The following is a 263,760-nucleotide window of genomic DNA, read 5'->3' as shown; positions in this document are numbered from 1 at the left end:
TGCCTTGGTTTCAAATCCTCTTCGTTGCCTTACCTCAATATATTTTTCGACGAAAGTTGTCCTTTTTAACTCTGCAGGTTTGTGAACTGCAGTGCCCCTGAGCTCCATTTTTCAACTCGCTCTTTTGTGAACTGGCCGCAAAACCGCAGGATTGCTTCAGGCCCTATTCTGGTTCCGGGGCGGCAGGCTGAGGCTTTGGTTAATTCTTCCTCCTGATGGGAAATTAGAGGTGCATGTGCCCGTCCAAACACCTACAGCTGTTCTCTCATTGGTTCCCCCTCATCCCGTTCATCCTCCGCACTAATTGCAGACTGTGCGAAACAGGAGGTTTAAGGCGCTGACTCTCCAAATGGGGAGATGGTTAGTAAAGCGGCTGGAATGGCGAACCCGAGCACCAGGAGAGGAAAAGTGAGGTACGTTTTAGAAACCTTTCCCGATCACACGGTGTACCATCCTCTGGGTTTCCCATGCGTGTTTTAGCTGTAGGAAGATACCCTTAAACCTGGAGAGTTGGGGCCCGTGGAATGGGTAGCGCGCAGTACTGCTTTAAAGGGTCTGCATTTGCTCACCCAACCTCACCAATCCTCTCAGCCCCAAGTGTCCAGCCTCATGTGTCATCCAGCTGTGGGGGTAGATAAGGTCAATCCAGGGTGCATCACAGCCCCTGGACGAATTTTGTAAGAATTTCTCTCTCTCTCACTCTCTTTGTGTTTTTTTGTGTTTCGAAATTTATTTTTATAATGGGCTTCAGCTGAATTTCACTGCAGTATTTCTGCCGCTCTACACACACTTGATTCCCTTACGGAGACATATCAATACATAGGTTTTAAGATTCTGACTTGTCACATATATTCCTCTGCGGTGCATAGGGGGTGTTGAGTCCAGTTCACTGAGCAAAGAGTAGGTCTTCTCTATTACATATGTGGTTTATGGAACGGGATCTGTGCTAATTTCAAACTCTGGTTTTATGCATCACCCCACCTCACCTCTCCCCTTAAGCAGGCATAAGCGCGTCTTCTAAATGTGTGACTGTGTTCTGTTTTGTAATTCAGTTCATGTGTAGCCATGTTTACATTCCGTCTATGAGTGATATCTTATGATAAGTTTCTTTTTCTGTGTGACTTCTTTCACTTAGAATCATCGTACCTAAATCCACTCATTATGCTGCTGCTGGCCTTACGACAGTGATTTCAAGGCTGAGTGACATTCCATTGTACATAAGTACCACAGCTTCTTTATCCATTTTTCTCTTTCCTGGGGTGTTTAAGTTGTACCCAAGTCGAGGATTTTGTAAACAGAGGAGCCCTAAGCTTTGGGGTGGCTGTGTCTTGTTGATTTTTATATTTCCCAAGATATATGCCCGTGAGTGGAAGTGCCCTATGCTCTGTAGCTCTGTTTTTCACATGTTTCCGGAAACACCGTACACTTCTCCAGAGTGGCTGTTGGCAATTAAAATCCGGCCAATCAGGGTAACAAGGCTCCCTGGTCTGCATGGCCCGTCCTGCCTCTCTGGTTTTTACACTTTTTTCGGATCGCCCTTTGGACCGGTTGAAGAGAGACTTCTTTGCTGTGCGGATTTCCATTGCCCGCTTCCTTGATTGGCCAAGAAGGGCGTATGCGTTTTTGCCTGAATATATTCAGGCAAAAACGCATACGCCCTTTTTGGGCAACTGCATCATTGTCGAAGTCGGCCGCTTTTCATGTGCTTTAAAGGAGACTCCAATCTACTTGGTGAAACGTGTCTGCTGCAATTCTGCCTTGGTTTCAAATCCTCTTCGTTGCCTTACCTCAATATATTTTTCGACGAAAGTTGTCCTTTTTAACTCTGCAGGTTTGTGAACTGCAGTGCCCCTGAGCTCCATTTTTCAACTCGCTCTTTTGTGAACTGGCCGCAAAACCGCAGGATTGCTTCAGGCCCTATTCTGGTTCCGGGGCAGCAGGCTGAGGCTTTGGTTAATTCTTCCTCCTGATGGGAAATTAGAGGTGCATGTGCCCGTCCAAACACCTACAGCTGTTCTCTCATTGGTTCCCCCTCATCCCGTTCATCCTCCGCACTAATTGCAGACTGTGCGAAACAGGAGGTTTAAGGCTCTGACTCTCCAAATGGGGAGATGGTTAGTAAAGCGGCTGGAATGGCGAACCCGAGCACCAGGAGAGGAAAAGTGAGGTACGTTTTAGAAACCTTTCCCGATCACACAGTGTACCATCCTCTGGGTTTCCCATGCGTGTTTTAGCTGTAGAAAGATACCCTTAAACCTGGAGAGTTGGGGCCCGTGGAATGGGTAGCGCGCAGTACTGCTTTAAAGGGTCTGCATTTGCTCACCCAACCTCACCAATCCTCTCAGCCCCAAGTGTCCAGCCTCATGTGTCATCCAGCTGTGGGGGTAGATAAGGTCAATCCAGGGTGCATCACAGCCCCTGGACGAATTTTGTAAGAATTTCTCTCTCTCTCACTCTCTTTGTTTTTTTGTGTTTCGAAATTTATTTTTATAATGGGCTTCAGCTGAATTTCACTGCAGTATTTCTGCCGCTCTACACACACTTGATTCCCTTACGGAGACATATCAATACGTAGGTTTTAAGATTCTGACTTGTCACGTATATTCCTCTGCGGTGCATAGGGGGTGTTGAGTCCAGTTCACTGAGCAAAGAGTAGGTCTTCTCTATTACATATGTGGTTTATGGAACGGGATCTGTGCTAATTTCAAACTCTGGTTTTATGCATCACCCCACCTCACCTCTCCCCTTAAGCAGGCATAAGCGCGTCTTCTAAATGTGTGACTGTGTTCTGTTTTGTAATTCAGTTCATGTGTAGCCATGTTTACATTCCGTCTATGAGTGATATCTTATGATAAGTTTCTTTTTCTGTGTGACTTCTTTCACTTAGAATCATCGTACCTAAATCCACTCATTATGCTGCTGCTGGCCTTACGACAGTGATTTCAAGGCTGAGTGACATTCCATTGTACATAAGTACCACAGCTTCTTTATCCATTTTTCTCTTTCCTGGGGTGTTTAAGTTGTACCCAAGTCGAGGATTTTGTAAACAGAGGAGCCCTAAGCTTTGGGGTGGCTGTGTCTTGTTGATTTTTATATTTCCCAAGATATATGCCCGTGAGTGGAAGTGCCCTATGCTCTGTAGCTCTGTTTTTCACATGTTTCCGGAAACACCGTACACTTCTCCAGAGTGGCTGTTGGCAATTAAAATCCGGCCAATCAGGGTAACAAGGCTCCCTGGTCTGCATGGCCCGTCCTGCCTCTCTGGTTTTTACACTTTTTTCGGATGGCCCTTTGGACCGGTTGAAGAGAGACTTCTTTGCTGTGCGGATTTCCATTGCCCGCTTCCTTGATTGGCCAAGAAGGGCGTATGCGTTTTTGCCTGAATATATTCAGGCAAAAACGCATACGCCCTTTTTGGGCAACTGCATCATTGTCGAAGTCGGCCGCTTTTCATGTGCTTTAAAGGAGACTCCAATCTACTTGGTGAAACGTGTCTGCTGCAATTCTGCCTTGGTTTCAAATCCTCTTCGTTGCCTTACCTCAATATATTTTTCGACGAAAGTTGTCCTTTTTAACTCTGCAGGTTTGTGAACTGCAGTGCCCCTGAGCTCCATTTTTCAACTCGCTCTTTTGTGAACTGGCCGCAAAACCGCAGGATTGCTTCAGGCCCTATTCTGGTTCCGGGGCGGCAGGCTGAGGCTTTGGTTAATTCTTCCTCCTGATGGGAAATTAGAGGTGCATGTGCCCGTCCAAACACCTACAGCTGTTCTCTCATTGGTTCCCCCTCATCCCGTTCATCCTCCGCACTAATTGCAGACTGTGCGAAACAGGAGGTTTAAGGCTCTGACTCTCCAAATGGGGAGATGGTTAGTAAAGCGGCTGGAATGGCGAACCCGAGCACCAGGAGAGGAAAAGTGAGGTACGTTTTAGAAACCTTTCCCGATCACACGGTGTACCATCCTCTGGGTTTCCCATGCGTGTTTTAGCTGTAGGAAGATACCCTTAAACCTGGAGAGTTGGGGCCCGTGGAATGGGTAGCGCGCAGTACTGCTTTAAAGGGTCTGCATTTGCTCACCCAACCTCACCAATCCTCTCAGCCCCAAGTGTCCAGCCTCATGTGTCATCCAGCTGTGGGGGTAGCTAAGGTCAATCCAGGGTGCATCACAGCCCCTGGACGAATTTTGTAAGAATTTCTCTCTCTCTCACTCTCTTTGTGTTTTTTTGTGTTTCGAAATTTATTTTTATAATGGGCTTCAGCTGAATTTCACTGCAGTATTTCTGCCGCTCTACACACACTTGATTCCCTTACGGAGACATATCAATACGTAGGTTTTAAGATTCTGACTTGTCACGTATATTCCTCTGCGGTGCATAGGTGGTGTTGAGTCCAGTTCACTGAGCAAAGAGTAGGTCTTCTCTATTACATATGTGGTTTATGGAACGGGATCTGTGCTAATTTCAAACTCTGGTTTTATGCATCACCCCACCTCACCTCTCCCCTTAAGCAGGCATAAGCGCGTCTTCTAAATGTGTGACTGTGTTCTGTTTTGTAATTCAGTTCATGTGTAGCCATGTTTACATTCCGTCTATGAGTGATATCTTATGATAAGTTTCTTTTTCTGTGTGACTTCTTTCACTTAGAATCATCGTACCTAAATCCACTCATTATGCTGCTGCTGGCCTTACGACAGTGATTTCAAGGCTGAGTGACATTCCATTGTACATAAGTACCACAGCTTCTTTATCCATTTTTCTCTTTCCTGGGGTGTTTAAGTTGTACCCAAGTCGAGGATTTTGTAAACAGAGGAGCCCTAAGCTTTGGGGTGGCTGTGTCTTGTTGATTTTTATATTTCCCAAGATATATGCCCGTGAGTGGAAGTGCCCTATGCTCTGTAGCTCTGTTTTTCACATGTTTCCGGAAACACCGTACACTTCTCCAGAGTGGCTGTTGGCAATTAAAATCCGGCCAATCAGGGTAACAAGGCTCCCTGGTCTGCATGGCCTGTCCTGCCTCTCTGGTTTTTACACTTTTTTCGGATGGCCCTTTGGACCGGTTGAAGAGAGACTTCTTTGCTGTGCGGATTTCCATTGCCCGCTTCCTTGATTGGCCAAGAAGGGCGTTTGCGTTTTTGCCTGAATATATTCAGGCAAAAACGCATACGCCCTTTTTGGGCAACTGCATCATTGTCGAAGTTCGGCCGCTTTTCATGTGCTTTAAAGGAGACTCCAATCTACTTGGTGAAACGTGTCTGCTGCAATTCTGCCTTGGTTTCAAATCCTCTTCGTTGCCTTACCTCAATATATTTTTCGACGAAAGTTGTCCTTTTTAACTCTGCAGGTTTGTGAACTGCAGTGCCCCTGAGCTCCATTTTTCAACTCGCTCTTTTGTGAACTGGCCGCAAAACCGCAGGATTGCTTCAGGCCCTATTCTGGTTCCGGGGCGGCAGGCTGAGGCTTTGGTTAATTCTTCCTCCTGATGGGAAATTAGAGGTGCATGTGCCCGTCCAAACACCTACAGCTGTTCTCTCATTGGTTCCCCCTCATCCCGTTCATCCTCCGCACTAATTGCAGACTGTGCGAAACAGGAGGTTTAAGGCTCTGACTCTCCAAATGGGGAGATGGTTAGTAAAGCGGCTGGAATGGCGAACCCGAGCACCAGGAGAGGAAAAGTGAGGTACGTTTTAGAAACCTTTCCCGATCACACGGTGTACCATCCTCTGGGTTTCCCATGCGTGTTTTAGCTGTAGAAAGATACCCTTAAACCTGGAGAGTTGGGGCCCGTGGAATGGGTAGCGCGCAGTACTGCTTTAAAGGGTCTGCATTTGCTCACCCAACCTCACCAATCCTCTCAGCCCCAAGTGTCCAGCCTCATGTGTCATCCAGCTGTGGGGGTAGATAAGGTCAATCCAGGGTGCATCACAGCCCCTGGACGAATTTTGTAAGAATTTCTCTCTCTCTCACTCTCTTTGTGTTTTTTTGTGTTTCGAAATTTATTTTTATAATGGGCTTCAGCTGAATTTCACTGCAGTATTTCTGCCGCTCTACACACACTTGATTCCCTTACGGAGACATATCAATACGTAGGTTTTAAGATTCTGACTTGTCACGTATATTCCTCTGCGGTGCATAGGGGGTGTTGAGTCCAGTTCACTGAGCAAAGAGTAGGTCTTCTCTATTACATATGTGGTTTATGGAACGGGATCTGTGCTAATTTCAAACTCTGGTTTTATGCATCACCCCACCTCACCTCTCCCCTTAAGCAGGCATAAGCGCGTCTTCTAAATGTGTGACTGTGTTCTGTTTTGTAATTCAGTTCATGTGTAGCCATGTTTACATTCCGTCTATGAGTGATATCTTATGATAAGTTTCTTTTTCTGTGTGACTTCTTTCACTTAGAATCATCGTACCTAAATCCACTCATTATGCTGCTGCTGGCCTTACGACAGTGATTTCAAGGCTGAGTGACATTCCATTGTACATAAGTACCACAGCTTCTTTATCCATTTTTCTCTTTCCTGGGGTGTTTAAGTTGTACCCAAGTCGAGGATTTTGTAAACAGAGGAGCCCTAAGCTTTGGGGTGGCTGTGTCTTGTTGATTTTTATATTTCCCAAGATATATGCCCGTGAGTGGAAGTGCCCTATGCTCTGTAGCTCTGTTTTTCACATGTTTCCGGAAACACCGTACACTTCTCCAGAGTGGCTGTTGGCAATTAAAATCCGGCCAATCAGGGTAACAAGGCTCCCTGGTCTGCATGGCCTGTCCTGCCTCTCTGGTTTTTACACTTTTTTCGGATGGCCCTTTGGACCGGTTGAAGAGAGACTTCTTTGCTGTGCGGATTTCCATTGCCCGCTTCCTTGATTGGCCAAGAAGGGCGTTTGCGTTTTTGCCTGAATATATTCAGGCAAAAACGCATACGCCCTTTTTGGGCAACTGCATCATTGTCGAAGTTCGGCCGCTTTTCATGTGCTTTAAAGGAGACTCCAATCTACTTGGTGAAACGTGTCTGCTGCAATTCTGCCTTGGTTTCAAATCCTCTTCGTTGCCTTACCTCAATATATTTTTCGACGAAAGTTGTCCTTTTTAACTCTGCAGGTTTGTGAACTGCAGTGCCCCTGAGCTCCATTTTTCAACTCGCTCTTTTGTGAACTGGCCGCAAAACCGCAGGATTGCTTCAGGCCCTATTCTGGTTCCGGGGCGGCAGGCTGAGGCTTTGGTTAATTCTTCCTCCTGATGGGAAATTAGAGGTGCATGTGCCCGTCCAAACACCTACAGCTGTTCTCTCATTGGTTCCCCCTCATCCCGTTCATCCTCCGCACTAATTGCAGACTGTGCGAAACAGGAGGTTTAAGGCTCTGACTCTCCAAATGGGGAGATGGTTAGTAAAGCGGCTGGAATGGCGAACCCGAGCACCAGGAGAGGAAAAGTGAGGTACGTTTTAGAAACCTTTCCCGATCACACGGTGTACCATCCTCTGGGTTTCCCATGCGTGTTTTAGCTGTAGAAAGATACCCTTAAACCTGGAGAGTTGGGGCCCGTGGAATGGGTAGCGCGCAGTACTGCTTTAAAGGGTCTGCATTTGCTCACCCAACCTCACCAATCCTCTCAGCCCCAAGTGTCCAGCCTCATGTGTCATCCAGCTGTGGGGGTAGCTAAGGTCAATCCAGGGTGCATCACAGCCCCTGGACGAATTTTGTAAGAATTTCTCTCTCTCTCACTCTCTTTGTGTTTTTTTGTGTTTCGAAATTTATTTTTATAATGGGCTTCAGCTGAATTTCACTGCAGTATTTCTGCCGCTCTACACACACTTGATTCCCTTACGGAGACATATCAATACGTAGGTTTTAAGATTCTGACTTGTCACGTATATTCCTCTGCGGTGCATAGCGGGTGTTGAGTCCAGTTCACTGAGCAAAGAGTAGGTCTTCTCTATTACATATGTGGTTTATGGAACGGGATCTGTGCTAATTTCAAACTCTGGTTTTATGCATCACCCCACCTCACCTCTCCCCTTAAGCAGGCATAAGCGCGTCTTCTAAATGTGTGACTGTGTTCTGTTTTGTAATTCAGTTCATGTGTAGCCATGTTTACATTCCGTCTATGAGTGATATCTTATGATAAGTTTCTTTTTCTGTGTGACTTCTTTCACTTAGAATCATCGTACCTAAATCCACTCATTATGCTGCTGCTGGCCTTACGACAGTGATTTCAAGGCTGAGTGACATTCCATTGTACATAAGTACCACAGCTTCTTTATCCATTTTTCTCTTTCCTGGGGTGTTTAAGTTGTACCCAAGTCGAGGATTTTGTAAACAGAGGAGCCCTAAGCTTTGGGGTGGCTGTGTCTTGTTGATTTTTATATTTCCCAAGATATATGCCCGTGAGTGGAAGTGCCCTATGCTCTGTAGCTCTGTTTTTCACATGTTTCCGGAAACACCGTACACTTCTCCAGAGTGGCTGTTGGCAATTAAAATCCGGCCAATCAGGGTAACAAGGCTCCCTGGTCTGCATGGCCTGTCCTGCCTCTCTGGTTTTTACACTTTTTTCGGATGGCCCTTTGGACCGGTTGAAGAGAGACTTCTTTGCTGTGCGGATTTCCATTGCCCGCTTCCTTGATTGGCCAAGAAGGGCGTTTGCGTTTTTGCCTGAATATATTCAGGCAAAAACGCATACGCCCTTTTTGGGCAACTGCATCATTGTCGAAGTCGGCCGCTTTTCATGTGCTTTAAAGGAGACTCCAATCTACTTGGTGAAACGTGTCTGCTGCAATTCTGCCTTGGTTTCAAATCCTCTTCGTTGCCTTACCTCAATATATTTTTCGACGAAAGTTGTCCTTTTTAACTCTGCAGGTTTGTGAACTGCAGTGCCCCTGAGCTCCATTTTTCAACTCGCTCTTTTGTGAACTGGCCGCAAAACCGCAGGATTGCTTCAGGCCCTATTCTGGTTCCGGGGCGGCAGGCTGAGGCTTTGGTTAATTCTTCCTCCTGATGGGAAATTAGAGGTGCATGTGCCCGTCCAAACACCTACAGCTGTTCTCTCATTGGTTCCCCCTCATCCCGTTCATCCTCCGCACTAATTGCAGACTGTGCGAAACAGGAGGTTTAAGGCTCTGACTCTCCAAATGGGGAGATGGTTAGTAAAGCGGCTGGAATGGCGAACCCGAGCACCAGGAGAGGAAAAGTGAGGTACGTTTTAGAAACCTTTCCCGATCACACGGTGTACCATCCTCTGGGTTTCCCATGCGTGTTTTAGCTGTAGAAAGATACCCTTAAACCTGGAGAGTTGGGGCCCGTGGAATGGGTAGCGCGCAGTACTGCTTTAAAGGGTCTGCATTTGCTCACCCAACCTCACCAATCCTCTCAGCCCCAAGTGTCCAGCCTCATGTGTCATCCAGCTGTGGGGGTAGATAAGGTCAATCCAGGGTGCATCACAGCCCCTGGACGAATTTTGTAAGAATTTCTCTCTCTCTCACTCTCTTTGTGTTTTTTTGTGTTTCGAAATTTATTTTTATAATGGGCTTCAGCTGAATTTCACTGCAGTATTTCTGCCGCTCTACACACACTTGATTCCCTTACGGAGACATATCAATACGTAGGTTTTAAGATTCTGACTTGTCACGTATATTCCTCTGCGGTGCATAGGGGGTGTTGAGTCCAGTTCACTGAGCAAAGAGTAGGTCTTCTCTATTACATATGTGGTTTATGGAACGGGATCTGTGCTAATTTCAAACTCTGGTTTTATGCATCACCCCACCTCACCTCTCCCCTTAAGCAGGCATAAGCGCGTCTTCTAAATGTGTGACTGTGTTCTGTTTTGTAATTCAGTTCATGTGTAGCCATGTTTACATTCCGTCTATGAGTGATATCTTATGATAAGTTTCTTTTTCTGTGTGACTTCTTTCACTTAGAATCATCGTACCTAAATCCACTCATTATGCTGCTGCTGGCCTTACGACAGTGATTTCAAGGCTGAGTGACATTCCATTGTACATAAGTACCACAGCTTCTTTATCCATTTTTCTCTTTCCTGGGGTGTTTAAGTTGTACCCAAGTCGAGGATTTTGTAAACAGAGGAGCCCTAAGCTTTGGGGTGGCTGTGTCTTGTTGATTTTTATATTTCCCAAGATATATGCCCGTGAGTGGAAGTGCCCTATGCTCTGTAGCTCTGTTTTTCACATGTTTCCGGAAACACCATACACTTCTCCAGAGTGGCTGTTGGCAATTAAAATCCAGCCAATCAGGGTAACAAGGCTCCCTGGTCTGCATGGCCTGTCCTGCCTCTCTGGTTTTTACACTTTTTTCGGATGGCCCTTTGGACCGGTTGAAGAGAGACTTCTTTGCTGTGCGGATTTCCATTGCCCGCTTCCTTGATTGGCCAAGAAGGGCGTATGCATTTTTGCCTGAATATATTCAGGCAAAAACGCATACGCCCTTTTTGGGCAACTGCATCATTGTCGAAGTCGGCCGCTTTTCATGTGCTTTAAAGGAGACTCCAATCTACTTGGTGAAACGTGTCTGCTGCAATTCTGCCTTGGTTTCAAATCCTCTTCGTTGCCTTACCTCAATATATTTTTCGACGAAAGTTGTCCTTTTTAACTCTGCAGGTTTGTGAACTGCAGTGCCCCTGAGCTCCATTTTTCAACTCGCTCTTTTGTGAACTGGCCGCAAAACCGCAGGATTGCTTCAGGCCCTATTCTGGTTCCGGGGCGGCAGGCTGAGGCTTTGGTTAATTCTTCCTCCTGATGGGAAATTAGAGGTGCATGTGCCCGTCCAAACACCTACAGCTGTTCTCTCATTGGTTCCCCCTCATCCCGTTCATCCTCCGCACTAATTGCAGACTGTGCGAAACAGGAGGTTTAAGGCGCTGACTCTCCAAATGGGGAGATGGTTAGTAAAGCGGCTGGAATGGCGAACCCGAGCACCAGGAGAGGAAAAGTGAGGTACGTTTTAGAAACCTTTCCCGATCACACGGTGTACCATCCTCTGGGTTTCCCATGCGTGTTTTAGCTGTAGGAAGATACCCTTAAACCTGGAGAGTTGGGGCCCGTGGAATGGGTAGCGCGCAGTACTGCTTTAAAGGGTCTGCATTTGCTCACCCAACCTCACCAATCCTCTCAGCCCCAAGTGTCCAGCCTCATGTGTCATCCAGCTGTGGGGGTAGATAAGGTCAATCCAGGGTGCATCACAGCCCCTGGACGAATTTTGTAAGAATTTCTCTCTCTCTCACTCTCTTTGTGTTTTTTTGTGTTTCGAAATTTATTTTTATAATGGGCTTCAGCTGAATTTCACTGCAGTATTTCTGCCGCTCTACACACACTTGATTCCCTTACGGAGACATATCAATACGTAGGTTTTAAGATTCTGACTTGTCACATATATTCCTCTGCGGTGCATAGCGGGTGTTGAGTCCAGTTCACTGAGCAAAGAGTAGGTCTTCTCTATTACATATGTGGTTTATGGAACGGGATCTGTGCTAATTTCAAACTCTGGTTTTATGCATCACCCCACCTCACCTCTCCCCTTAAGCAGGCATAAGCGCGTCTTCTAAATGTGTGACTGTGTTCTGTTTTGTAATTCAGTTCATGTGTAGCCATGTTTACATTCCGTCTATGAGTGATATCTTATGATAAGTTTCTTTTTCTGTGTGACTTCTTTCACTTAGAATCATCGTACCTAAATCCACTCATTATGCTGCTGCTGGCCTTACGACAGTGATTTCAAGGCTGAGTGACATTCCATTGTACATAAGTACCACAGCTTCTTTATCCATTTTTCTCTTTCCTGGGGTGTTTAAGTTGTACCCAAGTCGAGGATTTTGTAAACAGAGGAGCCCTAAGCTTTGGGGTGGCTGTGTCTTGTTGATTTTTATATTTCCCAAGATATATGCCCGTGAGTGGAAGTGCCCTATGCTCTGTAGCTCTGTTTTTCACATGTTTCCGGAAACACCGTACACTTCTCCAGAGTGGCTGTTGGCAATTAAAATCCGGCCAATCAGGGTAACAAGGCTCCCTGGTCTGCATGGCCTGTCCTGCCTCTCTGGTTTTTACACTTTTTTCGGATGGCCCTTTGGACCGGTTGAAGAGAGACTTCTTTGCTGTGCGGATTTCCATTGCCCGCTTCCTTGATTGGCCAAGAAGGGCGTTTGCGTTTTTGCCTGAATATATTCAGGCAAAAACGCATACGCCCTTTTTGGGCAACTGCATCATTGTCGAAGTCGGCCGCTTTTCATGTGCTTTAAAGGAGACTCCAATCTACTTGGTGAAACGTGTCTGCTGCAATTCTGCCTTGGTTTCAAATCCTCTTCGTTGCCTTACCTCAATATATTTTTCGACGAAAGTTGTCCTTTTTAACTCTGCAGGTTTGTGAACTGCAGTGCCCCTGAGCTCCATTTTTCAACTCGCTCTTTTGTGAACTGGCCGCAAAACCGCAGGATTGCTTCAGGCCCTATTCTGGTTCCGGGGCGGCAGGCTGAGGCTTTGGTTAATTCTTCCTCCTGATGGGAAATTAGAGGTGCATGTGCCCGTCCAAACACCTACAGCTGTTCTCTCATTGGTTCCCCCTCATCCCGTTCATCCTCCGCACTAATTGCAGACTGTGCGAAACAGGAGGTTTAAGGCGCTGACTCTCCAAATGGGGAGACGGTTAGTAAAGCGGCTGGAATGGCGAACCCGAGCACCAGGAGAGGAAAAGTGAGGTACGTTTTAGAAACCTTTCCCGATCACACGGTGTACCATCCTCTGGGTTTCCCATGCGTGTTTTAGCTGTAGGAAGATACCCTTAAACCTGGAGAGTTGGGGCCCGTGGAATGGGTAGCGCGCAGTACTGCTTTAAAGGGTCTGCATTTGCTCACCCAACCTCACCAATCCTCTCAGCCCCAAGTGTCCAGCCTCATGTGTCATCCAGCTGTGGGGGTAGATAAGGTCAATCCAGGGTGCATCACAGCCCCTGGACGAATTTTGTAAGAATTTCTCTCTCTCTCACTCTCTTTGTGTTTTTTTGTGTTTCGAAATTTATTTTTATAATGGGCTTCAGCTGAATTTCACTGCAGTATTTCTGCCGCTCTACACACACTTGATTCCCTTACGGAGACATATCAATACGTAGGTTTTAAGATTCTGACTTGTCACATATATTCCTCTGCGGTGCATAGCGGGTGTTGAGTCCAGTTCACTGAGCAAAGAGTAGGTCTTCTCTATTACATATGTGGTTTATGGAACGGGATCTGTGCTAATTTCAAACTCTGGTTTTATGCATCACCCCACCTCACCTCTCCCCTTAAGCAGGCATAAGCGCATCTTCTAAATGTGTGACTGTGTTCTGTTTTGTAATTCAGTTCATGTGTAGCCATGTTTACATTCCGTCTGTGAGTGATATCTTATGATAAGTTTCTTTTTCTGTGTGACTTCTTTCACTTAGAATCATCGTACCTAAATCCACTCATTATGCTGCTGCTGGCCTTACGACAGTGATTTCAAGGCTGAGTGACATTCCATTGTACATAAGTACCACAGCTTCTTTATCCATTTTTCTCTTTCCTGGGGTGTTTAAGTTGTACCCAAGTCGAGGATTTTGTAAACAGAGGAGCCCTAAGCTTTGGGGTGGCTGTGTCTTGTTGATTTTTATATTTCCCAAGATATATGCCCGTGAGTGGAAGTGCCCTATGCTCTGTAGCTCTGTTTTTCACATGTTTCCGGAAACACCGTACACTTCTCCAGAGTGGCTGTTGGCAATTAAAATCCGGCCAATCAGGGTAACAAGGCTCCCTGGTCTGCATGGCCCGTCCTGCCTCTCTGGTTTTTACACTTTTTTCGGATGGCCCTTTGGACCGGTTGAAGAGAGACTTCTTTGCTGTGCGGATTTCCATTGCCCGCTTCCTTGATTGGCCAAGAAGGGCGTTTGCGTTTTCGCCTGAATATATTCAGGCAAAAACGCATACGCCCTTTTTGGGCAACTGCATCATTGTCGAAGTTCGGCCGCTTTTCATGTGCTTTAAAGGAGACTCCAATCTACTTGGTGAAACGTGTCTGCTGCAATTCTGCCTTGGTTTCAAATCCTCTTCGTTGCCTTACCTCAATATATTTTTCGACGAAAGTTGTCCTTTTTAACTCTGCAGGTTTGTGAACTGCAGTGCCCCTGAGCTCCATTTTTCAACTCGCTCTTTTGTGAACTGGCCGCAAAACCGCAGGATTGCTTCAGGCCCTATTCTGGTTCCGGGGCGGCAGGCTGAGGCTTTGGTTAATTCTTCCTCCTGATGGGAAATTAGAGGTGCATGTGCCCGTCCAAACACCTACAGCTGTTCTCTCATTGGTTCCCCCTCATCCCGTTCATCCTCCGCACTAATTGCAGACTGTGCGAAACAGGAGGTTTAAGGCTCTGACTCTCCAAATGGGGAGATGGTTAGTAAAGCGGCTGGAATGGCGAACCCGAGCACCAGGAGAGGAAAAGTGAGGTACGTTTTAGAAACCTTTCCCGATCACACGGTGTACCATCCTCTGGGTTTCCCATGCGTGTTTTAGCTGTAGAAAGATACCCTTAAACCTGGAGAGTTGGGGCCCGTGGAATGGGTAGCGCGCAGTACTGCTTTAAAGGGTCTGCATTTGCTCACCCAACCTCACCAATCCTCTCAGCCCCAAGTGTCCAGCCTCATGTGTCATCCAGCTGTGGGGGTAGATAAGGTCAATCCAGGGTGCATCACAGCCCCTGGACGAATTTTGTAAGAATTTCTCTCTCTCTCACTCTCTTTGTGTTTTTTTGTGTTTCGAAATTTATTTTTATAATGGGCTTCAGCTGAATTTCACTGCAGTATTTCTGCCGCTCTACACACACTTGATTCCCTTACGGAGACATATCAATACGTAGGTTTTAAGATTCTGACTTGTCACGTATATTCCTCTGCGGTGCATAGGGGGTGTTGAGTCCAGTTCACTGAGCAAAGAGTAGGTCTTCTCTATTACATATGTGGTTTATGGAACGGGATCTGTGCTAATTTCAAACTCTGGTTTTATGCATCACCCCACCTCACCTCTCCCCTTAAGCAGGCATAAGCGCGTCTTCTAAATGTGTGACTGTGTTCTGTTTTGTAATTCAGTTCATGTGTAGCCATGTTTACATTCCGTCTATGAGTGATATCTTATGATAAGTTTCTTTTTCTGTGTGACTTCTTTCACTTAGAATCATCGTACCTAAATCCACTCATTATGCTGCTGCTGGCCTTACGACAGTGATTTCAAGGCTGAGTGACATTCCATTGTACATAAGTACCACAGCTTCTTTATCCATTTTTCTCTTTCCTGGGGTGTTTAAGTTGTACCCAAGTCGAGGATTTTGTAAACAGAGGAGCCCTAAGCTTTGGGGTGGCTGTGTCTTGTTGATTTTTATATTTCCCAAGATATATGCCCGTGAGTGGAAGTGCCCTATGCTCTGTAGCTCTGTTTTTCACATGTTTCCGGAAACACCATACACTTCTCCAGAGTGGCTGTTGGCAATTAAAATCCAGCCAATCAGGGTAACAAGGCTCCCTGGTCTGCATGGCCTGTCCTGCCTCTCTGGTTTTTACACTTTTTTCGGATGGCCCTTTGGACCGGTTGAAGAGAGACTTCTTTGCTGTGCGGATTTCCATTGCCCGCTTCCTTGATTGGCCAAGAAGGGCGTATGCATTTTTGCCTGAATATATTCAGGCAAAAACGCATACGCCCTTTTTGGGCAACTGCATCATTGTCGAAGTCGGCCGCTTTTCATGTGCTTTAAAGGAGACTCCAATCTACTTGGTGAAACGTGTCTGCTGCAATTCTGCCTTGGTTTCAAATCCTCTTCGTTGCCTTACCTCAATATATTTTTCGACGAAAGTTGTCCTTTTTAACTCTGCAGGTTTGTGAACTGCAGTGCCCCTGAGCTCCATTTTTCAACTCGCTCTTTTGTGAACTGGCCGCAAAACCGCAGGATTGCTTCAGGCCCTATTCTGGTTCCGGGGCGGCAGGCTGAGGCTTTGGTTAATTCTTCCTCCTGATGGGAAATTAGAGGTGCATGTGCCCGTCCAAACACCTACAGCTGTTCTCTCATTGGTTCCCCCTCATCCCGTTCATCCTCCGCACTAATTGCAGACTGTGCGAAACAGGAGGTTTAAGGCGCTGACTCTCCAAATGGGGAGATGGTTAGTAAAGCGGCTGGAATGGCGAACCCGAGCACCAGGAGAGGAAAAGTGAGGTACGTTTTAGAAACCTTTCCCGATCACACGGTGTACCATCCTCTGGGTTTCCCATGCGTGTTTTAGCTGTAGGAAGATACCCTTAAACCTGGAGAGTTGGGGCCCGTGGAATGGGTAGCGCGCAGTACTGCTTTAAAGGGTCTGCATTTGCTCACCCAACCTCACCAATCCTCTCAGCCCCAAGTGTCCAGCCTCATGTGTCATCCAGCTGTGGGGGTAGATAAGGTCAATCCAGGGTGCATCACAGCCCCTGGACGAATTTTGTAAGAATTTCTCTCTCTCTCACTCTCTTTGTGTTTTTTTGTGTTTCGAAATTTATTTTTATAATGGGCTTCAGCTGAATTTCACTGCAGTATTTCTGCCGCTCTACACACACTTGATTCCCTTACGGAGACATATCAATACGTAGGTTTTAAGATTCTGACTTGTCACATATATTCCTCTGCGGTGCATAGCGGGTGTTGAGTCCAGTTCACTGAGCAAAGAGTAGGTCTTCTCTATTACATATGTGGTTTATGGAACGGGATCTGTGCTAATTTCAAACTCTGGTTTTATGCATCACCCCACCTCACCTCTCCCCTTAAGCAGGCATAAGCGCGTCTTCTAAATGTGTGACTGTGTTCTGTTTTGTAATTCAGTTCATGTGTAGCCATGTTTACATTCCGTCTATGAGTGATATCTTATGATAAGTTTCTTTTTCTGTGTGACTTCTTTCACTTAGAATCATCGTACCTAAATCCACTCATTATGCTGCTGCTGGCCTTACGACAGTGATTTCAAGGCTGAGTGACATTCCATTGTACATAAGTACCACAGCTTCTTTATCCATTTTTCTCTTTCCTGGGGTGTTTAAGTTGTACCCAAGTCGAGGATTTTGTAAACAGAGGAGCCCTAAGCTTTGGGGTGGCTGTGTCTTGTTGATTTTTATATTTCCCAAGATATATGCCCGTGAGTGGAAGTGCCCTATGCTCTGTAGCTCTGTTTTTCACATGTTTCCGGAAACACCGTACACTTCTCCAGAGTGGCTGTTGGCAATTAAAATCCGGCCAATCAGGGTAACAAGGCTCCCTGGTCTGCATGGCCTGTCCTGCCTCTCTGGTTTTTACACTTTTTTCGGATGGCCCTTTGGACCGGTTGAAGAGAGACTTCTTTGCTGTGCGGATTTCCATTGCCCGCTTCCTTGATTGGCCAAGAAGGGCGTTTGCGTTTTTGCCTGAATATATTCAGGCAAAAACGCATACGCCCTTTTTGGGCAACTGCATCATTGTCGAAGTCGGCCGCTTTTCATGTGCTTTAAAGGAGACTCCAATCTACTTGGTGAAACGTGTCTGCTGCAATTCTGCCTTGGTTTCAAATCCTCTTCGTTGCCTTACCTCAATATATTTTTCGACGAAAGTTGTCCTTTTTAACTCTGCAGGTTTGTGAACTGCAGTGCCCCTGAGCTCCATTTTTCAACTCGCTCTTTTGTGAACTGGCCGCAAAACCGCAGGATTGCTTCAGGCCCTATTCTGGTTCCGGGGCGGCAGGCTGAGGCTTTGGTTAATTCTTCCTCCTGATGGGAAATTAGAGGTGCATGTGCCCGTCCAAACACCTACAGCTGTTCTCTCATTGGTTCCCCCTCATCCCGTTCATCCTCCGCACTAATTGCAGACTGTGCGAAACAGGAGGTTTAAGGCGCTGACTCTCCAAATGGGGAGACGGTTAGTAAAGCGGCTGGAATGGCGAACCCGAGCACCAGGAGAGGAAAAGTGAGGTACGTTTTAGAAACCTTTCCCGATCACACGGTGTACCATCCTCTGGGTTTCCCATGCGTGTTTTAGCTGTAGGAAGATACCCTTAAACCTGGAGAGTTGGGGCCCGTGGAATGGGTAGCGCGCAGTACTGCTTTAAAGGGTCTGCATTTGCTCACCCAACCTCACCAATCCTCTCAGCCCCAAGTGTCCAGCCTCATGTGTCATCCAGCTGTGGGGGTAGATAAGGTCAATCCAGGGTGCATCACAGCCCCTGGACGAATTTTGTAAGAATTTCTCTCTCTCTCACTCTCTTTGTGTTTTTTTGTGTTTCGAAATTTATTTTTATAATGGGCTTCAGCTGAATTTCACTGCAGTATTTCTGCCGCTCTACACACACTTGATTCCCTTACGGAGACATATCAATACGTAGGTTTTAAGATTCTGACTTGTCACATATATTCCTCTGCGGTGCATAGCGGGTGTTGAGTCCAGTTCACTGAGCAAAGAGTAGGTCTTCTCTATTACATATGTGGTTTATGGAACGGGATCTGTGCTAATTTCAAACTCTGGTTTTATGCATCACCCCACCTCACCTCTCCCCTTAAGCAGGCATAAGCGCATCTTCTAAATGTGTGACTGTGTTCTGTTTTGTAATTCAGTTCATGTGTAGCCATGTTTACATTCCGTCTGTGAGTGATATCTTATGATAAGTTTCTTTTTCTGTGTGACTTCTTTCACTTAGAATCATCGTACCTAAATCCACTCATTATGCTGCTGCTGGCCTTACGACAGTGATTTCAAGGCTGAGTGACATTCCATTGTACATAAGTACCACAGCTTCTTTATCCATTTTTCTCTTTCCTGGGGTGTTTAAGTTGTACCCAAGTCGAGGATTTTGTAAACAGAGGAGCCCTAAGCTTTGGGGTGGCTGTGTCTTGTTGATTTTTATATTTCCCAAGATATATGCCCGTGAGTGGAAGTGCCCTATGCTCTGTAGCTCTGTTTTTCACATGTTTCCGGAAACACCGTACACTTCTCCAGAGTGGCTGTTGGCAATTAAAATCCGGCCAATCAGGGTAACAAGGCTCCCTGGTCTGCATGGCCCGTCCTGCCTCTCTGGTTTTTACACTTTTTTCGGATGGCCCTTTGGACCGGTTGAAGAGAGACTTCTTTGCTGTGCGGATTTCCATTGCCCGCTTCCTTGATTGGCCAAGAAGGGCGTTTGCGTTTTCGCCTGAATATATTCAGGCAAAAACGCATACGCCCTTTTTGGGCAACTGCATCATTGTCGAAGTTCGGCCGCTTTTCATGTGCTTTAAAGGAGACTCCAATCTACTTGGTGAAACGTGTCTGCTGCAATTCTGCCTTGGTTTCAAATCCTCTTCGTTGCCTTACCTCAATATATTTTTCGACGAAAGTTGTCCTTTTTAACTCTGCAGGTTTGTGAACTGCAGTGCCCCTGAGCTCCATTTTTCAACTCGCTCTTTTGTGAACTGGCCGCAAAACCGCAGGATTGCTTCAGGCCCTATTCTGGTTCCGGGGCGGCAGGCTGAGGCTTTGGTTAATTCTTCCTCCTGATGGGAAATTAGAGGTGCATGTGCCCGTCCAAACACCTACAGCTGTTCTCTCATTGGTTCCCCCTCATCCCGTTCATCCTCCGCACTAATTGCAGACTGTGCGAAACAGGAGGTTTAAGGCTCTGACTCTCCAAATGGGGAGATGGTTAGTAAAGCGGCTGGAATGGCGAACCCGAGCACCAGGAGAGGAAAAGTGAGGTACGTTTTAGAAACCTTTCCCGATCACACGGTGTACCATCCTCTGGGTTTCCCATGCGTGTTTTAGCTGTAGGAAGATACCCTTAAACCTGGAGAGTTGGGGCCCGTGGAATGGGTAGCGCGCAGTACTGCTTTAAAGGGTCTGCATTTGCTCACCCAACCTCACCAATCCTCTCAGCCCCAAGTGTCCAGCCTCATGTGTCATCCAGCTGTGGGGGTAGATAAGGTCAATCCAGGGTGCATCACAGCCCCTGGACGAATTTTGTAAGAATTTCTCTCTCTCTCACTCTCTTTGTTTTTTTGTGTTTCGAAATTTATTTTTATAATGGGCTTCAGCTGAATTTCACTGCAGTATTTCTGCCGCTCTACACACACTTGATTCCCTTACGGAGACATATCAATACGTAGGTTTTAAGATTCTGACTTGTCACGTATATTCCTCTGCGGTGCATAGGGGGTGTTGAGTCCAGTTCACTGAGCAAAGAGTAGGTCTTCTCTATTACATATGTGGTTTATGGAACGGGATCTGTGCTAATTTCAAACTCTGGTTTTATGCATCACCCCACCTCACCTCTCCCCTTAAGCAGGCATAAGCGCGTCTTCTAAATGTGTGACTGTGTTCTGTTTTGTAATTCAGTTCATGTGTAGCCATGTTTACATTCCGTCTATGAGTGATATCTTATGATAAGTTTCTTTTTCTGTGTGACTTCTTTCACTTAGAATCATCGTACCTAAATCCACTCATTATGCTGCTGCTGGCCTTACGACAGTGATTTCAAGGCTGAGTGACATTCCATTGTACATAAGTACCACAGCTTCTTTATCCATTTTTCTCTTTCCTGGGGTGTTTAAGTTGTACCCAAGTCGAGGATTTTGTAAACAGAGGAGCCCTAAGCTTTGGGGTGGCTGTGTCTTGTTGATTTTTATATTTCCCAAGATATATGCCCGTGAGTGGAAGTGCCCTATGCTCTGTAGCTCTGTTTTTCACATGTTTCCGGAAACACCGTACACTTCTCCAGAGTGGCTGTTGGCAATTAAAATCCGGCCAATCAGGGTAACAAGGCTCCCTGGTCTGCATGGCCCGTCCTGCCTCTCTGGTTTTTACACTTTTTTCGGATGGCCCTTTGGACCGGTTGAAGAGAGACTTCTTTGCTGTGCGGATTTCCATTGCCCGCTTCCTTGATTGGCCAAGAAGGGCGTATGCGTTTTTGCCTGAATATATTCAGGCAAAAACGCATACGCCCTTTTTGGGCAACTGCATCATTGTCGAAGTCGGCCGCTTTTCATGTGCTTTAAAGGAGACTCCAATCTACTTGGTGAAACGTGTCTGCTGCAATTCTGCCTTGGTTTCAAATCCTCTTCGTTGCCTTACCTCAATATATTTTTCGACGAAAGTTGTCCTTTTTAACTCTGCAGGTTTGTGAACTGCAGTGCCCCTGAGCTCCATTTTTCAACTCGCTCTTTTGTGAACTGGCCGCAAAACCGCAGGATTGCTTCAGGCCCTATTCTGGTTCCGGGGCGGCAGGCTGAGGCTTTGGTTAATTCTTCCTCCTGATGGGAAATTAGAGGTGCATGTGCCCGTCCAAACACCTACAGCTGTTCTCTCATTGGTTCCCCCTCATCCCGTTCATCCTCCGCACTAATTGCAGACTGTGCGAAACAGGAGGTTTAAGGCTCTGACTCTCCAAATGGGGAGATGGTTAGTAAAGCGGCTGGAATGGCGAACCCGAGCACCAGGAGAGGAAAAGTGAGGTACGTTTTAGAAACCTTTCCCGATCACACGGTGTACCATCCTCTGGGTTTCCCATGCGTGTTTTAGCTGTAGGAAGATACCCTTAAACCTGGAGAGTTGGGGCCCGTGGAATGGGTAGCGCGCAGTACTGCTTTAAAGGGTCTGCATTTGCTCACCCAACCTCACCAATCCTCTCAGCCCCAAGTGTCCAGCCTCATGTGTCATCCAGCTGTGGGGGTAGCTAAGGTCAATCCAGGGTGCATCACAGCCCCTGGACGAATTTTGTAAGAATTTCTCTCTCTCTCACTCTCTTTGTGTTTTTTTGTGTTTCGAAATTTATTTTTATAATGGGCTTCAGCTGAATTTCACTGCAGTATTTCTGCCGCTCTACACACACTTGATTCCCTTACGGAGACATATCAATACGTAGGTTTTAAGATTCTGACTTGTCACGTATATTCCTCTGCGGTGCATAGGTGGTGTTGAGTCCAGTTCACTGAGCAAAGAGTAGGTCTTCTCTATTACATATGTGGTTTATGGAACGGGATCTGTGCTAATTTCAAACTCTGGTTTTATGCATCACCCCACCTCACCTCTCCCCTTAAGCAGGCATAAGCGCGTCTTCTAAATGTGTGACTGTGTTCTGTTTTGTAATTCAGTTCATGTGTAGCCATGTTTACATTCCGTCTATGAGTGATATCTTATGATAAGTTTCTTTTTCTGTGTGACTTCTTTCACTTAGAATCATCGTACCTAAATCCACTCATTATGCTGCTGCTGGCCTTACGACAGTGATTTCAAGGCTGAGTGACATTCCATTGTACATAAGTACCACAGCTTCTTTATCCATTTTTCTCTTTCCTGGGGTGTTTAAGTTGTACCCAAGTCGAGGATTTTGTAAACAGAGGAGCCCTAAGCTTTGGGGTGGCTGTGTCTTGTTGATTTTTATATTTCCCAAGATATATGCCCGTGAGTGGAAGTGCCCTATGCTCTGTAGCTCTGTTTTTCACATGTTTCCGGAAACACCGTACACTTCTCCAGAGTGGCTGTTGGCAATTAAAATCCGGCCAATCAGGGTAACAAGGCTCCCTGGTCTGCATGGCCCGTCCTGCCTCTCTGGTTTTTACACTTTTTTCGGATGGCCCTTTGGACCGGTTGAAGAGAGACTTCTTTGCTGTGCGGATTTCCATTGCCCGCTTCCTTGATTGGCCAAGAAGGGCGTTTGCGTTTTCGCCTGAATATATTCAGGCAAAAACGCATACGCCCTTTTTGGGCAACTGCATCATTGTCGAAGTTCGGCCGCTTTTCATGTGCTTTAAAGGAGACTCCAATCTACTTGGTGAAACGTGTCTGCTGCAATTCTGCCTTGGTTTCAAATCCTCTTCGTTGCCTTACCTCAATATATTTTTCGACGAAAGTTGTCCTTTTTAACTCTGCAGGTTTGTGAACTGCAGTGCCCCTGAGCTCCATTTTTCAACTCGCTCTTTTGTGAACTGGCCGCAAAACCGCAGGATTGCTTCAGGCCCTATTCTGGTTCCGGGGCGGCAGGCTGAGGCTTTGGTTAATTCTTCCTCCTGATGGGAAATTAGAGGTGCATGTGCCCGTCCAAACACCTACAGCTGTTCTCTCATTGGTTCCCCCTCATCCCGTTCATCCTCCGCACTAATTGCAGACTGTGCGAAACAGGAGGTTTAAGGCTCTGACTCTCCAAATGGGGAGATGGTTAGTAAAGCGGCTGGAATGGCGAACCCGAGCACCAGGAGAGGAAAAGTGAGGTACGTTTTAGAAACCTTTCCCGATCACACGGTGTACCATCCTCTGGGTTTCCCATGCGTGTTTTAGCTGTAGGAAGATACCCTTAAACCTGGAGAGTTGGGGCCCGTGGAATGGGTAGCGCGCAGTACTGCTTTAAAGGGTCTGCATTTGCTCACCCAACCTCACCAATCCTCTCAGCCCCAAGTGTCCAGCCTCATGTGTCATCCAGCTGTGGGGGTAGATAAGGTCAATCCAGGGTGCATCACAGCCCCTGGACGAATTTTGTAAGAATTTCTCTCTCTCTCACTCTCTTTGTGTTTTTTTGTGTTTCGAAATTTATTTTTATAATGGGCTTCAGCTGAATTTCACTGCAGTATTTCTGCCGCTCTACACACACTTGATTCCCTTACGGAGACATATCAATACGTAGGTTTTAAGATTCTGACTTGTCACGTATATTCCTCTGCGGTGCATAGCGGGTGTTGAGTCCAGTTCACTGAGCAAAGAGTAGGTCTTCTCTATTACATATGTGGTTTATGGAACGGGATCTGTGCTAATTTCAAACTCTGGTTTTATGCATCACCCCACCTCACCTCTCCCCTTAAGCAGGCATAAGCGCGTCTTCTAAATGTGTGACTGTGTTCTGTTTTGTAATTCAGTTCATGTGTAGCCATGTTTACATTCCGTCTATGAGTGATATCTTATGATAAGTTTCTTTTTCTGTGTGACTTCTTTCACTTAGAATCATCGTACCTAAATCCACTCATTATGCTGCTGCTGGCCTTACGACAGTGATTTCAAGGCTGAGTGACATTCCATTGTACATAAGTACCACAGCTTCTTTATCCATTTTTCTCTTTCCTGGGGTGTTTAAGTTGTACCCAAGTCGAGGATTTTGTAAACAGAGGAGCCCTAAGCTTTGGGGTGGCTGTGTCTTGTTGATTTTTATATTTCCCAAGATATATGCCCGTGAGTGGAAGTGCCCTATGCTCTGTAGCTCTGTTTTTCACATGTTTCCGGAAACACCATACACTTCTCCAGAGTGGCTGTTGGCAATTAAAATCCAGCCAATCAGGGTAACAAGGCTCCCTGGTCTGCATGGCCCGTCCTGCCTCTCTGGTTTTTACACTTTTTTCGGATGGCCCTTTGGACCGGTTGAAGAGAGACTTCTTTGCTGTGCGGATTTCCATTGCCCGCTTCCTTGATTGGCCAAGAAGGGCGTATGCATTTTTGCCTGAATATATTCAGGCAAAAACGCATACGCCCTTTTTGGGCAACTGCATCATTGTCGAAGTCGGCCGCTTTTCATGTGCTTTAAAGGAGACTCCAATCTACTTGGTGAAACGTGTCTGCTGCAATTCTGCCTTGGTTTCAAATCCTCTTCGTTGCCTTACCTCAATATATTTTTCGACGAAAGTTGTCCTTTTTAACTCTGCAGGTTTGTGAACTGCAGTGCCCCTGAGCTCCATTTTTCAACTCGCTCTTTTGTGAACTGGCCGCAAAACCGCAGGATTGCTTCAGGCCCTATTCTGGTTCCGGGGCGGCAGGCTGAGGCTTTGGTTAATTCTTCCTCCTGATGGGAAATTAGAGGTGCATGTGCCCGTCCAAACACCTACAGCTGTTCTCTCATTGGTTCCCCCTCATCCCGTTCATCCTCCGCACTAATTGCAGACTGTGCGAAACAGGAGGTTTAAGGCGCTGACTCTCCAAATGGGGAGATGGTTAGTAAAGCGGCTGGAATGGCGAACCCGAGCACCAGGAGAGGAAAAGTGAGGTACGTTTTAGAAACCTTTCCCGATCACACGGTGTACCATCCTCTGGGTTTCCCATGCGTGTTTTAGCTGTAGGAAGATACCCTTAAACCTGGAGAGTTGGGGCCCGTGGAATGGGTAGCGCGCAGTACTGCTTTAAAGGGTCTGCATTTGCTCACCCAACCTCACCAATCCTCTCAGCCCCAAGTGTCCAGCCTCATGTGTCATCCAGCTGTGGGGGTAGATAAGGTCAATCCAGGGTGCATCACAGCCCCTGGACGAATTTTGTAAGAATTTCTCTCTCTCTCACTCTCTTTGTGTTTTTTTGTGTTTCGAAATTTATTTTTATAATGGGCTTCAGCTGAATTTCACTGCAGTATTTCTGCCGCTCTACACACACTTGATTCCCTTACGGAGACATATCAATACATAGGTTTTAAGATTCTGACTTGTCACATATATTCCTCTGTGGTGCATAGCGGGTGTTGAGTCCAGTTCACTGAGCAAAGAGTAGGTCTTCTCTATTACATATGTGGTTTATGGAACGGGATCTGTGCTAATTTCAAACTCTGGTTTTATGCATCACCCCACCTCACCTCTCCCCTTAAGCAGGCATAAGCGCGTCTTCTAAATGTGTGACTGTGTTCTGTTTTGTAATTCAGTTCATGTGTAGCCATGTTTACATTCCGTCTATGAGTGATATCTTATGATAAGTTTCTTTTTCTGTGTGACTTCTTTCACTTAGAATCATCGTACCTAAATCCACTCATTATGCTGCTGCTGGCCTTACGACAGTGATTTCAAGGCTGAGTGACATTCCATTGTACATAAGTACCACAGCTTCTTTATCCATTTTTCTCTTTCCTGGGGTGTTTAAGTTGTACCCAAGTCGAGGATTTTGTAAACAGAGGAGCCCTAAGCTTTGGGGTGGCTGTGTCTTGTTGATTTTTATATTTCCCAAGATATATGCCCGTGAGTGGAAGTGCCCTATGCTCTGTAGCTCTGTTTTTCACATGTTTCCGGAAACACCGTACACTTCTCCAGAGTGGCTGTTGGCAATTAAAATCCGGCCAATCAGGGTAACAAGGCTCCCTGGTCTGCATGGCCTGTCCTGCCTCTCTGGTTTTTACACTTTTTTCGGATGGCCCTTTGGACCGGTTGAAGAGAGACTTCTTTGCTGTGCGGATTTCCATTGCCCGCTTCCTTGATTGGCCAAGAAGGGCGTTTGCGTTTTTGCCTGAATATATTCAGGCAAAAACGCATACGCCCTTTTTGGGCAACTGCATCATTGTCGAAGTCGGCCGCTTTTCATGTGCTTTAAAGGAGACTCCAATCTACTTGGTGAAACGTGTCTGCTGCAATTCTGCCTTGGTTTCAAATCCTCTTCGTTGCCTTACCTCAATATATTTTTCGACGAAAGTTGTCCTTTTTAACTCTGCAGGTTTGTGAACTGCAGTGCCCCTGAGCTCCATTTTTCAACTCGCTCTTTTGTGAACTGGCCGCAAAACCGCAGGATTGCTTCAGGCCCTATTCTGGTTCCGGGGCGGCAGGCTGAGGCTTTGGTTAATTCTTCCTCCTGATGGGAAATTAGAGGTGCATGTGCCCGTCCAAACACCTACAGCTGTTCTCTCATTGGTTCCCCCTCATCCCGTTCATCCTCCGCACTAATTGCAGACTGTGCGAAACAGGAGGTTTAAGGCTCTGACTCTCCAAATGGGGAGATGGTTAGTAAAGCGGCTGGAATGGCGAACCCGAGCACCAGGAGAGGAAAAGTGAGGTACGTTTTAGAAACCTTTCCCGATCACACGGTGTACCATCCTCTGGGTTTCCCATGCGTGTTTTAGCTGTAGAAAGATACCCTTAAACCTGGAGAGTTGGGGCCCGTGGAATGGGTAGCGCGCAGTACTGCTTTAAAGGGTCTGCATTTGCTCACCCAACCTCACCAATCCTCTCAGCCCCAAGTGTCCAGCCTCATGTGTCATCCAGCTGTGGGGGTAGATAAGGTCAATCCAGGGTGCATCACAGCCCCTGGACGAATTTTGTAAGAATTTCTCTCTCTCTCACTCTCTTTGTGTTTTTTTGTGTTTCGAAATTTATTTTTATAATGGGCTTCAGCTGAATTTCACTGCAGTATTTCTGCCGCTCTACACACACTTGATTCCCTTACGGAGACATATCAATACGTAGGTTTTAAGATTCTGACTTGTCACGTATATTCCTCTGCGGTGCATAGGGGGTGTTGAGTCCAGTTCACTGAGCAAAGAGTAGGTCTTCTCTATTACATATGTGGTTTATGGAACGGGATCTGTGCTAATTTCAAACTCTGGTTTTATGCATCACCCCACCTCACCTCTCCCCTTAAGCAGGCATAAGCGCGTCTTCTAAATGTGTGACTGTGTTCTGTTTTGTAATTCAGTTCATGTGTAGCCATGTTTACATTCCGTCTATGAGTGATATCTTATGATAAGTTTCTTTTTCTGTGTGACTTCTTTCACTTAGAATCATCGTACCTAAATCCACTCATTATGCTGCTGCTGGCCTTACGACAGTGATTTCAAGGCTGAGTGACATTCCATTGTACATAAGTACCACAGCTTCTTTATCCATTTTTCTCTTTCCTGGGGTGTTTAAGTTGTACCCAAGTCGAGGATTTTGTAAACAGAGGAGCCCTAAGCTTTGGGGTGGCTGTGTCTTGTTGATTTTTATATTTCCCAAGATATATGCCCGTGAGTGGAAGTGCCCTATGCTCTGTAGCTCTGTTTTTCACATGTTTCCGGAAACACCATACACTTCTCCAGAGTGGCTGTTGGCAATTAAAATCCAGCCAATCAGGGTAACAAGGCTCCCTGGTCTGCATGGCCCGTCCTGCCTCTCTGGTTTTTACACTTTTTTCGGATGGCCCTTTGGACCGGTTGAAGAGAGACTTCTTTGCTGTGCGGATTTCCATAGCCCGCTTCCTTGATTGGCCAAGAAGGGCGTATGCATTTTTGCCTGAATATATTCAGGCAAAAACGCATACGCCCTTTTTGGGCAACTGCATCATTGTCGAAGTCGGCCGCTTTTCATGTGCTTTAAAGGAGACTCCAATCTACTTGGTGAAACGTGTCTGCTGCAATTCTGCCTTGGTTTCAAATCCTCTTCGTTGCCTTACCTCAATATATTTTTCGACGAAAGTTGTCCTTTTTAACTCTGCAGGTTTGTGAACTGCAGTGCCCCTGAGCTCCATTTTTCAACTCGCTCTTTTGTGAACTGGCCGCAAAACCGCAGGATTGCTTCAGGCCCTATTCTGGTTCCGGGGCGGCAGGCTGAGGCTTTGGTTAATTCTTCCTCCTGATGGGAAATTAGAGGTGCATGTGCCCGTCCAAACACCTACAGCTGTTCTCTCATTGGTTCCCCCTCATCCCGTTCATCCTCCGCACTAATTGCAGACTGTGCGAAACAGGAGGTTTAAGGCTCTGACTCTCCAAATGGGGAGATGGTTAGTAAAGCGGCTGGAATGGCGAACCCGAGCACCAGGAGAGGAAAAGTGAGGTACGTTTTAGAAACCTTTCCCGATCACACGGTGTACCATCCTCTGGGTTTCCCATGCGTGTTTTAGCTGTAGGAAGATACCCTTAAACCTGGAGAGTTGGGGCCCGTGGAATGGGTAGCGCGCAGTACTGCTTTAAAGGGTCTGCATTTGCTCACCCAACCTCACCAATCCTCTCAGCCCCAAGTGTCCAGCCTCATGTGTCATCCAGCTGTGGGGGTAGATAAGGTCAATCCAGGGTGCATCACAGCCCCTGGACGAATTTTGTAAGAATTTCTCTCTCTCTCACTCTCTTTGTGTTTTTTTGTGTTTCGAAATTTATTTTTATAATGGGCTTCAGCTGAATTTCACTGCAGTATTTCTGCCGCTCTACACACACTTGATTCCCTTACGGAGACATATCAATACGTAGGTTTTAAGATTCTGACTTGTCACATATATTCCTCTGTGGTGCATAGCGGGTGTTGAGTCCAGTTCACTGAGCAAAGAGTAGGTCTTCTCTATTACATATGTGGTTTATGGAACGGGATCTGTGCTAATTTCAAACTCTGGTTTTATGCATCACCCCACCTCACCTCTCCCCTTAAGCAGGCATAAGCGCGTCTTCTAAATGTGTGACTGTGTTCTGTTTTGTAATTCAGTTCATGTGTAGCCATGTTTACATTCCGTCTATGAGTGATATCTTATGATAAGTTTCTTTTTCTGTGTGACTTCTTTCACTTAGAATCATCGTACCTAAATCCACTCATTATGCTGCTGCTGGCCTTACGACAGTGATTTCAAGGCTGAGTGACATTCCATTGTACATAAGTACCACAGCTTCTTTATCCATTTTTCTCTTTCCTGGGGTGTTTAAGTTGTACCCAAGTCGAGGATTTTGTAAACAGAGGAGCCCTAAGCTTTGGGGTGGCTGTGTCTTGTTGATTTTTATATTTCCCAAGATATATGCCCGTGAGTGGAAGTGCCCTATGCTCTGTAGCTCTGTTTTTCACATGTTTCCGGAAACACCGTACACTTCTCCAGAGTGGCTGTTGGCAATTAAAATCCGGCCAATCAGGGTAACAAGGCTCCCTGGTCTGCATGGCCTGTCCTGCCTCTCTGGTTTTTACACTTTTTTCGGATGGCCCTTTGGACCGGTTGAAGAGAGACTTCTTTGCTGTGCGGATTTCCATTGCCCGCTTCCTTGATTGGCCAAGAAGGGCGTTTGCGTTTTTGCCTGAATATATTCAGGCAAAAACGCATACGCCCTTTTTGGGCAACTGCATCATTGTCGAAGTCGGCCGCTTTTCATGTGCTTTAAAGGAGACTCCAATCTACTTGGTGAAACGTGTCTGCTGCAATTCTGCCTTGGTTTCAAATCCTCTTCGTTGCCTTACCTCAATATATTTTTCGACGAAAGTTGTCCTTCTTAACTCTGCAGGTTTGTGAACTGCAGTGCCCCTGAGCTCCATTTTTCAACTCGCTCTTTTGTGAACTGGCCGCAAAACCGCAGGATTGCTTCAGGCCCTATTCTGGTTCCGGGGCGGCAGGCTGAGGCTTTGGTTAATTCTTCCTCCTGATGGGAAATTAGAGGTGCATGTGCCCGTCCAAACACCTACAGCTGTTCTCTCATTGGTTCCCCCTCATCCCGTTCATCCTCCGCACTAATTGCAGACTGTGCGAAACAGGAGGTTTAAGGCTCTGACTCTCCAAATGGGGAGATGGTTAGTAAAGCGGCTGGAATGGCGAACCCGAGCACCAGGAGAGGAAAAGTGAGGTACGTTTTAGAAACCTTTCCCGATCACACGGTGTACCATCCTCTGGGTTTCCCATGCGTGTTTTAGCTGTAGGAAGATACCCTTAAACCTGGAGAGTTGGGGCCCGTGGAATGGGTAGCGCGCAGTACTGCTTTAAAGGGTCTGCATTTGCTCACCCAACCTCACCAATCCTCTCAGCCCCAAGTGTCCAGCCTCATGTGTCATCCAGCTGTGGGGGTAGATAAGGTCAATCCAGGGTGCATCACAGCCCCTGGACGAATTTTGTAAGAATTTCTCTCTCTCTCACTCTCTTTGTGTTTTTTTGTGTTTCGAAATTTATTTTTATAATGGGGTTCAGCTGAATTTCACTGCAGTATTTCTGCCGCTCTACACACACTTGATTCCCTTACGGAGACATATCAATACGTAGGTTTTAAGATTCTGACTTGTCACGTATATTCCTCTGCGGTGCATAGGGGGTGTTGAGTCCAGTTCACTGAGCAAAGAGTAGGTCTTCTCTATTACATATGTGGTTTATGGAACGGGATCTGTGCTAATTTCAAACTCTGGTTTTATGCATCACCCCACCTCACCTCTCCCCTTAAGCAGGCATAAGCGCGTCTTCTAAATGTGTGACTGTGTTCTGTTTTGTAATTCAGTTCATGTGTAGCCATGTTTACATTCCGTCTATGAGTGATATCTTATGATAAGTTTCTTTTTCTGTGTGACTTCTTTCACTTAGAATCATCGTACCTAAATCCACTCATTATGCTGCTGCTGGCCTTACGACAGTGATTTCAAGGCTGAGTGACATTCCATTGTACATAAGTACCACAGCTTCTTTATCCATTTTTCTCTTTCCTGGGGTGTTTAAGTTGTACCCAAGTCGAGGATTTTGTAAACAGAGGAGCCCTAAGCTTTGGGGTGGCTGTGTCTTGTTGATTTTTATATTTCCCAAGATATATGCCCGTGAGTGGAAGTGCCCTATGCTCTGTAGCTCTGTTTTTCACATGTTTCCGGAAACACCATACACTTCTCCAGAGTGGCTGTTGGCAATTAAAATCCAGCCAATCAGGGTAACAAGGCTCCCTGGTCTGCATGGCCTGTCCTGCCTCTCTGGTTTTTACACTTTTTTCGGATGGCCCTTTGGACCGGTTGAAGAGAGACTTCTTTGCTGTGCGGATTTCCATTGCCCGCTTCCTTGATTGGCCAAGAAGGGCGTTTGCGTTTTTGCCTGAATATATTCAGGCAAAAACGCATACGCCCTTTTTGGGCAACTGCATCATTGTCGAAGTCGGCCGCTTTTCATGTGCTTTAAAGGAGACTCCAATCTACTTGGTGAAACGTGTCTGCTGCAATTCTGCCTTGGTTTCAAATCCTCTTCGTTGCCTTACCTCAATATATTTTTCGACGAAAGTTGTCCTTCTTAACTCTGCAGGTTTGTGAACTGCAGTGCCCCTGAGCTCCATTTTTCAACTCGCTCTTTTGTGAACTGGCCGCAAAACCGCAGGATTGCTTCAGGCCCTATTCTGGTTCCGGGGCGGCAGGCTGAGGCTTTGGTTAATTCTTCCTCCTGATGGGAAATTAGAGGTGCATGTGCCCGTCCAAACACCTACAGCTGTTCTCTCATTGGTTCCCCCTCATCCCGTTCATCCTCCGCACTAATTGCAGACTGTGCGAAACAGGAGGTTTAAGGCGCTGACTCTCCAAATGGGGAGATGGTTAGTAAAGCGGCTGGAATGGCGAACCCGAGCACCAGGAGAGGAAAAGTGAGGTACGTTTTAGAAACCTTTCCCGATCACACGGTGTACCATCCTCTGGGTTTCCCATGCGTGTTTTAGCTGTAGGAAGATACCCTTAAACCTGGAGAGTTGGGGCCCGTGGAATGGGTAGCGCGCAGTACTGCTTTAAAGGGTCTGCATTTGCTCACCCAACCTCACCAATCCTCTCAGCCCCAAGTGTCCAGCCTCATGTGTCATCCAGCTGTGGGGGTAGATAAGGTCAATCCAGGGTGCATCACAGCCCCTGGACGAATTTTGTAAGAATTTCTCTCTCTCTCACTCTCTTTGTGTTTTTTTGTGTTTCGAAATTTATTTTTATAATGGGCTTCAGCTGAATTTCACTGCAGTATTTCTGCCGCTCTACACACACTTGATTCCCTTACGGAGACATATCAATACGTAGGTTTTAAGATTCTGACTTGTCACATATATTCCTCTGCGGTGCATAGCGGGTGTTGAGTCCAGTTCACTGAGCAAAGAGTAGGTCTTCTCTATTACATATGTGGTTTATGGAACGGGATCTGTGCTAATTTCAAACTCTGGTTTTATGCATCACCCCACCTCACCTCTCCCCTTAAGCAGGCATAAGCGCATCTTCTAAATGTGTGACTGTGTTCTGTTTTGTAATTCAGTTCATGTGTAGCCATGTTTACATTCCGTCTATGAGTGATATCTTATGATAAGTTTCTTTTTCTGTGTGACTTCTTTCACTTAGAATCATCGTACCTAAATCCACTCATTATGCTGCTGCTGGCCTTACGACAGTGATTTCAAGGCTGAGTGACATTCCATTGTACATAAGTACCACAGCTTCTTTATCCATTTTTCTCTTTCCTGGGGTGTTTAAGTTGTACCCAAGTCGAGGATTTTGTAAACAGAGGAGCCCTAAGCTTTGGGGTGGCTGTGTCTTGTTGATTTTTATATTTCCCAAGATATATGCCCGTGAGTGGAAGTGCCCTATGCTCTGTAGCTCTGTTTTTCACATGTTTCCGGAAACACCGTACACTTCTCCAGAGTGGCTGTTGGCAATTAAAATCCGGCCAATCAGGGTAACAAGGCTCCCTGGTCTGCATGGCCTGTCCTGCCTCTCTGGTTTTTACACTTTTTTCGGATGGCCCTTTGGACCGGTTGAAGAGAGACTTCTTTGCTGTGCGGATTTCCATTGCCCGCTTCCTTGATTGGCCAAGAAGGGCGTTTGCGTTTTTGCCTGAATATATTCAGGCAAAAACGCATACGCCCTTTTTGGGCAACTGCATCATTGTCGAAGTTCGGCCGCTTTTCATGTGCTTTAAAGGAGACTCCAATCTACTTGGTGAAACGTGTCTGCTGCAATTCTGCCTTGGTTTCAAATCCTCTTCGTTGCCTTACCTCAATATATTTTTCGACGAAAGTTGTCCTTTTTAACTCTGCAGGTTTGTGAACTGCAGTGCCCCTGAGCTCCATTTTTCAACTCGCTCTTTTGTGAACTGGCCGCAAAACCGCAGGATTGCTTCAGGCCCTATTCTGGTTCCGGGGCGGCAGGCTGAGGCTTTGGTTAATTCTTCCTCCTGATGGGAAATTAGAGGTGCATGTGCCCGTCCAAACACCTACAGCTGTTCTCTCATTGGTTCCCCCTCATCCCGTTCATCCTCCGCACTAATTGCAGACTGTGCGAAACAGGAGGTTTAAGGCTCTGACTCTCCAAATGAGGAGATGGTTAGTAAAGCGGCTGGAATGGCGAACCCGAGCACCAGGAGAGGAAAAGTGAGGTACGTTTTAGAAACCTTTCCCGATCACACGGTGTACCATCCTCTGGGTTTCCCATGCGTGTTTTAGCTGTAGAAAGATACCCTTAAACCTGGAGAGTTGGGGCCCGTGGAATGGGTAGCGCGCAGTACTGCTTTAAAGGGTCTGCATTTGCTCACCCAACCTCACCAATCCTCTCAGCCCCAAGTGTCCAGCCTCATGTGTCATCCAGCTGTGGGGGTAGATAAGGTCAATCCAGGGTGCATCACAGCCCCTGGACGAATTTTGTAAGAATTTCTCTCTCTCTCACTCTCTTTGTGTTTTTTTGTGTTTCGAAATTTATTTTTATAATGGGCTTCAGCTGAATTTCACTGCAGTATTTCTGCCGCTCTACACACACTTGATTCCCTTACGGAGACATATCAATACGTAGGTTTTAAGATTCTGACTTGTCACGTATATTCCTCTGCGGTGCATAGGGGGTGTTGAGTCCAGTTCACTGAGCAAAGAGTAGGTCTTCTCTATTACATATGTGGTTTATGGAACGGGATCTGTGCTAATTTCAAACTCTGGTTTTATGCATCACCCCACCTCACCTCTCCCCTTAAGCAGGCATAAGCGCGTCTTCTAAATGTGTGACTGTGTTCTGTTTTGTAATTCAGTTCATGTGTAGCCATGTTTACATTCCGTCTATGAGTGATATCTTATGATAAGTTTCTTTTTCTGTGTGACTTCTTTCACTTAGAATCATCGTACCTAAATCCACTCATTATGCTGCTGCTGGCCTTACGACAGTGATTTCAAGGCTGAGTGACATTCCATTGTACATAAGTACCACAGCTTCTTTATCCATTTTTCTCTTTCCTGGGGTGTTTAAGTTGTACCCAAGTCGAGGATTTTGTAAACAGAGGAGCCCTAAGCTTTGGGGTGGCTGTGTCTTGTTGATTTTTATATTTCCCAAGATATATGCCCGTGAGTGGAAGTGCCCTATGCTCTGTAGCTCTGTTTTTCACATGTTTCCGGAAACACCATACACTTCTCCAGAGTGGCTGTTGGCAATTAAAATCCGGCCAATCAGGGTAACAAGGCTCCCTGGTCTGCATGGCCCGTCCTGCCTCTCTGGTTTTTACACTTTTTTCGGATGGCCCTTTGGACCGGTTGAAGAGAGACTTCTTTGCTGTGCGGATTTCCATTGCCCGCTTCCTTGATTGGCCAAGAAGGGCGTATGCGTTTTTGCCTGAATATATTCAGGCAAAAACGCATACGCCCTTTTTGGGCAACTGCATCATTGTCGAAGTCGGCCGCTTTTCATGTGCTTTAAAGGAGACTCCAATCTACTTGGTGAAACGTGTCTGCTGCAATTCTGCCTTGGTTTCAAATCCTCTTCGTTGCCTTACCTCAATATATTTTTCGACGAAAGTTGTCCTTTTTAACTCTGCAGGTTTGTGAACTGCAGTGCCCCTGAGCTCCATTTTTCAACTCGCTCTTTTGTGAACTGGCCGCAAAACCGCAGGATTGCTTCAGGCCCTATTCTGGTTCCGGGGCGGCAGGCTGAGGCTTTGGTTAATTCTTCCTCCTGATGGGAAATTAGAGGTGCATGTGCCCGTCCAAACACCTACAGCTGTTCTCTCATTGGTTCCCCCTCATCCCGTTCATCCTCCGCACTAATTGCAGACTGTGCGAAACAGGAGGTTTAAGGCTCTGACTCTCCAAATGGGGAGATGGTTAGTAAAGCGGCTGGAATGGCGAACCCGAGCACCAGGAGAGGAAAAGTGAGGTACGTTTTAGAAACCTTTCCCGATCACACGGTGTACCATCCTCTGGGTTTCCCATGCGTGTTTTAGCTGTAGGAAGATACCCTTAAACCTGGAGAGTTGGGGCCCGTGGAATGGGTAGCGCGCAGTACTGCTTTAAAGGGTCTGCATTTGCTCACCCAACCTCACCAATCCTCTCAGCCCCAAGTGTCCAGCCTCATGTGTCATCCAGCTGTGGGGGTAGATAAGGTCAATCCAGGGTGCATCACAGCCCCTGGACGAATTTTGTAAGAATTTCTCTCTCTCTCACTCTCTTTGTGTTTTTTTGTGTTTCGAAATTTATTTTTATAATGGGCTTCAGCTGAATTTCACTGCAGTATTTCTGCCGCTCTACACACACTTGATTCCCTTACGGAGACATATCAATACATAGGTTTTAAGATTCTGACTTGTCACATATATTCCTCTGCGGTGCATAGCGGGTGTTGAGTCCAGTTCACTGAGCAAAGAGTAGGTCTTCTCTATTACATATGTGGTTTATGGAACGGGATCTGTGCTAATTTCAAACTCTGGTTTTATGCATCACCCCACCTCACCTCTCCCCTTAAGCAGGCATAAGCGCATCTTCTAAATGTGTGACTGTGTTCTGTTTTGTAATTCAGTTCATGTGTAGCCATGTTTACATTCTGTCTATGAGTGATATCTTATGATAAGTTTCTTTTTCTGTGTGACTTCTTTCACTTAGAATCATCGTACCTAAATCCACTCATTATGCTGCTGCTGGCCTTACGACAGTGATTTCAAGGCTGAGTGACATTCCATTGTACATAAGTACCACAGCTTCTTTATCCATTTTTCTCTTTCCTGGGGTGTTTAAGTTGTACCCAAGTCGAGGATTTTGTAAACAGAGGAGCCCTAAGCTTTGGGGTGGCTGTGTCTTGTTGATTTTTATATTTCCCAAGATATATGCCCGTGAGTGGAAGTGCCCTATGCTCTGTAGCTCTGTTTTTCACATGTTTCCGGAAACACCGTACACTTCTCCAGAGTGGCTGTTGGCAATTAAAATCCGGCCAATCAGGGTAACAAGGCTCCCTGGTCTGCATGGCCTGTCCTGCCTCTCTGGTTTTTACACTTTTTTCGGATGGCCCTTTGGACCGGTTGAAGAGAGACTTCTTTGCTGTGCGGATTTCCATTGCCCGCTTCCTTGATTGGCCAAGAAGGGCGTATGCGTTTTTGCCTGAATATATTCAGGCAAAAACGCATACGCCCTTTTTGGGCAACTGCATCATTGTCGAAGTTCGGCCGCTTTTCATGTGCTTTAAAGGAGACTCCAATCTACTTGGTGAAACGTGTCTGCTGCAATTCTGCCTTGGTTTCAAATCCTCTTCGTTGCCTTACCTCAATATATTTTTCGACGAAAGTTGTCCTTAACTCTGCAGGTTTGTGAACTGCAGTGCCCCTGAGCTCCATTTTTCAACTCGCTCTTTTGTGAACTGGCCGCAAAACCGCAGGATTGCTTCAGGCCCTATTCTGGTTCCGGGGCGGCAGGCTGAGGCTTTGGTTAATTCTTCCTCCTGATGGGAAATTAGAGGTGCATGTGCCCGTCCAAACACCTACAGCTGTTCTCTCATTGGTTCCCCCTCATCCCGTTCATCCTCCGCACTAATTGCAGACTGTGCGAAACAGGAGGTTTAAGGCTCTGACTCTCCAAATGGGGAGATGGTTAGTAAAGCGGCTGGAATGGCGAACCCGAGCACCAGGAGAGGAAAAGTGAGGTACGTTTTAGAAACCTTTCCCGATCACACGGTGTACCATCCTCTGGGTTTCCCATGCGTGTTTTAGCTGTAGAAAGATACCCTTAAACCTGGAGAGTTGGGGCCCGTGGAATGGGTAGCGCGCAGTACTGCTTTAAAGGGTCTGCATTTGCTCACCCAACCTCACCAATCCTCTCAGCCCCAAGTGTCCAGCCTCATGTGTCATCCAGCTGTGGGGGTAGATAAGGTCAATCCAGGGTGCATCACAGCCCCTGGACGAATTTTGTAAGAATTTCTCTCTCTCTCACTCTCTTTGTGTTTTTTTGTGTTTCGAAATTTATTTTTATAATGGGCTTCAGCTGAATTTCACTGCAGTATTTCTGCCGCTCTACACACACTTGATTCCCTTACGGAGACATATCAATACATAGGTTTTAAGATTCTGACTTGTCACGTATATTCCTCTGCGGTGCATAGCGGGTGTTGAGTCCAGTTCACTGAGCAAAGAGTAGGTCTTCTCTATTACATATGTGGTTTATGGAACGGGATCTGTGCTAATTTCAAACTCTGGTTTTATGCATCACCCCACCTCACCTCTCCCCTTAAGCAGGCATAAGCGCGTCTTCTAAATGTGTGACTGTGTTCTGTTTTGTAATTCAGTTCATGTGTAGCCATGTTTACATTCCGTCTATGAGTGATATCTTATGATAAGTTTCTTTTTCTGTGTGACTTCTTTCACTTAGAATCATCGTACCTAAATCCACTCATTATGCTGCTGCTGGCCTTACGACAGTGATTTCAAGGCTGAGTGACATTCCATTGTACATAAGTACCACAGCTTCTTTATCCATTTTTCTCTTTCCTGGGGTGTTTAAGTTGTACCCAAGTCGAGGATTTTGTAAACAGAGGAGCCCTAAGCTTTGGGGTGGCTGTGTCTTGTTGATTTTTATATTTCCCAAGATATATGCCCGTGAGTGGAAGTGCCCTATGCTCTGTAGCTCTGTTTTTCACATGTTTCCGGAAACACCGTACACTTCTCCAGAGTGGCTGTTGGCAATTAAAATCCGGCCAATCAGGGTAACAAGGCTCCCTGGTCTGCATGGCCTGTCCTGCCTCTCTGGTTTTTACACTTTTTTCGGATGGCCCTTTGGACCGGTTGAAGAGAGACTTCTTTGCTGTGCGGATTTCCATTGCCCGCTTCCTTGATTGGCCAAGAAGGGCGTATGCGTTTTTGCCTGAATATATTCAGGCAAAAACGCATACGCCCCTTTTGGGCAACTGCATCATTGTCGAAGTTCGGCCGCTTTTCATGTGCTTTAAAGGAGACTCCAATCTACCTGGTGAAACGTGTCTGCTGCAATTCTGCCTTGGTTTCAAATCCTCTTCGTTGCCTTACCTCAATATATTTTTCGACGAAAGTTGTCCTTCTTAACTCTGCAGGTTTGTGAACTGCAGTGCCCCTGAGCTCCATTTTTCAACTCGCTCTTTTGTGAACTGGCCGCAAAACCGCAGGATTGCTTCAGGCCCTATTCTGGTTCCGGGGCGGCAGGCTGAGGCTTTGGTTAATTCTTCCTCCTGATGGGAAATTAGAGGTGCATGTGCCCGTCCAAACACCTACAGCTGTTCTCTCATTGGTTCCCCCTCATCCCGTTCATCCTCCGCACTAATTGCAGACTGTGCGAAACAGGAGGTTTAAGGCGCTGACTCTCCAAATGGGGAGATGGTTAGTAAAGCGGCTGGAATGGCGAACCCGAGCACCAGGAGAGGAAAAGTGAGGTACGTTTTAGAAACCTTTCCCGATCACACGGTGTACCATCCTCTGGGTTTCCCATGCGTGTTTTAGCTGTAGAAAGATACCCTTAAACCTGGAGAGTTGGGGCCCGTGGAATGGGTAGCGCGCAGTACTGCTTTAAAGGGTCTGCATTTGCTCACCCAACCTCACCAATCCTCTCAGCCCCAAGTGTCCAGCCTCATGTGTCATCCAGCTGTGGGGGTAGATAAGGTCAATCCAGGGTGCATCACAGCCCCTGGACGAATTTTGTAAGAATTTCTCTCTCTCTCACTCTCTTTGTGTTTTTTTGTGTTTCGAAATTTATTTTTATAATGGGCTTCAGCTGAATTTCACTGCAGTATTTCTGCCGCTCTACACACACTTGATTCCCTTACGGAGACATATCAATACGTAGGTTTTAAGATTCTGACTTGTCACGTATATTCCTCTGCGGTGCATAGCGGGTGTTGAGTCCAGTTCACTGAGCAAAGAGTAGGTCTTCTCTATTACATATGTGGTTTATGGAACGGGATCTGTGCTAATTTCAAACTCTGGTTTTATGCATCACCCCACCTCACCTCTCCCCTTAAGCAGGCATAAGCGCGTCTTCTAAATGTGTGACTGTGTTCTGTTTTGTAATTCAGTTCATGTGTAGCCATGTTTACATTCCGTCTATGAGTGATATCTTATGATAAGTTTCTTTTTCTGTGTGACTTCTTTCACTTAGAATCATCGTACCTAAATCCACTCATTATGCTGCTGCTGGCCTTACGACAGTGATTTCAAGGCTGAGTGACATTCCGTTGTACATAAGTACCACAACTTTTTCCAGTGTTCTATTTCCTGTGATATTTAAGGTGGACCGAAATCTAGGTTCTTGAACACGGAGCAGCCCTATACTTTGTGGTGCCTGTGTCTTGTTTATTTTTAGTCTTCCCAAGATATTCACCCTTGAGTGGAAGTGCCCTATGTTCTGTCGCTCTGTTTTTTAAATATTTTTGAAAACACCATCCAGCTCTCCAGAGTGGGTCTCGGCATTTTACATCGCGCACATCCCCGTAATAAGGCTCTCTGTTCTCCAATGGCCTGTCCTACATTTCTGTCTTTTACACATTTTTCTGATGGCCCTTTTGAGTGGTGGGAAATGAGATTTGTTTGTTGTGCAGATTTGCTTTGCCTGCTTGCTTGGTTGGCCAAAAAGGGCGTGTGCGTTTTTTTCCTGAGTATATTCACTTGAAATCTTGAAATCTGTTTGCTGCAATTCTGCCTTGCATTCAGAGCCTCTTCGTTGCCTTATCTCAATATATTTTTGGACGTTAGGTGTCATTTATAACTCTGCTGCTTTGTGAATTGCACTGCCCCTGAGCTTCATTTTTCAACTCGCTTTTTTGTGAACTGGCTGAAAACCGCAGGATTGCTTCAGGCCCTATTCTTGTTCCGGGCTGGCAGGCTGAGCCTTTGGTTAATTGTTCTTCACGATGGGAAATTAAACTGACACGTGTCTGTCGAAACACCCACAGCTAGTGTCTCATTGGGTCCCATTCTTTCTGTTCTTCCTCTGCACAAATTGGAAACTGTGCGAAACAGGAGGTTAAAGGCTCTGATTCTCCAAGTGGGGAGATTTTTAGTAAAGTGGCTGGAATGGCGAACCCGAACACCAGTAGATGAAGAATGAGGTGCATTTTAGACACATTTCCTGTTCACATGGTGTACAGTCCTCTGGATTTCCCATGTATGTTTTACCTGTAGGCAGTTCCCTTGAACCTGCAGATTTGGGACCCATGGAATGGGTACCAGGCAGTATTCCTTTAAAGGGTCTGCATTTCCTCACCCAACCTCACTAATTCTGTTAGCGCGAACAGTTTCCAGCCTTATGTCTCATCCTGTTGTGGGTCTATATGTGTACAATGCATGTTGATTAACAGCCCCTGAGCAAAAGGTGTAAGAATTTTTCTGTCTCAGTGCCTTTGTCTTAAATTTATTATTATATTGATTACAGGTGATTTTCAATGGTCTGTTTCTCGCTGTGCTGTACATGCACTTGATTCACCTATAGAGAGACATCAATAAATTCTTCTTCAGATTCTTACCAGTCGTATATATTCTTTTCCGGTGACTTGAGTGTGCTGAGTACGGTTGTTTTAGGTACCGTGTAGGCCTTTTCGATTATCAATTTGGTATTTGAAACCGTATATTTGCTAATTTCAACCTCCTGGATAATGCCTCACTCCTCCCCACCTTTCCCCTTTAGCAGCCTTATGTGTGTTTTCTACCTATTTGACTATGTTTATCTTTTGTAATTTATTTCATGTGTAACCATTTTTGATTCCACCTTTAAGTGATATCTTATGATATGTGTCTTTTTCTTTTTGAATTATGTCACTTAGAATGATCGTACGTAACTCCTTTGGAGTTGTTGCAAGTGGCCTTATTTCATTGATTTCCGAGCTGAGTAATATTCCACTCTACATAAGTACCACATCTCTCTTATCCATTTTTTCCCTCCAGAGACATTTAAGTTATATCCTAGTCGAGTATCTTTTAAACAGAGAGGCGGTAAACGTTGAGGTGCCTCTGTCCTGTCGATTTTTGTCTTTCCCAAGATATCCGCCCGTGAGTGCAAGTGCCCTATGCTCTGTAGCTCATTTTTTAGATGCTTTAGTAAACACAATACACTTCTTCAGAATGGCCGTTGGCAATATACATTTCCACTATAAGCCTCACAGGGCTCCCTTTTCACCTCGCCCTGTCCTGCATTTCTGGTGTTTACACTTTATGAGGATGGCTCTTCTGACTAATGCGAAGTGATACATTTTGTAGTATTGTTTTCCAGTGCCCACCTGTTTCGTTCGCTAAAAAGGGCATATACCCTTTTCTTGAATATATTCAGAAAATACGCATACGCCTTTTTTGGCCAACTGCATTGTTGGCGATGTTCAGCCCCTTTTCTTGTGCTTAATGGCGAGTCCTTTCTACCTCCTCAAATCCCTTTCCTGCCATTCTCCCTTGCTTACAAGTCCTTTTCGGTGACTTACCTCAAGACATTTTTCGACGATAGATATTTTCAGCTCTTCAGTTTCGTGAATTTTAGGGCCCCTGAGTTCCATTTTTCAACTTGTGCTTTTGGGAACTGGCCACAAAACAGTGGGATTTCCTCAAGCCCTATTCTGTTTCCGTGGGTAATCTTAGCCTTTGGTCAATACGTCTTCCTGATTGGAAATTAGAGTGACATGTGCCTGTCCGAATACCTAGGACTTGTCTCTCATTGTTCCTCATCCTTCCGCTTCATCCTCTGGACAGATTCCAAACTGTGTGCAACAGGATGTTGACAGTGCTGACATCCCCAAGTGGGGAGATTGTTAGGAAAGACGCTGGAGGGGTGAACCCGAGCACCAAGGGATGAGCAGATGAGATGCCTTTTCCAAACTCTTCCTGATCAGACGGTGTACCATCCTCTGGGTGTGACAGGCATATTTTAGCAGTAGCAAGGGTTCCGTGCATGTAAGGAGAACACCGGGGATTTTTTCAAATCAGTGTCTCCCCGAACCCCAAACTGGGGAATTTTTAAGCTACGGCTACACGTATGTTCATTAAGGGCCTTGGGAAGTAGTCAGAGTCCGAACTTCAGATGATTGAAGTCTTCAGGGTCAGAAGCGCTCACCATCGGCTTCCCTTAGGTTACATTTTATCTGTCGTTGGTAGATGATGTCAATAAAAATATCTATTCTTTTTCCGATTATTTCCCCTTATAGGTTATTGCAAAATATTGAGTGTAGTTCCCTGTGCTATACAGTAGTTCCTTGTTGATGATCTATTTTATACATAGCAGTGTGTATGTGTTAATTCCAAACTGTTGATTTATCCCTCCTCCCACCTTTCCCCTTTGGTAATAATAAATTATAAGATTTCATACTTCTCAGAAATGGGGTAGCTGAAAGAGAGGTAGCACTTTCAGTGGAAAAGCATTTAAAACAAGATTGAAGCTTCAGCCAAGATTATTAGATGTACATCCTTGGAAAGAAATCACTTCATTTCTCTAATATTGACCTGACAAATAGGACAAACCTTTTCACTGAACTTGCTTATAATAAAGTGATGGAAATATCAAATGGAAGTGTTAGAAACATCTTATTTTACCCGAGCCTTATACACTGCTCTATGTTAATTACAGTTTCGCTCACACATCTGTTCATTGAAGTTACAATAGTCTCAATTTCTGTTACTGATCCTCCAGAGTGGGCCCCAACAAGTGTCCCCCTGCCCAGTGTCACTGGGGCCAACAGATCGAGACTGAGTTTGGTTCAGAAGCAAAGGAAACTTTATATTTTGATCAGAGAATGGAGAGGTGAGAGCATGCACTACCCCGTGGGCTGTGGGCTGGGCTGCTGTGTAGAGATCCTGTCAGAGTCAGTGGGAGGGAGGGGGCGGAGCTCTCGAGGGCCGGGTTGGCTGCAGCTCAGGCTCTATATCGCGGAGTCTGCACTGGGCCCCAGGAGCTGAGGTGTCGACCCAGCCATTCTGCACTAGGAAATCTGGTCTGAAGTGCCGGGTGTGGAACCTCTGCATGCGGGACCCTAGGAGCACGTGAAATTAGACAAAGCACAAAGGATAAAAAAGGTCAGACTTGACTTTATTGCCCAGATTCTATTTTTATCTCCCAGGGATTTTTAATGGGCTTTGCTGGGGACAAACCCCTCCTCTGCCTTTTGTCCCGTTCCTCATTCTTGGAGTGCTGAGGGTGCAGACCCTTCTTCTGTAACTGCTGAGTGCTGAGTTGGGAACCCTCATACCCGGGGACGAGGGTCAGAACTTCTCCCCAGCAGCCTCCAGGTGATGTTGATTGTTCCCAGGCCCCCTGCCTCCCTGCTCGTCCGCCTGAGCACCAGCATTGGGAGTGTTATAGATTCTAATGACTTTTAAGGGTCCAGGAAAGAGATGTGCAGAGACGCTGTGGGGGCCGGTTTTACCGCGCCCCACATTTGTTCGGCCACCTTAGGCTGACCGTTTCTGCCAGCCTAGATGCTCTGACCAGTAGTCTGTGCTTTCTTCAATTAGGCCCCTGAATTAACGTAAAAACAGCACCAGGTGTCAGAGCCCTGCCCGCTCAACTCCCAGACAGTCCAGGGTCAGTGGTGATCAAGGACCATGATGGCCACTGAGTCAACAGCCTTTTGAAGTAAACAGGAGTCCAGCCGCTCTTATTGGCCACCATCATCACGGTGCCTGTAGGCTTTTCTATGGTGACAGTGTGATATACGGTTCCCCCGCCAAGATTATTAGCTCCCCTCTGGGTGCAGTAAGTCCTGCAAGCAGTAGTCTACTCCTTCGGGACACACTTGTTGTTTTATGAGAGAAACTCCAGGTCAAGTGATGTTCACACGAGTCGTCATGGTGCCCTGTTGCCCCCGGTTGTCTCTCTGGATGTTGGAGTTGGAGGGCCTCCTCACTCGAGGTCGGTGTGCCCACAGAGCGAACCCTGCAACTTCAGGGCATGGTTGGTGATTAGGATCACCACGTGGGGTCCTTTTCCCTTAGGAGGGAGCTGGCCTTGCAGGCTGCTGATTTCCAGGTTTATAGATACCCCCAGTATCCTGGCCGGATGGGACGGCTGGCCAAGCCCTTGGTGACTGTAGTTTATCTTACCTGGATGGCATTCTTGCCTTGTTCCATTTCAAGTGGTCCCAGTTTTTGCACTAATTCTCCAATGGCGATTCACCTTTCACCGGGAATGTAAAGGTCAAAGGGTTTAGCTCAATTAGGGAGTTCCAGGGCAAGGGTCTGAATTGACTGCTCTTTCCATTCTTGAAAGGCCACTTCTGGATTCTGTTCGAAAGGATCATCATCTTTTCCTTTCAGTGTTTCATATAGAGGCCCAGCTAGTAGACTGTAGTTAGGGATCCAGAAGCAGCAAACCCTGGCCTCCCCAGGAACCCCTAAGCTGTCTTCTCATTTTAGAAAGGGGTAAGGCTGCAAATGGTTTCTTCCCTTTCCTGGGATGGGCTTCTCCGACCTTGTGTGAGAATGAAGCCCAGGCAGGTCACCGCAGTCTGTGATATTTGAGCTTTTTCTTGGACAACTTCTATCCTTTATTGGCTTGGTAGTTCAGAGGCCTCCTTAGTAGGGCTGGCGATCAGAATGTCGTCTGCATATTGAAGGAGGGTTTCCTTTTCCAGAGGTAGAACTTTTAGGTCTTTAGCTAAGCTTTCCCCAAAGATGGTGTGGGAATTTTTGAACCCTTGAGGCAAGACGGCCCGGAAGTATTGTTTTAGTTGTATGTTGAGTCCTGCCACTCACAAGCCAAAATTTCTTGTGACTCTGGGACTAATGGAATACAAAAGAAGGCATCATTGAAGACTAATACAGAATACCATGTCCTGGTGGTTGGTAGAATGACCAGCAGGGTGTAGGAATTAGGAGCAACTGGAGGTATATCCTCGGTGGCTTCACTGACTGTCCTGACATCCTTTACCAGGTCCCCAGCAGCCCATGGGGCTCTCGTGGTCAGACCAATCCCAGAATATGGAGCTCACCTGGGCAGGTACCCCACCCCCACCCCAGCCCACGGGGCTCTCGTGGTCAGGCCCCTCCCAGGATACAGAGCTACCCTTGCAGGTACCGTGGCAGGGCTGGGCACACAGGAACCGTGCACATAGCCCTCATTGCAGAGCACCCCCATCTCACCTGTCGCTCAGAGCTGACACAGAGCACCTCAGAGCAGGACTTGAACTAACAAACAGCAGCTGCGACAGGTCTGTGACCCTGGGCATCACTCTGTGCGGCCTCCCTCCACCTGGTCTTCCAGAGACTTCCACTGCACCCGGGGCACCAGGCCTCTGTCTCCAACCACCACCCACCCCTCCTCTCCCTGACTCCTGGGTTCCTCTCATTAGGAGAGGGTTTTCTTGAAGTTGTCTCCCACTCATGGGCCAGATAAAATGATTAGAAAACAAGCCAAAGCTGCAGCCCCTTGTCTATCCTGACTCTCAGGAACCCACACCTGTTCCTTGGACCTGGCCGGTTCAGCAAGTTCCATTTTCTGCAACTGTGAGCCCCTGAGGGGTGATGATTGGCTGACCTGGGCAGCCTTACCGTGCCGGCCAGCCCTCCCCAGGTGTGCCTGGGTTGAGATCAATATAAATACCACTCCAGGCAGCAAGAGCCCCTGCAGCTGTGCCTGACGCCATTTTCTCTGCCCTGTCAGCAGTCTCGGGGCTGGGCTGGTGGGAGGGAGTGAGAGGCCGCGGCTTTGTGGGTGGCCCAGTGTGAGTGGGGCTCTGCTGGACTTTCTGCAGCAGTTGCCAGGCTGCCACCTGCTAAAGAAGAGGATGTGTCACCCATACCTGCTGCTGGAATTTCTCCCTGGGCAGAGGTGAGGAAGGAAAAAAGCAGTGGGGGCCGGGGCAGGACGGGTATCTCAGGCAGGGAAATGGAAATCTTCCAGAAGAGCACCCAGGGCCAGGACCATCCTGGGTGGCCTGCAGGCACCAAGTCCGCCGGCATGCTGTCGCTGGTGTGGCTCCACGGCCCTTTTTCTGGGCTTTCAAATCCTTGCAGACATTCATGTGTTTTACCTGGGAAGGGTGGAAAAAGTTCAGCAGCAGGTGGCCTGGGGCTCAGCTCACGTTTACTCAGAGACGCCTCCTCAAGGTTCCCCAGCTTAGCAATGAGGACGCTCCTTGCAGGGGGGCTGCTGGCTGCATGGGAGACGATCCCCACCTCTGACCAGCTTCAGAATTGTTTACCACTGGAGCAAGTGCTCTGATAGGGTTTTCCTCTGTATGACTGGTGGGTTCTGGGTTTTTTTCCCTTTTTTTTTTCTTTTTTTGGTTCAAGGTAGGTTTTATTCCTTTTTTTTGTATTTATAGATGTTAGCATAGAAATCATTCATATAAATATGTCTATGGCAAGGGAAGAACTTTTTCTTTCTATTTTATTGCTTTTTAATTTTTTAATTTTATTTTTTATACAGCAGGTTCTTATTACTTATCTATTTTATACATATTAGTGTATATATGTCTATCCCAGTCTCCTAATTTATCCCACACCCCCAGCCACTTTCCCCCCTTGGTGTCCATACGTTTGTTCTCTACGTCTGTGTCTCTATTTCTGCCCTGCAGACTGGTTCGTCAATACCATTTTTCTCGGTTCCACATTAATGCGTTAATATACGATATTTGTTTTTCTCTTCCTGAATTACTTCAGTCTGTATGACAGTTTCTGTATACATACATGTCTCTACAAATGACCCAATTTTCCTCCTTTTTATGCCTGAGTAATATTCCATTTGTATATATGTACCACATCTTCTTTATCCATTCGTCTGTCTGTGGGCATTTAGGTTGCTTCCATGACCTGGCTACTGTGAATTGTGCTGCAGTGAACATTGCAGTGAATATGTCTTTTTGAATTATGGTGTTCTCTGGGTATATGCAGGATTGCTGGGTCACATGGTATTTCTATTTTTAGTTTTTTAAGGAACCTCCATACTGTTCTCCATAGTGACTCTTATCAATTTACATTCCCACCAACAGTGCAAGAGGGTTCCCTTTTCTCCACACCCTCTCCAGCATTAGTTGTTTGTAGATTTTCTAATGATGCCCATTCTAAGAGGTGCGAGGTGATACCTCATTGCAGTTTTGATTTGCATTTCTCTAATAATTAGTGATGTTGAGCAGCTTTTCATGTGCTTCTTGGCCATCAGTATGTCTTCTTTGGAGAAATGTCTATTAAGGTCTTTTGCCCATTTGTGGATGGGGTTTTTGTTTTTTTAATATTGAGCTGCGTGAGCTGTTTATATATTTTGGAGATTAATCCTTTGTCCATTGATTCATTTGCAAATATTTTCTCCCATTCTGAGGGTTGCCTTTTTGTCTTGTTTATGTTTTCCTTTGCTGTGCAAAAGCTTTTAAGTTTCATTAGGTCCCATTTGTATATTTTCATTTTTATTTCCATTACTCTATGAGGTGGATCAAAAAATATCTTGCGGGCTTCCGTGGTGGCGAAGTGGTTGAGAGTCTGCCTGCTGATGCTGGGGACACTGGTTCGTGCCCCAGTCCGGGAAGATCCCACATGCCATGGAGCGGCTGGACCCGTGACCCATGGCCACTGAGCCTTCGTGTCCGGAGCCTGCACTCCGCAGTGAGAGAGGCCACAACAGTGAGAGACCCACGTACCGCAAAAAAAAAAAAAAAAAAAAAAAAAATCTTGCTGTGATTTATGTCAAAGAGTGTTCTTCCTATGTTTTCCTCTAACAGTTTTATAGTGTCCAGTGTTACATTTAGGTCTCTAATCCATTTTGAGTTTATTTTTGTTTATGGTGTTAGAGAGTGTTCTAATTCCATTCTTTTACATGTAGCTGTGCAGTTTTACCAGCACCAATTATTGAAGAGACTGTCTTTTCTCCATTGTATATCCTTGCTTCTTTTCTCATAGATTAGCTGACCATAGGTGCATGGGTTTATCTCTGAGCTTTCTATCTTGTTCCATTGATCTATATTTCTGTTTTTGTGCCAGTACCATATTGTCTTGATTACTGTGGGTTTGTGGTATAGTCTGAAGTCAGGGAGCGTGATTCCTCCAGCTCCATTTTTCGTTCTCAAGATTTCTTTGGCTGTTCGGGGTCTTTTGTGTTTCCATACAAATTGTGAAATTTTTTATTCTAGTTCTGTGAAAAATGCCATTGGTAGTTTGATAGGGATTGCATTGAATCTGTAGATTGCTTTGGATAGTACAGTCATTTTCCCAGTATTTATTCCTCCAGTCCAAGGACATGGTATATGTCTCCACCTGTTGGTATCATTTTTAATTTTTCATCAGTGTCTTATAGTTTTCTGCGTAGAGGTGTTTTGTCTCCCTAGGTAGGATTATTCCAAGGTATTTTATTCTTTTTGTTGCAGTGGTAAATGGGAGTGTTTCCTTAATTTCTCTTACAGATTTTTCATCATTAGTGTATCAGAATGCAAGAGATTTCTGTGAATTTATTTTGTATCCTGCTACTTTACCAGATTCACTGATTAGTTCTAATAGTTTTCTGGTAGCATCTTTAGGATTCTCTATGTATAGTATCATCTCATCTGCAAACAGTGAGTTTTACTTTTTCTTTTCCAATCTGTATTCCTTTTATTCCTTTTTCTTCTCTGATTGCTGTGGCTAGATCTTCCAAAACTATCTTGAATAATAGAGGTAAGAGTGGACATTTTTGTCTTGTTCCTGATCCTACAGGAGATGCTTTCAGTTTCTCACCATTGAGAATGTTGTTTGCTGTGGGTTTGTCGTATATGACCTTTATTATGTTGAGGTAGGTTCCCTCTATGCCCACTTTCTGGAGAGTTTTTATCATAAATCGGTGTTGAATTTTGTCAAAAGCTTTTTCTGCATCTACTGAGATGATAATATGGTTTTTCTTCTTCAGTTTGTTAATATGGTATATCACACTGAATGATATTGCGTATATTGAAGAATCCTTGCATACCTGAGATAAATCCTACTTGATCATGGTGTATGATCCTTTTAATGTGTTGTTGAATTCTGTTTGCTAGTATTTTGTTCAGGATTTTTGCATCTATATTCATCAGTGATATTGGTCTTTAATTTTCTTTTTTTGTAGTATCTTTGTCTGGTTTTGGTATCAGGGTGATGGTGGCCTCATAGAATGAGTTTGGGAGTATTCCTTCCTCTGCAGTTTTTTGGAAGAGTTTGAGAAGGATGGGTGTTAGCTCTTCTCTAATTGTTTGATAGAATTCACCTGTGAAGCCATCTGGTCCAGGACTTTTGTTTGTTGGAATATTTTTAATCATAGTTTCCGTTTCATTACTTGTGATTGGTGTGTTTGTATTTTGTATTTCTTTCTGATTCAGTCTTGGAAGGTTATACCTTTCTAGGAATTTGTCCGTTTCCTCCAGGTTGTCCATTTCATTGGCATAGAGTTGCTTGTAGTAGTCTCTTAGGATGCTTTGTATTTCTGTGGTGTCCCTTGTAACTTCTCCTTTTTCGTTTTTAACTTTTTTGATTTGAGTCCTCTCCCTCTTTTTCTTGATGAATCTAGCTAATGGTTTTCAATATTGTTTATCTTCTCAAAGAAGCAGCTTTTAGTTTTATTGATCTTTTCTGTTGCTTTCTTCATTTCTATTTCATTTATTTCTGCTGTGATTTTTATGAGTTGTTTCCTTTTGCTAACTTCGGGTTTTTTTTTTTTCTCTAGTTTCTTTAGGTGTAAGGTTAGATTGTTTATTTGAGACTTTTCTTTTTTCTTGAGGTAGGCTTGTAGAGTTATAAACTTCCCTCTTAGAACTGCTTTTGCTGCACCCCATAGGTTTCGATCATCATGTTTTCATTGTCATTTGTCTCTAGGTATTTTTTTATTTCCTCTTTGATTTCTTCAGTTATCTCTTGGTTATCTAGTAACGTATTGTTTAGCCTCCATGTGTTTGTGTTTTTGACATTTTTTTCCCTGTAATTCATTTCTAATCTCGTAGCGTTGTGGTCAGAAAAGATGCTTTATATGATGTCGACTTTCTTAAATTTACTGAGGCTTGATTTGTGAGCCAAGATGTGATCTATACTGGAGAATGTACCGTGCGCAGTTGAGAAGATATATTATCTGCTGTTTTTGGATGGAATGTTCTATAAATATCAATTAACTCTATCTGGTCTATTGTGTCTTTTAAAGCTTCTGTTTCCTTATTTATTTTTCATTTTGAGCGATATGTCCATTGGTGTAAGTGAGGTGTTAAGTTCCCCCTCTATTATTGTGTTACTGTCACTTTCTTCATTTATAGATGTTAGCAGTTGCCTTATGTATTGAGGTGCTCCTATGTTGGGTGCATATATGTTTATAATTGTTATATCTTTTTCTTGGATTGATCCCTTGATCATTATTTGGTGTCCTTCCTTGTCTATTGTAACATTCTTTATTTTAAAGTCTATTTAAATCTATATATTTAAATCTAAGTCTTTTTAAAAATAACTTATTTATTTTTGGCTGCATTGGGTCTTCGTTGGTGTGCATGGGCCTTCTCTAGTTGTGGAGAGTGTGGGCTACTCTTTGTTGCGGTGCACATGCTTATTGTGGTGGCTTCTCTTGTTGCGGAGCACAGGCTCTAGGCTCCCGGGTTTCATTAGTTGTGGCATGCGGGCTCAGTAGTTATGACACATGGGCTTAGTTGCTCTGGGTCATGTGGGATCTTCCCGGACCAGGGCTCGAACCCATGTTTCCTGCATTGGCAGGCAGATTCTTAACCACTGTGCCACCAGGGGTTAAAATCTGATGAGTATTGCTACACCAGTTTTCTTTTGATTTCCATTTGCATGGAATATCTTTTTCCATCCCCTCGCTTTCAGTCTGTATGTGTCCGTACGTCTGAAGTGGGTCTCTCGTAGACAGCATATATATGGGTCTTGTTTCTGTATCAATTCCGCCAATCTGTGTCTTTTGGTTGGAGCATGTAATCTATTCACGTTTAAGGTAATATCAATATGTATGTTCCCATTACCATTTTCTTAATTGTTACAGGTTTATTTTTGTAGGTCCTTTTCCTCTCTTGTGTTTCCCACATAGAGAAGTTATTTTAGCATTTGTTGTAGAGCTGGTTTGGTGGTGCTGAACTCTCATAGCTTTTGCTTGTCTGTAAAGCTTTTGATTTTCTGTTGAATCTGAATGAGATCCTTGCCGGGTAGAGTACACTTGGTGTAGGTTCTTCCCTTTCATCATTTTAAGTATAACGTGCCAGTCCCTTCTGTCTTGTAGAGTTTCTGCTGAGAAATTAGCTGTTCCCTTGTCTTTTATTTGTCATTTTTCCCTTGTTGCTTTCAGTAATTTTTCGTTGTCTTTAATTTTTGTCAATTTGATTATTATGTGTCTCAGCATGTTTCTCCTTGGGTTTATCCTGTATGGGACTTGCTGTCCTTCCTGGACTTCGATGGCTATTTCCTTTCCCATGTTAGGGAAGTTTTCGAAGATAATCCCTTCAAATATTTTCTCATGTCCTTTCTCTCTCTCTTCTCTTTCTGGGACCCCTATAATGCGAATGTTATTGTGCTTAATATAGTCCCAGAGGTCTCTTAGGCTGTCTTCATTTTTCATTCTTTTTTCTTTTTTCTGTTCCGTGGAAGTGAATTCCACCATTCTGCCTCCAGGTCACTTATCCGTTCTTCTGCCTCAGTTATTCTGAGGTTGATTCCATCTTGTGTATTTTTCATTTCAGTTATTGTATTCTTCATCTCTGTTTGTTTGTTCTTTAAATCTTCTAGGTGTTTCTTTCTTAATTTTTCTAGGTGTTTGTTAAACATTTCTTGCATCTTCTCGATCTTTGTCCTCATTCTTTTTCCAAGGCCCTGGATCATTGTCACTATCATTGTTCTGAATTCTGAAACGTTTCCCTCTTGAATTTTTGGTCGATTTTCGACCTTTGATTTTTTTTTAGGGCAGGTTTCGTTTAGGGGCCTGAAATTATTGTTAATATTAAGTGAGCATTAGCGCTGGGTTTAAAGCTGCAGTTGTGGGAAACGGCCACAAGGTGGGAGCGTTTCTCCATTCCCAAATCTGGTTACGAGGGCAGTAGATCTTTCCTGGAAGTCGTGTTTCTAGGTTGTAAATTAGAATGGAATTTGTCAGGAAAAACCCCCATAAGTTTATGTCTCAGTGCTTATTGTTCGTTGTTTTAATGTATTTTTTCTAATCAGGGTAATGATTAGCATATTATTTGTTCTAAGTGTACACAGTCTGGTTCATTTGTACATTATATATATCTATTCAAGTACAGATCCTCTTTTCATGTAAATTAATACAGAGTGTTCAGTAGCCCTGCCTTGGTATGTGGTCGGTCTTTTTGATATATGTATTTTATATGTATTGGTATAGGTATGGTAATCATAATCTTTATTTATCCTTTCCTCCCACCTTTCCTTTTAGATAACCAGATTTGTTTTCTAAGTCTGTGAGTGTCTTCTCTGTGGAAATAAGTTCATTTGTGTCAGTTGTTAGATAACACCTATAAGTGATATGATATTTGTCTTTTCCTTTCCTCATGTTCTGTGATTATCTCTACGCCCATTTTGTGGTGCTGCAAAGAGCAGTGTTTCACTGTTTTCAATTGTTAATATTCCATTGTGTACATGGATCACTTCTTCTTGTGCATTCATCTGTTGACGGACATTTTGGTTGCTTCTGTTTCTTGGCTATTGTGAATATGGTTGCAGTGCAGTTTTGCCAGCCTGTGTCTTGTCATTTCTGGTCTTCTCAGGTGATAGGCCCAGCAGTGGGCCAGATGGATCGAATGATAGCTCAATTTTTACTTTAAAACGCAGCTTCTTTCTGTTCTCATTATTGGCTCTTACCACTTTACATCTCACCAGCAGCTAGAAGGTACACAGTTCTCTAAAACCTCTTCAGCATAGTTTTTGTAGACTTTTTGCTGATGGTCATTCGACTGGTGTGTGTTGAAACCTTTTTGTAGATTAGATTTGCACAAGTCTAATAATTCCTGATGTGGAGCTTTTAGCCATTTTCCTTTTTTAATTTTAAAATAGTGAGTAAAACTTAATTTTTCATATGATTTTCTTGAAAAATTTGCACTGTTTTGAGTTTCTTTGGCCATTCCCTCCCTCAGGACATTTTTTGAGGGCAAATGTCCTTTACAGCCCTGAGTCCTTGTGAATATTAAGTGACCCTTAGCTGTGGGTTTAAAGCCGCTGTTGCTGGAAATGGCCACAAGGCGGCAGCATTTCTACATTTACAACTCTGGGTGCATGGGCAAGAGAGCCTTTCTGGAAATCGTGTTAGTAGGCTGCAAATTAGAGTGGAATGTGCCAAGTCAAACCTCCAACAGCTTATATCTCCTTAGTTCTTGTTTGTTTTTTAAATTTAATTTTTACTTTTTGTCAGAGCAAATTTGATAAAATATTGTGTTCTTTCTGGATGTACAGAATCTGGTTCATTATATCTATGTATCTATCTATTTATCTTTGTATCCTTTACCATGTAGGTTATTACAGAGTGTTGAGTAGACCTCTCTTGGTATTCCATAGATCTTTGGTGATTATATGTTTCATATGTATTAGTATAGGGCTGTCACCCCCATATCCTAATTTATCCATTCCTCACACCTTTCCATTTGGTTAAACGTAATTTTGTTTTCTTAATCTACGAGTGTCCTTCTCTAGGAAATAAGTTCATGGGTATCAAGTTTTAGGTAACACCTATAAGTGATATCATAGGCTATCTGTATTTCGGTTTTTTTCTTACTTCAAGTTGTGTGATTAGACCCTTCTTTGTTGGTGAAAATGGCAGTGTTTCATTCTTTTCCATGGTTAATATTCCATTGTGTACATGGACCACTTCTTCTTTGTGCATTCATTTGTTGATGGAGATTTTGGTTGCTTCCAAGTTTTGGCTATGGTAAATATTGCTGCAGTGTAGGATTGTCAGCGTGTGTCTTTTTGATACTGGCCTTCTCAGGTGATGGCCCAGCCGTGAGCTAACCAGAACATAGGGTAGCTCAATTTTTACCTTTAAACGCACGTCCATTTTGTTCTCACTACTGGCTCTTACCATTTTACATCCCACCAGCAGGTAGAGGGTACACAGTTCTCTACAACCCTTTCAGAATTTATTGTTTGTAGTCTTTTTTGCTAATGATCATTTTGACTGTTGTGAGGTGTACGTTTTTGTAGATTGGATTTTCATGTCTTTATTACTTTTTGATGTTGAGCATTTTTCCCTGCCCCTTTTTGGTTAAAGAACAAAAAAAGAAAAGAAAAAATATGAGTAAAATATGCCTCTTGAAATTGTGTTCTTGAAAGGTTTCCCTCTTTTGCATTTTTTGGTGTGTTTTCGACCCCAGGAATTTTTTTGAGGGCAGGTGTGATTTACAGACCTGCAATCATTTTGACTCTTAAGTGACCATTCGCACTGGGTTTAAACCTGCTGTTGCAGGAAACGGCTAAAACAGTGCAGCATTTCTCCATTCCCAAATCTGCTTACTAGGGCAACACAGCCTTCCTGGAAGCCTTGTTCCAAGGCTGTAAGTTAGAATGCAGTGTGGAGAAAGAACCCTCATCATTTTTTGCCTCATCACTTTTTGTTCATTTTTTTTAATTTAATTTTTATTTTTTATCACAGCATATTTGATTACAATATTTTGTTTGTTCTATGTGTGCAAGATGTATTTCTTTTACACATATACATGTATGTATTCATTCTTGGATCCATTTTTCATGTAGGTTATGAGACAATGTTGAGTAGTAGTCTTCTCTTGGTATTCCGTAGGTCTTTGGTGATTATAAATTTCACATGTGTTTGTATGTCTTTGTTAACCCAAATATCCTAATGTATCCAGTCCTCACACCTTTCCATTTGGTTAACCATGTGTTTGTTTATTGAATCTGTGATTGCCTTTCTGTTTGGATATATCTTCATTGGTATCAATTCTTTGGTAATGCCTATAATTGATATCATAGGGTATGTGTCCTTCACTTTCTGACTTACTTCAAGTTGTGTGATTACCTCTAGACTCATCTGTGGTGCTGCAAACGGTATTGTTTCATTTTCTTCCTTGGCTAATATTACATCTGTACACGTACAAGGTGTTCTTTGTACATTGATTGGTTGATGGACTTTTTGGTCGGTTCAGTGTCTTGGCTTTTGTAATTCTGCTGCAGTGCAGTATTGTTGCCTGTGTCTTTCCAATTCTGTCCTCTTAGGTTAAAGGGCCAAGAGTGGTACTGCTGAATCATATGGTAACTCAATTGTTTACCTTCTAAAGGCACCCCAATTCTGTTGTCCTTAGTGGCTCTTACCAGTTTACAACCCACTTAAATTTGAGGGTATGCATTTCTCTACACCCCTTCAGCATTTATTGTTTTTAATTTTTTACTGATGGTCATTCTGACCAGTGTGAGCTGATACCTTTTTGTGGTTGCATTTGCATATGTCTAATAATTACTTATATCAAACTTCTTGCCATGTCCTTTTTTTTTTAAGAGTGAGTACAACTTACCTATACAAATTGTCTTTTTGAAGTATGTGCCATATTTTGAATTTTTTGGGCCATTACCTCTCTCAATACATTTTGAGGGCAGGTGTCATTTATAGCCCTGCAGTAATTGTGAATATGAACTGACCTTTAGCACAGTTTTTAAAGGTGCTTTTGTGGGTAACAGCCACAGGGCATCAGCATTTCCACATTCCCCACTCTGGTGGCTAGGGAAACAGACGCTTCTTGGAAGTAGTGTTCCTTGGTTGTAAATTAGAGTGGAATGTGTCCAAATAAACCCCCAAAGCTTATGTCTCCTTACTTATGTTTGTTTTTTATATTTAATTCATATTTTTATCAGAGTAATATTCCATTGTGTACATGGACCACTTCTTCTCTGTGGATTCATCTGCTGATGGACATTTTGGGTGTTCCAAATCTTGCCTAGGGTAAATAGTGCTGCAGTGTAGGATTGTCAGCCTGTGGCTTTTGATTCTGGTCTTTTCAGGTGATAGGGCCAGTAGTGGGCCTGCCAGGTCATATGGTAGCTCAATTTTACCTCTAAGCGCACCTCCTTTCTGTTCTCACTACTGGCTGTTACCAGTCGACATCCCACCAGCAGCTAGAGGGTACATAGTTCACTAAAACCCCTTGAGCATTTGTTGTTTAGAGATTTTTGCTTATGATCATTCTGACTGTTGTCAGGTAAAAGTTTTTGTAGATTGGATTTGCATGTCTTTATTAATTCCTGATGTTGAGCTTTCTCCATGGCCTTTTTTGTTAAACAAAAAAAAAAGAAAGAAAAGAAAAAACGTGAGTTAAATATGCCTCTTGAAAGGTTGCCCTCTTTTGAATTTTTTCGTCAATATTTGAACCCAGGATTTTTTTTGAGGGCAGGTGTCATTTACAGAGCTGCAATTCTTGTGAATATTAAGTGACCCTTAGCAGTGTGATTAAAGCTGCTTTTTCAGGAAACGGTCAGCAGGCTGTGGCATTTCTCCATTTCTCCCCTCGCCTGTCCTTAAGTCCAGTCTCTACGTCTGCATCTTTATTCCTGTCCTGCCTCTACGTTCTTAATAAAATTTTTTTTTTTTTTAGATTCCACATATATGTGTTAGCATACGGTATTTGTTTTACTCTTTCTGATTACTTCACTCTGTATGACAGACTCTAGGTCCATCCACCCCACTACAAATAACTCAGTTTCGTTTCTTTTTATGGCTGAGTAATATTCCATTGTATATATGTGCCACGTCTTCTTTCTCCGTTCATCTGTCAATGGACACTTAGGTTGCTTCCATGCCCTGGCTATTATAAATAGAGCTGCAATGAACATTGTGGTACATGACTCTTTTTGAATTATGGTTTTCTCCAGGTATATGTCCAGTAGTGGGATTGCTGTGTTGTACAGTAGTTCTATTTTTAGTTTTTTTTCAGGAACCTCTATACTGTTCTCCATAGTGGCTCTGTCAATTTACATTTCCACTAACAGTGCAATAGGGTTCCCTTTTCTCTACACCCTCTCCAGCATTTATTGTTTGTACATTTTTTCATGATCTCCATTCTGACTGGTGTGGGGAGATACCTAGTAGTTTTGATTTGTATTTCTGTAATGGTTAGTGCTGTTGAGCATTCTTTCATGTGTTTGTTGGCAGTCTGTATATCTTCTTTGGAGAAATGTCTATTTAGGTCTTCTGCCCATTTTCGGATTGGGTTTTCTGTTTTTTTGATATTGAGCAGCATGAGCTGCTTGTAAGTTTTGGAGATTAATCCTTTGTCAGTTGCTTCATTGGCAAATATTTTATCCCATTGTGAGGGTTGTCTTTTCATCTAGTTTATGATTTCCTTTGTTGTGCAAAAGCTTTTACGTTTCATTAGGTCTCATTTGTTTATTTTTGTTTTTATTTCCATTTCTCTAGGAGGTGGGTCAAAAAGGATCTTGATGTGATTTATGTCATAGAATGATATGCCTATGTTTTCCTCTAAGAGTTTTATAGTGTCTGATCTTACATTTAGATCTTGAATCCATTTTGAGTTTATTTTTGTGTATGGTGTTATGGAGTGTTCTAATTTCACTCTTTTACATGTGGCTGTCCAGTTTTCCCAGCCCCAGTTATTGAAGAGGCTGTCTTATCTCCATTGTATATTCTTGCCTCCTTTATCAAAAATAAGGTGACTGGGCTTCCCTGGTGGCGCAGTGGTTGAGAGTCCACCTGGCCTGCCAATGCAGGGGACACGGGTTTGTGCCCCAGTCCGGTAAGATCCCACATGCCGCGGAGTGGCTGGGCCCGTGAGCCATGGCCACTGAGCCTGTGTGTCTGGAGCCTGTGCTTCACAACAGGAGAGGCCACAACAGTGAGAGGCCCATGTGCCACAAATAATAATAATAAGGTGACCATATGTGTGTGGGTTTATCTCTGGGCTATCTATCCTGTTCCATTGATCTGCATTACTGTTTTTGTGCCAGTACCATACTGTCTTGATTGTAGTAGCTTTGTAGTATAGTTGGAAGTCAGGGAGGCTGATTCGTCTAGTTCTGTTTTTCTTTCTCAAGATTGCTTTGGTTATTCAGGGCGTTTCTTGTTTCCATACAAATTTTAAAAAATTTTGTTCTCATTCTGTGAACATTGTCATTGGTAATTTGATAGGGATTGCGTTGAATCTGTACATTGCCTTTGGTGAAGTAGTCATTTTGACAAGATTGATTCTTTCAGTCCAAGAACATAGTATATCTTTCCATCTGTTTGTGTCGTATTTGATTTCTTTCATCAGTATCTTATAGTTTTTGGAGTACAGGTTTTTGCCTTCTTAGATAGGTGTATTCCTAGGTATTTTATTATTTTTGATGTAATGATAAATGGCATTGTTTCTTTAATTTCTTTTCCTGATATTTCATCGTTAGTGTATAGAAATACAACAGATCTCTGTACTTTTTTTGTATCCTGCAACTTTACCGAATGCATTGATGAGCTGTAGCATTTCTCTGGTAGCAACTTTAGGATTTTCTATGTATAGTATCATGTCATCTATAAACAGTGACAGTTTTACTTCTTTTCTGATTTGTATTCCTTTTTTTTTTCTTATCTGATTGCCAAGGATACGACTTCCAAAAATATGTTGAATAATAGTGGAAAGAGTGGACATCTATGTCTTGTTCCTGATCTTAGAGGAAATGCTTTCAGTTTTTGAGAATGATGTTAGCTGTGGGTTTGTCATACATGACCTTTATTATGTTGAGGTAGGTTCCTTCTATGCCCGCTTTCAGGAGAGTTTTTATCATAAATGGGTGTTGAATTTTGTCAAAAGCTTTTTCTGCATCTATTGAGATGATCACATGGTTTTTATTCTTCAGTTTGTTGATGTAGTGAATCATGCTGAGTGATTTGCAGGTATTGAATAATATTTGCATCCCTGGGATAAATCCCACTTGGTCATGGTGTATGATCCTTTACATGTATTATTGGATTCAGTTTCCTAGTATTTTGTTGCACATTTTTGTATTTATGTTCATCAGTGATATTGGCTGATAATTTTCTTTTTCTGGGGAATCTTTGTCCGGTTTTGGTATCAGAGTGTTGGTGGCCTCATGGAATGAGGTTGGGAGTGTTCCTTCATCTGCAGGTTTTTAGAATAGTTTCAGAAGGACAGGTGTTAGCTCTTCTCTAAATTTTTTTTGAATTTTATTTATTTTTTTATACAGCAGGTCGTTATTAGTCATCAGTTTTATACACATCAGTGTATACATGTCAATCCCAATTGCCCAATTCGTCCCACCACCACCCCTACCCCACCACCGCTTTCCCCCCTTGGTGTCCATACATTTTTTCTCTACATCTGTGTCTCAATTTCTGCCCTGCAAACCGGTTCATCTGTACCATTTTTCTAGGTTCCACACATATGTGTTAATATACGATATTTGTTTTTCTCTTTCTAACTTACTTCACTCTGTATGACAGTCTCTAGATCCATCCACGTCTCTACCCATGACCCAATTTTGTTCCTTTTTATGGCTGAGTAATATTCCATTGTATATACGTACCACTTCTTCTTTATCCATTCATATGTCGATGGGCGTTTTGGCTGCTTCCATGACCTGGCTATTGTAAAAAGTGCTGCAATGAACATTGAGGTGCCTGTGTCTTTTTGAACTATGGTTTTCTCTGGGTATATGCCCAGTAGTGGGGTTGCTGGATCATATGGTTATTCAATTTTTAGTTTTTTAAGGAACCTCCTTACTGTTCTCCATATTGGCTGTATCAATTTACATTCCCACCAACAGTGCAAGAGGGTTCCCTTTTCTCCACACTCCCACCAACATTTGTTGTTTGTACATTTTCTGATGATGCCCATTCTAACTGGTGTGAGGTGATACCTCATTGTAGTTTTGCTTTGCATTTCTCTAATAATTAGTGATGTTGGGCAGCTTTTTGTGTGCTTCTTGGCCACCTGTATGACTTCTTTGGAGAAATGTTTATTTAGGTCTTCTGCCCTTTTTTGGATTCGGTTGTTTGTTTTTATAATATTGAGCTGCATGAGCTGTTTATATATTTTGGAGATTAATCCTTTGTCGGTTGATTTGTTTGCAAATATTTTCTCCCATTCTGAGGGTTGTCTTTTCGTCTTGTTTATGGTTTCCTTTGCTGGGCAAAAGCTTTTAAGTTTCATTAGGTCCCATTTGTTTATTTTTGTTTTTATTTCCATTACTCTAAGAGGTGGATCAAAAAATATCTTGCTGTGATTTATGTCAAAGTGTGTTCTTCCTGTGTTTTCCTCTAAGAGTTTTATAGTGTCCGGTCTTACATTTAGGTCTCGAATCCATGTTGAGTTTATTTTTGTGTATGGTGTTAGGGAGTGTTCTAATTTCATTCTTTTACATGTAGCTGTCCAGTTTTCCCAGCACCACTTATTGAAGAGACTGTCTTTTCTCCATTGTATATGTTTGCCTCCTTTGTCATAGATTCGTTGACCATAGGTGCGTGGGTTTATTTCTGGGCTTTCTATCTTGTTCCATTGATCTATGTTTCTGTTTTTGTGCCAGTACCATATTGTCTTGATTACTGTAGCTTTTAGTATAGTCTGAAGTCAGGGAGCCTGATTCCTCCAGCTCCGTTTTTTTCCCTTAAGACTGCTTTGTCTATTAGGGGTCTTTTGTGTCTCCATACAAATTTTAAGATGATTTGTTCTAGTTCCATAAAAAATGCCATTGGTAATTTGATAGGGATTGCATTGAACCTGTAGATTGCTTTGGGTAGTATATTCATTTTCACAATATTGATTCGTCCAATCCAGGAACATGGTATATCTCTCCATCTGTTGGTATCATCTTTAATTTCGTTCATCAGTGTCTTATAGTTTTCTGCATACAGGCCTTTTGTCTCCCTAGGTAGGTTTATTCCTAGGTATTTTATTCTTTCCATTGCAATGGTAAATGGGAATGTTTCCATAATTTCTCTTTCAGATTTTTCATCATTAGTGTATAAGAATGCAAGAGATTTCTGCGCATTAATTTTGTTCCTGCAACTTTACCAAATCCATTGATTAGCTCTAGTAGTTTTCTGGTGGCATTTTTAGGATTCTCTATGTATAGTATCATCTCATCTGCAAACAGTGAGTTTTACTTCTTCTTTTCCAATTTGTATTCCTTTTTCTTCTCTGATTGCCATGGCTAGGACTTCCAAAACTAAGTTGAATAATAGTAGTGAGAGTGGACATCCTTGTCTCGTTCCTGATCTTAGAGGAAATGCTTTCAGTTTTTCACCATTGAGAATAATGTTTGCTGTGGATTTGTCCTATATGGCCTTAATTATGTTGAGGTAGGTTCCTTCTATGCCACTTTCTGGAGAGTTTTTATCATAAATGGGTGTTGACTTTTGTCAAAAGTTTTTTCTGTGTCTTTTGAGATGAACATATGGGTTTTATTCTTCAGTTTGTTAATATGGTGTATCATATTGATTGATTTGCGTATATTGAAGAATCCTTGCATCTCTGGGATAAATCCCACTTGATCATGGTGTATGATCCTTTTGATGTGTTGTTGGATTCTGTTTACTAGTGTTTTGTTGAGGATTTTTGCATCTGTATTCATCAGTGATACTGGTCTGTAATTTTCTTTTTTGTATTATGTTTGTCTGGTTTTGGTATCAGGGTGATGGTGGCCTCATAGAATGAGTTTGGGAGTGTTCCTTCCTCTGCAATTTTTTGGAAGAGTTTGAGAAGGATGGGTGTTAGCTCTTCTCTAAATGTTTGATAGAATTCACCTGTGAAGCCATCTGGTCCAGGACTTTTGTTTCTTGGACTATTTTTAATCACAGTTTCAATTTCATTACTTGTGATTGGTCTGTTCATATTTTCTGTTTCTTCCTGGTTCAGTCTTGGAAGGTTATACCTTTCTAAGAATTTGTCCATTTCTTCCAGGCTGTCCACTTTATTGGCATAGAGTTGATTGTAGTTGTCTCTTAGTGTGCTTTTTATTTCTGCGTTTTCTGTTGTAACTTCTCCTTTTTCATTTTTAACTTTATTGATTTGAGTCCTCTCTCTTTTTCTTGTTGAGTCTGGCTAATGGTTTATCAATATTGTTTATCTTCTCAAAGAAGCATCTTTAATTTTATTGACCTTTGCTATTGTTTTCTTTGTTTCTATTTCATTTATTTCTGGTCTGATTTTTATGATTTCTTTCCTTCTGCTAACTTTGGGGGGTTTTTTGTTCTTTTTTCTCTAGTTCCTTTAGGTTTAAGGTTAGATTGTTTATTTGAGATTTTTCTTGTTTCTTGAGGTAGGCTTGTATAGCTATAAACTTCCCTCTTAGAACTGCTTTTGCTGCATCCCATAGGTTTTGGATCATTGTGAAAAAAATTGTCATTTTTCTCTAGGTATTTTTAAATTTCCCCTTTGATTTCTTCAGTGATCCCTTGGTTATTTAGTAATGTATTGTTTACCCTCCATGTGTTTGTGTTTTTTACGTTTTTCTCCCTGTAATTCATTTCTAATCTCATAGCGTTTTGGTCAGAAAAGATGTTTGATATGATTTCCATTTTCTTAAATTTACTGAGGGTTGATTTGTGACCCAAGATGTGATCTATCATGGAGAATGTTCCGTGCGCACTTGAGCAGCAAGTGTAATCTGCTGTTTTTGGATGGAATGTCCTATAAATATCAATTAAATCTATCTGGTCTATTGTGTCATTTAAAGCTTCTGTTTCCTTATTTATTTTCATTTTGGATGTCTGTCTATTGTTGTAAGTGAGGTGTTAAAGTCCCCCACTATTATTGTGTTACTGTCCATTTCACCTTTTATGGCTGTTAGTATTTGCCTTATGTATTGAGGTGCTCCTGTGTTGGATGCATATATATTTCCAATTGTTGTATCTTCTTCTTGGATTGATCCCCTGATCGTGATGTAGGGTACTTCTTTGTCTCTTGTAACAGTCTTTATTTTAAAGTCTATTTTGTCTGATATGAGTATTGCTACTCCAGCTTTCTTTTGATTTCCATTTGTATGGAATACCTTCTTTCCATCCCCTCACTTTTAGTCTGTGTGTGTCCCTGGATCTAAAGTAGATAGCATATATACGGGTCTTGTTTTTGTATCCATTTCAGCCAGTCTGTGTCTTTTGGTTGAAGCATTTAATCCATTTATGTTTAAGGAAATTATCAGTATGTATGTTCTTATTGCCATTTTGTTAATTGTTTTGGATTTGTTTTTGCAGGTGTTTTTTCCTCCCTTCCTAATTTTTTCTCTTGTTTTGTGATTTGTTGACTAACTTTAGTGTTTGGATTCCTTTTTCTTTTGTGTGTGTGTATCTATTGTTGATTTTTGGTTTGCAGTTGCTATGAGGTTTTGATATAGCAGTGTATATATATAAACCAGATTCTTTTAAGTTGCTGGTCTTTTTATTTCAAGTGCATTTCCAATATCCTGCATTTGCGGTCTCCTCTTCTTAAAATTGCTGGTTTTAATATCAGATTTGTGTGCAGATGATTTCCCACCTTTACTGTATGGTTGCCTTTACCAGAGAGCTTTTCCATTTGTAATTTTCTTGTTTTTAGTTGTGGCCTCTTCTTTTCCACCTAGAGAAGTTCCTTTAGCATTTGTTGGAAAGCTAGTCTGATGCTGCTGAATTCTCTTAGCTTTTGCTTCTCTGAAGCTTTTGATTTCTCCATTGAATCTGAATGAGAGCCTTGCTGGGTAGAGTATTTTTGGTTATAGTTTCTTTCCTTTCATCACTTTAAATATATTATGTCTCTCCCTTCTGGCCTGCAGAGTTTCTGCTGAAAAATCAGCTGATAAACTTATGGGAGTTCCCTTGTATGTTATTTGCTATTTTTCTCTTTTTGCTTTTAATATTTTTTTGGTCTTTAATTTTTGTCAATTTGATTACTGTGTGTCTTGGCATGTTCTTCCTTGGATTTATCTTGCTTAGGACTCTGCACTTCCTGGACTTGGATGACTGTTTCCTTCACATATTAGGGAAATTTTCAACTATTATCTCATCACATATTTTCTCAGGTCCTTTCTCTCTTCTTCTGGGACCCCTATAATGTGAATGGTGGTGAGTTTAATTTTGTCTCAGAGGTCTCTTAGATTATCCTCATTTCTTTTCATTCTTTTTTCTTTATTCTGTTCCATGGCAGTTATTTCCAGCATTCTGTTTTTCAGTTCACTTATCTATTCTTCTGCCTCAGTTATTATGCTATTAATTCCTTCTAGTGTATTTTTCATTTCAGTTATTGTATTGTTCATCTCTGTTTGTTTGTTCTTTAGTTCTTCTAGGTCTTTGTTAAACATTTCTTCTATCTTCTCCATCTGTGCCTCCATTCTTTTTCCAAGATCTTGGATCATCTTTACTATCATTACTCAGAATTCTTTTTCAGGTAGGGCCTGTCTCCACTTCAGTTATTTATTCTTCTGGGGTTTTATCTTGTTCCTTCATCTGAGACATATTCCTCTGCCATCTCATTTTGTCTAACTTTCTGTGATTGTGATTTCTGTTCTGCAGGCTGTGGGGTTGTAGTTCTTCTTGTTTCTGCTGTCTACCCTTTGGTGGATGAGGTGGTCTGAGAGGTTTCTGCAGGCTTCCTGGTGGGAGGGACTGGTACCTGCCCACTGGTGGGTGGAGCTAGGTCTTATCCCTCTGGTGGGCAGGGCTGTATCAGGGGGTGTCACTTATTGGGCAGCTGTGTGCTCAGGAAAACTTTAAACAGCCTGTCTACTGATGGGTGGGGCTGTGTTCCTGCCTTGTTGCTTGTTTGGCCTGAGGTGTCCCAGCACTGAGCCTACAGACTGTTGGGTGGGGCCAGGTCTTGGTGAGAAAATTGCACCCTCCCAAAGGGCTCACACCAATGACTACACCCCAGAACTGCTGCCACCAGTGTCCTTGTCCCCACAGTGAGCCATAGCTACCCCCTGCATCCATAGGACTCCCTCCAATACTAGCAGGTAGCTCTTGCCCAGTCTCTTGTGAGGTCACCACTTTTTTTCCTGGGCCCTGGTGCACATGAAACCCTGTGTGCAAACTCCACAAATGGTGTTTCTGTTTCCCCCAGTCCTGTGGGATTCCTGTGATCAAACCTCACTGGCCTTCAAAGACAGATTTTCTAGGGGCTTCTCCCATTGCCAGAACCCAAGCTAGGGAGCCTGACACAGGGCTCAGAACATTCACTTCTGTGAGAGGACTTCTGCTGTATAATTGTTTTCCAGTATTGCGGTCACCCACCTGGCATGTATGGGGTTTGATTTTATTGCAGTTGTGCCCCTCCTACCATCTTGTTGTGGCTTCTTTGCCTTTGGATGTAGGGTATCCTTTTTGGTAGGTTCCAGCATTTTTTTTTGTCAGTGGTTGCTCAGCAGTTAGTTTTGATTTTGGTGTTTCCATAAGAAGTCGTGAGCTCACATCCTTCTATTCTGCCATCCTATCTCCATTACTATGTTGAATAAAAGTGGTGAGAGTGGCCATCCTTGTCCTGTTCCTCATCTTAGAGGAGAAGCTTTCAGCTTTTCACCTTTGAGTATGATATTAGCTGTGGGCTTGTCATATATGGCCTTTATTTTTTGTTTTTTTATTGGTAGAATATAGTTTTCTATTGAAGTGTATTTGATTTACAATATTGTGTTCGTTTCTGCTGTACAGGAAAGGGATTCACTTATATACACACACACATATATATGTATACATATGTATATATACATATATATGTATGCATATATACTTTTTCATATTCTTTTCCATTATGGCTTATTACAGGATATTGAATATAGTTTCCTGTGCTATACAACAGGATTTTGTTTATCCATTCTATATATAATATTTTGCATCTGCTAATCCCAAACTCCTAATGCTACCATCCCCCAGTCCCTCCTCCCCCTTGGTAACCACAAGTCTGTTCTCTGTGTGTCTGTTTCTGTTTCATAGATAAGTTCATTTATGTCATATTTTAGATTTCAGATATAAGTGATATCATATGGCATTAGTCTTTCTGATTTACTTTGCTTAGCATGATAATCTCTAAGTCTATCCATGTAGCTGCAAATGGCATTATTTCATTCTTTTTTATGGCTGACTAATATTCCATTGTGTGTGCATATAAATACATACATATATATATATTCACATCTTTATCCATTCATCATTATTCATTATTGAGAAATAATGCTGCTATGAACATCAGGGTGCAAGTATCTCTTTGAATTATACTTTTGTCCCGATATATGCCTAGGAGTGGGATTGCTGGATCATATGGCAACTATATTTTTAGTATTTTGAGGAACCTCCATACTATTCTTTACAGTGGCTATACCAATTTACACTCCCACCCTGGTGTAGGAGGGTTCCCTTTTCTCCACACCCCCTCCAGCATTTTTAATGACTTTTTAAATGATGGCCATTCTGACAGGTGTGAGGTGGTACCTCACTGTAGTTTTGATTGCATTTCTCTAATATTTAGCAATATTGATCATCTTTTCATGTGCCTATTTGCCATCAGTATATGTTCTTTGGAGAAATGTCTATTTATGTCTTCTGCCCATGTTTTGATTGGGTTGTTCATTTGTTTGTTTGTTGATATTGTTGTATGAGCTGTTTGTATATTTTGGAAATTAAACCCTTGTCAGTCACATGGTTTGAAAATATTTTCTCCCAGTCTGTTTGTTGTCTTTTCATTTTGCTTATGGTCTCCTTTGCTGTGCAAAATCTTATAAGTTTGATTAGGTTCCATTTGTTTATTTTTGCTTTTATTTCCATTGTCTTTATAGACTGATCTAAGAAAACATTGGTACCATTTACGTCAGAGAATGTTTTACTTAAGTTCTCTTCTAGGAGTTTTATGCTCTCTTGCCTTATATTTAAGTCTTTAAGCCATTTTGAGTTTATTATTGTGTATGGTGTGAGGGTGTGTTCCAACTTCAATGATTTACATGCATCTGTCCAACTTTCCAAACACCACTTGCTGAAGAGACTATCTTTTCCCCATTTTATATTCCTGCTTCCTTTGTCGAAGTTTAATTGACTGTAGGTGTGTGGGTTTATTTCTGGGCTCTCTATTCTGTTCCTTTGATCCATATGTCTGTTTTTATGCCAGTACCATGATGTTTTGATTACTGTAGCTTTGTAGTATTGTGTGAAGTCTTGGAGGTTATGCCTCTTGCTTTGTTCTTCTTCCCAGACTGCTTTGGCAAGTCTGGGTCTTATATGGTTCCATATAAATTTTAGGATTATTTGTTCTAGTTCTGTGAAAAATGTCATGGGTAATGAATGTGATAGGAATTGCAATAAAACTGTAGATTTCTTTGGGTACTGTGGCCATTTTAACAATATTAATTCTTCCAATCCAAGAGCATGGGATATTTTTTCATTTCTTTAAATCATCTTCAATTTCCTTTATCAATATTTTATACTTCTCAGCATATAAATCTTCTATCTCCTTGGTCAGGCTTATTCCTGTTTGTTTGGGTTTTTTTGATGTGACTTTATTTCTTTTACTATTTTTTTTTAATTTTTTGCTGCATCAGGTCTTAGTTGCAGCGTGTGGAATCTTTTGTTGCAGCGCAGAGGCTCTTGCGGCACATGGGCTTCTCTCTAATTGTGGCACATGGGCTCAGTAGTTGCAGCCCGTGGGCTCAGTTGCCCAATGGCACATGGGATCTTAGTTCCCTGACCAGGGATCAAACCGACGTCCCCTGCATTGGAAGGTGGTTTGTTAACCACTGGACCACCAGGGAAATCCCTTGATGTGACTTTAAAAGGGATTGTTTTTTCTGATATTTCATTGTTAGTGTAAACAAATGCAACCAATTTCTGTATGTTAATCTTGTATCCTGCTAAGTTGCTGAATTTGTTTTTATCAGTTATAGTAGTTTTTGTGTGGAGTCTCTAAGGTTTTTTTATGTTTAATATCATGTCATGCTATAATGACAATTCTTCCCTTCCAATTTGGATACTTTTAATTTCTTCTTCCTGTCTGATTGCTGTGGCTAGGACTTCCAGTACTATGTTGAATAGAAGGGGTGAGAATTGGCATCCTTTATCTTCTTCCAGAATTAGCAGGAAGGCTTTCAGCTCTTCACTGTTGAATATTATGTTGGCTCTGGGTTTGTCATAAATAGCTTTTATTATGTTGACAGATGTTCCCTCTATACCCACTTCAGTAAGAGTTTTTATCATGAGTGGATGTGAATTTTATCCAATGATTTTTCTGCATCTATTGAGGTGATCATGTGATTTTTATCTTTTCTTTTGTTGATGTGATGTATCACATTGATTTGCATATGTTGAACCATCCTTGAAACCCTGGAATGAATCCAGCTTGATCATGGTATATGATCCTTTTTATGTGTCGTTGGATTTGGTTTGCTAATATTTGTTGAGGACTTTTACGTAAATATTCGCCAAAGATACTGGCCTGTAATTTTCTTTTTTGGCAGTGTCTTTGTCTGGTTTTGGTATCAGGGTGATGGTGGCTTCATAGAATGCCTTTGGGAGTGTTCCCTCCTCTTCAGCCTTTTGGAAGATTTTGAGAAGGATTGGTGTAAGTTCTTTGTATATTTGGTAGAATTCCCCAGTAAAGCCATCTGGTCCTGGACTTTTGTTTTCAGGGAGAGTGTTTTTGTTTGTTTGTGTAAATTACAGATTCTGTTTCACTTCTAGTGATTGGTCTGTTCAAATTGTCTATTTCTTCTTGATTCAGCTTTGGTGGGCTCTATGTTTCTAGAAACTTGTCCTTTTCTACTAGGTTGTCCAATTTGTTGACATATAATTGTTCATAGTATTCTTTTATGGTTTTTTGTATTTCTGTGGTATTGGTTGTAATTTCTCCTCTGTCATTTCTTATAGTTTATTTGGGTCCTCTCTCTCCTACTTGGTGAGCCTGGCCAGAGGTTTGTGGATATTGTTTAACCCTTTTAAAGAACCAACTCTTGGTTTTTATTGGTTTTTTAAATCTCTATCTTATTTATTTCTTCTCTGATCTTTATTATTTCCTTCCTTCTGCTGACTTTAGGGTTTGACTGTTCTCTTTTTTGTAGTTCTTTTAGGTGGCAGGTTACATTGTTTGAGATTTTTTCCTTCTTTTGAGGAAGGCCTGTATCTCTCTGAACTTCCCTCTTAGGAAGGGAAGTTCATGTCTTAGGACTGCTTTTGCTGTATCCCATAGATTCTGTATGGTTGTGTTTTCATTGCCATTTGTCTCAAGGTATTTTTAAAATTTCCTCTTTGATTGCATTGTTGGCCCATTGGTTTTTTGGTAGCATGTTATTTCATCTCCATGTAATCTTTTTTCCCTTCTTTTCCTTGTTTGATTTCTAGTTTCATGCTGTTTTGGTCAGAAAAGCTTGAAATAATTTCCTCTTAAATTTGTTGAGGCTTGTTTTGTGCCCTAGTATGTGGTCAATCCTAGAGAATGTTCCATGTGCACTTGAAAAGAATGTGTATTCTGCTGTAGTTGGATATAATGTGCTGAAAATATCAATTAAGTCTAACTGTTCTATTGTATCCTTTAAGATTTCTGTTGCCTATTGATTTTTCTGTCTAGAAGATCTGTCCATTGATGTGAGTGGAGTATTAAAGCCTCCTAATGAGTGGAGTGTTAAAGCCTCCTAATATTATTTTATTCCTGTCAATTTCTCCCTTTATATCTGTTAGTATTTATGTATTTGGGTGCTCCTATATTGGGTGCATATATATTAACAAGTGTAATATCCTCTTCTTGATCCTTTTATCATTATATAGTGTCCTTCTATATCTTTCTTTGAGGCCTTTGTTTTTAACTCTGTCTTGTCTAATATGACCATTGCTACCCCACTTTCTTGTCATTTCCATTTGCATGAAATATCTTTTTTCCATACCCTCACTTTCAATCTATGTGTGTCCTTTGCCCTAAAGTGAGTCTCTTGTAGGCAGCATATTGTAGGCTCTTATTTTATTATCCAATATGCAACTCTGTGTCTTTTGACTGGTGTATTTAGTCCATTGACATATAAGGTAATTCTTGATAAATATGTATTTATTGTCATCTTAAAACTTGTTTTCCAGTTGATTTTGTATTTTTTCTTTGTTCCTTTTTCTTTTTGATTTTCCTATTGTGGTTTGATGGTTTTCTTTTGTATTAGGCTTGAGTACCTTTCTTTTTGGTTTTTGTGAATGTTTTTGATTTGTGGTTACTTTGGTTTTCAAGTATATTAACCCAAAACTCTTATCTATTTGCTTTAGACTGGTAGTCATATAGACTCAAACACATTCTAAAAAAATCTGTATTTTCTTACTCTCCTCCCCCATATTTTATTATTTTGATATCCTTTTTATATCTTCATGTTTATCCTTTTGCTGTTCATTGTGGTCATCACTTTCACACAAAAAAATTTTTATCTGTGTACTGGCTCTTTTAAGTGATTTACTTTCCAGTTGTGACTTTCTTTCCTATAGATTCTTGATTCATTTCTATTTAGAGAAAACATTTCTATATTTATTTCAGGATAGGTTTAGTATTGCTGTACACTTTTAGTTTTCCTTGTCTGAGATTCTTTCTCTCTCCTTCTATTCTAAATGATAATCTTGCAGGGAGAGTATCCTAGATTGCAGGTTTTTCCCTTCCAGGACTTTGAATATATCTTGCTACTCACTTCTGGCCTGCAGTGGTTCTGTAGAGAAATAAGCTGATAGCCTTATGGGGGTTCCCTTGTAATTAGCTCTTTGCTTTTCTCTTACCGCCTTTAGAATTCTCTCTTTATCTTTAACGGTTGCCATTTTAATGATGTCTTCATGTAGGTCTGTTTGGATTCATCTTCTTTGGGACCCTCTGTGCTTCCTGTATCTGGATATATGTTTCCTTCTTTAGCTTTGGGAAGTTTTCAGCCATAATTTCTTCAAATACATTTTTGATCCCCTTTTATCTTTGTTCTCCTTCTGAGATCCCTATTATGCATAGATTGGCACACTTTCTGTTATCCCATAGGTCTCTTATATTGCTTTCATTTTTTTTCTTTTGACTTTATTTCTGCTCTTCTGATTGGTTGGTTTCCATTGTTCTATCTTCCAGATTACTTATTTGTTCTTCTGCATTATTCAGTCTGCTGTTCATTGCCTTTAGCTCAGCTTTCATCTCAGCAAATGAGTTTTCTTATTTTTCTTGTTAGTTCTTTATAGTTTCTAGTTCCTTTTTATAGTAATCTGCATTTCTATCAATAGCCTTTCTTAATTCCTTATTTTTTTTATTTAGTTTTTATTTTGGCCATGCCACAAGGTTTGTGGAATCTCAGTTCCCCAACCAGGGATTGAACCTGGGCCATGGCAGTGAAAGTGCCGAATCCTAACAACTAGACCACCAGGGAACTCCCTCCTTGAGTATTTTCATTATCTCCTTTTTGAACTTGATGTCTATTAGACTGAAAATATCTGTTTAATTGTTTGTTCTTTCACAGAAATTCTCTTGATCTTTTAATTGGGAATGGTTCCTCTGCTTCTTCATTTTGTATCTCTTTCTCTGACTCTATGACTTTAGGAGAAAGTTATCTACTGTAGTCTTGAAGCGCTGTTATTTGTGGGAGCATCCCTGTGTAGCCTGTGTGAGTTTAATATTTTTGGTGTGAGGGCTGTTTTTAGTATGGATGCCTGCCATGTCTTTCCTTAGTGTGTGCTGGCTGTTATTCCCTTGATAGGGGGTGAGACTGCTGTTGTGATGACCAGAGACTGCACTGGCTATTGAGCAGGGACTCCTCTTTCCTCTGTGGTTATCACAGCCCTGTTGGGAGCAGGGTCTGCTCCCTAGTTGTTGGAGTAGATGCCCCCAGATCCATTTCTGAGCTTCAGTATAAGGTAGGTGGGATCACAGTGCTCATGCTGGGAGAGGAGTCACTGAGTATTCCTCATATATGCTCTTTATTATGTTGAGGTTCATTTCCTCCATACCCACTATGTTGGGAGTTTTTATCATAAATGGATGTTGAATTTTGTTAAATGATTTTTCTGTATCTATTGAGATGATCATATGGTTTTTATCCTTTATTTTTTCAATGTGCTATATCACATTGACTGATTTGTGGATGTTGAGCAATCCTTGCATTCCTGAAGTAGATTCTACCTGATCATGTTGTATGATCCTTTAATGTATTGTTGAATTCAGTTTGTTAACATTTTGTTGAGGATTTTTGCAAGTAAGTTCATTAGGGATATTGACCTTTTAATATCCCTTTAATTTTCTTTTTCTTTGACATCCTTGTCTGGTTTTGGTATCAGGGTAATAATGCTGTCCTCATAAAATGAGTTTGGGAGAGTTCCTTCTTATTTTTTGCAAGAGTTTAAGAAATTGCTATTAATTCTTCCTTGGATATTTGGTGGATTTCTGGCCATAGGTTCTGGTTTGTTGTGAGGTTTTTGATAATTGATTCAACCTCGTTTCTAGTAATTGGTCTGTTCACATTTCCTAGTTCATCATAATTCAGTCTTTGTAGGTTGAATGTTTCTAGGAATTTCTCCATTTCTTCTAGGATGTCTAATTTTTCAACATTTAATTTTTCTTAGTGGTCTCTTTTGTTCCTTTGTAATTCTGTGTTATCAGTTGTAACTTTTATTTCTGATTTTGAGACTTTTTTTTTCTGATGAGTCTAGCTAAAGTTTTGTTGTATTTTATTTATCTTTTGAAAGAGCCAGGTTTTAGTTTCATTGATCTTCTCTCCTGTCTTTTTAGTCTCTATTTCATCTATTTCTCTTCTGATTATTTCCTTTCTTCTATTAACTTGAGGCTTCATTTGTTCTTTTTTTCTACTTTCCTAAGGTGTAGTTAGGTTGTTTATTTGAGATTTTTTGTTTGTTTGCTTCTTGATGTAGGCATTTATTGCTATGAAATTCTTAGAAATGCTTTTTCTATACCCCTTTTTTGTAGGGTGTCTTTTCATTTTCATTTGTCTCAAGGTATTTTTTGATTTCTAATTTGATTTCTTTGTTAACCCTTGGTTGTTCAGTAGCATGTTGTGTAATCTCCACATATTTGTGAATTTTCCAGTTTTCTTCTGTAATTTCTAGTTCCATACAATTGTGGTCAAAAAAAGATACATGTTATGACTTTAATTTTCTTAAATTTATTAAGACTTGTATTGTAGCCTAACATAGGCTCTATCCTAGAGAATGTTTCATGTGCACTTGAAAAAATGTGTATTCTGTTGCTTTGGGATGGAATTTCCTTTATATATCTGTTAAGTCCTTCTGGTTTAACATGTATTTTAAGGCTAATGTTTCCTTATTGATTTTCTGTCTAGATAATCTATCCATTGATGCAAGTGGGGTATTAAAATCCCCTACTATTATAGTATTGCTGTCTATTTCTTCCTTTAGGTCTGTTAATATTTGCTTTATATATTTAGGTACTCCTATGTTGGAGATTTATATATGTATAACACACGCAAATGTTATATCCTCTTGTTGAATTAACTTGTTTATCATCATGCAATGTCCCTTTGTCTCTTATTACAATCTTTATTTTAACATCTATTTTTGTCTGATGTAAGTATAGCTATCCTAGCTTTCATTTGGTTTCCACTCGCATGGAATATCTTTTTCCATCCCTGTACTTTCAGTCTATGTGTGTCCTTATATCTGAAATGAGGCTCTTACAGGCAGAATATAGATGGTTTTTTGGTTTTTTTATTCATTCAGTCACTCTGTGTCTCCTGAATGCAGACTTCAGGCCATTTACATCTAAAGTAATTATTTTTTAAATAATTTTTTTAGAAATATTTATTTGTTTATTTTTCTGCACCGGATCTTAGTTGCGGCATGTGGAATCTTCGTTGCTGTGTGTGGGATCTTTAGTTGCAACATGTGAACTCTTAGCTGTGGCATGTAGGATCTAGTTTTCTGACCAGGGATTGAACCTGGGCTCCCTGCTTTGGGAGCACGGAGTCTTAGCCCCTGGACCATCAGGGAAGTCCCTGAAGTAATTATTGATAGGTAGGTACATATTGCCATTTTGTTCATTGTTTTCTGGTCATTTTGTATTTCCTCTGTTCATTTCTTCTTCTTTTGCTCTTTTCCTTTGATGAATTCTGTAGTGATGTGTTTAGATTCCTTTCTCTTTTGTGTATTCACTATAGGTTTTTTGCTTTTTGGTTACAATGAGGCTTACATATAACAACTAATATTTATAATAGTCTATTTTACACTGATAACAACTTAAGTTTGAATGTATTCTAAAGTTCTAGATTTTTTTACTCTCTCCCCCAACATTTTATGTTTTTGACATCACATTTTATCTTTGTATCCCTTAACTAATTATTTTAGTTATAGTTTTGCTACTTGTTTTTTTACCTTCAAGCTTTATAAGTGATCTTATATCTACCACTTTTGCAATATTACTATATTCTGAATTTTACTATATATTAACCTTTACCAGTGAGATTTACACTTTCGTGTTACTAATTAGCACCATTTTCTTCCACCTTAAAGAATTTCCTTTAACATTTCTTATAAGGCCAGTTTTTGGTGATGAGCTCCGTTAGCATTTGCTTATCCAGAAAACTCTTTATCTTTCCTTCAATTCTGGATGATAACTTCCAACCAAGAATACTCTACCCAGCAATGTTATTGCCTTCAGAACTTTGAATATATTCTGCCTCTCGCTTCTGGCCAGCAGAATTCCTGCTGAAAAACCTTCTCTTAGTATTATGGGAGTTCCCTTGTATATAATAAGTTGTTTTTTCTCTTAATGCTTTTAAGATTCTCTTCTTGTATTTAGCTTTTGACATTTTAATTATAATGTGTCTTGTTGTAACTCTCTTTGGACTCATCTAATTTGGAAACTTTGGGCTTCCTGGATTGGATATGTTTCCTTCTTCAGGTTAGGGAAGTTTTCAGCCATTATTTCTTCAAATAGGGTTTCTGCCCCTTTCTCTTTATTTGGGATCCCTATAATGCAAATGTTGATCTGCTGATGTTGTCCCATAAGTTCCATAAGCCATTTTCACTTTTTTTCCCATTTTTCTTTTTTGCTCTAATTGAGTGAGTTCAACTGCTCTGTTTGAGTTCATTGATCCTTTCTTCTGCTTTATCTAGTCTGCTATTGAACCCTTCTAGTGTATTTTTCAACTCAGTTATTGTATTATTCAGCTCTGTGACTTCTGTTTGGTACTTTTTAATATTTTCTATCTCTTTGTATTTCTGTGTTCATTTCATTCTTCTCCGGAGTTCAGTGAGCATCTTTATAGCCGTTTTGAATTCTTTATCAGGTAAATCACTAATCTACATTTCATTAAGGACTTTTTCTGAGGTTTTATCTCATCCTTTCATTTGGAGCCTATTCCTCTGTTTCTCACTTTGCTTGACTCTCTGTGTTGGTTTCTGTGCATTAAGTACAACAGTCACCTCTTCTATTCTTGAAGGAGTAGCCTCATGTAGGAGATGAAAATTATGGTTCAACCCTGCCTAGCTCTTGGTGGTCTCTCACACCACTGTGATTGTCCAAGTAGCCTATTTTATTTTTAGCAGTTCCCAGTAGCTGAGAGTGTGCCAAGAACTATCAGTGCCCCAAAGGGGAGAATCACAGTCAGCACCTAGATTCAGGCTGATTGGAAGCCAGACCCTCAGGTGGTACGTTGAGACAATAATAATGCCTCTCAGGGATCCCTGTCCGTCAATGCCTGATATCCAGTGTCTTGAACCACTGTATTATATATTTTGTCTGTTTTTCTTTTTGGTTGTTTCAAGCAAGAGGGTACATCTAGAGCCTCTTACTGCTTTTACCTGACAGGGGAAGTTTTCTCCCTCCATTTGAAAGCTCTCACTCCCTCTGAGCATTTAGGCTTAAAGTATCCTGTCCTAGATGGGTAGCTTGGGGGAAGTTTTGCTTTAGGGACTGGGATAATAAAGTTTCTCACAAGCTTATTTCCTCTGGTTCTTCTTGCCATTGTGCATACTCTGACCTTCGTTACTTCAGAGCAATAGGTGTGTATATATAGCTTAAGTTAAATCATCCACCATGAAGTCCAAAGATCTACCTAATAATGTATGCCTACCATATGTTTCTGAGAGACTTCATGGGAATCTGTGAACAGGATTTAGATATCTGTAGAGCAATATTTACAATTCAATGTAGGGCTATGTGGGTGTGAACTCAGGAGTCTAACTAATTTGAATCCTTACACTACTGAGTTATACTTTTTAATTTCTCTCTCAACTTTTTTTACCTATAAAATAGGGATTTTGAAACCTTTATCTCTAACAATAGAAACCATACCTCATAGGTCTGTTTTGGGGGGTTAAGTGAGATAATCTATGTAAATTGCTTAGCCCAGGGCTAGTATGCAGTAAGTATTCAATAAATGATCACCACCATGCATCATCATTTTCCTGGAGGAAACAGCATCATAATTCCATCTCAGTCTCATCCAGTACTTTCAGTGGAGCTTAAGTATGTACATATTTAAGGTATAAAACATTAACTCATGCAAATTGAACTTTATATAAGCTATACCATCAGTCACAATAAAATTTTAATTATAGAAATAGCTTATAATGCTTATATAATCACAAAATAGAACTTCTGGTTTCAGACCCAACTTGTAAAGAGCTTGGAAATCATCATTCCTGTCCTTACCATAAGAAAAAATCCTGAACAAAATGAAAATCAACAGTTTTTCTTAGCTCAACCAGAGAACTGAAATCACAGGGAAAACTGCCCCTCCAAAAACTGAAGAGACAGGCAAATAGAATCACAGCTTACTGGGAGCAGAAGCTGCTACGGCCAGTCAGTGGTAGGAATACGAACTAGTTGACAAATTATTGGAGACTGAGTGTGGACCAGCTTGAGAGGTAAAAACTATTGGGGCCCAATCTTAGGGGACTTTTGTGGGGTTTACCCCCAGAAGTTCCACCAAGTTCTCAGTTCTCATGATAAGTAAAGAAACAAAAATAAGGGAATTCCCTAGTGGTCCAGTGGTTAGGACTCAATGCTTTCACTGCTGTGGCCCAGGTTCCCTGGTCTGGGAACTCAGATCCCACAAGACATGCAGTACAGAAAAAACAAAACAAAAAAAGAATTATACTGGACTTTTTTTTTCTTTCAGACACCATGCTAGCAAAAAGAGAGTGGTGTGAAATATTTAGTATTGAAAGGAAAAAAAACACCAACCTAGAATTCTGTATCCAATGAAATTAGCCTCTAAAACTAAAGAGGAAATGAAGACTTTTTCAGACAAGCCAAAACTGTAGGAATCTTTCACTAGCAGGCCTGCCTTGCAAGAAATGTTGAAAGTTCTTCAAGAGATAGAAAATGATATGGGTCAGAAATTCAGATTTACATAAAGAATGGAAGAGAATTGGAGAAGAAATAAATAAAGGTAAAATCTTACTTTTTATAATTGATTTCCATATGCAACTGTTCAAGGTAATAATAGGGGCAATGTATTGAAATGATGGATAAGGGAAATGAATGACAGCAATGTTATAGGATGGCAGGGAGGAACTGGGAACACTTATAATGTACCTGTACTACGTATGAAACAGTATGTTATCTGAAAGTAACTTAAATTGGTTGTAAATGTATAAGGCAAACTCTTGAGCAGTCACTTAAACTCCTTTTAAAGAAGTATAATAGATTTAGTAAGAAAAGATAAAGTGGAATCATAAAATTCTCAGCTAAAACCAGAGAAGGCAGAAAAAGAGGAAGATTTTTAAAAGTACAATAAAGAGAAAACAGTTATAGTTGTATTAATATATACCATGTTCGTATCAATAATCACTTCAAATGTAAATGGTCTAAATACACCAGTAAAAGAGACAGTTAGCTAGGATTTAAAAAAAAAAAAAACCCAAGACCCAACACCTACTTTAATTCTAGACGCAGATTAAAAGTAAAGAAATGGAGAAAGATAAACTATGCTAACACAAATCAAAAGAAAACTAAAGTAGCTATATTAATTTCAGATAAAGCAGACTTCATAACAAGTAAAATGATGAGGGATAAAAAGGAGCATTACATGATAAAGGAGTCAATTCTCCAAAAAGACATACAATCCTTAACATGTCTGCACCCAACAGCAGAGCATCAAAATACATGAGGCAAAAACTAATAGAAGTGCAAGGAGAAACTGATAAAGCAAATACTATAGTTGGAGACTTCAACACCCCTTTATCAGTAATTGACAGAAAATCAGTAAGGATATAATTGAACTTAACAGCACCATCAATCAACTGGATCTAATTGTTAGATGACATATTCTATAAATATCAACAGCAGAATACACATTCTCCTCAAGCTCATAAGGGATATTTACCAAGATAGACCCAAATTCTGGGCCATAAGGCATGCCTTAATAAATTTTAAAGTATAGAGATCATACAAAGTATGTTCCCAGGCCAAAACAGAATTAAACTAAAATCAGTAACAGAAAGATAGATAGCTGGAAAGTTCTAAAATATTTGAAATTAAACAATACACTTTGAAATAACACATGGGTTAAAGAAGTGTCAAGAGAAAGTTAAAAATATTTTCAACTAAATGAAATACAATCTATCAACTTGTGGGATGCAGCAAAAGCAGTACTTATGTGCATTCAGTACTATGAATTTTCCTATATTAGAAAAGAAGATCTAAAATCAATTATCTAAGTTTCCACCTTAGGAAACTACAAAAAGAAGAGCAAGTCAAAAGTAGAAGAAAAGAAAGAAAAATTAGAGCATAAATTAATGAAATTTTATAAAAAGAAATCAATAGAGAAAAATAAACAAAACCAAAAGCTGAATGAATGAAATTGATAAACCTGTAGCCAGGCTAACCAAAAAAATAAAAGAAAATACAAAGCAGTAATATTGGAAATGAAAGAGGTGTCATCACTACTGATCTTATGTACATTAAAAGGATAAAAAAAGGTTTGCATTTCTCTAATAATTAGTGATGTTGCACATCTTTTCATGTGCCTCTTGGCCATCTGTATATCTTCTTTGGAGAAATGTCTATTTAGGGTCTTCCGCACACTTGTTGATTTGGTTGGTTGGTTGGTTTTTTTTTTTTGATATTGAGCTGCATGAGCTGTTTGTATATTTTGGAGATTAATCCTTTGTCCATTGATTCGTTCGCTAATATTTTCTCCCATTCTGAGGGTTGTCTTTTCGTCTTGTTTATGGTTTCCCTTGCTGTGCAAAAGCTTTTAAGTTTCATTAGGTCCCATTTGTTTATTTTTGTTTTTATTTCCATTACTCTAGAAGGTGGGTCAAAAAAGATCTTGATGTGATTTATGTCAAAGAGTGTTCTTCCTAACCTAGAGACTGTCACACAGAGTGAAGTAAGTCAGAAAGAGAAAAACAAATATTGTATATTAACGCATATATGTGGAATCTAGAAAAATGTACAGGTGATCGGGTTTGCAAGGCATAAATAAAGACACAGATGTAGAGAACAAACGTATGGACACCAAGGGGGGGAAGGGGATGAGGGATGAATTGGGAGATTGGGATTGACATATACACTAATATGTATAATAGATAACTATTGAGAACCTGCTGTATAGCACAGGGAACTCTACTTCACTGTACAGTAGAAACTAACAAAACATTGTAAAACAACCATACCCCCCCCCCAAAAAAAAGATAAAAAGGAATATTGTGAATAACCTATACTCACCAATTTCATAAATGAAATGGACCAGTTCCTTAAAAGATATGATGTACCAAAACTCACAGAAGAAGAAACAAGTACCTTAATAGTACACAGGGGACTTTCATGGAAATGAGACTATTCTGTATGACTCTGTAATGGTGGATACATGATATTATACACTTGTCAAAACCCACAGAACTGTACAATACCATGGGTGAAGCTTAATATAATTCACGGACTTTAGTTAATAATGCATCAATACTGGTTCATTAATTGTAACAAATATATCACGGGTGAAGCTTAATATAATTCACGTATTTCAGTTAATAATGCATCAATACTGGTTCATTAATTGTAACAAATATATCACACTAGTGGAAAATGTTAAGGGGAACTGGGGGAGGGGGTAAATGGAAACTCTGTAGTATTGGCTCAATTTTTTTTGTAAACCTAAAATTGTTCTTATAAAGTCTATTAACTTTTAAAAACCATACAAATTAGGGTGACACACGGCAGACTTCTATAAAACACACAAATTTAGCGTGACACATGGCAGACTGCTATAAAACAATAGCTCAAAGCAGTTGGCAGCTATCATAACACCTTCGAATTTCAGCTTCAAAATTCTATTATCTTGGGGAGATCAAGACGGTGGAGTAGAAGAATGAGGAGCTCACCTCCCCCTCACAAACACATCAAAAATACATCTACATGTGGAACAATGATCACAGAATACCAACTGAAAGCTGGCAGAAGATCTATTATACAACCAAAGCTGCAAGAAATATCCCCATGTAACAGGGTAGCAGAAAAGGAGAAAAGAAAAAAACGAAACGGGATGGGACCTGCATCCCTGGAATACAGCTGTGAAATAGGAAAGGTTCTCTCACCCTGTGAACCTCTTTCACAGCAGCTAGGTGATAAAACCTGGGTTTCAGCAGACAGACCTGGGGAGAGGACTCAGTATGGCTGCGTGGGGACAACCCGAAAGGCCTGGAGTATGGACTGGGGCATCACGAGGGGTAAACGCAGGCCAAAGCACAGGTCTGCCACAGGAGCCCTATTATCAGAGTGCAAAGCAGGGGTGTGGTTCTGCCACAGGAGACTCACTGTCAGCATGTTCATGGTGAAGCGCAGCTCCAGCCAAAGGGGCTTTGGAGTACATTCACGCCAGAAGTGGGTCTGACATCCAAGCTGATTGTGAGCGCTCTGCAGAGGGGTCTGATCCAAGGGCAGTGGACTTTGTGGGCATGCACACCAAGTGGCGGGTGGCTTCACACATCACACGTCCCAGTGGACAGCCCCTGGTGGGGGAATATGCAGTTATGCTCCAATAAATTGGACAACCTAGAAGAAATGGACAGGTTTCTAGAAATATACAGCCTGCCAAAATTGAGTCATGAAGAAACAGAAAATTTAAACAGACCAATCACTAGAAGCGAAATAGAATCTGTTATTAAAAAAAACACAAAAACTCCCTGTAAACAAAAGTCCAGGAGCAGATGGCTTCAATGGAGAATTCCACTGATCATACAAAGAACATATACCGATCCTTCTCAAACTCTTCTGAAAGATTACAGAGAAGGGAATACTCCCAAAGTCATTCTGTGAAGCCACCATCACCCTGATACCAAAATCAGACAAAGACACTACAAAAATAAAAATTACAGACCAATATCTTTGGTGATATAGATGCAGAAATCCTCAACAAAATATTAGTAAACCGAATCCAAGAGCACATATAAAGGATCATACACCATGATCAAGTTGGATTCATTCCAGGGTCACAAGGATGGTTCAACATATGCAAATCTATCAATGTGATACACCACACTAACAAAAGAAAAGACAAAAACACATGATCATCTCAATAGATGCAGAAAAAGCATTGGATAAAATTCAACATCCTTCATAATAAGAAAACTCTCATCAAAGAGGGTAGAGAGGAAACATCTGAGCACAATAAAAGCCATCTATGACAAAGCCACGGTCCACTAATACTTAATACTAATCCTAAATGGTGAACTGTGAAAAGCGGAAAGCCTTCCTGCTAATTCTGGAAGAAGATGAGGATACCCACTATGACCGCTTTTTTTTTTAATTGGAGTGTAGTTGGTTTACAATGTTGTGTTAGTTTCAGGTGTGCAGTAAAGTGAATCAGTTATACATATACATACATCCACTCTTTTTTAGATTCTTTTCCCATATAGGCCATTACAGAGTATTGAGTTCCCTGTGCTATACTGTAGGTCCTTGTTGGCTATATATTTTATATATAGTAGTGCATGTATATACGAATCCCAACCTTCCAGTTTATCCCTACCACCCCCACCCTGGTAACCATAAGTTTGTTTCTACATCTGTAACTCTAGTTCTGTTTTGTAAATAAGTTCATTTGTACCCTTTCTCTAGATTTCACATATAAGCAGTATCATATGATGTCTTTCTGACTTCCTCAGTATGACAATCTCTAGGTCCATCCATGTTGCTGCAAATGGCATTACTTCATTCGTTTTTATGGCTGAGTAATATTCTATTGTATATATGTATCACATCTTTATCCATTCCTCTGTTGATGGACATTTAGGTGGCTTCCATGTCCTGGTTATTGTAAATAGTGCTGCAATGAGCATTGGGGTGCATGTATATTTTCAAGTTATGGTTTTCTCCTAATATATGCCCAGGAGTGGGATTGCTAGATCATATAGTAGCTCTATTTTTAGTTTTTAAAGGAACCACCATACAGCTCTCCATAGTGGCTGTACCAGTTTACATTCCCACCAACAGTGTAGGAGGGTTCCCTTTACTCCACACCCTCTCCAGCATTTATTGTTTGTAGATTTTTTGATGATGGCCATTCTGACCAGTGTGAGGTGATACCTCATTGTAGTTTTGATTTGCATTTCTCTAATAATTAGTGATGTCGAGCATCTTTTCATGTGTTTGTTGGTCATCTATATGTCTTCTTTGGTGAAATGTCTGTTTAGGTCGTCCACCCATTTTTTTGATTGGGTTGGGTTTTTTGATATTGAGCCGCATGAGCTATTTGTATATTTTGGAGATTAATCCCTTGTCAGTTGCTTTGGTTGCAAATATTTTCTCCCATTTTGAGGGTTGTCTTTTCATTGTAAGTTTAATTAGATCCCATTTATTATTTTTTTTAATTATTCTAGGAGGTGGATCAAAAAAGATCTTGCTACAATTTATGTAAAAAAGTGTTCTGGGCTTCCCTGGTGGCGCAGTGGTTGAGAGTCTGCCTGCCGATGCAGGGGACGTGGGTTCATGCCCCGGTCTGGGAGGATCCCGCATGCTGCGGAGCGGCTGGGCCCGTGAGCCATGGCTACTGAGCCTGCGCGTCCGGAGCCTGTGCTCTGCAGTAGGAGAGGCCACAACAGTGAGAGGCCTGTGTACCGCAAAAAAAAAAAAAAAGTGTTCTGCCTATAGTACTCCGAGTTTTATAGTGTCTAGCCTTACATTTAGGTCTTTAATCCATTTTGAGTTTATTTTTGTGTATGGTGTTAGGGAGTGTTCTAATTTCATTCTTTTACATGTAGCTGTCCAGTTTTCCTAGCACTGTTTATTGAAGAGACTGTCTTTTCTCCATTGTATATTCTTGCCTCCTTTGTCATAGATTAGGTGACCATAGGTGTGTGGGTTTATCTCTGGACTTTGTATCCTGCTCCGTTGATCTATATTTGTTTTTGTGCCAATACCACTCTGTTTTGGTTACTGTAGTTTTGTAGTATAGTCTGAAGTCAGGTAGCCTGATTCCGCCAGCTCCATTTTTCTTTCTCAAGATTGCTTTGGCAATTCGGGGTCTTTCTGTGTTTCCATACAAATTGTAAAAAATTTTTGTTCTAATTCTGTGAAAAATGCCAGTGGTAATTTGATAGGGATTGCATTGAATCTACAGATTGCTTTGGGTAGTAGAGTCATTTTCACAATACTGATTCTCCCAATCCAAGAACATAGTATATCTCTCCATCTGTTCGTGTCATCTTTGATTTCTATCATCAGTATCTTATAGTTTTCTGAGTACAGCTCTTTTCCCTTCTTAGGTAGGTTTAATCCTAGGTATTGTGTTCTTTTTGATGTGATGGTAAAGGGGACTGTTCCCTTGATTTCTCTTTCTGATCTTTCATTGTTAGTGTATAGGAATGCAAGAGATTTCTGTGCATTAATTTTGTATCCTGCAACTTTACCTAACACATTCATGAGCTCTAGCAGTTTTCTGGTAGCATCTTTAGGATTTTCTATCTATAGTATCATGTCATCTGCAAACAGTGACAGTTTTACTTCTTCTTTTCTGATTTGGATTCCTTTTATTTCTTTTTCTTATTTGATTGCTGTGGCTAGGATTTCCAAAACTATGTTGAATAACAGTGGCGAGAGTGGACAGCCTTGTCTTGTTCCTGATCTTGGAGGAAATGCTTTCAGTTTTTCACAATTGAGAATGATGTTAGCTGTGGGTTTGTCATACATGGCCTTTATTATGTTGAGGTAGGTTCCTTCTACGCTCACTTTCTGGAGAGTTTTTATAAATGGCTGTTGAATTTTGTCAAAAGCTTTTTCTGCATCTATTTTGATGATCATATGGTTTTTATTCTTCAATTTTTTGATGTGGTGAATCAAACTGATTTGCGAATATTGAAAAATACTTGCGTCCCTGGGATAAATACCACTTGATCATGGCACTCTCACCACTTTTATCCAATATAGTACTGGAAGTCCTAGCCACAGCAATCAGAAAAGAAAAAGAAAAGGTATTCAAGTTGGAAGGGAAGAGGTAAAATTGTCATTATATGCAGATGATATGATACTCTAGGGTTTGTCTTTAGGGTTTTCTATATAAAGACTCCACACAAGATCTATTAGAGTAAATGAATCCAGCAAGGTAGCAGGATACAAGATTAATATACAGCAATCTGTTGCATTTCTTTACACTAGCAATAAAGTATTAGAGACAAAGTAAAAAATAAAGGATTTTTAAATGTTTTTTACTGATGTGTTAAAAATCACATTTTTAACGTGATTTTAAAAATTTTTTTAATTTTTAAATTATTTTTTACTGATGTGTTAAAAATCACATCAAGAAAAATCTAGGAATAAATGTAACCAAGGAGATGAAAGACCTATAAGCTAAGAATTACAAAATATTGATAAAGGAAACTGAAGATGATTCAAAGAAGTGGGAAAATGTCCCATGCTCTTGGATTAGAATTAATATTGTTAAAAATGGCCATACTACCCAAAGAAATCTACAGATTCAATGCAATCCCTATCATATTATCCATGACATTTTTTACAGAACTAGAACAAATGATCCTAAAATTTATATGGAACCATAAAAGACCCAGACTTGCCAAAGCAGTCTGCGAAGAAGAACAAAGCAGGAGGCATAACCCTCCCAGACTTCAGACAGTACAACAAAGCTACAGTAATCAAAACACCATGGTATTGGCATAAAAACAGACATATGGATCAATGGTCAATTAATCTTCGACAAAAGAGACAAGGATATACAATGGAGAAAAGATAGTCTCTTCAGCAAGTGGTACAGAGAAAGCTGGACAACTGCTTGTAAATCAATGAAGTTGGAACACACCCTCACAGTGTACACAAAAATAAACCCGAAATGGCTTAAAGACTTAAAACAAGACAGCATAAAAATCCTAGATGAGAACAAGGCAAAACATTCTCTGACATAAATCGTAGCAATATTTTCTTAGATCCATCTCCAAAGGCAAAAGAAATAAAAGCAAAAATAACCAAATAGGAACTAATGAAACTTAAAAGCTTTTGCACAGCAAAGGAAACCATAGACAAAATGAAAAGACAACCTTCAGAATGGGAGAAAATATTTGCGAACCATGTGACCCACAAGGGATTAATTTCCATAATATACGAACAGCCCATACAACTGAATATCCAAAAAGAAACCCAATCAAAAAATGGGCAGAAGACCTAAACAGACATTTCACCAAAGAAGACATAGAGATGACCAACAAACACATGAGAAGATACTCACTATCACTAATTATTAGAGAAATGCAAGTCAAAACCACATGAGGTATCAATTTACACCCGTTTGAATGGCCATCATATAAAAATCTATGAACCTACTGTATAGCACAGGGAACTCTACTCAGTACTCTGTAATGACCTATACGGGAAAAGAATCTAAAGAGTGGATATATGTATATGTATAACTGATTCACTTTGCTGTACAGCAGAAACTAACACAATGTTGTAAATCAACTATACTCCAATAAAAATAAAAATCTATGAATAACAAATGCTGGAGAGGATGTGGAGAAAAGGGAACCTTCCTACCCTCTTGGTGGGAATGTAAATTGGTGCAGCCACTATGGAGAACAGCATGGAGGTTCTTCAAAAAACTAAAAATAGATTTATCATATGATCCTGCAATCCCACTCCTGGGCATATATCCGGAAAAAATGAAAACTCTAATTCGAAAAGATACATGAACCCCAACATTCAAAGTAGCACTGTTTTCAACAGCCAAGACATGGAAGCAACCCTAAGTGTCCATCAACAGATGAATGGATAAAGAAGGTGTGGTATATATACACAATGGAATACTACTCAGCCATTAAAAAGAATGAAATACTGCCATTTGCAGCAACATGGAGAGGCCTCAAGATTATCATACTAAGTAAGCCAGACAGAGAAAGACAAATATATGATATCATTTGTATGTGGAATCTAAAAAAAATAATACAAATGAACTTATTTACAAAACAGAAACAGACCCACAGACATAGAAACAAGCTTACGGTTACCAAAGGGGAAAGGTGGCATGGGGGATAAATCAGGAGTATGGGATTAACAGATACCCACCCCTATATATAAAACAGATAAACAATAGGATTTACTGTATATGACAGGGAACTATATTCAGTATCTTGTAATAACCTATAATGGAAAAGAATCAGAAAAAAAATGTAACTGAATCACTTTTCTGTACACCTGAAAGTAACACAATATTGTAAACCAACTACAGTTTTTGAAAAAATTCTATTATCTTGCAGATTCTAAATCAGCTGGTACTGTTTTAGTATAATACATGGAATGATGGAGAGAATGCAACATCTATAAATTACTGTATACAGAGCTGTGGTAAGTGTCTGTATATATTTACAATTTTTGTCTAACTTGTGTTCCTATGTATTCAGGCATCCTCCCTCCTCCTCTTTTCTTCACCATTCCACATAAGCACCATTCCCAGCTCAGCTCCTTCACCAGTGTGGGTGCCAAAATCCACTCTCAGTTCAATAAACAAGAAGGTACAGTGGAGTTAGTTCTTACCCAACTAAATCCCAACATTGTGTACCTTCTGTCTGGTCACCCCTGTATCCCGTTTCCTTGAAGGGCTTCTGATATAGAAGGTACTCATAAATATTTGAGTAAATGAATGAACTGCCTAATACCTTAAGAATTCTCTCACAGGTAAGCATTTTATCAAAGTTAAAATTATCGCAACTGTTAAAAATATTATCAAAGAATGCCAGACCAAACTGAGGTAAAACTCTAACAAATAACATTTATTTTTCTTTTACATATGTATTTCACAGCCCAAACATCACATTGCCTTCAGAGAAAGGTGCTCTTATGCCATTATATTTTACTATATACCGCACAGGCATTAAACATTCTCATTAACGTGATGAGACAATTTGCTGGTAAACATTTAAACACAGACATTGGTTTCAATATTTCAAGAACATATTTTTGGTCATAACCAAGAAGTACATCAAAATATGACAACACTGGCTAACACTTTTCAAGCAAATAATATTTAACTCTGCATAGTTTATACAATAGGCTGTGGTAATAAATAATATCACCAATCTCATCAACTATTAACTGGCCACAAAAAGCCTAACATTCATTTTAATTATGATATGAAATGCTCTACTGGTGTAGGTTCAACATAGCCTTAAAATATTGTGGGTGTTTTAACCTTGAATACATGAAAAGAAAAAGTACTAAACTGGACTAAAAAAGAAGTACTAACTTGGTATGTTTTGGTTAACTACCAATATGTCATGTCCACATATTACATTCCTAACATGAAGGCAAATATTTAAATAGAAAATCTAGCAGTCCAAAAAACGTGAATGTGCAAATTGTGAGGAAAACATTGCATTTAAATTTGCACTCATTTGCAAATTACAGTACTAGATCAGTATAAACACTAACAGGAAAAATATTCAGCAGGAAAGAATGGGAACGACCTCTCACAGCAGAGAACTAGTCACTATGCGCTGCTTCAAAGTGTGCTTACACGCTGCTTACAGTGTGTTTCTGGTGTCCTGAAGCTTCTAACTCCTTATGACTATTCTTCATTCAACAAAGGAGACTGCAGGCATGCTTCAATCAGTGGTAAGAATAGGAAGAAAAACCTGAAACAGCAACATTTTCTTCCTTGATTTGGTGTAAAGGTCCTTCTCATTATTATAACTAACTTACTTATATGCTAACTTCTAACCTCAAATGTTTTCTGAATCAGGTTTGCTAAATGCTGTAAAGAATAGCTACCCTTCATACAGTACTAGGTTTTGTTTTATTTATGTCGGCATGATAAAAGGTACACATGCACAGTCATTCTACCAGCCCATATACGCAAAACTCAGCCTAAAACTCAGCTTGGATCAGATTCAAATTCTACACAGAGATTCTCTGTATTGTTTTCAATGGGTTAACAACTGCTTGGAAAGCAGAAATGCCTAATAATTTCTGCAGTGTGTTTTTCAATTGAAATGTTTATAAAAATAAAGCCCCAATCTTTAAGTCTATAGAATGTCAAGAATGCTATGAGGGATGTTAAAAGCACTGGGCAAAACCCTCGTCTTCAGCGTCCCATCTGCCCCACAGGAGAAGATCCGGTTGCCCTGGGTGATGTCGATCTGCATGACTCCAGCCCCAAGGTTTCTGAATATGGACTGTTTAGCGTGTTCATTTTTAAATGAATGAAGTAGGCCATGGCCTGTCAACCTCCAAACCTAGTTTAAAGAAAAAGTGTAAGTCATTTAAAAAATAGAGAAAGAGACGAAAAACTTTTAAAAACATGGCCTTCACCTCTGTTCTCCCAGCCCAACTGATCTCATTAAAGCCCAACTTTCCTGTCCACTACCTCTTTTCTAACAGTTTACCTAATTGGAAATAATACCATTCACAGGGCTCATTTACCATCCTTACACTTCCCTGTACCTTCTTTCAAATTCCTCTCTTCACACATCCTCTTGTTTCATATTAACCATATATATACCCCATCTCTAATTCAATTAAATATTTCAGTTAATTCAGTTAAATACATTCCTAATGCTAAGTTAGGCCCTGGGACAATATAAAAGGCTTCTTTGGGGACCTCAACTGTACAAAACAAGAGTCAGGTACTGGAGGCAGAGGTGGGAAGAAGGGAGGGGGATGATGTGAGAAACCAAATTCATGTCATCAAAAACTCAATGCATTAATTAAAAACTCATACACTTACTCAAAGAGAGTTCTTTAAAGCTTTTTAATGACCTGAGTCATTAAATCAATTTAATCAATTTAATACTGAATTTGATTTAATACTGAAATTGATTATCTGGTTTTCTAGATCCTAACAATTTAGAAAGAACCACACAGAAGTAAGGGAGGAAGCAATATTTGCACGAAGAGGGTGGTGAGTTTTTTGGTTTGGTTCCCCCTCCCCGATCAATCTTGACAGCAGGTAAAGATAATATTTAGCACATTCCAACCTCTTGTACTGACTTACCTTTATGTTACCTTCTGCTGAACCTGTAGTAAAATATTCCTCACAGGGATCGAGAGCCAGTGCCTTAACTGCAGAGTCATGTGCCTGGAATGTGTGAATTAGCTGTCTCTGCCTGATGTCAAAAATGCAGATGTAGCCTTTCCTGCCCCCAGATATTAGGAGTTGCTGTTTTGGCGCGTACTGAAGTACCGTGGCACCATGATCATGACATGTGAAACCTGAAGAAAACCATCAAGAGCCTTTGCCAAATGATGTCTACCTTAGCACTTCTGGTAATATTTAAATGCACATTTAAGTAATACAGAAATTACTGTCACATTTTCCTTTCTAATTTCTATAATCATGATCAAAGTATTAAAAAAGATGGCAAGCAATAACAGAAAAAAACATACATAATCTCAGTATGAAAACACACACCCATATACACAGGAAGTTTAAACTTTATGCCCAAACTAAGTTATACTGTCTCATAAGAATGTAGAAGCAAAAGTGCAGAGGAGAACAAGTTTCTCAGTGATACTCAATGTCTTCATTAATACCCACCAATAACAAACAAGTATTTACCCTTTCCCAGTTCCTGCCCATACATAAAACCTCATCAAAAGTTCTTCACAGGGAAATATATTTAATATCCTGAGATAAACCATAATGGAAAAGAATATGAAAAAGAATATATGTATAACTGAATCACTTTGCTATAAAGCAGAAATTAACACAGCATTGTAAATCAACTATACTTCAATAAAATATATATATTTTTAAAGTCCTTCTCAGCTAAGTAAATGAAACTACACTAGTGTGAAAATTACCAGCCCCAAGTTAAGGAGTTAACCTTCCCAGGACTCTCTGCATTCTAATGTGATTAACACCTTAAACTAATATGTGGCAAATCTTTAAGAGATGTTAATAATTATTTGCCAAAAACAAAGAATTTTGCAATCAAAACTGGGAAATAACTACACCTTTCAAAATACACGTCAGCATAGTAAAAGACTCAAATCTGTTTTGGTTTTTTTTTGTTTTTTTTTTAACAAAGTCCTCCTAGCTATGTTTACCCAAACTTACTGGAGCTTTGAGCACTTGGTGGCATTATGTGAAAGAGTGATCTTTAGGACAGCGGTGTGGAAAACACTGTCTTGAAAGGAATAATGTTTAAACGGCATTATTCAGATTTCTAATCATAAGGCTGACTTTTAGTTTACAGTCAGATTTAATTCTCTGACATACGACCTCATTTCTGTTGAGCTCAAGGAATACTTTGCAACTGATTTCTTCAGCAGCCTTGTTAGTAGTGCCACTCTCCATACCATATTTTCTGAATGGAATACAACACAAAGATTATTCTAGGCTAGCTGGGTTTCTGTGACCATATATATTTACCTCAGCAAGGTAGCCAGATATTCTAGTTAACTTTTAGAATTTTATTCACTCCTCCATTTTTAACCCGTGAATAAACACGCACTGGATTTACTGGTTAAAATAAGACCAGGAAAGCATTCTTTCACAGTGTACTGAAAATCAAAGACTTAGCTCACTCACCATGAATGAGGCTGTTTCCGGGTGATATCAATGTGTCCCAGAGGCATACATTTCTAATAAAGAAACAGTAACAAAAACACATCATAAACAAATTGTTCTAAGTCATCACTGGGATAAACTGTGTCTTTACATCAAATATTTTTACTGATTGAATCTTATGTTGTTTTGTTCACTCACATTTATAAAGCAGTGATTCTCAACTAGGATGAGGGTAGAGGTTGGGACTGGGGATATATCTCTTCCAAGAGTTTATCCTTTTCAAACTACAGGGTCTGTCTCACATGGTCCCACCTGACTCTGCTCCATCTCATCCCCCGGCCCTATCTCTTTTCCATTATCACTCCACGGAAAATGAGACATGATTTCCTGAGTAGAAGAGATGCTTCTATATCCTTGGGGGTAAACACTGCAGGGAAATGAGAGGTGTTATTCATGGGCACATGTTGCCAATGAAAACAATCTGAGGCAAAGAAAATGTTGAGAATGATGGCTACAGAGCCTCAAAAACTTGACAGTATTAACAGCAATAAAAAAAAATAGCTTTAACATAAAAATTCCACATACTTTTTAGTAGATTACTTTAGGAGTAATTCTGGTCTTTCTCTTTTTGGTAAGGAAAACTACTTGAAGAATTATGTAACAAAGTTTTTGTATTCCTGAGGTGGAAAAACCTGAATAGAAATCCATACTTTCTAGCAAGAATACCTTTCTGCCTAAAATATGCTTATTTCTTTTTTGCATCTCTGTCAACCTACCTATTGTCATTGGACTGTCCAGATGTGGCAACTAGACTTGAAGAGGTAACAAATGCAAAGTCACTTGTGGCTTTACTGTGGCACTGCCAACTCTATGGGAACAAAGTGCAAGCTGATGTTATCTCAAAATCCAGTAAAATGTGGTACAGTACACACACACAGCTCTGCTAATCATATACTACATGCATGACCTAAGAACACTTTTTAAAATCGAGAATAAAGAATAAGTGATAAGAGGATTAGCTGTCATATGCATGTTACTTGGCTAATACCCAATAATTTTTTAAAACTGGAAGAGTTGGCAGAAACATGGAATTAAAGATTATGTAACAAAGGAATAAAACACAAAGTACATGAACTTAACCTTCCAGCGTCACCGTGCCCCCGACCCTCCAAGTGCAGACATGCTTTTCTGCATCACCACGTGTTCTAACATGATTTGGATTAATGGATGAAGTGGCCTATTGGGATTGGTTATTTTATAATCTAATAAGAAACATTCTGGAGCAAACTGGCATACATGGAACCTGTCTGGTTCTTAATACAGTACCTAAAACGAATCACTATAAAACTCTATCACTAAGAAGTCAGAGATTTCAAAACAGATAAAAGTGTTATAAAAATGTATCCTGAATAAGACCACACACAGAGAAGGCCCCTAAAAATTTCAAATATAATGGTCACCCTTCAAGCTGTGAAAAGCAAGTTTTTTGCGTTTTAGTCATTTCAGTCTAAAACTAGGGCAATGATGGTGCTGGGCCGTGGCTGCGGGACAGAGTGGTCCCTTTCCCAACAGATCCACCAATGGGACTCGCTGTCTGAAACAAACACTTCACAAACAAAGTGGCCTCCATATGTGCTCTGCAAATGCTGAGTGATACTTACCATGTAAGGTTTGGGATTTGATGCAGTTTGGTTTACTTGCCAGATACTCAGAAAACCCTCTCCGTCTGCGACACCACACTGTAAGAATGGCGTAAATATTAAACACAGCTTCTGAGTAGCCATATCGAAGGTAAAATCATTTATGAAATGGAGAGTCACTCAGTCCCCACTTAACCAACATTCTGCCTATACCTATGCTCCTGCTGCTGTAGTTCTCAAGAAAGCCCAAGTACTGTAAATAACCTGCCACCTTTTAAATTCTTTTCCATGCCTATTTCACTGTTTTCCTCCAAACTTCTGTAGCAGAACTTAGTAAGAAATTGGAAGGTTGCTCTTAGGTGCCTGACTCTGCACACAGGCACCATCAATGCACTCAACAGAAACAGAATTCTTTACCCTCACAGAATATGTAGTATCTGTAAGTAGATGATTAATTAATCCACACAAAATTCTGTGGATTTATGCTTTTCTTGAGAGCCAAGGGGCTATATAAACAGACACCATCAGACTGCCTGCTCAACTCAAATCCAGAGCGACTGAATTTGTTTTTAAGTCTAGTTTTACTAGCTATTTACTCATAAATATCTGCAGTTCTTTTCGGACAAGTTTAGCAGTAACCCCCAGGAACTAACCTTGTTGCCTTGTGAATTGAAATATAATCTGGTAACTCTTGCATTGCCAGCTTGGCGGAAACAGACAAGCTGCTGAGGTCTTGTCCATTCAAACATTCGTACACTGCCATCCTGAGCACCTGTAAGATCTGAGACGCAAAAGGAAAAGCAAAAAATAAGAAACAAAGCTGAAGAAAGAGTTCCAACATTTCCCATTCTATAAGCCAACTTCAAAATGATAGAGATCACTTGCAGTCCTTTGATCATAAATAAAATACTCACAGTATTGATGGACTGGGTGTGAGGTCATTCTCTTAACATTATGTAGATTCCTTTTCATAAGCTTTAAAAGAAGATAAAAATGAATTTCTTTTGCATCACAGAAGACATAAGGAAGGATATGATTCAGGCCAACTCTAATTCTGATAACAGTTATTCTCTTACACTGGATTATTACTAAAATAAACCCTGTTGTGGATTTTCTGACCCACTAAATATACGGCGCTTGTCTAACAGTCTGGGAAAGCACAGTCACTTACTGGCGTGCCCTGGTCTGTGTGGACTGTGAGGATACCAAGCTGCTTCATCTAGTTGTAAAGGGAGCTCTCCTCCAAGTGCCCCTCCCTAAGGACAGTCAGGAGTATCTCCAGATTCTTCAGAGCAGAACATGAGAATGGGACCCCTTTAACTACAGTGACTAACAACAATGTTATTGATGGCATTTTTCAAACACTTAGAGTAGACATGAATTCCTCTCTAGCTCTGCTTTACCACTTTGTGCCTCTCAGTTTGCTCATCTATAAAATGAAAACCACTTAGTGTTGTTATAAGAAAAAGCATGCACCTGACATAAAGAAACCCACAGCATGCTAGCTATCATTATTATGGTATACTAACTGGTCGCTGCCTCTGATCTTCAGCATCATTCCTATGTCAAAGTGATTTCAACCTATTTTTGAGCGAGTCCATATCCAGAAACCATACCTAATAGTAAATAACATACCACACTAGCTCCAATGCTAGTCTGTCCACTGCCCAGCCACGGCAGAGATGAAGATGGATGCACCTGACTTGCTGAATGGGATGTTGCACTGGGTTGATAAAGAGTTGTAGTGGAACCACGATAATCAATATCATCTGAACTGTGGAAAACATTCATGTGTTACTGTGACAGTTCCATTTTCTCAACACATATTCCAATTACAGAGCTTTTTATCTATCTGAAGGACAGTCTTTATTTTTAAAAAAAAGTATCAATATCCATAATAAAAACGTAGGTACAAGTCCTAATCATCACCAGTTTTAGTACTGGTTAACTTTTTCCCCTTAGGCAAAATATAAGTTTAGTCTAATGTTTGGGAGAATTTTATTGCTGCACAAATTAGAACAAATGTTTGAAGTATTTAACACAGATTTTCTTTTTATCCTGTATAGAAAAAGACTGTATGTTCTCTTCAAGTACAGAGACCCCATTTATAAAATTCAAACATTTTAAAGAAACTGGAGTTAAAAGTTTTCTTAAACTTAGGTGCTAATTATCACATTAAATGTTAAAGTAATTTTTATGATGGGCCATATCATATTACATGGTTACATCTACTCTGAAGTGTGACTGAAACCTAGTTGTATTATATACCAATGAGACAGAAACAGAAATGAGGGAGGCCATCATGGCACCACTCCCAGAACATAAAATTTCCGAGAGTCTGGAGAAAAGCAAGAGGGACGGGAAACATGGAGGAGAAACCCCCAAATAGGTAAGCATTACTGCACTCTTGGTGCAGTGTCCATAGTTTTACTGAAAAGTAAAGTTGGCTACATTTTTATCTGAAAAATAGGTGTGCTTATAGAGAGATAATCAAGAAGAAACACTGAAAATTGCTCAGTAAATGTGACTCATCAATCAGTCTAATTAATATATTAGTGTATTCTGCTTTTTATGGTAATTATCCAGATCAGCTGAATTTATTGAATATTGTGTAACTTCTGACATTTCTTTGGGGTTAAATGTCAAAGTGGCAGTTGTTAGCATTAGGCTCTGGTGTCGGGGATTATTCTGACTCAAACATTATGAATAATTCAGGGTCTAATGGAAGAAGTAGGAGTAATTTGTACACTGATGTAAGCAGAGCCCTTTATTGGCAGCTAAACCAATTATGTTTGTCTCCTCACCAAAGAAATACATAGTTTTCAAGACAACTGAAATCAAGTGCATAACCACTTAATATGTTCTTTTTGAAGAAAACTACATTTAAAATTGATTACATAAGGCAAGCAAACCTTTTGGATTCTCTGTCATATTCTTCTCCAATCCATATGTATGACTGACAGGCCAGAAGAGAAGTGATATCGAGTTCTTGTACATCATGCGTTGAAGCCAAAACAATTTCATTACAGTTTGCCTGTAAAGCAAACGCAAAGTCAATAATTTAAGCAATTTCACTAAAACAAAGTACTACCTTCTTTATAATTACTGAAGATTTTACCTTATTAACAGAAAATGCCATGATCATATCTGACTCCTTATGAATGATTTTTGCCTTTCCTCCTGGATAGCCCAGATCTGCTTCAACCTACAAGACATTTGTCAGCAGTTTTAGTTGTCGCAGCACAGCTCCATACAGGTATATGTACATCCCACAAAACTTAAAAGAAGAAGAAAATGTAGCAGTAGCAGCAGCAGCAAGAAAAAAAGTACCAGTAATTTTAGCGTGTTGAAAATTAGCTGTGGAATTAGCTTAGATTCTCTGATGCCCTGTAATCACCCCAATTACAAAAATTTCCATTGTGATTACAGGATACTGAGTAACTGTCACAAAAGATAGCTCACATAATTTTCATTAGTATTTATAACAGTAATGTCTCTTATCTCTTCCAAAAGTGCACAAAGATACAGCAGTAAGAATGTGAGAGAAAAAGACACAATCAGAAAGACAAAGGAGTCACATAAGAAGTGAAATATTTTTAAATAAGGGTGATGAGATAGGAATAAGAAGTTGGATACAAGAACAGTTAGAAAGTAATGAAGGAGGGCCTCCCTGGTGGCGCAGTGGTTAAGAATCCACCTGCCAATGCAGGGGACACGGGTTCACGCCCCAGTCCGGGAAGATCCCACACGCCGTGGAGCACCTAAGCCCGTGCACCACAACTACTAAGCTTGTGCTCTAGAGCCCGCGAGCCACAACTACTAAGCCCGCGTGCCTAGAGCCCGTTCTCCGCAACAAGAGAAGCCACCACAATGAGAAGCCTGCGCACCGCGACTAGAGAAAGCCCGCACACAGCAACTAAGACCCAATGCAGCCATAAATAAATAAATATTTTTTAATTAAAAAAAAAAGTAATGAAGGAGATTGATGAGAGGAAGGTGTAATGCTCAGAGTTGAAGGTGATGGGGAGAAAAGAAGAGGCAGAATCAAGAAAGAGGCAAGATAAAACAATCATGTTTAAGAACAGATGGGGAAAAGGGACAGAACTGAAGATCGAAAAGGAAGCAAGAAAGAGAAGAACCAATGGCAAGAAAGATCAAGCTGGACACAGTGGAGCATCTCCTACCCTGTGCCAGTGAGGTGTGTGGGAGCAGTGAGCACTCTGACTAGTTAGCCAGCTGGGCAGGTCATGGTTAGTATCAGAGATGAGGGGTTAGCTCCTTGAATTTTAAAGAATGAGCTAAATTCGAGAGCATGGAATACTACCTTGATGTGGCAATCTTCTGCTATGCAGTTTTGTTTGACCTGCTCCACATGTTCTTCTATAGACTAAACAACACCACACCGTCACAAACACAAAACACATGCATGAAACGGAATTATAAAAGAAATGAAAGTTTTCAAACTGAAATGGTTGCTCCATCACTTAAAGATGGTAAAAATGAATTTGCAAGCTTTAAAATGAATTTAAAAGCACATCAAGAAAAAAATTAAACTGAGTAAAATGTGATGTCATCAGAAAAAACAACACAAAGCAAAACAGGCAAAATTAATGTATTACATATATAAAAGCAATTTCAAAATAAAAATTCATTATTTGTATGTCAGTTATGTAACTTGGAAGTTCTAACTTAAACTCTAGTCTCTACAAATAAAACCTACTTGTATAAGCAGATGTATCCTCTACTACATAGATTCCTAACCTATAGGGGTTTATTTCAAATAAATAAAAACTATTTTTTTCTAAACACAGATTAAAAGTACTGATAATTATTTCACTCTTACTCATAAGGAATATATCCATGAAGAGACAGTCAAGGGTTAAAATTCACATCAACCATTACACTATACATAATCTTACGATTTTCTCCTTATAAGTAAATGTTTGATGAGATGAGGCATGGGAAAGAAATCACACAAATAACTTGCTCCTGGTTCATGACAGGGCCATTAGGAATGGCTATAATCAGAAATATCATTTCTGCTGTGCTGTGGAAACCTCTGAAGGTTTGATCAGAGCAATATATTCCTACCAATACTTCCTGAAGTGCCTGCTTCTCTTTCAGCCAACAGGACCCAATTCTCCATGCCTTGTGCAACTGCTCAAGGGCTGCTGCAGCTGACACTGAAGGAATGGTACAAGTGTGCAAGGGCCAACTCAGCAAAAGTCAAACTGCAGAAGAACCTATTTGCCTTTAATCAAGTGGCTAAGTTTGCCACATTTTATCCATTTCACAAAAAGCTGTTTTGTGGAATAGTCTTCTCTAACATACTCAGTAAAAATACCTTCTTCTGAATACACCTAAAATTTCAGCATTTCTCAGAATTTTAGTTTTATTAGGTAATTTTAAAAAATTAGCCAATTTTAGCATTCTTAGGATTATTTTGCCAGTTTTGCTAATTAATCAATTCACTGAATTTACCAAATTTATTGACCACCAATATCCTATTTAACAATCTAAAAAGATAAAACACTCTTATTAGATGGGTAGTTTTAATAAATTCTGCATATTTCTGAACTAAGTGACCAATTTTACTTTGCCTCAAGAGCTTTCACATTGTTTTCATAATTTTTTTTCGTAAATGAAAACCATTTTTCAGCAGATAATGTGCTATTCAATACAGTAGCCACTAAACACATATGGCTTTAAATTTAAATTAAACAAAATAAAAAATTCAGTTCCTCAGTCACATTAGCCCACTTCAAGTGCTCAATAACCACATGTGGCTGGTGACTACTATACTGTACAGAACAGACATAAATTTCCATTATCAACAGAAAGTTTTATTGGACTGCATGCAACAAGATATTAATTTCATTCAATAATTTAAAATTCAAAGGTACAAAAGGGTACATGATAAAAATTCTTCCATCCAAACTCCCAGCCATGTACTTCCCTTCCTGGAGCCAACCAACGCTTACACAGCATTTTAAGAAATGTTCAGTTTATCTCTGTCCCACCTCCCTGTACATGGAGAGCCTCTTCGGGTAGAAAAATAGAAAAGAACACACAGCTTGGGCTGCTGATCCCAAGAGCACAGAAATGGAGGTGCATAAAGAAGGGGAGGTAAGGGGCAGAATCGGGGAGAAACTTGCTTAAGGAAGAGGGAAACGAGAAAGGAGACAACAGATCCTCAAGAGCAAGACAAGAGTCTGAGGGTCCCAGCAACCCAGACCCAGTCTTTCTATAGCACTCTGAGGCTCTGACAAGCTAACAAAACAAAACTGCTAGAAACCTTATGAATAATTAAAGCATATCACTGTGTTTAGTAATTTGAAGAACTAACAACTCAGAAAATTGATCCTTCAATGAACTCTCTTTCTGTGAATAACAGAGCCCTAAGTGAGCAAGTATCTTTTATCTTAAATCTATTTCTTAGATTTCTATATCTTATTTTATAGAACTCAGTATCACTATAGGAAATGCAGTAAGCAATGTATTAAACGAAAGAGGAAATGAATTTGGCTCTTAGTCCCCTAACAAAACCCTACATCAATCATTTCAATACCACTGGGGTCTTTTCCTATCAAATAAGCTTATAAGACACAAAAGAATCTCTATAGTTCATTCCTCTAATTCCTCACATAAGTACATAATTTTTAAATCTACAGAAAAAAATAAATGACTGTTCACAGGACTGCCCACAACGACCATCCAGGTAAGTGGGTGAGTAGTGGAAAGAAAAGAACGAATCTGATCGGTTCTGCTGCCCTAGGTATGGAGAACATTTGAGAAGCAGTTCTATATGCAACCTTGGGAAATTGAGCCACATAGACTGTCCCTCTCGGTTTTCACTTTTCTAAGTGAAATATAATTAATTTTTCTTTTCTCATAGTTTTTGTTGCCAATCTTTAATCACATCTGACACTCTACTCTGAACACTACTCTCCAAACTGCTCATTACCTCATTAAATAGCCAAATGGACTGAAATGCTTATATATAAAACATCTGTGTACCCCTCATTTTATAATGAAGAGATCGTTTTAAGTTCTAAAGTGTGACTCTCTCAAATTCATGATTCTTCTTGAACCCTGTATGGCATTACATTATTAACTTACGTTTAGCTTAAAAATCACCATGCAATGTAGAATCTCTGCCTCACTTTGTAAATGCAATCAATCTTCCTTCATCTCATATTTGGTGTTTCTGTAGTTTAATCTGTCTCACAAAATTATTCTACAGTTTATGCTGTTCATTTCTAAATGCTAAATAAATAAAAACGCTTTTAAAGGGTTATGCTGTATTTTCATTTAAATGATATTCAGAGAATCATAACATAGAGTATACTCATTTATATACTAAATTCCCCAAACCATCCCTCACAATGTTTATTACATGTAAAGGCCCAAAGGCAAATATTATAAAGGACATAACCACTTTCACCTGACTATACAGGATTTGTCGAAAGACCTATGTTGTTTCATTGTTATGAAATAAAAATTGTACGTTTTTATCTTAAAAAAAATTCTCTGTAGTTTGATAAACTATTACCTATGATGTATGAAAGATAATAAGTTCCAACCAAAAGTAAATTTCAAATAAATCAAGCTGGCTTCATTAGAAATGTTAAAGAAAACAAATGAAAATTAAAAGAGAGAATATTTTTTTCTAAAATACCTCACTCTGCTTTCTTTTCTTAGTGAAAATATATCTAATAAATGTCTGTTGAAGTACTTCTTGTTTAACAAGGAAATGCCAAAGTCGTTTGACTGGAAGCGCAGAAGAATCCCGGGATCTAGTTTAAAAAAAAAAAAAATCAACATATCACACTATTTTAGTCTATAGAAAATGTTTCATTATTTGCAGATAATTTTTTTAAAACCTCCATTATTGCAAAGAAGATACAGCATTAAGCTCAACAAAATTTTATAATTTATTTCACTTTTAATTTTTAGTTCTACAGATCATTCCTTCATCTAGCAATTAATTCTCTACAGATTCTCTAAATGGACAGGTTGAGCTGAGAGTCAATTGAATCTCTTATTATTCTCTTTTTTTTTTTTTTTTTTTTTTTGCAGTACGCGGGCCTCTCACTGTTGTGGCCTCTCCCATTGCGGAGCACAGGCTCCGGATGTGCAGGCTCAGCGGCCATGGCTCATGGGCCCAGCCGCTCCGTGGCATGGGGGATCTTCCCGGACCGGGGCACGAACCCGTCTCCCCTGCATCGGCAGGTGGACTCTCAACCACTGCGCCACCAGGGAAGCCCTTATTATTCTCTTTTTAAATTATACTTTAGGTTGGTTCTGTTGGTTACAGCATATCACCAATGAATATAAATGAACATAAAGTCCCACATTTCATTTTTAACAGCTAACAAGCTAAATTTAAAGCCTTGCTCTTTCAAGCTTATGAGCAACACTCTAAATCATGGCTGGCTGCCTCAAAAAAAGCATGCTGCTTATCAAAAGGGGCCTAGATGGACAGATGGAAGATCAAAACAGCAATAAAAACCTTAATGTGTTTACTATTAAATTACTGACAAAAGGTCAGTAGCACCTTGTTTGAATATGTAGATTGTTATCCCAAAACATTTCTTTTAAGAGTTCCTAAAACGGTGACAAAAATAAAGGTTTTGTCCTGATTATAAAATTAGTATGTCTATTTGAAGTACAGGTAATATGGGAAAAATAATTTTTTTATCCAGATTTCTGATAGTTTCCTTGGCATATAGTGCTAGAAACAGGATTGCAAGTTCAAAGTTATGAGTGTTTTGAAGGCTACTGGCGTATTATTTTGCCAAACTGACTTCCAAAAAGGTTAAACCAAGCTACACTCTCATTACCATTGTAAGAGAATTCTTACTTGAATGGAGTATTTTCAGGTTCTAGCATTGCTTTATTTCGAAGAATAGCTGGTCCAGCTCCTACTGAAAGGTCAGTTGGATATGTGTTGACATAGTTGGGGGGAGGACCTTCAAATTCATCCATTTTCTCTTGCAAGATCTGCTCCCAATTCTCCAAGTTTTTAATCACAGCAATACCTAATGGTGATGTTACAGGCAACTCTAAAATGTAATAGAATATGATATTTTACTTTGATTAAAAATGTTGACCATCACCACATATTTACAAGATCCAAATTCTTAGAGCCAAAACTTCTGAAAGTACAAATAAATCTGAAAATGTTAATCTAACACCATTTTGATATTTAATGCTTTGAACAAAACAGAAGACCAGCTTTCTAAAATGAGCTAAGAAAATGTTCAGCTTCTCCACGCTGGTTTCCTGGTTTTTCTTCCAACCTTCTAGGTAGTCAGTGATTCTTGCCATATGAATTAAAACCACAGACTGGAGCCTAAGATAAATAAGACCTCATAACATCTCCAATGCTGTATATTTTTAGTACCACATGTTCTTTTATATGGATTTTGTAAAGAGAAACTTGATGATAATTTGTTGTATTTAATAACATTAATTTTCAAATTCCAAACTTACCAGAGAATTCCAGTCCAGCAATGGGAAAGAAATTCTTGACATTGTGAAGTACTAGCTTAACCATTGTCAAATGTAGAAGAGCCCAGCTGTTCAAAGGGACAAATAAAAAAACTCTCCTTAATTGAAAAATAAAATCATGAGAATATAGTAATGATCCCTGTCAACTGTTTGGCCCAATCTCCCACCCAGAAAAAAAGCTGTTTTTTTCTAACAACTTACTATTAAAAAAGAGTACCTTTGTAGTCTCTGAAAATAAAAGGTATGCAACAATGTATTATACTTGCGCTATCTGAAATACCTAATGGAAAGAGATTTACCACACAGCTACATGGGATTTTAATACCATATCAATAAATTATGTATTTTTTCTCACTAAAAATGTTTGTGCCAGCTATTCTTTGAAACTGCATGTGAAATACTCTACTATCTAGCAATGTACCTCAAAGGTACAGAATTCCTAACCTGAAAACATAGGTCAGTTCTTGTATAAATTCATGATAGTAATGTTGCTTAAAACTAGTAACATCAGGAACTTCTACAAAAGAAAAGACAAAAAGAAAAGAGGAAAGCTTTATTTACCTATAGGAGTTAGGGTCTTGGTGTTCCTGTATCTGTGTATCTGAAAAAAAAGCATCATCTTCTTCTTCATCACTATGAATGCTTTCATCAGAATCATATATAACTCCACTATCAGACAAAGGGAGAAATGGCTGCAATAAAATGTGAAGTTATTTTTAAATGTATAATTGGGTTATTTTTATCCTAACTTAATATTGAACATTTTAAATGGTGTCAACCTAAACTAAAATTTTCTTTTGAAAATGATACTAGACCTAGGAAAGTCAGGAAAACCAGGTTAAAACTCTCAGATTCAATAAAATAACTGAGTAGCTAGATACGACACAAATATTTTTTTTAAATGAATGGTCTTTTTCAATAACTAGTTCAAAAACTCTGAAGAAAAAAGGTGCATTAAGTAACATAATACCAAAGGAAAAACTTTATGAAAACTGTGAAAGAGCTACAGTGAAGGAAATTACAAATCCCTCTAAAAGCTAAATAAGGAGACTGAAACATGTAAAGACTATCATTCTTTAATTTACAGGTTTTAGGTAATCCCCATGGGGATTTCTTTTCCTTTTTTGAAACTTGACAATGATTGTAAAGTTCATAGGGAAGAAAATAATAGGTAAGATTAGCTAAGAAATCTTTCTAAAGTGAAAGATACTATTTCTTAGTGGATATTAAAATAAATAATTAAAATAAGTGCAGTCTAGCAATTGATAAGTGGAAAAATATAGTCCAAGAAGAGTATATAAATAAGAAATTAATATATGACAAATATAACATCTTAAGTCGTTGGGAGGAAAGGAAGGACAACTAGTATAAGTGTGAGAATAGAAGATAAAGAGGGTACTAAAGTCTGATCTTCACTTCATTTTAGATCAACAGGAGAGTTAGAAATTAAAAAAAAGAGAGAGTTAAAAAGTTAAAAAGAATTAGGAGGAAGATGGGCTTCCCTGGTGGAGCAGTGGTTAAGAATCCAGGTTCAAGCCCTGGTCTGGGAAGATCCCACATGCCGCGGAGCAACTAAACCTGTGTGCCACAACTACTGAGCCTGCACTCTAGAGTCCATGAGCCACAACTACTGAGCCCGTGTGCCGCAACTACTGAAGCCTGCGTGCCTAGAGCCCGTGCTCCACAACAAGAGAAGCCACCGCAATGAGAAGCCCATGCACCGCAACAAAGAGTAGCCACCACTTGCAGCAACTAGAGAAAAGCCTGCACGCAGCAACAAAGACCCAACATAGCCAAAAATAAATTAATTAATTTAAAAAAAAAAAAGGATGAGGCGGAAGAGAAGGTGGAGGAAACAAAGGAGGAGAAGATAACAAAAGTAAACATTTATTAGTGGAAAGGACTTTCTCTGCTTAAAAACAATGTAACAAATCATTTTTTAAAAGTATGGATAGACATGACTAAGTAAACTTTTAAAAACTTCTGTATGTCAAAAACAAACAAAAGGCAAATAAATCATTTTTCAAAAGTATGGATAGACATGACTAAATGAACTTTTTAAAACTTCTGTATGTCAAAAACATAAACAAAATTAAAAGGCAAAGAATCTGGAAAAGGTATCACAAGTAAGGTAAATTGTTAATATCCTTAAAAATAAAGAGTTCATTAAAAGTAAGGAAAAACATTACAATTCCAATAGATAATTTTGTTCAGAACATGAACAGTCAATTCCTCACAGTAGAAAACCTAATGGCAATAGGTTCATTAACATTTTTTGATATCATTAATAGGAAATAAAAATTCTTTAATCAAATTAACAAAAATGAAAAAGGAATACTTAATGAGGGTAAAGTCAGATGCATGCTCACTATTCTCAAGGGAATATAAATCAGTAATCTGAAGATATATATATAAATATATATATATATATTTCAGATATGTATCTGAAATAATCAGAATGTGAACAAGGCTTATCTAAAAAGATACTAATCTCAGCATTATTTATAAAAATGAAAAAATAAATACAGCAAATACTGATAGGCAAATGGTTATGTAAACTACAGTATACTCATCAAGCTGACTAGTTATTTGGTCATTAGAAATGATATGTACCTAGAAACAATGACAAACCCAGTGACAATGAGCACCCATATACCCACTTGTGGTTTCTAAATTAGAATTTCCCACAAAAAGGAACCAGGTTCTTTGGAGGTTGCTCCCACTCTGGGGCAGGAAACATGCAAAATTAGCCTAGAATGACTTAAACTAGAAAGAAAAGAAACTCAAAGACTATTGGAAGAGTTCCAAAAAGATTCAGGAGCCAACTGGAAGAGGCTCTCATTGGCAAAGATGGGACAATCTGAACATCCATAAGAATAATAACTGTACTGGATTAAAATACATAAAATATGTTTAAATCCATAATATAACAAAACTAATAACAAAACAAAGTTCACTGCTTCCTCTGAAGGATGCTAGAGAATCAACTCATCACTTTGAAAACTGGCACAAGAAGCAAAGAATAAAGCACTTATCCTGTCTTTCTCTTTCAAAATGTAATTCAGGATAACCAAATAGATTGATGGAAGAAAGTATTCCAGCAAATAAATGAAGACTAAATGAGAAGATATCATTATCATAATTTTAAAACTACCCTAAATTTAAAATAATGGACTTAGGCAAAAATCATCAACTAACATCTCAAAAAGAGAGTTTCCTGATGGAAATACACAAAACCACCTAGGAAGTAACCCTGTACTCCCCTTTCCCTATCCAATCAGAATGGAATCTGATAAAGCCTCTAAGTTTAACTTTCACTTTACAGAAAAACAGAAATCAGGGGAACATGGTCAGAAGACCAAACATGGGGATGCCATCAGCAAAAGCCACTGAGAAATTTTAAAGGACAAATTTGGGGGCAAAAAATGGGGAGGGGGGTAAATTTAACAAAGAGAGATGGAGGTAGAACTTATAGATTAAAAGAAACTTAAGACATATCAACCAATTGCAATGTGTGGATCTTATTTTGGACCCTGATTTAACAAACCAACTGTTCAAAAACATTTAAGGTGTAATGGGGAAAAATGTGAACACTCTCTGGATACTTAATGATATTAAGGAATTGTGTGTGTATGTATGTGTGGTGTGTATGGTGTGTGTGGTGTGTGTGTGATAATGCTAGTGTGGTACTGGTTCAAAATCCTTCTTTTCAAAAAATAAATGGTGAAATATTTATGAATGGAATTTCATGATGTTTGGATTTGCTTCCAACCAATCTGGGGAGTGGGAAGAAGTATAAATGAAACACATGTAAAGAGGGAACACAGGTAAAGAAGGAAACCTATCAATAGAAGGTGATGTGCTTGAAAAAACAAAGTGCAGAAAAGCACACACCCAACACGGTACAAAATGGGACTATGTTGGATCTAGTCACGATGAGTATTCTGATCCCCAGAAAAGTTTTCTCTGCTTTGGAGAAACAGAGATATGTCATGGGACCTCATGAAACCCATGGTCTCACGAAACCCTCAAATACCCATCCATCTCCTTCTGCTCTAATTTCATGCTGACCAAGGGAACTACTGATAAGCAGAAGAAGGGAAGTTAGATGGTAGATACAGGTATTCCAGTTCCTAGAAAAGGATGATGCTGATTAAATGTTAATAAACTAACTTTTGGTTTATACCTAAGTCCCGTATGATTCTAATTTGTCTGGTCCATTTCAAGTATCTGATCATTCCTGAATGATTATTCAGTTTCTGGAGTTGAGAGATTAATGCCTAAACTATGGTGATTCAGCCCAGAAGCTGCCCCGTCATTCCTATGTGATGCAAACCTAAGAGTTAATAAAACAGACACACATAAAGCTTGCATTCCTCACGCCCCTTACCTTTGCAACAAAATAATCCCACATACTGAGTTCAGGAGGAATAAACTTTTCTTTGTAAGATGGTCTTTCTGCAGGCACTGGTGGTGGGGTAGCATCCTTTACAGGTCTTCCAGGAACCAGCATTCGCATGTTAAACCTCCTGCGGTGTTTATCTATGTCTTCAGAAGGAACAGGAGGTGCTGAATAAAGATAGAAAAAAAAAAAACTGGCCTTATTTTCCATTATTAATTCAAAGAGTTAACCTTTCTTTTCATCCTACTCTTGCCATGTTTTCAGTGTAGACTAAATTACTTACATCTGTGCTTCTAAACTTTTCTAGTTACTGCATCAGTTTTCCAACAATCATGGCAGAGATGCAGATGAGGATAGAGTATAAAAGATTAACTTGCAATGAAGCAGCCTATGTGCTATACAGAATAAGAATTCAAGCGATTCTATATACAGTGTATTAAATAAATGATATATTCAACAAATAGTACAAAGAGTGCTTGAGTGATTATTTCTGGCTGTGTTGTTCAAGAAAGATTCATTGAATGAATATGTAGGATGTAAAGCATGCCTTAAAAGAAAAGCAGAAGCTCACTGTGTAAAGAGGAAGTTGACACCAGAAATGAATGAACAAAGGTTTGGCTAAATGAGGAGTAAACTTCTTTTGCTAGACAGGTGTCAGGGAGGGGAATAACAACGACAGTCTGGAGTTAGGGTGGGACAAGCCTGTGGATAGGAAGCTGGGAGCTCATCCTATGGGCAATTCTCATGAAAGTGTCTTGAACTAGGCACAGGATGAGGTATAGTCTGCAGGATCAATTAGAGAGGAAGGTGGAAGAATCTGACACAAGAAGGACCTGAACTAGTATGGTGGGTGGTAAAGACCTAGAGGAAGTATTAGATATGAGAAATACATAAAAGAAATATCAACAGGACTCAGAACTAACTGGATATGAGAGAACCAGAAAGAAGTCAACCTGGTCCTCTTCTGAAGCTCCCCGTCATAGAAAATGATAATTCTATCTCAAGTTCTCTTTGATGAATATGACCACTTTTCACTCTGTCCATCACTAGACTAAATCACTTTTATCTTTTTTTTTAACTGAGGTGAAATTTACATAAAATTAACCATCTTAAAGCGTACAATTCAGTGGCATTCAGTACATTCACACTGTTGTGCGACCACCATCCCTATCTAGATGCAAAGCATTCTCACTACCCCAATGAAAACCCTATACCCATTAAGCAGTCACTCCCCATTCCTCCCTCCCTCTAGCCCACTGCAACCACCAGTATGCTTTCTGTCTCTATGGCTTTACCTATTCTGAATATTTCATATAAATGGAAGCATGCAATGTGTGACTTTCTGTGCCTGGCTTCTTTCACTCAGCATAATATTTTTGAGGTTCATGCTAGCTATATAGCACGTGTTAATACTTCATTCTTTTTTTACAGCTGAATCACACTCCATTGTACTTATATACCACATTTTGTTTATCCATTCACTCTTTTTTTTTTTTTTTTTTTTGGTGGTACGTGGGCCTCTCACTGTTGTGGCCTCTCCCGTTGCGGAGCACAGGCTCCGGATGCGCAGGCACAGCGGCCATGGCTCACGGGCCCAGCCACTCCGCGGCATGTGGGATCCTCCCAGACTGGGGCACGAACCCGTGTCCCCTGCATCGGCAGGCGGACGCTCAACCACTGCGCCGCCAGGGAAGCCCTATCCATTCACTCTTGATGGTAATCCACAATTATCTTTTAAGTGGGCTATTCCCAGAGCCTCCCACATAGCCTCCCTACTTTTATTCTTTCACAGTCTATTCTCCACATAGCAGTTAGAGTGGGTCTTTTGAAAACCTAAATCAGATTATGTCACTCCTCTGCTTAAAACCCTCCAGTAGTTTCCTGTCTTTCTTTAGAACAACAACGATAGTTTTACATGACCCATGAAACCCTCAATGACCTTGGCCCCAGTTACTTATCTTACCTCATCTCTGACCACACTCCCCTGAATCAGGATAGCCATTCTGGCCTCCACTGTAGTTCCTGGAAAAGGTCAAACTAGTCCTACCTCATGACTTTTGCACTCACTGCTCCGTCTGCCTGAAATGCTCTGGCCCCAGATATCAGCACGATCTGATTCCCAACTTCCTCAGGACTCTGCTCAAATGCTATCTAATCAGAAATGTGTCTTCTGATCACCCTAACTAAACTGTTCCCATCCCCTTTCCCTCATAATTCTCTGTCCAGTCACTCTCTTTTATTTTTATCATAGTTCTTCCCATACCTGAAATATTATCACTTGCTAATTTATTGTGTTTACCTCTACTGGATGTAAGCTTCATGAAGGTAAGGGGTTTGTCTGTTTTGCTCACTCCCATACCCCAAAAGCCTGGCATAGAGCAGGTGTAAGTAAATGCAAACATGAATACGTACTCAGAGGTTTAAGCATGATGATTTGATGAATGTATTACCTACCATGAAAAAATAATAGAAAACTCAGGAAGAGAAAAGAAGTGATTTGGGAGGAAAACTTTTAAATTTACAGTGGATTACAAGTAGGTAGGAAGATGGAAATTAAGAATCATCCACATGCAACGGGACTGGAGACAACGCAAGTCGATAAGACGGCCTACCTTACTCTGACTTACGTAGGAACCTATCCATCTGATGTGATCTTGGGCAGTAAAGACACAGGTTAGAACCTGTGCCATTTAAACTCTCTGTGCCACTAACTCCTCATCTGTAATATGACCATTTCTAAGGATGAATTAAGACAGACAATTTCTGTGTTTCAGCGCCAAGGTGTAAACATTTCCCGTGGCATCAGTCTATATCTTACCATCCTACCATCTAAAAAAGTGGGCTAAAAAATCTATTTTGGTCCATAAGAAAAAAAAAAAGAGGACAGAAAATGGAATTTAAAAACCATGTGCATGATTGGAACAGCCTTCTTGTCTATTACCATAAACGTAATCTGAAGCCAACTACTGGTATACTCTGTAAAGATTATGAGGATTTATTTAAATCTTTCTCTAATTAAAAACTATCCTTTTTCCATGACCTTATTCCTTAACATTGTCTCCTTGCTTACCATTACCTTTCCTTTTTTCTTTTTTATCCTCCTCAAATTTATCCTGGTTTACCAAAAAATGTTAAACTGAAACTATATTCTTTATTCTAACATAAGTTTAGTTATTTATTACCCTAACAAGAGTGATTATACCTTAAATATCAGTGATTTTCAAAATAAAAATTCTTAAAACATTAAAAAAAACTTTTACTTTCACATTGGAAACTATTTACATTTACATACCTTATTGGTATCAAATTGATCTTACCTGAAATATTTTCGGATTGTCTTTGAGGCTTCACAACAAGTTTTATACCTCCCCCAAAAACAGCAGCCCACATTCGATTGTTTAATGGGTGGGCTGCAAGTCGAAATAATTCATTGGAGGAATTTGTGGCAAGAGCATGTATCAATAAACTTAAGTACACAGCAACAACGGCTTCACACAACAAAATGTTCAATTTTGGCTGGTCTTCATCTTGGGCTGAACTCAAGAGATTAATAAGTGAACTCACACCTGTAAGGGTATATAATATTATAAGAAGTCTATCAGCATAAAGCTCCAGAAGGAAAAAAAATCCAAATTTGCAGTTTAACCAAAATTATGTATCTATATTATACTATATATATAGTGTGAATATATACACATGGAGATATATATATCTCCATAATTTGAGCAACAAAATGATAGGAATGGTTTAGAAGCTATAGAATAAAATAAGAATCCATTCATCCCTACTGATATAATAAATGAGTGAATAAACAAATTAAAAGAAGAGAAGAGAAAGCTCTTCCTTACAGAACAGTTTCAACTAATACGTAGAAGGATGGATAGAATTAGAAAATCACCGTCTCGTAATCCCCACAGTAATATCTGATTCAGTCAGGAGTCATCACTGGATGCTATAATTAGTGGGTAAAAGTATGATATTTTACACAATCTCAAACATTCTCTTCAAAAGATACTCACTAATTGCAAAGGAAAAGAAAGTAACTTTACAAAGGAGAAATCTGGCAGAAACTACCGTACGAAGTGATCAAAGTTAATGGCACCAGTAATGGGACCAAGTGGCATCATGTGCCTCTTGATATTTTACACCGAGAAGGGTACAATCGCTCTTCATAACCTGAATCTAATATTAAGAAGACATCAGAAAAACCCAAATGGAGGGACACTAAAAAATAATTGGCTAGTGCTCTTCAAAGTGTCAGTGTCATGAGAGACAAAGAAAGAAGGAGGAATACGTATTAGAGGAGATTCATGAGACAATACAACTAAATGTTACATGGAAGACCTTAGTGGGACAACATGTGAAACTGTCAAAAAATCTATAGATTAGAGAGCAGTATTGTATCAATATTAAGATGCTGAATTTGATAACAGTGCTATGGTTATGTACAATAAGAGAATGTCTGTTTTTAGGAAAGATAAACTGATATATTTAGATGTAAAGGGGCATCATGTCTGCAACTTACCCTCAAATATTTCAGAAAAAAGTATATATTCACACGGACACACAATAAGTGAGTGAGAGAGGAGGAGTGAATGACAAAGCAAGTATGGTAAAATGTCACTGTTTGGGGAATCTGGGTGAAGGTTACACAAGAATTGTTTGTACCATTTTTGAAACTTTTGTTAAGTCTGAAATTATTTCAATAAAATATCAAAACGACAACAATATGTTTTGAGAAACTTATGCATAAATGAATTTTAAATACACACTTGGAGTCCGTCACTTCCTTCTACTGCCACTCTTCACAATGATCATTAACATGTATCCACAGAGTTATAAAGCAAGTAGAGCAAAAATTAAATGACGTGGCAGACAAGGAAAGTATATTAAGAGAGTGGAGAAGGTTTGAAATAACTGTTATGGAGAGTGAGAAAGAGCCAACCGGAGGAAGAGGACTGGCAGACATCATAATATATGTGCCACAGAATGGTCACTCCTTTCCTAACATACATCTACACTCTTGAGAATAACTGTATTCTGATATATCTATGAAAAAAAGCTCTGTGATACTGGCTCTCTAAGATTCTAATTCGGGATGTCTAAGGATAAGAAACATGACGTGCTCACCCTTGCGAAGGATGTTAAACCTTGCTTTTTTATGCTGGTCAACACAGCTGGTTTTTGAAGCCTTAACTTTCTGGGTCTTCAGACAACATTACAGTACTTAAGAATTCCTAATCCATGGCAGAAAACATCATCAAAACCAAACAAATAAAAAACTATTCACCAAATCCACAAACAACAACAATCAGGAAACCAGTTGGTAGCTTTGTAAAAAGGAGTTGCCAAATAGAAGATTAAAAAACAAACAAACAAAAAACACCACTCAGATTCTCTCTCACCAGGCCATTGAGCAGGAGAAGAATTTGGTGTTGCATGTTCTTCAATGCTTTCTGTCCTTAGCCTTCGACGATCACTTAAAAGAAGTCCTTGATAAGCCATTCCTGTAAACTGGTTCCCTTCTGTCTGACTGCTAAAACAAATAGGGTTCAGTTATTTATGGTCTTAATAGAGGTAACAAGCAATTATACCCTATACGTATTTATTTTAGATAACTAAAACAAAACTCTTAAAACTGAGTTCACTGTTCTAATAAAAACTTATTTCAGAAAGTTCTTTAAATTAGTTACAAATATTTATCGATAGCTTTTTAAAACAAAATACCAAATTTTCTATTTAGGCAGATGACATTTAGTCATTAAAACCTTTTCCAAATGCCACCTAGTACTTAAAAATCTTTTCTATATTCACTTATTTGTATTTTTTTAAAAGTCTGCTGTAAGGAGACTACCGAAGGTACTAAGATATATCAGAAAGTTTCAGGGCACTATTTTGTTGCATTTCTTAGTTCTGTAAAGTCGTGCAAGCTCAACTCTGAATTAAAACATCAACTAAAATCTGAAGAATCCTATTTTAGAAATACCTAGTCCTAAAGCCAAATGTGCCCAAATATTTACTTCCCTCATCTTTATGGAGTGGGGGAAGTACAAAAGAAGAAAATAAATCTGACTCCCTGGAGAGTCAATCACAGCCTAAAAACTAGAAAATACACATTCAAACAAAATTTATTTGGATTCTTATCTGGCGCCATTTTAAGCAGTGACTGATATCAAACAAGTTGTCTTTGATCATTAAGATGACCACAGGGCTTCCCTGGTGGCGCAGTGGTTGGGAGTCCGCCTGCCGATGCAGGGGACACGGGTTTGTGCCCCGGTCCGGGAGGGTCCCGCATGCCGCGGAGTGGCTGGGCCCGAGAGCCATGGCCGCTGAGCCATGCCCGCTGGGCCTGCGCGTCCGGGCTCCGCAGCGGGAGGGGCCCCAATAGTGAGAGGCCCGCGTACCGCAAAGGAAAAAAAAAAAAAAAAGATGACCACAGTCAACCAAACAAACTCTTTTTCACTTATTTACATTTTTAAGTTTTTGTAGTTACTTAGACATGGCCTTATTAGGCTAACATCAGAGAACAGGCCATTTTGAGAGAGTAATTCCCTATGCAATAACAAATCTTCCCACAAGAGGCTGCTGAATTTATAAGAAAAAAATCTAGATATATGTGTAATATAAATTTAATGTGATTCTATTTATATTACAAACTTTTCATTTATTAATACAATCCATTTAAATCTAGGTCATCTTTCCAAGTGATTCAATTTCTTACTACTTACACTGCCCCAGTCATTAAAATACAGAGTATACACTGATGAAGGCAATTAGACATTTAACAAAAATTCAAACCATTACATATATTGATTATCACTTCTAAAGACATACAGAAATGGGTAAGTAAAATAGATTTTAATAGTTCAATGATAGGAATGTACTTTCTCATTTTTCAAAAGTTCTTCCTCTTTCAACTGAAAACCAAACAAACAGAAACTAATCTAACACTAAAAGGAATAGTTCCTAAGGGGGAAAAAATAAGAAAACTTCATATCATAAATTACTTTGGATAGTGAACACTTCTTTTTTTGAAAACAAACAAAAAAAAAGATGGTGATGATAATTTTCCTTTACTATTTGTCATTTTCTATATGTCTCTTGTTACTAGGTAATAGCTAAACTAAACAAATAATTATTTTATTTCCCATTCTCATCTATTAAAGTACACATGGTGGTCATATTTGAGGATTTTTCAGTCCCTAGGAAGCAGAACTTTAATATAACTCTGGAACAGTTTAATGCTTTTGCTGTATTAATACTATTTAGGTACTTTTTTTTTTTTTTTTACCTGTAGCTATGACTGTCACATAATGCTTGGTAAATTGATGCAGAAAGTGATGCTGCTAGTGAATGAAGTGTGTGCACCTAAAACCAAAACAGCCACAATTACATTTTGTACTAACATTTCTACACAACAGTAGTATGTTAAAAATCAGAAAATACCCAGGAAACTAGCAATATCGTAAATAAAACTAGGTCCTACATGAGACTGCTAACTCTACCTTAAAGCTTCTAAAATAAAACTCATCCAATTCAATATCCATGCTCACAACAAAGCTAACTGGTTCATATGCATCTTTATCAAATATTTATTACCGTGAGCCTGCCACTTAGCAGGCCCTAAGCAAAGTGCCAACGTTCACATTGCTGGGACTGTGTCCTAGCCTGCTAATGAATAGCCTAAGTAGTAATACTCAAAAAAAGCAGAACCAAAATCAGCTTGGAATTTTTAGAGCTTTTATTTAAAGTTGCCTTATGAAAACTTCTCCTTGATGAAACTAAAAACTTGATCTTATCAGTAAGAATGAATTAAATGTTTAGAAAGTATATCAATCACTGTCTGAAATGCTTAATTTTCCAGAAAGCAAGTAACCCACTTAGTACTTAGAAGTAATGCAGTCTTAGAATTTTAAATTTTGAAAGTTTAAAAATGATCAATATAATATAAAAACCACATCCTACAATGCCACACTGAATCAGCATTTTGAGACTCACACAATCTTAAAATTTGAAGGGATCTTAGAAATAGTTTCATACTTTTTGAAAGCTTATCCAAATTTCTAGGAACTAGAAATGTTTACTTAGAGCTTATATGCATTGAATGCATTTTCTGCATTTCCATATTCACCTATCAAATAATTTAAGTAATCTCTGCTAAAATACTGATACAGATTAATTCATGCTATGGATTAGAAGTCTCTAATAGGATGATATGACCAGTAAACCTTGGGTCCTTCAGAAGAATGTACTACCAGAGATTGAATGTGCCTTTCAAACAAAAAAATTAAAAATAAAAATATTGGGGACCTGAAATGACATCAGCCACTGGAATTGGAAAAAGTACAGTACAAATACACTTAGGCTAGCACAGTGGAAGTCTGATCATCTCTCCAGATCCTGCCACACTCCCTACTGTTTCTTAGAATCTATCCATTTTTAAGTTTTCACCATAGGATATAGTTTTAATTTGGGGTAGTAACTCTGCCAAAACTCTAATTGCCCCAAACTATTCCACAGCCTCCAACAAAACACAGTCATCAGGGAGACAGTAATGAGGGTACTTTCTCTGGGACTATTTCTAATCAATCATGGTTCTCTCAAAGATACCCCCCTGCACTTATATTTTCATAATATCCTGGCATCTAAGCAAACAGTTATAAATATTTCTACTTAATGATTCATTTAAAGGAGATGGAGAATCCAAAGGAATATCTGGCAAGAATACTGTCTAGAAAATGAATTTTATTACCAAAAAAGTATTTGCCTGTCTTAAAGGAAGATAATAACTTTTCCACAAGTAAGAAGAAACTATCATATTAATTTCAGGTATACAGCACAGTGGTTCAATATTTTTATAGATTATCCTCCCCTTTAAAGTTATTACAAAATAATGGCTCTATTTCCCTGAGCTGTACAATATATCCTTGTTGCTTGTCTATTTTATGCTTATAGTAGTTTGTATCGCTTAACTTCCCTACCCATAATGTGCCCCCCCCCCCCACACACACACACTTTGGTAACCACTGGTTTGTTCTCTATGTCTGGGAGTCTGTTTCTGTTTTGTTCTATACAGTCATTTGTTTCATTTTTTAGATTCCACATCTAAGTGATAACATATGGTATTTTTCTTTCTGTCCGACTTACTTCACTTAGCTTAAACTCCATCCAAGCTGTGGCAAATGGGAGAATTTCAAGAATGCTTACTTTCAAATTACATTCATTGGACAAATGGTCTTGAACTAGTCCGACTGAGAAGGTAGCAGATAAGAGTACTGTAAAATATTTCTTCTAAGTTCAAATTGGAAGACAAGTATAACACATTTACCTTCTCAGTATGTACAATACCAAATGATCATAAACTCTACATTACCTTCACATCTTCAATAGTGGGATGAGGTGGTGTTTTCATCTGAACAATAGTGTAAAGTATATCATGGATGTGATTATTTAAGTACAATACAGGATTAGCTATGACTGTTTTTGTTGAAGCAATACTTGCTGAAAGCAGAGGTAGGGTGGTAGGCAGTGGTAGTGGAGACTGGAGCTGCTTCACTGTAGTTTCCTGTGAGTGACAGGAGATTAGTTTTTCCGTAGTTAAAATGAAGGACAAAAAAAGCAATTAATAGGTATATGATAAAAATACTGGCAGTAAACATCTGAGTAAAAGCAATATGTTAATGTGCTTGCTCACTTATTCTACAAAAACTGATTGCATACCAGGTCCTATGCTTAGATGCAGAAGACGTAAAGATGAGTTTGACACAGCTGTGCTCTCAAGCTTTTAGCCTACTCCTAATTACCAAAACTTTTGTCTAAAAAGACCCATGCAGAGTGTAAATATGTGCCTCCCATGAATAGAGGAGCTAATCACATTAACATTAACCAGTAAAAAGAGCTTTACAACTATAAGTGAAAGTTACTGAAATTATTAAAATAACCAAGATTGAAAACAAAAGTAAAGTCAATACCTGCTGTGATTCTTGTAGCAAAAATTTGAGTTCCATCCTTACTGAGGCCAGACCACCACCTTGGGCCCCATGAAGGCTACAGTAACTAAGAAACACTCTGAGGAGATCTTGGTTCTTCTGCAACCACAACTTCCGTCTTTCCGCATGCTCTCGTTTAGCCTGTAGTCTCCGCCTTTCTATTTGGTGCCACTCATAGGAACCAATACCTGGTTTGTCCACCATTTCTTCCTGATGCAGAATATCACTCTCTACTGTGGAATACATTTTACTGGCATATTCTTTAATAACTGATTCATGATTACATATCTCATGCAAGGCAGCAATTTCCTTTTCAAGCCAGTTATAGAGTTGAAATCTGAGTTTTCCACCATCTACTTCATAACCTGTAGCCAATGTTCTTAGTTCAGTCATAAGGATCTTTAAACAAGCTCTGAATTTTAGTTGTTCAGCAATCACATCAACTTCAGAATCACCTTCAAGGCAATCCTCTTCCTGAGGAGTCAATAACACATTAGGGTCTGGGGCTTCCCGATCTTCTTGTCTATCTTTTTCCCTGACATCTGTGCTTTTCATTACTAAACCGACAGCATCTTCTTCCTCTTCTTCTAAGGCACCATCGTGCTCTTCACCCCAATCAAGAGTAAGAGGTTCCTCTTCAACTTTTACTATTGGCTGACTCCAGTCAATCTGTGATGAAGTTACGTTTGACCAATCAATTCCAGAACTTCTATCACCATCACTCAGAGTTTTTGATTCTGAAGGTACATCGTCCGTCTTTTTAGAAATGAAGTCAGGCTGATCTTTGTCTGAAGGTAAGGCAGACACTTTGGTAACTTTTGGAATTTTGGAGAGTACCTCCAAGGCTAAAACAGGACATCCAACTTTAAAATGAGCATTTGCTGTAGTAAAGAATAATTTTCTTTCTATGAGATTAATTTTATCAACAAAGTTCTTCTCCGTTTTGAGACCTAAGGTTGCCAAAGTTCCTTCAGGGGAGGCAAGGTTTCTTCGAATAAGCAAAGGATGAGTTCGAAGGTAGTTGTAGAAACTAAACACCACTGGGTTACAAGATTTGATAACTACAGAAATCAAACAGATACAATCACAAGGTATTATGTTAACTTGTAATTATATTACAAAAGAATAAAATATGTCAGCATTTCCTCAAAAAAAAGGACACTTAAATATTAACCTAGGATTAGTTAAACTACGATATACCCACAAAATACAGCTAAAATAAAAAGAATTTCCCTGTTTTGCTATGGAGTGATATCCAGAATATATTAAGTAAAAGATACTAAACTACCTTTTATCTAAGAAAGTAAAGAGGGAACACATACACACATTCACACACACACACACACACACACACACGTACACTTGTATTTTTTTAAATGGAAGGAGAACACACAATTTTTTTTTCAATTGGTCCCCTAAAAAAGGGAGGCAAGAACAGGGTAGAGAGACGAGGAAAGAAGCTAGATTTCTCTGAAAATACCTTGATTTTATTGTTTTTATTTAAAAACCACTTCAACATTTTATATAATTCTAAAAGAAAATTAATTTTAAAAAATTCACAATAAAAGCAAAAGCAAAATTAAACAAATTATTCTTTGTATCAAGTTGGTAGCATAACCACAAGAGAGGAACTATAAAGTGACTTAAAAATAAGTAATTTAAAAAAAATAAGTAATTTGACTGAACATCCTTAGTGGGATATACTATCAAAACAAAAAGAACTGCAAAGAGGGAGACCTTCAAGATGGTGGAGGAGTAAGACGTGGAGATCACCTTCTTCCCCACAAATACATCAAAAATACATGTGCATGTGGAACAACTCCTACAGAACACCTACTGAACGCTGGCAGAAGACCTCAGACCTCCCAAAAGGCAAGAAACTCCCCCACGTACCTGGGAAGGGCAAAAGAAAAAACAGAGACAAAAGAATAGGGACGGGACCTGCACCAGTGGGAGGGAGCTGTGAAGGAGGAAAAGTTTCCACACACTAGGAAGCCCCTTCTCGGGCAGAGACTGTGGGTGGCAGAGGGGCGAAGCTTCGGAGCCACGGAGGAAAGCGCAGCAACAGGGCTGCAGAGGGCAAAGCGGACAGATTCCCGCACAAATGATCGGTGCCGACCAGCACTCACCAGCCCGAGAGGCTTCTCTGCTCACCCGCCGGGGCGGGCGGGGGCTGAGACCTGAGGCTCGAGCTTCGGAGGTCAGATCCCAGGGAGAGGACTGGGGTTGGCTGCATGAACACAGCCTGAAAGGGGCTAGTGCGCCACAGCTAGCCGGGATGGAGTCCGGGGAAAAGTCTGGAACTGCCTAAGAGTCGAAAGACCACTGTTTCGGGGTGTGCGAGGAGAGGGGATTCAGAGCACTGCCTGAACGAGCTCCAGAGATGGGCACGAGCCACAGCTATCAGTGCGGACCCTAGAGACAGACGGGCATGAGACGCTAATGCTACTTCTGCAGCCACCAAGAAGCCTGTGTGCAAGCACAGGTCACTCTCCACACCTCCCCTTCCGGGAGCCTGTGCAGCCCGCCACTGCCAGGGTCCCGTGACCCAGGGACAACTTCCCTGGGAGAACACATGGGGAGCCTCTCAGGCCGGTGCAATGTCACGCTGGCCTCTGCCGCCACAGGCTCGCCCCGCATCCGTACCCCTCCCTCACCCCGGCCTGAGTGAGCCAGTACCCACTAATCAGCTGCTACTTTAACCCCGTCCTGTCTGAGCGAAGAACAGACACCCTCAGGAGACCTCCACGCAGAGGCGGGACCAAATCCAAAGCTGAACCGCAGGAGCTGTGCGAACAAAGAAGAGAAAGGGAAATCTCTCCCAGCAGCCTCAGGAACAGCAGATTGTATCTCCACAGTCAACTCGATGTACCCTGCATCTGTGGAATACCTGAACAGCCAACGAATCATCCCAAAATTGAGGTGGTGGATGCTGGGAGCAACTGTAGATTTGGGGTTTGCTTTCTGCATCTAATTTGTTCCTGGCTTTATGTTTATCTTAGTTTAGTATTTAGAGTTGATTATCATTGGTAGCTTTCTTTATTGATTTGATTGCTCTCATCCTCCTTTTTTTCTTTTATATATATAGATTTTTTTTTTCCTTCTTGTCTTTTTGTGAGTGTGTATGTGTATGCTTCTTCGTATGATTTTGTCTGTATAGCTTTGCTTTTACCATTTGTCCTAGGGTTCTGTCTATCCATTTTTTGTTTGGGGGGTTTTTTTAGTATAGTTTTTAGCACTTGCTATCACTGATGGATTTGTTTTTCTGGTTTGCTTGCTCTATTCTTTCTTTCTTTTATTATTACTTTTTAATTTTTTAATAATTATTTTTTATTTTAATAACTTTATATTATTTTATTTTATTTTTCTTTCTCTGTTTCATTTTTTCTCCCTTTTCTTCTGAGCCATGTGGGTGACAGGGTATTTGTGCTCCGGCCAGGTGTCACTCCTATGCCTCTGAGGTGGGAGACCTGAGTTCAGGACACTGGTCCACCACAGACCTCCTGGCTCCACGTAATATCAAATGCAAAAGCTCTTCCAGAGATCTCCATCTCAACGCTAAGACCCAGCTCCACTCAATGACCAGCAAGTTACAGTGCTTGACATCCTACGTCAAACAGCTAGCAAGACAGTAACACAAACCCAGCCATTAGCAGAGAGGCTGCCTAAAATCATAGTAAGGTCACAGACACACCAAAACACACCCAACGGACGCAGTCCTGCACACCAGAAAGACAAGATCCAGCCTCAGCCACCAAAACACAGGCACAAGTCCCCTCCACCACGAAGCCTACACAACCCACTGAACCAACCCTAGCCACTGGGGGCAGACACCAAAAACAACGGGAACCACGAACTTGCAGCCTGCAAAAATGAGACCTCAAACACAGTAAGTTAAGCAAAATGAGAAGACAGAAACACACAGCAGATGAAGGAACAAGGTAATAAACCCACCAGACCAAACAAATGAAGAAGAAACAGGCAGTCTACCTGGAAAAAAATTCAGAATAATGAGAGTAAAGATGATCCAAAATCTTGGAAATAGAATGGAGAAAATACAAGGAACGTTTAACAAGGACCTAGAAGAACTAAAGAGCAAACAAACAGTGATGAACAACACAATAAATGAAATTAAAAACTCTCTAGAAGGAATCAATAGCAGAATAACTGAGGCACAAGAACGGATATGTGACCTGTAAGATAAAATAGTGGAAATAACTACTGCAGAGCAGAATAAAGAAAAACAAATGAAAAGAATAGAGGACAGTCTCAGAGACCTCTGGGACAACATTAAATGCACCAACATTCGAATTATAGCGGTCCCAGGAGAAGAGAAAAAGTAAAGGACTGAGAAAACATTTGAAGAGATTATAGTTGAAAACTTCCCTAATACGGGAAAGGAAATAGTCAATCAAGTCCAGGAAGCACAGAGAGTCCCATACAGGATAAATCCAAGGAGAAACATGCCAAGACACATATTAATCAAACTATCAAAAGTGAAGTACAAAGAAAAAATATTAAAAGCAACGAGGGAAAAACAACATATAACATACAAGAGAATCCCCATAAGGTTAACTGCTGATCTTTCAGCAGAAACTCTGCAAGCCAGAAAGGAGTGGCAGGACATATTTACAGTGATCAAACGGAAAAACCTACAACCAAGATTACTATACCCAGCAAGGATCTCATTCAGATTCAATGGAGAAATTAAAAACCTTACAGACAAGCAAAACCTAAGAGAATTCAGCACCACCAAACAGGTTTACAACAAATGCTAAAGGAACTTTTCTAAGCAGGAAACACAAAAGAAGGAAAAGACCTACAATAACAAACCCAAAACAATTAAGAAAATGGTAATAGAAACACACATATTGATAATTACCTCAAATGTAAATGGATTAAATGCTCCCACCAAAAGACAAAGACTGGCTGAATGGATACAAAAACAGGACCCATATACATGCTGTCAAAGAAAGACCCACTTCAGACCTAGGGACACATACAGACTGAAAGTGAGGGGACAGAAAAGAGATAGTCCATGCAAATGGAAATCAAAAGAGAGCTGGAGTAGCAATTCTTATATCAGACAAAATAGACTTTAAAACGAAGACTATTACAAGAGACAAAGAAGGACACTACATATGATCAAGGGGTCAACCCAAGAAGAAGATATAACAATTGTAAACGTTTATGCACTCAACATAGGAGCACCTCAATACATAAGGCAAATACTAACAGCCATAAAAGGGGAAATCCACAGTAACACAATCATAGTAGGGGACTTTAACACCCCACTTTCACCAATGGACAGATCATCCAAAATGAAAATAAACAAGGAAACACAAGCTTTAAACAATACATTAAACAAGATGGACTTAATTGATATTTATAGGACATTCCATCCAAAAATAACAGAATACACATTCTTCCAAAGTGCTCATGGAACATTCTCCAGGTTAGATAATATCCTGGGTCACAAATCAAGCCTTGGTAAATATAAGGAAACTGAAATCATATCAACTATCTTTTCCAACCACAATGTTATGAGACTAGATATCAATTACAGGAAAAAAATCTGTAAGAAATACAAACACGTGGAGACTAAACAATACACTACTTAATAACCAAGAGACCAGTGAGGAAATCAAAAAATTCTTAGAAACAAATGACAATGAAAACTCAAAGACCTAAAACCTATGGGATGCAGCAAAAGCATTTCTAATAGGGAAGTTTATAGTAATACAATCCTACCTTAAGAAACAGAAACATCTAATATAAACAACCTAACCTACACCTAAAGAAATTAGAGAAAGAAGAAAAAAAAAAAACCCCAAAGTTAGCAGAAGGAAAGAAATCATAAAGATCAGATCAGAAATAAATGAAAAAAAAATGAAGGAAATGACAGCCAAGATCAATAAAACTAAAAGCTGGTTCTTTGAAAAGACAAAAAAAATTGATAAACCATTAGCCAGATTCATCAAGAAAAAAAGGAAGACTCAAATCAATAGAATTAGAAATGAAAAAGGAGAAGTAACAAGTGACACTGCAGAAATACAAAGGATCATGAGAGATTACTACAAGCAACTGTATGCCAATAAATGGACAACCTGGAAGAAATGAACAAATTCTTAGAAATGCACAACCTTCTGTGACTGAACCAGGAAGAAACAGAAAATATGAACAGACCAATCACAAGCACTGAAATTGAAACTGTGATTAAAAATCTTCCAACAAACAAAAGCCCAGGACCAGATGGCTTCACAGGCGAATTCTATCAAACATTTAGAGAAGAGCTAACACCTATCCTTCTCAAACTCTTCCAGATTATAGCAGAGGGAGGAACACTCCCAAACTCACTCTACAAGGCCACCATCACCCTGATTGCAAAAGCAGACAAAGATGTCACAAAGAAAGAAAACTACAGACCAATATTACTGATGAACACAGATGCAAAAATCCTCAACAAAATACTAGGAAATAGAATCCAGTAGCACATTAAAAGGATCATACACCATGAACAAGTGGGGTTTATCCCAGGAATGCAAGGATTCTTCAATATATGCAAATCAATCAACGTGATACACCATATTAACAAATTGAAGGAGAATACCATATCATCTCAATAGATGCAGAGAAAACTTTCGACAAAATTCAACACCTATTTATGATAAAAACCCTGCAGAAAGTAGGCATAGAGGGAACTTTCCTCAACATAATAAAGGCCATATATGACAAACCCACAGCCAAACTCGTGCTCAATGGTGAAAAACTGAAACCATTTCCACTAAGATCAGGAACAAGACAAGGTTGCCCACTCTCACCACTCTTATTCAACATAGTTTTGGAAGTTTTAGCCATAGCAATCACAGAAGAAAAAGAAATAAAAGGAATCCAAATAGGAAAAGAAGTAAAGCTGTCACTGTTTGCAGTTGACATGATACTATACATAGAGAATCCTAAAGATGCTACCAGAAAACTACTAGAGCTAATCAATGAATTTGGTATAGTAGCAGGATACAAAATTAATGCACAGAAATCTCTGGCATTCCTATACACTAATGATGAAAAATCTGAAAGTGAAATTAAGAAAACACTCCCATTTACCATTGCAACAAACAGAATAAAATATCTAGGAATAAACCTACCTAAGGAGACAAAAGACCTGTATGCAGAAAATTATAAGACACTGATGAAAGAAATTAAAGATGATACAAATAGATGGAGAGATATACCATGTTCTTGGATTGGAAGAATCAACATTGTGAAAATGACTCTACTACCCAAAGCAATCTACAGATTCAATGCAATCCCTATCAAAGTACCACTGGCATTTTTCACAGAACTACAACAAAAAATTTCACAATTTGTATGGAAACACAAAAGACCCCGAATAGCCAAAGCAATCTTGAGAATGAAAAACGGAGCTGGAGGAATCAGGCTCCCTGACTTCAGACTATACTACAAAGCTACAGTAATCAAGACAGTATGGTACTGGCACAAAAACAGAAAGATAGATCAATGGAACAGGATACAAAGCCTAGAGATAAACCCATGCACATATGGTCACCTTATCTTTGATAAAAGAGGCAGGAATGTACAGTGGAGAAAGGACAGCCTCTTCAATAAGTGGTGCTGGGAAAACAGAACAGGTACATGTAAAAGTATGAGATTAGAACACTCCCTAACATCATATACAAAAATAAGCTCAAAATGGATTAAAGACCTAAATGTAAGGCCAGGCACCATCAAACTCTTAGAGGAAAACATAGGCAGAACATGCTATGACATAAATCACAGCAAGATCCTTTTTGACCCACCTCCTAGAGAAATGGAAATAAAAACAAAAATAAACAAATGGGACCTAATGAAACTTAAAAGCTTTTGCACAGGGCTTCCCTGGTGGCACAGTGGTTGAGGGCCCACCTGCTGATGCAGGGGACGCGGGTTCGTGCCCCGGTCTGGGAGGATCCCAAATGCCTTGGATGGGCTGGGCCCGTGAGCCATGGCTGCTGAGCCTGTGCGTCCAGAGCCTGTGCTCCGCAACGGGAGAGGCCACAGCAGTGAGAGGCCCGCGTACTGCAAAAAAAAAAAAGCTATTGCACAGCAAAGGAAACCATACACAAGACCAAAAGAAAACCCTCAGAATGGGAGAAAATATTTGCAAATGAAGCAACTGACAAAGGATTAATCTCCAAAATTTACAAGCAGCTCAAACAGCTCAATAACAAAAAAACAAACAATCCAATCCAAAACTGGGCAGAAGACCTAAATAGACATTTCTCCAAAGAAGATATACAGATTGCCAACAAACACATGAAAGAATGCTCAACATCATTAATCATTAGAGAAATGTAAATCAAAACTACAATGAGATATCATCTCAAACCAGTCAGAATGGCCATCATCAAAAAATCTAGACACGATAAATGCTGGAGAAGTTGTGGAGAAAAGGGAACCCTCTTGCACTGTTGGTGGGAATGTGAATTGGTATAGCCACTATGGAGAGCAGTATGGAGGTTCCTTAAAAAACTACAAATAGAACTACCATACGACCCAGTAATCCCACTACCGGGCATATACCCTGAGAAAACCATAATTCAAAAAGAGTCATGTACCAAAATGTTCATTGCAGCTCTATTTACAATAGCCAGGAGATGGAAGCAACCTAAGTGTCCATCATCGGATGACTGGATAAAGAAGATGTGGCACATATATACAATGGAATATTACTCAGCCATAAAAAGAAACGAAATTGAGTTATTTGTAGTGAGGTGGATGGACCTAGAGTCTGTCATACAGAGTGAAGTAAGTCAGAAAGAGAGAGACAAATACCATATGCTAACACATATATATGGAACCTAAGAAAAAAAAATGTCATGAAGAACCTAGGGGTAAGACGGGAATAAAGACACAGACCTACTAGAGAATGGACTTGAGGATATGGGGAGGGGAATGGTAAGCTGTGACAAAGTGAGAGAGTGGCATGGACATATATACTCTACCAAACGTAAAATAGATAGCTAGTGGGAAGCAGCCGCATAGCACAGGGAAATTAGTTCGGTGCTTGTGACCACCTGGGGGGGGTGGGGGGGTTGGAGGGAGGGAGACGTAAGAGGGAAGAGATATGGGAACATATGTATATGTATAACTGATTCACTTTGTTATAAAGCAGAAACTATCACACCACTGTAAAGCAATTATATTCCAATAAAGATGTTAAAAAAAAAAAGAAACTACAGGACAAACAATCCGACTTCTTTAGCAAATAAACTGGGGGAGGGGGAGGGGGTAACTAAATATGGATCAAAACAGACATAAGAGTCACCTCAGCCAATCACAATATATAGGCATCATATGGATCTTGTTTCAAATTAATCAACTGTATAAGGTTTTGAGAGAACCAGGGAAATTTGAAGACTGAGTATTTAATTACTAATAAAATTGTTATGTGTTATAACAATGACATGTGTTATTGTTTTTTAAAGAGTCCTTAGTTTTTAGAGATGCATGTTGCAATATTCACAGATGAAATGATCTGTTGTGTTTGCTTCAAAATGAATCTATACAGTATTGAGAATGGGAGGGTGTGGAAAGGATGGGAATATATATATGGCTCGAGGTTGGTTATGAGTTGATAACTACTGAAACTGGATGATAGAGTCAGAGACTTTCATTATATCATTCACTCTTTTATGTATACATAAAATTTTCCCCAATAACACACAACCTTTTAAAAGTTAACCTGGAAAAGATTAAGAAATAAACAGAATCTTCCTTCTGTAAAAATGTGTACATTTTATTAAAATTACTTGGGTAGGTCAGATATTTTTCTTCTAAAGGTTTTATTTCCTTTCCTTTAAATAAATTTAAAAATATTTACAGTACTCCCTCCTTATCTGCAGTTTTGCTTTCCATGGATTCAGTTACCTGAGGTCAACTGAGGTCCAAAAATATTAAATGGAAAATTTCAGAAATAAACAATTTATAAGTTTTAAATTGCGAGTGGTTCTGAGTAGCACGACAAAAATCTCGCTCCATCCTGTCCAGAGTATTCCACCCATTAGTCATTTAGTAGCCACCTGGATTATCAGATCCACTGTCACGGCACCACAGTGCTTGTGTTGAAGTCACCCTCATTTTATAATACTTAATAACGGCCCCACGTGCAAAAGTAGTGATGCTGGCAGTTCATCTATGCCAAAGAGAAGCGTAAGTGCTTCCTTTAAGTGAAAATTTGAAAGTTCTCTATATAATAAGGAAAGTAAAAAAATTTGTAAGCTGAGGGTACTAAGATCTAAGGTCAGAATGAATCTTCTGTCCGTGAAATTGTGAAGCAGGAAAAAGAAATTCATGCTAGTTTTTCTGTCACACCTCAAACTTCAAAAGTTATCGGCACAGTGCATGGTAAGTGCTTAGTTAAGATGGAAAAGGCAATAAATTTGTATGATAAGATTCTGAGTGAGAGAAACAACATCTTTCATTACAGCATATTGTTATAATTGTTCTATTTTATTTTACTATTAGTCACCGTTGTTAATCCCTTACTGTGCCTAATTTATAAATTAAACTTTATCATATATATATATTTAAAAAACATAGTTTATATAGGATTTGGTACTACCCACAATTTCAGTCATCCACTGGGAGTCTTGGAACATAATCCCTGTGGATAAGGGGGTACTGTGTATTAAAATATTATATTTCTTTTTTGTAAAGAAGAAGTAAAAATTGAGCCTGAATCTCTTTAATCATGTAAGCTCTTTTAATGTTTAAAAATAATATGTAATAAAAATAAAAGACTAGAAAATTATAACTATGGAAAGTACAAAATGAAAAGTAAAAGCTTGTATCTCCCCACTCCTATTCCCAAAAGATAACCAGTGCCGGTAGTTTCTTGTGATTTGTTCCAAAACACAAAAAATGGAGAGGGAGTGGGAACCAGACACAGTACGTGTGTGCACACACGTGTGTATATGTACGACATATATACATAAAGTGCAACAAGAACCATATTGTTCTATATCTTAGTTTTTCACTTAATAATACAGCACATATTAACACATCACTCTACCCCATTTTTAATAGCACACTGTTTCTATAGTACGGATATATTATAATTTATATAACTATTGTATTGATGAATATTTAAAATGTTCCATTTTCTAAATTATTGCAAACAATGCTACTAGATACCTTCCAAATGCTTTTAAAAATCTAAATTATTTGGTATAACTAAGAGTAAAGAAAGTTCGCCACACAAGAATAAAGTTTTTGTAGGCCCATACACTAAACCAACATGTGTAACAGCCAAAATTTACACTTTTTTAGGAAACCGGCTATTATGATACATAGAAAGAGCTGTGTGATGTGGAAACATTCTGTATGCTTCAGTCTAATATATATGAAATTAGAATAGTATGGTAATCTTATATGCCTTGATATATAGCTATGAGAGTAAAAATGTGTGTGAAGTCTTCTTTTACTACTCAAATTATTATAACAAAATGCTAGATTCAATTATAGATAGTAAGTGACTAAACCTTTAGCCGCACAAGAAATTTTGATACTAATTTCTCAAAGTTGAAAAGTAAATCTGGTAATGATCGGTTGTGTGTGTGGGGGGTGTGTGTGTGTGTATTATCTAAGTGAACATCAGTTCAGAAACTGTCTTCTTTTAAAAAAGAAAAAGAGAAATCCACAAAATGTTCTACCTTGACGTTCATCATCCTCCTTTGGTGTTTGTTCCAATAACGTGTCCAAGGCTCGGGCATAATCTTTCATTACCCAGTATGCAAGACTACGTAAGAAAGGATCAGGATGTAATCTTTTGCAATCGAATCCTGAGGCATCCTTTTGGCAACCCAAAATCTTCTGATTTAGGATGGATATATAAGTGGATGAAGTCTCAAAATCAGATTCATATAAACGGGCAATTACCATGGCTAGCTGGATATCTTCCATTTTTTCAAGACATACCTATAAATTTAAATATTAAGAAATACTTATTTAATGATAATTATTTAGAGATACGAAATATCCAACTGATATCCTGAAATTATCCACTATTTATATTCTCACAGTGGAGGGAAGAGGTCCAGAGGTTGAGACAGTGAAGGGTAGTTATATGCTTGCTTGAAAGGAGATTAAGGAATAGCAGGAAGATTAAGAAACTAGAACTTAGTAGTTTCCAGCCTAGAAAGATCATTTATAAAAAATGCATAAAATGAAGTATATCAACACCATCTCAGACTTAGATCAATTCAAATAACATTCATCTTTAAATTAAATACCACTTATGACATCTAAATTTATGTACATCAGTTCCTGTTAATTTCCAAATATATTTCCATATAAACATAATTATTACTATTTTAAAAGAATCTTCTACTTACATAGCAAATAACTTAAGAAATAAAGCCACATACTCTATTCTTACTCTGAGTTTATATTCTAAAGTAGCTACTCATCTGAGAATCTGAGGTCATGCAGGCAATATGAGCATCTCTCACTCAATCAACATTTCTCTTCTTTGCCTGAGTATCTTCTAGGATAAGCTTCCCATTTCAAAATTATAAATATTTGTTACTTTAAAAACTCATACATCTGAGATAATTCTGAAAATATGACTAATTCTAAACATAAAGTACTTTCACTTTGTTGGATATTTCCTATTTTTTCTATGATATATCATTTCCAATTATGTTTTTCCTTCACCTGTTTGGATTATTCACTATAATAATAGGTATCCTAAAAGGAATATCTCATAAACAACAGAAATATTTGTAATTATTCTCTTAACCAGCTACCAAGATTGTGTATCAAAAAATGTGAAGTTTTATCTCTTCCCATTCACCTTCCAATATCTAAGACTATATTTCAAAACAGTATAAACTGCAATCTCAGTTCCTTATCTATGAATTTCATTTAGACGAAAAAGAACTTAAAATATCTGCCTGTCTACACAAAGTAAGGAGATTGTGACCTATACATACTTAAATAGTTCAGAATCACAAGATGGTCAGGAAAAAGATATTCATAAACCCTTTTTCCATACACTTATACTTGAAATACTTATCTTGAAATGCAATATTCTCTATATAAAATTTTTCATTTATGTTTCTACATGTATTTATTTATAATTCCATTATCATTGTGCTACTATTTAAGTTAGTAATCTCTGTAGTTATTCTCTACCCTCTATCCTTACAAACATATGACCAAACATTACAGTCTCCTCCATGATCTTCCCAGGTTTTCAAGCTCTTACAGGTATTTCATAGCATGTTTTCTTAGTTATACCTCAATGGCATCTTTCAATGAACCAGCTAACAAGAAAAAAGCAGCAGATTGTTCAAAGCGTTGTTTTCCAAGTAAAGAGAAAGCGTTTTTCAAAGCGGCTTTACGCCATCTATCTTCATTAAAATTGTGGCTGAAAAATGTTGTCATTTTTTCATCGTGCTGTGACCTGGGAACCAGAGCACAAACATCAGTGGTTAAACCAAATTTAAAATAGTTTTAATCCTTTACAGAATATATGAAAATAGAAAATGAAAACCTCAAACATCCATCTAAAAGAAGAACAATAACAACTTTAGTGGTAGGTATTTGTTATTAAGCTTCTCTTTGTTTCTTCTAATAAGGAGAAAACTCAAAATACCTTAAGTATACATGAATAGGAAGCAAGTGCACTCTTTACTTTCCAAAGTGTTTTATCAACTTATTTTTAACAATATCCCACTCTTTAGGTTAAGTTCAAATGATATTCTATTTGTTTTGCAGATAAAGGAATCAAGGCACAAAAAAGGAAACTGATTTATCTAAGTACTTTCAAAAGCATTATGTTTCTGAGTCACAGCACAATCTTCATTCCATTAAACCATATTAAGTGTTGAGGAAATTTACCTAAACAGACCCCACACTATTGCTTTCTTCTTCATTGAAAGGTAGAATAATGCAGCATCCAAGGCATCATTGTTCCTTTGAAAAGAAGCTTTGGCAACCTAAACAGTCAATAAAAAGTTATACTGAATTAACTAGTTGATAAACAAATTACAACAATTAATGCTTCCCTACTACTTCCATGGATGACACAAACTACGCAGATGGGAAGAGCTGACTCTATTCCACAATCGCCAGTAGCTTATAATACATGCTCCTAGAAACAACCCTTTGTATACCAGTAATTACAATAAAAATAATAACAGCAACTAGTATTTACTGACTACTTACCATGTACCTTTCACTTATCTTACTGAATCACCACGATCCAAGAGGTACTATTATTATCCCCATTTTACACATGAGGCGACTGAGACACAAAGAGGTTAACTGAATTGCCTAAGGTCACACAGTAAGTAAGGGGTGTAAAAGGGATTAGAACCCAGGTAGTAATAAAACTGTCTAAGATAGGAAACAATAAAGAATGCAGAATATTTGATAGGTAAGACCTTTTCTTTTCTTTTTTTTTTTTCTGGCTGTGCTGCACACCTTGCAGGAAGTTAGTTCCCCAACCAGGGATCGAACCCGGGCCCCCAGCAGTGGAAGCACAGAGTCCTAACCACGGACCACCAGGGAATTCCCAGTGAGACCTTTTCTTGAAAATTAGACATATTAAATTTCTTAATGTTTTGTAAAAGTTAAAATGCTGACTTCTATGGTATGTATATGTGATTTCACATTTTAAAGCTCTCTCAACTAATACTGATACGGACAACTGTAAATAAATATCAGTTATACTCACGCACATGCATACACACACATTTTGAAAAATACAAAAATTAATGTTTTAGTTTTTTTCTTTAAACATAATTTTCCAGTATTTTTTAAAATTAATTAATTTATTTATTTTTGGCTGTGTTGGGTCTTTGTTTCTGTGCGAGGGCTTTCTCTATTTGCGGCAAGCGGGGGCCGCTCTTCATCATGGTGCGCGGGCCTTTCAATGTCACGGCCTCTCTTATTGCGGGGCACAGGCTCCAGACGCGCAGGCTCAGTAGTTGCGGCTCATGGGCCTAGTTGCTCCGCGGCATGTGGGATCTTCCCAGACCAGGGCTTGAACCCATGTCCCCTGCATTGGCAGGCAGATTCTTAACCACTGCGCCACCAGGGAAGCCCTCCAGTATTTTTCAATCAAATTCTGACAGTTCTGAAGGACTGACACATTCTTTCTGGTATGTAATTAAAATACAGGTGGTTGAAGCTCCATTATTTTGAAGGGCTTTCAAATTTTAGTTCTTAGAAATTCCATGAGAAAAAGCCTTAATGAATACATAATTCCCCTTGTACCATAACTGATAACCTCCTTTGAGCCATATGACCAAAGTTGCTGAATTTATAAAGAACCAATCAACTCAATGTAAGTTTAAAAATTATTAAGCCAGTAACACTGTTGTACATAATCATACGGTTTTGAATACAGTACCATACAGACCACATATTTCTCAAAGATACTGATATAACCTCTGCAAATAACTAAGTTGAGAGGTATAACGATTAAAAACAATGGATGTTTTATTAATGAACACTGACTGATGGTAGAGCAGGAAGCCACCAAGGCATGGTAAAGAGGGGTAAAGACACCTAAAATCACATTACCAAAATGCTTTTATTCCTCTTCCCCTTTTTCAGTATTTTCTCTGCCTTCAATCATTTAACTTAGTACTTCAATGTTTAATAATTCTTACAAGGATTTTTATTCATCTTCAGCTAATGAGTTTTTGGGCTGGCCAAAAAGTTCCTTTGGTTTTTAAGTAAAAATAAAATACACATTTTTCATTTTCACCAAGAATTTTATTGAACAACGTATTCACTGTTTTGTTCTACTACCTTCTGCCAGTTTTCAAGCAACTTCATAATTCCATCTTCCCAAAACTTTTTATCTTTTTGAGCAAAGAACTGTTCCAGGTGCCTTTTACAGTCTTCCAGGGAATAGAAATATTTTCCATTAAGAGAACTTTGTAAAGACCAAAATACATGGAAATCCGAAGGTGCAATGTCTGATGAATATAGCAGATGAATCAGAATTTCCCAGCCAAGCTGTAACAGTTTTTTCCTGGTCATCAAAGAAACATGTGGTCTTACATTATCCTGATGGAAGATTATGTGTTTTCTGTTGACTAATTCCAGATGCTTTTTGTCAAGTGCTGCTTTCAGTTGGTCTAACTGGGAGCAGTACTTGTTGGGATTAATCGTTTGGTTTTCCAGAAGGAGCTCATCATAGAGGACTCCCTTCCAATCCCGCCATATAGATAACATCACCTTTCTTGGATGAAGACTGGCCTTTGGTGTGGTTGGTGGTGGTTCATTTCGCTTGCCCCATGATCTCTTCCATTACACATTATTGTACAGTATCCACTTTTCATTACCCATCACAATTTGTTTTAGAAACGGAACGTTTTTGGTACCTTTCAGTAGAGAATCCCATGAGGAAATACGGTCAGGAAGGTTTTTTTCGCTTAACTTACGTGGAACCCAAACATCAAAGCCATTAACATAACCAAGCTGGTGCAAATGATTTTCAATGCTTGATTTGGACATTTTGAGTATGCCAGCTATCTCCCGCGTGGTATAACGTTGACTGTTCTCAGTTAATGTCTCGATTTGATCCCTATCAACTTCAACTGGTCCAGCTTCTCGAGAAATCTCCAGCACAAAACTTCGCAAACCACTTTTGACATGTTTGATTAGTCACAGCGCCTTCTCCATACACTGCACAAATCTTCTTTTGCGTTTCAGTTGTGTTTTTACCTTTCTTGAAATAATAAAGCATAATATGCTGAAAGTGTTGCTTTTTTCCTTCTATCTTCAATATTAAAATGGCTACACAAAAATTCACCAATTCTGATAAGCGTTTTTTAAATCCGTGCTGATATGACAGCTGTCACAATACAATCTAAAAATTTGTTTCGAATGAAGTTGAAGACAACTAAGTGCTACTAGAGCCAGCCTACAGAAAAAAACGAATGAACCTTTTGGCCAACCCAATATAACATATATTTCAAGGGAAAAAATTTTACATTTCCTTTCGATTTAATTTTAAGAGATAAATTACTTGTGGAAATAAATCATACATATATATCAGAAATACTCAATTACAATGACACAACACACTGATGACAAGAAACTGAAGAGACTTTGTAGAACATTTCAGATAAAATATGTCCTCCTCTTTTTCCATTGCTTTGGGATATGAAAAAAAATTAATGGGGACTTCCTGGTGGTCCAGTGGTTAGGACTCGAGTGGTGCTTTCACTGCCGAGGGCAAAGGTTCAATCCCCGGTCTGGGAACAATCTTAAGATCCCACAAGCCATGTGGCGTGGCCAAAAAAAAAAAAATTAACGTAGATATTGTGTAATTTATATGCTATAACAATTAATTTCCCTGTACATCAGAAACTACATCTCTTGATTGGTATGAGAACAAATTCCTTCTTACATCTGCCTATTTTGAGAAGAGAAATACTTATATATTATTGGCAGCCTTACATGTAGCAGGAAAATGACACTTTTACACTTACATTTCAAACTGTGATGTGAGGACCATGAACACCAGAATCACAGGATGCTAATTCAGATGAAGATGCCACAGCCCTACCACCTCCAACCCACTAAATGAAAACTTCTGAGAGTGGAAGTGAGGGATGTATGTTTCAAACAAGTTTGCCAGGTGATTCTTCAAACACTAAAATTTAGAAACTACTACTGTAGAGGAATAAATTCCTCTTGGGGGAAATGAATTCATACTCCACAAATGTAGTATCATTAATCGTACTTCTGAGAATTTCAATGGACTCCTAAAAGTAAACAAAACAATGACAATCCCACTCTCCTAATCACGACAGAGTAGAAAGGGCACAGACTAAATCTAACACTTCTAAATGATGGGAGTTTGGGCTGGTTACCCAACCTCTCTGAGTCTTAGTTCTATCAGGTGGAAAATCGAGATGGTAACATACAGCTGACGAGAAGATTATATGAAATAATTTATGAAAAGCAACTAGAACCAAACCTGGTACACAAAAGGTGCTCAATAATGGTTAGTTTCTGCAACACTGAAAGAATTTTCAGCTTCTACTAAAAATTTTTTAACAATTTTATTTTCTACTAGAAAACTGATTCCAAAAACCCATTTTAAAATTTATAGCATGAGGGGACTTCCCTGTTGGCGCAGTGGTTAAGAATTCGCCTGCCAATACAGGGGACACAGGTTCAATCACTCGTCCAGGAAAATCCCACATGCCGCAGAGCAACTAAGCCCATGCGCCACAACTACTGAGTCCACGTGCCACAACTACTGAAGCCCTAGCGCCTAGAGCCCGTGCTCTGCAACAAGAGAAGCCGCTGCAATGAGAAGCCCGTGCACCGCAACAAAGACCCAACGTAGCAAAAACAAAATTAATTAAATAAGTTAAAAAAGAAATTTATAGTATGTGTCATTTGCTGCCATAGATACGTTCTTCAAGTGCACACAAATCAAAACTTTTTGAATGGTATTTTAAAAGTGCACAGGAAGTTTGGTATTTATTAACCTAGCCATGCAGAGAATCTTTTATATAAAAAGAATGATTTGGGACTTCCCTGGAGGTCCAGAGGTTAAGACTCCACGTTTCTGTGCTTCTACTGCAGGGGGTGCGGGTTCCATCCTGGTTGGGGAACTATGATCCCGCAAGCCATGCAGTGCAGCATGCATAAATAAATAAATGAATGAATGAAGAGAACTTTTTTTCTATGTAATGTATGTAACTGACATACACTTTGTATTTTCTTAAACTAGGATGCACCTCAACTGATAGCAGAAAATATCTGTTCCATACATATTATATACTTAGTATATATGGCAAAAGACAATTGATATACTGCTTGGACATTTTATAAAGGTCAAGTTTTAGTTTTAAAGGTCCAAAAATTTTTATTTAAGAAGTTCTCAAGATCTCAAGATGCACATACTAATCCCTCACCACAGGTTTTCTGGAAGATAATACCTTTTATGCTTTAAGAAAAGACTTAACTTCAAAATCCAATGAAGTAAAGTTACCTTTTCAATGCATCTTCGAAGAGTGTTAATATTCCTCACCCACCAACCTATTCCCATAGCTCTTAACTCAGACCACTGAGGGTCCCCTCTCTGAATTGCCGGAATCATATTAATCAGCTCTTCCTCAGCCTCAGAATGAAAAGCCCAGGCAAAATGGCAAGTAGACACACCTAAATTAGAAATACAAAATAATAAGTTTCAGAACTATACCAAAACAAAAACAGAACCAATTTTTTACATAATCATGTATTTATTCATTCTGGAGAGAATTTTCATGCTGAAAAAAAGTATCAAAAGATTTCATCATTCAGGATTTTATGGTATAAGCTTCTACATACGAGATCACCGACAGGATACACAAAACCAAAATCTTTCTGAAACGTATTCGCTGCAAGAATAGAGACACTAAAACTTAATTGCTGGAAAGAAAGATATTTGAATATCAAGCCGTTCATATGTACGTACACACACCAAACTGATCAAGAGTAAAAGCTCTGGTCAAGTCAAAATATGTTGGTCCATGTACGTGGATGTTGTTTCACAGTGCCACTTGCTTGCAGACCATATCCTTCAGTACTGGATATGGAAAACTGCCCCATTCATCCCTCGGGCCAAGGAGTTACATATCACTTCAAAGCAAGCTTTAAACTTGATGAGAGTTCTGGGGAAGAACAGTCAAGAGGCACATTCCTCTGTCTTTGGTGCCTCAGTTAAAAAGAGTTTAAAGCGGCCTAATTACTGATGGCATATGGCAAACACTTTTATGCCCTGGTAAAAGACTGACAGGGATCTAGGCTGTATTTAGAGGCAACAAATACGGTTTAGTGACACCCTCAGTGAGTCTGTCAACAGTTGAACAACTGATAACACTTTACTCCACTTAGAGCAGGTAAAGAAGAAACATGAGAGAAGCGAACCAAGGAGTGATGTTAGATAGTGGGAATGCCACTGGGAAGAACCCCAAGGATCCCAGGAAAGAAGCCAGGCTAGTCGAATCAGCCATCTATTAGAATCCCTTTGGAAACAAAGAAATGCCGGAGGTCAATGACAGTCTGATAGCCACATTACAACACAGGACTCCCAATGCTGTAAGGCTATCAATATTACCACATATAATTTTTTTCATTAACAACTACTATATAGATTTTCCATATAGTTTAAAGCTTTTCTAACAATGACTGCTTCCCAACAGTTCCTTTGGAAATTATTAAAAAAACTATTAGGACCATTTTAAATAATAATCTTAAGTCTTTTATTCCTCATTGCTAACATTTATATACTGTGTTTGAAATCATATCACAAAATCAATGCAACAAGCCTTAACTGTCACTATAAATTTAGGGGGAAAATGGACAAAACTTAAAAACATCAACTTGTATTTTTTCAGAACCTAAAAAGCAGATTAATTCTCTATTTAAATCTGTCTGATTCAAGAAATAATCACTGAATGAAATAACTATAAAAAAACTAACACTTTGCTTTAGGAATTGCTATTATAAGGCAATGCAAAATGCACACTTTTGCTGATATAAAAATTTTAATATTAAGTAACAATATAAAGTATATTCTATACCCTTAAATGAAATTTGGTTGATGACATTTTTGGTATGACTAAAAGGAAACAAAAATATACACAGACATGTCAGAGGAATTTGGTTCAGAAAGAAGATGAAGAGATCAGTAACTCTATTTGGAAATCTAACTACTAGAAGTGTAAAAAGGTATTAGGAAGGAAAAACAAGGGGCACCAGCAGGCACTTATTTTTATTTGCCTACCAATGGCAGGCTATTCTTTGCAATATATCTCTGTTCTTCTTAGCTTGTCTACTAGCTACTTAAGTTTTTCCCCGGACCATCACCTACAATAGCAGTCACTTTTCTCATCTCCAATGTTTTAACTGTATCAAAGGGAAAATGGAATTTGACAAAGCTTTAGAAATTTGAGGTGTTTTAGGTCTCCCTAGGCAATATACACAATTGTCATTAAGTGATTCAGTACCATATGACCATCATTTAAAACTAAAATTTTAAAACTAAAATTTGAGATACCACTTTTTAAACCTATTCCAAATGCCATAGATTGTTTTAAATGATAATATCAAGTGTTGCAATGAGTTGAGTTTTGGCATCATCAAATACTGGTTCTGGGACTGTAAATGAGCATGGTCTTTCTGAAAGTCACAATATTTATCAAGAGTTAAGAATTTTCAGGGGAGAGGGGGAAGATGGCCGAAGAGTAAGATGTGGAGATCACACGTGGAACAACTCCTACAGAACACCCACTGAACGCTGGCAGAAGACCTCAGACCTCCCAAAAGGCAAGAAACTCCCCACGTACCTGGGTAGGGGAAAAGAAAAAAGAATAAACAGAGACAAAAGAATAGTGACAGGACCTGCACCAGGGGAAGAGAGCTGTGAAGAAGGAAAGGTTTCCACACACTAGGAAGCCCCTTCCTGGGCGAAGACTGCGGGTGGCGGAGGGGGAAGCTTCGGAGCCACGGAGGAGAGCAGAGCAACAGGGGCGCGGAGGGCAAAGCGGAGAGATTCCCGCACAGAGGATCGGTGCCAACCAGCACTCACCAGCCCCAGAGGCTTGTCTGCTCACCCGCCGGGACGGGTGGGGGCAGGGAGCTAAGGCTCGGGCTTTGGTCAGAGCACAGGGAGAGGACTGGGGGCGTGAACACAGCCTGAAGGGGTTAGTGCACCATGGCTAGCCGGGAGGGAGTCCGGGGAAAAGTCTGGACCTGACGAAGAAGCAAGAGACTTTTTCTTCCCTCTTTGTTTCCTGGTGCGCGAGGAGAGGGGGTTAAGAGCGCTGCGTAAAGGAGCTCCAAAGACGGGCACGAGACACGGCTATCAGCATGGACCCCAGAGACGGGCCTGAGAAGATAAGGCCGCTGCAGCCGCCACCAAGAAGCCTGTGTGCGAGCACAGGTCACTATCCACACCTCCCCTCCCAGAGCCTGTGCAGCCCGCCACTGCCAGGGTCCCGTGATCCAGGGACAACTTCCCCGGGAGAACGGATGGCGCGCCTCAGGCTGGTGCAATGTCATGCTGGCCTCTGCAGCCGCAGGCTCGCCCTGCACTCCGTGCCCCTGCCTCAGTGAGCCAGAGCCCCCGAATCAGCTGCTCCTTTAACCCCGTCCTGTCTGAGAGAAGAACAGACACCCTCCGGTGACCTACACACAGAGGCGGGGCCAAATCCAAAACTTAACCTCGGAGCTGTGTGAACAAAGAAGAGAAAGGGAAATTTCTCCCAGCAGCCTCAGGAGCAGCGGATTAAATCACCACAATCAAGGTGATGTACCCTGCATCGGTGGAATACCTGAATAGACAACAAATCATCCCAAATTGAGGAGGTGGACTTTGAGAGCAAAATATATTATTTTTTCCCCTTTTCCTCTTTTTGTGAATGTGTATGTGTATGCTTCTGTGTGAGACTGTGTGTCTGTATAGCTTTGCTTTCACCATTTGTCCTAGAGTTCTGTCCATCCATTTTTGTTTGTTCTTTTGTTTTTTTACTTAAAAAAATTTTTTTCCTTAATAATTATTTTTTATTTTAATAACTATTTTATTTTATCTTTATTTTTTCTTCCTTCCTTCCTTCCTTTCTCTTCCTTTCTTCCTCCCTCCCTCCCTCCCTCTCCCTCCCTCCCTTCCTTCCTTTCTCTTCCTTTCTTCCTCCCTCCCTCCCTCCCTCTCCCTCCCTCCCTTCCTTTCTCTCTCTCTCTCTCTCTCTCTCTCTCTCTCTCCCCCTCCCCCTCCCCCTCCCCCCCCTCTCTCTCTCTCTCTCTCTCTCTCTCTCTCTCTCTCTCTTTCTTTCTTTCTTTCTACTTTTCTCCATTTTATTCTGAGCCGTGTGGATGAAAGGCTCTTGGTGCTGCAGCCAGGAGTCACTGCTGTGCCTCTGATGTGGGAGAGCCAACTTCAGGACACTGGTCCACAAGAGACCTCCCAGCTCCACATAATACAAAAAGGTGCAAAAACGACCAGCAAGCTACAGTGCAGGACATCCTATGCCAAACAACTAGCAAGACAGGAACACAACCCCATCCATTAGCAGAGTGGCTGCCTAAAATCATAATAAGCCCACAGACACCCCCAAACACACCACCAGACGTGGACCTGCCCACCAGAAAGACAAGATCCAGCCTCATCCACCAGAACACAGGCACTAGTCCCCTCCACCAGGAAACCTAAACAACCCACTGAACCAACCTTAGCCACTGGGGACAGACACCAAAAACAACGGGAACTACAAACCTGCAGCCTGCGAAAAGGAGACCCCAAACACAGTAAGATAAGCAAAATGAAAAGACAGAAAAACACACAAGATGAAAGAGCAAGGTAAAAATCCACCATACCTAACAAATGAAGAGGAAATAGCAGTTTACCTGAAAAAGAATTCAGAATAATGATAGTAAAGATGATCCAAAATATTGGAAATAGAAGAGAGAAAATGCAAGAAACATTTAACAAGGACCAAGAAGAACTGAAGAGGAAACAGGTAACGATGAACAACACAATAAATGAAAGTAAAAATACTCTAGAAGGGATCAATAGCAGAATAACTGAGGCAGAAGAACGGATAAGTGACCTGGAAGATAAAATAGTGGAAATAACTACTGCAGAGCACAATAAAGAAAAAAGAATGAAAAGAACTGAGGACAGTCTCAGAGACCTCTGGGACAACATTAAACGCACCAACATTCGAATTATAGGGGTCCCAGAAGAAGAAGAGAAAAAGAAAGGCACTGAGAAAATATTTGAAGAGATTATAATTGAAAACTTCCCTAATATGGCAAAGGAAATAGTTAATCAAGTCCAGGAAGCACAGAGAGTCCCATACAGGATAAATCCAAGGAGAAACACAAGACACATATTAATCAAACTATCAAAAATTAAATACAAAGAAAACGTATTAAAAGCAGCAAGGGAAAAACAACAAATAACACACAAGGGAATCCCCATAAGGTTAACAGCTGATCTTTCAGCAGAAACTCTGCAAGCCAGAAGGGAGTGGCAGGACATATGTAAAGTGATGAAGGAGAAAAACCTACAACCAAGATTACTCTACCCAGCAAGGATCTCATTCAGATTTGATGGAGAAATTAAAATCTTTACTGACAAGGAAAACCTGAGAGAGTTCAGCACCACCAAACCAGCTTTACAACAAATGCTAAAGGAACTGCTCTAGGCAAGCAACACAAGAGAAGGAAAAGACCTACAATAACAAACCCAAAACAATTAAGAAAATGGGAATAGGAACATATATATCGATAATTACCTTAAATGTAAATGGATTAAATGCTCCCACCAAAAGACACAGACTGGCTGAATGGATACAAAAACAAGACCCATATATATGCTGTCTACAAGACACCCACTTCAGATCTAGGGACACATACAGACTGAAAGTGAGGGGATGGGAAAAGATATTCCATGTAAATGGAAATCAAAAGAAAGCTGGAGTAGCAATTCTCATATCAGACAAAATAGACTTTAAAATAAAGACTATTACAAGAGACAAAGAAGGACACTACATAATGATCAAGGGATCGATCCAAGAAGAAGATATAACAATTGTAAATATTTATGCACCCAACATATGAGCACCTCAATACATAAGGCAAATACTAACAGCCACAAAAGGGGAAATCGATAGTAACACATTCATAGTAGGGGACTTTAACAGCCCACTTTCAACAATGGACAGATCATCCAAAAAGAAAATAAATAAGGAAACACAGGCTTTAAATGATACGTTAAACAAGATGGACTTAATTGATATTTATAGGACATTCCATCCAAAAACAACAGAATACACATTTTTCTCAAGTGCTCATGGAACATTCTCCACGATAGATTATATCTTCGGTCACAAATCAAGTCTTGGTAAATTTAAGAAAACTGAAATTGTATCAAGTATCTTTTCCAACCACAACGCTATGAGACTAGATATCAATTATAAGAAAAGATCTGTAAAAAATACAAATACATGGAGGCTAAACAATACACTACTTAATAACGAAGTGATCACTGAAGAAATCAAGGAGGAAATCAAAAAATACCTAGAAACAAATGACAATGGAGACACGACGACCCAAAATCAATGGGATGCAGCAAAAGCAGTTCTAAGAGGGAAGTTTATAGCAATACAATCCAACCTTAAGAAACAGGAAACACCTCGAATAAACAACCTAACCTTGCACCTAAAGCAATTAGAGAAAGAAGAACAAAAAAACCCCAAAGTTAGCAGAAGGAGAGAAATCATAAAGATCAGATCAGACATAAATGAAAAAAAATGAAGGAAATGACAGCCAAGATCAATAAAACTACAAGATGGTTCTTTGAGAACATAAACAAAATTGATAAACCATTAGCCAGATTCATCAAGAAAAAAAGGGAGAAGACTCAAATCAATAGAATTACAAATGAAGGAGAAGTAACAACTGACACTGCAGAAATACAAAAGATGATGAGAGATTACTACAAGCAACTCTATGCCAATAAAATGGACAACCTGGAAGAAATGAACAAATTTTTAGAAATGCACAAGCTGCCAAGACTGAATCAGGAAGAAATAGAAAATATGAACAGACCAATCACAAGCACTGAAATTAAAACTGTGATTAAAAATCTTCCAACAAACAAAAGCCCAGGACCAAATGGCTTCACAGGGGAATTCTATCAAACATTTAGAGAAGAGCTAACACCTGTCCTTCTCAAACTCTTCCAAAACACAGCAGAAAGAGGAACACTCAAAACAGTCTACGAGGCCAACATCACCCTGATACCAAAACCAGACAAAGATGTCACAAAGAAAGAAAACTACAGGCCAATATCACTGAAGAAAATAGATGCAAATATCCTCAACAAAATACTAGCAAACAGAATCCAACAACACATTAAAAGGATCATACACCATGATCAAGTGGGGTTTATTCAAGGTATGCAAGGATTCTTCAATATACGCAAATCAATCAATGTGATACACCATATTAACAAACTGAAGGAGAAAAACCATATGATCATCTCAATAGATGCAGAGAAAGCTTTCGACAAAATTCAACACCTATTTATGATAAAAACCCTGCAGAAAGTAGGCATAGAGGGAACTTTCCTCAACATAATAAAGGCCATATATGACAAACCCACAGCCAACATTGTCCTCAATGGTGAAAAACTGAAAGCATTTCCACTAAGATCAGGAACAAGACAAGGTTGCCCACTCTCACCACTCTTATTCAACATAGTTTTGGAAGTTTTAGCCACAGCAATCAGAGAAGAAAAGGAAATAAAAGGAATCCAAATCGGAAAAGAAGAAGTAAAGCTGTCACCGTTTGCAGCTGACATGATACTATACATAGAGAATCCTAAAGATGCTACCAGAAAACTACTAGAGCTAATCAATGAATTTGGTATAGTAGCAGGATACAAATTTAATCCACAGAAATCTCTGGCATTCCTATACACTAATGATGAAAAATCTGAAAGGGAAATTAAGGAAACACTTCCATTTACCACTGCAACAAAAAGAATAAAATATCTAGGAATAAACCCACCTAAGGAGACAAAAGACCTGTATGCAGAAAATTATAAGACACTGATTAAAGAAATTAAAGATGATACAAATAGATGGAGAGATATACCATGTTCTTGGATTGGAAGAATCAACATTGTGAAAATGACTCTACTACCCAAAGCAATCTACAGATTCAATGCAATCCCTATCAAACTACCACTGGCATTTTTCACAGAACTACAACAAAAAATTTCACAATTTGTATGGAAACACAAAAGACCCCGAATAGCCAAAGCAATCTTGAGAATGAAAAACAGAGCTGGAGGCATCAGGCATCCTGACTTCAGACTATACTACAAAGCTACAGTAATCAAGACAGTACGGTATTGGCACAAAAACAGAAAGATAGCTCAATGGAGCAGGATACAAAGCCCAGAGATAAACCCACGCACATATGGTCACCTTATCTTTGATAAAGGAGGCAGGAATGTACAGTGGAGAAAGGACAGCCTCTTCAATAAGTGGTGCTGGGAAAACTGGACAGGTACATGTAAAAGTATGAGATTAGAATACTCCCTAACACCATATACAAAAATAAGCTCAAAATGGATTAAAGACCTAAATGTAAGGCCAGACACCATCAAACTCTTAGAGGAAAACATAGGCAGAACATGCTATGACATAAATCACAGCAAGATCCTTTTTGACCCACCTCCTAGAGAAATGGAAATAAAAACAAAAATAAACAAATGGGATCGAATGAAACTTAAAAGCTTTTGCACAGGACTTCCCTGGTGGCACAGCGGTTGACGGTCCACCTGCCGATGCAGGGGACACGGGTTCATGCCCCGGTCTGGGAGGATCCCAAATGCCGTGCACAGGCTGGGCCCGTGAGCCATGGCTGCTAAGCCTGTGTGTCCGGAGCCTGTGCTCCGCAACAGGAGAGGCCACAGCAGTGAGAGGCCCGCGTACTGCAAAAAAAAAAAAAGCTATTGCACAGCAAAGGAAACCATAAACAAGACCAAAAGAAAACCCTCAGAATGGGAGAAAATATTTCCAAATGAAGCAACTGACAAAGGATTAATCTCCAAATTTTACAAGCGGCTCATGCAGCTTAATAACAAAAAAAACAAACAACCCAATCCAAACATGGGCAGAAGACCTAAATAGACATTTCTCCAAAGAAGATATACAGATTGCCAACAAACACATGAAAGAATGCTCAACATCATTAATCATTAGAGAAATGCAAATCAAAACTACAATGAGATCTCATCTCACACCGGTCAGAATGGCCATCATCAAAAAATCTAGAAACAATAAATGCTGGAGAGGGTGTGGAGAAAAGGGAACCCTCTTGCACTGTTGGTGGGAATGTGAATTGGTACAGCCACTATGGAGAACAGTACGGAGGTTCCTTAAAAAACTACAAATAGGACTACCATATGACCCAGCAATCCCAGTACTGGGCATATACCCTGAGAACACCATAATTCAATAAGAGTCATGTACTGAATGAAAATGTTCATTGCAGCTCTATTTACAATAGCCAGGAGATGGAAGCAACCTAAGTGTCCATCATCGGATGAATGGATAAAGAAGATGTGGCACATATATACAATGGAATATTACTCAGTCATAAAAAGAAACGAAATTGAGTTATTTGTAGTGAGGTGGATGGACCTAGAGTCTGTCATACAGAGTGAAGTAAGTCAGAAAGAGAAAGACAAATACCGTATGCTAACAGATATATATGGAATCTAAGGGGAAAAAAATGTCATGAAGAACCTAGGGGCAAGATGGGAATAAAGACACAGACCTACTAGAGAATGGACTTGAGGATATGGGGAGGGGGAATGGTAAGCTGTGACAAAGTGAGAGAGTGTCATGGACATATATACACTACCAAACATAAAATAGATAGCTAGTGGGAAGCAGCCGCATAGCATAGGGAGATCAGCTAGGTGGTTTGTGACCACCTAGAGGGGTGGGATAGGGAAGGTGGGAGGGAGGGAGACACAAGAGGGAAGAGATATGGGAACATATGTATATGTATCTGATTCACTTTGTTATAAAGCAGAAAGTAACACACCATTGTAAAGCAACAATACTCCAATAAAGATGTTTAAAAAAAAAGAATTTTCAAGCCCTTTGATTCAGTAATTTCACTACTAGAAAACAAACATGAGGAAGTAATCAGATATATACATAAATATTTATATGCAAGGTTATAAGGTCACTCATTAACAGTGATAATTCAAATAGGAAAAAAACAGCTAAATTTGTATTTTTAGAAAAAAATAAAAGACTATATAGATGAATTATAGTTTAAAAACACGACAGAATATGACATATGTTTGTAATCATATTTTCAAAGAACATTTACTGAGGGTAAAGGGTAAGTACTGTGGGTAAGAGTAACAAACTATAAAGTCTGGTTCCAGGTCCTACAATACTAAAGCATATTTTATGGGGCTGTATCCAGGATGCTGGTTTCAAAAGGAACACAGCCCACTGCACTGGAATTCTCTATTAACAAATAGCCCTGTATCTTGGCAGGTCACTTTAAACTCTATAGTTTTGATTTTTTAATCTATTACGTTAGGGGGCTGATATAAACCTATACATCACAAATCAGGGTATGTGGCAGTGTGCTAGAAGTACACAAATCTACTGGATTACTGTACGGCAGATATTCATGAAACATCAGCTTTACTTGTAAGTAAATAACTTAAAACATAATGCTTATATTAAAATAAACACAAATAATAATGCATAGGACAAAATTTACATAATTTTTAAAGAAAAGGTATCAGGCGTCATAGAAATTCAGGGCCACTTTAGGTTACAACCTCAGGCATACCAGTTTACTTAAACTACTATGACTTTAGTGACTGAAGTCTGAGAAACTGAGACAGATGAGCAAAAGTCACAGAATACAGCTGAAAAATAACAGAAAAAAGGTAAGTGGGTACCTTATTTTCCTGTGACAGGAAGATCTTAAGGCTGGTGATAGGTATGCATATGTTGATTTACTAATGCTCAGACACAAATATGAATATACTAACCACTTCAGTACGAAATAAAAGTTGCACGAAGGTTCAAACAATACCTTGATGAAGCAGCTGTACTCGGTATAAAGGAGGCAGGGATGTCAAAAGGCAAGTGTGCAAGCGCATAGCTAGTAAGTACCGCAAACCACACTCATCTAATGTGTCTCTTCCTGCAAAGAGGAAATATGTTTAAGGAAAAAGGAATGCAACAAATCACAAACCAGTAAAAAGTTAGAAAATAAACATTAAATTTAATAATTTACACAAAAATATATATATTTTTGAGTGTATTCCTTTCTGAACACTTCAGTATCTTTATTTATACAGCTTTACAAAAAGCATATGTATATATTAAAACTGCCAAATGAAAAATAATTGGGAAAAATATAAGTACCTATTAGTACAGGTAATAATAGTACTTAGAGCTACTCATAATAAATGAAAAGGAAAGAAATCTTGAAATCCAATAAAAAATATATTAGCTATAGTAAGTTAGGTATAATTTTTTTAAATATTTCCTGTGCAAATTCAGATGAGATTTAAAAACAGGAATTACATAATAAAGTAAAATTATTTATTATATGATTAAATAGGTAATATTTTCTAGGTTGGTTAGCTCCAATGAAATACAGAAGATTCATTATTCAAAGATTTCAAATTTGACTCCCCAGGCTAGTGTTACCAAGTTAAGGCTGAACTCTAACCTTGATTCCACAAATTTACTCTTAGTCAAAAGTTGAGCAGAGGTATGAAAGCATGGCAAGTTTACTCAAAATTATAGCCACTGTTGGATAAAAGAAACAGAAAAATACTGACAGCGCCTAGCCTGGTAACTGCCACTTAGGAAGTACTCAAGAGTATTGAATCAAATATTGTCTTGAAGAAAATAAAACGTTTTAAATTGTCAAAGTTCCACCTCTACTTCCCATCAGCTGTATCTGTTCATCCACTCACTCATGTATTCATTCACAAAGTAAGCATCCGCTACACTGGAGGCACAGTTAAGGTACTGGGGGTTTGGCAGGGAATAAGGCAAAGTCCCCACTCTCAGGGCGCTTACATCTTAGGAGACAGAGACAAACAATGAAGAGGTAATGTGTCTAGTGGAAATCAATGCTATTGAGAGAAAGAAAGCAGGACTGAGAGAAAGGGAGTGCTGGGGTAAGAGGGTTCTATTTGATATGAGGCCAGGGAAGAACATTCCAATAAGATGACATTTCAGCAGAAATCTGAGGAGGTGAGGGAATGAGGCACGCCTAAATCTGGAAGACAAGTATTGTATGCAGAGGAAACAATATGCGCAAAGACTCTGAGACAGGAATGGGCCTAGTGGGTTTGTGGGACAGCAAGGAAGACAATGCAGTAGAATGGAAGTGAGCACAGATCACAAAGAGCCTTGTAGATCACTGAAGCATTTGGCTTTTTGTTCTAAAGTGAGATGGGAAGCCACAGTGTTTGTTGAGCAGAGAAGAGATTTAATGTGATTTTGTTTTAAAATAATCACTAGTTCCTATGCGAAGAGCAGACTGGGGTAACAAGAACGAAACAGTTTAGTAGGAGACTTTGTCAATAATTAGGCAGGATGTGATGTGACTTGGACCAGAGTGGTAACAGGAGAGGTGATGAGAAATGACTGGAGTCTCCATACAGTAGAACTAATAGCATTCGCCAATGGACTGGATTAGGGCGGGAGAGAAAGCAGAGTCAGGAATACCTCTAAATTGTCTTACTTGAACAAATGGAAGAATTCATTTACTTAGGATCCATTCACTGAGATGGCAACTATTTAATCTCTGAGCTTCAGTTTGCTACCTGTGAAATGGAAACATTCATTCCTGCCTTACCTACCTAATGAAAATCCACTGTGACCAGGAGGAACCATTTTTATATTGCCTAACTAAGGATACAGTTCTGTATCCGAAAATTTAAACTATGTTTCATGGATTATGATGTATCTATTTTCTGAACGTCTCAAGTAAAAACTCTAACATATATTAAGTTTGCAACAAAGGCTTAAGGCTGTTCCGGGGAGAATCTTGCTCAACTGCACACAACCTCATAATGATTCAAATTTTTTTTAATTAATATGGCTAGAAAATAACTCATAGGCAAAATCCTCTAGAGGTCACTAGTTATTTTAATCTACAGAAAACCTTGGAGACATAAAGACATAAATCTATATGAAGAGATATATTCCAGGTAGCTTTGAGGAACAGTCTTTTTCCCTCACACTTGGAAATCTTGTGAAATAATTAAAAGAGTATTGGCTTAGAGGCAACGATTTACCCACATCTGAACCCCAGTTCTGCCATTTACTACCTATGTGACCTTATGTGTCACTTAATCTCCCTAAGGATCAGAGTCTTCGTCTATAAAATTACGTATAATAGTGGCTACCTACTAGAAGACTGTTGTAATAATTAAATACAATAAAGTACATGAAGCACCTGGCACATAGCAATTGTTCACTCCTCCACAATATTTACTGAATGAATGAATGATCAATCATTTTCGGTTTCCTTTGCTAATGTCATCATTTAGAATCAACACCATTACCTTCAACTATCTGCATAAAAAAGAATGAAATCTAGTTTCAGGAGGCAGCCAAAATTTTTCCAGTTACAGAATGAATTAAGCAAGACACATGTTACATTAAAATGTATGAAAACCCCTTTCTCAAGAGACTTTTTGGAGAAAATTAGGTAATTATAAAAATTATTTATACCTAGAAATGTGAAGATGAACAAGTTGAGCCCAGGGGGTCCTTACAACCTGGTGGTTCAATAGTAAAATTAACAAATGGGCCATTATTATCACTAAAATTAAAATAAACCATAGGAATCAATCTGTTCAAAAAAAACAAAAGACTGTATGTCCAAAATGATATGAAGGTTTCAGGGTAAAAATTCATGTGAGGATGCACACAGATATCACAAATACATAAAGTCACATGCACAAGTCAGAGCCTACCCCAATCACCTTTCCTTTTACAACTAATCATTAACAGTAACTATCAACTAGAGAGGTCATTTCCCTGCAAGGTTTAAAGAAAGACTGCAATTTAATATGTGAGCCATTATATAGATAAATACAAACAGTTCTATTAATGATAACTTTATAAATTTTTAGTTAGAGTATTTACCTGAGTAACTCTTATCTCTGTTTTCATCAAGCTCAGTACTGGTGGTAGCCACTGTATCAGCCAAAGCTACAAGGAACATCTGCTCCAAACGGGTAAGGCCTGGTAGACTTGAGTGCATAAGATGACTTGAAAGTACCCTAGCATGTTCTTGGCCAAAGTAAGCTGGTCCGTATTGAGAAAGATTTATTACTTTTGATTTGTTTTCTCTTTTTTCTGGCTCTAAGTCAATATCATCTGTTGTTATATCCTGGATTTGGAACAGCTCTGAATATTGATCCTCTGGTTGACTTTCCATATGATCTTCATAGCTCTGTGGTAGTTTTGTACTTTCTTCTGAAATTCTGTAGGTTGTATCTTGATCGGCAGCAAGCAATGCATATAACGGTAGTGGGGGAATAGAATCTATCTCAGTATAATCTCGAGTACCATCTTTCCCTATGGTGACTGTATCCTTTGCTGTACTGCCACTTACACTAATGGTTCGAGAAAGATGTCGCTTAGTTCCTTCTCCAGCATCAGCATCTCTAACTATTGCAACTTCTCCTGCAATGCATTTTACTAAATGAGAGAGAATAGCTTTAGCCCTGCGAACTTTCCCTAAATCCATCAATTCTAACAGCTGGGTTGGATGATACTGCGGGAGAGTAGGGGAAAGTACATGTGCAGCCTCAAATAAGCCACCATCTTGAGCTACAGTTGGTGAACAAAAAATATCATCAGCAATGGCTGCTCCCTCAACAATACTTTTTCTTGACAACATATTAGATTTAAAGGCAAAATGATCTTGTACTGCTGTCTCTTCTGCATCAGGACCATCAGCGTCAACGTCTCCAAATTTGACAGCATGCTTCCACTGTGCATATACATGCATTTCACAATCCATTCCTACCACCAATATCCCATCTCTTACCCAAGAGAGAGAAACAGGCAGTGAAGGTGTACCATCAACAGAAGACACTAAGTCTATAGATCTAAGAAGAACCCATCTTGACCTAACTCCTTGCTTGATACTTCCACCTAGTGGTAAAGTAATGACAGCTACTCCATCCTTACTATTGATTTGCTCAGTCACAATTCCTGAAAGCCGCCCATACATGAAGATATTAGCACCGACCCCTACTGTGAGAATGTGGGAGCCATCTTCTTTTGATACCCAGTCCAAATGTACTAAATGTTTGATATTCGGAATAAGATATCTATCCTTGCTCAAAAGTGCATCTGATTTGCTGTACACAAAGAGATTACTGTCGACACTGACCCTTGAATCAAGTACACTCCCAACTTTGACCAAATCATCAAGATGAATTGTTTGTTCTAAAACCCATTCTGACCCTCCTGTAGATTCACATTCAAATATGCAAACATGCATGGAAAATTCTTTAGAAACAAAACCATTGTGGTGGATAGGTTGTTTGTAAGCCACTGCAAGGCGACCCGTGTATGAACAGCTAACAGCAACTGGTCTTCCCACAATGCTCACTGTACTGCTGTTATCTTCTCCTTCATCATTCATCAAGGGCCATCTCCTCCAATGATAGGTTTCCTTCTCATCACTTTTACATTGTAGATTGGTTTCCATACTACATTTCCAGAAGCGTACTTTATTGTCAGAACAAGTTGTAACCACTAAATAAGGTGCCAGGCACACTGGATAAATTGAAGAGGAACTCAGGTGGCCTTAAAAAAGAAAAAGCAGATCGTCATAATAATAGAAACACAAAATAATATGCTAATAATCAAATTCTAGAATGTGATTAATCCAAATCCACTATGAGCTTCTTCAGAGTAACTCTGCAGTCCCCTGCTAAACCAAATATTTCATTAAAATGAAACTCAAAAGCAATGAAACAAGTCAATGCTTAATCAATAAACCTGTCACCTGCTGTAATTTATATGTCTTTACCACACATGCCTCACTGGACTTTCATTCTATATCTTTTATCACTTTCATCATAAATACTTAAGTAGTCATTAAAATTTGCCTTTCAAATTCCCCTAACTGGCCCTCAAATAATCCAGACACTAGATCTACCCCCACCACAAAATGTTTTCAGTCAGCTAAACAAGACACTAAATCTCACCTTCTTAACCAGGTTTAATTCATGCTCTCCTAACACTGAACCAGAACCCTCATATTTATTCCTGACTGCCAAAGACTAACACTTCCCGTCTATTGTCAACTATAACATGAGGGGAGGGACTTCCCTGGTGGTGCAGTGGTTGAAAGTCCGCCTGCCAATGCAGGGGACACGGGTTCGAGCCCTGGCCCTGGAAGATCCCACATGCTGTGGAGCAACTACGCCCGTGCGCCACAACTACTGAGCCCACATGCTGCAACTACTAAGGCCCGCACCTAGAGCCCGTGCTCCAGAACAAGAGAAGCCACCGCAACGAGAAGCCCGCGTACCACAGCAAAGAGTAGCCCCCGCTTGCCACAACGAGAGAAAGCCCGCACGCAGCGACAAAGACCCAACGCAGCCAAAAATAAATAAATTAAATAAATTAATTAAAAAAAAAAAACAACTATAAGATGAGGGGTAACAGTGATTAAGGTTGGGATCAGAAGGCCTGGATTCAAGTTCCATTCTATCAATGCCTTCCTAACAGTAGGAAAGGCACTTAAACGTCCAAGCCTGTTCTATATAAATAATAGGGAGGGGCTTCCCTGGTGGTGCAGTGGTTGAGAATCTGCCTGCCAATGCAGGGGACACGGGTTCGAGCACTGGTCTGGGAAGATCCCACATGCCACGGAGCAACTAGGCCCGTGAGCCACAACTACTGAGCCTGTGCGTCTGGAGCCTGTGCTCTACAACAAGAGAGGCCGCGACAGTGAGAGGCCCGCGCACCGTGATGAAGAGTGGCCCCCGCTTGCCGCAAATAGAGAAAGCCCTCGCACAGAAATGAAGACCCGACACAGCCAAAAATAATAAATAAATAAATATTTAAATAAATAAATAATAGGGATCATGTTACTACTTCCCTTGGAGTTTTACTGTCCAACAAGACATTTGAAAGCATTTTACAGAGTCCCCGCAAAATGTAATTTATCATTATTAATTCCAATAAACTTATTTGAGTATATCCTAAACTTTCCAAATACTTTGAAAGATTCAAAAGCTGACCTAAATCTGCACCTGCCACAAAAGCCCAGAGTAAACTCTTAATGTGGTCTTTCCAACTCTGATTCCAAACCTGTGTTAGGGATGAGTAAGAGAACCGCATACTCAAAATCATTCACCAGTAATTGGAATAGTCTTGAACCTCCAATTCTGGTTCCCCAAAAACACTATTCGAGGAACTCCTCAATTCAAATTCCACAATGACAGAACATTTTAAAATACAGATGCCAGTCCTGCTCTTTAAACTATTTTACCAACCTTGCTAATGTCAGTATCGCTCTAGGCAAACCAAACTCTAATCCTGTATCCTATATTTTTCCCCCAAAGTATCTGCCAACTCTTGGTCAAACATACTTAATAACAGCAATACTGTGGATGAAAAGCCTTAATTAAAAAAAAAAGCTTCAATAATTCACATACGACCATATTTTTCTTTGCAATTTCACTATCACAGTATTCCTATTTACAGGAAATCACAGCATAGGCAAGAAACCTTGCATTAAAACATTCACACTATTTTCTGTCAAGCTGATTACATTTATCACAGGAAATTATTTCTAAAATAGACATGTTTCTAAATAGAGGTATCGTTAGTAGAAAACAAATCTTTATTTCGGTGTCAACTCTGCACATATTTCAGAAGAGTTCACCCATTTTATGCACTGAAGATTGCTCTGAGCTACAACTGTCCGGTCTTAAAGTTACGTTACCTGCTGAAGGCGTTGCTCTTATTACTTCAACTCCTACCGGGAGATCAAGAGGTCGGCTATATACCCGTCTAGAACTCAGAATCAGTTTACTAGCAGTTTGAAGGTTGGCGATTGATGAAGAATGTGGTATGGGGCTCACACTAGGAGAGGTATCTGGAGAAGAGTCTATGTTCTTCTGTCCAGGGACTGAAAGTAGACTCTCTGATGAAACACCTTCTGAAGCTTTAGCTTTGAAAATAAATTAAGAAATTAAGAAATATATTAGTATCATCACTATCTACATGAGCTAGATAATATTTTGTGATGATTTAAGAAACATGATTTCTTAAAAGTGCTCTGGAGACAAGATCAATTTTCAAACTTTGCTCAGTTACCTTGATAGAATTTTTTTTTTAAAACTATTTTACTCTTTCTTAGCATCAACAATTGCATCACAGGGATATTGTCAGTGAAGAATCACAACATGTAAGATCTAGGAAAAAAACAAGTTCTCTAGCCCAGTGTTCTCAACCTTTAAAACACATCAAAAGCTTGAGGAACTTTTAACATGAAGGTTCTCAGGCCTAACCACAGAAACACTGACTCAGTTGTTTTGGGGTAGATCCCATAAATCTGCATTAATAAGCAGCCCAGGTGTTTCTGAAACAGATGGGTCATAAATCAAACTTTGAGAAATAACAAGGTACAGCCTCACTTAATAGATGAAGAAATTTAAACTTGGAAAGCTTACTGATTTTCCTTAGGTCATAAAATTAGCTAGCGGTAAAGAAGACATTAAAATACCAGCCTACTAACTATCAAGTGCTGAAACAAGATAATAAACAAAAACATATAAAAGTTCCAAGAACATATAAAAGTTCCAAACAAATTTAAGATAGTATTAGTTGAATGGCTTTGTAAGCATATTGACCTTGATCTTTGTCCAAAAAGCTTCCAGCTTTCACATTCAGGTGGAGTGTAAATCTCTAAGCAGATTTAGTTATCTGTGCTTCTGCTACATGTAAGAGATACTTGCATCACATTTATTTATTTGTATGTCCATCTCCCTCCCCGCCATTAGACTATGAATTCATCAAGGGCAAGGATGAGGTCTTATTAGCTTTATACATCCCGAGTAGCACCAGAATACGGAGAGATAATAATCAATCCCCTTTTGCTTCTGGTGGATTTTAAATATGCCAATCTCTTTTATAATGGCAGACCACTAAATAAGAAATGTGAGAACATTTTTTGTAAAATAGAATAAGACGACAAACTTGAATCAGTAGTCAGAAGACAGAAATACTACCACTACTCTAAAACTAACTAGATATGTTGCCTTAAGCAAGGTACTTCATCATCTCTAGCTATTTTCTCACCTGCAAAATAAGGCTGAACTGAGTCATTTCTCTTTCTGTAAACCAGGCAATTTTCTAATGCATGTATCTCATGCAAAGAAAGAAAATAAGAGCAGGGGGAAAAAGCAAAAGAAAGGCTTTAAAGCCAGAAGACCTAATTTTGAAACTTAGTCTGTGACAAACTAGATGTGTCATTTGGTCAAGTTACTTAATATTATTCCATTAGTAAACTGAAGGTAACATCTATCTCACATATATAAAGTACCTATCTCAGTGCCTGGTACCTAGAAGGTACTCCAAATGTTCCTTCCCCACCTAAATGTAAGTCTAGTCTATCGCTTCACCCTTTGCCAGGATTTTCAACACACTGCTAAATTCACGTATCAGCTTTAATGGCAATGTACACCATGTTAAATCTGCTGCACATTTTAGAACCACAAGATAGATGCTTTATGTCAAAGCTAAAGATAGCATATGATTTGTTTGCTTCTACTGTAATCTTACTGTTTGTGACCTTTTACTGCTGTCACAAACAGAGTAAGCAAGGCAACTCTATACTAGCCCAGACCTGAGGGGAAGAGCAGTGGGATACTTCCTTCATAAGCAGGGGGACAGAAGGCATCACATGATTCCTATCCTACCACAAGGATCTGTTGCTACCTCTATTAATCTCTTCAGAACCATTCCTGGCTCTGTGCTCAACTCTAGAAAATACTATATTCTCTGGTGGGTTAAGAATTCTCTTCCCGGAGGGTATTATGCTAAATGAAATAAGTCAGACGGAGAAAGACAAATACTGCATGGTTTCACTCATATGTGGAATAGTTTTTTAAAGTAGTAAGTGAACAAACAAAACAAAACAAAGACTAACACATAGATACAGAGAACAGACTGGTGGTTACCAGAGGGGAAAGGGGTTGGGGAAGGGCAGAATGGGTAAAGAGAGTCAACTCTATGGTGACAGATGGAAACTATACTTTTGGTGGTGAGCACACTGTAATGTATACAGAAGTCAAATTAGAATGCTATACACATGAAACTTATATAATTTTATAAACCAATGTTACCTCAATTTAAAAAAATAAAAATAAAATTCTCTTCCTGACAAGCTTTTATCAATAGATCACTCTACTCTTGCATTCCTGTGGAACAACATGTAACGCCAAGAATTAACGCCAAAGGCTTTGAAAATTTTTTTGGATTCCTCCTACCACAAGATGATTAGGCTCAACTAGGCACAGGTAAAGGTTCTATTGAATCATTTGGCTTTTCCAGTCCCAGTTCATGGCCCAGTTAGAACTGCTATTTACACAGTTATGTGATAATGTGGATTAGGAAGAGAACAAAACACATATACATTATTATTTCTCTGTATTAAATGTTTAGTGTGTATAAAATCATTAAAATTATGTAACCATCAGAAATAATAAAATATTTTCAAAACTCAAATATTTTGGGTTAATCAGTTTAAAGTAGATTCAGTTTGATATGGCTAACTATGCAATTCTTCATTTAAACAAGTATCTCTCAAAAAGTAAGTTTGTTTTAAAAAGAAAGATTTATAATCAATTTCTGTACTTCATATTACAGATCTTCTAATTTGCTAAGACATCAATATGAATATGTATAGCAAAAGCACGGCTGAAATAATTTTTTTTAATCACTGCTGCATTTCCTAATATTCTACAAAACCAGTTTCCCTTTTGAACATCAGATGCTCAATCACATTTTCTAAATAGCAAATCTCCTTCTTTTAGTGATGCTAAAGCTAATGTGCATGGTATCAGATGGCAGTGTGTATTAACCAACAAAAAAATACAGTATTAATTCTATGGGCAAAACTGATTTATAGGACATGGTATCTAGAACAGAGTCATAATAGGCATTTAATAAATATTAATTAAAAAATAATCAAACTTTTTTTTTCAATATGTCTAATGTGCCCGTTGACTGGTTTGCTTTTAGATTAACCTGTTTCATTAATGATTTATGGCCTTGTAATTAAAAGTTTGGCCTATACATACTTCAGTTCAGCAACTCAATTTACAGTTCACTGGGTCTTCATTTTAAAGAATTAACCAACCTAAAGCATATCCAATAAAATGAATTTATTTCATATCATATCTACATAAAACTGTAATATAATTACTTACCTAAACATGCCTGTACAGATTTAAGATGAAGGTGCCACATGTGGAGAACAGAGCAATTATTGCTGTCCTTTTCAATTACTACTAGAAAGAACTTTTCTGAAAATGGTGGTGGTCGATATCCTATTGTTAAAGGAAAAGAATATTTAAGTTAACGTGTTTCTATAGGGTTAAGAGAAAGACATTTTAAACAAAATCTCTTGATATGTATAGAAGTTGGGAGGAAAGGGAAGAATAGGTGTATAGAAGCAGTTTTATATAACTTTTGTGCTAAAAGTTAGGTGGCTATCAAAGACTAACACGGCTACATCAAAAGTACAAAAGCGAACATGAAGGAATACCTATTGGTCAAAGATGGGACAATTTGAGCATCAAAGAATAAAAATGAATACAATTTATTAAAACACATTGAGTTCATAAGAATACCAAAAGAGAGAGGGCACATAAGAAAAAAAGGAAAGGAAGGACAAGAGGACCAGAAGGAAGAACTGAAAGGAAGAGAGAAAAGAAGAGAAAGACACAGAGAGAGAATGCAAGAGCAAGAGAGGGAGAAAAAGAACAGGAGCAAGTCAGCCTCACTGGATGCCCCCTGAAGTAACTGGGGCACTAACTCCTTAACTGGAAAATTGGCAAGTAAATGGAAAGAATGAAGTAAACATGTATCCTGCTTTCTCTATATGTAAAATAGCATTTTTTAAAAAAATTAATAGTTATGGGTGGAGGGCCAATGATGGTGGTGCAGGAGAGACTTTTTAGAAATTTTATGCATTTTTTATGAAAAGACATTATTTGTGAACATAATGTTCCCTACTGACAACTGCATTTTTCATATATGAAAATGAGATCTACAAAGGACAACAAAAACTTCCTTTAAAAATGAGAACCTATACATTATATGAAATTATGGGTGTGAAACTTTTGAAAATTGTGAACCAGTATAGAATTTAAAGACTCTTTCATTCGATAAAAAAGGAAGGAAGGAAGGGACGGAGGAGAAAAAAGAGAAGAAAACCCAGAATGGCAACTCATTGGCAATGAGCATTGCTAAAACTCAAACTGTGGCCTCTAAATACCATGCTCCATTGGAAGGAACAGTCTGGAGGGATGACTCCATTCTTGCAAAGGCTATCTACAAGATAAGCCTGGCATATCCTGCTGTGCCTGAAAGATGGGAAACTATCAAAAATAATGAGGTTGTGTCAAAAGAACTCAGGACCAACTTGAAAGGGTCTTCACTAGCCTACTACAGGACAATGTGAGAATTAGAATTATGACTGCAAACTGACTGAAATATGCTAAGTACATAAAAATTCATGAGTGATAGGAGTATATCTTTGTATGTGTATTATTCTTCAGCAGTTTTTCTAAAATGGGTTCATAATGATTCACAAAATAAAAAGAAAGACAACAACAACAATAAATTCATCCGTAACCACTAGCAGCAACCTGGGCACAAACTCCTTTGAAATCATCAATTAAAGGGAAAGAACTAAGCACTTTCCTAAAAATAACTCTATTTCAAAATAGCCAAAAAGCTGCCATGGATAAGGGAAAGCTTTTCCTTACAAATGCTTTCCAGCTAATAAATAAATGAGAACTGATAAAACTAGAAAATCACACTTGTGCAATCCTTAATGAAATAATTGATTGGAAAGCAACAGTATCAATGGAAGAAACCACAAGATAATAGATTGCTGGCAAATTTTACACTGGTGCCACCAGGTGAATTTTCTGAATCTTAGCATCACTAAAAATGAGACATCCTAACATTACGTTCTTTCTTATAACCTTCTATGATGAACAAAGCAACACCTAGGAAGTTGAATCTGGGTCAAATCAAGTCTACAGAGGTAATTTGCACTTTACAGGAAAAATTTTAAATGATGTCACAAGTAACTGGTCAGAGAAATTCCTATAAAATAACTTTCTCTAACACAAGTCTGTGGCATGGTAAGAGTATAAAGGGGGATTACTTTAGCTTAAAAGACTCTTAAAAAATGAAACACAATGTGTGGACTCTATATGGACACGGATCCAAACAAATTAAGAACAAATAACCCTGACATTTTTTTGAGACAATTAAATGAAGTAAATCTATGGACTAGTTATTACAGAATTCTGAGAAATTTTGTTATTTTATCAATGTGATAACAGCACACATGTAAGAAAGTCATTTTTAGAAATGCATAAAGTACACAGGAGCGAAACAACATGATGGCTGAGTTTGCTTTAAAATATTTCAGGAAAAAAGGAAAAGAAAAGAAAATAGGGTAGGTAAAGCAGGTGACAAAATCTTAAAGTCATCAATCTAAGTTATGGGCATAGGAAGGTTCATTTAACTATGCACGCTACTTTTGTCTGTAACTGGCACTTTTCTTAATTAAAAGAGTAATTTTTAACTAAAACTTAGAAAGTACAAAATACAGCAGGGTCAGGGAAGAGGAGAAATACACATTTCAAGTCCCTTAAGAAAACAGCTATAAAATCAAGAGAAACTTTGTACAAAAACTAAAGGAAAACCAAGAAAAGCATCAGGAAATCTTTCAGCCTGATTTCACAGTGACATAAAGAAATATCTGGGATTGACATATATACACTAATATGTATAAAATAGATAACTAATGAGAACCTGCTATATAGCATAAGGAACTCTACTCAGTGCTCTGTGGTGACCTAAATGGGAAGGAAATCCAAAAAAGAGGGGATATATGTATACATATAGCTGATTCACTTTGCTGTACAGCAGAAACTAACACAACATGGTAAAGCAACTATATCCCAACAAAAAGAAAAGAAAAAAAAAGAAAAAGAAATATCAAGGGAATTCCCTGGCGGTCCAGCGGTTAGGACTTGGTGCTTTCACTGCCATGGGTCCAGGTTCGATCCCTGACTGGGGAACTAAGATCCCACAAGCCAAAAAATATAAATATATATCTCTCAAAAGAGGGAAATAAAATAATATTTTTAAATGCAGGTCTTCCAGTTAAAAACATTATTTAAAAAATACCAACCTTATATAAGCATTGTTTTCTAGTAGGTTGGCATGTATTCCCTGTTAGAAGTAGCATGATAATTGATAGTTAGATTTGCAGGAAAGCGTATAAAAAAGTTTAACCCAAGTAAAGGTGAAATACTATGGAAAAGCACATTTTAAATCTATACAGTACTGTTATGCTATAGTGACAGTGAAATAAAACTGAACGTGACAACTGAATAACTTAGAAAGAAGAAAAGTTCTGATCTATGAAGAAAGATGCAGGAAAGGGAAAAAATTATTAGTCTGAGGGGTGAAAAGATGTTTGAGCTAAGCCTCACAGAAGACAGAACTCATTCTGATTTTCCACTAAAGAAAACAAAATTAACTGTACAAATTCAGTAGAAATACCTTCCTTAAATGACTATACATAATTCTGTGATAAAAGCTATACTAAGAAAATTAAATATGTCCTTCTGGATACTTACAATCTATAACCAAATGAGATAAAATACCTGGAAACCCTTTGTAAACTAAAAACTATTAATCACAGAAAATGAATTCTTAAAGTAGGACATGTCTTTCCTACCTTCATACAGAAAGTATTCTACTCAGTATGCTCTATTTTCAAATTTAATTTTCAAATAGAACATGAAAGTTTTATAATTACAAAGTATAACTTCTAAAAGGAATATTTAAAGCTAAATAATAAAGTTTAAATATCATACGGTTTGTTCTTGAAAGGTCTTAGGAGAACTACTTTCTTTCACAAGAAGAAGAAATAAATACAACCCTTCAGAGAGGAAAACTATGAGATGGTACCTTTAATTCCTGGTATACCATACAACATAAAACCTAAGCGTACCTAAGCTTCCTGGTATACCATACAACATAATATCTCCCTCCTATATTTATCAGTAATCTTTAGTAAACTTATATTAATTGGCTTCCTTAAGATACCAGAAGGATACTTACTACCAACCAAAACAATTTAATTGTAGAGTTGAACAACCGAAGTTAAGTTTTTAAACAATTAAACTAGGTTTCATAAATAACATTTCTCGGCAAAAGGCTATGTCACCAGAGAACCTGTCTTTCAAAATATAATTTTTACCTTCATGTGTTCTTCACCTACAAAAAAGCAATTCTGATAGAACTAGAGTATTTGCCAAAAATCACGAGTGATGACTTTAGATATAAAGATCCACACTCAATGAAAGTTTGAAGGTTTTCTAAGATTAAGGTATTGAACTCAAGACTATTTTTTACAAACTGTGTTGTTTTTTTTTTTCTTTTTTTGTGGTATGCGGGCCTCTCACTGTTGTGGCCTCTTCCGTTGCAGAGCACAGGCTCAGCGGCCATGGCTCACGGGCCCAGCCGCTCTGCGGCATGTGGGATCTTCCCGGACCGGGGCACGAACCCGTGTCCCCTGCATCGGCAGGCGGACTCTCAACCACTGCGCCACCAGGGAAGCCCCTCAAGACTATTTTTTAACAGTACCTTGTGATGGTTGAAAAAATATTTCTGTTTCCTTTTTCTCCATATCTTCTTTATGTGGTTTATATCCTCTAATGAAGTCTTCTTGAAACACATGAAGCAACTGTGTATTTGAGCCACACTACAAATATGAAACAAGTAAAGTTTTATCTTTGAAATTCTGTATCTTCCACCCACTACCTCCCCAAGAACCCTAATATAAAACAGAAGGAAAAAACTCTCTAACAATTTCTATTCTTTATAGAATGACTAATTAGAGTGGAAAAAGCAAGAGAAAAAAATCATTAGATAAATTACTTTCAAAGATGCTATAGTCAACAGCAGAACTGTGAAACTCTAGTAAAAACAAATCAACAGGTCTGCATCTCAAAAAAAAAAAAAAAACAGTTAAGTAACCTAGGCCACTCTGAGTTCAAAAATATCAGGTCTCATGACTGGCTGGAGAAGGCCATGCAGACCATATTAAGCACACTACCATAGGCTCTTTTTCTAATTCTACTTGAAAACCAAAAAAAAACCCAGAAAGGTCCTCAAAGTATTTCCAATAAGTCTGTCTAGTGGGAATTATGAAGGATCCTATAACAGCCAGTAGGAATGACACATCTCTGAAGAAATGTATTTACATTTAAGTAACTAAGATTTCTAAAAGAATAGATGAAACATCACAGTCAGCTGATGCTACAAAATCATGTTTGGGACCACACAGAGAAGAAGAGTAAAGATAATCACAAATAGCTACTTAGAATCACAAAAGTGAACTGAAATTCAAGGAAAGGCTAAATCCAAACAAAAGCTTATTACGGAAGTAGGTCAAGACAATTTGATGGCTGCCCCACAGATTTCAAGGAAGGCAAGCAGCTATGATAACCTTGGCACTGAATGTATGGGCTATAATCTTAGAGAATAAAGCAAATCAGCCTCCTTTCATAGTACTGATAGAAGGAAATAAAATGACTATGACATTAGGTTGACCCACAAAATTTTTATGAAAGTTATAAGGTACTTTTATGTCTCTCCATAAAGAAACATAAAAAAATCCCTTCACATTCATAGCATAAAAGGTCACCTTCCCCAGGGAAGAAGAATAAATGAAAGAAAAGGGAAGGGTGACGCTTTCATGGATACAGAAATCATACAGCACACGGGAAACACAGAATGATTTATAAGCCTAAGCCATTTATCAGTGCTTGCAGTTTACCAGCCCTGTGACAAAGATAGCCACAAATGGAAAGGGAAAAATCTTCAAAAAGTATGAAGTAAAAAGCAAAATGCTAGGTGAAAGAGGTCTGTAATAATATCCCATGGTACAGAGTAGAGAAGGGGCTACACTGGGGAAATGAATTTAACTCGCAGTTCATTAAAAATTAAGACATTTATGGGTTGAAGCTAATACACTCTTCTCCCATATCCCTATAGAGTGAAAAAAAGGAAATCACAAGTTAAGGGTTTCCTAGGAGGCGTTAGTAATTTGAGTCTGGCAGCCACATTTCTGTTGCCATGAGCTGATGTGGTCATTTCTCTACATTGGTGGAAATTATGACATTTTCCCTAACAGAATGTGCAAGGCATCATGGAAAAATAATGACATAACACTGTGTTTATTTTTAAATATGGTTGGCTCTTTCTTCATTTCCTTGTTTGAAAATAGTTGGTAACTTCCTCATCAAAGTAACCTTTTTTCATATTTGGAATGAATATATTACTTCTATCCCCTTCAGTCCATAAACATGATCCTGAAGAAACAAATATGAGGGCTATGATGGGATTTACAAACTCCCTGTAGAGGGAAGGGTTCTCCTTCTTTTCTAGGTAGGGGCTAGGAAAGAACACTGCCTACACGAAAGACCTGTACTTAGAAAGTAAATGCATACTTTGATCCTACTTCTATCTTCATTTTAATGGATCACATAAAAATATCTAATACTCAGCCTAACAAAGCAAACACTCTTAAAGCTGATGTCACCATCTACTGAGTTGAAATGAGTAACAATAGAAAAAGAAAAACCACAAACCATGCCTCTATGCAGCTGTACTGTATTTTCCTTCATGGCTTCCCTGACTGAATCAAATGACCTTTAAACAGGAAATAAGGCTACAGATACAATTCAACTGGAGAAAAAGAATTCGTAAATCATTGGAGATTTTCACTAAGGAAATCAAGAGAAGTTGGCTATATTTAGTATCAAACAAGAGAACTATTCTGCAATGAAATATAGTTGACTCTTGAACGGCACAGGTCCCCTTACGTGGGCAATTTTTTCAATAGTAATTATTACAGTACTACTCAATCTGCAGTTAACTGTATATGCAGATGCAGAACTGAGGATCCAGAAAGCTGACCGTAAGTTATATGTGGATTTTCTATAGTGAGAAGGGTCAGTGCTCCTAACCCCCAAGTTGTTCAAGGTTCAACTGTGTATCTTATGCATATTAAGCACTCTGGGATAAAGTATGTTAGTAACACCAATTCACAAGCATGGTTTTACTTGGTTGGTTATTGCATTGAGCTCAATAATGCACCCAGGTCGAGCAGTAGACTGTTGGCTCACAATATTAAACACTTCTCCAATAAGTTTCTGTAAAAAAAAAAAAAAAAAAAAAGTTAATGATCAACAACATATGAATCTACTGTCAATATGACACAGCATCTCGGACATTAAAGGCCCTTCTAAACATTCACTGACTAACAAATGGCAATTCATACATTCAAAGAAATATTTCAACTTTCTTTACTCATTCTCATTTTAAAAATTAACTAAGGAAAAAACTCTATAGTGTTTACATAAACAGTATATAACTTCAAGGCATCTAGTTCTTTGAACATGTCTTCATTTAGCAACCTTAATGCTCCATGAGAGATCTCGCTGAGGATCTAGCCCTATGCCTATGTGTATGGTTTGCAGATCTGCAACGCCATTTAAAAGTACAACCCTGCCAGATCGAAGATAAGGGCGAAGGTTGAGAAGTGGGACTCTGTGTCTTGGGATGGGGATGTGTAAACTAAGAGGAAGCCTAACTTTGAATCCCAAAACCCCAAAACCTTTCTGCTGAAAAAAGCAGTTTTCCCTCTCCCTCCTTCCAAGCAGCCTTCTCTAGCATAAAAACTGAGATGCCGGGTTTCCCTTGTGGCGCAGTGGTTGAGAGTCTGCCTGCCGATGCAGGGGACACGGGTTCATGCCCCGGTCCGGGAAGATCCCACATGCCACGGAGCGGCTGGGTCCGTGAGCCATGGCCGCTGAGCCTGAGCATCCGGAGCCTGTGCTCCGCAACGGGAGAGGCCACAACAGTGAGAGGCCCGCGTACCGCCAAAAAAAAAAAAAAAAAAAACTGAGATGCCCATTCTCCTCAGCACCACCTCCACTATTTACTACCTTCAGGCCACTAAGAGGAATAAGATCCCAGCTTAGCCTAGGAGTCCAAGTACAAGGTTGGCTATGGGAGAGCAGCATATACACCAGAGCTGTAGGATCTTTCCAATTTGTATCAGCAGAATTCCAGAGTGCATGAATGGGAAGAGATTATAGGGTTATTAGACAAAGGAGGACAAAATATGTGCTTGGGTAGGGCTGAATTTATTGTTATGGGTATATTCACCCAAGATTCAGGATTTAAAATGTTGGCTGAGACACCCGGAAGTGGTGCCAACGGTCTGCTGGGTTTGTCCACTTGAAATCTGGACTCAACTGTGGCCTACAGTTGGTGAGATTAAAACACCGGAATTTCTCTAACACATCATGAATCTTAGCTACTTAAAGTGTGGTCACTAGACCAGCAGCAACAGCTTTTCATAAACGCAGACTCTCAGACCCCAAAGCTAACACATCTGCATTTTAACAAGCTCTCCAGATGATTCATGTGCCACCCCAACAGACTCCCCGTCGTCTCCATGCGTCCAGTACCCATCAACTACTCCCCATCCTGCAGATTAACCACTTTACCTCCCTGTCCAAAAATCTCTAGTGCCCCTAAATCCACAGAGTAAAATTCAAAATTCAAGATGTTTCTCATGGAATTCAAAAAAAAAAAGTTAGTCTCTACTCAGATCTACTAAAAATCTCATTTGAGGAAGAGCACAGCATGTGTCAACTTCTTGCTATACTTTAACTCAATATTAGTAGAGGAAGTAACTAGGAAAACTGCTGCTCTGACTTAAAAGGAAAAAAATGAGAATAATGGAAACCTGACAGAAAGTCATCATGTTATCTTAAGAGTTTAAGGTCAACGATAAGGGTAAGGCTCTGTAGTCTGTATTTTAAAAAGGCAAAAATCTCAGAATTAGGCAAGAATCTCAAAAATTTCAGCATGAGGCTCTGAAAGTCAAAGTGGCTCAAGGAGTCTGGAGGCTCAAGAGACTTTGAAGGTTTCTGACTATGCAACTGCAGATATAACTTATGAGGAAAACAACTTGGTCAGTTTAGTGAGTTGAATAGTATCCCCTCAAAAACTCAGGTCCACCCAGAATCTCAGAATGTAATCTTATTTGGAAATGGGATGTTTGCAAATACAATCTGTTTAAGGTAAGGTCACATGGGATCAGGGAGATAAATCAAATGTCTGGTGTCCATATAAGGAGAGGAGAGGACACTCAGAGAAAATAAAGCTGCGTGAAAACAGAGACAGAGACTACAGTGCTACAGCTTCAAGTCTAGGAGCACCAAGTATTGCCAAGAGCCACCAGAAGCTAGAAGAGGCAAGAAAGCTTCTTCCCCTAGAGCCTTCAGGAAGAACATGGACCTGCTAACACCTTGATTTCAGACTAAATGTACTGCAAATATAAATATATTTGCATACTAAATATATGCAAACAGCAGAACTGCAGAACATGTGAAACAAAAACTCATAGAACTGAAAGGAGAAATGGACAAATTCACAATTACAGTTGGAGACTTCAACACCCTTCTCACAACAGCTGATAGAGAGCTACACAAAAAATTAGCAAAGGGGCTTCCCTGGTGGTGCAGTGGTTAGGAATCCACCTGCCAATGCAGGGGACACGGGTTCAAGCCCAGGTCTGGGAAGATCCCACATGCCGTGCAGCAACTAAGCCCACGTGCCACAACTACTGAAGCATGCACACCTAGAGCCCATGCTCCACAACAAGAGAAGCCACTGCAATGAGAAGCCCATGCACCACAACGAGCCCCTGCTCGCTGCAACTAGAGAAAGCCTGCATGCAGCAACGAAGACCCAACACAGCCAAAAGTAAAATAAATTAAAAAAAAAACTTAGCAAAGAACTAGAAGAACTCAACAATACCATCAATCAAAACAGAATCAGACATTGACAGAACACCCAATCCAACAATAGCAGAATATATACTTTTCAAGTGCCATGAAATGTATACTAAGATACACCATGTTATGGGCCATAAAACAAACCTCAATACATGTAAAAGGAATAAAATCATAAGAGTGTTTTCCTACCACAATGGGATCAAACTAGAAGTCAGTAACAGGATAACAGGAAAATCTCTAAACACTTGAAACTAAATAGCGTACTTCTAAATAATCCATGGAATAGGAATTCTCAAGGAAAATCATAGTGAACTGAATGAAAATAAAAATCCTACTTATAATGCTTCTCAGGACTGAGACAAAAACTTATAGCACTAAATGCATACATTACAAAATAAGAACAGGGGAGACCCTCAAGATGGCGGAGGACTAAGACGTGGAGATCGTCTTCCTCCCCACAAATACATCAGAAATACATCTACATGTGTAACTGCTCCTACAAAACACCTACTGAATGCTGGCAGAAGACCTCAGACTTCCCAAAAGGCAAGAAACTCCACACGTATGTGAGTAGGGCAAAAGAAAAAAGAAAAAACGAGACAAAAGAATACGGTTGGAACCTGCACCTCTGGGAGGGAGCAGTGAAGGAGGAAAAGTTTCCACACACTAGGAAGCCCCTTCACTGGTAGAGATGGGGTGGGCGGGGGAGATGTTTCGGAGCCACGGAGGAGAGCTCAGCAACAAGGGTACAGAGGGCAAAGTGGACAGATTCCCGCAGAGAGGATCAGTGCTGACCAGCACTCACCAGCCTGAGAGGCTTGTCTGCTCACCCACCAGGGCAGGTAGGGGATGGGAGCTGAGGCTCAGATTTCGGAGGTCAGATCCCAGGGAGAGGACTGGGGTTGGCTGCGTGAACACAGCCTGAAGGGGGCTAGTGCGCCACGGCTAGCCGGGAGGGAGTCTGGGGGAAAGTCTGGAACTGCCTAAGAGGCAAGGGACCACTGTTTCGGTGTGCACGAGGAGAGGGGATTCAGAGCACCGCCTAGATGAGGTCCAGAGACGGGCGCAAGCCGTGCCTATCAGTGCGGACACCAGAGACGGGCATGAAACTTAAATCTAGAATTTAATATCCAGCCAAACTTATCAATTAAATATGAAGGGAAAGGGACTTCCCTCGTGGTCCAGCAGTTAAGACTCTGTGCTCCCAATGCAGGGAGCCCAGGTTCAATCCCTGCTCAGGGAACTAGATCCCACATGCTGCAACTAAGAGCCTGTATGCCGCAAATAAGACCCGGGGCAGCCAAATAAATATTTTAAAAAATAAATATGAAGGTAAAATAAACACTTTTCCAGCCATGTTGGATTCAGACTGATTTCAGAATCCTTATCTACCAGGCAACCTTTCTTTTTAAAAAATTTACAGTATTTGAGGATGTAATCTATCGACAGTACAGGAGAGAAAAGCAGCTCATGGTCCAGGAAACGGTGGTGGAATTCCAGGTGTGAAACGAAGAGGATGACACATCTGCAGCATCCCGAAAAACACAGCTCAAATTAAAACACCAGCTCAAAAGACCCTAAAAGGAATTCCTCCAAGAAGAGAAAGAGGAAGATTTAACAGGCAGGACAATTAAGAAGCTGGGAGCTCTTAGCCCAGTGGGGAAGAAGACTTAGGTTTTTTTTTTTCCTCTCAACAAGAAAAAAGAAGCCCAAGAAATTAGAAATGCCAAGAAAACAACTGAAAAATTAGAGAAAAAAGTTTTGATTCAAATACAAGACGAGCAAAACTGTGGCCTGATCACTTGATGGAATATAATAGAGGTCATTTGACTTTAACCCTTTGGACATTCTCCGTTGAGAGAATCTGTGACAAATCAGTGACAAATAGTTGAAATGATCACATTTACATAATTGTAATTAGATGGTTACTAGTTTCAATTTTTAAAATCAAACCATAAGACCTAATTTTAGTTATAGAATAGAACATGCATGTCATAAAAGACATTGTAAAGGTAACGCTCCAGCTGGCAGAAGTCAAGTTGAGAGCAGGAGGAGGGAAGGGTGAGTGCAGGGGTGCAACTTTCTTCATTTTACTTTGGGATGATACAAGAGATACTGTGTAAAGAAGACGGAACGAAAATACAGGATTATGTATACATCACTTAAAAGTATAAAGGCAGCTAATAGAAAAACCACACACATTAATACAACTAGCAAAACTCAGTGGAGAGAGAGAGGCAAGTGGAATGTGAGCTGAATTCCCTGTCTATCAAAGAAGATAGAAATGACTTGATTTCTACTGCTGGTAAATTAAGAAACTGAAATCTAAGCATATCATTTAGAATTATGGTGGTAACTTATCAAAAGAATTAAAAACAAAAGGTTTAAAGGGGTTTCCAATAAAGTGTGGGACTTGGATAGGGGAGGTGATACAGAGTTTTTATTTAATAACAGTACAGTATATGCTGTTTGAATTTTGAAACTGTGCACACATTTAAAAATGTTTTTGAAAATACATTTATAAAAACTTGATGTTAATAGGTATAAAGAAAGCCTCAATTAAAGAGTAATTCTACCCTAAAAAAAAAAAAGAAAATAAGAACAGTTTCAAATCAAGAATCTAAGCTCCACCTGCTATATAAAATAAATAAAGAAAGAAAAGAACAAAAGAAAAGGAAAAAATAAAAGAATCTAAGCTCCTAGGACTTCTCTGGCAGTCCAGTGGTTAAGACTTCATGCTTCCACCACAGGGGGCACGGGTTCGATCCCTGGTTCAGGAACTAAGATACAACATGCTGCACAACTTGGCCAAAAAAAAAAAAAAACCAGAACCTAAACTCCTATCTCAAGAAACCTAGTAAACGAAAACCAAAATAAATCAAGCGTAAGGAAGAAAATAATAAAGATAGGGCAGATACTAATGAAAATTAAAACAAAACCAAAGCATTCAGTGAAACAAATAGCTGGTTCTTTAAAAACATCAATAAATTAACAAACTTCCAGCTGAAAAGAAAAAAAGAGGGAAGATGCTAATAACCATATTGTTAGCATGTGCCCCTGATGTAACACAAGAAGCGTACTTCACACACCTGAGGTATTTTTCCCCAAAACTCATAACTCCAGTCTAACCATGAGAAAAATAGCAGACAAACTCAAGTCAAAGGAAAATACAATAAAATATCTCACCGGTACTACCCAAAACTGTCAAGGTCATGAGAAAAAGCTGATGAAGATGAAGAAAACTTAGAAACTGTCCAAGATCAGAGAAGACTTAGGAGACATGACAACTAAATGTAATATGGTTTTGTGGATGAAGTCCTGGAACATTAGTGGAAAAGGACATTTGTGGGAAAAAATCAGTTAAGTCTTAATAAAGTCTGGGGTTTAATTAATCATATCACACCAATAACTGTTTCTTAGTTGTGACAAATGTATTCTGGTAATATAAGATGTTAACGATAGGGGTATATGGAAACTGCAGTATATCTCCAACTTTTCTGTAAACCTAAAACTATTCTAAAATTAAAGATTTGTTTGAAAAATTAAGTCACTGAATTAATTATTGTTTTCAGAGTACAAAGAGAAAGAGAAAGATAGGCTCATTAACAGAGGCCGATGGTTTAATGTTAATAAAGATCAGGAGAATAAAGAACTCCTAATTCCTACTTTGTCTCTGGTCTTCTATTTCAAGAATTTAGCTTGCAAAAGTAAAAAGGACCAAAAATTTTCTACAATGAATAAGTATTACTTTTTAAGTTTAAAAAAAATAATGAAAAAGGAGGGTTTAAGAAAAAAGTACATTGGTAAGTACATTGGAGCAGAAGACCAAGATAAATTTTAGAATTCCAAGAATGTATCCAACTGCTCTAAATGAATGTATACTTTCCTGGAAAAGATAATGCCCAGGTTATTGAGAAATTTTGCCAATGAGAACAATGAACTACAGAGGATGTTCTCTCTGAGAAATCATGGGGATTGCCACAGCCAAAAGACTAAAAACAGGCAAAGATTCCAGTTTTCAAAAAGGAAAATAACATACTTCTGTAAGTCAGAATAAAGAGCCTGATGTCTATCTAGTACAACGTTTTAGTCATCAAGAGACATTAGGATACACACATTCAACCTACTATACATTAAAACAATCATCTCCTACAAATCTGACTTCCTTTTTTGACTGCAAAAGATTTGGCAGACAGGGTGTATTTTACTTCAGTGAAGTACACCACAAGCTGCCTCATGCAAATCCTTGGGATAAGCTGGAGAAATATTCTAGACAATAAAAATGGAGAAACAGGGCTTCCCTGGTGGCGCAGTGGTTGAGAGTCCACCTGCCCATGCAGGGGACACGGGTTCGTGCCCCGGTCCGGGAAGATCCCACATGCCACGGAGTGGCTGGGCCTGTGAGCCATGGCCGCTGAGCCTGCGTGTCTGGAGCCTGTGCTCTGCAACGGGAGAGGCCACAACAGTGAGAGGCCCGCGTACCGCAAAAAAAAAAAAAAAAAAAAAGGAGAAAGATTTCAAATGTATACTGCTAGGTTCTTTCTTCAGTCCAGTACTGTTTAACATTTCTGTAATTGACTTAGATGAAGATGTAGAACAACACTCATCAAATAGGCCAGTGATATAAGTCATAAAGCAGTAACACATAAAGCAGTAACAGAATCTGGATTCAAAAGGATACTGAAAGGATGTACTGTTGAGCTGAGCCTAGCAAGGTGAAATGTAATAGGGAAATAAGACTATATTTGGGTCCCAAATTCAAATGCACAAATACAGAATGGCTTACTAGCAAAAAAAAAAAAAGACTCCGTGATATTTAATTGAAAGTCAGCTCAATATGAATCACATACAAAGAATGTGGCGTGCCTGCCCAAACATAATAGTATCTACTGAGAGACGGCACAGTACTGCTATATTCTAGTGATCCTACGATGCCCGGTGTATAAACAAACGGAAAACTGCTCAGAAGAGTAACCAGGGTCAAATATAAAAGTTAGATAAATTTATAGGCAGAGGAGCAGCAGGTTTGGCCTGAGGAAAAAAATTGAGGGGTTCCAACATAGGTGTCTGAGGTGCTCTCACATGTAAGAAATCTTAGACTTATTCTAAATGGAACTAAAGCTAACAAGTAGAATTTAAGGATTACAAGTTTAATTTCAATATAATAGTGACGGTAATTCAAAGACAGAATGAGCTGCGTTTAGAGTTGAGCTTCCCTCCTTGGGGGCCAGATGACAAATTGGCAGGAATGTGGTAGAGACAAAGTATCAGTGGTTAGACTAGGGGACCTTTAAATCTTCCAACTCTATAATTTTAAAGATGCTACTTTTCTAGACTTTCTCTATGCCAAACTTGTGGCTTCAGTCCAATTACCACTGTTTCTGGAACAAGCCTTATTTATACACGTACTTTCCTGTATCCACTCAGGCTATTCTATCACTCAGCAAAGACCAAGGATTTGTCTTTCTGCATCTATCAAAAATGAACTCAAATACTGTCCTTAATAAAAACCTCTATGCCTGCCCTACTCTGATCTCTCTTGCCCCTGAATTATGAAATAGTGTTTGGCAGTTAATTACATACCAACTTCAGACACCTCTGCTTCTGTCTTAAACCGTTATTTAAACTTTTATAATAATTTCTCTCCTCTGCTAAATTTAAATCCCCTTAAAGGCAGACACTGTATTCCCTACACGTCTAGGGGTACACGGCAGACATTCAAAACCAGTCTTTGAGGGACTTCCCTGGTGGCGCAGTGGTTAAGAATCCGCCTGCCAATGCAGGGGACACGGGTTTGAGCCCTAGTCCGGGAAGATCCCACATGCCGCGGAGCAACTAAGCCCATGCGCTACAACTACTGAGCCTGTGCTCTAGAGCCCACGAACCACAACTACTGAAGCCTGTGCGCCTAGAGCCCATGCTCCGCGACAAGAGAAGCCACCGCAATGAGAAGCCTGTGCACCGCAACGAAGGGTAGATCCCGCTCGCTGAAACTAGAGAAAGTCCATGCGCAGCAATGAAGACCCAATGCAGCCATAAGTAAATAAATAAATTAATTAAAATTAAACAAAACAAAAAACAGTCTTTGATTTTCAATATTGGAAACATTTTTATTAGAACAGTTATTTTATTAAAAGGCACGTTTTTATAGGTAAATGGAAAATTCACCATTCAAATCTGAGTACTGACTAATATGCATGACTTGCAGTTCAAACAGAGAACTACCAGAATGAGACATTGTCACCCACTGATAACATATTCTAACCAGAGGATTTTTAAAATAGTGAATCAAGCTCAGAAAAGTTCAAATTTTCCAACCTAAACACAGAGGTTGGTAAAGCTGCCTTTCTTGAGCAAAAAAAGATTAACAGAACAAAACTAAAGGTGAAAAATGTCAAGAAAAAAATCACATTTTAGAAAAAAAATCGTATTTATTTCTTTAAATGTAAAACGTATTGATGTGTGATGTGATATACAGACTGTAATTTTTTTTTTCTTTTTGGCCACACTGTGTGGCTTGTGGGATCTTAGTTCCTCAACAAGGGACTGAACCTGGGCCACAGCAGTGAAAGCGCCAAGAGACTGTAATTTTGATTCATGTAAATTGGAACACAAGTTAAGAAAAAACAAACTAGTCACACAGAGCCCAGAACAGATGCTCACTCCCTGAACACCAACAAATAAACGTCCTAGACAAATTAAAAGAGAATTCCTTATTAGCTTAGATATATTAATAAAGATTAAGAAATACTTACTGAAGATTCTGGATCTGACAGTTCATCCAATAATTTTCTTGCATCTACCACAGCTTGGTAAAGTCTCAGATTTTTGCCATCAGAAGCAACAAAGCAAGCACTCGCAGAATTGCAATATGTGCCTGAGAAAGTAAACACTTTGCATTATAATATATAGTTTATTTTTATTACTGGCTGAAGTATGAGAAAAAATATTCACACTTCTCTTTTTAGACATAACCATGGTCCAGAAACACAGATACAATTAATAGATATAAAATTATTAACCAAAAAAATTCAACAGATAGGTTATGAGAGGGAAAAGATGAAAAACAAAAGTCTAGAAACTCTAAACTTAAGTCTGATGCCTACATTCTGAATACTTATTAAAAATCTTCCTAATGACAAATATAAATCATTTTGTATATAAATAACTGTTTTAAAGCTTTTATTAATTTCACTATTAAAATGAACACTTACCAAGACAGTAACTAGGAATAAGAGTTGGAAGCCAAGCAACATTAGAGAAGGCTGAAGTATGTAAAGAGTTAATTCGTGCCAACTCCGATACTCCTCCAGTGTATGACAAAGGTCCTATTGGGTCCACGCGCCACAGAATAAGTTCACTGTAGATGGCATTCGGGTCGTGAAATGTACGTGTTGCTGCATTTCTGAGAGGTTGTTTCGAGGAACCTTTTATGTGTCTTACAGGATCCATTAATCTACCTAATTTATTGTCTGAGTCCCACTGAAAATCTGATTCAGGAGTCAGCAGAGCATTATGATGAGATGATGTCAATAATAATGGTAAAACTGAATGACATGCCAGGTCATTGAGGTGAAATCTATGACCACAATATCTAAATTTGTGAGATACAGTTAGAACAGTGGTAAAGGCAGACTTATCAGCAAAAGTGACTGCCCATTGATTTAAAGAGCCATCTATGTGTTTAGAGACCATCATTACTGTGGGAGCTAAAATGTTCATATTTGTACTGTGTGGTCCAGAATGCAGCTGTGATCCATGAGGACTGCATTCAGCCATCATGTCTTCGTGTAACAGAGTGTGGTGAGAATCTTTTGCAGCATTTATACAGGCATACATCATGATATTTTTACTAAGAGAGCTTGCATCACCAGATGGAAATGCAACAGGAATCCGAGAAGAAAAAGAAACCTGAAAAACACAATTACATGATTCAGTGCAAGCAGTCTGCCTCCTCTCAAAGTCTTCCAAAAATACTTCCATTTTCAAACTGTCAAACCTCAGCTTCCTAGCAAAGTATATCATTTTCGACCTTATTATGGTCTAATCCTTTTCCTCTATTTATATAGTATCATATATTCATCGCGTATGAGAAAACTGAAGAAATAATTTCAAGTATTTGAAACCTGAAACTTGCCTGTACATCTAGATGACTACAACCATAAATCTAAACAAATACTGTTCAGAAAGATAACCGATAAAGATAGTAGATTTAATTAATAAAACTGAAGAAGTGGAGGTGATACATCCTGAGTCACATTTTTAGGGTAGTTTCTTAAGTTTATTCAAAATATTGTGAATTCCCAGAAAAAATGAATACACATACATTCAAGTACTCACTATCACATTTCAAAGCCAAATTCATTTTACTTAAATTAATCAAGTTTATAAAATCTGTGGTCATTGACCCCCTTTGGTAGCAAGTTATTCTCTTCTCAGTTGCTTATCAAAAATAAAATCATCGAGTATTTCTGAAAACCTGCTAAATCTGAATAGCAACTGTTTTACTTTTTTAAGAAGTGTAAAAATTGCTTCATCAGTAAAATATACCTGGACTTGTCTAAATATTCCAGGATTATATTCATCCAAATACTTTACATGCCACACTAGGAAGGTACCATCTACCGGGTGTATAGTAAAAAGCATGTCAGGATTCTTATTCCATTCAGTTAGCAGCATTTCGATCTTCCGATCAAGCAGGACTGTAGGCAGTGGCATTGGTACACTAGGTCGTGAACAGGTTCTAGGACTTCCCTCTCTTTCTCCATCTTCATGTTCTGATGATCCTGTACCTGCTTCAGATTCTCTATCCAGGGATAATTCTAAATCAGAAAATAAATTTATCAGTACATACTAACAGAAATACTATAAAAAATTCATTTACATACTAGACTATCAAATTCATTTACATACTAGACTATACTACAGAAAATCATTTACATACTAGACTATCAATAAATAGCATACTAACTTTAGAAATCATGAATCCCTTTTACAACTTATGGCCAGGAAAAAAAACCAAGGAAGGAAACTCTTTTCTGATCTGAACTGAAAATTACTACATTTCTTAGTTTTAGATAAATCAAAATTTCATTCACACTATCACATTATCTTTATTATTACCATTATTAGCAAAACCTGTTACCCCCACCAAAAGCATGGCTTCCAAAGTAATACATTACTCAAAGCAATATGTTATAACAAAGCAAAGTTAGATGGTAGATGGTCCATAGTAGATGGTCAGTAAAGACCTGTGGAATGAATGGAAAAGTGAAAAGGAAGGAGGGGAGGAAGGAAAGATTACAAACCAAAGGTGGTTTCACAAAAAGCTGTCAGCCTGTAAAAAAGAAAAATCTGAACACAGGATACTAACCATGGTCTAGTTTCATATGTAAACCCCTCTCTCTTTCCTCCTGTGAACATTCATCTTCTCTATCTCCTTTGTCGTTTTCATGATCCACCTGCTTTTCAGAAAGTTTTCGTAATTGCTGCATAAATATTTCAGTAGATGATGTAAAATGAAATTCTTTGTTGTTTAACCAATGAACTACAAATCCCCCATTTCCATCATCAATGTTAAATACAGTGCCAACCAAGACATTTGGAATATCTGTGGAATCAAAAAAGATAAAATTTCAATGTGAATTTCTAATGTCTTTTAAAATATTACATGTGCCTATAAAGACTAATTCCATTACACAGAAAATGTGATAAACAAAAAGTAAACATAACTCTAGCACGGTTTGAAATTTTTAATTGAATTTAATGGTAAATGAACTAATGGCATAGACATACGGAATTAAATTACTAATTTAAAAACGAAACACACCAAATGCACAAACTTTTATTGAATCCTGGTTTGTGGATGAGGGAACAGAAAGACAAAACAGAAAAGCAAATCTAAAAGGCATTTTTGAGATGACTGAAATTTAAATATGAACTGAATATCAGAGATTATGGAATTATTTCTAATTTTCTTAGGTATGATAATGATATTGTGATTATGTAAAAAAATTTCCTTATTCTTAGGAGATACTTGCTGAAGTATGTAAGGGTGATATGCCATGATATGTGTAACTTACTTTGAAAACATTAAGAAAAAATTTCTCTCACACACACACACACATATAAACATACATATGTGTGTATATACAGAGAGAATAAAGCAACTGGCAAAATGTTAGCAATTGTTGAATCAAAGTGGGTGAAATGAGTGTTCACTGTACTATTCTTCCAACTTTTCTGACTGTTTTAAACTTTCCTCAAAAGTCGGGGAAAAATAATGCCAAGAAAGAACACAGGAAGGCAAGCAAATTTCTAAGTATAGCAGATTTTCTCCATGTGGGGTAACTGAAATTCATGCTATAGATCAGTTCACGTAAAACAGTATAATTCAAAAAAAAAAATCTCCTTAATCCCAAATCAAATTATAAATAATCCATTCAATAGAAAGAAAAAGAGACTGGGGGGGAAGCATCCAGATAACACCCTTTTGGAACTGTATTTGCTAAATACTTATCTTTATATAAATAAACATTTAAAAATAAAATCCTCTGCACCCTGAAGCAATAGACTTCCATTTCAATAAAATGTAACTATAACTTTATACAACTATAGTTCTTCCAGCAATGTAATATGAAACTAATAGGCCTTGTCATATGTTTTTCATCCAGAAAGAAAACAATGACCTTAAATAGAAGCTTTAAATATGCTCTTGCCAACAATGAACCTGCCTCAAAATACTTCTCAATGACATAGGAGGAAAAGAGCAAAAAGAAAACATCAAGGTTAGAAGAAACACTACCTTTCCCGAAGTGTAGGACAAGAAAGTCTATGAGGGTACAAAACAAGATATGCTGAAATATAAGGAAAACTATGCAAAAATATACTTTGATAAAGTTATAAAGAAGAGTTGAGAAGAAAGAATAATAGTGAAAATACAAAAGGGTGGGAAATCACACTAATTAACCAGGCTGCCACCACTTGTGTTCATCTCCAGGTTCAACTAAAGCTCTAATTACTTAGAAACTTTGCCATATTGTAGACAAACAATGGTGCTCAAAAATACTTATTTGAAGTTATTCCCTGAGGATCACACAGTCTCAATTTAAGAAATGGCACCTTATATTTCTGTTCCAATTAAGAAGTATTTTAAAAGGAAACATGGAGTATTAGCATAAAATTAGAAACAGGTTATAAAAGTAGTCCCACTTTTCTATTTATTTATCTTATTTCAGCAGATAAGAAATAAAACTTTACTATCCTTTACCTGTGGCGGGATTGATGCTCGCTGCAATGTGAAAATGACACAGTACATTTGCGTGATGGGAAATGTGTCTTTGAACCTCATGCGTTGCCATCTGGTCATGCATTAATTCAGTGTGCGTTACAAGAATGGAAGACTTCCTTTGTCCTTTCCTTAAATTTTTCAAATGGTGTATTGTCTAAAATAGAAAAATAATTACTAAATCCAAGTCTAGGAAGTCTAATAAGTGCTGATCCAAGTACTTTTGATTATTAAGGGTTTTACAATTTTCCTCTCTGTAAAACCTGACCATCTTAAAGGAAACTTTAACTACAATAGAACAACTTAATATATTCTCCACTGGTCTTGCAAATTTTATAGTTCAAGGCAGTAGTTGCTCAAAAACACTTATTATCTGCAGAAACCCCTATAAAGATTAGGAGTCCAAAGTCTAGTTTTTTCAGGATATTCCAGTACTGAGACGAAATTTACTAGTCAAAAGGGTGTAAAAAAAAAAAAAATTCCAAATCTTCCTACCAGGAAGAATATTCCTCCCCAAAATTCTCACTTAGAACTAAATAGCCAGCTAAATAATCTAATATATAACCTCTATTATAAAGACAAAAAGAGGGTACAAAAATACAGAATAACAAGGGGAACCTTAACTTAGATAAGAGTAGCCAGGAAAGACCCCATGAAAGTATTGACCTGTGGAATTTGTTCAAACTGAGATATGTGCCTATGATAAAAATTCTGTACTGGCATACTCCATCATCTGAACTATTCTGACACGGGACCATGTCAATTCTCAGCACAATCTTTTCTCCACACCATAACCCCACCACACAGCAATTCCTTATTCTGTCACTTAACAATACTGTGCTTAATAATAATATACCATTCTTTTCCTTTGTTCCTTGCAATCAATGAAATAAAATGTGGCATCCTCTCAGTTCTTTCTGCAGTAAAATAAAACATCTGGTCCTTCCTTTCAATTCCACAGCCCTTGTCCCTTTTCATGTGAAAAACAGTATCAGTTCTATGGCGTGTCCTCTGTCTCTGGTCTCCCGGTTATTTCTTTGATTATACCTATCAAATTAGTTTCACTCAATCTTTGACATTTATCATTATTTTAAATTAGATTGCCAAGGCTGTGCTATATTGGTCAGTTATCTTCTCCTAGGAACAAAATGTATAATTTAAGTATATATAGAATTATATAGACCTTGCAGTTAGGGGTTTTATAGGAAAGGACATTAGAAAGCAAAATAGCTCATAAGTCAGATAATCAGGTTTTTTCTATTAAAAACAATTTTAACATTACTAATTGACAACATTTTATTAAAAGGCAGCAAAAATGTGTCAAATCACTGATTACATTTTATTTTTTCTTTTATTTTATGTAGCAGTTAATAATTCGATTTAACAAACACTTGAAAAGAAATATATTAGATAACATGGAGGATATAAAGATATCTAAAAGCCCTTAGTCTCCAAAAGCTCATATGTAATTTAAAGATAAAATGTTATACAAATATATATAAATTATTATAAACATCTAGTAAATAAAGTACTTTTTCCCACTAATTTTCAATCAATAGCAAAACATAACTCTAACTGTTCTGACTTGTGCTTTAATTTCATTTATGCTTTAAATGTTGGAAAAAACTGTATAAATAGTGCCCAAACACAGAGAGCATCAGAGCAGGACTACTTTACATAAAACTTTAAAGGACCACATCCTTAGCCTATTAAACCCCCAAAATATTTTTGCTTGCCAAAACTGCAAAACCATTTTGGCTATGCAACCATTAAAGTGTTAATGTAAACGTGCAATGTAAAAGTATAATTAGTTATGTACAGAGATGTTTATAACACATTAAGTATAAAAAGCAAGTTATAAAACATTATTGCATAATATGATCTCAATCTTGTAAATAAAAAAAATGTACAAACACATATTGGAATAGTTGGATTATAAACTCTACATTTTTTTCTTTTTCCTAATCTAATTTTAGAATAAGCATATACTCTTTGTGTAATAAAGTCACATGAAAAATTAAGAAAATTAGCAATCTAGGTTTACTATAATAAATTTCTGGTAATTTTTAATAATGTGTTTATCTCATTTTATTCGCTAATCATAATGGGCACAACAGTTCATACTATATTATAAATAATCTAATTTCTTAGAAAGCATTTTTATTTTATATATAGTATTTAAAAACTAGAAAAATTATTTCACTTTCAAAATATTAAACCGTGAAAACTGTGCAATTATATAAGTTCACTTAATATCTTAACAACACCTTTATTCTTATTCATAATAGTCATTTTTAATTAGAAAAATAAATGTAAAATTTAATCCTCGTGAAACAAAAGCAAAATATTTTTATTTTTAATCTGTTTATTTTTTTAAAGATTGCTGTGGTTTATTTTATTTATTTATTTATTTATTTTGCTGCGCCGCGCAGCTTGCGGGATCTTACTTCCCTGACCAGGGATCGAACCCAGGCCCCAGCAGTGAAAGCACCAAGTCCTAACCACTGGACTGCCAGGGAATTCCCCACAAAACATTTTTAATTACAACCAATTTCAAAGACTTTTACATGTTTTATTAATCAAAGTTGCCTACTCCTATAGATTTTCACACTCAACATGTAAACTGGAAGAATTAAATTTATACTATTTATCTAGACTACATATCTGAGATCATTACTGTCTATATCTGTCTTCTAAGTGACATAAAATAAGTGAGAATTCTTTGCCATTAATTTCGTCATTATGTATACCATGCACCATCTGCAACTTAGCTTATGAATTCCCACCATACTCACATTATCTTCAAGAGTCATTTACCATTTTAAATAATACAGTACCTCAAGAGCATGTTGTACTCCGTCTTTGTGACTTCCAGCATGAGTAAGGCTGCTGGCAGTGCTGGAAGTGGTAGTCTCGCAAATCTGCTCACCCAAAAGACAGTCTTCTGGTAATACGGTTTCTGCCCACAGCCGGCAGACACCATCATGGCATGAAGTTAATAACACATTACAGACAGAACCTCTAATGATAAAGAGAAATGAACAAAAGTTACTGTGAGTATCAATGACATGAAAAATTAAAGGCTATTAATATTTAGTTCTTCATCCTTAAAGATGACATTAACGCAAAACAGTATGATCTATGTGTAGTTATTTTTCCAATAATGATAATGGATTTCTACTGACTATTTCACACTCTTACCAAACCCCATGTATTACCTGCTCAGACCTGCAAGGCGGTAGGCTGGACATAGGGTGCAATCAGTTACCATAAAATAAGAACAACCTAACTGTCCCTGACACTCACCTTAATTCATTAAACTTATGTCTTGAACAGCTAAACTAAATGACAGTATAGTATGCTTCCAATTGCTTTAGAAATTACATTGTGTGGAGAAAGAGTATCAATGGAAGAGCTTGAAATCACGCACAGTACGGCTGTGAACATCATAAAAACTAGGAAATGGTCCTGACGAAGGAAACAGAAATTAATGCCAGATTATACATGTGCTGCTTGAAAACAAGGCTCTGGAGGATTAGTATCTCCTAAACAAAACAAAGTAAACATCAAAAGAAAACCTACATTTCTGTCATTACAACTTGCAGAATGACCATAATAAAAGATCATTAATTATAATTAAACTATGTGGTTTATGGCAGTAGTTCCAGCATTTTGTTTTATCCTTCTTATAATCTAAACAGTTATAAATAGGTAAACAAACTTATTAATAATAAAACTGTAAGGAGACTATAAATTCAAACTATAAATCAATTTCCATTAAGTTAAGCAAAAATGTCACAGCATCAAGCAGCTGAAGTGGTTTAACCACTCATCGTGAAAAAAAAAATTTTCCCATTAAAAAAATGCTTACATACAATCTGACTCAGTCAAAGGTAAAGTGTTCTGCAAATGTTTTCCATAGATGCAAATAACTTAAACAGATTTAGAGTAACCTTTTATCTAGATTCCAAAAATGTATATATTCCCCATTTTATCATTTACTGAGCACCTCCATAATAGGTGTGCTGTATTTCCCATCAAGTGCAAACAGTGCTCAGATATATTTAGCAGATGAAATAACCCTTCCTCAAGAATGAATACAGATTTCTAAGCAAGCATTTTTAGAACTGTATATATAATACAGGAATCATTGGTATGAGCTGTTTTGTAGTTTGCTTTATCTTCTAAACACTTTTAAGAGATGGCTGTAACAATGAAGAAAAACTTATAATAAATCCTTTGAGAAGTTTCTGTTGATAGCCCTAAGATAAGAAAAACTTGGCCACTTTATTCACTGTATGTATATGATATGCCTTCCCAGAATGCATATTACTGACAGTTTATTACTATGTTTTATTCTCCCTCAGTGTGTGCTTTCCTGTTACTTGCAAACGTCTCCTTCCTGGAATCTACTGCTGCTGCTGATACTGACAATACCAGCTAACGCTGCCCTGGCACACACAATGTGCAAAGGCCTGTATAAGCATTCACACTCACTCACACATTTCAGTCTCATACAACTCTCTGAGGTAGGTACTACTACGACCCCCATTCTACAGAGGCATGGAGAGCTTAAGAAATTTAGTCAAAAGCTCACGAAGCTGGTAACAACAGCAGAATCTGAAGTCAGGCAGTTGATGCCCAGAACCTCTGCTATTCATTGCCACCATGTCAATTAAAAGGACCTTTGTTTTCATTATTTCTACAAACATATAAGTAATACAAAATGAAGTTCTATGACACAGTTGTCTAACCTGGGCATATATTTGCTAGTTTTACGCCATGAAAAACCTGTCACAGCTCGCGGATGTGCCAAATAGACAAAGGAAAACTGGGTAGACGCCTGTCTCCTTTCCACTTCATGATGATCCGGAGGTATAATTGAAGACTTCCAACCAGTCATAGGGTACCACACTTTCAAAAGACAATCATCCTGTGAAAATATATAGGCCAATATAAAATTAATTTGTATCTACACATTTCAAAATTTAAGTGGTTCGAAGAAGCTTTAAAAATTAAGCTATATTGGTGTCAGTTTATTTATCTCTTGTAAAAATAAAATACAGTGTGTGTGTGAAAAAAAATTAAGCTATATATAAAAACTAAAATGTGACCTATACATAATACAAAACTAAACCTAAAATGATGTTTATTATTCTAAATAATACCATTCTTGAGAAATAAATGGTCAGTGTGCTCATTATTAATCTTCTCTACACAAAGGTACTTTTCAAACAGAGATTGAAGCCAAATTCCCCCACTTCAATACACAAGGGTCACTGTAAAGAAAAGACTCTGGAACCAGATGCTAGCCTGATAAGAAAGAAGCCATGTTATCTGTCACTGTTATCATCTTCTCCTTTTTGAAGAGATCTGAAAGGATGAGACAAGACAAACCCTTTTTAAATATGAATTGCTTCTTACTCTAAATCAGGACTCAGCAAACTCTTCCTGTAAAAGGCCAAGTAAGTTAGGCTTTGTGGACCACACAGCCTGTGACACAGATTCTCCTTGGGTTGTTTTTTTTTTTTTTTTCTTAGAACCCTTCAAAAATGTAAAATCCATTCTTGGTTCATGGGCCATAGTGTTCTGATTCCTACTCTAAATGATGAGAGGGCATCTAGGCAGTTTTTGGGAACCACTTCTATGCCCACTTAAATTTAAAGGTATAACAATAGGCACTGACTTTATCATTTTACTTAGTTCTAAGAATTTTGTTAAAGGCCTAAATAATTTTATCTTATTTAACAGGAACTATCTCTTTTATAGTGCTTCATCCTCTATGGTGTACATGAAGGAAAATAAAAAACATTTATGTAAAAATCTCAATCTCTAAGAAACAATGAAATTATGTATAGGTCCAAATATTTTCACCTGGACTAGACAAAACACTTCTGTTTTTTTCCATCTTAGTATTCATTCTCAATCTATACTACATAATGTATGTTTCCACTAAGGTCTCATTTATTTGGATATTTGAATTACACAACAAATCTCTTTGAGTACTTATTCTGAGACAACCACTTAACAGTGCACTAGTTGCTTTCCTCCAAGTACTTTCTCCACCTTAGCATCACTTTCACCTTCCCAAATTTACAACCTATGGCACAACCTATGGCAGTAGTTTCAGATTATGTACCACAAAAACCCTTGAGGTACCTGAGAGCCCTTAAGGAGTCATCAAGGAAAGTCAGAGAGCCTCCACAAGCCGAGCAATCAAGCCCCTTTTCCCATTCCCGCCAGCTTTCCCCTCAAATGAAGCAGCCTCACCATTGTCATGTTACTACCTAAAACTCTAAAACCACACAGAATTAAACTAGAAATCTGTACAAGAAAGATAGCTAGAAAATTCCCAAATATTTATAAACTAAACAAAAACACTTCTAAATTACAAGACAATTTTTTTAATGTATTTATTTTATTTTTGGCTGCACTGGGTCTTTGTTGCTGCACACAGGCTTTTCTCTAGTTGAGGTGAGCGGGGGCTACTCTTCATTGTGGTGTGCAGGCTTCTCATTGTGGTGGCTTCTCTTGTTGTGGAGCATGGGCTCTAGGTGCGTGGGCTTCAGTAGCTGTGGCTCGAAGGCCCTAGAGTGCAGGCTCAGCAGCTGTGACACATGGGCTTAGTTGCTCCGCGGCATGTGGGATCTTCCCAGACCAGGGATTGAACCCGTGTCCCCTGCACTGGCAGGTGGATTCCCAACCACAGCGCCACCAGGGAAGCCCAGCAAATTTTAACATATGTTGAACTGAATGAAAATGAAAGCAAAACATAAAAATTTGGGAGTTGCAGCTACATCAGTGCTTAGAAGGAAATGTATAGCTTTAAATGCTTATATCAAAAAAGAAGACAGGTCTCAAACCAATGGTTTAAGTTTCTACCTGAAGCATCAAATAAGAGCAAAGAGAACTCATATTAAAGAGATATAAAGAAGAATGAAAACCAATGAAATAAAATACAAAAATTATAGAGAAATCAATGAATCCAAAACCTATTTGTGAAGAGATCAATAAAATTGATAATCTATCTAGAAAGACCAAAAATATTTAGAGAGAAAACACAAATTACCATTACCAAGAATGAAAGGTGGGACATGGCTACAGATCCTACAATATGTTAAATCCCTCGAAAGACAATTTCAAAAAAAATTGACAAAGGAAGAAATAGAAAACCTGAATAGCTCTACATCTATTAAAGATGCTGAATTCACAATTTCAAGTCTTCTCACCAGAAAACAAAACCCTAAAACTACAACTAAAATCTGAGGCCCAGGTGGCTTTACTGATGAACTTTACCAAACATTTAAGGAAGAAATAGCACCAATCCTTCACAAAGTGTTTCAGAAAATTGAGGAAAAGATCTCATTGTATAAGGGCAGTATTATTACCGAGATAACAAAACCAAAGACATAAAAAAACTATACAGGAATATCTTTCATGAACAAAGACGCAAACACCTTTAAACCTAATCCATCAGCATATTAAAAAAAAAAAACAAATCGTGACCAAGTGGAGTTTATCCCAGCAAAGTGAAGTGGGTTTAACACTGGAAAAATCAGTAATTGCATTTCATCATAGTAACAGAATGAAAAAGAAAACCTACATAATTAACTCACGATATGCAGGAACAGCACTTGACAAAAGTAAACACTAATTCATGGGGGAGAACAACACTCTCAGCATATAGGAATAGGAAAAATAAAAGGGAACATATACAACACGATCAAGTTGAGTGACTCTACAATAAACCTACAACTTACATCATATATAATGGTGCAAGACAATGCTCTTCCCATAAAATTGGGAGCAATACAAGAATGTCTGCTCTCATCAGTTCTACTCAACATTGTACTAGAGGTCCTAGTACTTGCAATATATTGGGTAAGGGAAAAAAATAAAAGGTATACAGATTAGAAAGGAAGAAGTAAAATTGTCTTTTTTCACAAAATCCTAAGAAAACTACCCAAAAAGGCTGCTAGAACTGACAAGCAAGGTAATAAGACTAAGGATCAAAATTCAAAAATCAATTCTATTTCTATATTTAACAATAATTAGCAATGTAATTTCTGTAAATACTTTTTACATTAGGAAGATAAACTTAAATTGTGTACCCTGAAAACTATGAAACGCTGCTAAGAGAAAGAAAACCTAAATAAAAAGAGAAACATACCACATTCGTAGATAAGAAGACCAAATGTGGGACTTCCACAGTGGCGCAGCAGTTAAGAATCCGCCTGCCAATGCAGGGAACACGGGTCGATCCCTGGTCCGGGAAGATCCCACATGCTGTGGAGCAACTAAGCCCGTGCACCACAACTACTGAGCCTGCGTTCTAGAGCCCACGAGCCACAACTACTGAAGCCCATGCGCCTAGAGCCCCCGCTCTGCAACAAGAGAAGCCACCACAATAAGAAGCCTGCACTTCGCAACGAAGAGTAGCCTCTACTCGCTGCAACTAGAGAAAGCCCACACACAGCAACGAAGACCCAAAGCAGCCAAAAATTAATTAATTATTTTAAAATTAAAAAAAAAAAGACCAAATGTTACTAATGTACAATTCTTCCCAAATTGTTCTATAGAGATACAATGTATATAAATAGCATCAAAATCACAGCAGGCTTTTTTGTAGAAACTGACAAAATCTGTATGGAAATCAAAGGACTGACACCACCAAAAATATTTTAAAAGTACAAAGTTAGAGAAAACTACTTGTTTTTGGAACTAAACATAAAGCCACAATAATCAAGACACATAATATTAGCGTAAGGGGATACACACACACACACACACACACACACACACACACACACACACATATATCACAATGGAACAAAACAGAGAGGCCAGGATCAGATCCACACATGTATGGAAAACTGATTTTCAACAAAGTTGTCTAGGAAATTCAATGGAGAGTGGATTGCCTTTTTAAAATGCCACTGAAATATCTTGATATACCTTTGGGGAAAAACTGACTTCAAATCAAATGCAAAAAAACCACCTCAAAATGTAAAAGTCAAAACTATAAAACCTCTAAAAGAAAACATAGTAAAATATCTTTGTGATTTCAAGGTAGACAAAGATTTTTTAAATCTAGGCCACAAAAAGCACAAACCAATTTTTTAAAATTGATGTTGGATTTCTTCAAAATTAAAAACTTCTGCCCATCAAAAGACATTGTTTAAAAAAATTAAAAGGCAAGTTACAGACTGGGAGGAAATATATATAATAGATTTATCTTTCAATTGTACTAAATATAGAAAGAACTCGTAATTCTATAATAATGAGAAAACAAACCCAATTTTTTTAATGGGCAAAGGACAAATAAACACTTTACCAAAAAAAAGTATACAGACAGGCAATAAGCATGTGCTCAACATCATTAGAAATCAGAGAAATATATATGAAAACCACAATAAGACACCACTACCCAGACTATTAGAATGGCTAATATTAAAAAGGCTGACAATGCCAAATGTTGGCAAGAAAGTGGAGCAACTGATATTATTCAATTGTTGGTGAGTATGCAAAATGGTACAACTTTGGAAAGCGCCTGGTACTTTTTTGTAACGTACCATGTGACTCAACAATTCCACTCATAGGTATTTTTTACCCATGAGAAGTGAAATGTTTATACAAAGACTTGCAAATGAATGGTCATAGTAGCTTTGTTCATTTTAGCCTAAAACTCCATACAACCTATATGTCAATCAACAGGTGAATGGATAAACAAATTATGATATACCCATATAACAGAATACAACTCAAATAAAAAGAACAAATTACTGATGCACACAACACAGATGAATCGCAAAACACTGTGCTAAGTGCAAGAACTCAGACACAATAGAGTATAAGACACAATTTCATTTACATACAACTCTAGTGAAGACAAATCTAATCAATAGTGATAGAAAGCAGAGCAGCTATTTATTATCTGGAACTAGGAATAGGAGTAAGGATTAATTGGGAAGAAGCAAAAGGAAACCTTTTGAGATGATGTAAGTGTCCAATAACTAGATCGTGGTGGTGATTACATAGGTCTTTAAATTTGTCAAAATACACTGAACTGCACATTTAAAAAATAATTTCATTTTATGTTAATTATACCTTTTAGGTCAATTACATATGGTTTAATTATACCATATAAAGTTAATTATAAAAAAGACATAACAAGATTTATATAAAAGGATGTTCATTTTTAATGGCAATAGAAAAAAATGAGAACTACTAAATGTTCATTAATAGTTATCTGGTTAAGTTAAACTATGGTATACATTCATTCATATAATGGCAAATTATGTTGCCTTTAAAAAGAAAAGATATATCTGTATTGACACATCACTCTATCTATGATACAGTAAGTGAATAAATCAGCTTAAAGAATATGTACACACACACACACTTCTCTGTGGTTTACAAAGGCATCAAAAAGTCTAAAAGAATATATATTAAACAGAGAACAGTGGCCTTTTTTTTTTTTACTGGGGGTATGGCTATTTGGCTGGAGATTTTCATTTTCTCTGCATGTTCCTCTTAATAATAAATACATATTATGTTAAAGAAGTAGAGATATTTCCATGTTAAAGGGGGAATAAAGGGCTTCCCTGGTGGCGCAGTGGTTGAGAGTCCGCCTGCCGATGCAGGGGACATGGGTTCGTGGCCTGGTCTGGGAAGATCCCACATGCCGCGGAGTGGCTGGGCCCGTGAGCCATGGCCGCTGAGCCTGCACATCCAGAGCCTGTGCTCCGCAACGGGAGAGGCCGCGGCAGTGAGAGGCCCGCGTCCGGCAAAAAAAAAAAAAGGGGGGGGGAAATAAAGGTCAATAAGCCAATCCTTAAATAACCAAAACACTAAATCTAGGTACAGAGACACGCTCTCAAGAGGAAGAAAAGCTTCAGGGAACATTCTGTAGCCAGCTGCTTCCCTTCCCGCCAAAATCACCCTCCTCAAAAATTCTTCTCACCTTAGCTCTTAGAAAGCCCAGTTTTTTTCTCAAAAGAGTAATCCTCTATTAAAGAAAAATGGTTTTGAAAAAAACCAAGGTATTTTAAGTTACATTCAAATTTTAAAAATAGAAATTATAGAAAGTGTTCAGATATAAACTTCATAAACATGAACAGTATTTTTTATTGAACAAATATAATGCTTTACAATTTTCAAAAGTTTCACACACACGATTTCATATAATCCCATAATAACCCCCTTTTAAAATCCCCTACCCCTACATTGCCCTCTCCCACTTCCCTCTCCCCACTGGTAACCACTAGTTTGTTCTCTGTGAGTCTGCTTTTTTGTTTTATTCACTAGTTTGTCATATTTTTTAGATTCCACATATAAGTGATATCATACAGTATTTGTCTCTCTGACTTATTTCACTTAGTGTAATGCCCTCCAAGTCCACCCACGTTGCTGCAAATGGCAAAATTTCATTCTTTTTTACGGCTGAGTTGTATTTCATTGTGTGTATATACACACACATACCATGGAGGGCCCAAATCAATAAAATCAGAAATGGAAAAGGAGAAGTTATAACTGACACCACAGAAATACAAAGGATCATAAGAGACTACTACAAGCAAATATACACCAATAAAATGAACAACCTAGAAGAAATGGACAAATTCTTAGAAAGGTACAAACTCCCAAGACTGAACCAGGAAGAAATAGAAAATATGAACAGGCCAATTACCAGTAATGAAATTGAATCAGTAATTTTAAAACTCCCAATAAACAAAAGTCCAGGACCAGATGGCTTCACTGGTGAATTCTACCAAACATTTAGAGAAGACTTAACACCTATGCTTATGAAACTATTCCAAAACACTGCAGAGGAAGGAATACTGCTGAACTCATTCTATGAGGCTGGCATCACCCTGATACAAAAACCAGACAAAGATATCACAAAAAAAGAAAATTACAGGCCATTATCACTGATGAACATAGATGCAAAAATCCTCAACAGGGCTTCCCTGGTGGCCCAGTGGTTAAGAGTCCGCCTGCCGATGCAGGGGACACGGGTTCGTGCCCCGGTCCGGGAAGATCCCACATGCCACAGAGCGGCTGGGCCTGTGAGCCATGGCCGCTGAGCCTGCGCGTCCGGAGCCTGTGCTCCACAACGGGAGAGGCCACAACAGTGAGAGAGGCCCGCGTACCGGAAAAAAAAAAAAAAAAAAATCCTCAACAAAATATTAGCAAACCAAATCCAACAACACATTAAAAGGATCATACACCATGATCAGGTGGGATTTATCCCAGGGATGCAAGGGTTTTTCAATATCTGCAGATCAATGTGATATACCACATTAATAAATTGAAGAATAAAAACCATATGATCATCTCAATAGATGCAGAAAAAGCTTCTGACAAAATTCAACACCCATTAATGATAAAAACTCTCCAGAAAGTAGGCATAGAGGGAACCTACCTCAACATAATAAAGGTCATATATGACAAGCCCACAGCTAACATCATACTCAACAGTGAAAAGCTGAAAGCATTTCCTCTAAGATCAGGCACAAGACAAGGATGTCTACTCTCACCACTTTTATTCAACATAGTTTTGGAAGTCTGAGCCACAGCAATCCGTGAAGAAAAAGAAAGAAAAGAAATACAAATTGGAAAGGAAGACGTAAAACTGTCACTGTTTGCAGACATGATACTGTTCATAGAAAATCCTAAAGACACTACCAGAAAACTACTAGGGCTCGTCAGTGAATTCAGTAAAGTTGCTGGATAGAAAATTAATATACAGGACTTCCCTGGTGGTGCAGTGGTTAAGAATCCACCTGCCAATGCAGGGGACACAGGCTCAAGCCCTGGTCTGGGAAAATCTTACAGGCCGTGGAGCAACTAAGCCCATGCGCCACAACTACTGAGCCTGCACTCTAGAGCCCGCAAGCCACAACTACTGAGCCCGTGTGCCGCACCTACTGAAGCCCGTGTGCCTAGAGCCCGTGCTCTGCAACAGGAGAAGCCACCGCAATTAGAAGCCCGAGCACCGCAACAAAGAGTAGCCCCGGCTCGCCGCAACTGGAGAAAGCCCACACACAGCAACGAAAACCCAACACAGCCAAAAATAAATACATAAATAAATAAATTTATTTTTTTAAAAAAATAGATCCTACCATCAAAAGTACTCAATGAACTATAATATTAAAAATCCAGAAGGTAATTGGATTTGAATCCCCAAACACCTGAGTTGAAATTCTGTCATGTGTAGCAGAGGCTTCTGGAAAATGCCTTCTAGTGGTAGATCACAGTCACCATCTGTTTCATCAAGTCAGACAAACTTGGCTTTATTAACAGCAGCAGAACAGATTGAAGAGGAGAGGAAGCCAACATTACAAAGTTAGTTTCTGTTCGTTTTATTAAGATCATCTTAATTAGATGTGGTTATCTTCTCAAAAAAGTGAAGAAATAAGTTTTTAAAATCCACGACATAATTTATTAACCCCCAAAGGCATTCTTTTTTTTCAATTAATTTTCATTGGAGTATAGTTGATTTACAATGTTGTGTTAGTTTCTGCTGTACAGCAAAGTGACTCAGTTATCCACTCTTTTCTAGATTCTATTCCCATATGTGTCATTACAGAGTATTGAGCAGAGTTCCCTGTGCTATACGGTAGGTTCTTATTAGTTATCTATTTTATATATAGTAGGATATATATATATATCCTTGTGCTATAAAGTAGGTTCTTATTATCTATTTTATATATGTCAATCTCAAAGGCATTCTTATCTTTCCCTCAGAAATGTGAAACACTTAGCTCTTAGGAGAATTGAACATTAAAAGCTTAAGGGGGGGGGGGTGCTTCCCTGGTGGCGCGGTGGTTGAGAGTCTGCCTGCCGATGCAGGGGACACAGGTTCATGCCCCGGTCCTGGAAGATCCTACGTGCCGTGGAGTGGCTGGGCCCGTGAGCCATGGCCGCTGAGCCTGCGCGTCCGGAGTCTGTGCTCCGCAACGGGAGAGGGCACAACAGTGAGAGGCCCGCGTACCGCAAAAAAAAAAAAAAAAAAGCTTAACGGAACATGACTAATACAATGAAAAAACATACTCAATAATCAATTGCTAAGGCTGTGTGCAATAAAAATTCAGAGAAAAAATGTATTAGGCATTATGCAGTGCACAAACAGAATCGCCTCTGAGGAGCTTAAAATCTAGTTGCTCCATTTAAGAGGACATACTTTTAGTCTTTTTACATATTTTTGTCTGAAGCACAAAGGTATCTTTCAGATTCATTAGGGAGTTCAAATAATCAGAAGATGTTTAGACAATGAATAAAGATCATCTTTCATGGCTCATTAATAGTTTTTAAAGCAAGATGTGACCCTGTCACACGACCATATATCCTAAAACATTCTCAAAGTTTAGCCAGCTGTAACACACGGCAGAGGCAAACGTCACACACTGGGTGAGCAAAAGGAGATAATCAGAAACATTAAGAATGTATGAGGGAAATCGACTACAAGCCCTGTCATTCAGCTACAAAAAAATAAATTCTGCCAACAACCTGAGTGAGCTTGGAAAAGGGTTCTGCCCTAGTCAAGTCTCCAGGTCAGAATTCATCCCAGCTGACACCTTTATTGCAGCCAAAAGTGCCCTGTTCACGGCACCCAGCTATGTCCGGACACCAAACCCACGAAAGCTGAGATAATAAATGTGTGGTCTTAAGTTGCTAAGTTTGTGGCGATTTCTGTTATGCAATAACAGAAAACTAATACAAACTCCTAGTGATAGTGTTACAAGTAAAATTAAGGCAGGCAAAGGGAATAGAAAGTACAGTGGTAGGTGAGATGCAATTTAAAGGGATGCTTAGGTAAAGCCTCACTGAGACAGTGACATTTAAGAAGTTAAGGGGAAAAGCCACGCAGGTCTCTGGGGGAAGGATTTTTCTGGGTAAACAGAATAACAATTGCAATAGAAAATGAGGAGAAAAACTTGGAGACAGCAGCTATAAGCAACCCTTTCGAGGTGTTATAAGGAGGGCACAGAATTAACAGAAACTGAGAGAGAAGGTCAAGAGATGGTTTTTGTTATTGTTGCTGTTCGTTTGTTTTAGAATGGGCAAGATTATAGCATATTCGCTATGCTGTGCTGTATTAGTCAGCTCAGGCTGCCATAACAAAATACCATAGACTGGGCGGCTTGAACAACAGAAATTTATTTTCTCACAATTCTGGAGGCCAGAAGTCTTAAGATCAGAGTGTCAGCATGGTCAGGTTCTGGTGAGACCTCTCTTCCTGGCTTTTTGACAGCAGCCTTCTTACTGTGTTTTCATGTAGTAGAGAGAGAACAAGCTCTCTGGTATCTCTTCTTATAAGGGTACTGTTCCTATCATGAGGGCCACCCTCATGACTTTATCTAACCTTAACCTCCAAAAGGTCCCATCTCCAAAGATCATCACTTTGTGGGGTTAGGGCTTCAGCATATGAATGGGGAGGGGGGACAAACATTCAGTCCATAACATATGCTAATGTGATGCCCCAATGGAGAAGGGAAAACTAATTGAGAAGAGAGGAGAGCACTGCAATACTGAGGTCCCTGAATAAGCAAGGACAAACGGAATCTAGTTTACAAGTGGAAGAACTGGCCTTGTATAAAAGCAGACCATTCATCCATGGCAACACAAGGGAAGGCAGAACATACATGCACAGATGTAGGGAGATGAACAGATACAGCTAGGTGGTGGGAGTTTATCAAAGTTCTCTTCTGATTACATCTATTTTCTCAGGTAAGAATCCATAGTACACAAATGCTAAAGTGGGAGCATGGACTGTCATATGGGACTCTACCAACACCCAGTGGCATAGAGCTTCAGTTTAAAATACAGTAGCTACATAGAGACAACACACGGTGTTCACGCAAGGTGATAAGTCAGATCAGAGGTGCCTGCATAACACCATAAAAAACAAACAAACAAAGAAAAAGACCCCTAAGGACTATCGCTAAATGAAAGGATGAAATCAAGAAAAAAACCCTCTCTGTAAAGGAATATGGTAAGGAAGGGTTCATCTGCACCTGAACTCTGAGTGAAGGAAAAAGTCTCCGCTGGGCATCTGTAACGACAAAACAGGCCTCATGAGACCCAAGCGCACACTGTGTGGCACAACTTCCAAGCTGAGAATTTAAACTGTGTGTGCCCCCAGGTGCCTGGCAGAAACTATACGAATCTTTCCTAGAAGAATGCATACTCAACCCAGGCCTCAAAGCATCCCTACGAATGCATTTGCAATAAATATTTTCTCAATGAAATACAAAGCCAGCTGATTTTGGTGCTGTGAAATCTAAAACATCTGGGTCAAAATCCCAGCTCCACCTTCTGACTATCTCTGTATTCTCAGGGAAGTTCTTAAACTGCAGTTTCCCCTTCTGTGAAACAGTTGCCCCATAGGCTTTTGAAGGCACAGTTTCTGGTACGTAACAGTCAACAGCTACCAGTCACTATCATAACAGTATCAGTATTTATTAGTCTAAAATTACTCATAAGTTTTACTTAATAACGCAAAATAAAATTGTCACCGCCAATAAAATACTTCTGCACCGTCCACCATCACCCCAAAACAACTGAGCCTGACTCTAATCCATACTCTGGACAACCCATGAATCAAAAAGTGAATCACACTGAAAATCAGAAAAATTTATATTTAGAATAATAATAAAAATAATACACATCAAAAGTTATGGAATTAAAAAAAACTTATGGGATAAAGCTAAGCTTAAAGGGAAATCTATAGTGTTAAATGTATACATTAAAAACAAAAAAGGCTGAGAAAAACAAAAAAGGCTGAACATCTAAAAAAGTTTGAGAAAAACTATTAAGTGTGCAATAGCATTACATCTTTAAAAATGTACATACCTTACTATTTTAAAATACTTTATTACTAAAAATGCTAACCATCATCTGACAACACAGGGTTGAAACAAACCTTCACTGTGTTAAAAAACACAAGAAAGCAAAGCACAATAAAACCAGGTATACCTGTACAAAAAAGGAAAAATTATTCGCCAAGCCTCACTTTAATACAGAGATCTCATAAATCCTAAATAAAGTATTAGCAAAGCAAATCCAGCAAGGACAATACATTACAATCAAGTTGAGATTATTCCAGTAACACAAGATTTATTTAACACTTGAAAATAAGTCCAACATATTTCATCTTATTAAATAAGAAAATAATGATAATATCATTAGATGCAGAAAAAAGTATCTGCTAAGATTCAAAATCATTTGTGATTTAAAAAAGAAAAATCCTAGCAATCTACAAATAAGAAAGAAACTTCCTTTATCTGAAAAACAGTATCTATAGTAAATACCTACAGTAAATATCACACTTAATGGCGACACAGTGAAAGGCATCTTTTTGATACTGGGAACAAGGAAAAGATACCTACTCTCACCACCTTTACTCAATACTATACTGGAGGTCCTAGATACTGCAGAAAAAAAGAAGACACAAAACACTTAAAAGTTAGAAAAGATGAAATAAAACTGCCATTATTCATAAATAATAGAATTATGCACATAGAAAATTCAAAAGGATCTACAGAGGACTTGTTAGAATTAATGAGTTTATTAAGATTGCTAGGTATAAACCCAATATACAAAAATCAATTGCATTTCTACATACCAGTAATAATTATAAAATGATACCATTCATATCATTTTTGACATCAAAAATATCAAATACCTAGGCATGAATCTAACAAAAGATATTTAGGACCTCTAGAAAAAATTATAAAACCTTACTGGGAGAAGTAAAAAGATCTAAATTAAAGACTATATCGTGTTCATAGATGAGCTGACTCACCTGTAAAGACGTCAATTCTCCCAAAACTGATCTATAGAGTCAATGAAATATCAATCAAAATCACAAGAGGTTTTCTGTTTGTTTTATAAAATTTATTATGCTCATTCTAAAATTTATATGGAAATACAAAGGGCCAAAAATAGATAGGATAATCTTAAAGAAGGAAAACAAGATGGGAAGACTTGCTCTACCAGATATCAAGACAATTTAAAAGCTATAGCAACGAAGGTGGCATTACTGCAAGGAAAGACCAGTGGACTAGAGAAAAGAATCCAGAAACAGAGCCACACTAGTATGGACATTTGATTTTGACAAAGGTGGCAATAAAGAGCAATGGAGAAACAAGAGGCTTTTCAACAAATTGTGCTGGACAACTGGATATCCATACAGAAAAAGTGAAACCTGACCTCTTCCTCAAACCATACCTAAAAACTATTCCACGTAGGTTTTAGATCTAAATGTGGAAGGCAAAAAATTAAATGTCCAGATTTTAGACCAGAGGTTCTGAGGTCTTCTGACCCAAGGCACCTGCAGATAGAATTCAAGATATAAAAAATATTTCTGATACCTCAACTGTATCCTCTCATGCATTAGCATTTTAGTGAGCCAGTTCCAGTTGACAGCAGCCACATATCTTTGCCTGAGTTTTCCAGGAATTGTTTGTAAGTGCTGAGAATTAATGCTCTGCTCTCACCAGCCTTCAACCCATGTGTGTATGTGTGATGTGTCTGAAGAACAAGTGTGAGGAACATAATGTTGTGAGGACCAGTAACTCCCAGAGTTAGCCAGAGATTTAATCTTGTTAATCACCTGCATGATAATACACTCTTTTTTAAGCACCTTCACTTCCCTGCCTCAAATCCAGTATATTTTTTTGTGAGCATTGCCCATATTAATTACTTGAACTCGAATGCTTGTCTGGGGGTCTGCTTCTTGAGAAACCAAGAAAACCAAGACCCAGAGTTACAATGAACTTGAGTAGGGGAAAAAAATTACTTCTCTATTTTTGTAACTGCTAATTGAAGGAAATGCTAAATTTCAGTTATGAATATAAACATACCAAAATGATGTTAGCAGTACTTGTGACTTTGTCTCTAACAGAAATCACAGATGTTTTAATATTACATGACAGCTGCTGCAGATACCTCCAAATATTTTTTACACTCCTCACTACATTGAAACCGTTATTTATTAGTTTACTGCTAAACCGCACATGATCGCAGTCTTTCTGTCTATAATGTTATACAGTCTTCCTGTCTATAATGTCATCAACTATTGAGCAACTAACTACCTCTGTGCCAAGTAATCGTTCAACCACAAAACAGTTGAGTGTTCTACAACTAAAGATTAACTCAAAAAGCCTTGGGTGAATTCTGATGTTCTTGGAAAACCTATCCTTGCCTTGTAAAGTATAATATGGAAATTTTAATTCATACACAACAACTAAATACAATTAAACTTTAATCTGTGATTTTTAAATGTAATTTTTTCTTAATGAATACATTAACTAAGAAGTACATAATTGATATCATCACAAATTTATTTTTTAATATCTTGAAGGTATATTTCAATAACCATATGGTATCATTTTTATAAGTTCAAAACTATTCAAAAATAAAAATTATATTCTTTGGGAATTTACACCTGTGAAACTATTTTTTTTTTAAAGCAATGAAATAAAACATAAAATTCAGGATTCCGGTTGCATAGGTGAGAGGAAAATGAGGAGATGCAAGAGGAAAATAGTAACCCATTAGTTTTATGTCCTTTGTCTCAAATGGGTAGCAGGTACATACGTGTGCACTTGTTTAATTATTATCTTATATATAAGTTTTATATATATTCATTTTATACTTAGGAAATATTATGTATTTAAAAAGGAACATTCATAGAATCAGAAAAATATTCTTGAAACTCAAAAATGTGATAGCAGGGAAAAATTATTTCTAAGTTAGAGCTGAACACCCCACCCAGAATTTAAACAAAAAAAAAAAATTTTTTTTAAATGACGAGGGGGGGAAAAAAAGAAAATTAGAGGATCAGTATAGAAGGATCCACATCTGAATAAGGGGAGATCCAGAAAGAGAGAAAAGAGAACACGAAAGGAAGGAAATAACACAAAAGGAATAATATAAAATAGTCCCCCTGAACTGAAGGACATGAGTTTTCAGACTGAACAGGCGCATCAGATTGCCTGCACAAAAAAAGTCTTTATCCCTTAGAGATACATACTAAAATACTTATAGATGACTGACCCATACCACAATATATTGAAATTTTAGAACACCGGGATAAGGGGAACATTCTTAAAACCTCTAAAAGCTAGAGCTGGGAGAGCATGGTCATAATGGCACTATATACCTCTCAAACAGCAACACTGGAAGCTGGCAGGCAACAGAAGCATGATTTTTAAAATTCTGAAGGAAAGTTAGTTCCAACCCAATGCTATGCCCAATCAAATAAAGCATAACAAAGAAGAAAGAACTGTTCAGACTTGCAAGGCCTCAAAAATGTTTTTTTCCCATTCCTCTTTTCTCAGGAACCTACTGGAGGGTATCTCCATCAAAACAAGGAAAGAAGATGATAAATGATGTGAAGTAACAGGGAATTTAACAAAGGAGGTGGGCAAAGAGAATCTCCCGAGGCTGGTAAAAGAAAATCCTGATATGAGAGCTCTATTATTTTAGACTCAGAGAACAACTAAGCCAGATTGGAGCAAAGAGAACAGACATTTCCAGGATACCTCCTACGTGGGATTATACTGAGAGAAGATCCAAAGAATGTCAGAGGTGTGAGGGATGAATTAGGTATATAGAAAACTAAGCAAACAGTAAAACAAAGTAATTACTAACGCCAAAGTAATTATTCCATGAAAAATCTTTTACACACTCTTAATAATGTGAATAATAAATAGTGATTTTCCCAAATATTATGAGATGCTTATATCAGAAAGACAGGAGGAAGGGAAGTGAATATGTGTATGTGCTAAGTGGAGATGAGGTTGGGACACCAGCTAGAGAACTAAAGTCTCAGCCTCCATAGTAGCATGGCCAGAAATTATACATAAAACCAAAAGGAAAAGAAATAAAAAAAATTTTAAATCGGAGCGTAATCAAGTTACTAAAGAATATGTAAAGAAATACTAAACTGCAATATGATGAATCACTGCCTCTAGGACACAGGAATTAAGAGTTAGAAGAAGGGAGTGCATCTTTTCATTGTAAATCTAGTAGTAATATTTTACTTTTCAAATTATGTACATATGCTATTTTTTAAACCTAAAAATTAATTTTAAAAACCATAAATTTTCATAAGGGTCAAATAAGAATAAAAATAATAGCCATTATTTCCCAAACGCCAACTACCTATGGGAAACATAGCAGATCTTTTACAAAAACTATCACTATTCCTCAGGCCATCTTTGTAATGTAGGATTATCCTAATTTTACAGATGAAAAAACTGAAAATGAGAATGAACAAGGAACACTTTTGTTTTGTTTTTTCTGTTTATGTTTTGTTTGGTCCTTTACCTTTCCAGCAGTAGCAAAATATTCACCATCAGGGGACCACTCCATCAAATGTACAGATACTGAGGTTCTAAAAAAACAAAATTGAACAGTTAGCATTTTAAAATCTGGAACACTATATATATAAATGGTCAAAATAAAAAAAAAATTTTTAAAAAAAGATTTTCATAACATCATCAAAACAAGAGTGTTTTCACCTCTCTAAAAATAAATCTAAATATTTCACCTCCCTAAAAATACAAATTAATTCATTAAAGCTAATCCAAAGCTCACTTTGGGGAGCCAAAAAGGAATGCAATTAACATGCATAAATGATATCGCAACCTACATGCCCCACCAACATCCTAATGTAACATTTTGAAAACTGAGCTCATCATCTTCCCTGGCTAGTTGGATCCCTTCACATAATCCTTCCAACTGAAAGAGTGTCTCACAACTTTCACATCTTCCCTCTCCCTATCCCACCTATATCTCATGCATTAATGAATAATTCCTACATATCAACCTTCTCAACCCAAGTCCTGAGGTTATTAACTATGAAAATACTTTCATCCTTTTTTAAAACAATCAATTGTAGCACAGATTAAAGGATGATGTTATAATGGGTTTTGGTTAGAAAAAGTCTATTTTTCTAGGCTTCTAAGAACATATCTCAGGAAGCATTTTTTTAATTAATGAACATAACAGAGTTAGACACTAACTTGCACTGCCAGATGCACTTCCAATCATTTAAAACAGGAGGAATTTTATTATCGATTTCTTCCTCCTCTTCCAGAATGTCACCTCCTGGAGGAGCCCACAACTGAATAGAATCAGTTGCTGTCAACAATCTGTTATCTGAAAATTAAAGAATGTTCAGATGAATAAGCAAGGATTATCTAGAGAAATAAACGCACATGCGGGCTTCTGCTTAGGTCTATAAACTATTCTGTGAAAAATAAGCAATATTGTCTATGAAAAACACTTGTGGAGTATATCCATTTAAAAGTTAGAATCCACTGACAAGAAAACTTGAGGGAAACTTGAGAACAAAAAAAAAAAAAAAGCCTCCTGACAAAGAGCTATTGTCTATCAGGTAAAACTTTAAAAAAAAAAATAACAACAGAAGTAGAATAACAAAACAAACCCCAACACAGAATATTCAACACAGAATATATACAACACAGAATATTCTCAGGATATAAGACATAACTAAAGATTAATGAAATTTGTTTTTCTACATGAACTATTAAAATTACCCTCACTAGCTGTGAATGTAAAAAGGGACAACAGCCATTATCATCAAAAGTTTCTAAACTTTCAATATTAAAGACAGTAATTTCCCGAAATACAAATACCAAAGTGAGATAGGGTTTTTCTTATCTTGTTTTATTTCTGATTTTATTTCTTAATAAACACAGTAAGAGTAAAGTGCAGCACATTAATTAATGAAAGAAATCATCATTGTTTCTTGGAACAAAACATTCAAAAGTAGCGGGGGAAAGCACAGAACTAACAGTAAATTAAGCACTGTACAAAGCAGTGTATATGAAAAAGAAAAAAGTATACTCATTCACTAGCAAAAAGAGAATACTACTGATCATCTTCTTATTATGGTAGACTATATCACATTGTAATCATACACTTACAACAAATATTAACTTTTCATAATTTCTAAAGATAATTGCTCAATACCTTGAGGGTCCCATGCTAAATTGTATGTCACGGAACTCAAAAAAAACTGCCCAGTTTTAAGCCACTGACACTTGAGTTGCTGAAACATAGAGAGAGGAAGAAAAAAGAGAAAGATATGTTTTCAAAGTAATATCCACAAGCACAACCATATTATCATTTTCTTCAACTGAAGACAATGATCTGAAACAAAGATGTAAATATTTCACTATTATTTTCAAAATACTGTTTTTAAAATAATTTCCAATGATTCCACTTACTATTCTACCATATCAGGCTGTTTGCCACACCCAAACAAAGCATGTCTTCCAGGCTTCCTTCCATGTCTATAAACACAATCTTTTCTTTGGGGGGGCTGCGCGGGGTCTTCATTGCGGCATGCGGGATCTTCAATGAGGCATGTAGGCTTCTTAGTTGTGGCATGCAAACTCTTAGTTGCGGCATGCATGCAGGATCTAGTTCCCCGACCAGGGATGGAACCCAAGCCCCCTGCACTGGGAGCGCAGTCTTCCCCACTGGACCACCAGGGGAGGCCCCTATAAACACATTCTTATTCTTAGGGTATCCCTCCCTCTCTTTTCCGCCTACAAACTGCTATGGTTACATCAGGATCTAGCTAAATCATCACCTCTGCAGTGAAGCCTCTTCTGACATCCTGGCAGCACTCAGAGCACTTTTTACTTACATTCTACCATTATAACACTGGTCACACTGAATTATTTGTTTATATATCTGACTCTCCTATTACACTGCAACTCTTCAAGGGCAGGAATTATGCCACAATGAGCTTTGTGTATTCAGTGTTGTAATGACTGGTACACAGATGCTCAATAACTTTATAAAAACAAAGTAAATGCACATTAGAAAGAAGTACAAATTAACACAATCCTATGGAGTCAATGTCTAAAATAAAACTAGATACACCTTCCAAAAAGCCAACAAATTTGAACCATATAATATATAAAACCCACAAACCTGACCTATATTTGAATAATTTCCATTCTATTTTCTTACTGTTTCCATTCTGAAGTGTAGAAAGATTTAAAATTTAAAAGTCGCAGCTTTCCCATGAAATACAGTAAGTAAAAAAGTTTAGATATCTCTTTTCAGTAGATAAACATAAAATGTCCTTTTGTAGGCTTCCCTGGTGGCACAGTGGTTGAGAGTCCGCCTGCCGATGCAGGGGACACGGGTTCGTGCCCTGGTCCGGGAAGATCCCACATGCCACAGAGTGACTAGGCCTGTGAGCCATGGCTGCTGAGCCTGCGCGTCCGGAGCCTGTGCTCTGCAACGGGAGAGGCCACAACAGTGAGAGGCCCATGTACCGCAAAAAAAAAAAAAAAAAAGTCCTTTTGTGAAAATATAGTGCAATGTAAAGCCATGTCAAGGCTTTTTATAGGCAAGTTATACATTAATTGCTTGGCAAGTAATAATTTAATAAATGGCGATGTCCTCTCATTATAATACTTTTAAAATATTTAACAATAAAATAATTTATTCAAGATTTCATGACTATCTAGAAGTGGAATTTTCAAATACAACTACAAAACCTGAATTTCAGTATCCAAAAGTAATTTTATATTTATTAATCAGGGAAAAAGTTATTTTTTAAACCCTATCGCTGCTGACCCAACAACAGTCACAACAGTATTTTAAATACTGCTCAACAGAACTATTTACAGTAATAATAAAATCATTCCTAAAACTAGAGCTATCCCTAACATTCTTTCCATTAGTGCTTCTCAGAGTGTAATCTGTGGACCAATTACACTGCAGAATTTCAGGGAGTGAGGTCTGGAATCTGATTTTTTTTTCCATTTTTTTAAATTTAATTTTTAATTTATAGTGGAGTATAGTTATTTAAAATGTTGTGTTAGTTTCCAGTGTACAACAAGTGAATCAGTTATACATATACATACATCTATTCTTTTTCAGATTTTTTTCCCATATACGTTATTACAGAGTATTGAGTAGAGTTCCCTGGGCTATATAGTAGGTCCTTGTTGATCATCTACTTTATATATAGTAGCGTGTATATGTTAATCCCAAACTCCTCATTTATCCCTCCCACACACACCCCCACTTTTCCCCTTTGGTAACCACAAGTTTGTTTGCAAAGTCTGTAAATCTGTTTGTTTTGTAAATAAGTTCATTTGTATCATTTATTTATGGAATCTGATTTTTTTTCTATAAATTTATTTATTTTATTTATTTAGTTTTGGCTGCATTGGGTCTTCATTACTGCACATAGGCTTTCTCTATTTGTGGCGAGTCAGGACTACTTTTCGTTGCGGTGTGAGGGCTTCTCATGGAGGTGGCTTCTCTTGTTGCGGAGCATGGGCTCCAGGCACGCAGGCTTCAGTAATGGTGGCTCATGGGCTCTAGAGCACAGCCTCGGTAGTTGTGGCGCACAGCCTCTAGAGCACAGGCTCAGCAGTTGTGGCGCACGGGGCTTAGCTGCTCTGCGGCATGTGGGATCTTCCCAGATCAAGGCTCGAACCCATGTCCCCTGCATTGTCAGGCAGATTCTTAACCACTGTGCCTCCAGGTAAGCCCCTGAATTTTTAAATATGTACTCTCGATGACTCTTAAGTACTCTGAAAATTTTTTTTTTTTTGCGGTACGCGGGCCTCTCACTGTTGTGGCCTCTCCCGTTGCGGAGCACAGGCTCCGGACGCGCAGGCTCAGCGGCCATGGCTCACGGGCCCAGCCGCTCCGCGGCATGTGGGATCTTCCCAGACTGGGGCACGAACCCGTGTCCCCTGCATCGGCAGGTGGACTCTCAACCACTGCACCACCAGGGAAGTCCAGTACTCTGAAAATTTAATATGCATTTCATAATATTATCATAGGGAAGAGACTATGATATACTTCTGGGGGTAAATGTAAAAAAAAATTCATATACATACATTTAATGAAAAATATCAAAACCACTTATTTACTTTATTTACTGCAGTTAAGAATACAATTTTTTTTAATTACTGGTAAATATGTCAAGAGGTGAAATCTTGGCGTTCAGATTTCACACTGGCAGTTTTACTATTTGTGAGTGATGGTGGAGTTCTAATGCATGTAGTAATTTTAAAATTAAAAAATTTTTCTAACCATATTGGATTTTCTGAATATTAAGTAAGACAAAATATAATTCAGCACCCAGTGAGTTTACCTAAGCTCCTAACTCCTTCATTTAAATATTTAGAAGTACCTGTTATGTTCCAGATACTTGAGATGCATCAGTGAACAAAAGAAACAAAGCTCCCTACCCTCATGGAGCTTACATTCTAAATAGTAATCTATAAATAAATAAACAAGATAAGTGCTCTACTGAAAAAGGTTTAAAAATAGAAGGATAGGCAGGTTAGAAGGAAAGTGGGAGAATCAAGTGGCAATTTTTAAAAGGGTGTTCAAGGGACTTCCCTGGTGGTCCAGAGGTAAAGAATCCGCCTTCCAATGCAAGATGCAGATTTGATCCCTGGTCGGGGAACTAACATCCCACATGCCTCGGGGCAACTTAGCCCGCCTGCCTCAAAGAGAGAGCCCACGTTCCGAAACCTACGCGCACCCCAACTAGAGAGAGAAAACCCGTACACCACAACTAGAGAGAAGCCCTCACGCCACAAATAGAAACCTGGGCAGACCGCACACCATAACGAAAAGATCCCGCATGCCTCAACAAAGATCCCGTGTGCCGCAACTAAAACCCGACACAGCCAAAAAAAAAATTAAGGAAAATAATTATTTTTTTAAAAAAAGGGAAGGGTGGTCAAGGCATATCTCATTGAGAAGGTATTACTAAGCAAAAACTTAAAGGATCTGTAGGAACTGGCCCTGGAGCTATCTAGAGAAAGAAGGACATTCCAGACAAAAGAACAACCAATGCAAAGGCTCAAAGATGAGAGGGTAACTAGCCAAAGAACAGTGAAAATGCCAGTGTGGCTGGAGTGACCAGAGAGGACAAGAATAGTAGATGAGCTCTGAGAGCTAATAAATGGGTGCAGGTGTGGGGGGCAAGGTGGGGGTGGAGGAAGAAGGGCTGTAGTCCATTCTAAGGCTTTCTGGCTTTAAATGTGAGAGAAGGATGGAGCCATTAGAGTTTTTAGCAGAGAAATGTCATGATCTACTCTGCTGAGAACAGAGAAAGGGCAAGGGGACAGATATTAGACAGGATACTAGTCTAGTAATCTACATAAGAAACAACAGGAGTTCACCTGGGGGTAGATCCCAATTAACAAGGCAAATCTCAATAAGCAATATTCTAGGAAACTGATTTTCTAAAAGGCCTAGGAATATATTCCTAGTGAATGTAAAAGATCTTACCATAAAGCACCAGACAAACTTCACACTAATATTCCAGACCACCTTCAGCACCAGCTCCTAAGGAGCTCTTTATTGCTGTCAACTGGATTCCAAACTCAATTATAAAACTTTTCTACTACCATTTAATACTTACACAATTTCTCTTATGAGAATTTATGCCCAAGGGCTCAAAAATACAAACAGCATTACCATATGAAGCTGCAACCTAAAAAAGAATGAACAAAGCATTAATATTTAAGGAAAAGAGAAAATAAAGGTAACTTCCTTTTCACAATAATGTATAAACTGATTACATACAATCCCAATACAGTATTTATGGTTTATTCCCTTCCATAAATATAACTGGAAAAGTACTGGACTTAAGAATCTCTTCTCTTATCAAAAATTCAGCAGGCTTTATTTTCCATATCAAATACAAGGTTGACCTATTCAAAGAAATCATCCTTTCCTATAAAAATTTCATTTTTAAATACAGAAATAACTTTTATTAACGAAGACACATTTCAATGGTACATCTGTCAGAAACTTTACAATTCAGTGAAAATAATATAAAAACCATGAGAAGTAGAAAAAGACATCAAAGGGCAACAGGTTTTAAAAATATATCAAATAAAATGCCATTAACTATAAAATACCAATAAAAATAAAAAATACCAATTGGGAACACCATGTAGAAGGAGGAATAGAGAAAATGGACTAAGGAGAAACCAGAGAGACATCCACTGCAACTGGAGGAGAAACAGCTGATATAGACATCTCTAGTGGACTTAAGCTAGGAGTTTGTGGGCCAAGAGGACTTTGCTCCACGTCACATACCTGATGAGAAGAAACACAAATTCCTCTGTTCCCAGGAGCTTACCAGAGCCTGTTTTCCAATAATTCCTTGAAAGCCAGTTCCCAGTTTATCTTCCTCTTGGCAAGAGGGAAACAACTACAGGGAACAGACTAAAAACCATCTCTTCTCACACCTCTAGGTCTATGGGTTAACCTATAAAGCTAAATTAGGTATACATGTTTTGAAGGCAAGCCAAAAAGGTCTACTGTGATTTCAGGGCACTCTAATGCAAAAGAAGTGATTTCATTTATTTATTTATTTATTTTTAGTATCTATAGTCACTCAGAGTGTATTTATTTATTTATTTATTTTTAAATATTTATTTATTTACTTTGGCTGTGCCAGGTCTTAGTTGCACCACACAGGATCTTCGTTGAGGCATATTTAGTTGCAGCATGCAGGATCCTTAGTTGCAGTATGCGGACTTCTTAGTTGCAGCACGCATGTGGGATCTAGTTCCCCGAACAGGGATCAAACCCGGAACCCCTGCATTGGGAGCGCGGAGTCTTACCCACTGAACCATCAGGGAAGTCCCCAAAAAAGTGATTTTAATTGTTATTTAATATCTAACTTTCTTTCCAAGAAAAAGCTGTACTCCACAATGGTAGGGGGAGAGTTACTTAAAATGCCTGGCCACGGTAACACTTAGGTAAAAAGTGTTATGAATGATCACATTCAACATGTCAATGAATGAATGAACGAATGATTATAACTGGTTAATACAAAGTCATAAATTTGAAAGTAATCATCACAAGGACTGGGGATAAATGAAATAAAAGAAGATGGCAATAAAAGACAATGAATCAGAGATGTCACAATTTGGGCTTCTTTACCTTCAACCAGGTTAGAAAAAGTAAAAACATGGTTATGAAAACCAAGGGCTTCTATATTAAAAAAAAAAAAAGAAAACAAAAACAAAAATTTTGCTCCCAGAGTATCTGTTTATTGTGATCATCACCAGCACATAAATAATTTTTTAAAATGCATCTCTGACAACTATCGTAACAACTCTAAGCAGGTTTAAAGCTACCATGCTTGGAATAGGGAGATGAGCAATGAAAAATTAATGAGAGAAATCTGACACTCTGAGTGTTTTCTAAAGAGTAAGCAATACTTAGGGAGAACGACTGGGGAAAAAATTCAGAAAAGCAAGAAACAAGCATCAGAAAACACCAGAAAAGTCAGTGTTTCAATACTATGTCAATTTTATCATTGGATTGTCATATAGTGGCACATTTACCCAAATATTAAAGCTTAATACAAACAGCAGGGTAGGACAGTAGAAATGATATAATATCACAATTTATTATTTGGTATAAATTTGCATGATTACTATTTATTACCATGAATATTCCGATTTAACATATCCTTCATAAAATTTATTATTACTTAGTAAAGAACAATTTTTAGAACACTAAAACTGTTTAAATTATTACAATTATTACAGGAAAAATATCATTCTTATATTCCCATAGAAACATTTAACTCTGCTACACAACATTGGCCTTAATGAATTGCTAGAATATACAGCAACTATGCTATATTTACTTTACATATAATCAAAATTTGATGTATATTATGTGTGAAATTTGGGGGAAAGGAACATATGATGAAACTTGAATTATTTTAAAATAAATCCTCTGTTTAAAGTCTGAGTGAATGAACTTTAACATTCTTCAAACAACAAAGTTTCATTAACAGAAACTTTACAAAGCATCAGTTACATGACAAATATTATATTAGATGCTAACAACTTGCTACATTTCTTGATAAAAATTTGATGTTATTATAATTTGGGAGAGATAAGGTATGCTAGATATAGAAGATAAAAGTTTACTTCCTTGCTACTGGCTTAATAGCTGCTAGAACTATCAACTGGCAGAATATTAGTACACACAGGAATATGAAGCCTACAAATCTTTTAAGACAGTATATACAGGTAGAACAATTAATTATCACTTATCAGCTTAATGGCTCTTTAAAATTTGTACATAACCTATCATTTTACCCACTACTATTAACATCCATCTAAGCAAGGTATAATACATAATTAGAAAGTGTAGGCAAGCCTTATATAAAAGCATAAGAATACTCTCTGAGATTGTTAAATACATTAAAAGATGACATTTAATAAAGTAAATAAATCCCTTACTCTTCCATGTTGGTTAGAACACTCCACACAGCTGACTTGGATGTTTCCATGCTTAGCACCAGGAATGATCTGCACACATTCAAAGTCATTTGCCAAAATAACAATATCACAGCCCGATCCATATGCCTAAAAAGAAAAGTTTTACATTATGTAAGATATGTAATTTGTGAATTATTTTAGTTTATCTTAGTTTTGGCTGCTATTGCAAAGGATACTGTGACACATTTTATAAAAATAGCTAATGTAAGAATATTAAAAATGTCAACTTCCAAATCAGAACATTAAAAGTCACACCAAAAACATGGGGTGACAACACACCATGCATTATCATTCAACAACTGCTACTAACAGGAAAAGGGTTCTTCCAGGTCTTAAACACTATAGCCTCCATCCCTCATAAATCTTTTGGTTTAGAATTTCTCTCTGAAGCCCATCTCAGTAAACCCTAAAGAATAAAACCTCCATCTGAAAGTAATGAGGTATTGAAGGCTGCAATTGCATTCCCAGGGTTCAAACCAGGCTTGAGGAAGATCAAGATAGAAATCAGATGCATTTTCCAACACAATTCCACATGGCTTAAAGAGCTAGTTAAATAGACATGAACCCCTGAGGCAGAATTACATGCATTAAGGCAAACACTAAACAAACTCAACTGCCGAAGTGAATCCATGATGAAGCCAGCCTGCCTGCCCCCTCCCCTCAACCTTACCAGGCAGGAGAGGAAGACAGAGAGACAGAGACAGAGAGAGGACACCAATCCAAAGTGGTTAGACACACACACACACACGCTAAACAAAATAAAAAATAAACTGATTTATATAAAATGTGACAAGTATTTGGTCTGGAAAATAAAATAAAACACAAAGTCAAGTTCCTGGAAAATTCCCTTGTTCAAAAGAACTATAATGAGCAAAACTGCATATTTCTTCCTATTGCCACACTTCTTCTTGGTGTATGCTATTCCCGTTTTGCAACTTTGTGAATTTTATGATGACATAAGGGCCAGAGGGTGGGGACACTTCTCTTTTTCTTCCAAACTCAACTTATGATTAAATATTTAAAACAACCTAACAATGTAATTCTCAAATGAAAAAGCCCCATAAAAAGCAACATAAAGTTTATGAGGTGATTTTTTTTTCCCACTATTTCTACAGCCTTAAGCAATATCGTCATGTCCTACAAAATACAGATATCCAGTAGCCAGGGCTGACATGTGATGACAGCTAAGCCAGTGAGGTCCACATATGGCTGGTAATGAAAGAGGGAACTGAAGATAAAGACCAGAGAAGAAGACAGACACTACTTCTACTGGTCACTGAAACTTCCAGTGTTGCCAAAATCCTGCTCTAACTACTATAAACTATCTTCAACTCATGTGTTTGCATATACCAGAAAGTTCCCCAAATGAAAAACAAAGACGGAATTTTAAACAAAGGAACTATGGGGGAAAAAATCACTCCCAGGAGGAAATAACCACTTGTACTCTCATAGACAAAGCAGATTTGCTATGCTATGCATTCAAGAAAGGTAAACTGAATGGGAATCCTGAGTATAGGTAGAAGAAATGTTTGTGTCACCATGCTAACCTTTACACTTATATTATTAAAATCACAAAAATAATCTTACCCTTAAACATTTCACAATTTCCAAAGTACTTTATAGCATTATTTCAGCAAAGCAGATTGATGGTAAGAGCAAAACTTTACCTAGTTTGGAATCACCACACGCAGGGTTTTCAGTGTTGGTTCTGCAGTACTACAGGATCTTAAGCAAGTTAGCTTAAGCTCTCTGAGCAGTTCCTTGTGGTAGAATGGAAGAAATAATACTTATTTCTTAGGACAGAAAATCTATTTCCATAGTGCTTAGCACACGTCACTCATTAAAGACACAAAACAGTGCATGATGTCCCAAGTCTGGGCTAGCAACTGGGAATACAAAAACACAAGATGTGGTCCCAGTGAGTCTATTGGGGAGACAACCAAGTGAATCACCAATCACAACTAAATGACAAACTGCCATGACAGAGAGAGATATCTGTAAGTTACCAGCAAAGACAAAAGGTACTCAATGAATGTTAAATCGGGACTTCCCTGGTGGCGCAGTGGTTAAGAATCTGCCTGCCTATGCAGGGGACACGGGTTCGAGCCCTGGTCCGGGAAGATCCCACATGCCGCGGGGCAACTAAGCCCGTGCACCACAACTACTGAGCCTGCGTTCTAGAGCCTGCGAGCCACAACTACTGAGCTCATGCACCACAACTACTGAAGCACACGTGCTGCAACTACTGAAGCCCATGCGCCTAGAGCCCGTGCTCTGCAACAACAGAAGCCACCGCAATGAGAAACCCGCACACCGCAACCAAGAGTAGCCCCCGCTCGCCGTAACTAGAGGAAGCCCGCGCGCAGTGACGAAGACCCAAAGCAGCAAAAAAATAAGTAAATAAACATTAAATCACTCCCCCTTTCATCTTTGCAACAAACCTGAGAGGAAGAGAGTATCATTATCATTATATAAAGAAAGATTCAAGTTCATTTATTTGCCCAAGATTATACAGTTAGTAAGTGGAAAATGTTCAAACTCAGGTCCTTACAATTCTTATGTTCTTTTCCCCTACATTACATGTCAAAGAGACATAAAATATTTCAGATAAGTATTAGCACACTTGCTTCTCTAAAGATGGGCCATCCCCAGCAACAGCTGCTCTAGACATAAGCTCTTACTGCTCAGTCACTGAAGAGGATTTTTACTCCTCCCTAGATAGCCATAATTGCCTGACCTTTGCCAGAGGACATGTACCATGCTCCTTAGAAGTAGAGAATCTTGCCATTTTTCTGAAATGCAATAGTTCTCAAACCTGGCTGCATCAAAATCACCTAGGGAACTTGTTAAAAATACAAACTGAGTGGTCCCACCCCAGACTTACTAAATCAGGATCGTCATGGATAAAAGAATTTGGCAATATCTATCAACATTTTAAATACAATATACCCTTTGATTGACAAGTCCCTATTTTACTATAAGCATACTAGCAAAGCTTGCCAAAATATATAGAGAAGGATATTCACTGCCTCATTATTTTAAGCAGCAAAAACTGAAAATAATCATACCATCTATCAGTAGGGAAGTGGTTAAATAAGTTACTGAATATCCATCAAGTAGAATACTATGCAGTTACCAAAAGTTTAGAGACCACTGGTCTAAAATGGTCTCAAATCCCTTATCAAACTAGTAATTACCATCATAACAGAACAATCATGTGTGGCACTAGCGTCCTGTGGAACCACACCTAGGTAATACCTACTCTTTTATATAATATCCATGGTCACGGCTAGAACGGAACCCCATAAACTACTGCACACAAAGAGCTGGAAAAGTACAGAAGTTGAATATTATTATTCTTCACCTTTCTCTAAAGAGTCTAAAATACACATAACCCCAAGTGTGCACGAACAGGGGACTCATAATCAGTCAGTACTGAATCACATGCATTCTATAACTGAAGGCGCATAAGATTTTAATGATTTATATACATGTGTGTGTGTTTGTCTGGTTCCTACTACACTGAGAGGTCCATCAGAGCAAGGACCATGTTCTTGTTTACCACTGTAGTCCTAGAACCCAGCATGTGCACAGCCCTCAACAGATACAGATATCTGTATAACAAATAAATGATTCAAAATCTTCCTAATTTCTGGCTCTTCTATGTACCTGGAAACTTGGTCAAAGAACATGGAGTTCAGACAGTTGATATAAGCTAATAATTTAGCCAAGTTTATGATGTTAGCTATACAAAGAAAAAGAAAGATATTTTGGCTTATTTTCCAGTCTAACAGCGTCATGGATTTAGAAGACCTACCAGAAGAGAATCTATCAAAGCCTTCCTTAATAATTTACCATTTATTGAATACCTTCTATGATCAGGCAGTCTGCTAGGGTCTTGATGAATATCATATCTTCACAGGCCCCCTTGTAAAGGTGGAGAAACTGAGGTCCAGAAAGGATAAGTAACTCGCCCAAGTTCACAGAGTGAGGATTCATTTGCTTCATAGTAAAGCTCCTGCTCTTTCCATTGCATCACCCCAACTCCACTAAGATGTCTTATAAGCACTAAAAGGCCCATGTTCATATCTGTAATCCCAAGTATAATTTCCCACAGCATCTAGCTCAGAGTAAAGACCAGCAGCTGAGAAGGTTTATACAAAATCTACAATTACTCAAGAGATTTCCATTCTTTCAATTTTAGGTCAAAAGCAATTTGTTTCATTCCTCTTTTTCAGAATTCAGTTTTACCAGAGGAAAAATTTATAGTGCAGAAGGAAAAGCAGGCGCTCACTGAGACTGCAAGCAAATACTACAATGATCCCAGAGAGTACAGGATACGGGCTTCTTTGTACTAGGTAAATAAATATCTCTGACTCAGCTGAGGATAAACTAACTATTCCACATGTGGTAGAGAGGCTACAGGATCACTACAGGGAAGCAGGAAAAAGGGCACTAAGCCATTTCTGGAACAAATGGAACCCCTTAACCAAGTTCTTCCCTTGGGTTCCGGGGAGAACCACCCCTATGCCATAGCACCACACACCAGTGTCCTGCACTAATAACAGTACTGATGTATATAAAATATTTCTCAAAGTCAAGGATATGGTATCGGCCCAAACGCAAAATTCTTTTTCTAAGAATCTTAGAAAAACATCCTTTCCTTCTCTTCACGTGGGAGTTTCTTTTATGGAAGGACAGAACTGTCCTTATGATGAAGAATTAATAACTAGCTGACAGTTTACAACTAAGAGATAATTGTGTAGCACAAGTTCTAAAGGCAAAGACATGCTCTAACCCTCACTTGTTTTAACCTTACTTTTGGAGACTGAATCCATCCTGTCAGGAAAGAGAAAACTAGTCTCTACTTTGAGCACTGAAACTAAATTTCCAACCTGACTGAAGTTTTCAACCTGAGTCTAGTGGGTGTGAATCACAGATGGTTTCAGGAGGTCTTTGAAATCCTGGAAATTATATTTAAAGCCATGTGAATGTGCTGGTTTTCACTGGGTCCATAGATTTCATTAGTTTATGTCTTAAAGAATCTCTTCCTTAGACAAAGTGTGTTATCCCAAAATTATTATATGGGAGCTAAAAACCTGAGTAGTTGTTATTACCAAGATTCTATGTTTTTATTTGTGATATCCAAAATATCATTAGGAGAGCCCTGTCAATTAGCTGAGGCTGAAAAACAAGTGACCCTCTTCTTTTACCTTATTAAAATGTTACACTTGAAAAAAATTTAAGTATCATTTTCTAAAGCCATAAAATCCTCTGAATGAACACACTATCGTGACAATAATAAAAATACTGTTGCCTTCTCTAGAGGGTTCAATGTCATTCTGAACAATGATTAAGTGTAGCTGAATAGGCATAACACACTCAGTCTTCTCTAACCTCAGTTTAATATATACTAATTGCCTTGACTACATTATTTTCATAATGTAGTATTTCAAATAAGTAATACTCATATCTCAAACACTGTTCTAATTTCTCAGACTTCCCTTAAGTCTTAGATAAATTAAAGTGTAAAGTAAAGAAATTTTTTTTGGGGGGGGGCCACGCCTTGCGGCTTATGGGATCTTAGTTTCCCTACCAGGGACTGAACCCAGGCCCTGAGCAGTGAAAGTGCCGAGTCCTAACCACTGGACCACCATGGAATTCTCAATTTTTTAAAATTTATTCTTCCTATTTTTTTAAACATCTTTATTGGAGTATAATTGCTTTACAATGTTGTGTTAGTTTCTGCTGTATAACAAAGGGAATCAGTTATACATATATCCCCATATCCCCTCCCTCTTGCGTCTCCCTCCCACCCTCCCTATCCCACTCCCCTAGGTGGTCACAAAGCACCAAGTCGGTCTCCCTATGCTATGTAGCTGCTTCCCACTAGCTACCTATTTTACATTTGGTAGTGTATATATGCTACTCTGTCACTTCATCCCAGCTTACCCTTTCCCCTCCCCGTGTCCTCAAGTCCATTCTCTACATCTGAGTTTTTATTCCTGTCTTGCCCCTAGGTTCATCAGAGGCTTTTTTTTTAGATTCCATATATATGTGTTAGCATACGGTATTTGTTTTTCTCTTTCTGACTTACTTCACTCTGTGTGACAGACTCTAGGTCGATCCACCTCATTACAAATAACTCAATTTCTTTTCTTTTTACGACTGAGTAATAAATCTTACACAAACATGACTTTTCCTATAAGAATACAGAGTATGAATACATTATACTGGCATTTTCTATGGAGTAGTTGGATGCTTTAACAACCTGGTAGTTACAGGGTCAAAGTTTGAGATCAGTGACAACTGTTGACAGATGTGTCTAAATTTTAAAAAGAATAGCACTGATGAATCAAGAGGTACTAAGCATGTTGAAAGGTTTCACTAATTTAACAAGGTGTTATAGTCTAATTTAACAAGCATACTCTACCAAGAGTGTTACTGTTAAACTCCCACCTCCCCCTGAGAGTTCTGATTCATATAAATATAAGGCACATGTTATTAAAAGCTAGAAAAATAATTACAAGAAAGAGGTGCCACTTATTGAAAGCCTGCTGGGTACAAGTATTGTACTATGCATTCCACATTCCTAGTCTCTTTCAAGACTGCAGTAAACCTAGAAGTTGGTTATTAATCCCACTTTAATATAAAGAAATGGAAGTTCATATGATTTAATCAAAGTCCTAAGTCACAAGGCAAACACATACTGGCATGCAAATTTAGATCGTTTTACACTGTTTTATACACTTCAGTAATGACCATCTTCTATCATATTGTTTTCTAGTGCTTAAATTTTTGTTCATCTTATTGGTTAATTACATAAATTCATTTATATTCTTCATTTCTGCTGTGATTTCTGCTCTATAAACAAAAAACTAAAGAGAATACAGGGTTGTCTGGGCTTTCATGATTACTTGGTTGTACCAAGTCACCTTCAGGAAATAGTCTAAAGAGGTCAGTGTTGACCTATGAAAAAATTTTACAACCAAGAAAACAACGCACAGATTAACAAAAATTTCTCAAGAAAACATCCTTTCCCTCTCTTCATTTTAGTCACCTAGTTAAAACCCTAACTGCTTATGATACTCACAGAATTAAAAATTAACTTCTAAAATGGATAAATAAGTTTCCTTATTGAATGCTGAATGGATCCCTTATTAAGCTAGAACTTTCAAATAGTGCTTATCCATTAAAGCTAAATAAACCACTTAAAGTGTTTTATGCTTTCAATGACAAAATATTCTTTTTTATAGAGAGAATAACACATGTACTAAATTTTAAAACTATATAGGAAAATTAAGTCACCTTCTTAGCCTTGACCGTCCCCACTCATAGCCAAGGAGGAATCACTTAACGGTTGCCTACGAACTCTTCCTGAAATGTTTAGTGTACATACAAGTGTATCTACATATAAATCTTTCTTTTTAACATAAAGGGATTATGCTATACACAATTCTGCAACTTCTTGTCCACTTGATTAACAATATATCTTGAAAACTTTCCAAATCCCACAGAAGGAATTACTTCATTCTTCTTAATAGTTGCATAGTATTCCATTTTGTGGCTTTGCCATAATTAATTTAGGTTGTTTCCAGTCTTTTACTATTGCAAAAAAATGTTTCAATGAACATCTTCATGTATATGATACTACGCATATGTATGGAAATATACCCATAAAATAAATTCTAAGACATTATTTGCTGCGTCAGTGATTAGAATTAATAACTAAAGCAGGGCGTCCCTGGTGGCGCAGTGGTTGAGAGTCCACCTGCCGATGCAGGGGACACGGGTTCGTGCCCTGGTCCCGGAAGATCCCACATGCCACGGAGCGGCTGGGCCCGTGAGCCATGGCCACTGAGCCTGCGCATCCGGAGCCTCAACGGGAGAGGCCACAACAGTGAGAGGCCCGCGTATGGCAAAAAAAAAAAAAAAAAAAAAACTAAAGCAGACCGCCCTTCAAAAAAATCATACTCCCCAGATATAAAAAAGTACCTGTTTGTCCACTTCATCACTAATCCTGATCATTATCAAATGTTTTAATCTTTCTAATCCAACAAAACCTGGCATCTACTTGTTTTAATTTGTATTTTTACTAGGAACGTCTTTTCATATATTTATCAGCCATTTATATTTCTTTCTCTTCAAACTGACTATTCCTGTTACTGGTCCATTTCTTTTTCTGTATTTTTTTTTTTGCCACACAGCGCAGCTTGCGAGATCTTAGTTCCCCGACCAGGGATGGAACCTGGGCCCCTGACAGTGGAAGTGGGGAGTCCTAAGCACCGGACTGCCAGGAAACTCCCACTGGTCCATTTCTTAACTAGGTCTTTAGTCCTGTTGTTCTCAGTGATTTATAAGAGCTCTTCATAGAACTTATCCTTTGTCATACGTAGCTAACGAATTCTTTTTTTTTTTTAACAAAATGCCTGAGCTGAAGACATATGAAGGTGCAAACATACCAAAGAAAACATTTTCTTAATTGAGATAGTATATTAATATAATACACAATTCCAATTTTTAAAATTTTATAAATAGACCATAAGAAGCCACTGACTTTTAAAACCTAATTTATGGCTTACCAGGAAACCACAGACTTATGCATAAAAAATACACATTCTGGACTTAATGAGAGTTCTCAAAATGAAATTTAAGTCTACAAAATGAGTACTGTTTTTTTTTCTTTGGCTGCGCTGGGTCTTAGTTGCAGCATGCGGGATCTTAGTGGTGGCATGCATGTGGGATCCAGTTCCCCGACCAGGTATCAAACCCTGGCCCCCTACATTGGGAGCACAGAGTCTTACCCACTGGACAACCAGGGAAGTTCCTATGAGTACTCATTATCAGCAATATATTCAATCAGCCTCACCTGTCTTCCTATAAGTTTCTACACCTAAAGTCAAACCCTTACCATTATCAATTACTGCCTACCACCACCCCCCAAAATAAATAAGCCTCCTGTCATTCAGATACAAGTCTAAACTAGAGTTAGAAAAGGGCGAGAGGGTAGTATTTGAAAAGAAGCTCTTCCTTCCACACTAGTAAGAACACATTTTACTGAGATGATTCAATCATTCTAACAGTTTGAAGTTCATTCAACAATGCTGAATGAGCAAAATAAATGAGAAAGAAACTATATATTAAAATAAACAAAACAAACAAAAACTAAATATTATGCAAAAAGCTCAGACTAAGCCAATGATGTGTGAAGCAACATTGGAAATAATCTACTATGACTACTTGTGTGGTAACCAAAGGGACTGTTCCTCTTAGAAACAACCCACACCAGGAAATGCAAAATTAGCAGGCTACTTATAAGTAACAGTAGAAGAAAGCAAAGCTGCAAGCAGTATGCTAATTGATACATAAGACAAAGATTAATAGCATGTAAAAACAAAAATTTATGGCCAGAAAAAAGGAAGAGAAGAAAATTGAAGAAAATACTACATATCTGTGATTAAGGGGTAAGAGACAAAATGATTTTTGTTTTAATTTCTTCCTAACAACCCCAGAGAAGCAAGTGATCTGAAAGTAGAACTTTCTCTAATTAAAATTAAAACTTTAAATTTAAACAAGAACTATTTTTAATATTAGTCAAAAGCTAGCCAATTTTGATAATTTACTAAGATGGACCTATAAAAAAACTTCTAAATACTAAGATAAAAAGAAACAGACACCTGTACTCCAAACTAAGCCTATTTCTATACCCTTGAACCAAGAACAAACATATGTTTTTTTAATTTACTGATACTAGTACCATCTGAAAGGAAAATGAGACCTTGAAAAGAAAAATATGCCATAATTAATTCTAATTAACCATTACAAAACCAGCTCTATCTTCCGCTTGCCTGCATTCTCATTAAAAGGTAGGTCTGGAAATAAAACCCAAAAATTATCTTCTCTTATAAATAACTATTTTATGTCAGTGCTAAGAATAAACCATTCAAAGTATTAATTATCAAAAATGTATAAAGGAAATCATAGTAATACTGGTAACAATAAGCCCCGTGGACTGGCCAGCAGGTATAAAAACTAAGAGTCACCTTTCAGCCTCAAAGTTGTTCTCTAAAGCTTAGAGTATAAAATAATTTGCCTCATAGAAAATACTGAAGTAAGATACTACTTTTTAAAACTGCTACGTCTAAAGAAATAAAATGAGATTTTTTGGACGTTAAATTATTAGAAATAGAGAAAATAAGTACCTAATATCTTGTTCCTTAATTTGTTCTTAATACATTTTCCATCTGAAAGGATTTTAAAGTTAATAGTATATTATGTAGCAATATTAATATGTAATGTTTATGACAACTTTCAATTATTTTGTTAACTACTGGCCATTTCCAGAAAATCATTTAATCTAAATGTTGATATTTTGAGGGAGATGGTCCTGACAGTATTCAAAAAAATATTTCCCAAATAATATGATTAAACTATTAAATTGTAATTAAACTTCCAATCCTGCAGTATGATGGAAAGAGTACATTCTTGAGAATCTAGAGGTGCTAACACTGACTATAACAATGGGCAAATCACAGTCTCTCTACAGATAATTCCTTAATCAGTCAAACAAAAGATTGTGACTAGATCACTTCTGAGACCCTTTCAACTTCTAAACTGTGATTCTGTTAAGTGTACACAAATTTGCTTCAAAAAGTCTTGATAAAAAGATTAAATAATCCAGTGTACCCTATTTTACATAGAACCCCAGCTAAATGTTTTACATCTTGTGACTCTTTCCCCTACTCAAAGCTGACAGGAGGCAAGGATGGGTCCAGAATAATGACCAGTGGCTAATAGCTGAAAAAGATGAGCTATGCCGAAGTCTATTCTGGGGAATTTAAACCAGAAAACCCAGAGTTAGCAGGGAGAGTTGAGCTGAATAGTCATACATATTCAGGGATAAGGCAGCCATTAAGAACCATGTGCAATTTGAAACTGAAATCACCAGTTTGAGAAGCAAATGGATCAGATATCCGAAAATAAGAAAGAACTCACAAGAAAACATGTATGCAAAATCTCTAAGAAAACGCGGTTTACTCTACCAGCTTTTTAGTTCTAATCACGCTGAAGCTCAGGTGCCCTTCTTTGATGATTCATTGTGTATACTGAAATAAACCTTGTTTTTACTTCAGTTCATCTGTCCCTTGCCCTGACTGGAACCAAAACTGGTACAAAGACTGGGGATATTCAGAGCAGGGCTTCAAGGAAAATATGGAATTGTCCATGATATTAGAGCAGCAGCAATGAGGATACTAGGATAGAAAGCCGGCAAAAAAAAATATGTATAATAAAGTTACAGTTACTAAAGTAGTGATCTGTGATCCCGTGGGACCCAGAATATGTACTAGAGAAAGGCTTTTGGAGCACTAAATAGCCGAATGTACTTTTTTCAGCTCTGAAGAATGAACAGCAAAAAGCAATGAGCAAGAGTATGGTGCACCTGTCACTCTCATACACTATTGCAGTATAAAAACATGTGACTTTTCTGGAAGGCAATTTGGTAATATGAATTAAAAGACTGCAAAGAAATTTAAGTACTTTCATTCATTATGTCTATTTCTAGGACTCTATCCTGAGAAAACATTCAGATGTGCAAACAAACATTACAACTAGTACCGAGATGTTTACTGCAGCATTATTTAAAGTAATTAAAAAAAAATGGAAACAACCTAAACATCCCATAATAGAAAAATTATGGTTATCATGTCAAGTGTATTGTCCATCAGACTCGCAGACGTTTCTAAGCGAAACTGCCCCACCCATAGCCTGGGCAGACAACGTGACCAACACTCACCGCACACAACTGATTGGACCAGGGTGACACCTGATTCCAAAGGCCAAGAACTTAATACCAAAAGAACCTAGGGGTAAGACAGGAATAAAGACACAGACCTACTGGAGAACGGACTTGAGGATATGGGGAGGGGGAAGGGTGAGCTGTGACAAAGAGAGAGAGAGGCATAGACATATATACACTACCAAACGTAAGGTAGATAGCTAGTGGGAAGCAGCCGCATAGCACAGGGATATCAGCTCGCATAGCACAGGGATATCAGCTCGGTGCTTTGTGACCACCTAGAGGGGTGGGATAGGGAGGGTGGGAGGGAGGGAGACACAAGAGGGAAGAGATATGGGAACATATGTATATGTATAACTGATTCACTTCGTTACAAAGCAGAAACTAACACACCATTGTAAAGCAATTATACCCCAATAAAGATGTTAAAAAAAAAAAAAAAAAAGCTACAGGCTGGCCAGCAACCCATGATGTGGCCTGGCTTAAAAAAGGTGAGCTGGGTCAGATTCCACTTTCTGGATATTCAAGGAAATACCAAGAAATGTAGCAGGTAGTAATAGGCAGTAAAGCCAAAAGGACTTTATGTACAGACTTTATGTACACAGAGGCCAAGGCGGTCCCTGGGGTCCTCATGCAAGCCAGTTTTAATGGATCCAACACAGGGAGAGGTTGAGATATTATGACAGCCACACAGTCCAACACAGACAGAGTAACCAGTCCCCCGAGCCGACCAAGCTCCTGATATCTGAGGCCCAGTTGTACTACGTACAACTTGTGTTAGAAGATTCTTGGAAGAGTTGTCTTGTCGACTGAAAAAAATTACACAACCTAAACGGTGAGAGTTATATTTTATTTGGCGGACTTTCTGAGGACTTCAAGGCCAGGAGACAGCCTCTCAGGTAGTTCTGAGGGACTGCTCTGAAGAGGTAAGGGAGAAGCCAGGATATATAGGAGTTTTGCAACAAAGACCAGGTAGTCGCAACACAAGATTACTGTTAACCAAAGAAAACCAGACATCTCAAGTGAATGAATTTAGCACTTTCCTTCTTATGGGAAGATGCAAGAGTCTGGGCTCATTGAAAGCATTGCTTTGATATGCACCTTAGCTATCTAGGACCAGTATTCTTCCCCATCCTGAGTCTCCTCGGGGTGCACCTTTGGGGGTGGCTGCAGTGGCTGACAGCTTGACAGCAGGCAGCCCATTCACCTCTGTCCTGTGCTCCTTCAGGGCTCACGGGGTGGGGGTGGGGGGATGCAGCATCCTTTGTTTACTACAGCATCCTTTGTTTACTGATATGGCAGGCCACAGTTTTCCCTCACAGTCTTCTACTCTTCTTCTGTATTCTCATAATTCCCCATTGCTTAAGGTAATTTGTTCCTTGTACCATTTAAGTCTCAACAAATATTCACAGCGGGATGACTGTGGGGATTCAAGTCAACAAACGTCTACTGAGCAGTTAGCGTGGACCAGGCACACAGGGCAGAATGTGATGGAAAAGAGGCAGGTCTCTCTCTACCACATGAAGTTTACATTTCGCCAGAGGACAGGGAGAGGTGGATGGTAAGTTTTTGTTTTTGTATTTTTTAATTTACAAAGAAGGCTTGAGATTCTCATTAAACATAGCAAACAAAAAAATAAAACAACAAAATACATCTATATCCACTCCCTCACAAAACCCCATTAAGTCGATTTTTTTTAAAAGCTAGAGGTGTACATAAAACAGACACCACAAAGAATACACTAAAATGAACGTGTGCATAACCACCACTTAAAAAAAGAATACACTATTTCCAGCAACCCAAAAGACCGTGTGTCCCTTCAAAAGGACATTTCTCTCCCGCAAGCAAAGTAGCACTGCCCTGACTTTTTTGGGAAATCACTCCCTTGCTTTTCTTTGTAGTTTTTCTACTTCTGCATGCATGCCTAAATAACATGGCTTAGTTTTGCCGGCCCTCTGAACTTTGTGTACGTGAAATCATACTGCATGTATTCTTTTATCTTGCTCTTTTCATGAACATTTGGTCAGAGGTTAATTCGTGACACATATAGCTGTGATTCATTCATTTTCATTACTTATTAATATTCCCTTGTATGTACCACAATGTATCCATTCTAATGTTCCTGGACTGTTTGCATATTATTAAAAGCAATGCTGCTCTAAGAAACAAACACAAATGCTGCTCTGAACATTCTTGTAGACATATCCTGCATATTATATGTATTTATCTAGAATATAGAGAGAGAAGAACTGATAGATCATAGAGAATATGTATCTTAAATTTCGGTATATAATGATAAAGCATTTTCCAAAGTAGCTGTATGAACTAATACTCCCACTAGCAGTGTGTAAGGATTCCCATTTATGGATATTCTTGCCATCACCAGATATGTCAAATTAATCTTTTGCAAATGTGGTAGGTATGCAATGGTACTTCCTGATTTCAACTTGCATTTCTGATTACTAATAAGGAAGAGCCTCTCTTTTCATATGTTTGCTAGTCATCTAGACTTTCTTTTTTGTGAAATGCCTGTTCAAGACTTTCATCCACTTCCTATTAAGTTCTCAGTTCTTTTCTTATTGATTTATAGATATTTTTATATTCTGGATACCAATCCTTTGTCAAATATATGTGATGCAATTATCTTTTCCAAGTCCATGGCCTGCATTTTCACTGTTCCTTATAATTAGATTCCAGTTATGCATTTTGGGCAGGAACATCATAGAAATATAGCCATGTTCTCACTGCATTTTACTAAGAGGCACGTTTGTCTACCTGTCCCATCTCTGGTGATGTTAACTTTGATCGGTTGTTAAAGGTGGTATCTGACAAGTTTCTCCTCTATAAAGCTATTTTTTTCCTTTGTAATTAATAAGCATTTTGTGGGAAGCTATTTTGAGGTTATATAAATATCTTGTTACTTATCAAACTTTTACCCGCTAATATTAGCATCCATTGGATGATTCTTGCCTAATCAGTTATTACTATGATGGCTGCCAAATGGTAATTTTCTTCTTTTTTTTTTTTTTTTGGCCTCACCACGCAGCTTGTGGGATGTTAGTTCCTCGACCAGGGATCAAACCCGGGCCCTGGGCAGTGAGAGCACAGAGTCCTAACCACTGGACCACCAGGGAAGTCCCCTCTTATTTTTTTTTAACTGAAGTATAGTTGATTTACAATGTTGTCTTAGTTTCTGGTGTACAGCAAAGTGATTTAGCTATACATATATTCTTTTTCATATTCTTTTCCATTAAAGTTTATTATAAGATATTAACTACAGTTCCCTATGCTATATATAGTAGGACCTTGCTGTTTATCTGTTTTGTATATAGTAGTGCATATATATTAATCCCAAACTCCTAATTTATCCCTCCCCCGGAGTTTTCTTATGCATTTTTGTACTTTTTATATTAAAGATCACGAGTTCTTACCTCATTCAAAGGGTGATAATCCACTACTATCACTTATTTTCATATTCCAACTGTCCCAGACTTGACCAGTAGGAACCCTTCAAGCTAGCCCTGTCTTCTTTTGACATGTTCTCATCATTCTTTGAACAATTCCTTATTTTCTGGCATAAGAGATTCCAGGCTTATCTAGGCTTATCATCCAACCTAGAATCAGCTATTTCTCCAAGGAATGCTGTTTCTTTTTAGTGGAGAATGGTATTTAGAAACCAAGATCTTGATGCCAGCTATGTTTCTGCTACTGGAGTACCAACTGTGTCTAGGCCCTCTCAGCTGAGCAACTAGGAAACAGACATGTGTGCTCGTGCACTTGAATACACATGCATATGTGTGTGTGTGTGTATGTAGACACCCACATACAGTTACAACTCTCCATTGAAAGGTTTAAAAGCAACGACATCCAGGACATGCATACCTCCCCACCATATCTATATACCTCTATACCTATACATCATTGCTCTCTACCTTTCTCACTCTCTAAATATATATATATATATATATATACATACACAGATTCACACATTAAAAACACATAACATATACATATATGGATACACACACATACATATGAAGTCATACACATCCTCTGGTCTGAGTATATCCACCATTCATTCTAGCCTTCCTACAGTCCATATTTTGAACTCCCTTCTTCAATTATGAGAAACCTGGTTCACATCATAAATTAATTTATTTATCTATAATTGTGGTATATTTGGTGTTTTAAGAAATATTTTGCAACCTGAAGGTCATGAATAAATTTTCTATACTGTCTTCTAAAATCTTTATTGTTCTTTCACACCTAGATCTGTAATCTACCTGCAGTTAATTTTTATGTATGGGGTGAGCTAGAGGCCAAGTTTCATTTCTTTCTTATATAAATAAGAAAATGTCCCAGCACTACTGACTGAGAAGATCAACCATTCTATACTATTCTACCACGTCATCTTTGACATAAATCAAGCATCAGGTGGGACTTCCCTGGCAGTCCAGTGGTTAAGAGTGCGCTTCCACTCCATGGGGTGTGGGTTCGAGCCTTGATCAGGGAACTGAGATCCCACATGCCACACAGTGTGGCCAAAAAAAAAAAATCAGGCATCAATAAATGTGTGAGTCTGTTTCTGGTGCTCTGTTTTGTTAGTTTGGTATATTTGTTCTTAGGCCACCACCACACTACCTTAATGACTACAACTTCTACAAGTCTTCAGCTGGTAGAAGTCCTCTCATCTTAATGTTCTTCAAGATAGCCTTATCTATTCTTGGCCCTATCTCTTTCCATAAAATTAGGCATCATTCTGTCAAATTTCACAAATCCTCTTTAAGTTTTTGACTGGGAACACATCAAAGCTATAAATTAGCTTGGAAAGAATTGATATCTTTATACTAGTCCATAAACATGGTATTTATCTCCCTTTATTTAGGTTTCTCAATAAAGTTTTATTAATTCTGCCCACTGAAATCTTCTACATGTATTATTAGACTTATTGCTGGTCCTTGATATTTTTTGATATGAAAAATGGTATCATAGCTTTGATTCCAAGTAAAAACAACAATATCTCTCTCCCACTGAATGCAACCATAAAACATGGACAGAATGCATGGAACAAATATTTTAAACTGAAAAGTAAATGGTAGTAGATGAACGAGGAAAGAACAGAATTTGAAATCCACTGTATTAGCAGAGTGTTTAAACTTAGGACGAAACCAAAACACACAAAAAAAAGACCTCCAGGAGAAGCCATTTATTTTTGGTTCAAAAAGTAGGAAAAGAGACTCTTAATTTTCAAAGACAGGGAGAGAAAATTCCCCATTTATCCTTTTTTTTTCTTTTCTTTTCTCCATTTTCTCACATCCCAGCCCCCAAGCAATCCCAGAGCTCCAATATAAAGAGCTATGAACCCAAGAGAGTGGGGGAAATCCCAGTTGCTTTTTTTTCTTTCTCTGTCCTACTGCTGCTTGGCACTGAACACAAATACAGTCACAGGAAGCACAGAGCAGGGTAACTAAAGTCTCAACTTTCCAGCCAGAGAACCACCAAGGGGAGCCCTAGCAAAACAGAAAGTACCACAGAAATCACAAAAAGGGAAGAGCTTGGAAGAACCACCCAATAAACTTTTTTATAAACTCCTGGGTGCATCCCCGGGCAGCACACGCACAGATCATACCTAAAACAGCAGCATAACCACCTTTGGGATCTGAACTACAGGAGATACCACTGCCCAGGTCTCATATTGGCCGCCTGTGGCATGTACACAGGTTATATCCAACTAGCACTGCAAGGCCTTTGAAAATGGAACTCACACTGAAACTACAACCTATAGAAGGCTGGTCAGAACTTTTGGCATGAACCCAAATAAGCTGATTGCCTGCTAAAACAAAATATCAACACTCTCCATAAACTTTACACAAGACCTAGAGTTGCATAACACAATATTTTAAACAGTCCAGGTAACAATGCAAAATTACTGAGCATAAAAAGAGCTAAGAAAATCTCAACTCACATGGGAAAAGACAATCAACAGACACAGACTTTGAAATTAACACACAAACATGTTAAAGTGACTACTATAAAAATGCCATAGAAATATAAATACCCTCAGATCAGTAATCTAAGCTTCCATATTAATCAATGAGAAAAAGAGCAAAACAAATTCAAAGCATGCAGAAGTCATGAAATAATAAAAATAAAAGGAGAAATCAAAGTGACAACAGGAAAACAGTATATAATGTGAACAAAATAAAAGCTGGTTCTTTGAAAAATTTCAGTAAAATTTACAAACCTCTAGAAAGACACACAGAAAGAGAGAAGACATAAATTACCAACACCAAAGAAAAAAGAAAAATTGGGACTTCCCTGGTGGCGTGGTGGTTAAGAATCCATCTGCCAATGCAGGGGACATGGTGGGTCCAAGCCCTGGTTCAGGAAGATCCCACATGCCATGGAGCAACTAAGCCCATGCACCACAACTGAGCCTGTGCTCTAGAGCCTACAAGCCACAACTAGTGAGCATGCACAACACAACTACTGAAGCCCACATGCCCTAGAGGCCTCATGCCACAACTGCTGAGCCCGTGTGCTGCAACTACTGAAGCCCACGGGCCTAGAGCCTGAGCTCCGCAACAAGAGAAGCCACGGCAATGAGAAGCCCGCGTGCTGCGACAAAGAGTAGTCCCCGCTCACCGCAACTAGAGAAAGCCCGCATGCAGCAACGAAGACCCAATGCAGCCAAAAATAAATTAATTAATTAATGAAAAATAAAAAGATAACTTAAAAAATTTTTTTCTTTTAAAAAATAAAAAAAGAATAAAAGAAAATACCAGTACTAATCTTGCAAACATTAAAAAGATAATAAAATACTATAAACAACTCTATACACATAAATATGACAGTGAAATAGAAAAAAAAAAGACTAATTCCTCCAAAACCAGAAACTACAAAAACACACCCCAAATGAAATACATTACCTTAATAGTCCTTTAATTGTTAAAGAAATTGAATGTGTAGATAAAACCCTAAAATTCTGTACAACTGAAACTAATATTGTAAATCAACTACAGCTCAATTTTTTAAAAAAAGACCTTCTGGGGCTTCCCTGGTGGCGCAGTGGTTGAGAGTCCGCCTGCCGATGCAGGGGACACGGATTCGTGCCCTGGTCCCACATGCCGCGGAGCGGCTGGGCCTGTGAACCATGGCCGCTGAGCCTGCACGTCCAGAGCCTGTGCTCTGCAACAGGACAGGCCACAACAGTGAGAGGCCCACGTACCGCAAAAAAAAAAAAAAAACTTCTGAAACAAAAGTCAAAACCCAGATGATTTCACTGGAAAATCCTACTAAAATTTACAGAATGAAACCATTTCTACCTGATCCGTGACAGAAAATAGAAAAGGAAGGAATACTTACAAACTCATTTTATGAAACCAGCATTACAATAATACCAAAACCAAACAAAAACAATATGAGGGGAAAAGACGATGGATCAAGAATCAACATAGATGCAAAAAACACTCAACAGAATATTAGCAAATCAAATCTAGCCCTATATAAAAAGGATAATACACACCATAACTAAGTGGGGCTTATACCAGTAATACAAGGCTGATTTTATTTGCAAAAAATCAATCAATGTAATCTACCACACTAACAGTTTAAAGAAGAAAAACAATCACAAGACCATATCATGAAAAAAAAACATTTGACAATATTCAAGATGACTTCATGATAAAAACTTCCAGCAAAAAGGAATATAAGGACATTTTTTCAATCTTATAAAGAGCAAACAAAACAAAATCTAGGACTAGTCAGTTCAGTAAGTACAATAGAGCAAATCAGACATGACTTAAGATAGGATTAGCAGGACTTCCCTGGTGGTCCAGTGGTAAAGAATCTGCCTTCCAATGCAGGGAACATGGGTTCAATCCCTGGTTGGGGAACTAAGATCCCACATGCCTCGGGGCAACTAAGCCCCAGCGCCACAACTACTGAGCCTCAACTAGAGAGCCTGCATGCCGCAAACTACAGAGCCTACACACTCTGGAGCCCACGTGCCACAACTAAAGAGAGAAAACCCACACGCCACAACTAGAGAGAAGCCCTGAGCTGCAACAAAAGATCCCGCATGTCTTAACGAAGATCCTGAGTGCCACAACTAAGACCTGAAGCAGCCAAACAAACAAACAAAAAAAAGAAAGGATTAACAAATGAATTAGAAAAAACCAATTAGAATTCTAAAAAGGATGAAAAGAAAATATAGTAGAGAGGATTTTAGACATAGAACTAAAGGGAGAAGATCTAATATATATACGTATATATATATATTTTTTTTTTGGTTGCATTGGGTCTCCGTTGCTGTGAGCAAGGGCTACTCTTCGTTGTGGTGTGTGGGCTTCTCATTGCAGGGCTTCTCTTGCTGTAGAGCACGGGCTCTAGGCCCGCAGGCTTCAGTAGTTGCAGCACGTGGGCTCTAGGACATGCGGGCTTCAGTAATTGTGCTGCAGGAGCTCAGTAGTTGTGGCACATGGGCTTAGTTGTTCCATAGCAATGTGGGATCTTTCCGGACCAGGGCTCGAACCCGTGTCCCCTGCATTGGCAGGCGGATTCTCAACCACTGCACCACCAGAGAAGTCCTAATATATTTAATGTATTAGTCTCCTGAGGTCAATGGGGCAGAAACAATATTTGAAGAGCTATTAGCTGAAAATTTTCCAGATTTGATGAAATACATCAACTCACAAATTCAAAAATTTCAAAAGTCCCAAACAGGATTAAAAAGAAAAAAAAAGGACACCAAGACACAACACAGTAAAACACCAGAAAGACAAGAAAAACCTTACAAGCAGCTAGAGGGAAAAAAATTAAAATACAACTTCTAAACGAGCAACAAGCTGGCAGCTCACTTCTCAACACAAACAGTGGAGGCAAGAAGATAAAGGAGTGATATCTTCAAGATGCTGAAAAGAAAATACTGCCATCCTCAACCTATGCAACCTAAGCAAAAATGTCTTTCAAGAATGAAACACAAAGGGACTTCCCTGGTGGCCCAGTGGTTAAGAATCCGCCTTCCAATGCAGGGGATGCTGGTTCGATCCCTGGTCAGGGAACTAAGATCCCACATGCCATGGGGCAACTAAGCCAGCGCGCTCTAGAGCCCGCACACCACAATTAGAGAGCAGACACACACACAATGGAATATTACTCAGCCATAAAAAAAGAATGAAATAATGCCATTTGCAGCAACATGAATGGACCTAGAGATTATCATTATCTCTGATTATCATTATCTCTGATGTAAGTCAGAGAGAGAAACACAAATATCATATGATATCACTTATATGTGGAATCTAAAAAAAAAAAGATACAAATGAACTTATTAACAAAACAGAAATAGACTCACAGACACAGAAAACAAACTTACGGTTACCAAGGGGGGAAGGGGAGGCAGGGATGAAGTAGAAATTTTGAATTAACAGATAAAATAAACAACAAGGACCTACTCTATAGCATAGGAAACTATACTCAATATCTTGTAATAACCTATAATGGAAAAGAATCTGAAAAAGAATATACATATATATGTATATGTATAACTGAATCACTTTGCTGTATACCTGAAACACTATAAATCAACTGTACTTCAATTTAAAAAAATTTTTAATAAATAAAAATTAAAAATAGCTTTGTGGTATGCAGGTAATGTAAGTCTTAAGAATATAATACTTACACCCTTAAATGTATATATTAGAAAAAGAGGCTGGAATGTTTATCTCAAATTAAGAAGAAAACAGCAAAACTAATCCAAATAAAGCAGAAAGAAGGAAATAATAAATCAAGAATAAGAGTTAATGAAATAGAAAATAAATATATAACAGAAAGAACTAGTAAAGTTAGAAGTGGGTTATTTTAAAAGATTAATTAGGTTGATAAACCTCTACTGAAGGAAAAGAGGAGCCACAAATAACCAATGATAGTAAAGAGAAAAGAAGCAATATAACAGATGCTGCAAACCTCAAAAAGATAGTAAGAGGTGGCTCTGAACAATTTTAAATTAATAAATTTGAATATCTACACAAAAGAATATATTCTTACAAAAATAACTACCCAAAACTCATTCAGGAAAAAAATACAGATAAGCATTCTGAAATCAAATAAGCCTCCTCCATGGGGCCTCCGTCCACTTTACCAAAATGGTAAGAGGGGCTATCTCTGGATTGGACAATTACAAATGATTTTATCTTTCTTCTACATTTTTCAAACTATCTACAAGGGCATGTGTTACTTTTTAAATTTTAAGGGGAGAAAAAAGAACTTGGAGCCTTAGGTTCCAGTCCTTTTTTTTTTCCTCTCTCATTGAAGTATAGTTGATTTACAATATTATGTTAGTTTCAGGTGTAGAGCACAGCGATTCAGTATTTTAATGGAGTACAATTATAGATTATACTCCATCAAAAGTTATTACAAGATAATAGCTATAATTCCCTGTGTTTTACAATATATCCTTGTTGCTTACCTATTTTATATATAGTACTTTGTATCTCTTAATCCCATTCTTCTAATTTGCCCCTCCCTCCTTCCCTCTCCCCTTTGGTAACCACTAGTTTGTTTTCTATATCTGAGTCTGTTTCTGTTTTGCATATCATTTGTTTACATTAATTTTTAGATTCCACATATAAGTGATATACAGTATTTGTCTTTTTCTGACTTATCTCACTAAGCATAGTATCCTCTAGGTCCATCCACATTGCTACAAATGGCAGAATTTCATTCTTTTTTATGGTTGAGTACTATTCCATTGTGTATATATGTATCGCATCTTCTTTATCCATTCATCTGTTGATGGACACCTGGGTTGCTTCCGTATCTTAGCTATTATAAATAGTGCTGCTGTAAACATTGGGGTGCAGGTGTCTTTTCAACTTAGTGTTTTCATTTTTTCTGGATATATACTCAGAAGTGGAACTACTGGATCATATGGTAGTTCTATTTTTAGTTTTTTGAGGAACTGTTTTCCATAGTGTCTGCATCACCATTTACATTCCTACCAACAGTGTACAAGGGTTCCCTTTTCTCTACATACTCTCCAACATGTATTTGTAGACTTTTTGATGACAGCCATTCTGACAGGTGTGAGGTGATACCTTGTTGTTTTGATGTGCATTTCTCTAATAATTATCAATGTTGAGCATTTTTTTATATGCCTGTTAGCCATCTGTATGTCTTCTTTGCAAAAAAATGTCTATTCAGGTCTTCTGCCCATTTTTTTTATTAGGTTGTTTGTTTTTTTGATTTTTTTTTTACCTATATATTTTGGAAATTATCCCCTTGTCAGTCATATCATTTGCAAATATTTTCCATTCCATAGGATGTCTTTTGGTTTTGTTGATGATTTCCTTTGCTGTGTAAAAGCTTTTAAGCTTAATTAGGTCCCATTTGTTTATTGGTTCCAGTCTTAATTCTGCCACAGGGTCTGCTGTGTAGCTTTCATTAAATTCTTTAATTCCTAGATCTAAAATTCCTATACTAGATCTAAACTATAAAACATTTCATTTCACATACCAATTTAACATACAAGATGGATATTAATCCTTCCATTTCAAAAAAAATTGTGTTTCTATATATCAACCACATGCAACTGGCACTATTAAATACTACCAGAAAGAAGGGCTGTAATTCAACTACTTTACCAATTTAACTAGTTTATACCTTAAAACAACATACACCAACAGAGTACAACAGTGCATATTTAATAGCTGGTTTGCCTTAGAGGGTATGCACAATGCCTAGGCACTCAAATATTTTTTGAATCAAGGATGACCAGGAAGTTAGGCTAAACAAAATTCTACTAGGAAAAGGAAACTTTCCTTCTTACTTTCTATATTTCAACATTGTTTGAATTATGAGTTTTTCACAAGGTAGATATTATATTAATAATGTTAAAACAAAAAATTGAGTTCTTTATGGTTTTTGTTTGCTTTTTGATTTTAATGGCCAAATTGGGCTTTTGATTATATAAAATTTTTCTAGCATAAAATGACAGCCATGTTTAAATGTTCCATTTGTCTATGTATTAAAACATTCTTCTTTCTTCTTTGGCTGCACCCCACGGCTTTCCCAGACCAGGGACTGCACCCTCATCCTCGGCAGTGAAAGCACGGAGTCCTAACCACTGGACCACCAGGGAATTCCCAACATTCTTAAAATTACTTTCTAAAGAAAATCTTGCTTCTAATATGGTACTGGCACAAAAACAGAACCATAGATCGATGGAACAGGATAGAAAGCCCAGAGATAAACCCACACACATATGGTCACCTTATCTTTGATAAAGGAGGCAGGAATGTACAGTGGAGAAAGGACAGCCTCTTCAATAAGTGGTGCTGGGAAAACTGGACAGGTCCATGTAAAAGTATGAGATTAGAACACTCCCTAACATCATACACAAAAATAAGCTCAAAATGGATTAAAGACCTAAATGTAAGGCCAGAAACTATCAAACTCTTAGAGGAAAATATAGGCAAGACACTCCATGACATAAATCACAGCAAGATCCTTTTTGACCCACCTCCTAGAGAAATGGAAATAAAAACAAAAATAAACAAATGGGACCTAATGAAACTTCAAACCTTTTGCACAGCAAACGAAACCATAAACAAGACCAAAAGACAACCTTCAGAATGGGAGAAAATATTTGCAAATGAAGCAACTGACAAAGGATTAATCTCCAAAATTTACAAGCAGCTCGTGCAGCTCAATAACAAAAAAACAAACAACCCAATCCAAAAATGGGCAGAAGACCTAAATAGACATTTCTCCAAAGAAGATATACAGATTGCCAACAAACACATGAAAGAATGCTCAACATCATTAATCATTAGAGAAATGCAAATCAAAACTACAATGAGATATCATCTCACACGGGTCAGAATGGCCATCATCAAAAAATCTAGAAACAATAAATGCTGGAGAGGGTGTGGAGAAAAGGGAACACTCTTGCACTGCTGGTGGGAATGTGAATTGGTTCAGCCACTATGGAGAACAGTATGGAGGTTCCTTAAAAAACTACAAATAGAACTACCATATGACCCAGCAATCCCACTACTGGGCATATACCCTGAGAAAACCAAAATTCAAAAAGAGTCATGTACCAAAATGTTCATTGCAGCTCTATTTACAATAGCCCAGAGATGGAAACAACCTAAGTGCCCATCATCGGATGACTGGATAAAGAAGATGTGGCACATATATACAATGGAATATTACTCAGCCATAAAAAGAAACGAAATTGAGCTATTTGTAATGAGGTGGATAGACCTAGAGTCTGTCATACAGAGTGAAGTAAGTCAGAAAGAAGAAGACAAATACCGTATGCTAACACATACATATGGAATTTAAGAAAAAAAAATGTCATGAAGAACCTAGGGGTAAGGCAGGAATAAAGACGCAGACCTCCTAGAGAACGGACTTGAGGTTATGGGGAGGGGGAAGGGTGAGCTGTGACAGGGCGAGAGAGAGTCATGGACATATACACACTAACAAACGTAGTAAGGTAGATAGCTAGTGGGAAGCAGCCGCATGGCACAGGGATATTGGCTCGGTGCTTTGTGACAGCCTGGAGGGGTGGGATAGGGAGGGCGGGAGGGAGGGAGACGCAAGAAGGAAGACATATGGGAACATGTGTTTATGTATGACTGATTCACTTTGTTATAAAGCAGAAACTAACACACCATTGTAAAGCAATTATACCCCAATAAAGATGTTAAAAAAAAAAAAAAATTCATGGGACAGCAATGTCTCAGCCTTTCCCCCCGCCAAAAAAAAAAAAAAAAAATCTAGCCACAGTAAATGCTGGAGAGGGTGTGGAGAAAAGGGAACACTTTTGCACTGCTGGTGGGAATGTAAATTGGTACAGCCACTATGGAGGTTCCTTAAAAACTACAAATAGAACTACCATATGACCCAGCAATCCCACTACTGGGCATATACCCTGAGAAAACCATAATTTAAAAAGAGTCATGTACCAAAATGTTCATTGCAGCTCTATTTACAATAGCCAGGAGATGGAAGCAACCTAAGTGTCCATCAGCAGATGAATGTATAAAGAAGATGTGGCACATATATACAATGGAATATTACTCAGCCATAAAAAGAAACGAAATTGAGTTATTTGTAGTGAGGTGGATGGACCTAAGTGTCTGTCATATAGAGTGAAGTAAGTCAGAAAGAGAAAGACAAATACCGTATGCTAACACATATATATATGGAATCTAAGAAAAAAAAAGGTCATGAAGAACCTAGGGGTAAGGTGGGAATAAAGACACAGACCTACTAGAGAATGGACTTGAGGATATGGGGAGGGGGAAGGGTGAGCTGTGACAGGGCGAGAGAGAGTCATGGACATAAACACACTACCAAACGTAAGGTAGATAGCTAGTGGGAAGCAGCCGCATGGCACAGGGATATCGGCTCAGTGCTTTGTGACCGCCTGGAGGGGTGGGATAGGGAGGGTGGGAGGGAGGGAGACGCAAGAGGGAAGAGATATGGGAACATATGTATATGTATAACTGATTCACTTTGTTATAAAGCAGAAACTAACACACCATTGTAAAGCAATTATACCCCAATAAAGATGTTAAAAAAAAAAAAAAAGAATATTCCTTTGGCTGAGTTCAGTTTACCACCAGGTGGGGCAACCACCTCAATCTTGTCTTTGTCAGGCTCCTCAATTTTCAATTCCAGGCCCAGCTCAGCTATTTGTTAAAATCTGTAACTCTTAAAATAAAAAATCTCTACAAGGCTTCCATGGTGGCACAGTGGTTGAGAATCTGCCTGCCAATGCAGGGGGCACAGGTTCGAGCCCTGGTCTGGGAAGATTCCACATGCCGGTGAGCCACAACTACCGAGCCTGCGCGTCTGGAGCCTGTGCTCTACAACAAGAGAGGCCGCGACAGTGGGAGGCCCGCGCACCGCACGGAAGAGTGGCCCCTGCTCTCCACAACTAGAGAAAGCTCTCGCACAGAAATGAAGACCCAACACAGCCAAAAATAAATAAATAAATAAATAAAAAATTTAAAAAAAATCTCTACAGTCCAGGTATTAGGTTAATCTCTAATTTTTTATGTATTAAAGTCTTTCAAAAGCAAAATTGTGAAAATTTTAGAACTGCTTAATAGGCACATAATTTGTCAATTCCTCTCAGTACATTAATATGCATCCTTAGATTAAACCAGACCAGCTAAGCTTTATACCTGGATTGTATTCTCTTAGCTCTCCCTGCCTCCAACCTATAAAATTCATTTATCTAAATATGGCCTAATGCCATTGACCTATATCAAAAAGTATTGTAAAAAATAGCCTTATAAAAGTGGTCACCATATTTACTCTAAGGATGTTGTATATTACACTAAGCGCCGTTTCTATTTACTAATTTATTGGGTACTATTTTGTACCCAATAAATTTTTGTTCTAGGTGCTAATGAAATAGCAGTAAAGGGTATTGAAGGCACTCAGGTCTTTTCTCTGAGTGAAAAAAGAAGTCATTTGAAAATTTTGAACAAGAGACTAATAAGATCCGATTTACACAGTAACAGGATCATTCCACTATTATGTTGAAAATAAACTGAAGAAGTATAAGACTAAAGGCAGAGAAGGCAAGGAGACCTGTTAAGAGCCTATTGCCATAATCTTGGAAAGAGATGATGGTGCCCTGGACCAGGGTGGTAGCAGCACAGGTGATAAGTAGACAGATTCTGGATGCATTTTGAAGGTATAGCCAACAGAAGTTGCCAACATTAGATCTGGGGTGTAAATGAAAGAAAACAGTGAAAAATTCCAAGGGAACTGGAAAAAAAAAAAGGAAGGTAGCCATTTACTGCTTTAGAGAAGGCTGGAGGAAGAGAGTGTTATGAGACAGCTATTAGACATTCAAAAGGGAGATGTCAAAGAAAAGCTGGATACAGAAATCTGAAATCAGGTTGAGAAGGAGTACTTAAGGGAAGTAAAGGACAACCAGCAGAGCTAAGTAAAGAAACTATTTCAATGAGGAAGAAAAAGCAATTTTACAAGACAGAAAAGGAGAAACTGTTAGAGCAATGTGCTTGAGTAGATAAGAGGGGATGGGACCTGGGATATTAATTGGGGTTTCTCACAACTGCAGCAGTATTGACATTTTAGGCTGAGTAATTCTTCATTGTGGGGAGCTGTCTTGCACATAATAGGATGTTTATCAGGGTCTCTGGCCTCTGCCCACTAGATGCTAGTCCTTCCCTACAACCTTGTCAACAATCAAAAATGTCTCCAGACACTGCCAAACGTCCCAGGGGGCAAAATCACTCCCAATTTAAGATCATCAGTACCAATGGAGGAACTGGCCTTTCCTGGAAACACTGACAATTCATCCATATAAAAGATGCTATGGTTACAGTACATGACAGTAATTTTAATATCTCCTTCTGATTAGATCCTCCTAAGTACAGATACAGTCAAGGCCAGAGAAGACATGAGGAAGGTGCCAGCATATAACAAAACCGAAGTCATTACTCCTAGGAAGATGTCAGCATTTTGTTATTGAAATGCAGAGACCATATAAGCTATGTGTGTCTTTGAACTTAGTCTAAGCCAAAACTTTTATGTTTTGGGGGAGAGGGGGTCCAATCTATGCTGCCTTGCATAATGCCCATATAGTTTCAGGTTTCCTGGGTTTCTTCTAAAATCACAAGAGGAAAACGTCATGACGTAGTATGAATTAAATTAAATATCATTCCTGAGAAGGCTCAATTTTTAGAGGAATAGCCCAAAAGGAACACATCTCCAATGATAATCTAAGAGGATGATATTTGTGCCTTTCAAATCACCCCACCAAATTATCATGTAGTGTTTAAAGGAGTCTGGTTCTATTCAGTGACCCCTTTATAGCTAGTGACTTCTCCATCAAAGAGATATAAGCTAACCATATTTTTAGGTGTTTAGGATGGAGGCAAAGGGGAGCATTAAAGGAGCCTTTAGCAATCATGAAATGAGAAAGTTTGAGAATAAAAGCACAGTCAATTGGTTTCACATATTATACGTCAAGTGCCAGGGTTACATGAGCTATCTCTAAGAGCAAGAAAATACAGTCACACCACCCGTGAAAGTTGCACCTGCCTCCCTGCTTCCTCAATAACAAGTCCTATCCTGTTATATCACAAATTAGGGATCCACAGCAAAAATAAAATGAAAAAAAGATACTACAAACTCAAAATGATTGAAAACCCTAAAACTTCTATTAAAATATTTAGTTTCCAAACTTGTTTAAAAAATAAGCCACAAAAAAATAAGCTAGAAGAGCCTTACTTGAATCTGAATTACAGGTATTCTCTATTATTATCCCCTTTCAAACACTACCTTGCTTTCTATCACAGAAGGAAATTAAATTGGTCAGGCACGACTTGTTTTTCCACTGCACCATTACTGTTGTAACCCAACATCCTATACTCTTTTTGATGATTAAATACTGAGACTCTGGGCTTCCCTGGTGGCCCAGTGGTTGAGAGTCCGCCTGCTGATTCAGGGGACACGGGTTCGTGCCCCGGTCCGGGAAGATCCCACGTGCCGCGGAGCGGCTGGGCCCGTGAGCCATGGCCGCTGAGCCTGCGCGTGCGGAGCCTGTGCTCCACAACGGGAGAGGCCACAGCAGTGAGAGGCCCGCATACCGCAACAAAAAAAAAAATACTGAGACTCTGATTTGTTCTAAAAGTTTCTCAAGATCCAAATTAAGATACTGATTATAATTTCTTCTTTTAATTGAAGTATTTACATATTTACAATGTTGTGTTAGTTTCAAGGGTACAGCAAAGTGATTCAGTTATACATATGTATGTATACATTCTTTTTCAGATTCTTTTCCATTATAGGTTATTACACGATATTGAGTATAGTTCCCTGTGCTCTACAATAGGTCCTTGTTGTTTACTTATTTTATATATAGTCGTGTGTATGTTAATCCCAAACTCCTCATTTTTCTCCCCCCATCCCCACTATCCCCTTTGATAACCATAAGTTTGTTTTCTATGTCTGTGAGTCTATATCTGTTTTGCAAATAAGTTCGTTTGTATCAATTTTTTAGATAATTTCTAAAGTCATCCTTCAAATACTCAAAAAGCTAAGAACAGAAAGTAAAGGAGTAAATCTACTTAGTGGGTGGTTGAGTACCATCACCCTGGCCCATCTCCCACTCTGCACTGTACTCTGACAGTACCATCTACCTGATACTGAGGATACAATCATAAACAAGAGCCTCCTTCTCGACTGTGAGCCCGAAGAAGAACCACTACTTCACAAAGGCTCTGCATGGCTTAATCCCTGAGGCAGAAAGGAAGTCAGGCTCCCTGACTGTAGAGTCTGACCAACAGTCTTGTACATACATACAAGTGGCAGGGCACAGAGGCGCTAGACCTATATCCTCACCACAATCACTTTATGTTTCTGGTCCGTCTTCTCTTTTGCCCCTTGGAAATCTCTAGAGAGGTCTGTATAAATGCCATCCAAGGTCTGAATAGTTAAAGAGAACCTAATTTAAGAACCTCGTTTTACAGATGAAAAACCTAAAAAGTTTCAGCAATTTGGCCAATGTCATATAAGTAGTTGGTCTCTGACTTCCCATTTCTGAGGAGGCATTATTTGGGGTTATACCGGAGTTTCAGGGTAGCTGCTAGGAGTCTTCTCACTCTAGAAGGCAGGCTAATTAACAATCTACCTAGGGACATAAGTAAAAACTTATAGAACCTCATATTCACCTACAGGCTGACAGCAAACACAAGGCCACAAACTCTAAAAGATATCAATTTAAATAAACAAGAAGCTACTCTCCAAGAATAAATGGGCCAATTTCTCTTGGGAAACAAGCCCGTTCTAAATTCTTGACTTCTGTCCTTCCCTTTATTCTCAGCATAGGCTGTCAATAGGTAAAGTCATTATACCTATTGATAACTAGCCAGTACAAAAGCATTTTTCTGTCCAACTCTCCAATTCCCCTGGCCAAAAGTGATCTCTTATTCCTTCTGAATTCCCACAAGAATTTAAGTGCCTCACAATACCACACAGCTGACCTGCTGTGGTTAAGTATACATCTTAACTCCCCTAGTAGATAGATTACCAGCTTCCTAAACTTTTTTAATAAACTCCCTGAAATCTGGACTATTTTTTTTTGTTCTTTTTTATTATTTTTTTTAATCTCCACAGAGCCACACACATCCATGTGTTCAGCAAGCATTTGTAAATGTATAAACAAGCTGATTATTTTCAAAGTTCGGTGTTGCCATAATTCTAGGACTAGAATGTTATTATGCTACAGTAGAATAAAAATATATCTAAATGCCAAAAAAAGGTCATATATGACATATATAACATGTAACATAACATTATCTTCTAACTTTTAAATAAATGTTTTTTCATTCATTTCATTCACTACTAGAAAAAACAAAAACAAAAGTCAAGAATGTCAGAATACAAATATATTTTCCTAAAAAGCTAAGGGTAATGTTTGCAAATCGTATTTTTCAAAATTCTAACAGTATTCGCTACTTAATAAAGAAGCCCTGTGGGGTGTTTTTAAAGTCCTGTGTTTTGTTTTGTTTTTCTAATCACTTTTGTGAAGGAACAGTCACCCAATAATGTATCCTTTATATCACACCACTCCTTGGCTTTTGTTGTTCTTACCATCTAGAAATGCCTAATACTACTCTGTCTTTCCAAGTGTCAATCTTTCATGAAATCTTTTATCTTCCCAACTACATGTGATCTCTTTCACCTGACTTACATTGTAATTATGTACATCATTTTTTATCTCTGCCAGTATATTATAAGCCCCCTGAAAGTGGAAATGACTTACTAATTTTTGTAAACTTTTTTCATCAATGTATTGAATTCATATCAGAATGCAGTAACATCAACTGCCCCTATATGTCTGAAAATATAGTCTGTACCCCTTAGGTGAACAAAATATTTTAATTATATTAATAATCATCATGTACCATCACTATTTTAATTAATATTCTAATGCTTACAGAAAAGTAAAGTAAAAAAAAACTAAGGACTATTTTCAGAAAGTAATAAACAACATAAATAAGGAGAAATTTAAACTATCTGTTGCAATAAGCCTTAAAACAGCCACTTACCTGTAAGAAGGTACTTGGAAATGTATCGATGGCAAAATAAACTACAACAAAGCTCATACATCAACCTTTGGACTACCTGGGACCTGACTTATTACAGGATAACAATATTTCCCAGGACTTAGATCTTATATTGAAAAGAACAGAATGATCAAAAGGTGATATTTATACAAGTGTATTTATAAAATTACAATTGAGTGTTTTAAAAAACTCCTAACTGCCAAAACACAAGTAAAAACCATCACAGCCCACATGCTAGCACTAAAAGTATTCATCACTGGGTTTGTCCACTACCAACTGCATCACCATGTCAACACAGTAGAGATCGTGCCCTGACAACATAACCAAGCAGACATTCACTGCCCAGCCGATCACACCACCACCACCCACCACCTCCCATGCACAGTGCAATATATATATAACAGATTGTTTTTCAATTACAATGTCATGAACACTTCAAAATTCTTTTAGAACAATTCCTTTTCAAAAACTTTGCTTATATTGGGGCTTCCCTGGTGGCACAGTGGTTGAGAGTCCGCCTGCCGATGCAGGGGACACGGGTTCGTGCCCCGGTCCGGGAAGATCCCACATGCTGCGGAGCGGCTGGGCCCGTGAGCCATGGCCGCTGAGCCTGCGCGTCCGGAGCCTGTGCCCCACAACGGGAGAGGCCACAGCAGTGAGAGGCCCGCGTACCGAAAAATTTAAAAAAAAAAAACTTTGCTTATAGACTCTGAAATAAATGATCTGCCCTATTTTGAAAAGGTCCTCAGGTTACCACTGGCTAGCTCCAAGACAGTCTTACCTTCTACACTGGCCATGTCTAGACCCTCCCCACATATACACACCCTTCAGAGCAAGAACTCTGACAGGAAAGAAACATGCTACAGAGAAAAGCCCACCAGATGAGAAGTCACAAGACCTCCATTCCAGTGCGGGCTGGTCCCCTTGTTAGTCATCTGACCCAGAACTAAAGTTTTTTCATCTGATTGCTATACAAATCAAATGGCATGCTCTACATAAAGGAGTTTTACCTTTTCTTTTAATTTCATTTTTACTATACTAACACAGGCATTGAAATAATTGTTAGCTGATTCCTGAGTACTTGAAAACAGCTTGTTCTCATTTTTTCAAGCAACTCTGTTCTTCATAGAGTCCAAAAGGTCATTTCTAGTTCAAGGCAAAATTATAACTGGATCAGTGTATTCAAAACTAAGATATTGGGACTTCCCTGGTGGTCCAGTGGGTAACACTCCATGCTCCCAATGCAGGGGGCCAGGGTTTGATCCCCGGTCGGGGAACTAGATCCCACATGCATGCCACAACTAAGAGTTCACATGCCGCAACTAAGAAGCCTACATGCCGCATCTAAAGATCCCACATGCCGCAACTAAGACCAGGCACAACCAAAATAAATAAATAAATATATTTTTAAAAACTAAGATATTAAAATGAGATGGTGTGCAACATGGGTGTGTAAATGCCAAAGGGCCAAAATAATCAGTGTCACAGGCAGGCATCCTAAACCAGGTAAATTTTGAGTCATTATTTGGGAAAACAAAACGCAAGAATTCTCTTGTTGCAACATAAAAATGTAGGCTAGAGTGAGAAGATTGGTATGTCTAGAGCAGAGAGGCCAAGGTGAGGAGTATATATAATCAAATGTAAAGTCAAAGATGGCAGAAGAATATCTGACAAATTTAAATTTCACACCACAGCTCTTAGAAACAACTACATACTCTTGAGCCAAGAATGATATGGTGAAATGCTATTTGAAGATTATTATACCAGCAGCTGTGTGGAGGATGAATTGAAGTGATCAGAGATGTCAGGAAACCAGTTTGGAAGTTTTTAATATTAAGTAATACAAATAAGGTTCTACAATAATCTGGTAACTAAGGACATGAAAAGGGGTAAATCTGGTAGTCACTGCAGAGAGTCAGCTAGATTTGGTGACAGGTTGAAAGAGGGAGGTGGAAAAAGATTTGAAAATGATTCCAAGGACCTGGTCATGAGCAGCCTACAGCATAACCACACCTGTGCAGCACTAATGGTTCTGGCATTGGCTTTTCCAGACTGCACCTGAACCTGTTTAGCCCTATATACCAGCCTCACAATGAGACACCACTCTACCTTAGATGGAAACAGAAAACTACCATGACCATAATAGTGTGGAGATACCCCATAAGCCAAGAGTTCAGATTCATTTCTTGATGGAGAAAGCCTGTTCTTCTAACCCTGGGGAACTTCCTCCCCACATACACAACTAGGGGAGAGGGAAATTTCTTCTCTCTATGCCCCCCAAATTGTCTACACACTTGAAGCCCAAGCTCAACACTATATGGTCTTTCAGGTCACAAGTACACAAAACACAGATGACACCATTGGTAGGGATAGGTGTAACAATATAAGTCAGGCAAATTATATTTTTTAAGGGTTCATTCTAAACTGGTACAAAGCCAAGTTGATTACATTTAAAATTAAAATGGCCAGAAAACAATCTTATGGGGTTATTTCTAATGTATCACAATGTTAGATAAACTCTGCTCCTGAATGCACTGTGCTACATAATGATTCTGCAGTTTTGCAGAAGCTTTTCTTATTTCTGCAGCTTTAAAAACATGCTACTGGAAAGCAGACATCAGATCAGAGTGTTTCCCTTGTCTAAAAACATACCGTTATGCTATTTCCAATTTCATCAAAGAGAATGATTATTAACAACAATGTGTATTTAATCGAGGTCTAATTGTCTACAGTTCCTTCCAAGGAGGACCATGTCTAAATTTAACACAAAAAAGAAACTCATGTTAATCCATGGGAGTCTCTCTGTGGGTAAACGAAGCTCTAGAGCTTGGTTTGAATTGGCTACACTAACAACATTCCATTCTCAAAAGGATTAATCCATCCAAGCTCCTTGAGAAACATGTCTATTTCATCCAGATTTTTAAGAGGTTCTAACACATTATCGTTTACATACACTTTAATCTCACAAACAGGAAAAACACTGTCATAAAATTTTCACATTGCCCTATCTTTAAAACAAACCAACCAGCCTACCTTGCAAACGGATTAAAATATTATCTAGGGAGGGTACCAAACCGTGATCTCGTCATAAATAAGAGCTCTCCAGACCGCTGTCACTCTAATTATTCTATTCTAAATTTCTCGGAGGCAGAGAATGAATTTTTCCATTTTCTTGTTGGAATTAAGGTTCTGCATATCAGGAGGTACGGAGGGTTGGGCTTAAAGCCACCGGCTCCAGCGGCTCCTCAATGTCCTAACACAACGGGCAGGGGGAGCCAGACGCAGCATCTCCTGCACGCTCCGCGAGGAGACAAGACCGAGTCTCTGCGCCTCCAAACCCAGAGCAGGTGCGAAACGGACGCAGGTGCGAAACGGACGCTCTGGGCTTTCAGCGGTTTCACCTTCCTCCACCACAGACCCGGGGCCATCCTAGGAGACGAACCGTCTGGTGCAGTCACCCCCGGGGCCCGTTTGCTGAGGGCGGACAGGGCGGTGGATTCCTCAACCTTTCCCCTGACTGGCAATTTCCTACAGCAGCCGCAGGAATCACAGTCCCACGGCCCGCCCCGCTAAATTGGGGTGCAAAGGGGACTCGGGTGGGGCCTACCAACACCTCGCAGCCTCCCGGGGAGGCGTGGGCCGGGGACAGGGGGGTCTTGGCCCCCGCGTAGAGACTGCGGTCTCTCCCCCTCGGGCTCCCGGACACCGCTCACCGTGAAGGGGACATCTTCGACGCTGCCCACGGAATAGCAGTTGTCTCCAGGGTTGACAGCTCCGGTGAGGACCTGATGTAGATGCATCTCCAGAGCCCCGGCTGGCCAGGCGAACGCACTAGAAGACCGAACGAGCCCCGCTCCCGGCCCTCCTCCGCCCGCGAGAGCGCTTCCCGCTCCGCCTCCCTCGGGACCCACCCCGCCGCGGCTCGGGCTTAAGGCCTCGCCCCCCTTTTGCCTTCCCCCAGCCTGGTCCCAGCCATGGGAGCTCCTCGACCGCCGCCGCCGCCGCAGCTGCCGCCGCCCGGATCGCCTCTCGGCTGCGGAAGTGCCCGGATGCTCCCACTGCCTGCTGCACCGGCGCACAAATGCGGGAGGAGGGCAAGGGTGCTTGTGAAGTGGGGAGGGCGGAGGGGGAGGGGCTGGGGAGCGCGCGGCCGGGCGCGTGCTGGAAGGGACGCTCCACCCGAGGGAGATGGGCGGCGCGCGCGTCCACCCTGGGGGCAGCGCCAGTCGACTGGAAGGGTAAATCCCTCCTTCCGCTGCTAAACCCTTAGCTCAGTCCTCCCCCGCCCCGCGTTTGCGCGTGCGCGCGCAGAGGTTTCCAGGGCAATTGCGCGCGCCGCGCGGATCCTTGTCCCGGGATTGCGCGCGCAGAGGTGCGGGAATTCCCTTGGAGCCTCCAGGCTGCGGCCGCTGGGGGCGGTCGTGGGGGTGGCCGCAGGGCGGAGCGGAGGTCGCTCCGGGCCAAGACGCAGTCCCTCTCCGGAGAAGCACCGCGAGTATGCTTCGATGAGTCTTTAATCCATTACCAAGTACACTGCATGATGGTCAGTGCAGTTGACTTCAGGAGGACACCCGTCAGCGGAAAATTCACCTCGGGAAATCTTAGATCCCTTAGGGCTTTTTTCAAGTACAGTGCATGAGATATTTTACTTTATGTAAACAATAAAAACATCTTGCAACTGTGTAGAGAAGCCGTACTCCCCTAACAGCAAATTATTTTGTTCCCACCTTTTGTAACGGTTGTTCTAGACAGCGAAAGGGCCCCCTGGAATGAGTGACTCCTCTAGGCTCTTTTTTCATGCGCGATGTTATGGATTCTTGCAGAATCGCCTGAATTTTCCAGACTGTTAACCTTTGATACAGGGATCAGATCCCTGCTCCAGTTCAATTCGTCACAAGGCTTTAAGCCTATACTGTGTGTGATTAAGTCACTGGGGCAAGGAAGTAGAAGGGACTAAGTTACAACTATCTATAAAAACAGGCAGAACGCAAAAAGTGTTAGGATTGAGACACAAAAGTCTATGCACCACAGAAGAGGAAGAATACTTTTGACTAAGGGGATGGGTAAAGTGTTATGGAGAAACTGACATAAACGCTGCATTCAAATAGAGAAAATAGCCTAAGCTAAGGCTTAGAAGTGTAAAATGACAGGATGTGTTAGAGAAACAATGATTAGATTAATGTTTAAGGCTGAAGATATATAGGGTGAGAAAAGGAATGGTAGTTAACAAGAGATGGATACATCCAAGAGGTAGCCTGTGGCCAGCCTGAACATGTAGAGGCTTGAATGCTCCACAAAGAAGCTTAGATTTCATTCCCGTACAGTGTGTGTGTGTGGGGGGGGGGGGGGGGGTCCATCAAATGCTTCTGAGCAGTAATGTATAAATTTTTTTTTTTTTTTTTTTTTTTTTTTTTTTTTTACTGTACGCGGGCCTCTCAGTGTTGTAGCCTCTCCCGTTGTGGAGCACAGACTCCGGACAAACAGGCTCAGCGGCCATGGCTCACGGGCCCAGCCGCTCCGCGGCATGTGGGATCTTCGCGGACTGGGGCACGAACCCGTGTCTCCTGCATCGGCAGGCGGACTCTCAACCACTGCTCCACCAGGGAAGCCCCTGTGAACAGTAATGTATACACTCAGCTGCTTTAGGAAGGTAACTTTGTAAGGCCAACTGGCCCGAGGCAGGGGAACACAATCAGATTCACAGGTTGCATCAGACCGAAATTCTCCGGACCACCCAGTCCCAGAAACTGCCCTGGAGACATTCCGGACCACCCAGTTCCAGGAACTGACCTGGGGACTTTGAACCCAGCCCAGCCTTCCCGCCTTTCGAGGGGCGGGACTAACGGTCCCCCAGGATACCCGAAAGGACCACCAAATAAGGAATACCCTGCGCCCTCCCAGATTCACCACACCCCTTTCCCTTCTTCCCCTATAAAGTCTTGCCCAACCCTCGCCCGGGTGCGACTTCTCTGGCCGCTTTCTCTCGGACCAGTGAACGTCGCCCGGAAGCGCTCCCTAATAAAGCTCACTTGAAGCTTTCCTCTGTTTCGCGGTGCCGTTTGTTAAGATCCGACCTTACAAACTTCATATCAGTGTGAAGGATATTTAGAAGAGTGGGGAAGATTGCAGGCAAAGACCTGGCAGGAGTTGGTAATCTGTTGAGTGGAAGAAGGAATCAAAGATAATTCCCAATAACCTAGGGCATTTGCATTTGCATTTAATGGCCTAACTGTTCCCCCAGTCACCCAAACTAGAAACCGCAGAGCCAATTTCAGCCCCATTCTCTCTGTTGTCTATATTCAAGGATCCCTTTTCGAGGTCCCTAGTTAATGCCCTTCGTCATACCTACTGCCCTTTACTTTCATTTAGACCTCATCATTTCTCATGTAATTACCCTAAAAGCCTCCTAACTGGTTTGACTGCCTTCCAACTCTGTGCTCTCCAATCCATCCACAGCTCTGCGGCCTGAGAAACCTTTTTAAGGGAAAAATTTCTCTGCTTAAAATCTCCACTCCCTACAGCTTTTGCCTAATCTTCCAGTTTTATCTCAGGCTGTTCCCTCACACCCACTATGCTCCAGCCCCACTGAGCTATTTGCTGTCTCCAGGGCATACTGTGTTCTCTTAATCTTCCCAGTCTTTGCTCTTTGCTCTGTCTGAAATGCCCTCCTTGCCCTTGTCGATCTGACAAAACACAATTTAGTTTAAAAGTCACTTACTCAGTAAAACCTTTCTTGTCTAGCCCCAAACACCTTGAGGCTTCTTCCTCTTGAAACACACATATCACATAGCAATCTAACTGTTGGTTTGTGTCTGTTTCTTCTACTAGAGTTGTAGATATTTCAAGTCAGGATCAGTATCTTGTTTTCTCTGTGTCCCAGGTGCCTGAATCATAGTACTTTACTTGTACTGACCTACAAGATCTTAGGGCTTCCCTGGTGGCGCAGTGGTTGAGAGTCCACCTGCTGATGCAGAGGATGTGGGTTCGTGCCACGGTCCGGGAAGATCCCACATGTCACGGAGCGGCTGGGCCTGTGAGCCATGGCCGCTGAGCCTGCGCGTCCGGAGCTTGTGCTCTGCAACGGGAGAGGCCACAACAGTGAGAGGCCCGCGTACCGCAAAAAAAAAAAAAAAAAAAAAAAGATTTTAAAGTGAATAAGATCACCCAATTTTTCATGAAAAATTTATGGGGTAAAAAAGAACCTGTTAGTATACATGTATTTATTTGTGCGTGTGAAACTGTTTAAATGATTTTCAGTGGTTTTGTGGAAGGAAGTAGTACATACTCATGTTAATGGAGTATACTATGTACAGTATATTGGGTTCTAGGATATCACAAGTTCTGTATATTTAATTGTATACTACTAACCATGAATAAAGGTACTAAGCCACATTTTTTAAAAATAGTGAAAATATTGCAGACAACAAAATGCACACACTATGCGTGAAGTACCATAAAGGCAAATATTGGTGCTGCATCTTGGTACTAGCAACTAAACAGCATGCCACAGCATCAATAAATTTGGGGTAATTCCTATATATACAGCATATATCAGTAAAAATTGGTATAAAGCAAGCAGTTAGATACAATAAATTTAAATAAATTCCTTTATAAGAAGGAACAGGGACTTCCCTTTTGGCGCAGTGGTTAAGAATCTGCCTGCCAATGCAGGGGACACGGGTTCAATCCCTGGGCCAGGAAGATCCCACATGCCGCGAAGCTACTGAGCCCACGCGCCTAGAGTCCATGCTCCACAACAAGAGAAGCCACTGCAATGAGATGCCCACCCCCCGCAGCAAAGAATAGTCCCTGCTCACCACAACTAGAGAAAGCCCGCGCACAGCAATGAAGACCCAACGCAGCCAAAAATAAATTAAAATAAAAAACTTTTTTAAGGGAACAAAACATACAACAAATAGATTTGAAGAAATTCCAACATCATGTTCATACATAAAGGCAGGTATTTTACTAAACAGTAATACATGTTGAATAACAGAAAAAATGAATATGATATAGAAGCTATTGTTTTAGTGAGTAATAGCTGTATACTAAGAAATGAACACTGGGTACTTCCCTGGTGGCGCAGTGGTTAAGAATCCACCTGCCAATACAGCGGACGGGTTCGAGCCCTGGTCCGGGAAGATCCCACATGGCGCGGAGCAACTAAGCCTGTGCACCACGGCTGCTGAGCCTGCGCTCTAGAGCCCGCAAGCCACAACGGAGCCCACATGCTGCAACTACTGAAGCCTGACCGCCTAGAGCCCATGCTCCGCAACAAGAGAAGCCACCACAAGGAGAAGCCTGAGCACCGCAACGGAGAGTAGCCCCCACTCGCTGCAGCTAGAGGGCCCGTGCGCAGCAATGAAGACGCAGACATACATACATACATACATAAATAGATAGTTCCCTTAAAAAAAAAAATAAATGAACACTGTTTGTAAGTGTCATAAAGAATTTAATCTTCACCCTCAAAACTAGAAACCCATATTTTCAAAACTTGAAATCCATTGCCACTACTGGATTTTAGATGAGTTTCTTAATCTTCAACTTTAGCTCCATTAGAAACTGAGTCAGGGACTTCCCTGCCGGTCCATTGGTAGTTAAGACTCTGTGCTTCCACTGCAGGGGCACGGGTTCAATCCCTGGTGAGAGAACTAAGATCCCGCATGTTGTGCGGGGCGTCCAAAAAAAATAGAACCAGACTCAAGGAATTCCCTGCTGGTCCAATGGTTAGGACTCCGTGCTTTCACTGCTGAGGGCCTGGGTTCAATCCCTGGTCGGGGAACTAAGATCCCACAAGCCACATGGCAGTGCAGCCAAAAAAAAAAAGAAAACTGAATCAAAACCATTACCAAACAAAAACTTATACTCAGATTGTCAATAGGATTTTTAATTTCACATTAGTTAAACCATTTTACAATTGGCTCTCATTTTACAACATTCCATGAAGTTTTGGCCCATTCACACAGTTGTGAAATTGGAGGCCTCTTCCTTTTGGTATCAACTCAAAATCTGAAGCCTGCATGTACCACCTATACCTCTCTTCCCTCATGAATCCTTTAAATGACTTCTTGATAGCAACTTCTCAAAGTTGTAACTGGCTGGTCAAGTCTCCTGGAATTACAGCCTAGCCTTTGTTGTCCAATCTGATCAACCAAAACTCATTCCAGACTAATATGGCAAGTTTTCTTAGTAGCCCACCCACTAGGACAGCTTTACCACATTTTAACTGTCCACAGTCATTTCTTCCTTGTTCATCAACATTTTGCATGGACCTAAAAATAAAGTGGGGATTCTTTCTTCTGATCTGGAAATGACTTTCTTTTAAAAATTAGAAAAAGTATCAGTTTTGTATCATTAACAAAATATTCCAATACAACTGTAAGGTATGGCTTCTCATGTCCACAACTTTTTGTTTTTGATTGAGGTATAATTGTTATATATTAGTTTCGGGTGTACAACATAAAGATTTGCTCTTTGTATATTTTGCAAAATGATCACCACAGTAAGTCTAGCTAACATCCATGACTTCACATAGTTATGAAAAATTTTTTTCTTCTGATGAGAACTTTTAAGATCTCTTCCTTTAGCAACTTCAAATATGCAATATAGTATTATTAACTATAGTCGCCATGCTGTACATTGCATCTCCATGACTTATTTATTTTATAACTAGAAGTCTACAAGTTTTAATAGTAACAAATATTGTACCTTTGGGGTTGGGTTTAATGGAACACTGGATGTCTGAGGTACTTAGTTTCCCAGCAGTAATCACATACTCGTGTGCACTAGTTATCAATTACTGTGTAACAAATTACCCCAAAACTTAGTGGCTAAAATCAACAATAAACACAAAGTTTCTGTGCCTCAAGGATTCAGTAGTGGCTTAGTTGGGACATTCTGGTTCTGAGTGTCTCAAAATGTCAGCTAGATAATAAAAGAAGCTAGACACAAAAGACCACGTACGGCATGATTCCATTTCAATTAAGTTTTCTGAAAAGGCAAATCTATAGACATAGAAAATAGATTAGTGGTTGCCTGGGGCTGGTAGTGGAATGGGAAGTAAATGCTAAGGGGCATGGGGTTTCTTTTGGCATGATGAAAATATCCTAAAAATAGATTGTGGTCATGGTTGCACAACTCTGTAAATTTACTAGAAATCACTGAATTATGCACTTAAAATTAGTGAATTTTATCATAAATAAACTGTAACCTCAATAAAGCTATCTAAAAAAGAAGTGTCAGCCATGGCTGCAGTCATCTGAAGGCTTGACTGAGACTAAAGAACCCTCATCCAAGATAGCAGACTCTCTGGCTGGCAAGCTGATCCTGGTAGCTGGAGGGAGGGAGGGGAGGGGAGGCCTCAGTTCCTCGCTATGTGGTCCTCTCCATAGCACTACAAGACATAGCAGCTGGCTTCTCCAAGAGCAAGTGATCCGAGAGAGACCAAAGTGGAAACTGCAATGTCTTTTATAACCTGGCCTCAGAAGTCACACACCGTCACTTCTACCATATTTTATTAGATACACGGGCCAGCCATGATTTAGTGTGGGAGAATATTCCCCCAAAGAGTGAATACCAGGAAATGAGAATCACGTGGTGCCACCTTGGAGGCTGACTACCACACCTAGAACTCAAGGATTTTATCTTCAAGTGTTAAGGGGCATCATTTGTGTCACTCTTCTTCTTACCTTCAGAGGTAATTGGAAGTTCTACTCGTAAATCTAGAATGCTGTAATGCTGACCTTTGATATATCTGTTATCAGCTCTTTATTGGTGAACTATCTGTATGTTTTAAATATTGAATTTCCCAAGTGAGTTCATTTGTTTGATGGGTCTAATACCCACATATTTTTTTTTCTTTGCCTTTTTTTTTTTTTTTTTTTTTTTTGCAGTACGCGGGCCTCTCACTGTTGTGGCCTCTCCCATTGCGGAGCACAGGCTCAGCGGCCATGGCTCACGGGCCCAGCTGCTCCGCGGCATGTGGGATCTTCCCGGACCGGGGCACGAACCCGTGTCCCCTGCATCGGCAGGTGGACTCTCAAGCACTGCGCCACCAGGGAAGCCCGCATGTGTCTTTTTGAATTATGGGTTTCTCTGGGTATATGCCCAGTAGTGGGGTTGCTGGATCATATGGTAATACTATTTTTAATTTTTTAAGGAACCTCCATACTGTTCTCCATAGTGGCTGTACCAATTCACATTCCCACCAACAGTGCAAGCGGGTTCCCTTTTCTCCACACTCTGTCCAGCATTTGTTGTTTGTAGATTTTCTGATGATGCCCATTCTAACTGGTGTGAGGTGATACCTCATTGTAGTTTTGGTTTGCATTTCTCTAATAATTAGTGATGTTGAACAGCTTTTCATGTGCTTCTTGGCCATCTTTATGTCGTCTTTGGAGAAATGTATATTTAGGTCTTCTGCCTATTTTTGGATTGGGTTGTTTGTTTTTTTAATATTGAGCTGCATGCGCTGTTTATATATTTTGGAGATTAATCCTTTGTCTGTTGATTCGTTTGCAAATATTTTCTCCCATTCTGTGGGTTATCTTTTCGTCTTGTTTGTAGTTTCCTCTGCTGTGCAAAAGCTTTTAAGTTTCATTAGGTCCCACTTGTTTATTTTTGGTTTTATTTCCATTACTCTAGGAGGTGGATCAAAAAGATCTTGCTGTGATTTATGTCAAAGACTGATCTTCCTATGTTTTCCTCTAAGAGTTTTATAGTGTCCGGTCTTACATTTAGGTCTCTAATCCATTTTGAGTTTATTTTTGTGTATGGTGCTACGGAGTGTTCTAATTTCATCCTTTTATATGTAGCTGTCCAGTTTTCCCAGCACCACTTATTAAAGAGACTGTCTTTTCTCCATTGTATATCCTTGCCTCCTTTGTCGTAGACTAGTTGGCCATAGGTGCATGGGTTTATCTCTGGGCTTTCTATCCTGTTCCATTTATCTGTATTTCTGCTTTTGTGCAAGTACCATATTGTCTTGATTACTGTAGCTTTGTAGTATAGTCTGAAATCAGGAAGTCTGATTCCTCCAGGTCTGTTTTTTTTCCCTCAGGACTGCTTTGGCTATTCGGGGTCTTTTGTATCTCCATACAAATTTTAAGATTTTCTGTTCTAGTTCTATAAAAAATGCCACTGGTAATTTTATAGGGATTGCATTGAATTTGTACATTGCTTTGGGTAGTACAGTCATCTTCACAATATTGATTCTTCCAATCCAAGAACATGGTATATCTCTCCATCTCTCTGTGTCATCTTTGATTTCTTTCATCAGTGTCTTATAGTTTTCTGAGTACAGGTCTTTTACCTCCTTAGGTAGATTTATTCCTGGGTATTTTATTCTTTTTGTTGCAATGGTAAATGGGATTGTTTCCTTAATTTCTCTTTCTGATCTTTCATTGTTAATGTATAGGAATGCAAGAGATTTCTGTGTATTCCTTTTGTATCCTGCAATGTTACCAAATTCATTAATTAGCTCTAGTAATTTTCTGGTGGCATCTTTAGGATTCTCTATGTATAGTATCATCTCATCTGCAAACAGTGACAGCTTCACTTCTTCTTTTCCAATTTCTATTCCTTTTATTTCTTTTCCTTCTCTGATTGCCATGGCTAGGACTTCCAAAACTCTGTTGAATAATAGTGGCAAGAGTGGACATCCTTGTCTTGTTCCTGATCTTAGAGGAAATGCTTTCAGTTTCTCACCATTGAGAATGATGTTTGCTGTGGGTCTGTCTTATAAGACCTTTATTATGTTGAGGTAGTTTCCCTCTATGCCCACTTTCTGGAGAGTTTTTATCATAAGAGGGTGTTGAATTTTGTCAAAAGCTTTTTCTGCATCTATTGAGATGATCATATGGGTTTTAGTCTTCAATTTGTTAATATGATGTATCACATTGATTGATTTGTGTATATTGAAGAATCCTTGAATCCCTGGGATAAATCCCACTTGATCATGGTGTATGATCCTTTTAATGTGCTGTTGGATTCTGTTTGTTAGTATTTCGTTGAGGAGTTTTGCATCTATATTCATCAGTGATATTGGTCTGTAATTTTCTTTTCTTGTAGTATCTTTGTCTGGTTTTGGTATCAGGGTGATGGTGGCCTCTTAGAATGAGTTTGGGAGTATTCCTTCCTCTGCAATTTTTTGGAAGAGTTTGAGGAGGATGGGTGTTAGCTCTTCTCTAAATGTTTGATAGAATTCACCTGTGAAGCCATCTGGTCCTGGACTTTTGTTTGTTGGAAGATTTTTAATCACAGTTTCAATTCCATTACTTGTGATTGGTCTGTTAATATTTTCTAGTTCTTCCTGGTTCAGTCTTGGAAGGTTATACCTTTCTAAGAATTTGTCTGTTTCTTCCAGGTTGTCCATTTTATTGGCATACAGTTGCTTGTAGTAGTCTCTTAAGATGCTTTGTATTTCTGTGGTGTCCATTGTAACTTCTCCTTTTTCATTTCTAATTTTATTGATTTGAGTCTTGTTTTTCTTGATAAGTCTGGCTAAAGATTTATCAATTTTGTTTATCCTCTCAAAGAACCAGCTTTTAGTTTTATTGATCTTTGCCATTGTTTTCTTTGTTTCTATTTCATTTATTTCTGCTCTGATCTTTATGATTTCTTTCCTTCTACTAACTTTGGATTTTGTTTGTTCTTCTTTCTCTAGTTCCTTTAGGTGTAAGATTAGATTGTTTATTTGAGATTTTTCTTGTTTCTTGAGGTAGGCTTGTATTGCTATAAACTTCCTTCTTAGAACTACTTTTGCTGCATCCCATAGGTTTTGGACCATTGTATTTTCATTGTCATTTGTCTCTAGGTATTTTGTGATTTCCTCTTTGATTTCTTCAGTGATCTCTTGGTTATTTAGTAATGTATTGTTTAGCCTCCATGTGTTTGTGTTGTTTTCCCTGTAACTGATTTCTAATCTCATAGCATTGTGGTCAGAAAAGATGCTTGATATGATTTCAATTTTGTTAAATTTACCGAGGCTTGATTTGTGACCCAACATGTGATCTATCCTGGAGAATGTTCCATGTGCACTTGAGAAGAAAGTGTAATCTGCTGTTTTTGGATGGAATGTCCTATAAATATCAATTAAGTCTATCTGGTCTATTGTGTCATTTAAAGCATGTGTTTCCTTATTAATTTTCTGTCTGGATGATCTGTCCATTGGTGTAAGTGAGGTGTTAAAGTCCCCCACTCTTATTGTGTTACTGTTGATTTCCTCTTTTATAGCTCTTAGCAGTTGCCTTATGTATTGGGGTGCTCCTATGTTGGATGCATATATATTTATAATTGTTATATCTTCTTCTTGGATTGATCCCTTGATCATTATGTAGTGTCCTTCCTTGTCTCTTGTAACATTCTTTATTTTAAAGTCTATTTTATCCGATATGAGTATTGCTCCTCCAGCTTTCTTTTGATTTCCGTTTGCAAGGAATATCTTTTTCCATCTCCTCACTTTCAGTTTGTATGTGTCCCTACGTCTGAAATACGTCTCTAGTAACCAGCGTATATATGGGTCTTGTTTTTGTATCCATTCAGCAAGGCTGTGTCTTTTGGTTGGAGCATTTAATCCTTTCATGTTTAAGGTAATTATCGATATGTATGTTCCTATTTCCATTTTCTCAATTGTTTTGGGTTTGTTTTTGTAGGTCCTTTTCTTCTCTTGTGTTTCCCACTTAGAAGAGTTCCTTTAGGATTTGTTGTAGAGCTGGTTTGGCAGTGCTGAATTCTCTTAGCTTTTGCTTGTCTGTAAAGCTCTTGATTTCTCTGTCAAATCTGAATGAGATCCTTGCTGGATACAGTAACCTTGGTTACAGGTTCTTCCCTTTCATCTCTTTAAATATATCGTGCCACTCTCTTCTGGCTTGTAGTTTCTGCTGAGAAATCAGCTGTTAACCTTATGGGTGTTCCCTTGTATGTTATTTGTCATTTTCCCCTTGTTGCTTTCAATAATTCTTCTTTGTCTTTAATTTTTGCCAGTTTGATTACTATGTGTCTCAGCATGTTTCTCCTTGGGTTTATCCTGTATGGGACTCTCTGTGCTTCCTGGACTTGGGTGGCTATTTCCTTTCCCATGTTAGGGAACTTTTTGACTATGATCTCTTCAAATATTTTCTCTTGTCCTTTCTCTCTCTCTTCTCCTCTGGGATCCCTATAATGTGAATGTTGTTGCATTTAATGTTGTCCCTGAGGTGCCTTAGGCTGTCTTCATTTCTTTTCATTCTTTTTTATTTATTCTGTTCCATGGCAGTGAATTCCACCATTCTCTCTTCCAGGTCACTTATCCGTTCTTCTGCCTCAGTATTCTGCTATTGATTCCTTCTAGTGTAGTTTTCATTTCAGTTATTGTATTGTTGATCTCTGTTTGATTGTTCTTTAATTCTTTTAGGTCTTTGTTAAACATTTCTTGCATCTTCTTGATCTTTGCCTCCGCTGTTTTCCCGAGTTACTGGATCATCTTCACTATCATTATTCTGAATTCTTTTTCTGGAAGATTGCCTATCTCCACTCATTTAGTTGTTTTTCTGGGGTTTTATCTTGTTCCTTCATCTGGTACAAAGTCCTCTGCCTTTTCATTTTGTCTATTTTTCTGTCAATGTGGTTTTCCTTCCACAGGCTGCAGGATTTTAGTTCTTCTTGCTTCTGCTATCTGCCCTCTGCTGGATCAGCTTATGCCTCTTAAACAATGGGAGCCAAAGGGACTCCCTCTACAGACACACCACAACTAATTTCTTCTGCCTGCAGTTTTTTCTTCCCTCCCTCTTCTCCCCCAGCTATAATTTCACCTCAGTTCAACTCTTTTTTTCAAACCCCAGCTTAAAAATCACCTCCTAGGTGAAATCTTCCCTCCCCAGTGATGGCAAATAAATTGATCCCACCTGTGTTCACAAAAATCTTCATGCCTCCATTATAGGACTTATCACATTATTTCTATTAAAGTATACTTTTTCAAAGAGCCGAAAGCACCACTACTATGCAAATATAAAATGAAATTGTGCCAAATATTTTATTCAGCTCACTCATTAATGTGGAAACCAGTAAGATGTTAAAACAAGTTTATCTTCACTTACAGAGATTTATATGCTCTGCCTGGCAACATTCATTTGCATTGCTATGAACATGAATTATTTGTATTGCTATTAGCTTCCTAAAATTTAACTTCTACACTCACAGAGTTTTAAAGTAGCCTAGTCAATAGAAAATCAATCAAAAAGAATAAGATAATCCCTAAAGTTCCCCCAACACTCTACTGAAAGGACAGCCAATCATTTTTTTGCCCATTTCCAAGTGTTGGATAATGTTTCTTGACACTTTATCACTTGGATATCTGTCTACAGTCCTGCTAGAAGATGAACTCAAAGCTAGATATTCAGATACGGGTTCAATACTGAGCTCCTGCTTCTTTCTCTCCCTCCTCCTCTTTCTCCTCCTCCTCCTTCTCACTTACCTCTTTTTCCCTGTGCTTCCCCTCTCCCCTTCATTCCTCCTCCCCTCCCCCCTCCTCCCCTTCCTTCCTTTCCCCTCTCCTTTTCCCTCCCTCCCCCTGTTCTCCTCCCCCCCCCCCACCGCCCTCAGTTTCCTCAGCTCCTCCTCTTCCTGCCCTCTGCCTTCCTGCCCTCTTCCTTCCCAAGTGTGTCTGGGGTCTTATAGCATGGGGCAGAGAACCGAGGCTAGCACTGTGCTGAGAGAGACAAGGTTTAGCCAGAGTCGCTTGGAAACATGTTGCCTATGAGAAGGGAAACTCATCCCTAGGCCCTGCTTGGTACCAGGATTCAGTGGTCTTCTGAGGAGGAAAACAAGGTTCTTTAGCAGAAGATGAGAAGACAACATCAGAACTTCTACATCTCCTATTTAAAAAGACAAACAAACAAACAAGTGAAATCAGCCTTCACAAACAGGACAAGTGGCTGAAGAAGATTTCCACAAAGAAACCAAGATTAAAGTCAACAATGATGATGCCAGTAGAAGAAAAGAAGAACCGGGCCATTCTGTCATGTCCTCTCCTCACACAGCCTTTTGACCAGCCACCTTAGGAGATGAAAACAATGGTAATCTAATAAGATCTGAAATAAAAGGCAATTGTTTGGCCAAAACCAATTGAAATTATCAAAAAGATTTACATCCCTATTGTTGATACCAACCTACCCCTAAGGGGATATTGTGCTGTGAGATATTAGCTAATGAGAGTATGCAGCCCTCACAATTAGAAAAACATTTTATTTTTTTTGCTTTGGTAACCTTGGAGAATTTATTATTCCTTGTTCACACTCTAATATTTGCTTTATTTCCTTTCCCTGCACTCTTTTTTTTTTGTTTACATCTTTATTGGAGTATAATTGCTTTAGAATGATGTGTTAGTTTCTGCTGTATAACAAAGTGAATCAGCTATACATATACATATATCCCCATATCCCCTCTCCCTTGCGTCTCCCTCCCACCCGCACTATCCCATCCCTCTAGGTGGACACAAAGCACGGAGCTGATCTCCCTGTACTATGCGGCTGCTTCCCAGTAGCTATCTATTTTACATTCGGTAGTGTATATATGTACATGCCACTGTCTCACTTCGTCCCAGCTTACCCTTCCCCCTCTCCGTGTCCTCAAGTCCATTCTCTATGTCTGCGTTTTTATTCCTGTCCTACCCCTAGGTTCTTCAGAACCATTTTTTTTTAGAAAAATATTTTAAAATACTGCTCATTTCATTAACTCGTCATTTCAAAAATTTATGTTTTGTATATGGGCAAGCTTTACAATGTGCATGCATTCATTGCTTCACTCAACAAAACATTGATCTGGAGACCCTGGGGATATAGTAATAAAGCAATCATGTGGCTCTCATGGAGCTTATATTCTCATGGGGAGAGGCCAACAATAAAGAAAAAGCATAGAGAATATAGTGTCCACTATAGATTTTAAAAATTTGGTAACTACACACCTAGATGTTTAAACATGTTCCTTTGTCGTGGATGTTATTTTGAAGGAAAAGTTTGAGAGGTACTAAGATTAAATCTAACTCCAAAATAATGATGGCTTAACACTCACCAGCCTCCCAACCCCTGCCAATGCTCACTTCTGTTCACCCTTCTTCTCTCGTATTAACCTGAATAAAATAAAATTCCAAGAAAAAAAAAAATACTGAGCTCCTTTGTGCCAAGCTCCAAGCAAGGTTCTAGCAGACACAAATGTGACACAAAGGCAGGAAAATATCTTCCCGGATCATAGCAACCCATTTAGTGTATGTTAAACGTATGTAAGCAAATAATTTATAGACAATATATAAGAGCTATATGGTTGAGGAAGATTAATCTGTGACATCAACAAAATGGAGCAGTGAGAGGACTGGGAAACAAAGGACACAGGGTTATTTTTAAGAAAGAAGTGATCCCATGGAACCCTAAGGCAAAACCCACTCATGATTTACCAACTGAGAATTCAGTTCAACCTCACACACACACATTTTTGAATGCCACTCGCTATTGGTATGTTGGGAACAGGGAAACTGAAGAAGCTACAAAGAAGAGGAGATAATATTGATAGGTAATATTTACTGAGCACATTATCTTTAAAGCTTGCAAACACCTCATGACCTAGGTACTTTTATGAATCTGTAAGTGAGGGTAAATTTTCCACCCTACCTCTCTTGAGTTCCTGTGGCTAGACTAAGAATAAAATTGACCCAAGACAGATTAACAGGAGAAAAAGAAACAAATTTAATTTGTGTGTACAGAGGTCTCATAGAAATAGGACCTAAGAACTGTTCAAAGCAGGCAGCTTTTATACTTTTTAGATAAAGAAACAATAAGTTTGTGAGGAATTGACAGGATAGATAAACTGGCTTTGGGTGCTTAATTAGCGAAGAATCTAAACAGAGTTTGGGCTCCAGATAGTAAATTAAAGAAGTAACAAGGTTTCTTTATATCCAGGCTTGCCTGCCATTTCAGTAAACAAAGGATGTTGTGGGTCCTAAAGCCATCAGCCACGGCAGCCAAGTGTGCTCTGAGGGGAATTCAGGATGGAGAAAAATAGGATACTGGCCCTAGACAGTTAAGATGCATATCAAAGGAATGATTTCAATTAAGCCCAGACTCTTGCATCTTCCTGTACATACAAAAGCACTAAAATATTTAACTTGAGATGTCTGTTTTTGGTAATTAGCAGTAATCTTTTGATGTTTGACTACATGGGTTTTTTTTTGGTTTGTTCTTGTTGTTGTTTTGAAGCAAAAACTCCTATATATTCTGGCTCCTTCCTTGCCCCTTTACAACAGTCCCTCAGAGCTACCCAAGAGGCTGCCATCCTGGGCTATAGTTCTCAGTAAGGCCGCGGAATAAAATATAATTCCCAACCTTTAGGTTGTACATTTTTTTCAGTCAACACTCCAGATGTGGGAAGTGCACCTTCCATGTGAGAGATTTATTTCCTGCTTTCAGCAGACAGAAAGGAGGATCAAAGTCCCTCTTGCACTGACCACTTCTTAAGTAATTTTAATTCAAAAACAATCAACTTGCCGTAGAGGCATATTTGGGCGCAGCCTGTCTGCCAACAAATCCCTTTTCATAGATGAGGAAACAGAAGAACACTGAGGTCATACAATGCCAAACCTTGCCTTCTAGCAGCTGAGAGTCTAATGAAGAAAGAAAAAGAGAAAAACCACAGAGTCACACAAAAACGACAATGGTATTAGGAACTACATAGTAATAATTAATTGTGCCAAATATAACAGACGTATTTTGGGATGTCAATCTGAACCATGCTCCTTCTTTGAAATTGCCTCCATCTACCTTCTCTGCTAAAAGGGAAAACTAACTGACCATGCTTGTCCCATCTGACTGCCACAAAGGCTTGCATCAGCTAGTTGGATTGGGGCTCCACACCTATTCAAGTGAGAAGCAGCGTATAGGCCGGCTGGAACAAGCAGAGTCTCTGAGCTGGGAATGTGAAATTGAGACAAGGCGATCCTGAGTTGAATCGTGATGGGTATAGGACTTGAAAAGTTTTGTAAAGATAGGACTGAAGTGAGCATAAGAACAGGCCAAACTATGGAGAAGAAGAACACTAAATGAGCAGAAAACTCTGGGCCACAGAAAGAAGCAGGAAACAAAGTACAGCACAACAGGAAGCAGAGATCAGAGCCATTAGCAATGGAATGCAGAGACTCTGGCCTTGCATTTCCAAGTTCAGATCCTGCGTGGCCCAGTTGCCTTTTCTTTTCTGGATGTCCATGAGATGCCTGCTGCATCCTTTTTATAAACCCTCTCCTTGCCCTTCTGTTTTAGGTGAACAGTCCTAACTTGTCAGGCTCATGAAATATTCACCAGACAAAGAAGTGTGAAGAGCATGTGCAAAAACAGAGGCAGCAGGTCCATGGGATGCTCAAAGAAGGCCAATCACCTCACAGAGACTGAAGAGCGGGCTCCATCGTTATCTCTGTAGGCTTCTAGACTAAGGTTCTGCTCAATTAGCCTTTGTTTACTTGAGTTGGCTCGTTTTCCCACTGTACTATCCCTTACCTAGAGGTTTCTTCCCATCTCTCTACCCACTACCATGTGAGCGTGTTTCGGCACTTCTATACTCCTTTATTTCCAGCTGATTGAATGACTTTCTCAATGATTTGAGTTGAAGGTGTGAGGAGTACCAAGTCCAAAGCTAGCAGGCCACACAATTTTATTTTAGACAGACATATGAACTGTAATTTTACTAAACATTTTTTTATAATAAAAATTGGATAGTTTTTAATTTTAAATAGCTGGCTACTTGCAGGGAGAATACTAAATTAAGAAAGCCATAATTCCCTAAAACTCTTTCAGCTAAAGAATAAAACCACATTGCCTTTATGTAACTGAAACAGAATTATTATTTAGCCATTGGCCTGTTGCCAGTCATTCCTATGGGACACTTTCTGCCCATTTTCAAGCTACAAAATCAAACTTGGCTTCAGATTCTCCACACTTTAAACTTCTAATAAGATGTTTCCTCTGCATTATCAGCCTCTAATAGACTTTTACATTTTGTCGTCATTTTAATTTTTGAGTGAGTTTGTGTGGTAACTGACTGGCTAGCTTTATAACCCTTTTCTTGCTTTTGTTTTGTTTTGTTTTTCAATAGTTTTCACTTAGAGTCTGGTCAATATGTCGGCAGGGGTTCATGAATTAATTGTGCATCAAAGAGCAAAGTAATGTTAGTTTGAGATTATCTCACTACATAGAACTTGACGATATTAATGTGATGGGATCTTGCCTGAACCCTAAGAGGAGTCAGCCTGGTGAACTGAACACCGTGGGACAATCACACAGGCCTTACAATAAATTATCTACACCTGTGGTACATAAACTTTCAGCTCAGTCAGTTATTATTCCTGCCTTCATCATCCTCCATCACCCACCCGAATCTCAAACATCTCAACCAAATTGAAATTATGTGAAAGAAAGGGGTGAAGATGAGGATTATTCTGGACTCTACCATCTATTCCTCTGGGTTCACAACATTTCTTTTCACTTTGTAATTTAAGTTCTGGTTTCTTTCCATATGAGAATCCGAGTCTGCTAAGAAGGTATTTACACATCTCATTCACTTATCAGGAACAATAGGATAATTCTGGGGCTCCTCTGGTGGCGCTGTGGTTGAGAGTCCGCTTGCCGATGCAGGGGACGCGGGTTTGGGCCCCGGTCCGGGAGGATCCCGCATGCCGCGGAGCGGCTGGGCCCGTGAGCCATGGCCGCTGAGCCTGCGTGTCTGGAGCCTGTGCTCCGCAGCGGGAGAGGCCACAACAGAGAGAGGCCCGCGTACCGGAACAAAAAAAAAAAAGGATAATTCTGAAAGATTAAAGAAACATCGCTTGTATTTCATCTACTCTAAAACATCACCAACTCTAAGACTACCGTTATTTCATAGACCAAAGGAAAGAGCAAAAACTGTCAATTAAACCATTGACTGATGCTGGGCTAATTGCAGAAGCACCACCTGGAAAGCCTGTTAAGATCCAAGATCATGCGTCCTACTCCTAGAGATTCTGATTGAGTAGGGGTTGTAGTTCTCCCCTGGTGTTTCTAATGAACAAAGTTCCAAGGGGGAGGCAATGTAGCATGAAGAATAGTGAAACATGCTAGGTTCATATCCCAGATCTACCACTTGCTAATTATGTGACCTTGAGCAAGTTAACCATGTTTACTACACCCTAGTTTTTCTAATCTGTAAAACGGGGGTGATAGTAGTGCCTGTCTCATGGGTTGTTGCAAGAATTAATTAACACCTAGGAATTAAATTTTTTTAAAAATACATCTATGTATTTAAATATGAAACACCTCAGATACTGCCTAGCACAGAATAAGTGCGATGTGTTTCAGGTCAAATTTAATAATAATAACAAAAAAAATATTATTAAATTTCACCTAGCAAATACATCTGTATCACTGATGTATCACTGTAAAGCCTAAGGACAGTACTGGTGAAAGTAATCAAAAGACTACTTATTGAACATTTACTACAAACCAAGAGCTCAGAAAATGGTATCTCTCTTTTGCCTTGTATATTTGGAGAATTCAATAGAAATTTATAATAAAGCTATTATCTGGTTCCTGTTTCCTAACTAAATCATCAGAAAAGGTGTCCCTATTACTGAGTCCTCTCAGGCAAACACTACGTATCTTTTACAATGATAAAACTTCACTTAATAAAGCATGTGATAGGAATGCATAACTTCACTTTTCTTAAATAAGTTCACTCCCCCTACTGGATTCAGTGCTGCTGAAGAGCAGGGACTGTCTTTGGCTTTGGGTTGGGATTGTTTTGTTTTTGTTTAATTCGATGTTGTTTTATTTTCATTTTATCTTGTGCTGTTTCCTTTATTTCTTCTAAATGTACCTCATAAACATCCAGAGGTATCCCTTGATTCTAATTGCCATGTTTGGGTAAATAAGCCTCCAGTCAATTTGTCTTTGTCTGTTGTGATTTTATGTGTCTTTTATTTATTCACCCATTCATTCCACAGACCTTATTTGAGCTCCTTGCTTGGCCCAGGACCTCTGTTAGCAGCTGGGTTATGCACAGTCTCTGCCCTTGCTGGGCTTGGAGCCTAGGGACACCATAAACTATATTATTATGTCTATGCCTGACACTAAAATAAGCGCTTAATAAACATTTTTGGCTGAAGCACTGAAACTTCCTTGTTTTTTCTCTCTCAAGGTTTGCAAATGGAGAATTTCCTTCTGGTTCTTGAGTCACCCATGGCTCAGGCTAACATCCAGATACTAGTGAAAAGGGCTTAGCAAACTTAAAGATGAGTTTACCACTTTAAACAAATGACTAACGGAATATAATTTTATGCTTCACACTGCAAATTTGTAATAAATATTGATACCAGAAATGGAAATGTCACTCAGCTCCACTTTTCTGTGACTTAAGATGTACTCATTGAAGAACCAATGATCTTAAAAATAGGGCAGGACTTGTTTGATTGATATAATGTGGAGGTAAGAGCACAGGCTTTACTGTACATCAACTATACATCAATTGAAAATAAATAAATAGGGACTGCCCTGG

The 263,760-nt window shown here is 39.0% G+C and overlaps 1 protein-coding gene and 1 long non-coding RNA gene across 7 annotated transcripts; one reads left to right on the top strand and one right to left on the bottom strand.

Annotated features, from left to right (window-relative positions):
- Window positions 1-77,512: 77,512 nt before the first annotated feature.
- Window positions 77,513-88,376, top strand: LOC307181997. The gene is made up of 3 exons (XR_013827095.1): window positions 77,513-77,781; window positions 87,092-87,179; window positions 88,278-88,376. It is a non-coding gene; the product is annotated as an uncharacterized lncRNA (long non-coding RNA).
- DMXL2 (Dmx like 2) lies at window positions 87,470-244,668 on the bottom strand. 6 transcript variants are annotated; one of them, XM_079913056.1, is made up of 44 exons: window positions 243,930-244,668; window positions 208,255-208,380; window positions 205,401-205,472; window positions 200,954-201,032; window positions 199,981-200,116; window positions 199,283-199,349; window positions 182,698-182,876; window positions 180,781-180,964; window positions 177,926-178,100; window positions 176,030-176,266; window positions 175,207-175,478; window positions 173,871-174,567; window positions 173,412-173,533; window positions 163,909-163,998; window positions 161,426-161,543; window positions 156,955-157,074; window positions 153,465-153,692; window positions 149,636-151,312; window positions 146,553-146,663; window positions 135,916-136,085; window positions 130,788-130,885; window positions 130,185-130,350; window positions 128,597-128,861; window positions 116,868-117,946; window positions 116,270-116,461; window positions 114,188-114,264; window positions 112,302-112,432; window positions 110,214-110,462; window positions 106,885-107,063; window positions 103,056-103,186; window positions 102,477-102,562; window positions 101,845-102,046; window positions 100,660-100,777; window positions 97,306-97,368; window positions 96,100-96,186; window positions 95,894-96,015; window positions 94,617-94,755; window positions 93,896-93,956; window positions 93,635-93,762; window positions 93,003-93,080; window positions 92,118-92,209; window positions 91,363-91,415; window positions 89,824-90,041; window positions 87,470-89,065 (listed from the first exon to the last, which is right to left on the bottom strand). In XM_079913056.1, exons 1-44 carry the CDS (start codon window positions 244,014-244,016, stop codon window positions 88,856-88,858), a joined length of 9,171 nt encoding a protein of 3,056 aa, XP_079769182.1. In that variant the 5' UTR covers window positions 244,017-244,668; the 3' UTR covers window positions 87,470-88,855. The 6 variants fall into 6 exon arrangements, with proteins under 6 accessions (XP_079769182.1, XP_079769183.1, XP_079769184.1 ...); XM_079913057.1 differs by having other exon boundaries at window positions 112,302-112,429; XM_079913058.1 differs by lacking the exon at window positions 97,306-97,368.
- Window positions 244,669-263,760: the final 19,092 nt, after the last annotated feature.

This window comes from Stenella coeruleoalba (genome assembly GCF_951394435.1).
Source record: "Stenella coeruleoalba genome assembly, chromosome: 2".
Taxonomy (NCBI): domain Eukaryota; kingdom Metazoa; phylum Chordata; class Mammalia; order Artiodactyla; family Delphinidae; genus Stenella; species Stenella coeruleoalba.
The sequence above is the reverse complement of the archived record's forward strand: the minus strand, read 5'-3'. Positions and strand labels throughout refer to the sequence as shown.

Bases quoted from the DNA above. Each gene is read 5' to 3' on its own strand.
- DMXL2 (XM_079913056.1), bottom strand. From the start codon at position 244,016: ATGCATCTACATCAGGTCCTCACCGGAGCTGTCAACCCTGGAGACAAC. The intron at 153,693-156,954 runs GTAAGTAATTAT...TTATTTTCAAAG, and splicing joins ATCTGTACAGGCATGTTTAG to CTAAAGCTTCAGAAGGTGTT. The intron at 100,778-101,844 runs GTAAGAATTCTC...TTTTTAAACTAG, and splicing joins CCTGAAAATACTCCATTCAA to ATCCCGGGATTCTTCTGCGC.